The sequence below is a fragment of the Sinohyriopsis cumingii genome, chromosome 8, assembly GCF_028554795.1.
Source record: "Sinohyriopsis cumingii isolate HCF-2022 chromosome 8, ASM2855479v2, whole genome shotgun sequence".
Taxonomy (NCBI): Eukaryota; Metazoa; Mollusca; class Bivalvia; order Unionida; family Unionidae; genus Sinohyriopsis; species Sinohyriopsis cumingii.
The window spans coordinates 92,535,494-92,811,861 of NC_142968.1; the positions used below are offsets into that span (position 1 = coordinate 92,535,494).

At 37.2% G+C, this 276,368-nt stretch overlaps 2 protein-coding genes across 3 annotated transcripts; one reads left to right on the plus strand and one right to left on the minus strand.

Annotated features, from left to right (window-relative positions):
- Window positions 1-31,871: 31,871 nt before the first annotated feature.
- LOC149794149 (uncharacterized) lies at window positions 31,872-35,010 on the plus strand. The gene is made up of 2 exons (XM_089966522.1): window positions 31,872-33,629; window positions 34,788-35,010. The coding sequence occupies exons 1-2, from the start codon at window positions 32,197-32,199 to the stop codon at window positions 34,795-34,797; spliced, it is 1,443 nt and encodes a 480-aa protein (XP_089822648.1). The 5' UTR covers window positions 31,872-32,196; the 3' UTR covers window positions 34,798-35,010.
- Window positions 35,011-97,046: 62,036 nt separating this feature from the next.
- LOC149794150 (cytoplasmic aconitate hydratase-like) lies at window positions 97,047-242,103 on the minus strand. Of its 2 annotated transcripts, XM_089968225.1 has the most exons (23): window positions 242,064-242,103; window positions 234,671-234,766; window positions 226,616-226,784; window positions 220,968-221,105; window positions 213,623-213,772; window positions 210,104-210,173; window positions 208,680-208,863; window positions 205,598-205,737; window positions 195,934-196,105; window positions 174,056-174,156; window positions 165,707-165,835; window positions 158,046-158,193; window positions 152,751-152,886; window positions 147,994-148,078; window positions 139,130-139,286; window positions 136,375-136,439; window positions 126,969-127,028; window positions 124,330-124,434; window positions 121,983-122,125; window positions 115,250-115,397; window positions 112,682-112,804; window positions 108,290-108,475; window positions 97,047-102,800 (listed from the first exon to the last, which is right to left on the minus strand). In XM_089968225.1, the coding sequence occupies exons 1-23, from the start codon at window positions 242,080-242,082 to the stop codon at window positions 102,681-102,683; spliced, it is 2,844 nt and encodes a 947-aa protein (XP_089824351.1). In that variant the 5' UTR covers window positions 242,083-242,103; the 3' UTR covers window positions 97,047-102,680. The 2 variants fall into 2 exon arrangements, with proteins under 2 accessions (XP_089824351.1, XP_089824352.1); XM_089968226.1 differs by lacking the exon at window positions 213,623-213,772.
- Between the last annotated feature and the right edge of the window lie 34,265 nt (window positions 242,104-276,368).

Genomic DNA, 276,368 nt, shown 5'->3' on the forward strand with positions numbered 1-276,368 from the left:
CAAGTAGAATCTGGATAGTTGGGCCAGGTTAAATTGTATTCAACCAATAAAATAATGAGGAGTATTGCTTGATAGCAAGACCAAGTAAGATCTGGATAGTTGGGCCAGGTTAAAATTGTATGCAACCAATAAAATAATGAGGAGCATTGCTTGATAGCAAGACCAGGTAGGATCTGGATAGTTGGGCCAGGTTAAAATTGTATGCAACCAATACAATAATGAGGAGTATTACTTGATAGCAAGACCAAGTAGGATCTGGATAGTTGGGCCAGGTTAAAATTGCATTCAACCAATACAATAATGTGGAGTATTACTTGATAGCAAGACCAAGTAGGATTTGGATAGCTGGGCCAGGTTAAATTGTATTCAACCAATACAATAATGAGGAATATCACTTGATAGCAAGACCAAGTAGAATCTGGATAGTTGGGCCAGGTTAAATTGTATGCAACCAATAAAATAATGAGGAATATTGCTTGATAGCAAGACCAAGTAGGATCTGGATAGTTGGGCCAGGTTAAATTGTATGCAACCAATACAATAATGAAGAGTATTGCTTGATAGCAAGACCAAGTAGGATCTGAATAGTCGGGCCAGGTTAAATTGTATGCAACCAATACAATAATGAGGAGTATTGCTTGATAGCAAGACCAAGTAGGATCTGAATAGTCGGGCCAGGTTAACTTGTATGCAACCAATACACTAATGAAGAGTATTGCTTGATAACAAGACCAAGTAGGATCTGAATAGTCGGGCCAGGTTAACTTGTATGCAACCAATACACTAATGAAGAGTATTGCTTGATAGCAAGACCAAGTAGAATCTGAATAGTCGGGCCAGGTTAACTTGTATGCAACCAATACACTAATGAAGAGTATTGCTTGATAACAAGACCAAGTAGGATCTGAATAGTCGGGCCAGGTTAACTTGTATGCAACCAATACACTAATGAAGAGTATTGCTTGATAACAAGACCAAGTAGGATCTGAATAGTCGGGCCAGGTTAACTTGTATGCAACCAATACACTAATGAAGAGTATTGCTTGATAGCAAGACCAAGTAGAATCTGGATAGTTGGGCCAGGTTAACTTGTATGCAACCAATACACTAATGAAGAGTATTGCTTGATAGCAAGACCAAGTAGGATCTGGATAGTTGGGCCAGGTTAAATTGTATGCAACCAATACAATAATGAGGAGTATTGCTTGATAGCAAGACCAAGTAGGATCTGAATAGTCGGGCCAGGTTAACTTGTATGCAACCAATACACTAATGAAGAGTATTGCTTGATAACAAGACCAAGTAGGATCTGAATAGTCGGGCCAGGTTAACTTGTATGCAACCAATACACTAATGAAGAGTATTGCTTGATAGCAAGACCAAGTAGAATCTGGATAGTTGGGCCAGGTTAAATTGTATGCAACCAATACACTAATGAAGAGTATTGCTTGATAGCAAGACCAAGTAGGATCTGGATAGTTGGGCCAGGTTAAATTGTATTCAGCCAATAAAATAATGAGGAGTATTGCTTGATAGCAAGACCAAGTAGAATCTGGATAGTTGGGCCAGGTTAAATTGTATGCAACCAATACAATAATGTGGAGTATTGCTTGATAGCAAGACCAAGTAGGATCTGAATAGTCGGGCCAGGTTAAATTGTATGCAACCAATAAAATAATGAGGAGTATTGCTTGATAGCAAGACCAAGTAGGATCTGGATAGTTGGGCCAGGTTAAATTGTATGCAACCAATACAATAATGTGGAGTATTGCTTGATAGCAAGACCAAGTAGAATCTGGATAGTTGGGCCAGGTTAAATTGTATGCAACCAATACAATAATGTGGAGTATTGCTTGATAGCAAGACCAAGTAGGATCTGAATAGTCGGGCCAGGTTAAATTGTATTCAACCAATAAAATAATGAGGAGTATTGCTTGATAGCAAGACCAAGTAGGATCTGAATAGTCGGGCCAGGTTAAATTGTATTCAACCAATACAATAATGAGGAGTATTGCTTGATAGCAAAACCAAGTAGGATCTGGATAGTTGGGTCAGGTTAAAATTGTATTCAACCAATACAATAATGAGGAGTATTGCTTGATAGCAAGACCAAGTAGAATCTGGATAGTTGGGCCAGGTTAAATTGTATTCAACCAATACAATAATGAAGAGTATTGCTTGATAGCAAGACCAAGTAGAATCTGGATAGTTGGGTCAGGTTAAATTGTATTCAACCAATACAATAATGAGGAACATTGCTTGATAGCAAGACCAAGTAGAATCTGGATAGTTGGGCCAGGATAAATTGTATTCAACCAATACAATAATGAGGAACATTGCTTGATAGCAAGACCAAGTAGGATCTGGATAGTTGGGCCAGGTTAAAATTGTATGCAACCAATAAAATAATGAGGAGTATTGCTTGATAGCAAGACCAAGTAGGATCTGGATAGTTGGGTCAGGTTAAAATTGTATTCAACCAACAAAATAATGAGGAGTATTGCTTGATAGCAAGACCAAGTAGGATCTGGATAGTTGGGTCAGGTTAAAATTGTATTCAACCAACAAAATAATGAGCATGATAGAAAATCACTTGATTGAGTTGGCAAAGCAAGTTGAAAAGACGATTGAGATAACTGACAATGTCCCAAAATTACGTGATATAGACTATTAGAAGAAGAAAAAAAACTTTCTCGGATTGTTCTGATCAGGTTGAAAAAGTGATCAAGCAACAGAATAAATTAATAAAGATGCGGTCAAAATTCTTTAGATCGATGTCATCAGCTTGATTTAAAATCAGATCTAAAAATACTGAGGGTGTCTGAGCACATAAAAAATGTGATGATGAAGATTATGAGACTGAAATTGTTATGGACAAAGAAGAGTTGATATAACAAACACTTGTGACATAATCAGTCAACAAAAAAGTGCCATAGTAGTAATCAAAATGGGGGATTCCCCCTCATATGAGCAAAGTTATTTATAATCGATTAGATTTTCAATTTAGGTGGTGATTTCTAATGATTTTAGTTCTAGTTTTATCCAACAAAAAGTATAAAAATTAATTTTTTGTTTTTGATTTTGGCTAGTACAAAACATAACTTTATATATATCCACTCTTTTGACATATTTAAATGATGAAATGTACCTAAAATGATTGAACATTTCTCATATTATTCTTGGTCTGAGGGGGTGAGGCCGAAATTCCCTTTTGAATTACTGTTGATACTTAGCCTGTGGAGCTACTGAGAATTTCCCGAGTGCCGCAACAATAACACCACCTTCCTTGATGTTGTGGGTAGACACAAACTTTTTTTCCCGCATTTTACGCACTTACCACTTTGATTCTTTGTGGCGGTTGTTTTTAATCAAATGGTATCAGTGACCATCTTACATCGAACACAATATCGACTCAAGATTATGAGTAATATATTTCTACAAGCAGAACGTTATAGATTTTTCAGCGATAAAAGAACCCATCAAACTACATTATGCAAATTACCTGTTACTCATCGCACTATTGATTTATTGATTTATTTATTTATTTATTTATTTATGATTAATGCAATACAATTTTGAATTTAATGGTGTCATATAATAAGTATTCAATATAAACCACACATCGCTCTCAAGATAGGTATTTGAGAATTTGCATCCTCGACATTCAAATAAAATGCCTATTGATAAATGTAAAAATACCCTGTAGATTTTGTGATAACCTAACACAAGAAACTATTTAAATGTCACTGATAAATCTTAATATATGGCCACTATATCGAAATAAGATATTAATGTTTATAATGAAAGGTAAAATGTTATTTTATGTCACCATTAAATCGAGTACAACGAATATAGTTGACACGTTTACTATTCAATAATTGTCTAATTAAGAAGAAAAAACATCCAAGCTAAAATGACCATGACACAGAGATAATGCGTATTTTCATTCCTTGAATGCCATTTATCGTTTTTGACAAATTTTTATTTACAAACATAAACTTAAAATAATAAAATTCATTGCATTAATTGCCCGTCGAATTACACAATGTTTTATGTCCCTTTCATCTTTACCGTTTTAAAAAATGTTCCATCTGAATTTCTAAATAAAAACGAAGATGGCTTCGAAAGCATATCGATTCGTGTAGGAAATGGCTTCATTGACGAGTTTGGCCTTGTGCAAAATGCTGATGTTATGTCGCTTTGAACGAAAGTAGTCTATTAGTCTAAGCACGATTGGATCATTTTCAATTATTAAAAAACACAAAGCAGAAAGGTAAATCAAGTAAATAAGCAAACATAACCAAATTATGTAACTATGCGCCTATACACTTTCATGCGATATACAGAGGTGTCTGTGTGTGTGTGTGTGTGTCCCCACGTGCTTAAAGCAGAGGAAATGTAGCTTTACCATTTTAGAGTATCTCACGAAAGCATTGTTTTATAAAGAAGCCACAATTGAACACCAATGTCATTGAAATAACAACTTCGTTGCTGACGTTATCTGAACACTAATTAGTATTTAAGAGTATAAAAAAATAATATAAAAATAGTTATCGTCACCTGTAATACATGTTTAACAACAAGACACTCCTCTTTCTATTTGAAGTCTGATGTTACATTGGTATTCACTCAAACTTCGGTTTATATACAAGTAGTTATATAATTTGATGCTTATATTGTAAAATATCCCAAATGTCTTTCACACATAATTCATATCCAGACTGATTAGAGCTTTGCAGCTGTGAAGGGAGGATTAGTAATTATGTTAAAAAATATCTCTCCCTCTCTCTTCTCTCTCTCTCTCTCGTGATCTCTCTCGTGATCTCTCTCTCGTGATATTTCGCTCTCGTGATCTCTCTCTCGTGAGCTATCCCTCTCTCGTGATCTCGATCTCTCTCTCTTTCGTGATCTCTCTCTCTCTTGTGATCTCTCTCTCGTGACACGTGGTACACATCCCAGCCATCACTATCTTCTCTTCTTTACAATCTGTCTGATTTTGTCCTTTGATGAAGATCTTCATTTTGATCTTGTTTGGCTGGAAGATGTTAAAAATCTTTCGCAGGCATTTGTTTCAGAATGTTTCAAGATTCTACACCAAGAATGGTAACGAAAACACAATGTTTATTTATAGATGATTTAAAGGTAGGAAAACCCTGTACCACAAACTCGTACGCAACAAATCTAAATATTGGATATTTAACACAATGATGCGCACCGAGATAAATAACTGATATAAATAACAACAGTTCCTAACTGGAAACTAATTTCAATTTAAACGAAAAATGAACTGACATTGAACAAAAATTAAACGCAAAAAAGTAACAGATTAATGACTGTTCAAACAAAGTGATTTCACTCAAATAATGATAAAATGATCAACATAAAACAGCGAAGAAATCTCCACTCAAATAATAACAAAATGATACATATGAACACGACATTTTCACTAAAATAATGATAATATGATGTTGTACATCTGCTACAAGTTTTCACTCAAATAGTGATAAATGACACGTTTTCACTCAAATGGTGACAAATTATTGTAAGAATTGGGACATGTATCTTGCGGCATACAATTCATGAGCACAAGGTATTTCAGTCGCAACGCTCTGCAAGGTCGTCAAGGAGCCAGTACGAATGGTCCGCTCCTCTCGGTCTCCCGAAGGATCCATATAACCTCTTATTCCCTGCAGACCCGTTGGTCCCGAAGTCTCAGTCCCTCACCACGAGATAACCATTATTTTCCTCTGGGACAACGTGACCACCGACAGCCGCACGCTGGGTATATGCCAACAGAAATGAACACCACCGTTAAAACGACGCCTTCAGTACGGTACAAACACGAAGATAAAGCAGTGCTCTATCACTCCGTTACTACTTTCAGCCATTCATCCCTTTTCACAGTTGAAAATATAACATCTAAATCCGTGTGATATCTGTGATACGGTTATGTATAACATTGAATGACGTATGTGACGCAAATGGAGTTGATTATTTAATAAAAATCATTATCGGGACCACTATAAAAGGTTATCACAATCAGGTTATCATAATCAGGTTCATTGGTGAACATGTCTCTGATGAGAATCTACAGGGCCTGAATTAGCATTCTCTCTTCCCTTGATAGATGCAGCATTTATGTGAATGCAATCATTCTGTCCAATTATATAATGGTACACTAGAAAACAGACTATAATAAACCTACTAACATTGCACTATATAACACAAGTTGGAACTACCTGAAATACAGAATAAATATTAGAATGAAACAATTATATCCTATAATACAAATAGGGAAATAATTTTACAATTCACATACATCTGCGGCTGGAGGTATCGCGTCGTAAAGTCGATAAAATTTTCCGTAATGTAATGTTTGACTCTACAATTAGCCTGTATGTACACAGACTATGTTGAAATGAAGGACACACGGTACTAATTATACGGAAGAACTGTGAACCAGTCTAGAAATGGGTGAAGAAATGATAGAGTATTTACAGGTTTGGTGGTCCATAATTGGTTAATAATGAAAATTAAAATTTTAGGAAAAATATCTTTTGAGAGCTTGTCCTATATGTAATGTAAAAAAAATATTGACAAATTTCTACTGATGCAACTTTAGCATTTTTACAGGCTTGACTCAGGAGTACTCAATACTGAAAGTAGCACCTGATTCATTTGGTGCAGAATCAATAACACGTGTTTCATGCACATGTATGTAAACAAATTGCCGCGGGTCATATGGTGTTCTCCACACATAAGCTTGCACCAAGGTTAGATGTGCACGAAAAATTATAGGTGTCATTATCAGCACCCATAAATTTTAAGTTATTGAATTTTGAATATGATAGTGTTTCCATATGTTTACCATTGGAGTGGAATTAGTACCGTGAGTCCTGAATGGCCTGTGCGCTCAAGGTATATCAGTTTTCCCATTGTCAGCACCTTGCTCGTGCAGCATGGAGTGAACCAAACTCACTACATCGAAATAAGGTATGATATAAATAAACCAACCCCAGTTAAAGCTGTACACAGAAATGAAACCCAAGTACATTCTATTCCAAAGAATATGTAAACAATAAATGTACACAATTCTGTGACACTACGTCATTTACATAAAATCCCCAGTTTGTTCTTGAATGAGAGTTGTTTGGACTTTAGTGTGCATTTCAGCATGCCAAAGGCTTTATTTGCTTTGCTAATTCTGGTTGAGTTTTTATCTCTGGACACTTTGCTTCCGAAGTGTGTGACTTCTACTACATACTCAGCTGGTTAGTACAGGCGTCAAAATCGGCGAACAATTATTGGATTTTCCCCAATATGTCCCGAAGTAAACGACGTGTGTCGAGCAATTTGGAAAATTAAACTATTTTAGATCACGGCTGGCTTAAGCTGGAAATTAGCAGACGAAATTAGGACAAACTAGCTGGGTTGTAGCAACCGAGGGGTGAGGACTCGTGTCTTTCTTTGAATTATGTTGTTATATGTTTAGACCCCTCAGTTCACAAATTTCTTTGTAACGAGGCCCTGTGGTCACCGTGAGACTTGTCAAAAGCCTTTGCAAAGTTAACGAAGTTCATGTAAACGGTACAGTTCCATGCAGTTATAAGTCCGTGAGATGTCAAAAGCCTCTGCAAAGTTAACGAAGTTCATGTAAACGGTACAGTTCCATGCAATTACAAGTGCCACTATCTGTCGGACGTCGTAAATCTGATCATTGCAGGATTTTCTTTTCCTGAAACCAGTTTGTTCCTTTCTGATGAGGTCGTTGGTTGTGACGATGATCCTGTAGTGCATAATTCTGCTGAAGACCATGCTGGTGAGGGACAGTAATGTTATGCTTCTCCCGTTATTACCGTCCCAAAGGTCGTCCCATTTTGGTGTATTTTGATTTTGATTCCAATCTTTTTAAAACTAGATTAGAGTTTTTCCACGCGTTGTGGGGTTCTCGATTCCAGTTTTTCCACTCGTTGTGGGGTTGTTAGCTTAAATGAGGATTGTTCCCGCATTGTGTTGTGATATTATAGTAATAATTTATTCTTTACGCACCCTGGTTATAGTTCAATTCACGGCGAGAGAGTTTAAGGTAATTCGGTTTTTCTCATTTCAAGCACTTTGCTCGTGCATCATTTGATGAACTGAACTCATTACTTTGAAACAGCTAAGGATGTAAATAACCCACCCTATGCCAACGCTGTCCGCGGAAACGGAACACGAGTACATTTTCGTTCATATATAAGCATTGACATTAAGTTTAAATAATTCCGTGGCACAACCACCACCCAAAGTGCAAACCACCACCGCTAACATAATATATAAATTTAGTTTGGAAAATATTAGAGGCATCAAGGATCTAGACCAAATACTTGATATTGCCGCGTGAGAGAAGTAAGAAGTCAATTGAATGTAAAAACTAGATCTAAAACAAAAAACAAAAAGAAAAACTACGTCAAAGTCGCTCCAGCAGAGTGAAGAAAAACAGGAGAGTGGCGAACTAGTGATGTTCAAACACAATGACGTCGTAAAAAAAAAAAACAAGGTGGTAATGTAATCACTGAATCGCCTATGATTCAAGATAAACTTTTCCCCAAATAACGTCCTCACAGCCGTTGATCGACTAGAAATTTTGATTGCTCGGACTGGCCTTTGGTAACAAAAGAATCAGCATTTTTAAGACACCAACTGCAGCATCCAGGCCTCGATGGCTGGTGGTAATTCGTATCATTTTTGTTGTGGACTATCTTCGATTTTATTTGGGCCAGATTACAGCATTGAGCCCTAATGAGTGAGGTCCCCCCCCCCCCCAGGTCGACGACAAAATCTTTGACGAAGAATTAGTAGCTATCGAGTCTAGAAAACCCCATCTTAAGCTGGATAAACTAGCTTACGTTGGAGCTGCTATATTCGATCTTTCTATGCTCGATTTCCATTATGGATTTATCAAGTAGACGTACGGAGATCGCACTAGTCTTATCATTTCGGATACCGACTCTCTGACTTATGAGATTGTGACAGAGTATATTTACCAGGATATGTACGATCACCCAAGAACTTTTTGACGTCAGTGATTATCCAAGGGATAGTATGCTTTACTGGGCGTATAATAAAAAGGTAATAGGTAAATTTAAAGATGAAACCAATGGTTACCCCATAGTCGAAGAATTCATTGCATTACGATAAAAATGTACTGTTTTGAAATAAATACAGGCGTAATCAAGAAAATAAGCCAAAGGTGTCACAAAACACGTTGTCAGTTACATGGCGACCACCAGAGCGAAAATTGTATTTAAAAACCCAAAGGTAGCGCGGGTGGGGCGAGGTATCCATGACGTGCAGTGTCTGTAAATCCATAAACAAACGAAAAAATAGTATTTCCATCGATATATGCAGCTTCCAAGTATTTCGATAGTTGCCAAGCTTCAGTACAACGCGTGACGGAGGGCATAATGAATTCAATATTGTCAAAAAATATAATCAGCGAATACAATTTCAATATTTCATTGTGTACAACAACAATCAACACTGTACAACTTGTTGAAGGGAGAAGTAACTCCTGTTGGAACTCTCAAGCGCCCTAACTAATAATACGGTCTATTTGTTGTTTTGCTGTGTTTTTTTGGTGTGTTTTTTACAATGACATTTTGATTTAAACAAACATTTATAATTATAATGAATTAAGAAAATATTACTACGATTATTTCAGAGATTGAGTAATTGTATAATCCGTCTTCCATCGATGGGCCTTCCATTAGTGGAAGCTGGTGTATAAAACTTAATGTACAACTTGACCCCAAAAAGATCAATGATGAATTTGAAACAATATATAAACGAAAATCTGCGGGGAAGCATACGCTCCCGGGGGAATATCGGCTCATTAAGTTAATTCAGCACGCTATGATGTTATCTCCTGCACGTGTTGAAGATTCGCAAATCCAATGAGAAAATCTGATCGGCGCTGGCAGCTGCATCCGAAGCCAGAAATGCCATTAATTTAAAATTAAAGCAGTTAAATAAATTTATGCTTGACCGTGAAACGATTCTCTGTAAACAATCAGCATTTCCTTGATTTACTGTGTCCAAGAGATGACCATTTTGGTCGTTGAGGCAAAAGTTTAGACGCTACGATGATGGGTTGTGCGTTCTTAATTACACAGGCTTCACTGAGACTTGCACAAGCATAAATCCCTGTGGAGCCTCTGGGGTAAAGGAATAAAGAATATATCCTTGTGCCGCTCGTTTCGATTTTTCAAGGTCTGCCGAATAGGCACCATCGACAGAATCACAGACTAAGTTGACAGAAATCGTTGAAGTGATCTCAACAATGCCTGGGAATAAACTTAGTCCAAACCCTTCGAGGTCATTATTGTGTTTCAGCATAACCGCAGAAGGGGATATTGTTTGCCATGTGGTGACGATCTATGAAAATACTTGTCGATGATATCATCGACGGACTTCGCCGCCGGTTCAATATCAAACCCCGGTAACTTGACTGTGGCAATCGTGTCCTTGGTGGTCCCATTATGCTTGAAGAATGAGGCTATGTATGGTGTCCCGTCCTCTATAAACACGCTAACTTCACGAATCACTGTTTGTATAATAATAGTGTGATACCTCGTTGCGTCAAGTCGAACTTTGTTCAGATGTTGTATAGATGCTTTAATCTGTCCGCGCAGTCGGAAAATAGTCACCGTAGGTCGTCGGTGACGCGTTGATGCTCATCGTTAACATCATTTAGATTCTTTTAAACTAGCTGCTTATAGTAGCTCCCATCGGAGGCTTGTTCAACTATCGAGAGCGGCGAGGATAGTCCAATTAGCGTGTCCATGGTGTCGGGGGGGGGGGGTCATCCCTTTATGTATGATGTAGATTTTATGAACTCTGCGGCCGAGCTGGTTGTAAAATCGACGCGTGTTGGTTCTGGGTATCACTGGTGGTTGAGGTGGTGCTATCGTTGGCGACCCTAACACCCATATCCTATCGACGATTGATCATTCTCAATGGCATAATCAGGTGTGGATATTTCAAACTCAGCACTCAACGTCGGCTCGTGAACAGGTATTGCAATTTAGGATTCTTTACCTGTGACTGATTTAATTCGACTTTGAAATTACCGTTGATTTATTCAATTTGATAACAGCCTGTGGCGATGCAGACGGTTTGCCAATTGGAAGTTCCATCCGATTTATTTTATATGCAAATACAAGTGAATTATTGGATGATACTCCACCAAATGACTTTGATCTACTATTGGGGCAATTATTATACCCTCGCAATTTAGGCAGTGCTTTTTCAAGTTACCTACCGTTCGGTGCTCGAATCGGTGTAGGAAAACTAATACTAATTGCTGGTTTAGTTGACGCCGCTGATATCATTGTAGTTGCGGACGGTGCTGTATTAGCAGCTTTTTACTCTAGTAATACTCAAATGTTACGGTCTGCCATCGCCATTTATTTATATACTTGATTCTAATTAGGGTCTTCCTGAGGCTGTTGGTGGAGGCACTGGAGTGCCCCCGAAATTCCGTCATCGTAAAATTTAGTTATCGTATCAAATTCCAGTCGTTAATTATGCCGTCATTCTTGTAAATTTATTTACTTGTCAGCGATGATAATCTGGCGTGCGCATGTGTTGCCATTGATAGCAACTCCGTGTATTCATGTAATTCATCAGTCGCGTATGTCTATAATTTCTTGGCTATGATAATAGGGAATCGAGGCGATTACGGGATTGAACGAATATGTAAGTGAAATCGTAATTTATGTAATGCGGCGAAGGGGGCATTATACGAGTATTCATACTCTAATCGTTAATATTCTAAGTATTAACGAATTAATTAATTGAGGTGTGTTTGCAACAATTTCCAGACACCACCAGTAAGTGATTGCGTTTTTTATTTTTATCAGCTTGTTCCAGTATAAGTGTCATTCCGGCGCCTTGATTTAATACGATTTACACAGTTCCTGAAAAGTCATCGGTTGAATGGCGCCATGAATATATGGTAAATATCCTAAATTTTTCAGCAATAAACAAAGAGAGCTCGTACATACCAGTAATCTCAGCAGTTGTTTGAGGATGTTATTTTGTTGTGACCATGTTGACAATCCTGATGATACTGCGAATATACAGCGTTGATGAACTTCGTATGAGCAACACCATTAGTCATATTTTTAATATCAGCGAGCTTAGTGTCCACTACTCTTTGAGTTCAGAGTCTTTATACTAGCCGGATTTAGTAAACACCACTAAGCTATTTTCGGTCGCGCCTGGAACTCGCAAAATGATATCTGTCAACGGAATATCGCTAGTCTTTATCCGTCCTTGCTAATCCTGAAAATCAACAAGTTCATTTTGGACAACGTCATCGAGACACATAAGATCAGTAAGTTCATCAAGTGTTGAATTTTTGTAAATATCTACCATATTATAATCGTTAAGCCCGTTTAAAACATCTTTTTGTATACTCGTGCACAGCTTAATGGTGGGGGGGGGTGCAGATGGGGCGATCTTGATACAGCATCGAGTAAAGCTAGTACTTCTGGACTACATGCAGGCAGATCTGTTAAAGTTTGTTTTGGCAACGTGGAATACCAGATTGGTGAAACGCTCTGCGTTCTACTTCTATAGATTACAAATTCTAGCGGTGGGCCGAGCCCATACAAATCAAACTAAACAGTACCACCTAGGTAGAAATGGAAATATAATCCCAGTTTGTTCCGAGTCTTTATCAGCTGCAGAAAGATCGAGTTGTACACCAGTTGCTTATCGTTTGTCGTCTTTAAAGTGTTTGAATTGTCGTTTGGTCAGTGAAAATAACCTTTCTGACATTCTGAAAAATTCAAAAATATGGGACAGTGGAATTTAACAAGAAAATATTTTCTACGGCCATCTTTCAACATCGCTCGTCGTGTAGTAGTAAATCCTAGTAGAAGTATGGGCTGATGCTCTGTAATGTCGAAAATGCATTGGCGGGTCCGGGTATCATTTCAGCTAGTAGTGGATCAGCCGAATTCTCACGTGTTAATTGTACCAAAAGATACAGCCTATTATCGGGATGATCATTGATGTCCCTGACAAACAGCATTGAAGGACCGGCAGACCTTGAATAAACATCTGAATATGTTGCCATACCCAGTATCGTCGTGGCAACGTCGACATTTTCGATGCATGATTCAATGTTTCTTCCGTCGATATTGTATGTGGCACTGTTGAACAACGCCATTATGTCATTATTAACAAAACCGACTCTAATATCAGTTCCATATACACAAGCATCGGTTTTCAGAATTCACCTTAGATTTCAATAAATGATTCAGCATATAAGAAATATTTACTTGTATCCTGCACTTGCAGCTCAATTCGCCCACGCTGATTTGGCTTATACGAATAATATTGATAATCAAGTATCGATTCATTTTTAAGGACTGGGCATTCATGTCAAATGCGTGATCAGATATACATTTGAACCATTCATAATTAATTCCTTGTCATCTAACACGAAGACCACGGCGGGTCAACCCACTTTCCGCTACTAGACTTGCGGTTATATTTTTCTCCCTGACCTATTCTGACAGTGGTACACCAGCTAATGCTGCTAGTCGTTGATTTGCAGCTTCATTTATTACTTTAGTGACGTTTGCAAGCATCACTTCAGTGCATGGAAGTGTCACTGGCTGTGGTTTTTGTCTGCGTATTAATCGTGCTAGTCGTTACTTGATTGCAGAAAATGCTTTAATAGCTACATCACCCACAGTACTAATGCCTTTATCACAAACAACATTATTAGCTTTCGTTCCTAGATGCTTTGCAATCGGTATCGCCTTTGAGGCTATCCTTCTAAATAAACATTGAACAAAATCGCAGAGTCCATCTGTGTAGATCGTTTTGTATACAGACATTCGTGAATTTATTACTCTGACAATGGTAGGCTTACGTTGAGTATTGTGTGTGATCATAGTATTGTCCTGTCAGTGATCTAGTTGTGATCAATCACTGCAATAATCGGCAGCGATTTCATTGATAAGTAGCCAATAAACATTAATATCCATGACACCACCAGTCAATAATCGCTGACAAATTACCAGTCAGTCGCCCACCAATTAATATAGTCGATCAACGTCGGCAAGGACGTTACTGATGCACGGGGAAACAAGACCACTTTATCGAGTGGCAAAACCACTTCCAATAGCACCAGGGTCAGTATCTGCATCATACCATTGTTCCTGTGATGATTTAGGACTCAAAACTGAGGGGTCTGTTTGTGATTCTGCTCTTGTTTCAGCTCTGGTTTTTACTCTTGAATGTTTCCTTTTCTCTATTGATTTTTGGAGTTGAAGCCAACGTTCTTCTTGTTGGTTTTGTTTTATTTGCTTGATATACTCATTACAGCCTCGACAAAAGATAGAATTTTGTATTGTTGCGTCTGACTTGATCCGAATCTTTAGCAATGCGATATACATATTTAAATATACATATTTAACCCACTCGTCACTACTCATACATTAAACGTATTCGGGTTTTACATGTTTTGTTTTCTTTCATCAAACCCAAATGCGGAAATTTTGATTAATTGGTCCGGATACCTGATAGCTTCAATACCTTCAGGGGTAAATTTATCTATCATCCCGACTCTTGCTGGCCAACTTTATGTTCTTGGCATACGATATTCCTCCTTCTCGTGAGTATTGGTGAGTACCCTCAGTTACCCTTTGTATTTCTGCTTGTATTTCCTGTTGAGCAATAGCAGGTATCACAGCTGGAAGTACTCGATTTTTATATACATTTTTGTTATTTTTTTTTTTTTATTATTTTATTTTTTTATAGTTCTTTCTACGAATTTTTCCAGATTTAATTCTGCTGCCGATTCTGCAAATCCTACATTTGCTTCCTGTCTCGCTTGTAATTGATGTTTGACAGAATCACAAACCGGGAGATAATTTTTAATCGCATCTAATCGCTGTCGGGCTAGTTTGGTTGTACTAGATTCCATAATCAGTGCCGACTCATTCACAGCTATTTAATATATACTGATTTAATTACAGGCCACACTCTCACCTTTGTTTCCCCACACACTCACTCGTCGTCGCTACGGGAGGACCGACTAAATCCCAAAATCACTTTAAGGTAGGATGATTTACTTTCCCTAGCAACAGCAACAAACGCGGACGATTGCATTAACTAAAGCTATCTCTCGGTCAATGAACTCACTGAACGCGGTGGAAGGAAATATGTTATCATTACTTGTATACAATGTAGGGGCCGTTAGTAGGAGACCGCTCGTTAAGCTTGATATACAGGCATTTGATTTCACTACGGTTGGAGGAACAGCAGGGAGGGCGGATCGATATCATAACTACATCGAGGTCAATAAACAAACAGTCTTTGGAAATTCATACACCCAGTGGCGCAGCGCAATAGTGGATAAATTGGCGTAGAAGCAGTGATTTGAAAACGATTTTATTTAGAAATATAAGTCTGGTTTTATATCTAGTCATTCGACCACATTTCAGCTCTTGGATATATATCATAACATCTGCAATGCAGTGACATTTTGTGTATTATATAGTTTGAAATATCCAAAGCTTTTAATTAAGTATGTCAGACAGGATTAATACATAAATCGAAAAGTTATGGAATTAATGAAAATCTTCTGGTATGAATAGATTATTACATAGCTAACAGAACTCACAGGGTCTTGACTGGGAATGAATTATCAAACCTTGAATAGCTCTCTGCAGGACTACTTCAATGATCAGTATTAGGTCCCGTTTCTTTTCTTATTTATATTAATAATAAAATTTAAATCAGCTAATTAGATTATTTGCAGATGATTTCTTCTTAACAATGCTTATCGCCTGATCCATTTTTCATTCAAAACGTACAAATTGATGATTTTCAAAAATTATCTGATTTTTGCAAAAATCTCTGGCATTTTAATCCATCCAAAAACAGAGTGCCTTCATTTGACCAACAAAGATTTTTAATAAATACCAGACTTTGAACTTTCGGCTGATTCATTTTGTTACATAATATTGATATCTGGGTTATATCATTAAATTGTTCTTGGTTAACCGTGTTCAACGTATCATACATTTGGTATCTATGCGAATAGGACCACTGATGAAGTTTAAATATGTAGTGTCCAAACACAATCTGAATATAATTTAGCTGACTTCCTTTATCCCAATTCTGAAACATGCATTTGAAATTTGGTCTTCCTGTACTAACTCAGATTCCGAAAACTTTGAACATTTCAGTCTTGAAGCGGCCAGAATAGTTTCTGCAAAGCCAAAATTTGCTAGTACTATATTTTGAAACTGGTTGCCGTCTCTCACAGAAAGGCGAAGCATAACTAAAAATATCTGCATTTTTCATGAAATTATCAACAGCTAGTCCCCGAATGATATTACTGATTTAGTTTATTCGCATCTTGTTCGTGCGACAACGTGCATTATAATTTGAGAAAGTCGAATAATATCATGCAATGTCAATATCGGTCCTCTTTGTTCAAACAATCGTAGATACCAAAAATTGTCTAATCATGGAACAATCTGATGCACTCCACAAGAAAGTGTTCGCCTACATTAACCTTCAGGAACGAAATTACCAAATGGAGATATCTGCTCTAGGTTATTTACATTTGGTAATAGGCAAGCCTCTGTGCTATTAAGCTGAATAGGAAACAAATGTAGTAGTTCCATGAATTGTGATTTGTTTAAGTGTAACCTTATTGCCAATCCTTCCTATTCTTGTGTATTTCTAGCAGAAAACAAACATCATTTTCTTTTTGAATGCGGATTATTTAATAACGCACGAAATGAACTTTATCACAGGTTATTATTACTAAATATTAATATTGATATTATTTGTTTGCAACAAACTTTACATAGCAGAAGAAAAACATTTTGCCATTTATGGAAATGGCGAAATTTATTAACACAAAAGATTTACACACATATGACTACTTTTTGCTACATTGTGACCACAGCTAAAATTTTCCTTTCCGGAGTAATCCAAACACTATTCTTCCTCTCTGATAATTTCTTCATCCCTCTCAATTCATTATATGTATATGCCTCACCTTTCATTACTCTTTGCCTGTATACTCATTATTTAATTACTTATGTTTATAATAGAAAAGAAATTACATGTTGAAAACATCTTTTCAATCGTTTTGCCATGTATATATGCTTTTGATCTTCTTGGCAAATATGTTTAAGCAAACAATAGCGCCGGCATGCAGAGGCATGGCAACCTTACAATGCTTACAGAACAATTCGTATCATTTTGGGGAAAAATCACATTTTTGTCAATAGTGCAACAATATTATTCCAAACAGTTTTTACAAAGTGAGATTTATAGCTCAATGTAGTATTTATTTTTACAGTTGTTTAATAATTGTATATATCAGCAACTCATTCCTTTTAAAATTGAATTTCATACTAAAACTTCAGTGTGCTAAAAGCTCTCTCTTTCTTAGCTACGTCAGTGATAATGAGCTTTGACCTAAATAGTCAAGACATACGTGATCTTCTAAGACATTGTTGAGAACAAGACAAAATCATAACGAATTACAAATCTTTCATTGTTTAATAGCAATGTTTTATCTATGTACTCTTTCACGTATCCGATCTATGCGTTGTGGTATTTCTTGTTAGTGGATTAATAATGCTTAGCTATTTTGTTAAAGTATTCGTTTGCATTTTAGAAGCGTATAAAAATTAATCTAAAAATATGCCTATAAAACCAAATCATCAATCAGACTGGTTATAAATAGTCTTCATAAAGCGATCAACATAGTTTACAGTCATTTGGATACGATTGCAAATGATTCTGGTTGGATTAAAGATACATAATAAAATAAAACTGTGAGAGAATCAAATTCAATCATAAAAGACAATGAAATGCAATCAGTCAAGTACTTTACGTAAGACACCAAACACTTCAGACGTCAAGACACCAAACACTTCAGACGTCAAGCCAATGTAGCACTGAAAAAGCAAGAAAAATATTTTGTCTAAGAATTTATTCTGCCAGACTGTGTACGATAAAATACGTTTCGTGTTATGACTGACAAAGTGACAAGCACAAAATAGTTTGACCATCCCCTCATTACTCATTATAGATGGTGGACCACTGATGTAACTGAATAGTTTCTCAGCAGCGTAGTATATCTAACACTAAACTATATATACGAAGTGAGTTCATTCTTCACATCCCTTCCCATTGTGTCCGCTATCAAACGTAGATATGCAGCTCTTGTAGCTGCTCATAATCCTTTGGGAAATCCTAATTTGATATTTATGTCCATAATTTATTTAATTCACACTGATTTAAACAATAAAAGGGAAACTTACGACTTAAATATGAAAGTTGGTTTAAATGAAGAAAGTTGAAGTAATGCAACATTGCATGACTAGCGTCACGATCAGTGAAAGCGTGGCCATTCTATCAACACTGGCGAATACATCGAAACGAGTAGAACAGGCTAAACGTAAGGAAGAACTAACAAGAGGTAATTCACACATTTAAGGTTAGGTGCATGCAGTGCATGTAACTCAGTATTATATAGTACTTAACCCCTCTCTTTCTCTCTCTCTGTACTTGTCTGTCTGCATAACATTTGCAGCATATGTCTAGAGACATTATTGCATGCAACGAGCGAAATAATAATAATAATAATGAGGATTTTGTACAGCGCCTAATCTTTAGAAGCTCTAAGCGCTTTACAACTTTAGACAACACCTATAAGATAAAAAACATATAATAATATTATTACAAAAAAGCAAACACCATGAAATTACAAAAACCTTAAAAAAATAAAAAACATGCTGATAATATTTCAGGTAGGAAACATTAAGTCTTTAAGTTTGTTCTTGCAGTCGAAATAAGTGAGTTTTGAGAGCCCTCTTGAGTGTAATTACTGGGTCTTTGTGTCTAAGTTTAGTGGGCAATTCATTCGACGTTGCTGGGCCCTGGTATGTAAAAGAACGCTGTCCATATGACTTTGTTTTCATAGTGGGAATAATGAGGTTACGATTCTCAGAAGAGGATCCAGGATATTTCTTTTTTCACGGATTTCAGACGTTTTAATCTTTAAAATGATCTGTTGATACGTTTTAAACAACAAAAAAAAAAAAAAATAAAGCATCAAATCAACTATATTGTTATATACTTAGGTGTGAAATACAGACAATTCTTAAAAATATATCCTTACATTTTAAAATCTGTAAATACAAGATTTACCATCATGCCATGCGACGATTGATTGTATATGCCAGTGAAGTGATATTTTCAATAACAAACAAAAATAATCTGCTGCTGTAGAGAGTTTGTATTTTCCCTATGTGCGGAGATTTAAATGCAAAGGTTGGTATTATATAACTTCACACAGGATCTGATATCAGTCTCTCTTCACAAAAGATCCAAAACCAACCTCCCTTCATGCAAACCTATCTTCATATAACATATATTAACAGTCTCTCTTCACAATGTTAATATCTGGTGAATAATGTTAATTATTCATTAACATACACAAAAGATGGGTTGTTGTACGTGCATGTTCTGATAACAAGGGTGAACTCGTTATTTTGGTTGAACCGGCTCGCAAGTTTATCAGCCACTATCAAAACATCTCGTTCACCTGAGATATCCGACATTACAAATACAGTAATATAACCCTCACCCACTCAAACCCAACACATACCAACAAAATGTAAACAGGACTTATATGGTATGTTGGTAAAAATTACAACTTTGTGCCAGCGTATTTTGGGATCAAAACCTACATTTTTGGAGTAACCAAGCTGGAAACAGAATTATCCCCAAATCTGCACATATAGCTGCTTTTTATAAGATGCAACCTTTTGCTGTATCTGATTTGGATATAATATTATGATACAGAGGAAAATAGCATTCCTCTTTGTCCTCTCAACAATTGCAAGTTAAGTACCATGAACCCAACAGCGTGGAAAAGTGCACAATATACATACTCAGTTTGCATCTTGACAGTCCAGAGTTTAGTACTAGCTAAAGCAATAGAGGTTACATGGGTGATTGGATGACCATTCACGTCTGGGTTACTTTGCGTGGGTAGTTTTTAAACGGGGAGGTCGAATTTACGATTCCATTTAACTTAAAGGAAACCCTACTACAACAACTGAGCTGTATATGGTGCTTTATAAACGGTTGTGCGAATGTGAGAATAAGTGTTTAGTTCCTTTTTCGGATGGTAAACTGATTTTAACGAACTAACCATAACCAAATATGTGGAAAGTCACGATGATAAACTTTGTCACGTTGCCTGCCAGCGATTACGTAATTCAAGAACTAATGACTTGGTTAGAAGCCATGTATATATGTTAGACCCAGCGGCTATAGTGATCCTGTTCGTAATTGTTACGAGAGCCAGCTTCGTTGGGTGTCAAACATACTATGTGAACGTTGAAAGCTTTGTTCAAGAACAAAGGACCCTTATTCGCGTCGTAAATCTCACCACGTTGACAGACGGCCGGAGTATCGTCTGCTAAGTTTAATATAACAGGATAGAATCGATATCCAATCGGAATTGAGAGAGGGTGTGGTCACCATTTCAATCCGAATTTAACTGAGTAATTTAGACTAGAAACTTCAGTAATTGTGAATCATCGTGCTGGAAAATTAAAGCAATGACTCCAGGAAAGCCACTCGTAAATGGACTGGAAAAATTAGGAAATTCTAAGGAAAGAAAAGCTTCGTAAAGGTCAGTTAGTTATTTGCTCGATTGCTGAAGAATATTACGGCATTATAACAGTAATTATGTGCAGTATGTATATTTCATTACTAGAATCGTTAGTGCGTAGAGTTACCTTTGCAGTGTTTAATTTACATGCGCATTTGAGAAATGAGCTATGATTATGTAAAGAATTATGTAGATTGTTAGTTCGTGGTTAAAATTAATATTGCAATTCGCTATTTGGTTACTTCGTAGTAAACTAGTACATTTAACATGTGATATTCTAGATGGTGCAACTGTTGAATTGAATTGTAACTTTGGAAAATGGTTGCAGTGTATACAGATAGTTAATGTGGATATTTGAATATTTGTGTACACTTGTGGGAGTGTAATGTACAGAAATGCGTTTGATTGTTGTGCTATTGTTCAGTATAGAGAGATTAAGAATATATATACTGATGTGACGCAACTTATTGATGTCTGTATGATAAGTAGTTGAAACCGTGCTCGTATTACGACGTTGTTTACCATACAAGAGCGTATGGGTATTTCGATGTGCACGAATAAAATAGCCTTTATCTGATGATTGATTGTTGGTTTTGTGTGAGACGAGATGGCTAAGATAATATGCTAACGTCCTTGTGTTTTCACATGAAGCTTTTAGTGGACAAACTTCCGGTGTGGTTTAGTTACGAGTCTCTATGAGAGAGACGGAATAGAGACTAGTGGAAAAGTCGATTGTGAATCGAAGGCTAGTCGGAGAGCAGAGGCAAGGAGGAGGAGGAAAAGGAGTCGAGGAGGAGGAATTGGAGAAGGAACAGTCTAGGAGAAGGAGTTACGAGAGAAGTCAGAAGGAGAGAAGAAATTGGCGGAATAGGAGAGATACAGATGAGTAGAAAACAAGGACAGGTGGAAAAGCGATCTCACACTATAAATCAAAGGATGCAATAGGCTATCACTTGGTCGAGAGGAGGAAGAGTGAATGGGAAATTATTATCTTTTGAATATTACATTGTATTAAATTATTATTCGTTTGAATTTCACCGGTTATGATCTCAATAATTAACTGTCGGCATTGCTGACTGGGGGCTCGGAGCCTTACCTCTCTCTATCACTAATTTCGCTCCCTACAAAATCGAGCCCGGGGTGGGACTTCCATGGTAATTTAAATAATATATTGGGAGCACCATCCCCAAACCTACCAAACGCCACAAACTTCTGAAGATAATAAACAGCGTTGCATTCGACACATCTACCCACATAGCCGTTTGACCAATAGGGACCTCACTTGAGGCATCATGCTTTGTTCTGCTTTGTTGTTGCTTGTGACTGAAAATATTGGCAATTTTCTTTAGCGTTTTGGCATTGAATAATACGATTGTTACATAACACAATCATGTCTTCAGATTGTGTGCGATGTCACGCCAAAACAGGCATGGCAAATCCAACTCAAATTCAAACACATAATAGACGAGCAGCTATTACAGGAACTTGTGTTCCGTGTGGAGCAAAGAAATGTATGTTCAGCAGGAACGCAGCAAACGGTTTTTAAAAAAGCTACCGGAGGCGGTGATATTGCGGCTGCATTGACAAAGTTACCAGGGACACCATGGAGTAAATATCCAGGCGAAAAACATTTCATCTTCCTGACTTTAAGTACTGTGGACCTGGTACGCGTTTTGATCTACGACTCTATTCTAATAACCAACCTAGGCTTGAGAAGCACCTATCAACCTCGTTGGTACTGCGTGTTACCGAGATGACCTTGCTTATAAAGCATCTAATGATATCAGTGGACGTCAACTTTCCAACTTAGACCTGGTTCATGATTTAAGTGCGATTAATCCAACATTGGGAGAACGATTCGCAAGATGGGTCATCAAAATAGGCATTTGAGCCAAGACTCCACTTAGTGGCACCCATTATACACAAAATGTGCAGTGATATAGACAAAGAAGCAAACAAGGAATGGACACAAAGATATCCAAAACATTCTACAGTTTGGGATATTGGAGAGGTGAAACCACCATGGAACATTTAGTCAGTGCAGCCAAGGTCACACATGGGATTGCTCCAGCATGGTTGACCAAACAAATGCTGTGGCAAACTTATGTATCAGTATATAGAAAGATTTCACTGATTTAGTTCGATGTGCAAGCACCTAGTAAGGTCCATCAGGTTGATTTGGTATTTCTTCCAAACGATCGTGTCCGTGATCGATAAATTAAGTACGCGCTCACTATTATCAATGTAGCCAGCAGATTCACAGAAGCAAAGCAGCTGACAACAAAAGATTCTGCAAGTGTCGCAGATACTCTAGACAGTATTTATGCACGCGGACCATTCACATGGGTAATGGCAAAGAATTTCTCGGATCTGTGACTTTGATACTAGTCATACACCAGGTGCGAGCACGTGTCGCACAATATACATCGTGACCAAGCTATTGTGGAACTGTTTAATCGTACTCTTGCGGAACGGTTATTTGGTTATCAATACGCACAAGAATTATTGATAAGGCCAGAGCACTCTCAGGAATGGGTAGCACGACTTTGTCATTGCTGTATTAAACAAGTACGACGGAAATAAATCCAGCTAATGCGATCGAGAAAACACGGTTACTGTTATTCAGAAAATGATTTTACAGCCAGACTGTTAAAAACAAGCGGATACATGTTTGCATTTGATTACATTTGGAAAATTGGAAGACAGGCAACAATGTTTCTCAGCTGACACATTGTGGTCCGTAGACGTAATCACTATTTCAGAACGGATTGATATACCAAAACAACCAACCCATTACTGATTGAGGCTCCGGTGGCCTAGTTACTAGAGCGTCTGCCTCCGATGCGAACAGTCGCGGGTTAGAGCCCCGGCCGAGTCATACTAAACACTTAAAAACATGGCACTAACTAGCACTAGTTGTTCAGCATTAAGAAGTTAGTGTTAGGACAGGTCAGCCTGCTTTTAGGCTAATGTGATTGGGTGGAATGTCATTCTACATAATCGCGGCATTATGCCACAGTGCTAGACACCACTATAAACAGCCACACTGCAGACATCGTAGCACACACACACACACACACACACTGATTGAGGACATCATCACCTGGTGGTACCAAAGAAAACCCTCTCATCCGAGCATTTGTACGAGATGAATTGCAAATCATTCTAGCTAATACGGATCTACAACCAGGATTTGTTTTAATGCGTTCAATAGTATCAAGTCGTAAGTTGATTGCACTAGCGCAATAACTAAAAACATAAGTGGTGATTTCATCGGGAGTATCCATCCCTTGGTATCCATCCCTTGGTATCCAGCGGGGACAAACTCACTTTGATGATTCGGTGTTTAGAAGTTGTTTTAGAAGATGTTTTTTCGCAAATCATATTTGTCGTGTGTACGAATTGACGACGGTCTCAAAGACCTTCCATACACAGGTTTTTCTACAATCACCTTCAGAACACCTCCATCCTTTTTAATGTTCTTGGGTCCGACCGCAATCGAGTATAATTTGGGTCGCAGTCCGACATTTTCTTCGATTAGTTTACACGAGCATTCGTCTTTGAACGTGCCAACCACCTTTTTATTGGCGTTACTTAGCAACGGATGTTCTTTCGGATATTCGCTGTTATCAAAGTCGTTGACCAAACTTGCCTGTGCCATGTCCACGTACACATCATAGGTGGTGATATGCATTAGCAACGAATCAGTATCGATGTACAGCATTTTAATCTGATCCTGATACAATGGTTTGATCTTGTCGTAGTAAAACTCGTAAATGAGTAGTCAGTTTGAGCTTTGATCTTTTACTGTGAAAGGCAGTATCCCAAACACGGCATTGTGGAAGAATTGAAAAGGTCTTTATCAAAGTCACTAGGTGTAGGTCTGTATTCATCAGAATGTACACGGGGCCATCCAAGCTTATTTCGAAATACAAGTTCTCGATGGATTTTGGCTACACGCATACCCAGTTGTAAGTACAATTGCAGATTGTAAACGTGTATTAAGTAATTATGTTTGATCCTAAGTCTTAGTACCAGTTTTTTTGTATTTAGTATATTTGCTGCCGGACTCCTCAATGATGCCGCACTGTCATGCGGACAAACATGAACCGGGCGCCGATAGCTCTTCTGGTGCCAGTGGATAATCGTTGTGTGCCTCGTGTAAATTTTCAAGATATTCCTTATTAAATTCAAAGCAGTATATGTGGTCACAGTGGATGTTGTGATTGTACACGTGTATCTGAAGATCAATGTGCGCGGCATCGATCAGTTGAAATCCACCAACCGGAAACGGTTGCATCATGACCCATCAGTGTGACCGTACACGTGTCTCTGTAGATGACCCCGAAGTGGTTGCATCATGGCGCATTCGTACAAATTATAGACTTCTAGATACATGATGTAACCGTTGGGGTCAATGGGGGTATACCCGTCCACATTTGTGTTGTTGGCACGAGCGTATCTGTGATTTGATATGGATATTTCACCATAACGTGATCCCTCGATGAACATATGCTGATCAATGTCTATGAGCGATTCCAGTTCGATTTTGATTTTTGACAGAGATACATCACAACTCATACCCGGTGACGAAACATAATTGACGCGATAAAGCTTGTACACGTGCATGGTAGTGTCCACACACATCTGCAAGCAACAACACATCACTGTGTCGATACACATCATGATTGTCACCGTGAGTTTTTCACTCGAATGCTGACCAAACGTTCTCTGCATGTTCGAAATTTTCTTCTGAAATACTTTCAAGTGACAACAACGAATAAAACGGTACGACCAGTGGCAACTGACTTTCAGCTAATTTTTGTTCCAGTCGTTCTGGTACTCGTAGGAATAAGGAATATGCACCTTTTCTTGTTACCAGGTCTGTATTGGTTTTACAGTAACGACGAGTGATTTTGAAGTTTTCCGCCGTCAGATTGTTTGCTAACTTGTCCGGGGAGGACTTTACATACTGTATAGTATCGAATCGATAAAATTCAATTGTCTAAACCTAAATATCATGTATTCTTCATGTTGCTGTCGATCACGATTATTGGTGAGTCTGTTGCCGTGGCTACTGCTTTCATTATTAGGTGGCCAGAGAGAGAGAGAGAGAGAGAGAGAGAGAGAGAGAGAGAGAGAGAGAGTGTGTGTATGTGTGATTAGGATTTTTAACATAGCTTTAACAATTTTTACAGTCATATCACTATGATGTCTGCAGTGTGACAGTTTATAGTGATGTCTATCCCAGTCACATTATCCTGACACCAGGCCGACCAGTCCTAACACTAACCTCTTAATGCTGAGTGCCAAGCGGGGCTGCTGTTAGTACCATTTTTGTAAGTCTTTGGTATGACTCGCCTGGGGTGGGGGGGGGGAGAGAGTGTGTGTCCCTGGTCATGGATGATCAGCATGTTGCTGTCGAAATTTATAATGGTCATTCAGAGTTCTTTACAGAAATGGGTACTGCGACCTGATATAGATACCAAAATGAGGATTCAGTTGCAATAGCTACTTATATATGAAACTGTAACGGTAGTTTGGTATTGAGTAAGAGTGAGCTAATGCGAGAAGCATGACAATTTTCACTTTTAAGGAGAGCATGACAAAGTTTCAGTCTCCCCCCCCCCCCATATGTAATGTTAAGACAATATGATCTTACATAGCAGAAAAGAGTAAAAACCAACAAGCTTTGTAAAATTCAACAAACATTTTATTTCCATGATATATAAAGTGAAAATTTTAAATGAACTTACTAAATTTGGAATTCCAATAGTCCTTAAATATCTATCACAAGTCTAGACGTCTTTAACTCGGCCCAAGAGAAAGATACCTTTACGGGTCAAACACTCCAAACCAGCAATCATTACCTCTACTCTACCACTCAAAAGCGACGACTACCAAATCATCCACATTATCAAAAGAAGAAGTACGACTTGGTCGGGGAAAACACTTAAGTCACTGAAAGCTCATCATGTCATTTCCATGAGTTTGTTAAAGAACATCCACCCAACAGTCCTTTTCAGGACCATCCATCTCTCTGGAAAAGAGATACTACTCAGAGATTACCAAATCAAGTAAAACTTAGAGCCCTTTTCCCCATCACGGAATGTGTGTGTGTGTGTGTGTGTGTGTGTGTGTGTGTGTGTGTGTCTTTGTCCATAGTTTTTTATTTTTAAATCAAGACAAAGAGACACTTTACGTTTCATTTGGTATATTTACTTTTATAAGTCACTTTGAACTTTCACAATACATCACCAAGTTCATTTTCTTATTCCTTCACTCTCTTTCTCTCTTTTTGAATTTGTTTACTGGCATGAGTTCTTCCTCGTCATCAATTTCTTCTCGTGGTCTGCGTTGCTTGCCTTTCTTGACGGGTTCAGGTTTTTCATTTTTGGAACATCTCTCTTCTTTATCCTCTTGTTTCTCGTGTGCAAACATTGTCGCTTTCCAACAGGACACCCTCAAATGTTGACGGAACACTTCGACGTGGAACGCATTCGTTGATATAAAGACTTGATCAAATGCAAAGTTGTATCTCATGCCGACTTGTACCATCCCGTTTTACCCCACCATTGCCAAGAAAAACTGATGTATCCCTTATACCGAACCTGTAACTAGGACCAACCTTGTAATCACACCGTGGACGAACGCACTTTGACCGGAATTATAAAAAGTCTACGCAATTTACTACGTTTTCGAACAAAGATCGTTAACAAAAGGACGGCGACTCCCAAAAAGGCATTTTCTCTGGCTATGTGGACGTATTTTTTGAAACTCAAACAAAAAGTGGTAATGTTCCATCGAAGACATCTCTTTATACCACATAGACAAGAAGGAAGGAAGACGATCGTTGGCCAAAGACATGCTGAATTGTTTGTGGGAGAAAAAAAGGTACAACAGTCGTGTTTACCCAAGGCCGAGTACTTGGCAGATCCCTACCGCTACTATACACTGGTAGTCGATAAAGGAAAACGACTGAAACACGTGGACATCGTTCGCGAAGAATTGATCCTTGTTAATCACGAAGAATAACCAGAGTTTGTACCTCCCGACAAATTTCATGATTGCAGCCTACATGATAGCCAATGCTCGCTTAAAATTAAAGAAAATCTTAGAAATTTTACGAAATCGTGTCCTGTAGCATCTACATTCATCACCCTAAGAAGCCTAACTCAGACGTCCAAGAGGATCATTTCAGGGCAAGGACGGACGCGCACACGGAAGACAAGATGTTGCCTTTTTAAGTGGCAGTCCCGAAAATTACAACGACCAATACTTAAATGCATACTAACTGCAAAGTCGACCGATTGACGCTGAATCGAACTTATCAAGTAGTGAACTCTGGCGTATTGAAAGAAGCTCTATCAACACTTTAGCATGACCATCTATACAGTTATAGAACCACCAAATCATCAGTCCCCCTTTGTCAAAACTGTATCAAATCGAGTACCTGAAACGAGTGCGACATCCAGAGTAAAGCACTCTGCCTTACGGAATAAAAAAGGGACGATTTTCAAAACCGACACTATTACACCTACAAACGCAAAACAAAAAAGATGAATCATTTCACACAGACACAAGCGAACGAGAGATTCAAGTTCAGCTCAACAATTGCCGTTATTCAGTCGCAAAGTATAAGCTCGAGTGCAATGCCGTGCCTCGCGACCGCATCGATGCCGTAACCTGCGATGCGCTATCAATAGTTTAGCACAACCATGAAAAAAGCGAGCGAACGTGTATAGATCGATCTCCATCCATGCTATTGCTAGCAACAGGGGACGCCGCTAGAGGGCACTGGAGATCAAGATTAACGTTTTCTCAAAATGTCAACCTCATTACACCCGGTACTTTCTCCGCTTTAATATGCAAAAAGCCGACATTATTACATACGACTGTATTCATGGTTGAAAGGTCAATTGTCTATATTTAGCGTATATGACACTGGGCCATTTCTACATCTTATTCAGCGGGGAAAAAAAAACGAATCTTTCAAAACGCTGAAAACTAAATAAACGAAGATATACGCTCACCTACCCCTACTTTTTAAATACTTTGGAGTTATTTTTACGAGAATAATGGTAAAATGTGTGCGAATATTTGCGGAAAACCCACGAATTACGTCTTTTTCAAAGATCACCCATGCCAGCAAGAACAGTAACTCTTCCCGGCACATGGGTACGTACAAAATGTAAACAATGACAACAATACGACATAATTTGGGTTCAAAAACACACAAAAACTTGATTGTATGAAAAGGCAGACGTTTACAGCAAGGAATCGGATTATACAGACGTACTGTCATTCATTATACCAAACTTATTACAAAATATTTGTACAACTTTTGTTGTGTTAATATATTTTCCGGGTTAGAGACTCGACGGGAGTATCACTCACCGATTCAGTGATACTAGACGTATTGATAGATAATATTATAATATTATGTGATTGTGATCACTGAGATATTATCAATTTCAGGTCATCTGTTCTACGTATGATTCTTATCTAGAGACACTGGTATTAAAATTAAAATGTTCATGTTTAGTAGGGACGGAAATGAGGTAAAAGTTCAACTATTTTTCAGATTTTTGAAGAATGAAAACTTAATTCATTTAAAATTATCATGCCATTGTTTGTGAATATCAATATGAATATTGTCGTCATAAGCCAAGAATCGATGTTTAGTATTTCTCCATCTAAACAAATGCATAATTATAAATATTTCTTGAGAACCAACTCAGTGCCAGTTTCTTCTCTATCTCTGATACCACAATTGTATTTACTTCATGAACTATGTAATATTGCTCAAAACAATGGTCAGAATTATTATGAAAATATCGCAAAGTTAGGACATCCAAAATTTAATGTTGCACCATCCTAAGCTCACACTATAGAAATCCTGACTTACTGTATTGAAAACTTAGGGGGAAACCTTTTGTCATTGATTTTATTTTATAGATATGAAAACTGACCAAATATATCTTATGATAACTAAATTCTAAAATAGCAACTGTTATTTACTAAATTGTGATTTCAGATAAATGTATATATGTACAAGAACACTGTAATGAATATGCACTATTGGTTTTAAGAGTAACATACAATTTCAACTTGGTATGACTCATGATTATGCTATTTCATGCAAAAATGTTATGGGGCGTGTGACAAAAAGGCACAAAAAGTCTTCAGAAGTACCTGGAACATAAAAAACGTGAATTTATTCTTGAAGCTGAATGTTCACAACACATTTATATATAACCATATGTAAAAAAATATGCAACTTTCAGCATGAAGTAACATGAGGTCAAGAATTTTCAAAAAGTGACCAAAGACCAATATTAAAAATGGTGGATGTGTTTGAATGCTTCTTGTGAATTTATTTGAAGAGATATCATAAAGATGGGCTCATTTTTTAAATCTGCACACTCAAATTAAGCAGAAAATATTCCATTTTAAAAGCAACATATAATTTCAAGTTGTGTATGAATCAAAAATATAGTTTTTCATGCAAAAAAGTTGGGGTGGGTGATAAAAAGGCACAGGGGGGCTCCTGAATTAACTGGAACATAAAAAAGTCAATTTAGAAACACCTATCACATTCACCGTGAATTTGTCAATCCTCATGATATGCAGGTCATTGAGTGGTATTTCGACAGTGACAGCATTGGTATGGAAGGAGGTCTGGGACAAAATATTATATTATCGAAAAAAAAGTTGGTCGTAAACAACTCAAATTCAAGATTGATTGGTTGATTGATTGATTGATTAATTGATTGATTGATTGATTGATTGATTGATCAGTCGTGCCATTGTCAATCCGACAAGAGAATAAAATGACAGAAAAGTGACAAGAAGCCGTAGACATCCGGGTGGACAATGAGCAGTGTATTGGCAATGTCCCAGCTCCATGGTATAAGCTAAATCGAATAAGAATGGAAGCGGATCCTTTACAAAGAATCAATACTTTGATTTAAAAAATTATGGAAGAGGAAAAGGCGAAGATGAAGCCATATGGGATAAGGACAGAAAGGAAAAAGAGAATAAGAGGAAACAACGATATTTCTAATGCATGAATGAGAGCTGGATCAAGGTCCAAGAACATTTTAGGCAGATGGGGCATCCTGACTGGATCCAAGAAGAAGAAAAGAATGTGTAGTTTCTAGGACCCATCAAAAGATGGTGGAAAACATGGAGATATGGGATAAAGCAGAAGAAACCCCAACGGCACTTTTTCAAGGCTCCTCCCACGACACGAACAGATACTCTTTTACTGTTAACAAAATAGTTTTTTGGTTTATTTTTGTTGTTGTTTGTTTTTTTGTCTCTGTGTCTGTGTCTTTGTCTTTGTGTGTTTGTTATGTGTATTGTCAACTTAACCTTAAAAACCTTTTTATATTCGCCTTCGACCTCATCAATCCTTTTGACCCATAAACCCTTCTGTCCCTCAAGTGTTATTCCCATGATAAACGTACAGGTTCATTTAGCGTGTGATTTTCCATACCTACCTAGAGTAGATAGTATTGAGGTCAGTTCGAGCAACGTTAGTATGGCCCCACACCATTCAGAGTATCCACTTGTAACACTGTTCCCAATTTTTTTCTAAGTCCTGTGACGTCATCCATATTAATTTCCCTTTTCGACAGAGGATCTCTTCTGTCACTCTGGTCTCTCATAGTATTACTTTAGTTTCAATCGCCATTCCCTTGTTAAAAATATGGACCCGTTTTACATAGGATTTCATGTTTGGGTCTCAATTGCCCTTCTGGGTCTTAGTAGCCACGTATTAACTACTGCCAGGATGTAAGTCAATTTCCTATCTAAAACATTCAAAGTTTTCAAAAGGCTTAGGAATTTCAAGTGAAAAACTAATGTCATAGACTAATGTCATAGCTTATATATATATAAGCTTTGTTCTACGAACGTCCATACTTTGTACCAAAAGTTTGTTTTCTCATTTTTTGTATCAAGCTTATACAAGCGTTTTGCTTTTAAGCACGAACACACGCTATAGCGGAGTGCAACGCAGGAAGCATACTAAGCAGGGAACCAGACTAGGAATTTAATCAAGAGTTTCAACTAATAAACACCGTATGGCCCTAATCGGCATGGGGAAAATACATCCCTTCTCGTACGCTTTGATTCGCGTACATTTTGTAATTTTCACGATTGAGGAATAGCCAATTAGAATGTCTGTTATAATGTATTTTTTGAATTACAGTATGCTATTGGTTCAGCAATTTCCGGTATAAGCGATCACTACTCTACGTCTGGTCCATTTTCTTTATATTGTAATATCAAATTACAGAACAAACATTCATAGCCGAACAATTTCATTCATTGAATAGTTGATGCTCTTCACTAATGTAAGTTTTATATTTGAGTTGGATTTAACCGTCCAATCCTGAGCAAACATCGATCAAACAGTTCTCTTGTACGCTAAATTGTTTTCAATAGTAACCCATGGAGACGAAGTTTGATTCATGAGTCACTGTGAGGTTTTTTGTGTACCAGCATATACGAGTGTATCGTTATGTACAGAAGAGATGAATTCATGGACAGAGAAAAAGTACGTTTTCGTGATTGTGATACTGTCTTCTCTTCTTCTCTATGAAACAGATTATATGGTAAAGCGATGTAAGCATGATACCTGCAAAATGGATAACCAAATGGAGTCGATATTCGCCAAAAGTGTACACATTGACGCTCCTATACAGATCTCGGACGTAAGGACAAAAGTTGAATTACCAAATATTAAAAAAACTCTTTTCTCTGGAAAGCGGTTCCGTGAAGTTCCGTTGAATCGGGAATTTGAGAATGAGATCTATTTTGTCAATGATAACAAGAAAAATTGTACAAATTGGGCAGTAGTTACCACGATTTTTAAGCCTTCAGAATCAGTTCGGTACATAGTTGACAACCCTAAATGGTGTATGGTTGTAGTGGCCGACATTCAAACGCAATCTAGAGAGTCCTATATGTCTGAACTTGGATACACAGGTGACAAAGTTGTATTTCTGGAGCCAGCAGATCATGATAGACTGTATCCTGCAATTTCAAAGGCGTTACCATGGAAACACTTTGGCAGAAAGAATATTGGTTATATTTATGCGATTCACCATGGTGGCGAATATATATGGGATTTTGATGATGACAATGTAGGTCTAATCGACTCGAAAATGCTAACGGCAAAGACAAATTTCAGATATCTAATTCCATGTTCTGGATTTTCAAAGCCAATGATAAACCCTTACCCATACTTTGGTGTCAATGAAACTTATTCATGGCCGAGAGGATTTCCTTTAGAGGAAATACGTAATCCTCATGTATCTCCAGAATTATGTCAGTCAAATGCTTCTATGACTATTGGTGTTATCCAATCCCTGGCGAATAAACAACCGGATGTTGATGCTATTTACAGATTCACGCGCAACAATCCGTTTGACTTTCAAGCTACATTGAAAAACCACCAACCCCTCATGATTCCAAAAGGTGTATATACCCCATTCAATGCCCAAGCAACATTATGGGCAAAGCCAGCATTTCTCTATCTCCCCCTTCCAATCAGTGTGGATGGAAGAGTCACCGATATTTGGAGAAGCTATTTCGCTGAGTATTTTTTCCATAGGGACAATATAACGTTAATTTTTACCCCACCTTATGTGCGGCAAGACAGAAATCCTCATAACATTTTGAAAGATCTCGACGCTGAAAATGACCTGTACATGAGAAGCAACGTGCTAATAAATCTTCTATCGGAGCTTTATAATATGGGGCGATCTCTAGACCTTCATCATTTATATAACGAACTTTATAAGAGAGGATACATCGAACTTGACGATCTTACATTTGTTCGAGCATGGGTGAAAACGGTGGAAGCCATTTTTAAGAAAAAGGAGGCTAATGTTTATAATAAGTAAGCGTAATTTCAATTTATTGATTGTTTGTTTGTAAGTTAGATTTGCAAATAAGAAGCATTAAGCACATGTAGAAGTAGTACTTATATATCATTACCTTATTTATTGAAAGTGAAAAGGTAAGACCCAATTAAAATTTATTAATAAATATGTTAAGTAGTCGTTTACATTTAGGTAGATACATCGACGTCATATATGTCGATTCCAATTCCAGTGGTGAGTTGTTCCCCGTATTGTTATTCTGGAAATTTTGTAGCAAAATATTTAACAATGTATTTAATTTTATCTCATCGATGTATTTTCAGTCTGGTAAATTAAAGTATTGCTTACCCCTGTGTTAGTGATGTATAATTATCATGTGAAGATTGTTTCACACACACACACACACACACATCATCATCATCTTCATCATCATGTATGCTCTTGAGACAGACACATCATTGTTATGTCATTCCCGTCAATTTTTTTTTTATAGCGCGTAATCTAAACAACCTTTTAACATATTTGTACAGCACTTGTATACAACAGCAGAGAAGCATTTGTTAAAAAAAATCAATAAAAACTCTTCACAGATCCTGACCAAATAAAAATAGAACATGTGTTATATATATATATATATATATATATATATATATATATATATATATATATATAAGACTGTTGATTCCGTAAAGGGCCATCCATTTACTATATACTCATAAATCTGACAAAGCCTGACTCATCCCCCCTCCCTGTACACATGCATACTTATTTTATAAACACACCACCTGCGTACGTACGCTTGACGCACCCCCACCCCACCCCATGAATTCTGTAGAGCGGCCTGTATTTCAACCACGCTGAAACGATCAAGGATTAATAATATTAACGTGTTTAAGAAACAGATAGTCCACCGACGATGAATGTCTGGCTGCATCAAAAATTGAACTCAGTCGAACAGGTTACGTATTAGACAAATTATTATCGAGGTTTCACCAACACAACCCCCACTACCGTTTCCTATGCGTACTTACATTATCAGTAGACACCTCATACGCCAGTGTATGTATTTGGGTTACCCCCTCCACTCTGCCCTCCATGGGTACGTACTAAATGGACGGCCCCTAATATGTGTTAGGTAATACAATGTAATTTATGGTTTTAATGCCATTTTTCAGCACACCATAGGCTATATGTGGCGGCCAGTACATTGGTGGAAGAAGATCCTGGGAAGACTAAAGGCGAGCGCTTTAGACCACTCAGAGAGAAAATATTGCAAATAATCTGCATCCATTATTGCTTAATGTATCTAGGATAACATGAAGAAAAAAGACAGTAATGTTATTTTCTTTTTCAATGGAGCCTCTTCAAACATAAAAAATAAATCATTACTTCATAGAGCGCACTGAATATTCCCTATCACGTTTATAAATATGTGGCAGCTGGAATATATTATTCCACAATCCATATAAATCCGTATGTATGTAGGTAGGTATGGAGGTAGGTAGGCAGGTAAGTAGGTAAAAAGGTAGGAAGGTAGGTCAATCCAAAAGGGTAAAAGATTATTATTTATCAAAGTATTCTATACCTAAGGAATTAATGTATGAATTGCATACATGTATTAACACGGGTTTTCCTGTTTTAATGATTTTTCCGCTGTAGTATCGGGTTTCTTATAAATCATTCATGAATACGCCATTGTACACACCACTCAGTTCATCTCGAATAACCAATTCATCCGTGGCCGATAGTTGTGAAATTAAAATGGATTATTTGAACACCAAGTATTCGATTACTTCCGTGGAAATGTTTGTGGTAGTATTCAAAACCGGTTTTTGAGCATACAACTTCACTGACTCTCCTTTCTGTTCTAAAAATTTTAATACCTGCTAGGCAAATATTTTTTCTTTCTTTCCCAAGTTGCTAACAGTTTTATTGTTAATAGGGTCCTACCTGTTTATAAAATCTATCTAACTACGATCCACCGAAGAAAGCTTTCTATAACAGCTGCACATCAAAACACGTTTGAGTACGTCCATATTCATAACGGATAAAACATTTAATGTGTCCTAAGCACACAACATTGATTTGTACGCTCAACTTGCCCATTTGCTCCACACCTCAAGGTATAAATGTTTGTTGTCTTTTAGGGACTAAATCTATTTAAAAATAAACTGTTCAACTCATGGAGTGGAGTCAGAAAACTTTATTTTCAGTGGGGTGGTTAATTCAGAAAATAAATATATAATCTCCGTTTTCAGTCAGTTAGTGACGACTCTCTCTCTCTCTCTCTATCTCTCTCTCTCTCTCTCTCGTTTGGTACTTTCCTATAATTTTTGCAGCAACAAATATTTTGAAATTCGCGACTATTGTTTTCTCGCCACATTCGCTAAAATATATTCTGACCAAAATGTACTATGTACAGTAATTTGTAGACAGTATGTAGTGACGAAACATTCCGGTTCCTATGACCTCGTCCGTCAGGAATTATTTCCTAATAAATACCAAAGTGTAATCAATGCTTAGATAGCTCGCCTCTACCAGGCTTTTTATTAGTTTCCAATAGCCAATGTAATCGTTATTTATCATGCAGAAAAATAAATTTAGAACAAGGTGTTCTTGAAAAAGAAATGTAGGCCCCTTTCCTATTTTCTATTTTATGTTTGGGGTTGGGGTGGGGGTAGGGTGTTTTGTTGCACTTTTTCTCTTTACATTTTAACTTGCAATCCTTTTTAAATTAAAATTGCAATTGTTAATCGGCACTAAAAGAAACAATGTTCTGAAGGTCTGCTTAAGAGCTATTATTATTGTCTACTCTTTGAGGACAGAATTTTCTGGGTAAAACTCTGCAGCTTTCAATAACTTTGGAATTACATTAATTAGAACTGTTCATGCATCAATAATTACTTTGAAAAGCAAATCCAGGTGAGTCCTTACGCGAATACACGTGGCATGCACTCCACTCATCTAATTGATCTCCTCATTCACATTTACAATGCAAGCTTAATTTCCTGAGGGTAACATATTACAATATACAATGCGTAGTCTTTAATATGGAAAGTTAAATATTGAATAAATACGTTCCTTCCTACTGTCATGCGCACTGGTCAGAAACGGTCGTCGGAGTAGGCTAGAATGTATATAAATTGGCGTGTTCTATTTAGTCAAAAACACGATAAGTTAACCCATGTTAATAAAGCATACTGAAATATGAAATATAGGTCACAAGAACTTCTTTTTAGCAAAGGCACATATCCACTTTTCAAGTTTCATGTACCTGTGCAGGATTGTAAGTTTACAGCTAAACGAGATAACTTAAAAAACAAGTAAAAAGAGGACATTTATGTTTCGATAAGCTTTTGTTTTAATAGAGATGCATATCATAGTCAGTTTTACGATGGTGTGAACTGTGCCTGAGAAATGAGCATAAAATACAAAATTTACCCAAAACTATTGAAACTTAAATATAAGTCAGAATGACCTACTATTGAAATAAAGGATAGTGCTCATCCACATTCATCCCCTCACCAAGTTTCATGGTTATACATTACACAGTATGTAGCACACAAAAATGTTAAAGGTAGGGCACAGTGATCTTTTTTTGTATTGATGTGCTGCTACAAGACAGAACTACAATGATCCAGTATAAGCATTACAACACAAACGTATTTCAAAGTCATTGAAGCGTGGAATATGATGGGCAATGGTCTACTTTTATCACGAGGGTGTAGTACTCTTTAGGATGCATCCTCATCAATTTCATGATTCCGAGTATAACAGTATTATCTCGTGAGGGAGGTGCAACCCCACCCACCCGTCTTTTAAAAACCCATTATACAGTACTAGCCAGGTCCATTTGGTTTTGCGCTCCCCACCCCCACCCTGCGAAAAATAGGTGCAGACGACCATGGGTATAACGAAAGGATTAAAAAAAGATTTGCGCATGAGCAGCACGATAATACTTAACCAATGCAGGTAAAGTGTGAACTGTGAGTCAAAATGGAACTTCTTTTCTTTTAAAGGTCGTGTTTCTAATAAAGATGAATACAATCACCTTGATTGATTCTAACATGAAGGCTGTTTGAGACTGAGCCCAAGTTAGTGAATCATAAGATATGGGTCACATGGACCCATGTGTGGGATGAGGGAGTAGAATCAATCAAAATGCATCACTACCAACTTCCATAATTTTAATCATAACAGTATGTATACAAGGTGCCAACATCTGTTTGGTCATGATCTTAACGCAAAACTTAACCTAAGCAAGTAAAATGTAGAATGTAGATCACAGTAACCTTTTCTATGCTTTTAGACGCTATCAAGCCCACTCCAGACTGTTGCCTCAGACCTAAGATTTAAAAAAAAAAATTGTTTGAAATCAAGGGATGCAGTATATATGTATAAGCTTTTATCGGTACCAGACACTGATGCTGACGCCGAGGCTACCCAGTAAATCCCCATTACTTTATAGACGCGAGCTACGGAGCAAATACGACTATATTCTATGCTAGTTGCCATGAGAATTCTAATTACTTTGCCGCGATTTGGTTATAAAATTACCTTGCAAGAACAAAGAAAAGGATATATAACATAGAGCAAAGCCTGAAGTATATCGGGACGTACTTGTTTTGCAGTTTACTAGTCTACAGAGTTATTGTTAGTTATGGGTATTATCTGATCATTCTTATATCGGTTCAAGTCAGAACTCGCATACACAAACGTTTGGACCCAGGCCCAATCAGATGGGTGGGGTCTTATCGGCCTCTTTTGACCATCGTAACTTTCCTTTTTGTATATATTTAATTTCATATACAGATATACTAATGCATTAAATTTTCATGGATAATTTGTAGATAGATTGATAAATCAGAATAATATGATATCCATAACTTTAACACAAAATTGAAAATGTTATCATGATCAAGTCATATACCACGTATATATTCCATTAAAACGCTCATACGTAAGGAAAACTACAAATCAGTAGTGCTTAGAACATAAATTACCATTTTCCTAGTTATTTTACGATTAGGAAATGCTTGGCAGTACATTTTGTACTGAAATAAAAACGTTTTGTACTACATATTGGCATACCTTAGATCTTATTATTTTCTTTTAGAAAAACGTCCAGATGTATACTTAATGAGAGGAGGCTGGAAAACAGGGGAAAGGGTTTATCATCTGACACAGTTGGTTTTAGATATCCATAGCTATACAGGATGTAAAGGTCTCGTAGACTAACTTAGGTTGGGGCGGGATGCTCACAGTATTAACTTTAATTATTACAGAAGACCCACCCTGGCTCTTTTTGTTAGAAATTGAAGTAGTGATAGAGATGCAAAGATCTGATCCCCCAGTCAGCAATGCGGACAGTTTAATTACTGAATACACGAAAGTTGGAATTCAAATAAACAACAAAATGTAATGCCATTCAATAACAGATAGTCCTTCCTCATATGAAATTCAATATTCAAAACCCTATCACTCGTCTTTCACTCGACCAGGTGACGGCCTTTTTCATCATCTGTCTTAGTGTGGTAGATCTTCCTCCTGTCCTGTGAGTAGTGTAGTGGGCCACCCTAGCCTCAAGGGGACTTACCATGCAAAAAACAGCCCATGCACTCTAGTCTCAATGGGAATTTAACATGGGAAAAAGTGAGTTTGTACCCTGGCGTCAAGGGGAAATTAACATGGGAAATAGGTGGTTTGTGCCCTAGCCTCAATGGGAATTTTACATGGGAAATTTTAACATGGATGGGTCTGTATAGGGACAAGGGGAATTAATATTACAGACCCCCTATAGCATTATAGCGAGAAATTTTATAGCGACAAGAGGAATTAGTATTGTAAACCACCCTAGGCCTGTATAGCGACAAGACTTTGAAGTACACCATGGCTCTGTATAGCGTCAATGGGAATTTAACATGGGAATTTTAACATGGATGGGCTTGTATAGGGGTCAAGGGAAAATGACCAGGGGAGATGGAGATAATACAGACAACAAACAAGAGACAAACACAGTTACAACATTCACTTCGCTTATTATATACTATCCACACACGGAAAGGTGCCATAACTAACCCCATTATACTATCCACACGCCGTGAAGCAAAACCAAGCTCAAAATATACTATCCACACACGGTGAGAAGCCATAACGAACCCCATAATCTACTATCCACACACACAGAGATGCCAAATCAAACCCAAATTATACTATCCACACACGCAGAGATGCCAAATCAAACCCCAAAATCTACCATCCACGCAGAAGGGAAGGTTAAATAACCACACACTCTACCATCCACACAAACGTACGTGAGCGCTTACAAAGCCCAATAATATACCATCCACACACGCTAAGCAGCAAACGTAAACACAAACTTTACTATTTACACACGCGGAGAAGCAAACAACTAAATACACATTACTATCCGTTTAATATTTGATGTGTCAAGAAGAAATGTTACAATACGCTACAAAGGGATTGTAAGTTTACACTCCAATCTGTCTGCACTGCATTGGTAACAACGCACTTGCGTTAGCATTTTTTTGCCACACTACCTTAGAAAAAAAACAATGCATCACTCAATGAGATCGAGAGATTGAGAGAACAACAGTGGTAAATCCAGTAGGATTACAGAACCACCACGACCAGTGAAGAAATAAATTTTGTTTGATACCTCATGAAGATTATTTTTTTTTTACACCTAGTAGACCTAAAAGTGACTTGTAGAAAAATTTAGAACGATGGCATACACCTACACGGTTACATTAAATGGTTTACGTCAATGGTTGCTATTTCTTTGTTATTAAATGTTGGTACAAATGATATGTGTGTAAGCGAAAGCTAACAAACGCACGCACACACACACACACACACACACACACATACAAGTGTTACTGCATTTGGTGACAGTAGAACGGGCAGTACTTTAGTCTGGAGTGTTTTTAAGAGATGGACAGATAGACTTAACTTTACAGTGGAGAGAGAGAAAGAAACAAAGAATGGTAAAGAAAAGAAAAAATCGTAGGACACCATTTTTGGTTCCGTTATTCTTACGGTAATATAGGACAAAGATTATTGAGGCAACCAAACATTATATGTGAAATTTGTTCCTTGTTTTCATTCATTCATCAATTTCATAAAAAGGTAATGTGATATTTATTGTCGACTGACTGCTTAACATATCTCAGATTTAAGATATGATCTGTGTTTCGCAGCACTCGCTATCAACAATGTTGCAAAGTTTTCACAAATCTAAGGGCGGAGAAGAAGAAAAAAAAAAACAGCACCATAAGCTCCTTGTTCTATCCACAGTCTAAACTGGGAGAAAATAGGTCGAATATTGTTACATATTTTCTGAACGTGTGTTTTGGTTTCAAAATTCAGAGTTAACCATGGGCAGAGTGCAATGCTACTCGCGTCATTCTTGAACATTGTTACATTTTTTTTTCCGAACGTGTGTTTTGGTTTTAGAATTCAGAGCTAACCATAGGCAGGGTTATACATTGCAATGTCACTCGCGTCATTCTTGAAAAAGACTTCTGTTTGTTTCCTTTCTTGAAAAACGGTAGATCTAATGTTAGAATTTTTTCCGTGGCACATTGCAGTGCCAAAATAAAGAGAAAGCTACGATACCTGAATTGTACAAGCTCGTCAACTCAATTTTATTTCATCCAACGATTTACTGATTTACAACTTGTAAGGATGCAAGTGTTTGAAAAAAATTACATGACAAACGGAACAGTTCACAGAAAGAGGGTGACTACTGATCACAATTTTGGAGAGGTATCTTGAAACAGGCACAGATACTTTTAGGATTTCAATCAAAACTACTATGACGGAGAGAGTGTTATTTTTACTGTAGAACATATCACGACACTTACGTTTGTTTTTATAGTATATTTTCCTTAAGAAAGATTCAAAGAAGCACATATTCCACTTAGATAATCACAGCCATAGAAAAATACACCATTATTGAATATCACCAGGGTGAACTGAAGATTATGGAAACTTAAAATTCCTCCTTGTTTGATAACGTGGATGTAAAGTTCTCACAGAACAGTTCATCCAAATATGCTGTGATGTATTTTACTATAAAACTGATACAATTTCTGTGGGATCGCCCATGGTACGATTGTTCTTGCGTTAGTTTTACTTTTTTAAATTATTTTATAAATCGCCTAGCAGTGAGACACGACCTATCTCGACACTGTGAAGAGCTACTGAAGTCAATTCGTTGTGAACGCTGTCAGAAAATAAGTCTAGCCAATGAAATCGTTTACGACGAGTGATGCATTGTTTTGTTCCAAGTTAGTGTGGCAAAATAATGCCTACGCTCTTGCGTTGTTACCATTGCAGTGCAGACTGACTGGAGTGTGACCTTAAAATCCCTGTGTTGTGATTGGACCATTTCTTCTTAAAATCCCTGTGTTGTGATTGGACCATTTCTTCTTAACCACATCGACTACTGAAAGGTCACAGTACTGGTTCACGTTTTGAAACTGTCAATTTCTTTTTACCTCACTTAAACATTTTGACATACACACTCATATCGGTAGAGTCAGAAGTGTTACAGTACTGAGTGGCATGGTTTTCTTTTTTTTCTTTTTTTTTTTTTCTTTTTTTTTAAATTGTGACCGGGTTTTTTATGAAGTAAATAAACTAAAATACATTGAACCTCAAGGATTATGACCCAAGCTGACTGTCTATTGATGCGTGTATTTACTCAAGAAGAAATATGACCTCTAAAACACAAAGATATACGGCAAGCATGATTAGAATGAACACATCGGCAGCAAGCTGTAGGAAAAAAGGGGCTGTTTTCCTTTCCGGCCGTGTAATTTCGAGTTTCAATCCTCTTTCAAGACAAACTTGCATCCTTTTGTAGGGCTTGAAATAATAACTGAACAAACTTAAGCACTTTGCTCTTGATATTTCCTTGTAAAGTAACAGACTATACAGCATAAATATTATTACAACAATAGAAAGCCTCAAATCTTCTAGAAAAAAAATCTCCACCTTCACACATTGGCAAATTGAATACTGCTTCTTTTCTAGAGTTTTGGTTAGCCCATATGTTCTTATTCTACAACCAGGAGACACGTTTTATGCAAGATCTATTCTGATCCAATGGGAGTGAAGTGAATAGTGGAAGGGCATGACACACACCCTTTATATATACGCTGGTTTGTCACCACACTAAAGCGAAAATGTCAAGCCAAAGAAGACGATCGGTTGAGACTTTCCATACAACACGACAGCTTGAAATCCCCAGTCTGGATCAAGTTTAGCAGCCTCGCAGAATTGACCCCTTCCAAAGTGATGGACAAGATTCAACACGTACAACAACCCAATGACCAGTTTGACATCACCGATGGAAAAGCCACACTGCTTATGACCCACGTCTCGCCTCCTCAAGAAACTGGACGCAAAAAGGTGTTATTGGTGGACGACCTTCGTAACACCAAAACAAGCCTCGTTCGAATTAACAACCCTCAAGACCAGATGTGTTTAGCCCGTGTCATTGTGGTGGGACGAAACTATGCCAATAAGAACGACACGGTATAATGGTAAAGAGCCTGGAAAACTATTTGACAATCGGACCGAGCCAAACAACAAAATGAAGCAGAACTCCTGTACAACAAGCTGGATTGTCCAAAGACACGCCCTGTGGCATTCCTGAAATGCAAAACTTGCCAGATATCCTAACTCCAGCTACACCTTGAAAGTGCACCCTCAACATGTGCGCGGGCCTCTGTTCTTTCGTTGTCGAGATTTTAAAGATGGAAAATACATTCACACTTATCATCATCATGAACATTTCGATACCATTACCACCATCACCGGATTTCTGGGATACAGATATTACTTGAGAAATGTGACTATGGATATAACAATCGCGAGCAACACAAGCAGTGTGGATCGAAATGCTCAGGATGTTTGGCCTCTCAACCCTGTCTGGACGAAGGGCAAGAACGAGTACATTGTCCTGCTTGTCTGCGCACTTTTGTCAGCCCTGCCTGTTATCAACAACATTTAAAAACGCAAGGTTCACAGAAGAAATGTGCTTGTCAACTCCTGTGATTGTGCCCTACGTGTGGACAAGGCATACGTACCAATAATGCCAAGGCACACGTATGTTCAAGAAAGAAAAAATGTCACATTTGTCACCAAATTGTGAACTTGGAACATCAATGCTACATGCAAAAACACCAACCCCAACAAAAGGAATAAGATGACCACAAGAAAAAGAAAGGCAATTGCATCTTTTTAGATTTCGAATGCATGCAAGAGACCGGCATTCACATTCCTAATTTCTGTGTGGCTCATCGGGCGTTTGAAAAGTGCATTCAAGAACCTATCTTTAGTCATTGCCCTCACTGCAGTAAGATTCCTGGGGGACGTGAAAAAATCTTTCAAGGACCGAAAACTTTAGCCGAATTCGCTCGATGGGTCTTGGACCCTATCGACAAGACATGGAGCCAAGAGGACATCGAACGTTACGGAGATTGTCATCGCCATGCCACGGTGATGGCCCACAATTTCTCGGGATACGATGGACAGTTTCCTTTGAGGTACTATACGGAACAAGGCACCGAACGTCCTAAAGTGACTTTGAACGAAGCCAAAATCAGTTGTATGCAAGTGGGACAAGTACAGTTTAAAGATTCGATGAGCTATTTGGCCATGCCTTTGAGTCGAATGTCTAAAACGTTTGGAATGACAGAAATGGCCAAAGGCTACTTTCCACACTGTTTCAATACCGAAGCCAATCAACATGCCGTTCTACTGCATTTGCCTGAGGCTGACGATTACGACCCCGACAATATGCGTGTTCCTTAGTGTACCAACAACGATTCATGCCTGAAAACACCCTAGCTGTCATCAGTCCTCAAACGACCAACTAGGTTAAACGTCAATATTTGGTCAAAGCCTTACGCTGGTTACATTACTTGTGCGACAAGGAAGACAAATGGATCCAACGTGCCCGCAACGGAGGGGGTAAAAAGACCATCGGAGCGCATTCGGTAGATGGCTGGGACTTAGAAAACCCCAAGATCGTGTACGAGTTTAACGGTTGCTTATTTCACGGATGTCCTGTCTGGTACTCTCATCGTTGCACTAAAATCAGTTTTTACAAGGAACCATGGAAGACTTGTACCAGGACACTTGACAGCGACGCCTAAAGTTAGAACAGCAAGGATACTAAGTGGTGGAAATGTGGGAACACGAGTACGATCACCGTTTGAAAACCGATCCTGAGTTTAAACGCATGGTGGAAAGTTACCAGTGGGCGGACTCCCTGAACCCTAGGGACAGTTTGTACGGAGGACGGACCAATGCCACATGTTTGCTGTACCACGCTAACGAAGAGAAAGGAGAAGAAATCAAATACTTGGACGTGTGTTTACTGTATCGTTACGTGTGCAAATATTGTCGCTTTCCTGCAGGGCACCCACGAACTTGTACCATCCCGTGTTACCTTACCATTGTCAAGGCAAACTGATGTTTCCCTTGTGCCGTAGTTGTGCCGAAACGTGCAACCAAGATCACCTTGTCAGCACAACCAGGAAGAACGTGCCTTGATGGGGACGTGGATTAGCGTGGAATTTTTCAAAGCTCTGGACATGGGATACCAACTGTTAGAAGTGTACGAAATTTGCCACTTTCCCAAGACACAACAATACCTCAAGGGTGACGTTAGGCGCCTCCTGAATGAGCTGGCAGCGGAGGCCATTGTAGAGGAAAGAAGAATGAAAGAGGAGGAGGAGCAGAGAAGAAAGAAAGAAAAGGAGGAAAAGAAGAGAGGAATCAGGTTTCACCCTATGATGAGACCTAGACAAGGACAGAATCCTAGACTATGGGTTAGAAAAAGAAGAAGACAGAGGGAAGTTTTCATTATCCCAGAAACTGAAGATTTGGGTGCTGAGGCTACTCATCAAACCTCTGCACTCCCAACCACAAGGGTAAATTAGGAAGGGGATTGGAGTAGACGATGCGTGTGCTGTGCCAGACCTGGGAGATGGCAGCATTAGCCAGGTGACTCTGAAGTTAAAAAAACCCAACCTTTTCAGTGCTAACCAAAGCTCTAGAAATGAGATACTATTCAAGTTGACAACTGTTGTGAGTGTGGAGTAGTGTGAATATAAACACTAACTCCTTTACTAATGTGATTATCTGTATGTGTTTGTATGAGCTCATGTACGTTTGTGTAGATAGTAGATTATTGGTGTTTGTTTGCGCTCACATACATTGTGTTGACAGTAGAGTGTGTGGTTATTTAACCTTCCCTTCTGTGTGGATGGTCGATTGTGGTTATGTTTTTTCTGCTTCCCGTGTGTGGATAGTAGAGTATGAGTCTAAGTTGGCTGCTTAGCGTGTGGGGATGGTAGATTTTGGGGTTTGTTTCGTCTTTTTCCCGTGTGTGCATAGTAGAGTTTGGGTTTAAGTTTGCTGCTTAGCGTGTGTGGATGGTAGATTTGGGGGTTTCATTTGGCATCTCTGCGTGTGTGAATAGTATAGTTTGGGTTTGATTTGGCATCTCTGCGTGTGTGGATAGTAGATTATTGGGTTTGTTATGGCTTCTCACCGTGTGTGGATAGTATATTCTGAGTTTGGTTTTGCTTCTCGGCGTGTGAATAGTATAATGGGGTTAGTTATGGCACCTTTCTGTGTGTGGATAGTATATAATAAGTGAAGTAAATGTTTAACTGTGTTTGTTTCTTGTCTGTTGTCTGTGTTATCTCCATCTCCCCTGGTCATTTTCCCTTGACCCTATACAAGCCCATTCATGTTAAAATTCCCATGTTAATTCCCATTGACGCTATACAGACCCATGGTGTACTTAAAAGTCTTGTCGCTGTACAGGCCTAGGGTGGTTTACAATACTAATTCCCCTTGTCGCTATAAATTTTGTCGCTATAATTGATATAGGGGGTCTGTAATGTTAATTCCCCTTGCCCCTATACAGACACATCCCTGTTAAAATTCCCCATGTTAAATTCCCCTTGACGCCAGGGTACAAACTCACTTTTTTCCCATGTTAAATTCCCATTGAGGCTAGAGTGCATGGACTGTTTTTTTGCATGGTAAGTCCCCTTGAGGCTATGGGTGGCCCACTACACTACTCCTGTGTTTCTACTCATCTGTAGTATTTCTTGACTGGTATCCTTCAGTCCAACAACCACGTTCTTCACCTTTCCACTTCTTCCACTTCCGTTCTCTCATTTTCTTGTTTCCCAGAGACTCCGGACCAACTGTACCAGGGTATTTCCCTTCTATGTTTCCTACAGCTCCTCCGGTCTCTAAAAGTTACCTGTCCGAAGCTCCTTTGTAATTCCCAGAATAATAATGTTTCCCGCCAATTTCGAATGACGTCGGAGTAGCTTATGACTTCCTTATGTAATTCCCGCAAGATGGTTTAGCGACTACTGACCTTTAGTTTCAAGCCACTAGATTTAAACTTGCGATTCCAATGGTGGCCACGCCTTGCTCAATTTCGAATGGATGTCGATTCACCCATGGTCTACATAACTAGCAGACATTACCCCTTCCCCAGCAGTCTGTCAAGGGTGGATTTACGACACCCACTTGATGTTCCTTATAAATCGAAACGCGTATCCTGGCACCACCACCACCCCTTTCTCGATCGATGATGGCATCATAAATATATGTATTTATTCAGCTTGTGCAGTAATTCTATTATTACGAATCTATGGTCTAAACCTAAGTAAAAGAAAGGTGTGACAACCAACAAGTTTATAAAATTTAACAAATAATTTATTTCCCTAGAAGAAAAAGTGAAAATGTAAAAATAACTTGCAAAAATGCAAATTAAATACAAAATAATTCTAAAAGTTATAACAAAGTCCTAAAATATAGAGTATTCTGAGTGAATTGCAGTAAAGTTTCAAATGAATTCCATGTTTGAATGTGACAACAGCCAGAGAAAGTGTTGATGTACTAATAGTCGCTGATGTATTGCAATGATATAATCCAAAATATCCCCGAATGAATTCATAATAATTCCAAAAGTAATAGTTCTATTAATTAGTAATTTGTATTCCAATGAATAATTTAAATAAATAAATCATCTCAGCTGAACACAATTAATATTGATTCCACTAAGACTGACGTTAAGATATGGAATGAGTAATTCTGATGTAGACAACATTTATATACCTCTTCACCTGACATATGTCGCAATAATCATTTTCTGAAAATAGTTTTCTTACAGGAATTTTGCATCAAATTTGTAAACAAATCCATGTTTGTTTACTTAAAATTTTAACAAGCTACCTGATAAATGGCAAGTTCGCCAAATTTTTCCCCTGTGAAATATCAATGTCCTAAAGTAAACATGCTTACCTACAAATAATAATAATAATCTTAATAATTAATCTAAAAGCTTAGTCAAGAATTAGGTGTGTAATATGGTGTTTATAAAACATGGTATTGGTCAGCATGGCCCAACGCCTACCCTCAGTTATGGACAAAGTTCAATTACACGATGCAAATTAGATATCCCTGCATACAGTCATGAACAAAAGCCAACAAACAATGTAAAATTAATTGTACATAACACCATATATCATTGTATCAGGACTTTTGTGTTTTCTGACGCTTTCTTTGTTAATAAAAGTCTTCTTTATTGATTGTGATCACAAGAAATCGCTCTTCTTTTCTTTGTACAGAGATTTGCTATCAGCTATTATTACTACGAATTGATGAATTTATACTTAACGAGTTTTCCACTTCATGATTTGACCTCAGATCCATTCACAGTGTCAACTGACACCAAGCTGGAAGTCACTTCTGAGAGGAAGAGTTGACATTTTTAATGGACCCGAGACCAAATCACGAAGCGGTGAACATGTTCGGTATAAATTAGTTAATATATGGTGATGATAGCGGATAACAAATCTTTGTACAAAGAAAATAAAATCATTTTAGGAGTCAAAGCTCGCTGTGGCTCTTTGTCCTAATGTCTATATTGATAAAAAAAAAATTTTAAAAAACGAAGACTTTGCCAAATATTAGGATCGAAATAGCAACCCTATTCCACGAGGGTTATGAAGGTGATTATATATGATCCAATATTGTACATTTCGCCTGCATCATGTCAAAATAGCATTTGCAATCGATTCATCGATACCGTTCACGTCGGAATTGATGTAAGGCGATAGATGACAGCCTTCATTTGTCAGAGATTGAAGACCAAACACCATCTTCTTTATATGAAAGAGGGGTGAGGGTGGTGATGATATTTTGTTAAATATGTGTCTCTGAAATTACATCATCTAAAGTTCGATTTGTAATTGATTCTTTGATCAAGTGTATATTGATCTATTGTTCATGACAACCCATATTTTGACAAACATTAAGGCCAAAACACCAGCCATCTTCTATGAGGGGGTGAGGCTGATGTTTTGGCCAAAACTGGAAATTTCTGACTGTCACCTAAAACATTCCATTTACAACTGATTCACTAGACAAAGTGGCATTGCAACCGCCTAAGCGACTCTCACAACTGGGGATGGGACCTGAAATTACCATCAAACCTTTTTTTGGTTTTTTTGGGGGGTTGGGGGCCCTAACATTACGTTTTGGTGGAGTAATGTTAGAATTTCTTGCTGTGCCACTACTTGATAAATTATACATTGATACTAATATATTATTTTACATACATTATATTCATAGTGTGTCATTAGGCAAGGCTCATTACTTTCCTCAACATGATATAAATTTTAATGTTCAGTGATGTATTTTTTTTTAAAGATCCTCCAAAACAAAGCAAACATAATAGGTTTTAAAAACCTTGTTCATAGCATATACAGATCTATACTACACACCTACTGTTCTGTCAGCATCAATGCGACCTGCATGAATCTCATAGTTTTATTGGGGCAAAAGAAACAGAATGCTCAGTCATATATGACATTTGTGTCAAATGGAAGAAGGTGGGAGAAATAAACTAACTTTGAACAAGTGGTAAAGACAATTCAGAATACAGTAGTTATATATCTCATTTATTCCTGCATTCATGTTTCATAGACATGCTTCTGTTGCTAAAATCTTTTCAACAATACCATCACTTGTTGTATCACTGAAAGACAATTATAATATTTGTATAACGTTAAGTGAAGAACAGACATTTTTTTATATTTTCATCAGTGGTTTAATTTGCCTTCATGGCGAATACTGTTTCAAATATTTAGTTAATAAAATTCAAAAAACCTTAGTATAAACATAAAATTTTTATTTAACAAAATACGGTCACTATTTCACCCCTCTTTCATATCAAGGAGATGGTATTTTGATCCTAAATCTTTGGTAAAAAGTAAGGCTGTCATCTATCGTTTTACATCAATTCCGACGTGAAAGATATCAAGGAATCGATTGCAAATGATACTTTTACACGATACAGTCGGCTTGTACAGTATTGGACCAAATATCGTTAAATTCATACCCTCGTGGATGTCACATGCCCCCTACGTAATTATTAATAACCCCGGAGAAGGGCGGAAATTTAATAGTTAAATAACCCCAAGCCCCCAGTCATCAAAGCGGTCTATGTGTTAAGATATAAAGTAATAAGGTGAAAGGAATAATAACAATTTAATAAACTATATCACAGTATTCTGCATTTACAGGACAATTTTTCAATGGAATTGCTTCCAATCACTACACGACCTATGCAAATTGTCAATTATATCATCCCTAAAAATTTAAGGTGAGAGTGGTTTCCTTCCCGTGTACCTTCTATGTTACTCTTCTGTAACTTCCGCCTTGTATTCCTTTCCCGACTCTCCTTCTCTTTACTTCCGGTACTCTCGTTTCCGTTCTCTCGGCCTCCTTGGCGGTACTTCCGGCACCCTCGTTTCTGTTCTCTTGGCAATCCTTGCTAGTACTTCCGGTACCCTCGTTTCTGTCTCCGGTCCTCCTTTATCGCACAACTGCCTATCTCTACGTCCTCTCCACGCCCGTCTTCTCCTCTCTAATCTTCGGGTGGCGTCCGTTCCCACATGGAAAGATTCACGTGGTTTAGAAGGGACGTAGGGTAGAGGGGGGGCAAAACGCCTCCATGGGGTAAAACGCCCCCAAGCCATCCTGACGCCCCTGCGCTAGAAAATGGTCTGGTCTTTATACAGCAAGATTGCCAAGGTTACACCGGCCTTGTGAATGGCGGCCATTGTTGGATGCAGACGTACGCGTGATTTTTATGCAGCAATGTCACTTTTCTGGCATCTTCCCGTAAAAAAGTTCAATCCAGTATTTTTGACTGAAACTACCTTAAGAAAACAGGGTGCGTGTGTTTTTAAACAACATAGTATAGAGATGCATTATGTATAAAATTTCATGATTCTCAGCAGTTGTTAATTCCGCATATTGTTAAATTGTCAATGCTGTACGATAGTTGTAAAACGCACCCCCCCCCCCCAAAGGGGCGTGTTGCCCCATAGCTGTTTAAATGTTGTACACTTTTTAACTAACCGTTCATATACCTAAAATTATTATATACTTTTTTGCAGATGGTGCGAACTTACAGAAGGAAAACTGATCGAGGAAATTATGTGACACTAGCTCTAAAAGCAGCTCTTGGAGCAATTCATTCTGGAACTTCACTGAAAGCTGCTGCAAGGAATTATGGAATTCCAGCTAAAAGTCTACGTAGACATAGAGATTTGAAGGTTTCGCAACCTGATGTGTCAAAACTGGGAAGTAAGACTACTGTTTTCAAGTCTGATTATGAGTTACTTCTAGTTGAGCACATCCAGTCCATGGAAAAGGCATTAGTTGGACTCACCACAATTGACGTACGGCGTTTGGCATACAGCTTAGCGGTTCATCTGAATATTAAAAACCATCCATTTCAAGCCAGTGCAGCAGGTATTGACTGGCTGAAAGGCTTATGAAAAGACATCCAAATCTAGCCATCAGAACTCCAGAGGCAACCAGTGTCAGCAGAGACGTGGGCTTTAACCGGCCACAGGTAGTTAATTTTTACCAAGTATATAAGAAATCTCTTGACTCAATACTTGCTGATGGTCTCAGAATATGGAACATGGATGAAACAGGCATTAGTACTGTCCACAAGCCAGTAAACATCATTGCATCAAAAGGTGTTAGATCAGTTGGTAAAGTTACAAGCGGTGAACGTGGTCAAACTATTATTGTAATATGTGCCATGAATGCGGCCGGTACCTTTGCACCGCCAGCATTTATTTACCCACGTAAACGAATGGTTCCATCTCTGATGAATGGCGCACCAGCCGGATCACTAGGCTTGTGTAGCCCAAGTGGGTGGACAGACAGTCATATTTTCTTGCAATGGCTGGAACATTTCACTACTTTTGTGAAATCCACGAAGGAGTCTCTACACATTCTTCTTCTTGATGACACCATAGCCATAAAACGTTGGAAGCTGTTCTCTGTGCACTCGAGAAAGGGATTGTGCTGATAACCTTTTCTTACCACTGCACACATCGGCTGCAGCCTCTTGATGTCACATTTTTCAAAGCACTAAAAAGTGCTTTCAATTTGGAGTCTGGTAACTGGATGATAAGCAATCCAGGAAGTTGAATAAGTGCATTAGAAGTTGCTACAATTTTTTCTGCTGCATATAACCGATCTGCCAGTTTAAGAAAGCTGTCACTGGTTTTGAAGTCTGTGGACTTTGGCCTTTTAATCCAAATACGTTCACATATGACGATTTCGCTCCTTCTATGGTAACTGATGAACCTCAGCCAGTATCAGATAGGCCTAATGCGTGTCAACAAGCACTACCTATGTTATCACAACTGATTGAATCAAATAAGACAGCTGATCACCTGTCGGTTACTGGCTGCACAGACATGCCGAAGGGGTCGGGTGATGCAGAAACATCTGTTCAAGAGGACAAGACAGCTGACAAACAATCAGTTAGTATTCCTATAGTTATTGCAGGTGGGGCAGGCGATACAGAAACATCGAATGAGGGAAATATATCAGTTGAAGATCAATCGCTTAGTAACGTTATGATCATTTCTGACAATGCAAAAACATTGACTGAACCAAGCAAGACGGTTGAGTTTCTGCTAACTGGTAGTTCTACAGCCACTGTGGATGGGTCGGGTAATCCAGAGACAGACCAAACAATTTATACTCAGTCACCTGATAATCAGCAAACACATCACTCTGTCATCACCGGCGAGGAGACAGGGAATCGAAAATGTTTGACGAAGCTATTCTTGCTGGAAGAACGGAAGGTGCTACCTTGTGGGTATCTCATAACGAATGCAAAAGTGCAAATGATTCAGCATTTATGAACATATTGCTTAAACTTTCGCCAAAGCCTAGAATATCCAGTCAGCGCACAAGAAAGGCAGAATCAGCCATGAACTTAACATCATCACCGTATAAAAAGATGCTTATTGAAAAGCAAAAAAAAAGATAACAAACACAAAATGGCAAATGTGATAGGACTGTACAGGCAAGTGGGAGCAAACGGAATGAAACCAAAGTTTCAAAACATAAAGAAATGGATACGAAAAGGAAGCAAACATGTAGAGAGGACAAAAAGATAGGTAGAAAACCATCTAAGACTATGAAGACAACTTGTATAGAGGACCATGAAAAGGGAAAAAAGGATTCGGGTCCAAAGTCAGTTGCTAAACATGATCTTGCCTTATCAGCAGACACAACATAAAATAAAGACAATATCTGTGGAAACTTGGAAACTACGAATTTGAATATGGAGGAAGTGATGATCCCTTAATAGAAGATTCCTGGTCGCAGTGCAAGAAATGTTCCAGGTGGTGCCATGAATCATGTGGCACCACCCTCAATATGCATTTTTGCTGTGCTAAGTGTGAGTAATAAAGAATTTACCAGAAGCATTCACGACATTTGGACTTCGTCTTTTTCTTCATTAACTATGGAAATTAGGGACTATTTTGATTTGAGCATTGTTGTAGCTGCTTTCTTATCCGCATTGCTATGCTAATTTGGATGATGCAACAGTTTGTAGTTTTAGCATCGATGCCATATATAAAATGTCCATATAGGAATAATCCTTGATTTTACAGTTCAATAGTATCCCTGTAGTTTTACAGACTTTTACAGATGTCGAATGCATTGTGGGGCAAAATGCTCCGGAGGGGGCTTGTTGCCCCACCATAGGGGCAAAATGCCCCTTTATAAAATTTTACCATTTTCCATTTTTCTCGTAAATAATTTCTTCGTTGTAACCAAACATCATTCCATTATGTTAGACGTAAAGCATACTGTAAATAAATTGCCCATTTGCAAACGCAATCATGTAAATCATGCCATAAATTACCAAAAGTTGTTAAATGGGGCGTTTTGTTCCCCACCCCCACCCTACAATGGTCCCTCTTTGTTCGAACATAGGAGAATTAACACACTCTAACAGATCTTTCATCAGCATAATGGCAATTTAATCATTAGGTCAAATCATACACTCACGTCTAAATATTCCACACATGCTTGTTCTATAATAAAGGCAATAACAATAACAATAATATCACGACTTCTGATACATACATACATACATACATACATACATACATACATACATACGTGCGTGCGTGCGTGCGTGCATGCATACCTACCTACCTAACTACCTACATACATGCATGCATGCATACATACATGCATACATACATATCCCTAATTTCATTATATAGTAAACTATCAACATCAACAATATTCCTACGCATTTCATACGTTACAAATTATAAAAGACATACAAATATAAAAGCCTAATTATACATGCAAAAAGGCCAACAACGCCAAAATCTGCACAATCCACAACAATATATTCAAATACAAACAAGTACAAGGTCTAACTACTCACTATTAAATGCTGTTCTGCACAACGATGAAATATCATAGCAGTTTACAACATCCACTTCGATTTTATCCTAATAAATGCATATATTAATCATGATTATTACTAATTCGCTATACACTAATACATTACATCATGACATGTTGAAAATTCAACTATAAATGGAAGATTAAATTTCTACTAAATTAAATGCACATAATAACATATAAATCTTATGCCACCTTGTTAGGAAGTGAGACAGATTCAGGCGAAGATATTTTACCTCAGGAGCCTTTGTTCCAGTCTCGTCCGAAGTTCATAGAACTAACTTCTCGCCCTTTTAACTTGGGGGAGGGGGGGCATCAGACAGATGCCCTCCCCCCATTTCCAGAAACCAAAAAAAGTATTTTATGTTTGTGTGTTTCCCCGCTCAGATATATAGTATGTTTTATTTAAAATAGAATTTTATATAAAAAATTTAGTCTTAGAAATTTTGATGGGGTATTTATGTTTCCTTAGTGTTATCTAAAGGGTCGTTTGTCCGAGCCTCGTTTTTTCTCTCACCTTGCTCGAAGTTCCTTCCCTTGAATTTGTTGTGACTTTTGCTAGAGGTCGCCCAGGTCTCAGTGTATGCTATATGTATTGGTGCTATATTGTGTGTATGCTATATTATATATATGTTTGAGACAGCAGTTATAGATCCGATGTTCTTATTCCCAGTTGTGTTCCTTTCTACTAATTTGGATTTAGGATCCGATGTATTTTATTATGCTATATTCGTATTAAATAGTTATGGTTTTTGAATTTTGACGGTGGAACGGTGTACTACCTCATCTTATAAAAAAATTCCTATTGTTTTAATAGAGTGCTAATATGTGTCGTTCCTCGTGGTAGTTCTAGGAATATTAATAAGTAGGTTAAGCTCTACTCAAGGTCCACACTTCTTTATTTTCATTGTGTTTCTCCTGAGTCGAGTTAGGCCTCCTTTAATTAATTTATCTAATTATTGTATTAGAAAGAATCCAAAATTGTTTATTTTCCACGTGGGTTGATCAACCATACAGTATGGAAGCTTTATGGTTTAAAGATAGAATAAAGAGTTAGTAAAATATTAACTATGAATTAGCCCCTGTTTGTGTTTTATGTCTGTGTTTGGTCTGTTTATGTTCTACATGGGGTATTTTTAAAAACTCTTTCATGGGCGTGTCCACTTCGCGTAGCGCCGTGTGACTTAGCCCCATGATGTCATCTCTTTACTTTCCCCATGTAGGTTCCCTGTATCTTTGTATATTTTGTCTATAAGTTTTCTAAGTTAGGTAATAATTGTATTTTAAGTTTGGGTTGAAAGTATGCTTAGCTGCAGGGAATTATTGGGCGCGCGGTGGGGCAGGGTTCTGCTCGCATCTGAGTTACCGCTATCGGTATTACCGAATCCCTCCCACGCATCCCCCCTCAAAATCGTAGATATAGTGTTTACAAGCTAAAGGTGCTTGTTTTCGAATATTTTGTTTTCTTATTTAAAAATCTTAATCATTTGTCCGCAGGATATCATAGTTGTTATTATGTAATCTATTATTTTTAAAAACAGTTCTGTTGTCATAATCCACATCTATATATACAATATTATTTCTATGGTATTTATATTTCTTGCGAATTTACATTATTACCATTAAGTTTGCTTTTGTCGCATTGGGCCTTTTAACGAGCGCATAACTTCGACACTTGAGCGCAGTCTAGTGTCTCCAACTTCCCTACGATCTGCTCTCGCCAATGTCCAGATGTGCACTGATTCTTTCACAACGGATTGTCAGAATAATGCCTGACTGCGTGGAGAAACGGGCCCAAAATTCGACTAACTTAGTTCTAATCGGATACCAGTGTTCTCTTTGAAAACTGTCTGGGGTGGTGTCACTGAGGTGTTGCAATGTCGGGTTTTTGGCCTCCAAACCTTAACGGACCGGTAACATCACTGCTAATTGAAACAGAGTTTTTCGCCCCGCTGAAAGCCTCTTCAAAGGAAGTAATCGTCAACTTTTAAGTTCACGCAACCGCTAATCCACGGACAGGTAATTTCTTTGTTTCAGAATCGGTCTAAAGTCGTAATATCATGTAACATGTATTGACATTACTCAAAGTACTTTGAATTCCGAATTCTATCAGAAGACATTTATAAACATGAGCAAGAATTTGTTAACAAATTTTCTCACACAACGTGACAGTGGAATAGGGTTGTTATTGTGATCCTAATAGTCTGAGATAACAATATCGATGTAAAATTGAGCAAGGAATATATTGCAACTAGAATAAGTTAGATGACTGGCGAGGAGTGTGAAATAAGTGCAAAACAGTCGTTACCCTCACACCCTCGTGTAAGAGCGGTGATATTTTTGTCTTAATCTTTGGCTCTATTTGGGCTGTCGTACATCACCACATACCAGTTTCAATGTAAATTTATCAAGGAATCGATTGGAGGAGGAATTATTTAGATGAGCTGTGTAAAATGTTCAATAGTAACAAACTATTATGTATCTACTCTTTTCCTTCATCTTCGCCTACTAGTAAAACTATTTGTACAAATAAATATATTACCGTATATTGGTGGTTAAGCTAAAGCACAAGATCACGACTGTTTTAGTTCAAATCAAACGTATTAGTAAAGATCACATTGTACCACTAACAAAAAAGAATATTAAAGTAATAAATGTGCCGCGGTTACATTAACTAGATCTCTCCACATGAAGCCACAATTAATTTTACTATATATTCTCTACATTTGTTTCTAATCATTGTGTGACAATCAGTACAAATCATATATTAATCGAAAGTACCTTCAAAGATGACTTTACGGTGATGTTCTCGTCATAGGTTCACATGCATTTCTTTGAGAGGCTGGACTGTAAACAAAGCAATGTGCAATAGAACACAGATTTTACTCCCGTATCATCCCCAAGACCTTTTTAACCATTGTTCACTGTCGCCCAAAACACAGAGAGTTCAAACAAATTTATAATCTCCAGTTTTCATGAAATCGGTACAATTACATTAATGTATTTAGTCCATTACCAAATTTTAGTTGGTTTTTGAGAGAGAGAGAGAGTATGTATGTATGTATGTATGTATGTGTGTATGTATGTATGTATGTATGTATGTATGTATGTATTAAATTAAACAGTGTCGTACAGTGACCAACGTTTCATGTTCTTTTGACTACGATTGTGTAACCACAATCGGAAGCGGGGCTAACTCGAGAGTGTCTTTATCAGCGGATGGTGTTCAATTATATATATATATATATATATATATATATATATATATATATATATATATATATATATATATATATATATATATATTCCTCAGTAAAGCATGCATTTCATGCACATGTAATCGTCGCATGCAAATGGTCACCGCAAATAAGGTTTAAACTTCATATTAGCAAAAAATACGTAGTTGTTATATGCATTTTATTAAGACATTAAATTAAATTAAATGCATTACTAGATCTTAAGTTCATGTGATGTAGAAGCTGTTTTAAATATTACAGTTTTTGAAAATACTCGCGTATTTGTCAGATCAAAGTGTAAACAGAATAGACCCAGAATTATTTTCGTATGATGCGCCTGCAGATCTGGGTCTATGTTGTTTCCTCTACCAATTCGTTATAGAAAACTGCATGAACCCAGATTGGGATAGAACTATCGCTAGTTCTAAGTATAAGGTCTTGCAGGCACTACCAACTAATAGCAAAAGTAGGTCACAGTGATCTGTTTTTTAACGCAAAGTGAGCACAACCACTTTTTCATAGACAGACATCGACTTTTAATGGGTATGTTAATATTTGAAATCGTCATGCAGAAAAAAGTGGCATTCATGTTGTACAGTCCATGTTAGGTTTCTGTATTCTTTACCAGCCAAGCAGCACCTTAATACATTTCCTGGTTTCTCAGTCTTATCAGAAACCTGTTTTCTTATTGTAATAGCGAGATAAAACAAATATGTTATTTGCATGGATTTCATAGATGATTGACACAGTAAAAACTCTCTTTACCACAATTTCAGAAGAGTTATATGTTGTTTCATTTCTAAGGTCAATGTATACAATGCTATTATTGTTATGTAATTTATACTTACCCTGAATATGAACCAGTGTATCAATTAATCGATCATATATTGATTAAACATTTAAGTTGAGGTCCGCGACTAAAAGATTTATATGTGTGAAAAGTGATACCTTGCTAGATATTTTTTTCAATTCATTAGAGGAAACCATTTGTCTGTAAATGACAGCTAAAGGTTGCAATTAGCGTATTAAGTACTCGAGAAATAATGAAGCAGATATCACGTACAATAAAGTGGAAACTGCTATTTACTAATGATTTGTGTTTTTTTATATCAGACGTGTGGATAGAGGCTACCTATGGTTCATGTCTTACACACATATATAATGTTACGAATCTATGGTCTTAAACTAAGTAATAGAAAAAGTATTTTAAAAAACAAGTTGAGTAAAATACAACAAATAATTGTATGCTTTAAATTACAAAAATGAAAATTTAAATTTCAAACCATTCAGTCTCAATATCGACCACGTCCTGTCCTCGTCACTGGCGCTGCAAGACCGGGTCTGGCGCGTGTGGTTGTGATGGATTTGCCTATGTCTTCAGTGGGACTACTTAGTCGTTTTATGTTTGACAAACAATCAGTCTGGTATAGGACTGGAAATGAAAAAGAGCATTGATAACTCAGTTAGCTCTGTTTTATTTTTCTTTAATAGGAGTACTTGAAATAAAGTTGCAGTTGAATTCAACGTTGTTAAGCGGGTGACTTCTTATGATATTCGTTTTGAAAACTGGCCTATTAAAGTAATTTGGTGGTAAACAAAGTCATTCTGACTTAAAAATAATTCAACTTTAGAAAATGGGTAATTGCTTTCTATAGCAGTGGTAACACGATTACTGGAACCTACACAATCCCAAGCTCAATACCAGGTTAGTAGTATATGGGGTCACCCTAGCGTCAAGTGGACTTACCATGCAAAAACAGTCGATTCACTCTGGCGTCAAGGGGAATTTAACATGGGAAATTTTAACATGGATGGAACTGTAGAGCGTCAAGGGGAATTGAACATGGAAATTGAACAGGACCGGTACTTTAACGTCAATGGGACTTTAACGTTAAAATATGGGGTTTGCACTTTGTCGTCAATGGAAATTGAACATGGGAATGTCACCTGGATGTCAATAGGAATTGAACTTTGGGTGACGTCATGAGGTTTATAGGGTCAAAACATTTTATAGGGATTTTAATGTATTTGTAAGGACAAAGGGTAGATAGGGACAAACATACAAATACACATTTAAACACACAGAAAAGACGACAGAAATGTTCTAAAACAAACCTCACAGAGAGAATAATGGCTCAAAAAGGAAAAGTCTATTGTATGGGTTCAAAACATTTATTCAAGTATATACATGGACTCTCTGGCCTGTGCTTTAGTCTAAGCACTATCCATTTAATACATAAACATTTCTACATCAAACAAACCTATTTACTAGTTATTTAGTTCTTGGCTCTAGTAAACCTGTTTACATTTAATGTTCATTTATAAGAAAAAGCTAACACAAAACAAGTAACATGCAATCAAATAGGACAAAGTTCATGTTTCTCTCTCTCTATTCGTCTCATACGTTGTTAAAAATCTGGTCAGCTAGCACTTGTGTCCCAGCGTAGATATTTCCCATCACTTAATCCGTTTCATTCATAAATCGGCTGTTATATCCATCGTGCTAGGTACACTTATCAGTAAGCAGATCAAGTGCAGTCATCGTCTTCTTCCCATGGAGGTACAATGTATACCATATGAATGGTTACTTTTCCTTCGTTGATGTCAAATTTTCCTCCCATCGACTGCACGTCCTCAATAGCCCTAAAAAGTTTGGACGAAGTTATTTCTGCAGGTGTGCTAAATCCGAGACATACAGGTGAGTTCAAACTGTCGCGATACATAGATAGGCTCAAACGACCTCGATCTTTGACTTGGCAATGACATTTGAGTTCCTCTAACAGTGAGTCAAGTAGGTCCGTAATGAAACCTGCTACTTCCTCGGCTGAAATGTCAGACGCGAAGTCTCTAAATTTCACCGTGTAGGTGTAAGTTGTCGTTCTAAATTTTCTTGAGGTCGCTGTCTGAGTCATTTGGATGCTAAAATACTCCTGTAGGTCTACTGAATCCTTTCCCTTCTTGGACGCACTTTGCTGTGACGGTATGGTAGTGAAAGAGGTCAGTGATGTTTGTTCCTTCTCTTTTTTCATCTGCGTAGAGTGATTCATCTTTCTCGTTGCTTGTCCTCGCAATGAAGTGTCGTTCTTGGAAGTCGTCCCTTTTTATACTGGGTGATATCAGTATGTCCATAAGGTAAAGTTTTGTGGTCTGGAAGTTTCACTAGCTCCACGTAGTTTGTCATGGCGTTAGTACATAAATAACTAAGATGTGTTACTGCATTGGTGATGTGATAGTGAGGCAAAGAATCACACCTGAGTTTCTCGTTGGACTTGAGTCTTACGCTCTATACTTGCTGTTTGAAGGGATTCATTTTTTCTCAATTGGTCTTAGTAGTGACAATGAACTGTTGGTCTTGGACGTTGTCCTTTTTTATATGCTGACCAATATTGATGTGACCGTACGGCAAAGTAAAGTGGTTGGGAAGTCGCACTCGCTTCTGGTACACGATTTGATAGACTTTTTCCAAGGGTCGACTGACGATGTGGTGAGTGGGTAAACGTACAATCTTGTTCGGCTGGTAGGTGGTCACTTTAAAGTTTGCATCCTCTCCAGACTGCAATGCTTCTTTCAATACGCCAAAGTTGACCACACGACTGGTACGATAATTCAGAGTCAATCCTTTCACTTTACACTCTGTGTGCACTTCTCCTTGTGGGTCCCGGTATTCGTAGCCGTAATTTTTAGGACCGCCACTCGCGAAACTTAGAATCTTGTCGTCAGGATGCTCGTCTGTCCAGGCTCCTAAACGGTCTCCTTCGATGTTAGGGTGTTGCTGACCCGGTCGATCGATGTAGATGCAACTGTCCGTGTCAAAGTACAGGACGCGATCCCCTAACAGTTCTAAAGCTTCGTACAATTTTAAGCGAGCATGAGCTGTCACGTAAGCCGCAATGATGACATTTCCAAAAGGGTCGTCTTGTACAAAGTCCAGATCTTCTTCGTAATTGACCAAGATTAAATTATCTCGAACGACGTCCACGTGTTTCATGTATTTGGTTTTGTCGTGAATCATCTGGAAGTAGCGGGAAGGTTCTGTCAAATATTCCGTCTTGGGTAAACACGGTCGTTGTGCCATTTTACCCCACAAGCAATTTAACATCACTTTGGCAAACGATCGCCTGCCTTCGTTTTTCTCGATGTGGTCTAAAGTGATGCCTTCTTGTTCCCGGTATTTCTCTTTGAATTTTATTTGGTCTTCGGGAGTGTGACACCAGGAAGGATAGCCGCTGGCTTCTTGCTTCAGTTTCAAAACGGCATCCACGTAGTCTGCGAAAATGCCTTTCTGAGTAGGATCACCCTTGTGGTATTGTTGTGTCTTGGGAAAGTGGCAAATTTCGTACACTTCTAACAATTGGTATCCCATGTCCATAGCTTTGAACAATTCTACGCTGACCCAGGTTCCCGTCAAGGCCCGTTCTTCCTAGGTGTGCTGACAAGGCTGATCTTGGTTGCACGTTTCGGCACAAGTACGGCACAAGGGAAACATCAGTTTGCCTTGACAATGGTGAGGTAAGACGGGATGGTATAGGTTCGTGGGAGGCAAAACTTTGCACTTGATCAAGCCTTCGTATTGTCGAATGTTGACCAGGTCGATGTGTTCCGTCAGCAATCGCGGGTGCCCTGTAGGAAAGTGACAATATTTGCACACGTAGGGATACAGCGAACACACATCCAAGTATTTGATTTCTTCTCCTTTCTCTTCGTCGGCTTGGTACAGCAAACAGGTGGCATTGGTCCTTCCTCCGTACAAACTATCCCTCGGGTTCAACGGGTCCATGAACTGGTAACTTTCCACGGCACGTTTAAACTCGGGATCGATTTTCAAACGGTGATCGTATTCGTGTTCCCACATTTCCACCACTTGGTATCCTTGCTGTTCTAACTTCAAGCGCCGCTGACAAGTGTCCTGGTACAGGTCTTCCATGGTCCGTTGTAAAAACTGATTTTTAGTGTCACGGTCAGGGTAGCAGACGGGACATCCGTGAAATAAGCAACCGTTAAACTCATACACGATCTTGGGGTTTTTTAAGTCCCAGCCATCGACCGAATACGTTCCGATGGTCCTTTCGCCTCCTCCGTTGCGGGCATGCTGAATCCATTTGCCTTCCTTGTCGCACAAGTAATGTAACCAGCGTAGGGCTTTGACCGAGTATTGACGCTTGACATAGTTGGTCGTTTGAGGACTGATGACAGCCACGGTCTTTTGAGGCATGAATCGTTGGCGGTACACTAAGGAACACGCTTTGGCAATGGTGCAAGCTTCTTTCAAAGGATCGACCCCTCCGTGTTCCATGAACAGTTCTCGAAATTTTCCACAGCAACGTCGTAAAATGTCCACGTCGGAACGACAATACTTTAACATTTCTTCCTGAAAGTCGAAGGGGTCAGAGGCATGAGCCTGGTACCAAGCGTAGAAATCTTCTCGTTGTTCGGTACGCATGTTGTCGGGGTCGTAATAGTGAGCCTCAGGCAAATGGGGTAGAACGGCATGTTGATTGGCTTCCGTATTGAAAAAGTGTGGAAAGTACCCTTTAGCCATTTCTGTCATTCCAAGCGTTTTAGGCATTCGACTCTAAGGCATGGCCAAGTAACTCATCGAATCTTTAAACTGCACTTGTCCCACTTGCATGAAAATGATTTTGGCTCCGTTCAAAGTGACTTTAGGACGTTCGGTGCCATGTTCCGTATAGTACCTCAAAAGAAACTGTCCATCGTATCCGGAGAAATTGTGAGCCATCACTGTGGCATGGCGATGACAATCTCGGTAACGTTCGATGTCCTCTTTGCTCCATGTCTTGTCGATGGGGTCTAAGACCCATTTGGCAAAATCGTCTAGCGTCTTTGGTCCTCGAAAGATTTTTTCACGCCCTCCAGGAATTTTGCTGCAGTGAGGGCAATAACTGAAGATAGGTTCTTGAATACACTTCTCGCACGCTCGATGAGCCACGCAGAAATTAGGAATGTGAATGCCAGTCTCTTGCATGCATTCGAAATCGAAAAAGATGAAATTGCCTTTCTTCTTGTGACCGTCCTCTTTCTCTGGTGGGGGTTGGTATTTTTGCACGTAACATTGGTGTTCCAAGTCCACGATGTGGTGACAAATGTGACATTTTTTCTTTCCTGAACATACGTGTGCCTTGACACTATTGGTACGTATGCCTTGTCCACACGCGGGGCACAATCTCAGCAGTTGACAAGCGCATTTCTTCTGTGAACCTTGCGTCTTCAAATGTTGTTGGTAACAGGTAGGGCTGACAAACGTGCGCAGACAAGTTGAACAAGGCACTGGTTCTTCGCTCAGACAGGGTTGAGAGGCCAAACATCCTGAGCATTTCCATCCACAATGTTTGTGTTGCTCTCGATTATTATAACCATAGTCACATTTCTCACAATAATAAACATATCCCAGGAATCCAGTGATACTGGTAATGGTATCGAAATGTTCATCGTGATGATAAAGGTGAATGTATTTTCCGTCCTTAAAATGTTGGCCTCGAAACAACAGAGGCCCGCGCATTTCTTGAGGGTGCACTTTCTAAAGTCAAAACATGGGTTCAGGAAAAAATGTAACAATGTTCGTCCTATCCTCAGTGTAAACTGAGAGAATATAGGACGAACATTGTTACATTTTTTCCTGAACCCATGTTTTGACTTTAGAATTCAGAGTTAACCATAGGCAGGGTTATACAGTGCAATGTCATTTGTTTCATTCTTAAAAAAGACGTGTGATTGTCTTTTTTCTGAAAAACTGTAAATCTAACGTTAAAAGAAAACAATTGCGTGACATATTGCAGTTCCAAAACCGGATAAAGTTAAGATACCAGAATTGTGCAAACTCAAGCTTTTATTTCATACAAAGATTTACTGATGGAAGAAAAAAAATCGTTCTACAATTTTTTAGAGTGTAAACTTTTGAAAAAAGTGACATGACGAACAGTTAACGTAATTATGGTGACTACTGATCACAATTTTGGAGAGGTATCTTCAAACGGGAACATATTCCATTAGGGTATAAATCAAAACTACAATGAGAGAGAGAGAGATCATGTATTCCTACTTTAAAATATGACGACACGTACGTTTGTTTTTATGGCACATTTTCCTTATGAAAGTTTCAAAGTAACACTCATTCCATTTACATAAGATAAGATAAGAATTCTTTATTTCAGACTACATAGTCTATACATCTAAATTAAAATATAGATATAAAGTAAAATCACTGAAAACATAAAAGAACATATAGAACATAACACAATCACATCCATAGAAAAAAATACACCCTTTACAAAAAATATCACAAGAGTGAACTGAAGACGCATGTAATTAAAGAGTGACCACAGAAAAGTACATCCAAACAAGTCGTGCTATATTTCGTAACATGACTAACATAATTTCCATGAGCCGCTCATGGCGTGATCATTTGTGTTTTAGTTTTATTGTTTGTGAAGTGACTAATGGTCAGGTACAGAAAAACGTGTCTGATCATCTCACGGTGCGAATAACAAGTGAAACCAATTTGAAGCTAAGGCGGTGGAAAATATCGACTGACCAATGAAGTCACTTACAATGTGTAACACATTGTTTGATTGTAAATTCAGGGCAAGTAGAGTAGCGACCAGCCGCAGAATAAAAAAACACGTCCGATCTTGTCGCTGTGCGAAAAGGTACTGAAGTCAATTCGAAGCGAAAGCGGTAAGAAAATAAGTATAGCCAATGAAATCGTTTATGATGAGTGATGCATTGGGGTTTTATTAAAGGTAGTGTGGCAAAATAATACCAACGCAAGTGTGCTATTACCATTGCAGTGCAGACAGATTGGAGTGTAAACGTACAAACCCTTTGTTGCGTATTGTACCATTTCTTCTTGCCACGTCAAATATTAAACGGCCACAGTACTGGTTCGCGTTTTGAAACTGACAAACATTTTTAATCTTACTCAAACATTTTGACAAGCACACTCACATCAATAGAGACAGAATTGTAAAATATCGGTTAGCCAATGAAGTCACTTACAATGTGTAACACATTGTTTGGTTGTAAATTCAGGGCTTGTTGACAGTAGTGTAGCGACCAGCCGCAGAATAAAAAAAAACACGTCCGATCTTGTCGCTGTGCAAAAAGGTACTGAAGTCAATTCGAAGCGAAAGCGGTAAGAAAATAAGTTTAGCCAATGAAATCGTTTATGATGAGTGATGCATTGGGTTTTTTTTTTAAGGTAGTGTGGCAAAATAATGCCAACGCAAGAGCGCTGTTACCATTGCAGTACAGACAGATTGGAGTGTAAACATACAAACCCTTTGTTGCGTATTGTACCATTTCTTCTTGCCACATCAAATATTAAACGGCCACAGTACTGGTTCGCGTTTTGAAACTAACAAACATTTTTAATCTTACTCAAACATTTTGACAAGCACACTCACATCAACAGAGACAGAAGTGTAAAATATCGGTTAGCCAATGAAGTCAATTACAATGTGTAACACATTGTTTGGTTGTAAATTCAGGGCAAGTAGTGTAGCGACCAGACGCAGAATAAAAAAACACGTCCGATCTTGTCGCTGTGCGAAAAGGTACTGAAGTCAATTCGAAGCGAAAGCGGTAAGAAAATAAGTATAGCCAATGAAATCGTTTATGATGAGTGATGCATTGTTTTATTTAAAAGGTAGTGTGGCAAAATAATGCCAACGCAAGAGCGCTGTTACCATTGCAGTACAGACAGATTGGAGTGTAAACGTACAAACCCTTTGTTGCGTATTGTACCATTTCTTCTTGCCACATCAAATATTAAACGGACACAGTACTGGTTCGCGTTTTGAAACTGACAAACATTTTTAATCTTATTCAAACATTTTGACAAGCACACTCACGTTGTCGAGTAGCGTAGTTTTCTGGAGTACGTACGTACGTGTCCCAGCGACACAGTGCCGTCTCTAGCTCTCTTAAAGACACCAACTGTCTGTTTTATTTTTCTTGCAACTATTTTCTTTCGTGGTAGGGTTTGAATCGAAGGGTCGTCAAGATGCATGAGGTGTTTAAGACGCAACGCTGTCGTTGGGTTCCTATATGCTTGGCTTTCACTTGCCTTGTGAAATATACCAAGTCATTGTCACAACGAGAGGTAGAGAGGGTATATATGGAAAGAATGAACTTGGTTAAATCATTTCTGAATCAGCAATCGAGATGAAACGATCGCACGATTTCAGTGAGAGAGAAGAAGAACGTAAGAGGCAGCGAAGTGACGTATCGCCTCACACACGAAAAGAAGTGTTCGCTCAAATAGAAGACATGAGCGAACCTGAACCAACACCTTCCACGTCTGCGACCAGACAGAGAGAGTCTACTCCAAACCAAAGTTCACCAGTCAACCCTGAAAAGTACTATCACATTCGAGAGACGGAAAAGCGCTCCTCTAGAAAATTTAGAACCACGGCTTACACCTACACGGTGAAGTTTAAAGATTTCAAGTCCGACGTACCGTTGGAGAAAGCAGAAGGGTTCATCACCGAGATGTGGGATTCTTTGCTCACCACACTCAAGCGACAATGTCAACCCAAAGAAGACGATCGCTTGACACTATCCATACAACACGACAGCTTGAAATCCCCTGTTTGGATCGAGTTTAGCAGACCCGCAGAACTGATCCCTTCCAAAGTCATGGACAAGATACAACAGGTGCAACAATCCAATGACAAGTTTGACATCACCGATGGTAAAGCCACACTGAAAATGGCTCACGTCTCTCTTCCTCAAGGGACAGGACGCAAAAAGGTCTTATTGGTGGACGACCTTCGCAACACCAAAACAAGTCTCGTCCGAATTAACAACCCTCATGACCAGATGTGTTTAGCCCGTGCCATCGTGGTGGGACGAACCTATGCCAACAAGAACGACACGGTAGAATGGAAAAGAACCTGGAAAACTATTCAACAATCCGACCGAGCCAAACAACGAAATGAAGCAGAACTCCTGTTACAACAAGCCGGACTGTCCAAAGACACACCCTGTGGCATTCCTGAGATGCAAAAATTGCAAGATGCCCTAGCTCCACGCTACACCTTGAAAGTGCACCCTCAAGAAATGCGCGGGCCTCTGTTGTTTCGAGGCCAACATTTTAAGGACGGAAAATACATTCACCTTTATCATCACGATGAACATTTCGATACCATTACCAGTATCACTGGATTCCTGGGATATGTTTATTATTGTGAGAAATGTGACTATGGTTATAATAATCGAGAGCAACACAAACATTGTGGATGGAAATGCTCAGGATGTTTGGCCTCTCAACCCTGTCTGAGCGAAGAACCAGTGCCTTGTTCAACTTGTCTGCGCACGTTTGTCAGCCCTACCTGTTACCAACAACATTTGAAGACGCAAGGTTCACAGAAGAAATGCGCTTGTCAACTGCTGAGATTGTGCCCCGCGTGTGGACAAGGCATACGTACCAATAGTGTCAAGGCACACGTATGTTCAGGAAAGAAAAAATGTCACATTTGTCACCACATCGTGGACTTGGAACACCAATGTTACGTGCAAAAATACCAACCCCCACCAGAGAAAGAGGACGGTCACAAGAAGAAAGGCAATTTCATCTTTTTCGATTTCGAATGCATGCAAGAGACTGGCATTCACATTCCTAATTTCTGCGTGGCTCATCGAGCGTGCGAGAAGTGTATTCAAGAACCTATCTTCAGTTATTGCCCTCACTGCAGCAAAATTCCTGGAGGGCGTGAAAAAATCTTTCGAGGACCAAAGACGCTAGACGATTTTGCCAAATGGGTCTTAGACCCCATCGACAAGACATGGAGCAAAGAGGACATCGAACGTTACCGAGATTGTCATCGCCATGCCACAGTGATGGCTCACAATTTCTCCGGATACGATGGACAGTTTCTTTTGAGGTACTATACGGAACATGGCACCGAACGTCCTAAAGTCACTTTGAACGGAGTCAAAATCATTTTCATGCAAGTGGGACAAGTGCAGTTTAAAGATTCGATGAGTTACTTGGCCATGCCTTAGAGTCGAATGCCTAAAACGTTTGGAATGACAGAAATGGCTAAAGGGTACTTTCCACACTTTTTCAATACGGAAGCCAATCAACATGCCGTTCTACCCCATTTGCCTGAGGCTCACTATTACGACCCCGACAACATGCGTACCGAACAACGAGAAGATTTCTACGCTTGGTACCAGGCTCATGCCTCTGACCCCTTCGACTTTCAGGAAGAAATGTTAAAGTATTGTCGTTCCGACGTGGACATTTTACGACGTTGCTGTGGAAAATTTCGAGAACTGTTCATGGAACACGGAGGGGTCGATCCTTTGAAAGAAGCTTGCACCATTGCCAAAGCGTGTTCCTTAGTGTACCGCCAACGATTCATGCCTCAAAAGACCGTGGCTGTCATCAGTCCTCAAACGACCAACTATGTCAAGCGTCAATACTCGGTCAAAGCCCTACGCTGGTTACATTACTTGTGCGACAAGGAAGGCAAATGGATTCAGCATGCCCGCAACGGAGGAGGCGAAAGGACCATCGGAACGTATTCGGTCGATGGCTGGGACTTAAAAAACCCCAAGATCGTGTATGAGTTTAACGGTTGCTTATTTCACGGATGTCCCGTCTGCTACCCTGACCGTGACACTAAAAATCAGTTTTTACAACGGACCATGGAAGACCTGTACCAGGACACTTGTCAGCGGCGCTTGAAGTTAGAACAGCAAGGATACCAAGTGGTGGAAATGTGGGAACACGAATACGATCACCGTTTGAAAATCGATCCCGAGTTTAAACGTGCCGTGGAAAGTTACCAGTTCATGGACCCGTTGAACCCGAGGGATAGTTTGTACGGAGGAAGGACCAATGCCACCTGTTTGCTGTACCAAGCCGACGAAGAGAAAGGAGAAGAAATCAAATACTTGGATGTGTGTTCGCTGTATCCCTACGTGTGCAAATATTGTCACTTTCCTACAGGGCACCCGCGATTGCTGACGGAACACATCGACCTGGTCAACATTCGACAATACGAAGGCTTGATCAAGTGCAAAGTTTTGCCTCCCACGAACCTATACCATCCCGTCTTACCTCACCATTGTCAAGGCAAACTGATGTTTCCCTTGTGCCGTACTTGTGCCGAAACGTGCAACCAAGATCAGCCTTGTCAGCACACCCAGGAAGAACGGGCCTTGACGGGAACCTGGGTCAGCGTAGAATTGTTCAAAGCTATGGACATGGGATACCAACTGTTAGAAGTGTACGAAATTTGCCACTTTCCCAAGACACAACAATACCACAAGGGTGACCCTACTCAGAAAGGCATTTTCGCAGACTACGTGGATGCCGTTTTGAAACTGAAGCAAGAAGCCAGCGGCTATCCTTCCTGGTGTCACACTCCCGAAGACCAAATAAAATTCAAAGAGAAATACCGGGAACAAGAAGGCATCACTTTAGACCACATCGAGAAAAACGAAGGCAGGCGATCGTTTGCCAAAGTGATGTTAAATTGCTTGTGGGGTAAAATGGCACAACGACCGTGTTTACCCAAGACGGAATATTTGACAGAACCTTCCCGCTACTTCCAGATGATTCACGACAAAACCAAATACATGAAACACGTGGACGTCGTTCGAGATAATTTAATCTTGGTCAATTACGAAGAAGATCTGGACTTTGTACAAGACGACCCTTTTGGAAATGTCATCATTGCGGCTTACGTGACAGCTCATGCTCGCTTAAAATTGTACGAAGCTTTAGAACTGTTAGGGGATCGCGTCCTGTACTTTGACACGGACAGTTGCATCTACATCGATCGACCGGGTCAGCAACACCCTAACATCGAAGGAGACCGTTTAGGAGCCTGGACAGACGAGCATCCTGACGACAAGATTCTAAGTTTCGCGAGTGGCGGTCCTAAAAATTACGGCTACGAATACCGGGACCCACAAGGAGAAGTGCACACAGAGTGTAAAGTGAAAGGATTGACTCTGAATTATCGTACCAGTCGTGTGGTCAACTTTGGCGTATTGAAAGAAGCATTGCAGTCTGGAGAGGATGCAAACTTTAAAGTGACCACCTACCAGCCGAACAAGATTGTACGTTTACCCACTCACCACATCGTCAGTCGACCCTTGGAAAAAGTCTATCAAATCGTGTACCAGAAGCGAGTGCGACTTCCCAACCACTTTACTTTGCCGTACGGTCACATCAATATTGGTCAGCATATAAAAAAGGACAACGTCCAAGACCAACAGTTCATTGTCACTACTAAGACCAATTGAGAAAAAATGAATCCCTTCAAACAGCAAGTATAGAGCGTAAGACTCAAGTCCAACGAGAAACTCAGGTGTGATTCTTTGCCTCACTATCACATCACCAATGCAGTAACACATCTTAGTTATTTATGTACTAACGCCATGACAAACTACGTGGAGCTAGTGAAACTTCCAGACCACAAAACTTTACCTTATGGACATACTGATATCACCCAGTATAAAAAGGGACGACTTCCAAGAACGACACTTCATTGCGAGGACAAGCAACGAGAAAGATGAATCACTCTACGCAGATGAAAAAAGAGAAGGAACAAACATCACTGACCTCTTTCACTACCATACCGTCACAGCAAAGTGCGTCCAAGAAGGGAAAGGATTCAGTAGACCTACAGGAGTATTTTAGCATCCAAATGACTCAGACAGCGACCTCAAGAAAATTTAGAACGACAACTTACACCTACACGGTGAAATTTAGAGACTTCGCGTCTGACATTTCAGCCGAGGAAGTAGCAGGTTTCATTACGGACCTACTTGACTCACTGTTAGAGGAACTCAAATGTCATTGCCAAGTCAAAGATCGAGGTCGTTTGAGCCTATCTATGTATCGCGACAGTTTGAACTCACCTGTATGTCTCGGATTTAGCACACCTGCAGAAATAACTTCGTCCAAACTTTTTAGGGCTATTGAGGACGTGCAGTCGATGGGAGGAAAATTTGACATCAACGAAGGAAAAGTAACCATTCATATGGTATACATTGTACCTCCATGGGAAGAAGACGATGACTGCACTTGATCTGCTTACTGATAAGTGTACCTAGCACGATGGATATAACAGCCGATTTATGAATGAAACGGATTAAGTGATGGGAAATATCTACGCTGGGACACAAGTGCTAGCTGACCAGATTTTTAACAACGTATGAGACGAATAGAGAGAGAGAAACATGAACTTTGTCCTATTTGATTGCATGTTACTTGTTTTGTGTTAGCTTTTTCTTATAAATGAACATTAAATGTAAACAGGTTTACTAGAGCCAAGAACTAAATAACTAGTAAATAGGTTTGTTTGATGTAGAAATGTTTATGTATTAAATGGATAGTGCTTAGACTAAAGCACAGGCCAGAGAGTCCATGTATATACTTGAATAAATGTTTTGAACCCATACAATAGACTTTTCCTTTTTGAGCCATTATTCTCTCTGTGAGGTTTGTTTTAGAACATTTCTGTCGTCTTTTCTGTGTGTTTAAATGTGTATTTGTATGTTTGTCCCTATCTACCCTTTGTCCTTACAAATACATTAAAATCCCTATAAAATGTTTTGACCCTATAAACCTCATGACGTCACCCAAAGTTCAATTCCTATTGACATCCAGGTGACATTCCCATGTTCAATTTCCATTGACGACAAAGTGCAAACCCCATATTTTAACGTTAAAGTCCCATTGACGTTAAAGTACCGGTCCTGTTCAATTTCCATGTTCAATTCCCCTTGACGCTCTACAGTTCCATCCATGTTAAAATTTCCCATGTTAAATTCCCCTTGACGCCAGAGTGAATCGACTGTTTTTGCATGGTAAGTCCACTTGACGCTAGGGTGACCCCATATACTACTCAGGTTCCTAAACTTGCAAGCATATTTGCTTTCCCATCAGTATTTTCTTCATGGGATCCTGCATTTCCAAGATCACATCCCATAAACTGTTAGTATTCAACGACAAGTCGATACACTGTACATCACTCGTGCAGACAAGTACTGTCGACAGTTTGGACCCCTTTGTCTACAAGGTTTGCTGATGAGCAAAATAATTATGATAAAGAAATTTTGATGGAACACTCAAACCATCTATCAACAGAGAAAAGCGATAAGTAAGTTACACTCATAGTCAGCTTCGTCATATGGAAGGCTTTTTCTTTTGAACTGAATAAAGAACTGATGATAGCTGTTTGGAAATGTTGTTGTTGTTGTGAGGTTTAACGCCATTTTTCAGCACACGATAGGCTATGCATGGCGGCCAGAATTAATGGTGGAGGAAGAACCCGGGAAAACCCCGGGAAGAACCACCGACCCACGAGAAGCTACTGGCATGCTTTCTCGCATATCCACATTTGCCGAATCCTGGACTCGAACTCACGCAGACAGAGGTGAGATGGCAGTGATCCGTAACGGAGGCTGTTTGGAAAAAATGATATCTGGTATATAACTGATATGCTGATAAAACAGTTGCGAAACATAAATCTGAAATGTGAGCAGCATAGTGTGGGGATATGCGGACACAACTGGTTCTATACCAGTGGTTCTAAACCAGAAATCTGGGTCGCCATGCTGTTTTGAGTGGATCGCCGATGTCAACCATAATAATTTGAAATTTCCAACACAAGCGAACTTTAAGCAAATTGATGTTTGGCAAGGCTAACACCACAAACCTAATCTAGGTCTGTTTCTATCCCCCTACTTATTGTTCCAATTCTTTCTACCTCACCAGAACCCGCATCCGCCTTCATACTCTCGTGTTCCTGTGCCCTCTTCTCTTCTGCCCAAATCCTCTTTACTTTTTCATCTCCCGTCGATATGTCTTGTGCGAGGGTAATATTATTTCGCTCTGCACAGGACGGGTTCAGCTCTTTCTAAATACCACAGGGCTTCCCTTCATTCACCTACTTGCAATGGTTTGCTCATTTTTTTTCTGATTGGAATCGATGATAAACCGCAAGACAGACTAACTGATTTGAATTGTAGATGTGTATCGGCCATTCGGTAATGCACGTCTCTACCACGAATGTGTCCGGAACAAGCAAGTTGTATTGATAGTCGAGGAAATGGTCTTATTACTCCATGCCCCAATAACTTCCTTGCTGATGTTGATCGACTAGAAAATCTGATTGGCGGAAGACGACCGGGTGATAAGTCCCTAGAAATCATTAATGAAGCAGTTGCTATTTCTCAAAGATTATTTACAGCCGGCAACATGGACATTATTGTTTATCGGTCCCTTATTGATGAAATCGTTGATGATTGCAGCAATGATTTAGGGACTGCAATTACATCAGTGACAAGAGAATAAGATGATCATACATAATGGTGAACCTGTACATGTTATAAGCTAGGGTGATAAATTCGCGATTACCAACATATAAAATGATCTACGGAGATGGAATCGGCGATTTTGTTCAGGGTCTATTTAGAAGGATAGCCCCAAAACCAGTACCGATTGCAAAGCAACTGGGAATGAAAGGTATTGATGTTGTGCGTGAAAAGGGTATTGGTACGGTTAGTGGTGATGATAGTAAAACGTTCTCCGCAATCAAGGATAGACTAGCACGATTAATTAGACAAAAACTGCAATCAGTACAATTACCCAGCACTGAAATTATGGCAGCAAATGTTAGTAACATAACTGAAGCTGAAAATAAAAACCTAACAGAGTTGACTGGTGTACTCATACCAGAAAAAGAAAAAATATATCTGCTAGTCTTATAGCAGGAAGTGGTCTTCGTGTTAGACGCTAACAAGTATAGCAAAGATTTCAAACGTATATCTGATCCCGCATTAGACATGGTCGCACCAATACTCAAGGATGAGTCTGTGCGTGATTATCAATATTATTCTTATGAAGCACGAGAACTAAATCAGCGTGGGCGAATCGCACTGCAAGTTTTGGATACAAGGAGATACTTTTTACCCGCTGTAGCATTTATTCAAGTAGAAGATAGAATATTACAACCAGAATTAGTGATCGACCTGGTTTTGTTAACAATGGCATCATTGCGTTTTTTTTAAAGTGCCATATACATGATTGAATCATGCTTGGAAAACATCGATATTGTCATGACGATACTTGCAAGATACAGCGATGATTATTCGAGATCACCTGGTCCGTCAATGATTTTTGCAAAGGATACAAGTGATCATTCAGAAAGCAGAAATGTAACTGTAGGTGATGTTACTCCTGGTGGTTACAATCGCTGTCATACTTTCAGACAAAACAATGGTACTTGAAGGTGTTGGTGGACGAATGAGAGTTATTGATGTCGCATGTAACATGTAATTAAATCACTCATGATATCATTATATCATATCATCATGTTAGTGTTACTTTGACTCCTGATCAGATTAAAAACTACAATCAGTATCAAAAGAGAACTGTGGAAGAAAAAGACCAAATCGCAGGTGGTCCGAATAAACTATTATTGCCAGAACTTCTCGCAGCTATACCAGCGTTGATAGCCGCTGAAGACTCAGCTGTTGCAAAAGCAGCTGCATTTGGTGCTGTTGGGACTGCTGCTGGGATGACATTAAAGAAAGCAAAAGGTCACGGAATCAGGACTTCCAAACAAGGGAAAGGTCTGAGACTGCCATGGACACTTCGTTGATGCTTCCATGTCCAATTTTGATTTACTTAATACTGCTAAGCGGTTAAATATAAACAACATCAGAGGTGTTTTATGCGTAATCAATTACCAAAACAACCAAATATCCAGGAAACCGGTATCATTAATCTCGATAAAAACTTTGGAAAAGGTACTCATTGGGTTGCATACGCGATTGATCCACGAGTTATAGATTATTTTGATTCGTATGGACTGGCGCCACCAAAAGAATTTTTAAAATATGTGAGCACTGGAATACTTAGTATCCCTGAAATCTGGTATTCAACATTAACAATACAGACAATACCCGATCCGCCAATATGTGGACTTTAATTAATTGTTGTACTCGACGCCATGTCAAGATCGCTAAAGTCGTGTACGAGTATACCACCAGACAGTATAGCCGTCTATCGTCGTTTTAAACAGATCTTAAAGTAGAATGGTAGATATTTACAGAAGATCGTCTCGCCTGAGCAAACATTATGATTAACGATCTAGAAAAATATGCCAACCCCACCGAAATAGATCTCTCACAATTTACTGACGACAGTAGAATATGGAAACCAGGAAACAGAGAAAACATAGGAAGTGAAACCATCATCAGTGAATTGCAAACAAGCCTAAATACAATTGGTAAATTGTAGACAAACAGGGATTTAAAATATCAGCTAGCAAGACAGTGGGAATGTTGTTTTATTCACACAGTGTAAAGGGAAAATGTTATCCAACTCTTTTCCTTCAAAACACCTACATAGCAGTTGTCAAAAGAAATAAGATTTTTAGGAATATTGCTCGATGAACAACTAACTTAGAAGTCCCACATTAAAGAACTATCAAGAAGATGTAATCAAGACTAAAATTAACTCAGAAATATCAAAGGAACTAACTGTGGAGCAGTCCAAGACGTCCTTCTAATGTTTCACAGGGCGTTCGTTAGATCAAAAATTGACTATGGATGTAATATTTACGCATCATCAAAATAATTCAAGCTGAAAAACTTGATACCATTCAATACGAAGCCCTCGGAATATCTACTGGAACGCTTATAATTACATCAAAAGAAGAAGTGCAAATAATAACAGGGGAATCACCACTACATCTTTGCCGGAAAGAAAAACTACTAAGATACGCTACAATGATGTCGAGATCCGATTCAGTCTGGTTTAGATGTTGTGTTATTTCAAGGATCTGTTGTTTTGAATCGTCATTGTAGTATTGTGAAATGCTGGAAAATAAACTTTGTAGATCACCGAGTATCCGTTGGTACTCAGATTTAATTTTATTGGAAAATGCATTAATAAACTTTTCATCGATACATGATTTTGTATCATCCCTGTTAATATTATATATAGCTCTTCCTAACCTTGGAACCTTATCCCCATCAGACGCAGTAAAATAGATCTTTTGATCATTTCTTTCCCATTTACTTATTATATACGCAAATGGATATTCCTTTCGGTATTCTGGAATTTTTAAAATATTCTCTTGTCCTTGGCAAAGTCGAATCGATTTGGTTCTGATTATCCTTGATAAAACGGTGGACCCTCTGGCCTTCCTAACACAGTCTCGCCTGAGCAAGCGAGTTTATTTCTATCGCCGTTCGCTGAAAATGTTATATATATATATATATATATATATATATATATATATATATATATATATATACACACACACACACACACACACACACACACACACATATATATATATATATATATATATATATATATATATATATATATATATATATATATATATATATATATATATATATATATATATATATATATATATATATATATGTATGTATGTATGTATGTATGTATGTATGTATGTATGTATGTATGTATGTATGTACTCGCACCATTCCAATCGGGGGTTTCATCGGGTTTATTCTTATGCGAAAACACAATTGAATTATTTGATTGCAACCCAACGAATGGCATTGATCTAATATTTGGCCAACTAAGATATATTCGTAATTGTGCTAGTCTTATTTCCTTCGCTGGAATCGCAGTTGGAAACTTAACTCTGAACTCGGGATTGGTTGAGCTTGTTGATATCATCCTGGTTTTTGACAATGTTGTATTAGCGACGATCTGTTGTAGTACGTCGTTCGACATTGACATTATTATCATTTGATAAATTCTGATTCTAAATTATTTGTAGATTCTGACACAGTGATTCCCAAAGGAGCATATGTACCTTCGTGGTAAATCTAAGTCATTTCTGTAAACTCAGTATCTGATATTATTCCATTACTGAGACATGATGATATTAACGAAGATAATTTGGAGTATGCTAGCGTCGCTGTATGTACTTTTATTGTATACTCGTGTAGCTTATTTTCTCTGCATGTGGATATATTTTGCGATGATATTAAGAATATAAGCAATTCCTGTTGCAACTGAGACGCCGATTCCTATCACTGGTGGTATTAAATATGTTGCTGACAATGCGCCGATGACCGTTACTGTTTCAGCAATGACCGCAAATGCAGAGTATACAATTATGTCAGTAACATCGACACGTCTGCGGTATTTTATTGTTTTGCTGTATACATAATCAATGATATTTTGCAGTTGACGCCGCCAGTCGCATACTTGATCGTATCTAAAACTTTGAACGTCGATTAGGTTTCGATTCATTATACTTTAAGTAGATGGTAGCTTAGCAACTAATTCAAGACACCAATAGTACAACACGGGGGCGCCTGTTTCTTCGGGTTCCACCAAAAATGTTACTTCATCGTTTTGGTCTAGTAATACTAACAACGCAGAAGATCCTGTGAATGGATAACGCCGTGGAATTGTTGGACATCGTAAATCTTAGATCACAAAGTCCTGAGAACCTGTATATACAGACAACCACAGCGCGATGTTTAATGGATTTATTGAGTGATGACCATAATGCTGATCCAGACGCTGCTGTATATACTACAATGTCGGTGATCTTTTTTATTTCAGAGAGCTTAATATCAACGACTGCTGCATTCTCGTAAAAATTCATGAATGATTCCATTCATTCTTTTGCGATAATTCAAAAATGTGTTTACGCGAGTAGAAAATTCAGATTTAAATGTGGTCTTTCGATCACTGATTGTCATTAACGATATCATGAGCGGGATGTTGCTATTGTCGACATATTTCTTGATTCAAATGTAGGCCTGTACATATAATATGCGAGTAAATGTCTCTCGCTGTGGGGCTGGTGAGGAAATCGCCCACTATAATTTGTGATAGATGTTCTGTCATGCTGCTACAATAAATTGGACTATTGCTGCTAGGATCTAACAATAAGCTGTTGCTTGCGTTGGTTGTTGACTGTTATTCGCCTGCTCCATTTCTTGGAAGTTATGATGTTTTCTGGATGCAGGGGTTATTAGATCTCATTTGAATCTTATTCTTACCGGTTCGAGACATTTGGCACTTGTAATGGACAATTAGGAAATTGATCCCAATATGATTTAATTTTAGATTGTTAGCAGGAATCGCTGGAACGTTACTTCCAGGATTGCTCGGCATCGGAAAAGGACTCCAACTTCATGGAACCACGAGCGGTAAAGGTATATCCAGCAAAGGCATGAGAGAAAAAATGTTTTAACAACAAAAGATTCTCCGCTGTCCAACATCGACCTCAAAAAAGAATTAGTACCCAGTGTTGGAAATTACAGAGGTGTATAATCTAAGGATCAGTTTCCTAAACAAATTATACCCCAGGAGATATGCGTAATTAACCTGCAAAATTATTACGATGGACATGGCACTCATTGGGTCACCGTTGTTAACAATACGACGAGTATATTGATTCGTTTAGTTTATCTCCTCCAGATGAAGTCATGCGATACATCCAACAACCGCATAAAGGAGCAGTGTACAACTTTTTACAAACTCAAGACGTCAATAATAGCACGTGTGGATGGTACTCCATCGTTTCCATCCGACGTAGGTACGGAGGAAAATCACCAGTGGAAGTTGTTTTACAACTTTCGAAAGTCGCTAAAATAGTGTACGCTAAAATAATGTACTGTATAATATTTAACAGCCAACGTGAACTCGTGCTCAATTATATTCCTGGACAGGACAATTAATTTAAAATTATAGTGAATTCAGACAAGAACAGTTTCAATTATAGTATTGTGATACATACAAAAGACTGTTAGCACATCATCACACGCCAGGTTCCTGGCACAGTAGAACATTAGAGACTACAGGCACATCAACACATTCAATATTGGACCTTATTTGTAATACCACTGGAATTCAATTGGAACTTCATACATTCGGGGGCTATTCTGACATCGATTCGCAAATATCTTTCAGTTGATGCCACTAAAACACTTGTGTGTTCATTAGTACTTTCAAGACTAGACCATTGTAACTCAATTCTGTCTGGTTCATCTCAATATCTACTCCAGAAACTTCAAAAAGTTCAAAACACAGCTGCTCGGATCATACTTAGAGTACCACGATCAGAGCACACCTCCCCGCTGCTCTGTACCCTACACTGGCTATCCATTCGATCCAGAATCAAACACAAAATTTGTTCTCTGTGCTACGCTTCACTGTCGGACTCTAGTCCAACATACCTATCCGACCTCACCCATGTATACACACCAGCAAGATACTTAAGCTCCACTTCTGACATTCGTATTCTCATTATTCCCACTAAGAAAACAAAGTCATATAAACAGCTTTCTTTTGCATACCAGGGCCCAGCAACGTGGAATGAATTGCCCACTGAACTTAGACACAAAGACACAGTGATCACATTCAAGAGGGCTCTCAAAACTCACTTATTTCGACTGCAAGAACAAACTTAAAGACCTAATTATGTTTCCTACCTGAAATATTTTCAGCATGTTTTTTTATTTTTTTAATGTTTTTCTAATTTCATGGTGTTTATTTTTGTAATAATATTATAGTATTACATGTATATGATTTTTATCTTATAGGTGTTGTCTAATGTTATAAAGCGCTTAGAGCTTCTAAAGATTAGGCGCTATACAAAGTCCTCATTATTATTATTATTATTATTATTCTGGATATAATTTACAATACTGTAAGTTCTTTTTAATTTTTCACTTTGTATTCTAGGGAAATCAAATATTTTTTAATTTTTGAAAATGTGTTGGTTTTCGCTCTTTTCCGTTACTTACTTTAAGACCATAAAGTCGTAACAATGGAGAAACTGTATCGATCATAAGTAGTCTTATTATATCATAATATTTTTTTAAAAACTTGCCGTAGTGTTCGAGCTGCAGCCATATTGGATAACTCGAACATTGTCAGCCCATCGTATATTGGATATGTTAATTGCTTTTTCAGGCTGACTTAAAATAGGTCAGCGTCAATTAGTGTTCTTCATAAAAAATTTAGTTCCTTTTGGCATTTAGAAAAAAATATTTTGATCTGCACCTATGTGTAGTGTCTCTTTTATCCTCGAATTCAACATTTGTTAAACCCAATGCAGCATTGTTCGCATATTTGAAGAATTACTTTTCCTTAGCATTGTTAGGTTTTTGTCTCAAACTTTATTCAGCTCAATATAGGATTTAAGCCATGCCTGTTGATATAATGCAGCAGCTCTCAGTGTAGTTCTTTTTTCCCTTCTTGTTGTTGTTTTCTTGCTTGCTTGTTGGATGTTTTGTTTTTATTTTTTTCGGGTGGGGGTCACTTTGACTATACCTATAATTATACTTTCATATACTTTCCTTGGATAACGAGTGTACTCGGATATTTCACTTTCGTCTGAAATTAATTTATTTGCAGCTGCTGTATTTATAGTCCATGAAATAGTCGTACGGTTGTAGTACAAGCAGCATCATGGTCGTCGCATATTTGTAAGAGACCTTCGAGCCATCTAAATTAGGTGACTCGAACACGCGACCCGGGGGCCGCATGCGACCCTAAAAGCCGTATCCTGTGGCACGTAAATCGATTGGCGTCACAAGGTGTCATGAGAGATAACAAAGGTGGTGCGGCCCTTGGGTCATCGAAAATGCCCTCAAACGGCCCTCAGGGTGGTTTGAGTTTGAGACCCCCGATTAAATTGTCCTTTCGAGGCTAACTGAAGACCTTTTACTGCCATCAGTAGCTCACGATTAGAAATTTTTTAGCATTTAGTTTCGTAACGACTGACCTTGACCATGACCTTTCAAACAGAAGACTTTATCTGACCATTTTTGTCCAAGTAACATGTATTGTTGGCTCTGGTGATAATTCTAACTGATATTACATAATCAGTCTTAAAGAATACGTCATACTCTGTCAACAATTAAAAATCTACACCAGATAGATTAAATGATACATCACACGCATTTCGAGAACTGTAATGGCGAGCAGTGTCTTGTTTGTAATTTTAAAAAACCAACATTATAGTCTTAATTGTAATTTTTTAAAAACCAACATTGTAAGTCTTGTTTGTAGTTTTTAAAAACCAACATTATAAGTCTTGTTTGTAATTTTTTTAAACCAAACATTACAAAATTCCAAAATTCATGAAACTGTCACATAGCATCAATAAATCTTTCCGTACATAATGGTCATATAGATCTCAGTGTATTTTCAGGTTATCCAGTACATAGCGATAATCATTATTCGATATAATTTAATAATTCGAACTTTAATAAAACTTGTCTTTGTGTGTTATCGTTATTTCAATAAATCTTTTAAAGCCATGAAGGCTTTATACATTCCCATATAGGACGTATGCCTACGCCATGCCACCCTTCATACTGACATGTGTGTACTATGAAGATGTATTTATCTGTAAAATACAACCACAAAAGATTTTATTACCTGTACTCCAGTTTAGCTAAGCTAATTTCATTTTGTTTTAATTTGTGAAATAAGACTAGTCTGGCTTTTCTCGTACAATTTAGAATATTAAACAGCTTGGGAGTTAGATTTCTCTGTGCATTAAATTCTGAAATTTGTTTTTCTAGATCTGTAGTATACAATATCACATGGTTCTTTACTCTCAAAATGTATACCACTTGTAATATTTTAAAAGATGTTGACGGGAATTTCGTATCTTTCTTGATAAATAATTGGAAAATAGGGTTAATTGACATATTTTACCATACGCTGACATATTTTTTATAGATAGCAATCTAAAATGAAGAGTTGTGTCAACTAAGGTGATTAGTTAATTTTTTTTAATAATGTTAACTAATGGACTATGTTGGTGTTTTACGGCATATTATCATAAGTAGATTCTTAAGTGCCTAGACAACTGGAGTAAATTGCCTTGCCCATGGATACACATGGGTCGCCCACCCGGGTAGATCCGATGATCACGGGTACGTCATGCGAACAATTGAGCTACTGCGGTTCATGCATCCATTAATCGCCTCTCAGACGTGAAGGGCCGCATATCGGCCTAAGGTACATCCCTGAGCCCGCATGGAGTCGAGTAGGTAGGGAGCCACCGTAAAATCGTATATCAAAAGTACAACTGGTCTAGCTATCGATCCTTGTAAGATTCAGCAAGGAAATGCAAATTACACAATTTATTTATCAACCTTTCTAATTGTCATCTATTTCCGAATCCTACCCATGTGAGAATATTTTAGTTTAGCTCAAATGAATGTGTGTTGATACGTGTAGTAATTCTAAGTACTACTATACACAGATTATTACATATAAATAATAAACATCTACGCTTATAGTTACGTATTGTTACGCATCTTTATATTTAGTTGGACAGAAATTATCTATTGTGTGCTATATCAACACCGTATATCCATTTTTCCACCGTATCGATGACACCTAAGCTATTAAAACACTTTCTACCAAAACGTATAATGTGTATTCAGAACGACACTGTTTAGTTGCAACAAATAATATCGGCTTCAGTACTCAGTTGGAGACGAGTTATATTTCTCTTACTTGTGTGGTAATATTTCTTTCCGTGTAATTTCATTTCGATTACCTCCTCTTGTATAATCAGTAGACATCATATTCTTCTGTTTTGTGTATAGTTGTTCTATTCTCTAACTTAAAATATTAAAATCTACATGTCCTGATTAATGTCAAATGAGTCCAGAGTCACTGTGTATTAACATTCTGTGTCTGCTACGCATGAATGATTATAATTATTTTTATATTTTAATAATATTTTTTTTTTTTTAATAGTCGAAATGGTACGAGGATTGAGGCATGCAGGCACGGTGATTGATGCCATAACTTGCAAGTCTGCGTTCGATGTTCACTAGGGCATAAATATTTATAACTTCATAATGATAGTATTCTTTCTCCAGGTCGGCAGCAGCGGTATCGCATTTGATGGAGCGTCGGACTCGTAATGCAAAGGAAAAACAAAACTTTGTTCATGTAAATTCAATGGAAATTATCACACTTCCTCCTTTACAGGGACGTAGCAAGATAATCTGCTTCCCCCTCGCCGCAAAAATAAATTCTGTAATTCTGCTCCCCCCCCCCCACAGCTTCAGTAGGATCCCGCGAGAAGACCTTCCGCTCTGTTTGCTCTATATGTCTCTTGCAATATTAACGTCGAATTCTGCCACAGTGATTATGGATTTTGTTGATAACTAATTACTGGGACGTAAAATGAGTGTATGCTATGCATGGATGCCCACGTCCACAATAAGTTCCATAAATGGGGGGGGGGGGTACTTAGTCGAAAGGATATACGTGCTACGAGTTAAAGCACCAATAGAAAAGAAATCAATAAAGAAACAAATAATGATCGATATTGTACTTTGTGATGCTAGAAAAGTATTTCTGTCTTGCCGTATGAGTTTATTTAAAATAATAAATAAATAGGTAAACAGAAAATAAACGAACACACAAACGAACAAAGGAACTAATGAACGAGCGGATGAGTGAATGAACAAACGAATGACCGAATGACCCCATAATTGATGAATTATTTTTCTTTCCCCATTCTTATTTCTATCTCTCTTTCTTTCTTTCTTTCTTTCTTTCTTTCTTGTGCATCTGCATTAGGCAAAGGGAATTAAATATCACGTCAGTATTATTTAATAGCTGAGGGCCCGCAAAGCAAACTAATTTGAAGTTTATAACTACTTGTCATTGCCTCCTTTGCGTCAATTTTTAAAATAAATTTATTGTTCACATTTACTAATGACTAAATTACAACATCGTCATGGAAATGCATCTCCGACAAATGAATGTATGCATGAATAAATGAATGAATGAATAAATAGTACATTTACTCATTGCAATATTAATTTCGTATTGCCCTTGCCCATGCTTGAACTAGAATATTATTAAACTTGATTGACCTCGGGTAACTTGACACACGTGGGCCACAAATCATACTAAAATGCTTACACAGATTTAAGTGTTGTACGGATCAGCGTCCATGATAGTTATAAGTACGAAAAATGACCCGATATCAAATAGATGTAATTAGAAGTAAAATTATCCCAAAAGAGAAATGCAGATTGTTCTGCGTTGTTCTTTGGGGATGAAAGAAATTATATTGCAGTTTTGTGTTCCTTACTATTAAAACCTTCACTATTTTCCCGGCATAACTTTCATTTTTACAGTCAGAGTCAATAATAAAATAATGTTTATACGATCATCTGTAAGTACCTGAACAATGTAAAATTTGGCGTTCCCAACAACGGGCGGGATTTAATTTCTTGCGAAATAAATCCACACCCAGCTCTGTGACCCTGCGTTTAATTGGACAATATTAACGTGTTTGAAAAACGTACCACACCTGGTGAACACGATCGATGATGACCGTTTCAAACTTTAATGGCAATGTCGTGCTATCGGAGGCAACTTACCGTCAAAATAATTGCAATCACCGCTTCTATGATAGTTATATTCGTTATATACAGATCTGGACTTCAAAATGTGGGAAGATTCTACAATGAAGAGTATTGCATTGAAAGAAATACTCGATTAGGAAAAGTTTTCTTACCACACGTTGATCTATTACTGAGAATGTACAGCCGTCATGTGAACAGGTATCACTCGATTCTACAGAGAAGTACGAGATATTTTTGGCCGGGAAATATGTCACTGGTTATCGTTCTTGACAGTGAAAGTAGCGAGGATCTGAAAGTAGGACGCAATTTGGCTATGCTATTTCCATACCCTAAAATTTGTTTCCAAGGTCCTGGAGATCCATCAGTTTATCATGAAAACGGTCATAAAAGAATGCAATTAGATTATTTTTATCCGGAAAAATATACATTAAAGAAGTACGTGGGATATTTGGATACTGATACTCTTTTTATGACAAGGGTGACAGAGGAATTGCTATTTGAAGACGGAAAGCCAGTGATTATTGGATTTTACGGGAAAGTTTTTGAACCAGCATGGAGCAAAATAGCAGAAGAGACAGCATTTTTATTTAAAAGCAAAGAAGTTATGAGGGGTATGGCATATTTTCCTGTCATAATGAAGGTAGATCACATTATAGAACTAAGACACCATCTTGAAATGCTTCATGGAAAATCGTTTATTGACGTGTACAAAGAACACAGCAAACTCTACATTTCACAATTCAATATTATGTGTCAGTATGTTTGGATGTTTCATAGAAATGAGTACCGTTTTTATTTTCAATTAAGACCTTTCACTCTCGATGGGATCTGGAATGGGGAGAAAAATTCGCCAGGAAGTCAAAGTCTGGAGTTTTATAGAACTCAAGTCAGAGCGGAGGAAAAGATGCCGAAGCCACGCGCTGCAATTCACTATAGATACCACAATGGATGGAAAAGTCAAGAAACTCTCAGGGACGTTATTAAGACAGGGTTGTGTTTTTCTGGTGGATTCGATCTCTGTCCAAATATGTGTAGACACTTGAACAACAGCGGCTTACAAGAAGAACTGTTTCAGTTTGACTACAGCGATTGGACTTGGGACAAACGATGTTTGGCGGCTCAAAATAAACATTACGAGTTCGTTGTTAGACAACGTGACGCCGAGTCAGACAAGGCCATCAGACTGGGCTGTAGTGAAGTAGATACACTGGAGTACGATCCCTCTGTTTAATTTTTTGGGACACGTCTAGTCACCTTACTTGTATGAAGAAAAAAATTGGGTTATACTTTACTGTGGAAAACAAAGCAAGTTCATAGAAATATGTATCACGTAGTAGGAATAGTTTTCCTATTGTATGTAGTTTCATATATTGTGATATTACCACACGTTAAAATATCACTTGATGTGATTATGATTCGTCCAAATAAGCCCATTAAATTATTGTGCAGTATTTTCTCTACTGATTAGCTGCGATCGTGGGAAAACATGTTAAACCCCGCCTTCTAGAAGTTTGTGTTTTCAATGAACATTTGTGACCGACATTTTTCGAATCGACTTGCGAAAGAGAATGGGGAAAAATGGTCTCGTCTGTTTCAATTTGGCTTATTTACCCCCACATGGGTTTGCTATGTCATGTATAAACAGCATCATTAAAAGAAAAATGGCGTAAAACTCCAACACAAGAACAGGAATAAGAAATAAATCTAAGGGTATTGCTCATTGTGGGGAAGGGAAGGCGGTATGTCTGCAACATAGAAATATAATCCACCCTGTAAGCGTGGTTTAAATGTTAACTTGACAGGAGTCAATAAACTTACCACTGCTCATAGAAGAATGTGGACACAAACCGGTCTCCCAGCTGACAGAACTTGTCCAACCACAGCATATTTACGCAGTAAATATGAGAAGCAAATCCGACGTCTTCTGTACAGTCTATTATTACAAATCAAATACTACAAATATCCGGTCACAAATACATTACAGTAAATTTTGGAATTTCTCCATCAAGTAATGCTATTTCAAATGAAAATCGCAACAATGTAATGTTTAGTTATGAAAGTGATATTTTAGGGTAAACATGTCGTTTAGGCTTATTGTGTATCGTATCAAACAATGTGACATCACATTGCATTGATCATTCTGTTTTGAAAGACGATTTTGTCGTTATAAAACGTTCTGTTTAGTTTGGATGGACGCTTGTTCTTTGATTTATAGTTTGTAAAAGGGTACAATCTACTTTTACTAGTTCAGCTTTGTTTGGGACCGTATTTTATGCACAACAAATGAAGGTGCATCGTCTGTCATAATGAACGAAATTATTCATTCTTCTTTCTATCTACATAGTTTCCACTGAAATAAAAACTGTCATAAAACGATCTCAAATGGGTAATGATTTAAAATTAAATTAATGAAACTCGTTTAATAAATTCGATATTAAATCATTACCCATTTGAGATCCTCTATATCCAAATAATTTGGACATTGTTATCAGACGTTTTACAGTGATATGAACACACTGGGATCAGACAGCCATCTTCGTCGATCCTTATCTAATCTATGTAAAAGAAAAAGAGAACTAACTCATGTTGTTAATGTCAACACCACGTGTCCGTGGCAAGGCAATGTCATCAGACTTGCTTGTTATGGTAAGAACTCATTAAATTTGCCTTTGACATTACGACGCCAAAATTACACAATGAATGAGATTGATTTGCGATGAATTGAGCTTAATTTGTAACTATATGTTCCTTTTTGTACGTCATCACTGACAATTAGCTAGTCAGAAGCTGCTATTTTTAGTACATTCGTACATTGGAAGATGCGTTCTACAAGGCTTATATCTTGCAATATATTTCTGTTTTATTTATTATTAAAATTCCTCAGGTGAATTATTTTTGTTTCATGATGAAAATACATCTGAACTTCAATCCGAAATATTTTCATTTAGTTCGAGTAATACCATAAAATTGCTTCGTTTGACAAATGTTAGTTAGATAAGGATGGTCGACTAAGTACGGTGTAAACCGACTGTTGTTATCTATACGAAATACTCTCCAGGCCCTGTGTAAATGCTATTGATTGAGACCAATATTCAAACTTAAATCATCGCTTTACATGTATATACCAAATGGAAAAATTGGAACTCCTCGGTAATGACAGTTATAGGATATATGAAGTCGATTGATTTTCTAAAATCCGAGAGGAGAATAAATACCAAACCCGTTGATGTCAGTGCACATTAAGGAAGAGTGTTGCTCTAGATGTTCAGAGAAAAACGGCCGAGTTTTTATAAATAAGATTGTGGCGTTTGGTAGGGTTGGGGTGGGGTGCTCCCAATATATCATTTAAGTTACTACGGAGGTCCCACCCAGGCTCGATGTTGTAGGAATTGAAATTAGTGATAGAGAGAGGTAAAGATCCGAGCCCCCAACCAGCAATGCCGACAGTTAAATTATTGAGAACACAAAGGTGAAATTCAAAGGAATAAAAATTTAATACAATTCAATATTCAAATAATAACAATTTTCCAATCACTCTTCTTCCTCTCGACGAAGTGATAGCCTATTGCATCCTGTGATTTATAGTGTGAGATCGCTTTTCCACCTGTTCTTGTTTTCTACTCAGCTGTATCTCTCCTATCCCGCTAATTCCTTCTCTCCTTCCGACTTCAATCCTAACTCCTTCTTCTTGACTGCTCCTTCTCCAATTTCTCCTCCTCGACTCCTTTTCCTCCTCCTTTTTGACTCTGCTCTCCCATTATCCTTCGATTCACAATCGACTTTTCTACTAGTCTCTATTCCGTCTCTCTCCTTGAGACTCGGGACTAAACCACACCGGAAGTCTGTCCCCATAAAGCTTATTTTACGAAGCTTTGTCTTTCCTTAGAATTGCCTAAGTTTTCCCGCCAATTCACGAGTGGCTTCCCGGTCTTATTGCTACAACTTCTCAGCACGATGTTTCACATTGACTGGGGTCTCTAGTCCAGAGTACTCAGTTAAATTCGGGTTGAAATGGTGACCTAGCCCTCTCTCAATTCCGATTGGATATCGATTCCACCCTGTTCTATTCAATGTAGCAGACAATGCTCCGGTCGTCTGTTAACGTGGTGAGATTTACGACGCCAATACGGGTCCTTTGTTCTTGAACAAAGCTTTCAACGTCCACATGTGATGTTTGACACCCAACAAGCTGGGCTCTCGTAACAGTTACGAACAGGACCACTATAGCCGCGGGGTATAACATATATACATGGCTTCTAACCAATTCCTATGTTCTTTACTTATGTAATCGCGGGCAGGCAACGTGACAAAGATGTTATGAGTGACTTCTGTGACACAAAAAGTAGTTCCAACATTCAGTCGTTTTAAGATGCATTCGAAGTTAATATATAATCATTAGATGAGTTCCATGTGCTGCATAAAGCGTATGTAATCACGACGGCGTCAAAGTGTGCGTCTCACTTAAGTTTCAGCATATTACCAAGCTGTCTTTGCATTTTGACATAGTCTATTCATTAATTTAAGGTTAAGATATTGTTTTACTGTCATCGTCTTCACGTTGCTAAGGTAACTGACCACTTTCTGATAGGCGAATTTCCAACTTTTTTCGGAGCCCGAAAACAAAAGCTCTAATCTTAAATCAACGAGCAAAGCCCGATGTTTTCACTGTAACCCGAGTGCTCCAGCAAATTTTCGTTCACAGGAAACACTGTATTTTTGTTAATAGTACATAAAAATTACTACGTCCATAAATTATATTCAAAAACCTTAAAGATAGGAGATTTTATAAAGCTCGAAAAACTACTCAAAGCAGTAGATTCTAATGTTGGGGAGTACATCTGACGCAACAAAAGCGTATACACTGTTCATTAAACTAGATGTTACTAGCTCATCATATAAAACTGTATATTCATCTAAACTAGCTTATCACGCGGATCATCTCACAATTATTGGGTAATTAAAAAAACAAACATGTTTCAACTGATCGTGGGCCTTTCAAGTTATGACATTTGAGCTCCAGACACCAACTCTGAATCAGAAACTTAAAATTTAAGGCCAAAAATTTCATACTGATATACTGTAACGTTACTAACAGTAAACAAGGAGTCATAGAACTTTAAACATAACCTTAGCTTCATCTTCTCGTTTATTTTCAGTGGCATTAATGTATTCAAAATGTCCTATATCGTGATTTGATTTGGCCTCAAGTTCTACTACGCACATAAAACGTTTCAAGAATACGGGTTCTGCATCAAAACACGGACAGATCCTATACCAGTATTAATATTGTCTTCCATCAAATGACCCTTCCCAGTCAACCCGGAATTATCAGAATTTAAATATAATATCTAAGTCGCTTTTAATTGTTTGGTAATCTAGCTTCTTCCTCCAAAATATATTTTACATTCACGTAAAGGGCATATCAAGAATGCAGTGATGAATCTATACTAAACAATATGGAGTTTTCATCGTGAAAAGTTATTTTCCTTTCATTTTTCAAGTTGGTACAATGTACTTTGAATCATGTGACCGAAACGATAACAAAATGATGTTTATTATCCTCAACTGTGTGCAGTTTTTTTTCATTAGCAAATAACAATATCGATTTGAACAGTATTAGTTTCATACAAAAACAGTTGTCAAAATGTCTTCTAAAGACGATTTGCAGTTTAAACATTTCCATTTTAATCTGAACAAAATACACGCGACGACGTTTGTCAAGGATGACTGCTGTCAACTAATGAGGGGAAAAAAACCAAGTTGATTAATTAAAAATGGAGGCGGTGTTCGTCTAATCGAGGTCCAAGATTAATATGCTTCTACCTCCATTTACCCTTTCAGTTTTAGGCCTGGTAGCGCATGCGTAGAGACCGTATATTGATATAATTTAACACGAATACTAACTCAACTCGGCAGAAGAAAAAAAGCCTTCAAGTCAAGAGTGCTAATTTCGATATATAAAAATTCATCAAAAACAATCCTTAATACGGTGTACGTCTTGTATGACAGTCATGGAACACACACGAGTTAAGTCACAAGTGACGTGATGAGAAAGGTCAATCGAAGGACATGTACTCATTTGGAAATAGAATGTAAATACATGCTACGTGTGAGTGTGCCTGTTAAACAAACTGTGCTAATTACGATAAGGATAGGACATGTTCTTGCCGCTACATGCGTGTACCTGTTCAATACCGTATGACTGATACCCACACAAAGAAAGCAACTATCAATTTGTAGGTGAGACATTTCTCCAGGTATCATTAAAGAATAAATATGTAAAAGAGAGTGCATATTAAAATTACGTTCTTGGAGTTTATTTGGTATAATACAATGACACAAATAAGTATCTTGAAAATGTAAATGTCTGAAAGAGAATAAATTTTTCATCGGTATTTTAATATGTGAACGATAAAATAAATCAATCGTTCATTTGCGAATTTAAATGGAACTCTTTTAAGAGCACGCATCCCTCCTTTACATCACTGAATAAACATTAAGCTGGGTTGGACTCAGATAAATACGAAAATCAATAGCAAGAGATGGCATAGGTTCCATTATACCTTTGAAATAAATACTCAGTGTTCCTTCAACTTTTCCGTTTGATCAACTCCGCTTCTGTACTTAACGAAACATAAGTGTTATCTGTCCCTTTTCAAATCATTAGATGCATTTTAATAATAGTTGTAGAAATAGTGTTATCAATATTTTTTAAATTACATTTACATCTAAAAATGAAACATGCGTACAAGATGCAGTATAAGTAAATTTAATTGTCGGGTGAAAATGATTTAGGCGATCAATCATTTTTTTTTTCCAGTTCTTCAGTTGAATGCTTCCAGATCATTAATATGTCATCTAAAAATCTGAACCAAAGAGATGGATTAAACTTTTCGTTTTGAATAAAATCCTTTTCGAATTCACCCATGAAAGGGAAGAGTATATATGCGCCATTTTAATACCCGTTATCTCTATGCAATTCGTATTATTAAATTGAAAATAATTATGTTCCAAGATAAGTTTTTATTATTTTACAAATATCTTCGCTATATAGTGTGCTATTATTAGGATTGTTATCAAGAAAATATTTGCACGCTTCAATACCATCTGCATGCTGAATGTTGGTATATAGTGATGTTACATCTAATGATACCAGGATTTAAATTATCAGATAGATGTGGAATAGACTTCGACTTTTTAATGAAAGTAGTTGTATCTTTAACGTATGAAGGAAGTGATTTCATTAAAGGTTGTAAAACACTATCAATAAATTTGGATATGTTTTCACTATATGAATTACAACCTGATATAATGGGTCGTCCTGGAAAATTTAAAGGTAAATTATGGTCAGGATTTTTATGAGTTTTGGGTAATATGTAGAATTGAGGTGTACGTATGTTAAGAGGGAAAGTATCAAATTCCTCATATACGGAATTATTATTTTTGAGGTATACAGTATGTTAAGAGGGAAAGTATCAAATTCTTCACATACGGAATTATTGTTTTTGAGGTGTACGTATCTTAAGAGGGAAAGTATCAAATTCCTCACATACGGAATTATTATTTTTAGCGATCTCATTAATGCATGTTGAAATTTTTTATTTAATTTCTAATTGACGTTCAACTTCTTTAACATAATCATCTTGATTCACAATAATAAGTGTTGGACTTATCATCCTTTTTAATCACTATACTGTCGTCATTCATTAGATTATATACAGACTTAATTTCGTCCTTATAAATATTACTATGATATTGTTTTAATTTAGTTAATATCTCTGTTGAGATCGCGTGTATATATATATATATATATATATATATATATATATATATATATATATATATATAATGAATCACGCAAAAGAGGACTTAATTGTGTTATAAAAAGGTTATTTGGGTGACAAGTTTTGGGATGACTTCTCCAACCACTCTGGTGCGACTTCTCCAGATACGTGGGGGCGAGTTCTCCATCGGGCGAGTTCTCCGCATACCGACGTAACTTAGAGAAGTGCAAGCGATGAATAAATGCTCTCGCTTTCTGTCTTTGTCTCAGTGTTGTTTCATACGGCAAATATTGCTCACCAATATCGTCTGGTATATATTTTAATGTTATCACGCCCACCATTTTCACATGATGTTTGTCGGAGGTAAAGACGTTGTCAAGTCACATGTTCGGTAGGCGGAGCGATCTACCTTCTGGCATAAGGTCAATTATTGTCCAACACGTAAATGACGATATAAACCTATCACAGCTGCAATGGTGGCGGCGTCAATTGTGTACAAGAATTTTTAAAAACTTGCATAACATCTATATCAGCTGATGGTCCAACTTCATGACATACTCCATAATTAAAGAGATACTCTAATGTATCAGTGGGAGAAAATTTATATCGCCCCTGGTGACAATGTCCCTTTTGTATCCACTTCGTTTTTCCATTTTGGAAAATACGTCTTTCCTTATTCAATAGTTACATATTTAGACCTTTGTAATATTGATTCACCCCCTTCAGACCCCCCGCCCTGTAGGATGAACAGATCTTGAAATGTGTCAAGACTGTAGACCTTTAGTATACATTTACGCAATCAAGAAAGGGACGCCGTCAAAGCATGTCTGAAACGAATTTAACAAGAATAAAAAGCAGACTTCATATAGAAACTTTTCGTATAATTAGTTTTCCACGCGAGTCATTCTACTAGACAGCGACTGAACTTTCATACATGATCTGTTACTATTCGATTTTCAGTGTTACCGATAACAGTATTGTATACATGTTACATTTGTCTATGACAAACGGTACAAGATTTTACAAAAATCACTTGTTTTTATTAAATACAGTAATAAAAATGTATCGATAGCAATTTTAACTGTCATGACAATCATAAACATGTTGGAAACAGATGGACAAAATTGGGGATAGATAAGTTTTGTTTTTGTGGGTTTAAAAAAAAATTGCAAACCGAAATTAAGTGACAATCGAAATCGGATGACGAATCTCTTACCGAATTGCAATGCAAGCTTGCCACGGTCTTATAATTCACGTTTGAATGAAGATATAAATAAAATAAATACTCCAAATCCTTATAGGTATAATCCAAATCCCTGTAAGTTATCATTAACATTTTCACGCTCTTTAGCCGTATCCCGCCGTGATGAACTACAGAACACCACCCAAACAAGATTCTCTTTATCAATCGGTGGAAAAAGATGTAAACATAAAGATATGAAAACTTTCATTAATATGACAAGATACATACACAATTCGAAGGATTTAATGTTAAGACTAAATTTATAAACGGTCTATGTCCGAAAAAATATTGTAGATTTTGGAACTTTTTGCCAAATGCAGTAATCGTAATGTCACAGGACTGGAAGGGTTGGTGGGTGGGTGGGTCCATGCAAATCGACAGATTTTGCCTAAAAATACGTAATATAAAGAAAAGAGTTTCTGGAGTAGATATCAAGAAATAGTTCACTCGTAAAGTGGAGACACGTTAGATTGTCAACCGGGGCTTCGCCATACTTGATAGTACGTATCCAATTCACTTTCGAATTGCTTCCTCGCATCTCCACGAGTAATAAATAGTACCTGTAAGTTACTGCATTTATATGGGGAAATATGAACTAGTTTTTCTGACAAATACTGCACGAACTTGCGGAGTGAAGTATTTTTTAGAAGAAAAAAAAGTTCATATTTTTCCATACAAATGCAATAACCTTTTAATGATATGCTCATATCGTTTAACTACCCTAGGCTTAATAATAAAAGACAGTACAAGAAACAAGGTAACTAAATTTATGCTTTGTACCTAAATAAATTCACAACTGAAGATTCATCGATACACAATAACAGTATTCACGCGCATATATATTCGCGCAAAGACATTTTACTTGGTTGCGCGCTCTACATCAGTTTAAAAAAGATTTGTTTTGGTCTACTTAAAACTGAAATTTAGAGCCATGTTATGAATGAATGCGCATGGATGTTGTTTCTGTGTTGATCCAACTCAGTTCTTTTTTCTGATTATGAGGGGCTGGATTATTGGGTCACTTCAGTGCAGTAAGGTGAATGGATTTCAGCTGGAAATGAGAGCTACTCGAAATTCCAGTACAGCTTCTGTGTATTAGGTTTTGCAGGACTTGTCGGTCTGATTTGAAGAACTAAGAGAGTACAATTTGAGGAAATTCAAGATGCATACCTTTAAGTGTATTTATTACCATTCTTATTACCAGCTTTAAAAAAAAAAATCAACATGCTTATTCTTTGTCACTTGCATCTCGCAGTTGGAGCAATATCAAGATCTTCATGATGGATGAAATGACGACCTTACTGGACGTCAGATTGGCACTATTAATCATACGAAGTCATGTCGTGAAAACCCTATGGTGAGATTCCAAAGGATCAGCAATAACAATATATTTTCAATATGACAGCCGTGCTGGCCTAATGGACGTTCGAGCAGCAACAATTTTCATTTATGACCATCAAATTAAGTCAATTAGTGAAAATCACATATTGACATGGATTTCCATTCTGGAAGAGTTGCAATAACAAGATGGCCGCAGTCGTAGTCATACTGAATGTCAGATAGGTACCATTTTTATTTAGTAGCAAATAATCAGAAGAAGCCGTTTGGTGAAAATGCCTCACGCTGATATTACATTCCTTCAGGGGGAATGGCAGTAATACAATTTTCCAGACGGCAGCCATATTGAACAGTTTTATTTACGAACAACTAGTCATTATGTCTTCTTCTGAAAACCCGATAGCGATATACCTTTCCATTCAAGAGGCGTTGTGATAATAATATTTTAAAGACGGCCACTGTGGTTGTCATACTTGATGTCCGGGTAGCACCATTTTGTTATAAGAACAACATGACCCTGGGATGAGCGTATCTGTGTAATAGTAGAGCTAAAAACAAAAGTATCGAGGTGGCACCATACCCTTCCAAAATAAGGTTAGTTGCTTGAATGTATTTTCAGCAGTGTATTTTGAATACGAACTAAAAGTCATGTACAGACATGGCTCCGACAGTATTCCTAGAACAATCTACACCCACTAAAGATTTGTTCATGGTATGAAATTTCTCAAGAATTGAGATATAATTATAAGTATAATATTCAGCCTATGAATTTTGGGGGAAAAAGATAAGATGCACTTGAGTGTATCACGTTTGGATAAAATCAGTGGAATGGGTCATAAGTTCTGGTATGGAATTAAAGAGGCAAACACGTGTACAAATTTAAGACAAAAGCATTGGTTAATCCCAAGTTATTTTCTGGAAAGAAACACAATAACCAAATCTAGTTAACAACTGCGACCTTGATCGTGCAGCAACTGACCTCCAAATTAACCAAAGTTTTATCTGGGGCTATGGGCAACAAATGTATCAAATTTCATTGAGATCTGGCGTCAAGTACTAGTTTTCTGCTGGAAAAGAAATGCTAAGACAATATCTATTTAAAGACGTACCCCCACGACCCTGGACTAACGATCTATCAACAAACTACCGCAGCTAACATTCTGCATACAACATCAACGACATCATTAACTTAAAAGATGAAGTTGCAAGATTCTCCTGGCCTTTTTTGCAGAGTAAATATAGTGTTTTTCATTGCTTCTGAGGACATAATTTAAAAAAATAATAAAGCACTCTTTTTACATTATGACTCCACGCCCATAGAAAAATACTTGACCTGTAAATGATAGACAGTAACCAAGTGGTCCTAAAATTACATATATAATATCTACAATTTGGAATCCCTACTACTGAAAAAGAATTTACATCACACTGTACAGAGTGAATCTATAGAATGAATGCTTCATGTAACCCAACTAAGAGGTAACACTGGTGTTTACAACAGTACCCAGGCATCAAATTAACAGATAATGAAAAAACGCTAGATTCGTTTCTTGCATTTATTTCAATCATATCTTATAATCATATACTATACACGAATCACAAATACACAAGTATAGTGAACATTCTGGTATTAAATCTCATATACTCCTCCAACATGTATACTACACAGAGATACTTCTATCATATATGTAACCATCTTTACTATTTGTCCATTGTGCTTTCTAGTTATATTTACATCCATCTACACAAAAAGCCAACACACAATCTCATTGCACCTTTTGTTTTTATCATTAGCAGAAAACAAAGAACTAAATCTTGCTTTCTGGTCATCAATCTCAATTAAGATGACAAATACAAAGCATATCTGCAGTGTTAACCTTCTGTTAAAGAGTCCAAAGAATATAATTAACTTTTCTCAACTGTGACAACAAAAAGAAAACACTGGCTGCAGTCAAGGAAAGTTATACTAAGTGCTATTTTGTTCCTGCTTCCTTCTCTTTGAATAAAAAAAGAACAAATAACATTAAAATTTAAATGGATATGGTCAAACACCAAAACATTTTACTGACAGGCATGAAAACACTGTTCATCTTAAGTTATCACTATTGAATCATTTTGCTAGTAGACAATTATTATCTCCAAAGAAACAAAAGTATGTAATTTTCAAGGAAGAGCATTCGATTCTTGTCAAGTCACCATTAAGAAAAGGATTAACACTTTCCATGAGCTGGTTAGAAAAAAATCAAATGAATTTAAAGACAGTATTACAGGTTTATGAGAGTGACAAGAAGTTGCAAATTAAACAAATGTGAATTTCAATTTTACTCAGTGCAAATGAAAAGTAAACATGTTTCAATAAAAGCAGACAGTTATGAATATGGTTCTTGGCTTAAAATTCTTAACTGTAAACAACATGCAGGTCTCCATTGATCGACCAGTAACTTGCAACCCGACCACTGGTACTCTAAATCGTAAAGCACTCATTACTGTTAAAACTGTACTTCAAACAATAAGATGCTGATGAAAACGAGGTTGTAATTAAATATAATCAATAATGTCTATGTGTTGAGAACCTGCATATGAATTAAATGCACAATTTCATGTTGATGCATATACACTGACAATGACATAACATTATGTTACATGAATTTAACTGCAAATGAAAAAGAGTACATTTTACTCTGAATGTTACTAAGTGCCCAAAATGCCTCCCCCCTACAGTATTCTTTAAACTGACCATCAGCACAGAAACTAATTCCATTTACCAAATGTGATGAAGTTTCATGAAGGACCGAAAGTAAAGCATGTTACACATCCATCCTAAACACCTTGAGATGCATGGCAATACAGGTATTAATTGTCATATGGCGTAGTAATTCATTCAGTTTTGTCACTAGCATCATCTAATTTAACACATGGCTAACCATTTTAAATACTGGCCATGTGTAAACAGAAAAACAAGCTAAATAATTTGTCTTTTGAAAGCCCTGTGGGAATTTTTGTAGAAATAATTCAATGAATTTAATAAATTTCATTTCAAGTGAGTACTTGTGTAAGGAGCAACAGCTACTGGTAGGTCAGTTCTGAATGACAGCAGCAGTGTAAATGTTTTTAAATGAATCATACTAGTGGAATGGTACTGATTTGAAGGTGTTAAGGTTAAAAGTCGCAACAATGCCAGGAGAACATTAATTTGAAAACAGTATTTTAGACTCTCTCAGTATGGCGTAAAGTCCATAACTACAGGTCAATACCAAAGATAATGTATTCCCAAAATTCAAATCATAATAGTATAAACTTGGTGCAAAGATGGAACCAAAACAAAAGAAGAAGAAAATTCTGAATTGTTGAACCTGAATACATTTTTTTTCTTCTGAACTGTTTTGGGACTATGGGCCTGAAATACTCATCAATAAATATGAAGATATATATATATACACACACACCTCACAGAGTCTTCAATGCAATTTTTTATCCATCTGAAATATCCATCACATTATTTTTCTTTCTGCTAACAAACTCTAGTGCAGTACAGTTATTGACATAGAATTATTTTTTAATCTCATGACAAGTGAAATCGTGACTGTGCCCTAAGAAGACAACTCAATATTTAGACTAAATGTGGGATAGGTCAGAGATGTTACAATTATTTATTACCTGAACACATGGAAAGACTTTCTGCAAGGACATATTTTTGACATTAATCCACCGTAATACACCAAAGGCATTTTTCCCTGTTGCAGATATTCCTAAGATGTGCCTGCTTAATCGTTAGAATGATCCAATGGTCAAAGTAATAATAAATTTCATTCTCAATTGCCTCTCCTAAATCATTCTCATTATAATAATAATGATAATTTAATAACTAAATGTAGTTTGATTATCAAGGTCAAACTGCAAATATATAAGCAGCTAATATAAAGATTTAAAAATCACTACCATAATTTATCTGTAAAAATAATAATTAAATAAAATGCAAGAATGCTGTGATAAAAATATCAATGTAATTATGATTATTTTATATCAAATTCAGCTCAATTCATTATTTGTCTGAATTATTTAATTCCCTGAATTAAATAAATGAAAATTAACAAGCACGATGATATATAATTAATCATTCCAAATCTATGTAGTCGCTTCCATAGTTTACCAAACTTAGCTTAGCTACTAAGATACTCGTGAAATAATTCATTTGTGCTCTGAGTTTAGAGACCTGAAAACTCTTTAGTTCATGGAAACCTGGAAAGGCAATGTTTCTAAAAAAGAAAAATTTCATCACTGCCATGAAATTTTTCCATAAAATATGTACACCATAAAGTTGTATTGATCGGTTCCTTTTGTATGCTTGAATAAGATTATCTGTCAGTTTATGAGAAGTGCTAGAGGTTTTCTATTTTGGCAACAACTGTCATATATTATGGCAGATTGTCATGATTTTTAAAAAATCTGAAAGCACTTTATACCAGGATCCTTTCTGTCAAATTTGGTAAACATCAGTGGAGTGGATTTTAAGAACAAGTCATTTAAAGGTTTACATACTTCTGGTCACAATGGCCACATTTAATGGCAAATCAGCAACATTTTGTAGAAAAGTTAAAACCCCGTCAAATAAATCATTTAAAGTCTTTACTATTTTCAGTAACAGTAGCCATATCTGATGACAGATTGGCAATATATATAAAATGTGAAAAACCTATATGCCTGGATGCAAATTTTCTTAAAATTCTGTAGAGAATATTGAGAGGATATAATTTCAAGATTTTCCTATTTTTAAAAAAGGTGGCCGTATTTAACAGTGAATCTGCATCATCTGAGTTGATCCTTATGCCTGGATTCTTTCCGTCAAAATTTGGAATAAATTCTGTGAAGCATTTGTTTTAGACAAAGTCATTTAAACTTTAATAATGGCTGTATATCACAGCAGATCAGCATGATTTGTCTGTTGCTGTCTTTTTTTAAATCAGAAATCGAATGAGCTCATTCAATCAGATATAAGATTAACTCAATATAAGTATTTCTTGCTCTTAAGCAAACTCATTCAGTTTCTTGAAAATATAAAACTAGTTAACAAGTTTGATAAGAATAAAACTTGCCTGAGTGTTGACATAGATGTAACAGAAACTCATTAATATGCATGGATCTCACTCATAACCATACTCATCTGAGATATTTTATGATACAAGGCAAGTCTGATCAAACTCCTTTCAGAAAAAAATCTCCACAGTGGTAAACAAAAGAATGAACCAGATGCAAGAAGACCTCAAAATGTCTAGGTTTTGCTCATAATAAAACTCGTCCAAGGTTTTGCTCATAATAAAACTCGTCCAACAACTTGATGATATTACCCTATTTACCGAGCCTGATTAAAATTTAGTTGGTAATATTGTTTTTATAATGTAAAGAAGCTTATCAATTAGGTACAAGATCAACTCATTCATACACATACATATAGCTAATAATTCTACTCATTTAACATCTTGTTAACATAGGCCATTTTACCAACTTTGGTAAAGACTCGATTAGAAATAAAGTCACCTGAGTAGTATTACTCATCCAAGTGTTTAACAATATAAGCCTATTTGCTTTTTTCATCAAAACTGATCTCTAGAATGGTAACAAGCTCAACCAGATGCAAGATCATTTAATTAATATGGGTTTATCTCTCATTATAAAACTTGTCCAACATCTTGATAATAAATTACTATACTTCAAGTCTGATAAAATTCAGAAAAGAAATACTGCCTCCAGTGTTATCTAACTCGTTCAATCGGATGCAAGATCACCCGATTCATATGCACACCAAACCTGCTCATGATTAAACCAGTTCATTATGCCTATCCATGTTGAAAGTTTGACCAAAATTGGATCATGAATATGGCCTAAGGTGGTAATGTGCAGTTACAATGGATGCAGGACCCAGCTCACTTGCTCTTACAGCTATTTAAGCTAAACATATGTATAAGAATGTGATATATACTACTGATACGCTTTATATCTCTGTGCCCTGCAAAACACTATACTCATATTGCAAAGACCTCATCTGATCATCAGTCAAGCTTTTTGGGCAGAAACTATAAACACGAATTTCAAAAACTCACTGTGATGTTATGTGTCTGACAGAGAAAGGGGAAATGTACTAGAAAATTAACTGGATCAAAACACCTTTATGATATGAGGCTATCATCCTTAAGAAATGTTATATTTCTGTGGAGTGAGAGGTAAACAAGAAGTAAATGCTCAAGTCTGAGATTAGATTATGCCTTTAAAACAGCATGAACACAAATTAAGTGAATGACTGCACAATTTCTCACCTGAGTTACTGAAAGTAATTTTTTATATATAAAATGCCGCAGTTATGATCTGTTCAATCTTGAACAATGTATGAGTAAACTAACTAATCATTTGAGTCTCCAAAATATGAAAGAAAATGAAGAGAAGGTTTCGAGTTCTTTTGTCTCAAAATGGTATTCTGCTTCTATATGTTATGCCAATTCTGACTATCAACCGTGACAGAAATCAAAGCAGATTTTCAAAGTTATCTGGATGGTATTGATGGCAACCTTTAGGGCAGTGCTGTCCAACCCACGGCAGGCATGCAATTTTAAATGGCTCACCAGAGGTCAAGCAGCTATACAGTCGTTGCTTTTCAGTTTTCTGCTGCGGCTCTCAGCTTTAAGAAAAACATTTTTCAGTGGTCCATTGTGTCAAAAAGGTTGGACAGCACTGTTTTCGAGCAAGAAAAAAGTGCCAAGCTATATTTTAGCTTAGAAGTAATGGGAATCATTCATCCAATAGCAAACTATGGTAACTGGCAATAACTATGAGCTGATGGGTCCAAATGCAACAAAAAGTAGAACCTATGTTTCTGACAAAACTGTAAATGCTGTTTAAATAAAGCAATTCCTGAATTCCTGAGTCGTTTGTTTTCTAATATCTACTGTAGATCCTGATGCCAATTTTCCACAATAATAATAAATACCAGGTTGTCATGAACAAATACCTAACCAAGACAAATTAATTTATACAGTTTTTATCTCAACGATTATTAGCAATTATTCATACTTCAGTTCAGAGTGCCTAATTCACTCTAAACTGAAGAAAAATCATACAAGTTCCAAAGAGTTGACATCTGACAGTCTGAACAGTACAGATGACTTAACTATGTTGTGTCAAACATTATTTGTTTGATAGTATAGTGCGTATCATGTATTTTAGAATGCCACCATGACGGAAATACATCAGCTCTACCTCTGTATCAAACCTGGTCACCACTTGGAATGTTTGGCCATTGTTTACCTGTGAGAAAAAGTGACAATGGTAAATACAAGTCAAATTTTAAAAGGCAATAATCTTTTGTGTTTGCTCTTGCTTGAGTATACTGAATGAGGAGTGGGTGCTACCAAAAACCATGAAATTACCATGTGTAAATTACTATGTTGTGTTAAGCTGAATGAAACTGAGGTTAAACATGCAAAATTACAAATTTACTTCAACTGAACTGTTTGAATTTGTTACAAGTCAATAAAATGATAGGTACTACAACTGCCTAAGAAATATGAACCGAAAAGTCTAAAATATAGAGACCTAGCCTAATCTAACATGTGTAGCAACTGGTAACATTTTTTAAAAATATTAAGTAACAATTTGAACCAAAAGTGCAACACCATCAACCAATCATTCAGACCTTTGAACACTTCTCAAGTTCAACCCAAGTGCAGTGTTAGTCAAATTGTGCAAGACAATTGTTTCTCAAGACTGATGTTCAGGCATGCTGTTTCCATTCATGTTTTGTTAACAAATAAGCAGTAGCTGTTGTTCGTGTTAAATTCACTTCATTTGTATTGTGCTGATGAGTAGTCTTCATTCAGAATCTGAATATACAATTCATACCCATTATAAATACAGCTCACTTAGCAATTTTTTATGGGACTATTCCAATAAACCTGCAACAACAAAAAATTGACATCCCCTATTCGGGATGAAATATGCATGTTCCGTGCAACAATGAAAGGGAAAGCAGTAGGAGGGGTGGGATTCTTCTCTCCATCTGAAAAAGGGGGAGAATTTTCTAAATATTTTTGGGACTTAATGATGAAATATAGGTAGTGCTTGAAAACGTGTGATTTTCACACATCTGGTAAATATTTTGTGCTGTTTGTTTGGAAATAATCATGAATACTGAAATCATGCAATCTAAAAATGAACATGAATCATGCAAACTCAAGTATCTTCACCCCATGAAAACTGTGATATACTCTAGCTTTGTGAAACATGAATATATTTGGGAAGATGAAAAAATGAAAAATTCATAACCCTCAAAGCATTGCTTTATCAATGCAAAAGTGTCAGATCCTCAGGCTCTAATATCAGGGGAGAATCAAAGTTCCCAAACTATATCTTATATACTTGCTTATTTGAGGTACACTGCATTAATGGTATACTGAGGTATTTGTTTTTCTGGGCGTACATACCATAGTACTTGGGTAGTTTCAATCAGCAAAAATATGTACGGACATTTCCAAGTCATCTTTTTACAAACTGAATGAAATTAATAGCATATTTTCAACTTTTATGACAAAATAATTCCAAACATTTATTATTATTATCATTACTATTTTACAAAGGAACTGAACTGGTCACAAATTAATTTTGAACACTAATATAACTATATTTAAAATCCTTTAATCACATGTTTGACATGTGTCGCATATGCCATCATTATGGCCATATGGGACATGGTTAAAGTGTTATGTACATTTAATTTATACTAAGTATCTAACTTTTGTCATGAAATGCCTGCCTGATTTTTGTCATAATTCTAAGAAGTAAACAAAATATTTACTAAAAGTTTTGTTTGAGGTCTAAATTTGTTTACAATTTTAGAAGATTCTAGAAGTACACTTGTTCACAGTTTGGTTAAATTTCCATTAGGATGAGTTTAAATTCCAGAACAGTCTATTCCATCTCTGGTCAAGTGATATTTTTAAATCAAAGGGTTTGGTAACTATTATTCATTCCTGTCTCATATCAGTCTTTGAGAATCTATGATCAGAATTTGTCTGTGTGTTCAGATGTAATTCTAGAAAAATTATTTAAATTATTCCTTGGAATTACACTCTGGGATTATTGTGAACTCAAAGATTCTCTCAATTATATCACTAAAGTACATCATGACATTCAATATTTTTGAAATTCATTTTGAACATTATATATTTCTGAATTTGTGATAGAACAAAGGATTAATTGGGATTATAATCACAATACTGTGTCTTTTTGAATTTTCACATTTGTATTCTAGGGAAATACATTATTTGTTGATTTTACTGAACTCATTGGTTTAGTTTCTTTCTGTTCCATCAAGTCATAACAAAAGATACTCTGGCCAGATCCAATGTTTCAAAAACTTTCAGATTTAAAAAAACATGCAAGTTTTAGTTAGTTAACAGCACATGTTAATATGTTAAGTACATGTATCCCTTTTTAATAAGACTATAAAACATTGTATAATTTTCAGGAGGGGATTTGTTTCCAGTTTGAATTTTATGTATATTCTCCCTAATATTTTCTTGTTTGTTGAGTGAGTTTCATTTTTTTTTACATCCCTCTCTGAAAAATATCTTGCCTAGATGCTGGCATCCCACTAAAATTGTCTCTGCATAGTGTAAGTAGCAAACTGTAGGCTTCAGTGTCAACACTCCCTACTTTTTATCAGCAAGCTCTCTAGTGTCAGCAAAATGTCATTCAAAGTGTAAGCATAATCATCCCACTTAAACGTCACTGGCCATACTCCAACATTTGCTTTTTATATCAGATTTGCATTATATGATTAAAAGTAGTTATACTTGCACAAAAAGAACAAACAAATTATCAAGTGTAAAGAAGAAATAATAATTTAATTACTTGAAATAGAAGTATACAATGCTTCTACCTCCCCTTTGTTACGATTTCCCACCTATAGAGGACGCCAATCGGAAATGACGTACATTTATCCCTACAAGACGAAGTGCATGCTTCTTGTTGTCGAAAAATAAAACACTATAAACTATGGATAGGGAATATTTAGATGAAACTAATGAAAACTAATTTACTGTTCAGCCTTATATTGGTATGTGTGCACAATGCACTAGATTGTATCGCTTTCAAAACTGTTCCATTGTTTCAATTTAGTTTGAAAATTCCTGTTAATACAGGTAAAAAAGAATCAATGCTGGCTTCCCTGTGTTGGCAGAATTTATTAAAAAAAAGAAAGAAGAAATCGGCACACATGAAGAATCCAAAGGAATGAAATTTGACTTCCTTTTGTCGGCCGACTTCAGAAGAAAAACTTGGCACACTAAAAAGATACCAAAGTCAATTTCCATGGTTGGTTTGATTTGTAATAAAATAACCTATGTATTTGATATCCTATTGGTAAGTTTAAACAATGAGGTTATTGCTCCCTGCCAGTTGCGTTTATCACCTGGGCTTCTATTTGTTTGCCATATGCAATCATAATGGATTTTTGCTAGGCAAATAGTATACACAATAATAACTTGCTTTAATAATACTTTTGTAACCCATGCTAGCAAAAAGATTATCCTTTGCACTCACACTGAATGTATTTTAAAATAATGATTATTTATTTGCGAGATACCATCTTATAGTTAACCTGGATACAATACAATCTGAATCAGTTTGCAATAAGTAACTTATCATGCATAAATGGCAGGTGCCTTCAAGCAATCGGGTGATATTTTTGTCTCATTTGCGATTTTGTTATTTGACATAAGCGATACACACTACAATAAGGATGCATATGCAAGCCGGCATCCGCTACATATACGAACTTCGTGGATATATATTTTTAAAAAATAATTTTCAGATGATGAAAAAAGGAATATTTGATAACAATACAAGGTTAATTTCTTTCATTTAATTTTCAAACAAGTTATGTTTATCAATTTATTTTGTACCGTGAGTGAGTGTGTGTGTGTGTGTGTGTGTGGCACAAATTAAACACAAAATTATTTCCTTTCTAATTTGTATGGAAAAATGGAGCAAATATGATTGACAATATTGACCAGTAATGACAAGCTTTCAATGTACGCATGCACACACTAAGACAACTTGAAAAATAAAAAAAAACAATAAAATAAACTGGTAAGAGCTTCATACTGCAGCAACTAAATCCTGACAAAATGTTCAACATTATTCTCTCTCTCTCTCTCATGTGTAATCTAGTGTGTATTGTATGCAGCTGTGTTACAACATGAAGCCTAAAATTAAGTATAGTTGTTATAATATCTCATGTACACTACCCTTAGCAAAATGTATACGTATTATGTAGAATATTATATTAAGTATTATTGTTTTATAAATTAATGACAATTTGAGCAGAAGACTTAAATTGAGAATGTTGTTGTACAGATGCATATATTATTTAGCATAAAAAATGTATATAAATATTTTAATTAGAACAAGCAAGATATGTCAGTTTGTGTTTTCTCACATAAATATGTATGTTACAAAGTATGATTATTTTCTTTCAAAGAATATCAAAATAGTTTGTTTAAATTTAGATTTTTTCCTAAAACCTATCTTATATAGCATCTACTATTTTGTTGAAGAAAAAGAACGTACAAACTATTGTTAAGTTTGGCCAAATTGTATTTCGAGGTGGGTCGAATTGTCTTTGGGCCAAATTCACTATAATCCAGCATAAATGATACAACTTTCCCATCCCTTCCCCATTCGATCCCACAGATTAAATCCACTTTTTTCTGGTAAACATGGTCTTTCGGAAAAAGAAACAACACTTTTTCCCCATCATCACGCTTTTGGTTACATCCGTATGCAACACAGTACACCATATTTGCTGTACAAAAGCACAATTGTATGCTATATCACATGGACATTTACAAGATGAAAACTAAACACATGAATGGCTAGGTTAAATGGAAGGGATAAATGTACGTCATATCCAGTTTCGGCACGTGGAAACTACCGATTCTTTATGGAGATAGCCGAATAATTTTTTCAGTTAAAAAAGTGGAGTTTTAAGTCTAATTAAACATTTTTATGGTGTGCATACATAACCAATGCATTTTGTTTATAACTATAATAATTGCGCATGTTTGTGCAATAAAGGTGGCCAGTGACCTTTAAGTTAGTTTTTAGATTACAACTAACACAACAATTAACAAACATACAGCAAATGCAGCTACTATAAGGTAATGACCATTTAAGAGGGGTGTGTGATTTTCTTTTCAAATGTGATACTGTATTTCCTTTTATCTTAATATTTTTTCAAATTATTTCGTGGATATACTATGTTATCATTTTGCTATAAACTTATAAATCAGATATTTTTTCAGCTTCTGCCAGACAGGTATGTAAAAAGCGTCATCCCTCTGCTCCAGAACACTAAATTGTTGGTCCTTAATAGTATTGCCTTATACTGAGGTATGTATGTATGCCTTATACTGAGGTATGTATCACAGTATGTTCAAAAGTACTATGCTAACACTATATACGAAGTTAGGTCCAAATGCAAACATTGTAAACCCTGACCTGCCATCACATAAAGTGCCTGCAGAAAATGGTCTGTGTTCACTAATTATTCCAAACAATTACACTGATCCAGACATTTCAGTGCATTATAGGACAAAAGATCTGGGTTTATGCACCTTGCAGCTGGACTCAACTTTCAAGTAAATATATATGGTATTAACATCTCCAGGCAAATCTTGACCCAATCTTGATCCTGGTATCAAGTAGGGCAGTATCACATGCACCACACTACTAACCTTAACATCAACAGTTTGTCCTGGCTGAAGGTTTTGAGGCAGGTCAATGGTGAAGGTCTCTTTCCCTGTCAAACCAAGACTTTGGGCATTCTGATCATCTAGATACTGGAATGGAATGATCCCCATTCCCACCAGGTTACTCCGATGGATCCTCTCATAACTTTCTGCTATCACAGCTACAACACCCTGCATACACAATTTTATCATTATTCACTGTATTCTGTAAATAGCAATATATATATTCAAACTCTAATATTCTGATAGTCTACAACAGTACTGTACTTAGTGACAAAATCAAAGTATTATGACTGAACACCCATAAGTTTCTTTCTTTGCAAGCAGTATGCGACATTATTCAGAAGCCTATCATGTCAGAAAATTAACAACCATAGCATGAACATCATATTACATGTCTGCCCAGTGTTTAATTGATACTATATAGACATTTGACTCTGGAGATTACTGACCAATGTGTCTCTTTGATCTTAATCTCTGGTCTAGGTAGTAAAACTTGAACTAAACTTATCCAGCAGTTTTCAAGTAGGTGTAACAAAATATATTGTCCTGCCATTGCAAAGATGGAAAACATTCATGAAATGAAGTCCTTCTGGCCAAACAAGATGGTTGTTTTTTTTCTTGGCCTCGATGTTTGACTAGAACTCTATAAAGATCCTTTTAACTGCAGTTGATAAAACCCTATGTTGGTGTGTTGTAACTTTACTACTGTCTAAGAAAGGGTGTCAGGACTATTTCAAAGAAGTTAACAGGATTCACTGGACAGGTCGGTCATTGTTTATGTCTGTACCTGCCATTTTTTTCCTCTCCAAACCAACCAGTCCAAATTGGGCTCATTATGACAAACAGAAAAATCCAGGCAAGCAAATAAAGTATGGATATGTGTAACTTTCAAAAAGGAATTTATTGATGAAGTGGACAAGATAATTCAAGAATAGTGTCATGAATGCTACATGAGTATGTGCTTGGGTTTAACTCCCAACAGTATTCTCCACTGACGAATCCTTCCCTTCACTAGTTCTGTCATAACTGCGAGGAAAAAGTCATGAAAAACATAAGTACTGATAGAGAAATAGAAGCCTGTTGCATAGTTTATATAAACTATGGAAAAAGAGGTAAAATAAACCAGAAACAGAAATGAGTACCAAAGTTCACTCATGTCTGATTAAAGAAATTTTGAAAGAAACACCTCACAAAGTATCATGGAAGGGTGACTTTTCGGAGAAACAATTATTCAATTTTATTTGAATATCAGTCTCTGTGGTATCACTTTTAGTTGTGTCCAGATATAATTTTGAGAGGAAATTTTTAAATTACTCTGGAATTATTAATTGCTCATTGATATTTTGCATTAAAACACTATTTGAGGATTATGGAAGACTCATTCAAAGACATTCTGGATTATATCATTGTGACACAGCTAGATTATTGGCATATCAGCACATTCAAAATTACTGGTACATCAGCATATTCAAGATTGGAATTCACTGAAGCACAAATGTAATTCATCGAAACACTTTATACTTGTGGACTTTTGAAAGAACTTTTAAGATTACTTGGGAATTATTTCACAAGAGTGCAAGTTAATCTGAAATTTTCACTTTGTCTTCTAGAGAAATAAATTATTTGTTAAATTTTACCAAACTTGTTGGCTTTATTTTTTCATTTACTCAGCTAATGTGGATATGCAAGAAAGCCTTCCAGAAGCTTCTTGTTGGTCAGTATTTCTTCCCTGGGATTTCCCAGGTTCTTTCTCAACAAATATACACTGGCGGCCATGTACAGCCTATCATGTGCTCAAAAAATAGCATTAAATTCACAAGAACAAACAAACAAACATCAATTCTTTTAACATCAGACTAATACTTTCAATATATGGAAATAGTATTTTTGCAGTTTTCTGCATTTTTTGTGAAATCATAAAATTAGTTATTTAAGTTACATATTTAGGCCAATTTCACTGCTTTTCAACTGCAGTTTGACTGAGAACTGCAAAATAATATGGCTATATGCAAATTAGCTCATATCTACTAGTTTAAGTACTATTCAACTGGAGTTTAACTATTTTTTAAATATTGCAGTTCTTTTTTGCTAAGAGCTGCTTCAAGTTAAAAGTATATTAATGGAAAAGCTACATGTCAAAATAATAAAACCGAAATTTGGGAACTCCTAACTGTGCTTTTTCATGGACACTTATCCAGTCATCTAACCTTCAAAAGATAATTTGAAACATAATAATATGTAGTCCACAACCTCAGTGTTAACAATAGCCTGATCCATCTGTGAGCAAATCTGGAACCTTGGAATTTCTGCATATCATAGTTTACAACACAAGTAAGGAACAAGTTGTGATCTTTCAATGACATGGATTTATTATATATATGCAAGAACTTGCAGGCATATTTATTAGTGTTTTTAAAAATTCAATAACTTTAAATTTATGAGTGCTCATGATCAAACCAATATTAATTAATATACTGAAACTGGGTGACAGCCTCTGTGTAGAGGAAAGGACATGAGTCGTGGCATTATCTGGACCTACATGTGTTTGAAACATGTGCTTTCAATTCTGCACCAAAGAGTGGTGATAATTTCAGTAATGAGTGTTCCAAACTCAACACTGTTACATGATTGAATTTCCAACAATAAAACAATGTCTCTATTATTTTCAGTTACAATCAAGATAAGCTCTCAAAAGATTATTTTTCCTTAAAAATAACTTACATTATCAACCAAACCTGGCTAACCAAACCCATATACTTTTTTTTATGTTAACCCATTTCCAGATTGGTTCCCATTTTTCCATATATTTAGTACTGCGTGTCCTATACAGTTTCTCAGCATGATCTCAGTGTTTTATGTGTAATATCCACATCATGGACAACTTTCTGTGTTCTCCATAAACATGTATAAAGTGTCCAAATACTCGTTTTTCTCCAGATCATGAAGAAATCATGGAAATCTGCAGTATCTCTGCAACCTCCAAGATTTGTGTGTATTAATAATAATAATAATGATTGATGGTGAGGAAGATGATGATAAAGATTTGTACATCACTTAATCTTTTAAAGCTCTAAATACAATAACAGACTAAAAAATTTAGTGATGTTATCTTTGCAGGATTTGTCTCTTTTTTTTTCTTTCCCTTTGACCTCTTTCTGTAAAACTGCAGTCTCGACTTCTTATAATCACACAACATACATACTGCAGGGAAGCGATGAAATACGTTTACAAGACTCGTGTGTATCTTCCCTTGCCTTTAATTTTTTACATTTAATAATGTTTCAGAATAATATGGGTTTAAACAAGATGTTTTACTGAAATGACAAAAGATGAATTCAGCATGTTAAAAAGTTGTTAATACAGCACCTGTTACTAATGGAGTAAGCAAAAATATATGTGTTGTACTAAATTGTGAATGACAACATGCATTCAACTTTGGTGTGTTGCATACACAGCCATAATTTATGAAGTCTATGTGTGTGACAAATTCACATAAAACTGGACAAAAATATGATATATATATATATATATATATATATATATATATATATATATATATATATATATATATATATATATATATATATATATCCAGTAGATGAATAACCCAGAATAAGTCTATTTTAATGTGTGGATGGCCAATTCTGACACTGATAATGGCATGGAATGTTGGGAGATAATCACATATGAAGCTGACAGTATGGAAACAAAGCTTATAAACTAGCAACAACTGGTGGTGGAAAAGGGAGGGAGTGAGGAAGCGTTATTGCCCTTAGATTACATCAGCATGAAAAGATGAATTTTTATCTTTATAGTTGGGCTGGATTTGGGAGGTAGCAGGCTTAAATCTCCAACTTTAATGTGGTTGGGGGAACATATTTGAAACTTGTGTTTTCTTGGACATAATTTACATCTGCTATGATAGAGCAATAGGAAAGAACATGCAAAATGTGTATAATTGTTTGAAAATGCAAGTGCTACACAGAAGTCTTCTTTCTTGGAATTTACTAATAAATAATATTTCAGAATAATATGGATTTACACAGGGCAAAGACAGCCTATTATCATCTTTTTAATTTTATTTTAATCAATGTAACTAAAAGTGCAAGCCATATAGAGGTGAAAATAAGATATAATTCAGTGTACAAAATTATGAGTATACTTGTTTTTTTTCTTCTCAACCTTATCTCCATCAACCAGCTGTATGCAATATGTGATGACATTTTGATAACGTAAGATTACCAATTTACAAGGAATAATCATACAAGCCTTCAGCAATTATAAAAAAAGTTAAACATTTCATTGTCCAGATTTTACATGATATATATTGCTATCAGCAGAAAGACAGACATTAATGTATATCATCACACTTACGAGCATCCATGGTCCCTTGGCTGCCCAGTCCCTGGAAGATCCAGATCCATACTCCTTCCCTGCCAGTATTATAGCCTGGTGCTTCTCACTCTTGTACCGCTCTGCTGCATCAAAAATCTCCATCTAATGGGAAATAAACAATGCAACATTCAGAATTAAGATGTAGAGTAAGTTACCTATTTTAAATCAATACACAACAGATCTATTGATACCTCAAAAGACCAAATCCTAGACATCATTATTCAAACTAAAACAGTTCAATACACTTTGGATAATTATCAAATGCTGGTCCGAAGGAGAAACACTTGCAAACAATTATTTCAAATCTAATTTTATTATTTGTGGTATTGATGATTGAACTAATTCATGTTTTTACTTTAAATGTTCAAACAACAAGGAAAGAGAACATAATAAATGCATATAAGAACAACAGCATAGTGGGCCTTAGATTGCTTATCTCAGTGATTTCTCCTTGACAGTCAAATGAACAAGCACTTGGCCAAGAAATCATGGTCAGAAGGATGCGTTTTGTAGAATTTTCTTCAAATATTTTTGATAACATATGAAAACAACTATTGGAAGAATCTTATATTGTTTGCATCTTCATCGATATTTCATGGTATATCATAATCATTTGTCCAATATTGAAAGGCCATTGTGACAGGCTGCTTTCTGTCAATGTTGGTTAAATTCTGTAAAGCAGCTTTTCAGATCAAGTTGTTCAGATGTTTTTCTATTTTGAGTAATTGTGACCATAGTGGATAGGTATCACTTGTACAAATTTGAAGTCCTGTATGTCATTATGCCTTCTATTACATTTTGTAAAGTTCCACTGAAACGATCTTGAGAAAAGTCATTTCAAGAGTGTTATGTGCCATTAAATTTAGATACCATATATATAGATACAAATACTATTTTTAGTAACACTGACCCTATTTCAAGGTGGATTAGCATCTGTAAAGACTTTAAGGTTCTTAATGCCAGGATGATTTCGTCAAATTTGGTCATATTCTGTTAAGCAATTTTTGATAAGAAACTGTCAAAACATTTAAATATTTTTTTGCAAACAGTGGCCATATTGGATTATGAATCTGTCATCAATTTAACAACTCTGTAATGGGCTCTGTTATGTATATGTGCATTGTGTTCAACTTTTATTCCATGACTGTATATTCTATTCAGGACCTGTATTATGTATGTTTAATGTGTACTGTGTTTATTTTGCTCATGTTTATAGATTATAAGGGCCTACCTGACTAGCGATTTTATTTTGCAAAACATAATACATAGCTAATATTTGTCTATCATTGCAGGTTATGTATTAAGATAATTATTAATTGTAAACATATTTACTTAAGTTCGAGTACTATATAAAGTCTTGATTCCGAGTTCTGAAGGTTCCAGTATGAATTTTGTTTACATTTTGGAGTAATTTTCCATTAAGATGACTGAGTATCTTCATTTTGCAACATAGGTCAAGTGGAGGGGTATATAAAGTTATTTAATTAAGATTACTCATTCCATAGCTTAACATAAGTTTTAGTGGAGTCTATTTTAGCTGTATTCAGCTTTGAGGATTTAATTTATGTATGTAAATTATTCACTAGAATTACAGACTACTTTTAGAGTCAATAAACCAGTATTTTGGAATTATTGTGAATTCATTTAAGGATATTTGGGATTATATCCATGTTAAATATTAAGACTGCAATTACATCAGCATAACTGGAATTCATTTGGAACTCCATACATCTTAACTTGTTAAAGAACTTTGAGAACTATTTGGTATTTAATTGACAATACTGTAAGTTCTTTTTAAGTTTTCACTTTGTAATATAGGGAAATAAATTATTTGTTGAACTTTACAAAACTTGTTGGTTTTTACTCTTTTTTTTGTTTTTTAGTGTAAGACCATAAAGTAATAACAGAAAATTGGAGGCTATTGTCTGGGATATGAATTTCTTTAAAGCATTTATGAAAACTTCAATTTGTTTTGGACATTTAAGTTCACTTTTTTCAGAATTTTTTTAAACCCTGATATTTTAACTTCACATACTGTATCTGAGAAAATTTTAGTGAATGAAACAAACACTGCTGTGAGGATTCTCTTGTATGGGCAGAAGAGCCACCAAGCTGAGAACTCTTTTCTTTTGTATTTCTATTGTATCTTTATTTCATTTGTGACTGAGTGAAGATCTGTTCTTGCTCCTTCACAAGCCTTTGACAATTTATATATGAAATTAGAGACACTGTCAGGAAGATAAATATATGAATTTTTGGTTGAAAGAAGTTTCTCTTTTAGTAATTTTATATATACAGGATGTCCAAAAACCTTAAATAAGGTGTGACACAGTGGGACAAGGGTAACACCATATGCTGCTACTACTGCCATGGTGGGACAGACAAAGGAATGAATTCAATGTCAGAGTGGAAATAATGTCATTATAGTGTATCATCCTTGGCAGCAAAGTTTAATAGACAGACAAAAGAAACAGAAAACAAAGAATATGTGCTCTAATTTAGTTATTTAAATTTCTGAATTTCAATAGGATTCTGTTCATACCCTACCTGTTCCCCTGAGGGTATATGAATGGTGTAAGGTCCAGGTTTGCTTAAGAACTTGTTGACTAGACGAATGTTGGCAAATGTTCCCCTGGCCATGACAGCATCATTTCCTCGCCTTGCACCATAAGAATTGAATTCTCTTGGTGTGAGACTGGAAAATTTGAAAGAATTATGATGTTATACATATTAATTGCTGATACAGTAAAACCTGTTATGAGAGACTGCCCCTTCTGCCAACAGTCTCTCAAGACAGGTGGTCGGTCTCTCATAACAGATTTGTAAAAAAAAAAAAGAGACCAGTTCCCAGGTCCAGTTTCAGAACAATTTAAAGAAAAATAATCACAATCACTGTACATATTCAATTCTTTATTAAAAGTTCTTGCTAAAATATTGTATGCATTAATATAATAATAAAGATATATTTCTATCATTAAACATGAAATCACATTTACATTTGAAGATCACATGTACATGTATTAGCATATGAAATCCTTTCCGATTTACTCCTCATTTATAACACCCTGAATTTGTTATACCATTATTTTTTTAGTGGTCTGCTCTTTTTAACTCCTTTCAGTTACAATAATTATCTCCAGCATTAAAATTTGTCTCATTTTAGTTGGTAGTTCTTCCATTGTTAGTCTTCAGTACAAAATGTTAACATTATTAGTGCTCAGCTGTAATATCGACTATAAAGTTTTGACTGCGCTTTGGGAAAATATGAAAAATCTATACATGTGCATTGTATATCTAACAATGAAATAAAACTAAACAGTTATCTTATCCAGAAACAGAATCATTTACTCAGAGACAAAAGTCAATGGCTTAATTCAAAGAAGGCACACAGGGGTTAACTCTATAAAAAAAAGTGTGTAACACGGTTGCACCAACCTGAATAGATGATGGCTTGGTGACTGGGATGTAACCACTGTAACATCAGGAAATAAATACAACCCTCCCCCCAAATAAAATCACAAGCCTTTAACACTATCAATCAAATCCTGCAAATGATTCTCTCTTGATGGTTTAATAGGCAAAGACCTTATTCACCCCCAAGCAATACGGATTAATTCCGAAGACAAACAATTAACATGACCACTACCTTAATTTTGGCACTACGATGGCAATTTGCGAAATGTACATTAGCCTGGTTTAAGAACTGTAGCATCTATCACTATATATAAACCAGTAGCCAGACTCATTTTTGTTTTGGTGGGGTGTTCTTTTCATGCATGTTTTTAATCAGAACAATCTTTACAATTCAAGTGATAGTTGTTACAAATGATTACATAAAAGTCATTGGTGTCTGTCTCTGTTCTTGTGATAAGGTTATTCATAGAGCTGGATAATGGGTCCTACTTGTAGCTACGATAAGGCCGAGAACCAGGCTACATGTATTCAAAACGTACTTTAGACTCATTAACAATAAAATATAAAACACTACAAGCATACCTACAAAATTTCAGATACTGGTAGCCGGTCTTGTATTTTTTTTAAAAATTCTGAATAAGCGGTCATTGGAATAAATAAAGGTTGGTGTAGTTTATCTCCGTTTTTGCGATGCGGTTGTTCATAGCAGTGTTGAACTGCATATTTTGCAAAGACATTGTGGTCAAGTTCAGCAAGTGGTTGCTCACGATAGAGCATTTATATAATAAAATCGATCCATGCATTACAATTGTGTATGGTCAGAATTGACAGATGGTTGCTTATAACAGTTTTTACTGTACTAACATTATCTTTTCCCCAACTGCATTGTACAAACCTATGGTTTGATGGTACTATGATTGTTAATTCCACAGAAATAAATTTGGATCAAGTGAGGATTTTTAATACAGTATTCATTCAATGATACACAATAGCTCAATTTGAAAAGAAAATGATCAACTTGTTTCTGTAAAACTTCTTCCTTCACTCTACACAAACATTATATCACTAACAATGACTAATTCAATGTTAAAATAGGGCCAGACCTGATTAAAATTTGCATCTGCAAGGTTAAGTGCAAGCATGTAGTTATGAAATTGCTCTTGTGAATGACATCTGTCTAATAGTCAAACCAAAGAGCAGTTGGCTTATAAATCTAGCTCATCAAGATGCTTTCAGAATTTTTTCCAATGCTATATTTGATGTCATATCAGCATTATTTGTCCAATAATGAAATACCTTTATGCCAGAACACTTTCCATCCAAGTTGGTACAATTCTGTGAATTGGTTCTTTTATAGATAAAGCTGTGTCAATCTTTTCTACTTTTAGAATTGGTGACCATATTTTATGGAAAGTGGCATCATTTCTACAAATGGCAAAGGCATTCAAGCTAGGCTGGTTTCTCTCAACTTTGGTCAAATTCTGCTCAATGGCTTTTTAGAAGAAATTTTAAAAACTTTTTCAAGCATTATTTTCAGCAGCCATGTTTGATAGCAGACTGGTATCATTTGTAAACAACTTAGTAAAACTGCAAAATTCTGTTGAGTTGATTCTGATAGTCATTTAAAGGATTTCCCAATTTTTTTTATCATCGTGGCAATATTTGATGGCTTATTGACAACACTGGTATAAATTTGACAGTCCTTATGTCAGAATCTTTTGTGAAATTCTGGCAAGCAGTTTCCAAATGAAAGTCATTTAAAGTTTCTTTCCTGTTTTTGTAATAGTGGTCATATTTGATGGTGGGTTGGAATCAGTTGCACAAAACTTAGAAACCTTTATACCATGGTGATTTCTGTCAAATTCTGCCATGTGTTTTTGAGAAGTTATTTCAAGACTTTTCTACGTTTGATAACATAAATGTCTATGGATCAGTATTATTTAAACCAGTATCGTGTCAGTTTTAATGTCAGCAACATGTCAGTTTTGATGCTAGTATCATGTCAATTTTGATGCCAGTATCATGTCAGTTTTGATGCCAGCAACATGTCAGTTTTGATGCCAGTATCATGCCAGTTTTGATGCCAGTATCATGTCAGTTTTGATGCCAGCAACATGTCAGTTTTGATGCCAGTATCATGTCAGTTTTGATGCCAGCAACATGTCAGTTTTGGTGCCAGTATCATGTCAGATTTGATGCAAGTATGTCAGTTTTTGTGCCAGTATCATGTCAGTTTTTGTGCCAGTGATAGTATTGGAGGCATTATTTGAATGCTGTCAAATCTGGTCAAATTTTCTTAAGCAGTGTTTGAGACGTATTTATGCAGGTGTGTGTAGGTTTTAATGATATATTAGTACATACCTGGCTATGTAGTACCAAGTCAGTCGAGGGATAATAAAAAAAAAAGGCATCCAAAACAAAAAATAAAGGCAAATAAAGGATTAAAATCCTTAAAATGTAAAGCCAAATCTTTTAAATAAACTAGATATTTTTAAGAAGTTCAAGACCTTCTCAGCATAATGGGCTGTATTACAGAGCAAAAATGATAGCCTCTATTAGTCACATCATAGGACATTCAGGAGGATACATTGGGCATACTCTACATTCCTGAGAACATAGTGGTCATTTTGAGAATTCATGTAAAGGTTCTTCTATCTGAAGTAACAGTTGCAATATTTAATGACAGACCAGCAGCATTTGCATAAACGTAAAAGCCATCTGTCAAGATGCTTTCTGTCAAATTCATTCACATTTACTGAGCAATTTTGAGAAATCATTTTTAGGTTTCATATCTTTAAAAACATGATTAGATACATTTGTTTCATTTAAAAATGAAATTCTTCAGCAGATTAAGTTTCTCTGAAAATATTCATCAAATCACATAAACATTACAAAAATAACTCTTGCTACCTCCAAGACCAGCCCCTCCCAACCCCACCCCCCCAATACAAAAAGAAAAACATCTTTCGATATGTAAGTTAGTTTTTAGATTGAGCGTGTAGTGTTATCTTCCTTTCTTGCCATAACTAGTAGTAAAAGAGTCACCGATGTCCACTGCAGATATTCTCTGTGTACCTCAGCATCTGAGGATGCATACCAGGCCTCGCTCAATAGGTTGACTGAGGAAAGCCTATAAACTGTTTTTAGAAATAAAATCAGGTTGTCATTATTTTTACTCAGCCATCGCAAAAGAACTGCATGATCCACAGGCAGCACATGTGCTCATTCACCATGCAAGCTGAAGCTAGTGCTACCATGATTCAATCCTGTACAATAACTTCTTCTCTGAGGTAGACAATATCATCTCTTCTGTGATGTCTGAATATCTGAGATATGAAACATTATCTCTTGATTGTGATAGGGATTAACTTTTTGTCTTCAAACAGAAAAAGAAGCCATTTGCCAGATAGAGGTTGAGAGTGGTGTGATATCTGCACGATGCCAAAGCAAGACCTGAAATGGTATGAAACCAGCATCACGGCGATGTGGGCATGTCTTGGAATATACATTGTCATGAGTATTATGCAGATACCCAAATATTCAATTGCCGAGATGACATCTGTATATTTTGGGCTCCCAGGAATACCACAAATAATGACAAGAGAAAGATTTGAAAAAATAGAGAAATATGTCCATGCCAACTACAGAAGCATCAACCCACCAACCAGGACATGACAAGATTTTCCATATACGACCTTTCCACAAGACAGTCTTGCATAAATGCCTGGAAAATTATGACCCTCCCAAAAACCAGGCAACTGATGAAGGCATGATTGCTTATAAAGAAAGACTGTCATATAAGCAATACCTGCCGGCCAAACCCACACAATTTGGTATTAAAGTCTGGGAAAGAGCCCATTCCCAAACCTGCTACGCCCATGAATTTCAAATGTATGTTGGAAAGCCCGATGGAAAGAGAGGGAGAGTGACAGAAGAAGGATTAGGATCTAGAGTGGTGAAAGACCTTACCAGAAAAATAATAAACAAAAACTACCACTATATATATATATATATGGACAATTTCTTTTCAAATCCCCAATTATTTGAAGATTTACATCGGGATGGACTCTTCTGTTGTGGTACAGTCCAAGGAAATAGGAAAAGAATGCCAGAACCTTTATTTTAAGAAAAACTGGTTTAAAAAGCCTGGGGGATATGAAAGCCATGCAAAATGTGACTGGTCTGTGTGCCTGGAAACACAAGAAAGTTGTCCATATTTTATTTAATAACATGGATCCCACACTACTATCCAGTGTAACTCGATGAGAAAAAACTGGCAGACAAAAAGAAGTAACTTGCACAAAAGTTGCTCATGGGTATTTGAAAAGTAAAGGGGGTGGGGGTGTATATTGCAGACCAAAACAGAATGCAGTACAGTTCTTGCCGTAAAGCAAAGAAATGATGTAAATACCTTTTTTGGTTTCACATTGATACAGTGATATGTAATGCCCTGATCTGTATTAAAGAATCACCAAATCACCAGAAAATAAAAGAGAAAAAAAAACACAGCTTGAATTCATAATGAACTTGGAGAAACAGATGGTTGCTGACTTTCTGGAAAGTAGGAAAAGAAAAGCTCTGTCCAGCTCTGATACTGAAGGTTTAAGGCACTGGCCAGGACGGTTCCTGAAATGTGGGAGATGCAAAATGTGTGTAAGGAAAGGGAGGAGACATGAAGTTTTCAAAAGATGCAAACAATACTAAGTACATTTATGTGTGGATAATGACTGTTTTGAGAGGTACCGCTCTCATCTTTTTAATCAGAATGTGGATTTCATTCATGTTTTTATATGTACATATATAAATATTGGATTTATTTTGTGTGATTCAATACAGTTTATGTGACTGGGATTTCTTGTATGATGGGATGTAGGAGTATATGTAGTGAAAATATATGAATAACAGACACTATACAAGGTAGGCTGTTTTTTTTTTATTTCACTGAAATCCAACAAAAACTAATGAAATAATGAATATAAATGTAACCATGTTTTTATAGTCAGTTTCTGAAGACAGCCATGATAATACTCTAGTATTCAGCCTAGCAACCAGCCTCAGTAGTCTCAGTAACTGATATGATAGCACTCAGCAGTAGTGAAACTGCACAACTGTAGTAGCTAAAGAGTTAATGACCCATTTAAAAAATGAAAAAGTACAAATAAATTCACAGGGAAAAACACTAATGTTGTATATACACAAGGTATGTCAACCTTTTCACTTACTATACCACTTAAAATAAATGCTGGATTGTGAAAATTGACTACATAATGATTGTTCACAATTGCAAGCTAAAGTTGAAACTGGTAACATCAGGGATGTGGGTGGTCACATAGCGGGAACAGCGAGAGTTAATATATTAAGAGTTACTTCCCACTGCCTGTCTGCATTCAGAGGTAGATGAAAGTAATTTTCATAATGTTAATGTAACTGGATACAATATCTGACAGAGCAACTCAAGCAATAGTTCAACCAAATTCAGGATTCCTCGGGTACCATTGCTCTTGAACAAACCAAAATAAATCTGTCAGACTTGAAGTGCCGATTTACACAATCCGAATTCAGCTTGTGAGATACAGGAAACAAGAATATAGTTTACCAGTCCACAACAGTCAAAAAAAAAAAGGCAATTTCAAACATTCTTTGAAAATAAAGCACACATGATTCATGAAAATTAGCACCCAATCCTTATATTTGTTATGATTCTGCCCACAAAGATTCAGACATTTTGTGCACAATTTTTGATTTTAGCAGGATACTCACAATTGCTCAAAGATACAACCCTGCACTTAGGATTTATTTTAATGCTGACATTTGCTTGAAACTGTTTTTTCTTTCCTCAACAAAATAAAAAGTAACTGCTACAAACCCTTGATTAGCTAGATATCTTGCAGCTGGGCTGTTCCTGGCAATGCTACCTGCTGGAGAAATGTGGTCTGTAGTGACGGAATCACCAAGATTGAGAAGAACATAGGCATCTCTAATACCTTCAATCCGTGGCAAGTCACTTGTCTAAAATAATACAAAATTCTGTGTAGTCTATAATTGCACTAGTGCATAGTGTTTATACAATTTTAAAATTTCATATTCAATAAACTAAGAAATAAAATGAAGAAAAGGGATTATTTTTGGTATGCACATTGTACATTATTTCTTTAGATAATTCATTCGAAATTTTAATCTGTACTCTTTGCTTTCAAGATATAGAGGCAGTAATACTGATGAAAATTGATGCAATCGTAATTTTTCAAGAAGATCAACTGAACATTTATATATAGGGCAGAAATCTGGAATAACTTGTAAATAAAGTGAAGCGGAAAGAATTACAAAATGAAACCCACAGTATGTAACATTTTGGCAATATACACAGAAATTAAAATTCAAATGTCTCTGATGTAACTTTTCCTATGCAGAATGCTAGGTGCATATTATACATAACACATAAACTCATTTACAAGTCAGTGTTTGGGTTGTTTTTTAAATGAAAATTTGATTCTTTCTTGCAGAGGTAGAGTCATCTTATAAGTACAACCTACAAATTTTTTTATAAATTATGGGGTAATGTTGGAAACTCAAGATATTTACAGTAAACAAAAAAAAAACCTGTCAATTCGAACAGTTTTAAGTTTTTATGCCACTATTCCCATTTAGAAATGCTTATGTGGTATGCACAGTGTTTACTCATTTCATGATGTTATGCATTTGCATAATACTTGTATATAGTTATATGCAAGGTATTGTGTATTACCAGTAAATTAAATACTACCCACTGCAAAATGAAGTGTTCTTCAATGCTGTTTACCATGGGTGTTTACTTGCTTCCATTTTTGTGCAAATTTAGCACTTGTTCAGTGCCAAGCAAAGTTCTACAATTTCATGTGCATGTTTGACTTTAATTCCTTGGTCTGTTAATGGTGCATCCTCTTTGTTTTACCATGTGACAAACCTTTGATGGAGCTGCGAGTATGATACTTGCACCATGCCAAGTAACAGAGGGTGGTTATTTGAACTCTCTGTGATCTTGCCATAAAATTGATACGTGTTCAGTTGCATCCTTTAATAGATTTGACAGACTGTAAGATCAAAGTGTTACTTATGGAGTCCAAGCTCAGTTTCTACACAAGTACCTGCATATGACAGTGTGTCTGTGATTTGGATTTTTAACGTAGATTTTTAAAAAGTTCAGTCATATCGCTATGATGTCTGCAGTGTGGTAGTTTATAGCAATGTCTAGCACTGGGGCATCATGCCGCAGATATGTAGCATGATGTCCCACCCAGTCGCATTATCCCGACACCTGGCCAACCAGTCCTAACACTAACTTCTTAATGCTGAGCACCAAGTGAGGCTACTGTTAGCACCATTTTTAGAAGTCTTTGGTATGACTCTGCCAGGGTTCGAACCCACAACCTCCCGCTTCCAAAGTGGATGCTCTAACCACTAGGCCACCAGAGCAGCACATATCATAGTAAAGCTAAGGAAACAGAGGCAAACAATATTTATGATGACTGAAAGATGATGGAGGAGTTTTAGAACTATTTTAGACAGTGATAATGAATTCTTGGGTTTTGTACCAGATGACATTAGGCAGTGACAATTATAAGATCCTCTGAATCACAAAAGTGTTGAATAAAATTTCATTGTTTTTTTACAAAACGTATGGAATTAACATATTACAGGATATTTTGAATTGGATCATTCTGAACTACTATTTTCATATTGGTATATGATCTAAAATTGAATTTGTGGATTTATTATATAAACGGATTTATAATCTTTCTAATCTAATCTAAACAAATCCATCTGTCTGCCTGTCTATCTATTGCATATCTGACTCACTTATAACAATTTCCCCCTTTCAGATGGATCTGACTTGCAAAATAAACCATGAGTTATAGGATGGTCAAAGAGAAACTGGCCTTTTGTATCCCTAACATGGCAAGGGGGGGGGGGGGTGACTTCATGTCAAGTCATCTTGCAATCAAGTACATATGGTATTCTATTTGTATTTTACCATATATACTTACCTATAAGTTGAGTCCAAGTGTAAAAACAAAGATCCTGAACTGCCATTGCAAAATGCAACAGCTGATATGGGATGATGGTATTTGTTATACTGATTACTTCTAACCAACTATATACTCAGAACTATCTGCACATTACTGTTAATTTGACTTGTAAGCAAAGAAGTAAATATGGTATACATTTCTACATACCATTCCTTCAAAGAATGGTGGTTTCTTAATGTATGTTGATTTTGGATCCCAGGCATATAGATTTCCCTCTGGAACTTCAAGGGAATTCCAGGACTTGTTACCCTTCTGTCAAAACAAAGAAGATACAAGAAATGTAACTATATAATAACATGGTTATTTTAACACTTGAAAATTAGAATAAACTTTTACTCTGACCTGTCTTTGTTCCCCCTGAAAAATAAATACTGAACCTATTAGACCACTGTATTGTTCATTTTCCACTTATGTTTATGGTGTATTCACATGGTAAAATCTGCAGAATTTACAAGTACAGTCTGGCTACACCATGTTGTTGTATAATAGACTCAATAATAGCTGATTTATGACCCTTGTTGTTAACACCTGCAATTAAGTCCTTTAGGGAAAGAATGCAAGTGTCTGATGCAGCTCAAAGTAACTTTTTCTTTAACAGTAATTCTGCACCTCTAATGATTTATTGTTATGTATATTTAATTTACATTATTTGCTATTCTTCTAATTCATTATATGCTATGGATAATTGTATTTTGGACTTGACCTTGTCTAAAATCAAGTTTATTTTCTATCAGACCTGAATCACTGATTTTGGTTTTGCAAACATCATTTTTATCTCAATCTGAGTCCAAAACATTGGTAATTCCCCATGAAATGTCAGGTCTACCTGTTGTTTATCATATTTTATATTATAATAGTAGTAACAGACCTTCTAATTATAACGAATATTTTATCTTGTAACATTTTGGAACCTTCCAGAATGAAATTTAGGTAATTGCTTTTTTTGAAATACTAATTGTGACCTGAGGTCAAGTAGAAGACTGGCAGGTTTATTGACGATTATCTTTTGTTTTATATATATCTGCAAGTTTTTTAAAATACTCTTTACCTTTTATCTTTTATCTTGCTGGACTACACTTTCATGTTTTATTGTAGTGGTTTATCTCTGTAATGTTGTTTGCATTTTTTATATTTACACATTTGCAACTCTACATCTTGTTTATTTAGAAATTATTCATTAGTACAGTAAGATATGAGCTGAATCAGCTGTATTATTGTTGTGTCCTGTATTTCATTTGGGTTAGAATTTATTTATTCAAATTATGTAATTCAATATATTCCTCTCTGGAAATACAAAGTGTTCAAAATAACATTCTCTGAAACAGTGAATTAGATTTATATTGAAATTCAAATAAAGATATATTCTTGGATTATATTATTGTGATTCAACAACAGACTCATGTCAGATCACTACAAAACAAGCCATCACAGGCACATGAACACTTCCAGCATTGGATTTATTTTAAAATATGACTAAAGTTTATTCACAACTTAAATTATTAGGATTTGTGATAGTAATTCTAAGATAATTTAATTTTAGAAATTATAGGATTATTTGGAATTGAACTTGCAATACCATAAGTTCTTTTTACATTCTGCACTTTGTATTCTAAGGAAATAAGTTATTTGTTGAAATTTACAAAACTTGTTGGTTTTCACTTGACCACTGAATCACAAAAGTATGCTCATAATTTGTATTGACTATACAAACACCATGGGCCAAAAAAGTCACATGAACTTCAAAGGTGTACATAATCATTAGAAAGTTAAAATTACGTCATGTTAACCTAATTTTGATAAGTGTACAAGCAACAACATGGGAAACTCTCCCAAACATGAAAAGTACAGTGTGACAAGCTGATTTAGATCAGAACAAAGACTAAATAAATTTTTTTGTATGTGTTATTTTGTTTTTTCTAACAGGATACGAGTCATACATGAATTTTGTAACATGTGATCTATACTCAAATTCATGGATTACTTATATACATGTACATTACTTAATGGATTATGTATTGTACTACACAAATGTAAGTTGTCAATATATTTGTTTTTCAGACTAGTTTATCTTCATTCAATCAAAAGCACACATTTTTGTGCCCACTTTTTTTTTTACCACCCCCACAACACTCCACCCAACAAGTTTATAGGTAAATGCAATATTTTCTTCAGCTAAAGGACTCGGTTGGTTATAACATGGTTCACTTTATAACACAGTTAGGTTCTATGGACCCAACTACTGTGTTAAAGCGGGGTCACACTGTATATATGATCAATGAAGCGTGAAAAGAGGTCACTGTTACCTGATTTTGGTATGATGGTGTAGTACTCTTCATGATTTATGCACATATCTGATTTCGTGGATGTACAAGCAACAGTGTAGCAGACAAGGACCTAGTTTAATATGTAATTACTTTCTAAATGGTTGGTTGTTGTTGTTGGAGGGTTTAATGCCACTTTTCAGCACAAGACTGGCTATATATGGCAGCCAGTATTAATGGTGGAGGAAGAACCCAGGTAAACCCCGGAACGAACCACCAACCCATGAGAAGCTACTGGCAAGCTTTCTCACATACCAACATAGGCTGAACCTGCGACTCAAACCTAAGCAGACAGAGGTGAGATGGCAGTGATCCATAATGGTGAGTGCTTTTGACCACTCGACCACTCAGGGCCCCTCTAAATGGTTGGTAAAAATGTCACTAGCAACAAGATTGCATCTTAAAAAGAATTACTATGAAGGAAAAAAAAGCTATTTTCACCACTAATGTGACTTGTTGTCTTACCTGAATTTTGCTGTACACCTCATTGAACATGGCAGGTATGACAAACTCCTTTTCCACTACCTGTAACAGAGGAATGTAAATGTATATATTACATTTATTGAATATACACATACATCAGTACAGTCTTACATATATATAGTGCTGAACAAATGCTGAATTGCAAATGTGTAAATACAACAAAAATGCAAACATTACGGAGATAAACCATTACAATAAAATATGACAATGTAATCCAGCAAGATAAAAGATAAAAGGTAAAGATGATTTTTAAAAAAACTTTATATGTAAACAAAAGATGTCTAAGATTTTCTCTGGGATAAGCTGTCTCAAAGTAGTTTAACTGAGTGTTCACATAAAAACGCCTCCAATTGGGTGGAAGCCAATCCTCTTGACAACAATATGATCCACTGTCTGTGGACACAAACAAGGTATGCACTGTGGTCAAGGTTCACTATTCAGGAGGTATGCATGGATCAGATATACATCCTATATCAGAGTGCCACAATAGCACCTCGACTGTGCAATTTGTTCTGTATGGCATATGTCACTATCCAATGCTGGTTTGATGTTTCGGAGCTTGTTTGTGGAGTTTTCATTCAATATATTTTGCCAACCCTCTATTGGAACACTTGGAAAATCATTCTCCTTTAGCATCAAGTGACTTCTCTTAAACCAAAGCGATTATAGTTAACATTAATGAGTGAGATTTTAATTGATGTGTTGCTCAAGAACACACTGTGCCACAGCTAAATATTACATCAAGGATACAGTATATCAATGAAAATCAACACACAATAATCATTAAATGAACTTTCAGGTTTCTGACCGTGAAGATTTTTACCATAGTTGGTGAATTCTTAAAGAATGCTTCTTATGTTGTGTCTGACATTTCTTGCTGTGTCAATACCAATTAATCAGATTTATTTGCATGACTGAAATATTTTGTTTCATTTTGCACTGAATTTCCATACCATACAGATTTATTTGCATAACTTAAATATTTGTTTTCTATTCTGCACTGACTTTCCATACAGATTTTTAATACAGGAGCAACAGTTCAAGCAGAGACAGAATCTGCACATTTTTCTTGGGATCTGTGGTAGCTTAGTTGGAAGAGCATTGGACTCCTAATTTAAGTGTTGAATGTCTGATACTTGCCCAGGCCAGCAACCTTGCTTGCAATATTGGAAAGGCACTTTGTTTCCATTTCCTCTACATGATATAAGTAAATACAGAGCTGAAAGTGCCATTATAAAAACAACCAAGCAGTTTTTCTCTTGTTATCTCTATCTTTTTCTTTCTGACAGAATATCAAGTATTTATTTTGATTCCAGTAATCTTATTGTGTTATTGCTCTTAAAATAAGTAACAGAAAAGAGTGAAAAGCAACAAACTTTGTCAAATTCAACAAAACATTTATTTGTCTAAAAAACAAAGTGAAAATGAAAAAGAACTTGCAAATGAATTAAATCCGAAAATAATCCTAGAATTACAGACTCAAGTCCTCATATTTTAAAGTCCTGACTAAAATTCTATAGATGTCCATAATAAACCCAAAACTGAAGACGATGATGTGTAAGTGGTAGCTTGTAGAGTGTTGACATGTCAACAGTCTTTTGTTGAATCACAGTAATATAGACTAAGGGAAGAAACTATTTCAGGTTAACACCCCTTTCTAACTGCTAGGTGGCTACCATTCAGCCCGATATAACCACTTTTAACTTCAGCAAAATCTTAAAGCATGCTCACATTGTGGGAAAGGTTTTGATGGATTATTTTTCATGTGATCTGTCAAGTATTATTTGAAGTGAACAATATTTTTGGTGTAAATTATGTTTGTCTGACAATACCTGATCACTTTACATATGGATAACTTTCTCTGAAATCAGCCCTCTTTAAAGACTCTTACAGTTCAACTCCTCCTTCGATCCACCAGATGGTTAACATTATACCCAGATGCAACAGAATTTTGTACTTGAGCAAAACCTTAACCTATGGCTTGTGACTTAAAACTGGGTCAACATTCCAGTCTGAGTGGGTCTCCAAAAGATCAACTGTAATAATTTAAAATTTCCTACCTTAGTGGTTCATTTGTTACCATTTTGATGGGTGGTAAGGTGAACACCACAAACCTAATTTGGGTCACCGCTTTCTTATGGGATGCTTGTATTGCAAGGAAGGGTGGGATGGATTATTTGTAATGTGATCACTTACTGTATATACTCAATTATAACTCAACTCAACTATAATTCAGCCCCCCCACCCCCCGCTTTCAGGCTGCAAGAAAGCACATTTCTCTTTGAGCCTCTTATAAGTTGGTGTGTATTTTGAAAGTTAGATCCATCTGAAGGGTTTGCCTGTCATCAGTGGGTCACAGACGCACCCCTGTAAAATAAAGCCAAACTGGATGACAGGATAGACAGTAAAAATAGACATAACCAGTGTAAAATACAATTATATTAATTATTACTTGCATTTTGTTAATCATCGTGTCAACAAATCCTTAGAAATCAATAATGCTTGACACTTTATATCTGATTATATTATCAATCCAAGAACTCCGTTATAGGTCACATCCCAGTATAAAAACAGCAGACCAGAATGATCTGATTTACGATATTCCGTAAAATATTAATTCCAGGTGTCTTATAAATAAAGTCAAGTTTTGTTATTAATAGCATACTATAAATGTCAAGGTCTAATGTCATCTGGTACAAAGCCCAAGAATTCATCCTCATTATCTGAAACACCAAATAAAGTTCTGAAGTCCTCCATCATCATCTACTCTTCGTAAATATCGTCCAACTCCAATCACTTTTCTTTACTGTCATATGTGGTTGCATGTATAGAGACTGAGCTTGGGCTCTTTAAGTGACACTTAGTTCACACAGTCTGTGAAATCTATTAAAGGATGCAACTTAACAGGTGTCAATTGTGTGGCAAGATCCTTTGTTACCTAGCACTAAGTATGCCCCTACATTGTATGAATCAAATTTCAGTAAAAACAACATTGACTAATATACTAATATAGTATACACAATATTATTGAAGAAACGTAATTGACTAAGATCTTGCTTTCTCCATCAAATACAATACCTGATTACACTGCATTAGGAGAAGAGGTATGAGGAGGAAATGCTAAACATGCTACCTCTATTTATGCAACCCAGCAGGAGCATGATTGCTATACTGACAGTATTAACTTCTCCAAATGTTAGTCAAGCATAGCAAGTGACAATTTGTTTATACCCGTGGCAAATCCAGAGAAAGTGACAACTTAATGTCTGGGTCTAAGGTTGTGCTTTCAGACACTAATGTCTGTGCAGCTACCAACTAAACCAACATGATTCAGTTCTTCGTCATGCAAATGGAAGCTAGAAGGCAGACCAGGCATGCCAGTCAATTGACTCTATCTCCCAAATTGATATTAAGTTCAAGGTCAGGCTCATGGAAGTCACTAATACTTTTGAGATGAAATATTCAAAAGTGGTCCTGATTCTGTAAGAGTTAAGTGTACATAGATTTAAGAACTCCTTATAGCCAAGCAACCAGTGTTTGTGGGGTCATGTTTTGCATTCCTGCCTTCAGCTACAGGAATATTCTTTACAGTGATGTGGATATTGTATGTGCATCTAGGGTAGCATCTGAGGGTACATATGGGATCCTGCAGCTTTGTTTCTTTCGACAGATGGATCAATGAGAAAGAGTGAATAAATGTTGTTCACTGACTAGTGATGGCAAACTGTTCAAAGGAAATAAATCAGCTTGTCATTAGAAGGACTGAACCATCAGAATGAAACTGCATGTAGTTCAGATCTACAGATACCATATATAGTTCACTCACTCTACATGCTAAGGTTAGCATTATCATAAACTGGAAGTCATGTATGATAGCTGCTTCAGTGAGGGAGATGACAGTGGTTTAAATTTAGATGAGATCAAACCCAGAAGAGCTTCTATTTGGGAACAAAGTGCGTGTGTTTGGACTGCAAGTCTGAGATTATCTTTTTGCAGCCAGCAATGTCTCTTCCATGAAGCCTGAAGATGTCCGAGATCATGGAACAGTACATCTTCATTTTGATAAAGGCTAACTTCTTGTCTTTAAAGAGAAAGAAAAAGAAGTCTGCCATTGGACAATGGGTGCTGGGAGTGGGGTGACATCACAGATGTGACACCAGTCAATGACAACTCATGATTCCCTCTTTTAAGTCCTGAAAGTGCTGTATCTTCAGCTGCTGCACTCCTCTTCTCTCTACATGTGAAGCTCTCAAGTCCTTTTCAGCCATGACCCATTGGAATGGAGTGAAGGAGAAGTTTTCTGGACATGGATAAATAGTGATTGATATAGACTGTTTGAGTGGAGCGTAGGTTGCTATGATTCGTTTGGGTACATCACTAAGCAAGCAGACTGTTGATCCAGCCTGTACCATTGTAGTGGGATAATCAGAGCTACTGTATTATGTGAACCTCATTTCTTAATTATCTTCATAAACAAAATGATAAAGGGAAGGTGTATGCCATATTCAGCCATGATTTTGGTCCTCCAAAGAAAAAAACTGAAAAAATGTGCTGGGGTGGGTTTGTGATCCTCCCTCCAATGGGGTCTCAAGCAGTAAACCTTATTATCATAATAAATTTCAAAGTTGTTACTTCATTTTTCTTAAAAATCATTTGAAAAAATAACTTACCAAAATTTTCAACAATACTTGAAGAATTTCACAATGTTCATTGTTACATCAACTTGTTGTCCAGCAATATTAGTGTTATTAAATGTGAATTTCACACAGGAATTCAGTCATAAAAATTAGTAAATTCTGCAGCAAATACTATGTTTCTTTTCTCTTTTCACAAAATGTCTGCAAAATAAAACATCCAAATACATAAACTATATACAAATAATGACACCAATTCACTTTTCTTTTCCCCCATTGAACACAACCAGATGATACTGATATAAGTCTTCCTCTTTTTGCAGTCTTGGTGAAGATTTCTTTTGCTTTCCTTTCTGTCACCACTGACTTATCTGGCTCGTGTTCAATCTTTTCTTTTCCTTCTCAACAATGGTTCCTCTCCTTTCAAGCTCCTCCTTGTACCACCTGTAATTGGTGCTTCTGACATTCAATTTTAATGTATGCAGCCTCTCTTTGAAGTGCTACTCCAAGCTTATCCAACCATCATTAATGCAATTCAAGCCTTTCTTGCAATGATCCCAATATGCCAGTTCTCTGAACTGGCCAACTACATTTCCATCGACTTCCTTTGTCCCAACTTTTTGTGTCATGGTCTCTTCAATAACTTGAGACATGTTTTGTAAGCATGCTTCTTTCTTTCCATTTCTATCAGCTGTTTCATTTTGTCTATATAATATGTTAACTTGTAAGAGTTGTACACACACACACATACACACACACACATTTTTCATCATTCTGGGAGGGCTGGATTATGAGGTAGCAGTGAAAGCTATTCTAATGTAATGTATTTGATGGAGAAAAATAATTTATTAAAACACTATGTTCTCCATCATCATATTACATTAGGAGAAAAGACAAGTGGAAGTGGAAATGCTGCTCATTCTACCATTAACCCTTGTGGCATTAGATCTTGTTTTCTGAACTTCAAAAGGAATGTTAAGAGTTTTGCCTGTCTAAATGTATCAATTAAAAAGATGGGACAAATAGTTACTGCTGATTACCTAGCAACAGCAATCTCTTTTCAGCACTTAAAACCAGGTTGTGTCATTAAGACAACTGATCCATTAAGATGGAAATTATATAGTCCATGGATAGGGCATGTAGCTCACTCACTCTGCATGCTAAAGCAAGCGCTATCAGACCTCAAGTCTTATATGTTAACTGAATGACAGGGTCTGGACAAATCAAAATTAGGCAGCTGTTGGAAAAATCCTTCTTGTGTCCAATGTTGCCTCATCCATGATGTAAAATGCCCAAGATCAAGGACCGCTACCCTTTTGTGGTGATTCAGCCTAACTTCTTGTCTTCAAAGAGAAAAAGAAGTTGGCCTGTTGAGGAAAGTGGAGAATTATGTGACATCACTGACATGACACCAGTCATTTTAAAACTAGCCATTTTCCCTAATATTCCCCCAGTGTGGAGGACCTTCTAGCTGCTATGAATCTTTCCAAACTCCTTTTCGCATAAGGCATCCCTGACAAGACCCAGGTGCAAATGAGACCTTCTCTGGACACAGATGGAACAGTAGCAACTTTGGCTGATTTGGCATAGTGGGGAATGGCTATGACTTTCTTCAGTAGATCTGTTGATCGGGTACACTGATCATTGATCCAAGATTTGTCCCATAGTTGATGGCAATAACTATCTGGCAGTTCACGTTCGTATTCTGAACTACTTTTGGGCTCAGAACTTATGGAGGTAGGTGCAGACAGACCCATATTCCCTCAAACTGACTGATAGATTGTCAACAGTACATGCTTCTGGGTCCAGAAAAGGGGAAACAAAAGTAGACAATATCTGGGCATGCCTTGCTGTTTTGTGCAATACCAGATAAACATCCTGGTCTGCCACATACAAGGATGGCTGAACATTTTAGCAGATTTTCTGTCAAGGAGAGGACAATTGCTTCACACAGTGGTCTCTCCATCCACATTCAGTTGAGTCTGTGCTGTTTATGGCTGCCCATTCATAGATCTATTTGCAATACGGATTATTGAATTCTCAGCACCTTAATTGTCATCAAGAAACTACGAGTTTATACTCTTAAATAAGTAACAGAAAGAGTGAAAAGCAACAAGCTTTGTAAAATTCAACAAATATTTCCCTACAATACAAAGTGAAAATGTAAAACGAAAAGAAATTATGGTTTCGCAAATTAAATCACAAATAATCTTAGAATTACAGACACAAGTCCTAATAATTAAAGTTCTGAATAAACTTTAGTGGAAATCCAAATTAAGTCCAAATTACAAATTAAGTCCAACACTAAGGTGTTGTGGCTGTGGTGGCCAGTATTATGTTATTGTACCAATAGTCTTTTGTTAAATCACAGTAATATTATTCCAGGATTGAATTCCCTATAAATCCAGTGAATATCTCTGTCCTAGAATGTTATTTTTAAGAGCACTCTGTATTTTTCAGAGAAAAATCACTTGAATTGAGTAATTTGTGGAAAATAAATTCCAGCCCAAATGAATTATTGGATACAACAATTATACAATTGATTCTGCTAGATCTTAAAGCACGAAAAATTAATTTTTCCAGTAATAAGACTGTGAAGTACTCTACTTGACCTCAGGTCACAATTAGCATTTTCTAATAAAATCTATTACCTAAATGGAAATTTCAATATAGGAGGTCCTAAATGCTAAGTGCATGATACTAACACCAACTTTGGAAGCAACTGGATATCAAATGACATGGATGTGAATTCTGTAGCCCATTAAATAATCAAAAATAAAAATTATTGTACAATTTTAATAATCAGAATAACATTTATGAGTATGAAAATGATAATGTCAACAAAATATATACAAAACCTTAAGAAATCATTTGCAATTTGCAACATACAAATAACGGTCACAAGAAAAATGATGTGATTTTTATACTCATGTCACAGCAAAATATTCACTCAGCAATTTACATTTCATAGTGTATCTGATACAATAAGTCTGTAATCTTCAACTATACATTTCTGACAAATTTTTAAATACTCATTCCACTATTACTTTGTTGGCAATTAATGACAGGGTTCTTTTCCCATTCTTATTTATGAAAAAAACCTTACTTATGGAAAGATATTTAACCCTTTACCTAATGCAAGCGTCTTTGGACGCCTCTACTCCATTCGCACAGAAGCGCCTTTTGACGCCTCTACTCCATTCGCATGGAAGCGCCTTTTGACGCCTGCTGCAAACATCTCCCATTTTGAGCCAGTTTTCGTAGCACCACCTTCGCGGAAATCCCCCCCATTAGATCCTACATTCATTTCTGCGAATGACAATTACGTCAGATCACGTGGTTGCTATGTATGCACTGGTCGATATCTACTATTTAAAGTAACTGGGTCGTAATCTCCACTCTCCAAAATGGCGGTCATAGATTTCATTCAGTACGTAGAAAGTTTTCACGATTAGAATCACAACCATGAAAGATTCAATAACTTAGGTAAAGGCTCTGATATTGATGTAGGCAGCAACTAGTTTTTATAAATTATCAAATTCAGATGACTTAGTGATGTAAATACAGACGGAAACCTTGTAAATTTCGAGTATCAGAAATGGCAGATACGGTTGGTCATGCGGCCTCACTGACATGACGATGAAGGAGTTCTCTCTCGATTTTAAAGCACATAAAAAGTTCTTCCGTGAAAAATAATTACACAGCAATAACAATCGGACTTTACTCTTAAATTTTTTCACATATAATAGATGTGTACCAAAAAATGTAAAATGGTTAAAATTGCTGTTAAAAATAACATACACTACATTGCTTAACAGTTCACAGGCAGGATTTCATTCAGTACGTACAAAGTTTTCATGATTAGAATCACAACCATGAAAGATTCAATAACTTAGGTAAAGACTCTGATATTGATGTAGGCAGCAATTAGTTTTTATAAATTATCAAATTCAGATGACTCAGTGATGTTGACGCAGACGAAAATTGTAAATTTCGAGTATTGGAATTGGCAGCTACGGTTGGTAACGCGGCCTCACGGACATGATGGTGAAGGAGTTCTCTCTCGACTTTAAAGCACATAAAAAATTCTTCCGTGAAAAATAATTACACAGCTATAACAATCGGACTTTACTCTTAAATTTTTCCACATATAACAGATATGTACCAAAAATGTAAAATGGTTAAAACTGCTGTTAAATGTAACATACACTATATTGCTTAACAGTTCACAGGCAGGCCTATGCGTATGCTGTCCGCTAGGTAACAGGTGTTCTATTTATAGTGCGCTGCACTCTGTCACTATGCTCTATGAGGTAAAGGGTTAACTAAAAGGAGCCTTATAAAATACTCACCTATCAATAACTTTTTCAGTGATTGAGATTGCCTGGGTTCTAAGTTATGAAAAAACTAATACTTCAATATTTCACAAGTAATCATTTTAACAGCTTTCCAAGCTGTCAAAAAGAGATGCCTTTATAATGCTATTTGCTAAAGCAATCAAGTCAAAAGTGACACATGTTGCTGATACCAGAGATTCGAAGTCATATCAACTAAGACTGACATGGAAAAGAAAATTCTTTAACAGGTGGACAAATGGAACAATGAAAGAGACAAGGGTAATACTATAAGACACGTTCAAAGGATATGGTGGAGGCATTATAAAAACTACATCAGCACCTATGTAAAAAAGCTCCTTACTACTGAGATCAAACTAGTTTTTCTATGGGTTAAATGTTTCCAGCTTGAATGCTTACCTGTATTTCCTCCCTTGATGGCCATATATCCCTGAGGTACACTGGATTACCATCTTTGTTAAAACCTAAAAAAGTAAAACATATCCTGAGCTAGACTGGATTACCATGTGTTAAAGCCTAAACATGTACACTGGATTATCCTCCATGTTAAAACCTACAAAAGCATAACATACCACTGAAATACACTGAATTAACTTCCTTGCTAAAACCTACAAAAGAATAACAAATCCCTAAAATACAAAGGACTATCCTCCTTGTGAAAACCTACAGAGGGGTAACATATAAAATATACAACATAATTACCCCCTTTACCAAGTTTTACAAATGTATAACACACATATGGATTTGTTACACGTGAATTTAAAGCTTTTTGCAGATTCTTATTTATCCCAATAATGAATTACCTATTAACAAACTGCTTCAGACAAAAATAGAGAGGGGAGATTTTATATCAGAAATTTTTGCACGTTATTTAAATAAGAACTTATCAAAAGTTCTGACATCTATTAAAAGTGTTACATGTCAGTTTTATACTTTTTCAAGCATCTAAATGTCATGCATCAGAACACAGCTTGCGTGTAAAAAATAACCTAATGAGAAAAAGATTCCCATTTAAGCCTGATATTACTCACCTTGCCCACATACAAGTGCAGATGTTACTTATAATCAAACACCAAGTACGATCAAAATCTGATCAGAAATACAACCCTATAATGGTAATAAACTCAGACAATCATATGCAGGAATTCAAAATTAATGTGTGTAGTGCCTGTTAATAATAAAATTAGTCCCAGATATATCAGCCTGCATACATAATTCTGTATAATAAGTCTCATTAAATTCTGTTCAAAAATACAATATCCATTACAGATCTGCCAATCAGAAACAAGAACTCCTCATTTTTATGTATGTTTCACTGAACTCAATTTAAGTTCTGACCACCTTTAGTTTATATGCAAAGTATAATCAGAAATATGGCAAGCTCAGCCATTCATATGCCAAATCATAACATTATTATACATGTGCAAATGTCACTCGCCATAGAACGTGTCAGAGATCCTAATGATGTATGCCAATATATCAACTTGCTGTTTGAAAGATTTTAAGATCTTTATTGTTAATCTCCGACATTATATTTTAATGAACTTCAATTTGTACCTTTATAATTTTATATACCTCTTCAAGAATTATCACATCTTTACATTTATTCCTTAGGAATATATGTTTATATTTATTTGGAATGGTTTATCTTCCTAAAGTTTGTAGCAATTTTACTTTTACATTTGTTGTTGTTGTTGTTGTAGGGTTTAACGCCATTTTTCAGCACACGATAGGCTATACATGGCGGCCAGTACTAATGGTGGAGGAAGAACCCGGGAAAACCCCCAGAAAGAACTACTGACCCACGAGAAGCTACTGGCAAGCTTTCTCACATACCCACATTGGCTGAATCTGTATGCACCCAACACTTAACCAATACTATACAGCAGAGGATGTGATGATGTACTGTTAAACTTTATACATGCATACCAACTTTGATCAAAATCTTATAAGAAATATTTGCTCTGAATCACACTTGAGATTTTGCTGATATAAGCTAATATACCAATGATGAACAAAGCCAATAAGCAAACACTTCCTACAGACTGATAACAAGACAAGTCATTTAACATCACCTCATTAATATTTATGAATGGTACACATCATCAATCTCATCTAAAGTCTTCTTTATGTAAGCCAATATGCTAAGTATGATCAAATTCCATTTAAAAATACAACATGTAGAGCAGAAGCAAGCCAAACCATATCATTAATTTGTAGATTTTCTCATTTTAAAACTTGTCCAAGATCATAAAGATACAAGCTTACACACCAAGTTTGATATAAATCTGATCAGAAATATGGCATATAGATTGGTAACAAGCTTTGCCAATCTGATCACCTCATTAATATGCATCGATGGTACCCATCATCAAACTCATCAAAGATCTTGAATATATCAGCATATAAAGTTTGATCAAAATTTATTCAAACTAGAACCCTCAAGTGCTAACAAGCTTAACCAATCACATGCAAGAATGCCTCATTATTATGCACAGATCATGTTCATAACCCAACCTGCCTAAGATCTTATGATTAAAGCTAACATGCCAAGTTTTATCAAAATCTCATCATGTCCTCTTGAGTGGCAGCAATGTCAACAAATCTGCTGCAAGACCATCTCATCCAAGATCTTAATGATACACACAATGTTTGAGCAAAATCTGTTTAGAAATGAAGCCTCAAAGTTGTTTATAGGTATGTTTTGATGGATGACAGACCATACCATAAGTTGACTATGCCTTTGGCAAGGTGAGAAAACAACTGCAATATCTAAAAGATCACTCCATATCCTCTGCATGCTAAATATGCTGATAAAACCAATCAACCAATCAAAAAGTCAGATTACTACCTTCAATACTCCTTTCAACTCTTTTGTTTTTATGTTAACTTGTATTTCAATGTTTAGAAGAGAGTACTGGAAACAGAATTTTTCTGATGGTGCTTTCCTAAGACATGCTGAAAGTAAACAAATATATTAACCAGCATAAACTAGACAATGTCAAACCATCAGTAAGCAAAATTTTACTCGAGTCAAGTACATTCTGTTACTTTATATAACAATTATAAAATTTCAAAAGTGCTATATTCCTCAAATTTAATGAAAATGAATTCTTAGCCGAATGGAAGAAAGGATGATTGTACTTCAAATTACCTAGTGGTTCCATTTCAAAGTCAATGTTAATTCGACCAGCAATGGCATATGCAACAACAAGAGGTGGGGAAGTTAGGTAATTAGCTCTTGTAAGTGGATGAATGCGGCCCTCGAAGTTCCGATTCCCGGAAAGGACTCCCACTGCCACAATGTCACCCTGAAAGACAAGACAATGCACTGTAGCTAAGTAATTCAAGCTTCCACATAATAAACAGCCCCAAGTAGGTCCAATATTGCTCACCTGGTTTGCATAACTTAAGAGATGACCAATCATAAAACAAGCTTATGCTGTTGTTTTTAAAGAACAAAACCTATCAAAACTATCTCCCAAACTTTATATGAAGCTGATTTTATCTATTTTACTATATCTTGATAAAAAATTCTTTGTAAAGATAAAAGGATAATTAATATATATGCATCATCTTTTGCTTGTGTTTGAAATCATCAAAGATCTTGATAATGTAAAACCATTGTAAAGTTTGATAGAAACTGGATGAGAAATTATCACAAGATTTAGGAAGGTAAGAAGCTTAACAAATCAAATGCAAGGTATCTCATTATTATTCATAGATCTCACCTATTATAGAACATGTCAATGACAATGGTAATATATGCTTTTTTTAGCAAAACAGAACTATAATTTATACTCAAAGTGACAATAGGCTATGGCAATCAGATACAAAATTATTGCAATAATAGTTGTAGACCTTGCTCCAAATCAAACTTATTCAACTTCTTGATAATACAAGACTATTTAACAAGTTTGATAAAAATCTGATCAAAAATATAGCTTGAATGTTGACTTGCTCAGACAGTCTGATTCAGTCAGACAGTCTGATTCAAGGTCAATCCAACATCTTCACAACATTAATGCATTTACAAATCTGATCAAACAGTATTTTGAATGTTAAGAAACTCTGCCAATCCTATGCAAGATCGCCTCATTAAAATGTGTAGATCTTGCTCATAATAAACAAACTTCTATTAATAATATAAGCCTGATTACCAAGTCAGGTATAAAATTGACCAAAAATAGTTATTAAGTTGCTGACAAGATCAGTCAGGTGCAAAATCACCTCACTTAACCTATGAATGAATCTTGCTCATATCATAATTGTACTCATCCAAGACCTTAATGATTTAATCCTGCTTACTAAGTTTTATCAAAATTGTCTCAGGAATATAATCTCTCTAATGGGAACAAACCTAGCCAATAACATGCTATCACCTCAATAATATGCAGATCTGATGCATTATGAAACTCGCAAAAGCTCTTGATCACATAACTCCATTTCTGAAATTTGATCAAAATCAGATAAAAAAATATGGCGTCAAGACTGGCAACAAGCTCAGCCAATCAAATACATGACCATATCATTAAAATATATGGATATCGCTCATTACTGACCTCATCCAAGATACTAAGGATATAAGCCTATATTCCAAGTTTGATCAAACTCTGATCAGAATTATGGCTTTGAAAGTGGTAAGAATCTCAGTCAAACTGATTTAAGATCACATCTTTAATATGTATGGACTATGCATATTTAATTTATCAATTCCATCCAACACCTTGGTGATACAAGCTAGTATCTAAAAGTCATTCATAACTGTATCAAAAACCTGACTTCCAGAGTGGAAACAAACCCAGCCAACGAGATGCAAGATCACCTCATTAATTGCCTGGTCCACACTCATTGCTGAACCTGGTTATAAGCATATATAAAAGTTTTAAGTAAACGATGTTTCTCTGAGAATATTTACCCAATCATATTAACATCTGGAATTTAAGCTTGCTACCTCCTAAGTCCAGCTCTACTAAAATGATGAAAATTCATCTTTTGTATCTCATATAGACAAAGGTAAATAACCATGTGTTGCTAGTTTCTAATCTGAGCGATATACCAATGAGGATGCTAGCATGATGGGGTGGTTCGGAGGGTTTTAATTAATGTGATCAAATAAGTATTCTTAACCCATGGACATTTTTGTCACCTTCACCTGAAATGGGAATAGAAAACACATTTTGGGGGCTACATCTGAATACATAAAAATAAATCAGCTTGCAAGAGATTTTAGTTTGGCCTGGAGCCTAGTTGTATTAGAAACACTGTTTTTCACTGACTATTTTGCTCAAGCATCTGCAGAAGGGTAAAATTGTTTTTTGGGGAGCTTATTGGACCCATAATTTTCATGTCCTTGCCCCTTTTTACTCTAAATCCCCATCTTATCCCAATTTTTGCAAAGGTTCTCATGTCTGTGTGCAGTTCAAACTGGTCTGCCTTATATCTGAGGCCAAAAAGTGAAAAATCCAGACAAAAAATCGAATTCTGACCATGGGCAAATTTTGCTTGTAAAAAAATTGGGTCTCTTAAAATGTTTTTCTCTGCATTTTATAATGTGACTAGAAAGTTCACATTATTTGGTACCATTGTAGAGCTACATCTATCTACTTTTCTGTAATACCACCCACTTTAGTGCATCATAAATGACTTTCATGCTACAGAACTCAGAAAGAGGGTACTACCTCCTGACGCTTAAATGGGGCACCAGGGGTTAACGAGTTAAAGAAGCATTATTTACTTAAAAATTTGCTTTCTCCTTCAAATACTTTCACTTACCATATTAATGTTAGGAGAATAGGTAATAAGTGGGAATGCTGAGTATCCCACCTATACATCAAGTATCCTTCAGGGGAAGAAAGATTGGATTCCTTATGCGAATGATAACCCATTCTCCTACTTAAACACAGCAGATGATCACATGAATCCATTCAGTCAGGTTAAGATGATGAATTTAGATTCACCATATTGTCCAAAATCTCTGGCAATCAAGAAAAGCTAAGAGGATGTGTCAGTTTAATTCAGTCTTATTGGGCTGTAGTCATGGGACCTACCAGATTCAATTTTGTCTCTGTGAAGCTAAGATGCTAAATTCCCAAGATAAAAACTCCACAGGGTTGATGCTGAATGCCATCATCAGCACTTACACCTGTGGCTTGCAGCGTTCGCTGTCACTTCATCAGCAAAGTTATCCTGATCTTTTAAGACACCAGAGTTCAGCAAGCATATAACTCACTTAAGCCACAAAGATTTGGCTTGGGAGGTGATGTACTGCTTTCTCACCTTCATGGGGGGGGAGAGTCTTTTGCGCATGCCACAACTTATCTATGTGCGCTTAAAGTATTGCTTGAGGGCACAGACAAGATCTTGCATGGATGTTGCTCTTGATTTATCTACATATGAGAGAATGTATGATGATCCTCTGACTGCCCATGAAAGTGAATGGTTGAGTCACGAGGATCACCAAACCATCCAATCTGAAGTGAAGTTAGTCTGGGTCAACTTAAAAGTCATGCCGCTTAACCTACATGCTAGCTAAAGTTATCAGGAAACTGGTAAGTATGATAACAGCTTCAGCATGGTCCCAACTAATGGCTCGAATTTTTCAGAACTGAGCCATGATGAGATCCTGGACAAATACAGTTTGAACAAAGGTGAAGAATTTTGGCCCATTCAAATAAAAATTGATGAGAAGGGATGATATCTCTTTCACATAACCAATGCCTCTTCTGCCATAATGACTGAATGCGATAGATATCATGGAGCAGTAGCCTTTGATGTAACAGGTAACAACCTTTTCTCTTTGCCAGAGAAAGAAGTCAGATAGCTGATGGATTGAAGCACTCAAAGGTACTATGTTATCAACTCATCACTTGTCCCTGAAAACATGTCCCTTTCCCTCAAAAGCCTTCAGAGTGGAGGGCCTTCTTACTCTTGAAATTCTCTCCACAATCGAAGGTCAAAATTATTTCTCTTGCAAGACTGTCCTGACAAAAGCAATGAAGGAGATGATGGTTCAGACATGGGTGCAATGCTGGCAACTATGGTTGTATGAAGAGCTTTGGTTGTGTTGTAATATTCCTTGGTAGGTATACTGCTAGACCAAATGGATCATTGACTCAGGACTTGTCTCATCACTGACGGGCTATCAGAATTATCTTGCAATTCTGACCCCATATTTTTTGTACTAATAAAGTACTAAGACTATTGGGGGCACACCTATACCCATAACCACTCCCAATTGATAGACAGTGCATCCATATCCCAAGCTTTAGGGTCCAAAACCTGTGAGAAAAGGGTGGCCCATTTGTGATTGCACCTTGTTGCAAAAGGTTGATCACTGGACAGCCCCATCTGATAGATAAAGGGACCATTCTGTTTGGATAACTTGACAATCTTTGGGGAGAACATTGGCCAGGACAATGAGTCTTCTGGGAATGTGTCTGGTTAGTATGTTGATCTGATGTTGGCAGTACTAATGAAGAAACTGCAAAACCATCACATGCATAGGTTGGGTCATTTGCTAGCCGCCCGTTTGAGGCAGTAAATCATCACTACAATGCTGTTCAACATGATCAATAATGACTTCTCACTGAGTCAGTCCTTCTAGAACTAAAAAGCATTTATGATAGCTTTCACATGGAGGCTGATGTGAAGATGCAGTTCCTTGACCCAATTTTAAGTCAGGCAACAAATGAGCTCCTCGACCATATGTACATACTGTCACTTCCAGTTGCGGAATCTCCAAGGGAATTTCTGTTGTGAGGCAAATGGACTGGAAAAGGATGATACAGAGCTAGTAAAGTCATTTGTAACAGGCACCTATAAAGGTAGCCCAGTGGGATAAAATCTGCTGCCACACTGAATAACCAAATGCATGGCAATAACCCTTTTAATGAAACTCCAATACTATTGGAAATGACTGAGTTTGACAATCCACATGATGAAGACATCAGAGAGACATACATCATGGAGATTTGTTGTAACCTCCATACTCAAGTCGACAAAATACTGGGATGTGTGAAGGTTGGATTTTTCCCTATTCATGAGAAAACTAAAAGGATTCAAAAGGGACAAGAGATCACTTCTGCATTTGAGGAAAACAGAACTTACAATATGCTTTAGATCATAAAGCTATGCAGCATTTACCATACTGGAAGCTGACTGTAACAGAGCGTCAACATAATCCATAACTTGGTAAAGACCTAGGAGCCAATATTTAGACTAAATAAAGGGACCTGTAGTTATTAAGCTTGTCACGGTAAGGAAACCAAAGAAACTTTTGAGATGCCATGTGAATGGGAACATGAAGAGGTCACATACATGTGTTTTAATAACTAATTCACATAGCGCTGTTTACTGCATCAGTTCCCTTTGATACTGAGCACCTGGAAGAAAAACAGCGCAAGTGATTGATTTTGACAAGTGTTGATACAGGTGGTATTATTGTTTAAACCATCCCAGTAACCAGTTAATTACCTGCAGATGTTTGTTCTTTTCTATACTTTATTTAAGGAATTTGTAGAATTTAATCCATGAAACTGCAATACCTACAAATATGCAAACTTTGACAGGCAAATCTATCAATTCATTTACTCAACACTGAGATGCTTGGTATTACTGGTATAATGGTTTAATGTGGAATTTCTCTCAGTGGTATACATGACTGAACTTATTTTACTGTACCAGTACAATGGCCGTTTCTGTCGGTAAGGAATGTAAAAAATTCCCAAGGAATAATGTTACGACTTAAATTGTATTAACTGCATGTTTTCATTATTTGTGACAAAATAGTTCAAAAATGATTTTTTTCACAAAATGGTTGTATCTGTCACAAATAAAGGTGAACACTGCAAATTATATTAATGATCCTTTACTCACATATTTGACACATGTCACAAATGCCAAATTGGTGTCCAAATGGAAGGCCAAATCCACCTTTCATAAAGTTGTGAATTAACCCCCTCCAAAACATGTTTCAGTTATTTACTAGCATATATGAAAATGCCAAACATACGTTTTCTTTGTAAGACTGCAAATCATCCTACAATTTCTATTATTGCTCTTGTTTTCTGACTGTACTTTCCGTAATTTCTAAAGTCCATTAAATATATTCTCGTTTGCTAAATGTGTTTTATGTTTATTGACCCTCTCTTCAGTGGCATACTTAAAGAGTAAATGGCGCCTGCCAATTTTCCCGCAATTAAATTTGTATCACCTGTTTTGGTGCCCTAAGACCTCTGGCGCTCTCGGCAACTGCGCTGTTCTCCTCACTCCGCTGCCTCTCTAATAAATATTTCACGTGGGCATTTGCATCCCACTCAAACTCAATAGCGTAGCTAGTAAAGTGTAGGCTTCAGTTTCTGCACTTTGTATGCAACAAGCTTTGTAATGTTAGCACAATGTCTTTCACAGTATCAGTTATAGTGAAAGTTTAATCATCCCACTTTAGTCACAGCATTTAGATACAACTTGTACAACAATTAACATAGCAAATTCATGTAGAACAAGGTCATGGCCATTTAAATGAGGGGTGTGATTTTCTTTGTCAGAGCTGAAATATTTTCTTTTCTTTGGTCTCAAGATAATTCATATTTTTCAAAATAATATCATGGCTACATCATGGTGTTATTCTGTTCCAAATAAAATCATGGCTACAATATGGTGTTATTTTATTCCAAATAATATCATGGTTACAACATGATGAAATTTTGTTCCAAATAATATCATGGCTACAACATGGTGTAATTTTGTTCCAAATAATATCATGGCTACAATATGGTGTTATTTTGTTCCAAATAATATCATGGCTACAACATGATGAAATTTTATTCCAAATAATATCATGGCTACAATATGGTGTAATTTTGTTCCAAATAATATCATGGCTACAACAAGGTGTAATTTTGTTCCAAATAATATCATGGCTACAATATGGTGTCATTCTGTTCCAAATAATATCATGGCTACAACATGATGAAATTTTGTTCCAAATAATATCATGACTACAACATGATGAATTTTGTTCCAAATAACATCATGGCTACAATATGGTGTAATTTTGTTCCAAATAATATCATGGCTACAATATGGTGTAATTTTGTTCCAAATAATATCATGGCTACAATATGGTGTAATTTTGTTCCAAAAAATATCATGGCTACAACATGGTGAAATTTTGTTCCAAATAATATCATGGCTACAATATGGTGTAATTTTGTTCCAAATAATATCATGGCTACAATATGGTGTAATTTTGTTCCAAATAATATCATGGCTACAATATGGTGTAATTTTGTTCCAAATAATATCATGGCTACAACATGGTGAAATTTTGTTCCAAATAATATCGTGGCTACAATATGGTGCAATTTTCTTCCAAATAATATCATGGCTACAACATGGTGAAATTTTGTTCCAAATAATATCATGGTTACAACATGGTGAAACTTTGCTATAAATCAGAACAGGATATTTTTCCAGAATATTGACAGACAGAAATAAAACAAAGATGTGTCAGAACCCCAGAGCATAAAATTGTTATTAAAATTGGTAGCCCTTGAAATAATTGCAGTATGCAATGGTAGTTTTGAAATAATTGCGATATACAGTGGTGTGTATTGAAATAATTGCGATATACAGTGGTATGTATTGAAATAATTGCAGTATACAGTGGTATGTATTGAAATAATTGCAGTATAAAGTGATATGTATTGAAATAATTGCAGTATACAGTGGTATGTATTGAAATAATTGCAGTATACAGTGGTATGTATTGAAATAATTGCGATATACAGTGGTATGTATTGAAATAATTGCGATATACAGTGGTATGTATTGAAATAATTGCGATATACAGTGGTATGTATTGAAATAATTGCGATATACAGTGGTATGTATTGAAATAATTGCGATATACAGTGATATATATTGAAATAATTGCAGTATACAGTGGTATGTATTGAAATAATTGCAGTATAAAGTGATATGTATTGAAATAATTGCAGTATAAAGTGATATGTATTGAAATAATTGCGATATACAGTGATATATATTGAAATAATTGCAGTATACAGTGGTATGTATTGAAATAATTGCGATATACGTGATATATATTGAAATAATTGCAGTATAAAGTGATATGTATTGAAATAACTGTGGTATACAGTGATATGTATTGAAATAACTGTGGTATACAGTGATATGTATTGAAATAACTGTGGTATACAGTGATATGTATTGAAATAACTGTGGTATACAGTGATATGTATTGAAATAACTGTGGTATACAGTGATATGTATTGAAATAACTGTGGTATACAGTGATATGTATTGAAATAACTGTGGTATACAGTGATATGTATTGAAATAACTGTGGTATACAGTGATATGCATTGAAATAACTGTGGTATACAGTGGCATGTATCATAGTAAATTCAGAAATACTATGGTATACTGCAGTACAAAATGTTTTGTGATATGCAGCTCTAACTCATAAACATGTCATTTTTTAATATTTTTTTCCCATGAAAACCGAGACATATGAATATAATGAAATAAGTGTCTTTTTATATTACAAAGTACACTCAGAGAAACGATGTTTATATTTTTACTTACATGCCAATCCCTACCCCCCAAGAGGTATAAACATAATTATTGCTATTATAAGTGGCAAATGTACTAAAGAAAAGTGTAATCCATGTAAAGGCCAGTGTAAAATAGAATTTGGTGAATAAAAAATCATAATGATTGTGCCAAAAGCATAATGGCTGGTATACATGTTTTTACAATGTGTATGTGGGGCCTGAGTGGCAAAGTGGTCCAAGATGGAAATGTGGGTATGTAAAAGGAATTGCCATTATTTCCCTGTGGGTTAGTGTTTCTTACCAGGGTTTTCTCAGGTTCTATCTCCACCAAATATAAGGGCTGCCATGTTAACACATAGCAAATTCATCTACTATAAGTGCTGAAAAACAGCATTAGACCCACAAAACCACACCAAACCTTAAAATGTGAACGTACCTTTTCAATGGCTCCTGCTACAGACTCCGGCAAAGGTCCACTGTTTCCAATACATGTCATACAGCCATAACCCACTATGTCAAACCTTCATAATAAACAAAAAATACAAATCACCATGAATACATTTATAGGACACTAATTTTCACCACTAATCAGATAACAATTCTGCACTATTCAACATGGCTGTATTATATGGCTAGTATTCATCCACTATCTAAGGCACTCATTCCTTTTCAAACTAAAACTTTGCCTTTTAACTCATTTTTGTCTGCTGCACTCTATTGCATAACTGTAATTAACTACACAATTCAATTTGTAAAAATTGCAATAAGAAGAAAAATTGTTTGTGCTTTTTTATTATTTCTTGAAGCCCCCCTTAATGCTTAATTTGTTATGATAAAGTCCTGACATGCAATGCTATCAGAAGCAAAGTAATTCAATAGAAAAGGACACTTTAATTTATTCTAAATGACAATGGAGACCAAGTTCATTGACAAAAAAGTAAAAAATGTGCAAAAGATTTGTTCAATGACCTAAATTTATTACAGTGTTTCCAGGTGGAACATTTTTTGAAACATTGGTGGTAGTCATCCTCAATAAACTTAGTCACTGGAACTTTTCTAGCTGATTACCAAAACAACGTGTAAAATCAGCGAATTTTTCTCAGTTTACCATGGTTAAGTCCCAAAAGTTCAGAATAAAGAAATTTAACTATAATTTTTAAGAAAGTGCTATAAAGTTACTGTGCAGACATGGAAATCCACCAGATTTTATTGCCCCATCATAAGACCTGTTCCAGTAGCTGGGCAGTTGGAAGGGTGTTCAAGTAATTTGGTCTGGTAAGTATTCTCAGCCGACCACGTTTAGGTCCCAAAAGTTCACAATAAAGAAATTTAACTATCATTTTTATGAAAGTGCTATACATGGAAAAGCACCAGATTTTATTGTCCAACATAAGGCCTGTTCCAGTAGCTGGGCAGTTACAATGGTGTTCAAGTAATATGATCAGAGAAATGTGGGGCTGTTCCAGTAAAACATTCTTGGGACACAGAGAGGGCACTTTCAATGTGGAGTAGTCACCCATTAATGCAATTTAGAATTTGTATCATTTAAGCTCTGTGAATAATACCCTCACATATAATTCAAACAGCATTCCCTGGGTATCATGTATATTCAAACGGAACAGCACTAATGATCATTAAAAGAAAAGTGCAGTAAAGTGGTAAAGAAAAATGGTAAATCACAGATTTTGATGACAAAAACCTTGACTGTGATACAAGAGATGCCATCCAACTGAGAAGAATAAGTGTACATTTCATCCCTACACATCAAACAGCTTGTATGATATAAAGTAGAAAGAAAAAAGAAAAGCAGAAAGAAAAAGGAAACCTTAAAGCACTGATCCTGGGGGCTGCATGGTTATTCTGAGGGGTCCGTGAATAGTCTCACACATGTACTACAATTTTTCAAAGGTTTGTTATGATGAATAAGACATGAATTCATTTACACTGATACACTGTAAATTTAGGTCACTGATACACTGTAAATTTAGGTCACTGAACAACTTTTTTGCACAATTTTTACTTTTTCGCAGATGAACTTGGTCTCTAATGTAACACAGTTCCTGCCTTTTTTGTCATAATGTCTTTTCTCAAAAACAGAACCTAAAAGTACAATTATTAGCATTTGGGAGTCTGCTACAGTTTTGGAAATTAAGAAGGGGTCCTTTTACTTGAAAAGGCTGGAACCACTGTTACTGAGTGGAAGGGAAAGTGTGATGGAAACAATACACCCCTCCCTCGATAACTTGTGCACAGCGGGGTCCACAAACATAGACTGCACTATAAGCAAGGTGTGAATTATCGAGGGACCTCCACAAATTGAAAAAAATTCTGCTTTTACATCGAGAAAACCATGGGGGGAGGGTTAGGGAACTGCGCTGTTTAATGACTATATCCTTTAACAATCACAACTATAATAATTGTTAATAATGAACTTTTTCTAATGAAGTCGTTCATTATTCTGTACAAATAATTTTTTTTTTAAAAATTCCTATGTGTGAAAGATCTTTCTCACTGGTTTCAACAACCATTAGGTGTATGTGAAAACATGTGTATTATGTCATTGCTTTTTGGTTTGTTGATTAGTCTGGTTCCCAGAGTGGTATTAAATAGTGTAACAGCAAGTCGGGAGACAAAGTAGCCGGACACCAAACTATCTGTTGATATACTACCAAACAAGATTCCTTTTCTACAAAAACTAGCGACATTATTTTGAGAGACAATTGCCTATGCCAAAACTAAATTTTCGTATTGTTCAATTAGTACAATACTGATGTCGTGATTTCATTAAAAGTAATAGTGAAACTTATTATCATCCTTGAGGATATCTCTAAGTGCCAGTTCAGAAATTCTCTGAAAATCGCTTGCCCACAATTGTCCGTATCGGTGAAACCTAGCTCTTTATTTTAAAAACGAAGTATTCGTTTCTCTTTGTTGCCTTGTTATCTTTGATGATCACAGTTATAAAAGAGTTTGATAATTTAAGGTATGTTACCATACACAATAAAATATAACAGTGTTCGACTGATCAACTGACACGAGTTCACCCGACATACGACTGGGGCTACTTGATTTTAGTTATGTAGAATTTGCATCCCTTTTAAATTATTTTTTTATTCCACCTCCTTTTTTTGATTCAAAAGACATAATTAACATGATAATACAAAGGAGGCCGGCTTTTAATTCAGTGCAACAATACAACAAATATTTCCACAAGTCAAAACACGGTCGGCACTTAATTAGGTTCTCAGAGCAACGCTTGCAAACATACCTGTTACAATAGATTGACACATTTTTTTGTTTAAATGCACATTGTATTTATGATGATTACGCTTATGTGGAACTGAAAAATAGAATTAAAACACAAATTTCACTTAATAAAAATTACTTAAATTGGCATTTAAATATTAATGTACTGCCTACACTAGGCGTAAGTGAAATTTTCATTGATCAAAATTTCCTTGAATATCTTTAATTACGGTGTAATAAAAATGTCCTTTGGAGAGAAATTTTGACAAGTTATATGACTAATGCTGATACCATGCAAAAATAGGGAAAGATGACACAGCTGGGTGATTATGTCACACTGGGTAGACGGCTTGTTAGCCAGTAGAATCATTGGCCTGATTGTCAGGTGTGCAGAAGCCAGATTAGTTGACTAAAGTACTCTGCATGTCAAGATGGTACTACATGCTGGATCCACTGATCTGATAAATATTTATGTGCCCAGTCTTAGAGGTCTGAAGGGCAATGATCTCAGACTTGCATGGGGGACTTAAACCAATTGGGCTGCCTAGAAATGGGGAAACAACCCACCAATGTATCCAAATTAACTGCTGGGTGAGTTTGTGATTTGGATTTTTAATGTAGCTTTAACAATGTTTCAGTCATATCGCTAGCGATGTCTAGCACTGGGGCATCATGCCACATATAGCATCATGTTCCACCCAGTCATGTTATCCTGACATCAGGCCAACCAGTCCTAACACTAACCTCTTAATGCTGAGTGCCAAGTGAGGTGGCTGTTAGTAGGAAATAATCTGTAAGAGTTACATCCCAATTTATAAAGTACAGACACAGAGATTTTTCCAAAGGTTCGAATTAATCTAAACTAAGCTATATTAAAACCCAAGAGAGATTCCATTTCAGAAAGAGTGTGATAGACTTTGGCCGAATCAGACCAAAATTGGCTAAAAGGACTTCAGAACTTTGTCAGGAACAAAATTAACTGCTGGAGCAAAAGATAGAAAGATGGGTAAAATTTGGCCTGAAATGCATCACTGTCTCCTGTACCAGTCAATGCACATGCTGCTGAAAGTCTTGAATATCCAAATGTGATTACAACATATATGCATTCATCCCACCCCCACCGCTCCGGTGGCCTAGTGGTTAGAGCATCTGCCTCGGATGCATGAGGTCGTGGGTTCGATCCCTAGCCAAATTCTCACAAAGACTTACAAAAATAATATTAACAGCTGCCTTGTTTGGCATTCAGCATTAAGAGGTTAGTGTTAGGACTAGTCGGCCTGGTCTCAGGATAATGTGAGATGATAATGTGCTATGTGTCTGCAACATGATGTCGTAGTGATGTGACTGAAAAATTGTTAAAGCTACGTTAAAAATCAAAATCACACACACACACCCAAGAACTCTGATCATTTCATTCTGGTGAAATGCATTGTCATTCTGATTTACTGTGGGGTGGTGATAGTGCTGGACCCAAAGGCAAAGATTAAAAACTGGCAACAACCCAACAATGGGAAGAAGCGGTATGGGCAAGAGTTACTGCCCTTTGTCTATATGACATAGACAGAAAAGACAATTTTCATCTTTTAGCAAGGCTGGATTCAGGAGGCAGCAGGCTTATAATCATATTATTAACGTGATTGAGTAATGTATTCAAAAGAGAAACAACACTCCCAATATGGCATGTGATACAATGTCTAATAATGACGTATAAGTATATTAAGTTTCATCGCTTATTTTCAAACAGCTTTATAGTACAGAATCAGAAGTGAAAGGATTAATTACACTTACAAACAGGATTAAATGTTGAATAAATTTACTGTGGACTTTTTCATTGTACTGACAGGCCTGGATCATGTCATTATCTCAGATTACCCAACTCATAAAACATAAAATAATACTCCAAGATGTTGGAAATGGAGATGTAATTCAGTTGCAAAAAAGTCTTACCCTAGCTTATCAAGATATGGTGTCACACCAGACTCTCTGAGGTAATATGTGACCACGCCACTGCCTGGAGATAGACTAGTTTTGACGTATGGTTTCACTTGGAGTCCTGCTTCTACTGCTTTCTTTGCCAAAAGACCTGTGAAATATTATTAGGGTATCTAAGAAATTCAAAACTATACCTTTCTAAAAAAGAATATTAATACTGCAAGAAACTAGACATTAACTTTAATCAGCTCCAATATGAAATGCTTATCATTTTAGTTATTGTGCCTGATGACAATCACCAGACTTGTATAACTTAACATTTAATCATTTGACTAAGCAGGCTTATGCAATGTAATATTGTAAGAATACATGCCTATGTGAGATGACAACTCCTGAGCACATTTATTACGAATCCAAACAACAAAATCCCATTCAGAATAGATAATACATTCATTAAAATACATTCATTAAAAGTAACAAACCTATAAAGTCAAAGTGCATCTTCCTATAAGACTATATATACTAGAACAGAGTCAAAAGCAATAAAGGTCCAATGACAATAAATGGTGATTACATTCCTTCAATTCCAAATAAAATATGAATACCTTTGGGCCAAACTATTACCAACCAACATGAATCTGCATCTTTATTTTCTATTTATATCTTCACCTAAATACAGTCTAATCAACTGGTTTCTTGTTATATACGTCTTTTTCTTTTACAAAGAGAAACAACATTCTATTAATCCATCTATCATGCTGGTGCTTTAGTAATTTTGGTCCTACCTGTGTCAACATAGACATCAGCTATTCAAACTTTTATCCCATAAAACTTTGATTTTCTGGTATTTTATCAATAATTCAGAATGCAGAATTTGCACTTAATTTTTAATAATTCTGCAACACATACGTAATGGTCCCCATTTAGCCTAGGTAAAATATATCACTTTACAATAAACTGAAAAATATCCAAAGATTTAATATACATAGATCTCACTCATAACTGAAGTCTATAGCAAGATTACAAGTTTATAAATTATATAGTCTCTAGCAATGTTAAAAGATCAGCCAATAAGATGCAAATTACCTCATCAGTATGTTAAAAGATCAGCCAATCAGATGCAAATTACCTCATCAATATGTGCAGATCTCACTCAGCATAAAACTTGAAGGCAATATACAAATAAACCTCACTTAACAAATGTAAGTAAAATCTGATCGAAATTCGACCTCCAGCCAATCAGACATAAGATTACCTCATAAATATTGATAGATTTTACTTATAATCTAATTCATCCACCACATGATATAACCCTATGTACCAAGTCTAATCAAAATCCTATCAAACATACTCTAGATTAGTGAAAATAAAACCAACTCTGCCCATCAGATGCAAGATCAACCTCATTAATATGCTCATAACATAAATCATCCAACATCTAGATAACTTTAACCTAATTAGCTGGTTTGATCTAAATTGAGTTACCAAAAAAAACACAACATTTCACACATGGCATTAAGCTTATCCAATCAGATACAAGATCACCTCATTATTATACACACACACAGACACACACACAGACACACACACACACACACACATATATATATATATATATATATAGCTTTCACTCATTATGTGACGTATTGATAATAAAAGCATATTTTACCAAGTCTCATCAAAATCAAATTAGATACAAAGCTACCTGTGTGACAACAAACTAAAGCCAATCAGATGCAAGATCACCTCATTAAAATGCATGGCTCTTGCTCATAATTGAAATAATAAGTGTTAGCAAAATCAACTCAAAAACAACCTCTATAGCGATAAGAACATCAATCTATCAAAAATATAATTGCTTAATAAATATTCATCAATCTTGATCACTGTCAAAATTGTGTAAGATCTTACTGTTATGAGTCTCTATTCCATGTTTGACCAAATTTCGATCAGAATTATGCCTTTTAAAGATGTCAGCCAATCGATACAAGATCACCTCATTAATATCTGTGCCTTTCACTCATTATTCAACTTTGTTCCAGATTCTTATGATGTGAATATATATTTCACAAGTTTAATGAAAACTGCATTAAATTATGGACTCCAAAGTGGTAACAAGGCAGCTAAACAGATGCAAAATCACCTCATCATTAATATGGCTCAAAAACACAGCCTCCGAAGTTATAAGAATTTCAGCTAATCGGATGCTTGACCCAAGCTAGAGTAGCCCCTGTGGCTAATCCATGAACAATATGATACAGTGACTACTGTTTTTAACCATGTTTCTCCGAAACTACTTACCTGATCACATTAATACTTGGGATATAAGCCCGCTAGTAAAAAGATGAAATGTCATCTTATTTATCTCATATTACACTGCTCCCTCGATAACTCGTGCCCGGATAACTCGCGATCCTGCTTATAACACAGTATCCATCTTGGCTCCCGATTTTTTCCAGAGAAAATGTATTTAAAATATCTTTAAAAAATGCTGAACATGAAAAAATTACAATAAGAATTGGTAAATTAAACCTTCATACATTGCTCGTTTTATCATCGAAAATGGTGATTAATGCCCGTAAAAATAGAATCCATATTTTGAAATTTGCAAGTTCTAAATAAGAATTAATTTCAGAGATCTCGAAAATGCTTAATTACGCGTATTTGGATGCCAATTTTTTTATCTGGGATGCAGAAAATCACTGAGGCGGGAGTCCTCTGTACACATGTAATAGGTGCGTGGGAAAATTCAAAGATTTGCCAGTCCTGTTTCAGCCACCTGCTTTGTGGAAAAATGTGTTGATCAGTTAGCTGTGCTGATATTTACAATGAATAATTCAGTGACTGAAAGACTCCTTGATGTACATACATGTTGCCATTTTATAAGAGTACATAAAAAAAGAACATGATGCAATAGCTAGGCATCTAGTTCAAAGGCTTTGACTGGTGGCCAGGTGAGAAAATGTACTGATATTTAGTGATTGAATTCAGAGGCAGAAAGACCCAGTTATAAAATCCTAGTGAGACCTCTGTTTAAAGATATATATTATGTAAGTTTTTATGATAAATAGTTGTCAGTATACTGTAAATAAACAGTGTGGTGAAATAGCGATCAATGAAAACTTCTGGTAAATGCTAACAGGTGGCAACAGAGAATGAAATAAACACCAATTAAACGTCTTCCTGTGTGAAAGTCACGTTCTAATCCTTTAATTCCGTTCCAGTGTAAACATTATAATTGCAACATATTCTGTTCATTGAAAATATGAAAAGAGTCAATCGACCGTCACATCGAAACCTGTGAGTACTTCTGTGAGAACCTAATTACATGCCGGCTTTGTTTTGATCAACAACTTGGGGAAGTGTTTGTTGCATTAAAAAATCGAATACAAGAGACCTGGGGTGCTGGATTAAGGGTCTTGGAACTGCCTTTGACGTAAAGCAAAACAATAACAGACAGCGACAATGATAGTGACTCTGAAGGTTTCAGTGAAACTGATGTCATTAATGCCGAGGCTGTTTGGGAGAAATTCGTACAGACTCATGGTCCTGAGATGGGCGTTTCTCTTGATGATATGGAGGAGTGGATTTGTGCTGACAATGATTGCCCCACAGCCGAATACATGTCAGATGAAACAATAATTAATTATATAACGAACAAATTTGCAGCAGAAGACGATTTGAACTGGAGTAACATAAGTGTTGAAAGTGATGCAGACGGAGATGTTGCACCACCTCCCCCCTCTGTACAGGAAGCAATCAAATCTTTTGATATTGCCATCAGGTGGCTGGAGACCCAAAATGTTGACTACGTAAAGCTCATGCAGTTGAGAAATCTGAGGGATTTTGCTAGGCGGCAGAGAAACGAAGAAGTAACACACAAAAAACTGATTTTTTCAAAAAGTGAATCGATATTTGTCAAGCGTGGCACAAACGGCAAGTATTAACTTGTTCTAATTTACGTTGTTTTAAATCTGTAGACCCATTAAATATGTTAGTACTGATTGACCTTTGTTTTTTTGTTTTCCATTTTATTTCTATCGCAATCAAATCTATATATCTATCGTTCGATTGACACTGTTTCTCTAAAAGAGTCGATCTTTTGTATATAAAAAAACCATTTAATTTGGATCAAACAATAAAATTAGAATGTATCCAATTCAACATAAAAATTAGTGACGTAGTACACAATGTGTGAAGTGGTACACATGTTAAACGAACGGAAACCACGTGGAATGTTTTCGATGATCGCCTCAATATACTGTAATTTATCCTGAAATTAATGTTGCTTTATGAGGAAATAATAAACAAAGTACACCGTTATGAAGAGATATTTATTCACTGTTAATCTCAGCACGATTATAAAGTGAGTATTCAACACTATAATCTGCCTACCCACCCCCCTTATTTTTCCTTCATGTCATCGATCACTTTATTGGTTTTGGGCTTATTTTATAGGTCCCTCGATAACTTGCGCCTCACTTATAGTGCGGTCGATGTTTCTGGACCACGATGTGCACGAGTTATCGAGGGAGTGGTGTATATATAATATAAAGGGCAATAACTCTTGTCCATCAGCTCCCCTTGCAATCACAAGGTCTAGTTTTTAAGCTGCGTGAAATACCAGTGAGGGTGCTTGCATTACAGGGTGGTTGGCAGGTTTTTTAAGTAATGTGATCTTGTAAATTTTCTTGGAGAAACATTATTTACTTAAAACTTTGCTTCCTCTTTCAAATATGTTTCCCAATTATACATTGTGAACCCACTTTAACACTGTAGTTGGGAGCCATAGAAAAAATGTATTTAAAAATGTTCAGTACTTGAAACTTACGCAGGGATGGAAACATTATGTTCAGCTGATAAGTTTGTAAAGTACATGTAAATCTTATTTACTTATAGTACAGTTGCACCCATTTCAGTTCTAAATCATATGGAACTCAATGGCTTGTTGATATCTCTCAACTTGATGTAATTCTTGGAATTTTTATTAGATTTCACATGACAACAATCATATTTCCCACCATAAGACATACTCAAATCAACATGGGATGTCCAATAAACATAACTGTTGCCATCGCTGCTTTCATTCACAAGAATCTGAATATTCCTTTTGATTCCTCTATACTGATTATTAACACTTTTTAAGATGCTTATTTTCCCTTTTGTCCTCAAGATGCATCACTTGCTGGCTGCCATTACTTGAAACTTTTATAATCAACAGTTTGATCAAACAGATGTTTTGCTAGAAAAAATAAGAAATTTAGAATTCATAAATTATTCAAATCAAATTCAGGGATTATGACTGAATACCTGCACCAAGCATGACAGTGGGGTTGCTTGTGTTGGTACAACTTGTTATGGCTGCAATGACAACTGAGCCATGAGTTAGATTGTATTCCTGGTCACCAAACACAAAAGGCACCATCTTGGTCTGCTCTTCTACAGGAACTGCAAAGCCCTGAAATAAACAATCTGATGAAAGTCAACTCTGCCAAAATTAAATGATGGGATTATCAGCAAAAAAACTTTTCTTCACAAGTTACATCCCAAGAAATTGTGTAAACATGCACAAACAAATAAATATTTGAAGAAAATGTCTAAACAAGTAGTGACAGATCTCCAAATTAAAATTGCTCTGAACTAGTTTGATATCTGAAGACACTGAAATTTAGTAGCAATGAAAAAGAGGATTGTAGTATTAACAACCTTAATCAATTAATCAGAAGCAGAAGAAAATGGAGACACAAGACTTTGGTCTCCTACTGTGAATTTATTCAACAATCTTCATAGATCTCCTAACCCAACAACAACAACAAAATATAGATTTTCATCAATAATTCATTGATTACGGAAGGGGTTTCTATTGTTTTCTGAAAAGGACAATAGTTCATTGATTATGGAAGGGGTTTCTGTTGTTTTCGGAAAAGGACAATAGTTCATTGATTATGGAAGGGGTTCTATTGTTTTCTGAATAGGACAAAGGAATGTGCCAAAATAAAACTTAAAATGAGAGTCAATATACTAACAATATGTGGATGGAATGCCACAATGGGAGAATTACAAGGTAAAAACCTGGCCCAGTGATAACACAAAGAAACTAATCCACCAGTCAATTAGGATAAAGTTATCATGCACCATCTGATAATAAGAATGCCAAATGAGGCAGGGATCATGAAGCTTTAGTCTGGAGAGCTTTCATAAACATAATGAAACAGTCTCATACAGGTCTTCATGGGACACAGCATCATGGGCTTTATGTTAACTCTCATTTTCCTCATTAATGGGTGCAAGTCCACATGTTCATGACTCTTGTTGTCAAGATTCTTCAGAGCTACTGGAAATAAAGTGACCAGCATCTGACAGATGTAAATTCAAACCTCAAAGACCTCTATGGCAATGTACTCTTAAAAAGAACTGGTGTGATATGTTGGTTGGACCTTGAAGCATTTATTGAATACATTCCATATAATTTAGAAACGTGGAACAGAATGGTAGAAAAATTAAATTCTTTCTATCTGAAAGGAATTATTCCAGAAATGTATACATGTGTGCTTAGAAGTGTTCCTTTGTACCAGTTGGTCAGCAATGAGAAGGAAGACAACAAAAGTGATTGTCAAATTAATGACACAAGTTACATTTCAAATGATTTATGGACTCAATAAGCTTTGAATAAAAAAAGATTACACAACAACATGCACAGAAGAGTTTAATATTTTTTTATAAAGACTGCAATTGACATGAACATATATGTTTTACTAGATTAGTTTTAAATCTGTTATTTTATACAGACATGTTTTTGGTCTTCCATAAATAAAGCTGAAAATATTTAAAGGGAGGTTATGGTTTTCTCCCCTAACGGGGTCTCGAGGGGCAGCACCCTTGATCTGCGAGTGTGCATCTAAAAACACATTTTACACTCATAAAAAACTGTTCTTGGTGCAACTTATGATCATAAAATAAAAAAAGAAAATCATTTGAAAACCTAACAAACTTACCAAAAAATTTCAACTTGAGTTCAATAATTTCACAATATTTATAGTCACATGAATTTGTTCTCCAGTACTATTGACCCTGAAGTTATTTCATGTGCATGTCAGTGTTCACATCGCAATTAAGTCACAATAATTTCTAAATTTTTGTGACAAATATATCATACTTCTATCTTTTCATAACAAATCTTTAAAATAAACACCCAAGTACATCAACTATATATAAATAATCCCATACATTCACTTGTCTTTTTCTCCAATGGATACAACGTGTTGGTATGCCAGTCAGGCTTTTTTTGCGGCTTTGGCAAAGATTTCTTTAGCCTTTCTTTTTGTCACCACTGACATTTTTGGCTCAATGTGCAATCGTTTCTTTTCCTTCTCAATGAGAGTCTTTATCCTTTTAAGCTGGTGCTTGTATAGGCAACATGCAGTGTGCATATCCTGACAGAGGGTTACATCTGTTCTCTCAAAGAGCAACAAAAGGAAATTATCCATAGTGGTTATTATGAGGCAGATAGGATCAACACGTTTGAGAAGATTCTCCATATGACATCATAGACCTTGGATGAGGAAGCTCTTCTGGCCTGAATGATGCAACTGACAACCCAGCCCGAAAAATTGTTCTGCCGGAGAGATCAATTGAGATAAGCCAAGCGTGAAGGTAGAGAATTTGTTGTTGTGGAGGAGGGATCCCCAATGTTGCAAGAGTAGTTCCCTCCTGAGAGAATGAGACCTGGATTAAGGGATCGACAGGTCTAGAAGAACGATGAACTATGAGTACTGAGGGCACAAGTGGCTCTGAGAATGATCTTAGCAGAATGATCTTAGTTCTGACTTTTTGTGTAAAATGAACAGCAGATCCCACTGGAGACTGAATGCATTGACTGTCCAAGCTCCTTAATCCAGGAAAGGAGAAACATAAAATGGGAGTCTTTTGTTGAGCATGGTTGCAAAAGATCCACCAGGGGCCTTCCCCACAGCAAGAACAGGGACTCTGTAACAGAGTTGGCTCTGCTAGTTCTTCTTGCGCAGAAAGAATATGCCGATCTCTGAGTGATATGTTCTCTTGAGATGGCCTTGCACCAGAGGTTTCAGACTTCAAGACAAAGAGAAGGAGCAAGTGTGCCCCCTTGACGCCAGAGATAAGCTTTGATGGACATGTTGTCGGAAGAGACCACGACACATTGACTCCTTACTCACTCAATGCACCCTTGCAATGCTAAGTATACAGCCTTCATTACTAGGTTGTTTATGGTGGGGGGGATGATTCAGACAGGTCCAATGCCCAGTAAAATTATAACCCCTGGTTCTAAAGGAGTGCCCCAACTAGAACAAATGCACCACCAAACAGATAGGAGTGGAGTTCGAGGTATGTGCATGGGGACTCCAATCATGAATCTGTCCCAATTCATCCACCACTGCAAATGGTTATCAAATGATGGTCCTAGGAAAACCACTGTTGATAGAGAATCTTTGTGAGGTTTACAGCTTGTGAGACGGAAGACCTGTAGAGGTCAGATATGCAGACATCATAATAGAACCAAGATGGCAGTGACATTCAATGTTCCCAGAAGGGATTGGTATAGTCGAGCAGATAAAGCAGTTACTGCTCATAGCATCTCTAATAGGGCCATGATTTGATCTGTCTGACCCAGTGGAACTCTTAAGTTCTGGCTTGTGATGAAATTCATCCCCACGTAAACAGTCATGCGATGGAGTGAGTTCTGATTTCTCGAGGTTGGGCAAAAGGCCCAACTGAGTTGCCACAGACCAACAGCCGGTACCTATCCTGACGAAGGGACTGGATTTGAACATTGTGGATTAGCCAGTTGTTGAAATACTGGAGAATTCATATTCCCAGTAACAGGAGGTACCCCACCACTATTTCCATAAACTAAGGTAAAAACTTCGGGTGTGGAAGAAATTCCAAATGGTAGGATCCACAATTTAAAAACTTTCTGCTCCAAGCAAAACCAGAGATATTTGCAGTGAGGAGGATACATGGGGAAATGAAGATAGGCATTCTGAAGGTTGACGGAGACTGTCCAATTGGACAGTTAAAGCGCATTCCATCTTGGAAGGTTCTTCCAGAAGAAACAGGTTTAAACAGGAGAGGTCGATTACAATGTGAAACTTTCCACTTTTCTTGGTGATTAGAAGATATGGGAATATAAGGTGAATGGCTGATTATTCACAACCCTCTCAACTGCTCCATTTTGTAAAAGGATGTTTCACCAGATTGAAATGATGAAGAAAGATAGAGGTCCTCGATAGAGGAGGTAGCTGGAGTAGGTACCCCTTGTTCACTATAGAAAGGACCCAACCATCAGCCATGATGCTTGACCAGGCCTCAGACAAATAGCCTAGGCGAGCACTGATGGGAATGCCTGGGATTAGGATGTACAACAGGAGAGGGTTCAAGTCCCTAGGGCTGTCCCCCACCCCCTACTTTGGAAAAGAGGGCTGTGGAAACATGCCTCCTTCCTTTCCAGGTTCATCGGTAACATCTGTTTTACGGTTTCTGGGAGCCAGATGGACGAGAAGGAGGAGGCTCATTTTGAGGTTGCATATTGGACTGAGGATGTGCTCACAAAAAGAACTTGGCAGAAGGCCCTTGAGGGCAATTCAAACTGACACACTTCCTGGATGATTGTGATTGACCAGAAGTGAATGTGAATGATCTATGTTGATGATCCAACAAATCTTGAGATGCCACAGAAGGAATGAGGCCTCCAAAAAGACTCTTGGCTTTAAGTTGAGCAGCCCTAAGGATGTCTTTATTGTGATCAAGAAGTACCTTTGAAGAGTCCAAAGCAACATCACGATGGATGTAAAGAAGTTCCTGCAACAAAGGCCACAGAAACAGAAAGTGCATGCCGAGATGTCTTGGCCACAGCTTCCAGCACACAGTGAAGGGTGGCTGGGATCAAGGATGCTTCCCTCAGCATACCAAAAGAAGCAGCTGAGAAGAGATCAGCATGAGAAGCTATGGTGACATGCAGTCAGACTTTCTGTTCCATAGTTTAAATTTCTTTAACAGAAAGGCATGCCAAGGCTCCATTTGAAATACCCACCTTGGTCACACTGGCATATAGTTGGGGAGGTTTCATGGGCCACTTTGGGGAATGTACCCAATAGCTGGCAGAGGAGACAAAGGGTCACAAAATTGAGGGAACAGTCCACCCATAACGCTGTCAATTAATATTTTGGCCTCTCCAAAACCTCTCAGCAATGTCCTCAATTGTAGAAGAATGAGGAAGAGGTCTGGATGAGGTTGCACCCCGAGATCTTTTTCAGATATGAAAGGATCTTTTTGGACTGTGCAGTGGGTTTGGGGCACAAGTCAGAGGGTTAAAGGTGATAGACTTCATTTATTGCCTTGTCAAAAGATAATACTTCATCTTCACATATAACAGAGATGAAGAAGCAGGCATCACTTGTGCTTCCTCCATGTTATTAGACATTACATGATTGAGGGCACTCTGAACTGGAGAGTGTGTAGAAATCATTAAGACCTTAAGATATGAAGAGGGTATAGGAACACTCTGCACTAAGTCTTGTACTGCAACACGGAGAGTTGGGGATGCGAGTACGGTCAGAGAGGGGGAACTCTGTCCAAACCTTTTCCCCATACCGTGATGATCAGAGGATACAGAATCATCAACTGATGCATCATTTATGAAGCTGATCAATCCCAGTGGGAGGGTGTGACACACTACTTCTGACAGAGTGGTGGGGGTACATCTCCTCAATGGGAGGCAACAACACACTATGAGGAGTGGTGCATCTCAAAGGAGGAAGCGACCTGCTATGGTATAGAAAGTGCATATCCTCCTCAATGGAGGCAGCGGTACACCACATGAGTGGTGTGGTGCATCACCTCCTCAATGGGAGGCAGCAATGCACCACATGAGATGAGTGGTGTGGTGCATCACCTCCTCAATGGGAGGCAGCGATACACCACATGAGATGAGTGGTGTGGTGCATCACCACTTCAATGGAAGGCAGCAATAAGCTATAGGATGAGCATTGCATCTTCTCCGTGCGAGGCTGCGACACACTGTTACATGGTCGCTGTATAGAATGATTATATCTGACCCCTGCGGGTATACACGAAGTGACCCCAAGTCCCTGGTGGAACCAAAACTGATGGGAAAAGGTCACCACATAAATATCTAGAGAAAAAAAAAATGAACAAATAACCTAATACCATTAGATATAATTATTGTAGAGGTCAGGTTGCAAATGCAGTTAAAAAACACTGCAACAGACAAACTTTCTCTGGTGTTTGGCATATGTATGATCACATCAATGTCCTTGAGAAAGATAAGCTAGCTGCGCTTGTTTTACACATAACATATCAGCGACAAGTGAGCTGCACAAGGAACTGCATCATACTTAAAATTCTTCACTCTAAGGGAGGGTGTATGCACATCAAACAGACGGCACATTTTTTGGTACAAAAAAAGAAAGCTAAATAATAGCCACGAGTAAGTTATTGTTGCCACTCAATTTCTTTTTTAGTCTGATTTGCATCACATATTCACCCCATAAATATGCTGTGGTTTGATAAAGTTGTGTCAGATGGGAGACCAGTTTACGTCCATATTCTTCTCTGAACAGAGACGAGTTTATTTACTTCTGTAAGTTGACATTTAAATCACACTCGTACATATAGGATGGATTCTGTTACAGATATACTGCCTCCCCAAACCCACCCCACACACACTATAGTACCCATTGTTGTTATTGTTTCTGTCTTGTGGTTTTAGCTATTTTTCATGTTATGATATGTTATATGCCCCCTACACCCACCCCTCCCCACCCCCGCTATCCAATGAGCAATACCCATAGTTTTATTCCTTCATCTTGTCTTGGGGTTTAACACCATTTTTCATATGATGATACTGTTATACAGGACATAACAAACCCCTGTTGGGGTAAACTGGCCATATTCAGATAGATAAGACCATTTTCCCCCAATAATAAATCCATATATGAAATGAAGTGCATGTAAAATCTTTGCCTATTTTATTTCCACCAAGGTTATGAGGTTATAAGTACAACATACATGAAAATAAGATTTAATGTCTGGTTTTAAAATAAAGTGGAGAACATTAAAACATACTTCTGTTCAAGATCATAGTCTCTCAAGGTCACACATGTCATGGACAAAAATTATACATGAATGAAATTTTTTCTTGTACGCCATTAAAATCAAAGCATGCATATGACTGCAACAAAAATAAAACATCTGCTTTCTGTAGTGTACATGTATCAGGCTACCAGAATGAAATATGGGCACAAGTTAGTTTGGGCAAAGGTTTTAATATTTCAGTGTCTAAAACTGATTTCAAGACATATGTATTATCTGAAAACCCCAGATGAACTGATTACTTTGGTGGATATTTTCACTGGAAAGCTGAATTGTTCTTGTTAAACATTTTTCAAAATAATAGCAAATATAACTGCTTATCTACACTACCCTGTCTTAACTCAGTCTCTTTCTTCTGATTAAAAAAAAATCCCCCATCCAGACAAAGAATTTGCACCAACATCAATCAATCTGCAGGGCTTTTGGCACATAGGTTGGGACAGCTTGTAAATGCTATGGGATTCCCACAAACACAAAATAAGCAACATTTCTTTTATTTTTTTCTCTGAGTGGGGTCTGAGCCTGGGGAACCCACATAATTATTTGAGAGGGGAAGGCATGTAGTGGCCAACTATTAAGTTTTACGGACGCAGGCCAAAACATGTTTAGAGGTGCAGTAGGGAGGGCCAGGTCTAAACCTTTTATTTTCCTTTTTTTTAAATTCTTTTTTCCAGGGGTGATAAATCTAAACTAAAGTGGCATTACCCTCTTCCCTGGCAGATATAACAAGCTTGAAACCTGTTCCATATAGCCATAAGTAAATAAACATTCACAATGTAGTTCATATGCCTTCTTATTTCAAAGAGGAACTGCAGTAAACTCACCTTAAAGCCTATTTTGTTGTTAAGACAGTCAGCAAAGTCCTTCTTCATGTCAGCTACTGGAACTCTATCATGTGGTCTTTTGGGGCCTGAGCAGCAGGGCACCACAGTTGATAGGTCTAGCTCTATTACCTGTAAAACAATTATAAATAATAACAATCACTATATTAAAAAACACCATGTCAGTTTGATAGCATTCACTTGTTTTTATGTGCATCATGTTTTGTAGTTTAGAACAAAACATACTGTGCCAACAAAGTAATGTGTTCATGATTAAATTTATGGTATATTCCTCTGAAAGTAAAGACATTTTATTTTGAGTGTTTCAATTTGTGTAGGAAATCTGTACTGGCTACAACTTTAGGAAAGGTAAGCAAGCTGGGCCATCACATCCCACATCAAACCATATGGAAATGAGTCTGCAATCAAAGCAGTGCTTAATTTTTCTGAAAATAGTACAATGAGTGGTCAACATAGTGATGACCATTATATGACAGACACAGATTTGTCAATGGCAAATTGTCCGTAGGCAGCTGAATACAGTATCAACTTTCATAGCAATCCATAAAAAAGCATAATAAGTTTCGTCATTCACAGGATACTGTTGTGCAAAAAGGGCTATAACTCTAACACAAATTGCAAGAGCATATTGATTTGCCGAAATAAATGTGTAAAACGTTTCACTGCAATCCGTTAAAACAAGGTTATGTTGCATTCACATTAATGTCATGCACTACATCTGGTTCCAAGTAAAAAAAAATCAATAACTCCAGGCAAATGCAGGAGCAGTGATTTACCAACAGTTTCAAAACAAGCCATCAAAAATTGTGATAAGTTGTGTTAAAAAATTCTGTCATGCAAATCCTTAAAAAGGTATTTTTACCAGTGTAAGAAAAACATACTGCAAACAAAATGCAATTTGAATTTAGAATTTAAATAAATAAAATTCAGAATGAACATAGTTAAAATTATGAATGCATTTTGAGAAAATAGCTATGCTGTAACCACTATGCCACCAGAGCGGTTGACTGTATCTGTAAAATCTCGATTCAAATAAAACAAAATATAAAATTGACTCTGGTGACAAATGCACTAGAAATACATTTTTAACAAATGTGGTTATATTTTAATTTACCCTAGATTCACTGCTTTTTTGGGGGCATTTTATGCATTGGCTATTTAATTAAAATACATGTTTAAAATGACAAAATATAAAACTGGTTTTTTTAAAAACACTCTTGAAATCAGAAAACCAGACACTGATAAATGCACTTCTATTTCATTCCAAACATGCAGAAATGAAAGAAAACAAAGGATGAAAGCAACAAGTGCAAAATTCAAACATATTTCTGAGTCCATAAACAAATAAGAGTATCACGACTAGCACATTATTCTAACTCCCCATATTTTAATAATCCTGTTTACAAACAATTTCCTTTTTTCAGTCACAGCAACTTTGACATTTTACCTCTTGAGCCCCAAATAAAGTCTTCTTCCTTACCCAAAGTGCAAACCATCAACATTGTTTGGTTTGAGAAGCCAGGCTAATGTTAAAGCATATAAACTATTTGCATTCCTTCAGCCACAGTGACCTTGGCCTTTGACCTTTTGTCTCTAAGATCAGTATGGTCCTTCCTCATCCCTTGTGAAAGCCATCTGCAAAATTTCATAACTGTTGATGATGGATGCCTTAAGTTATTAAGTTACTGTGCAGATGCCATTTTTCTTCTATTACTCAGTCACCTGATCTTTGACCTTTTTTACATCAAGCTAGTTCTTTCTTACCCAAGTGCATGTCATCCACAAAATTAGGTAACTCTGTAAATGGTGGAAAACACACAACTACAGTGCAAATAACGTTTTTCTTATTTCAGTTACAATGGCCTTGACCTTTCACCTTTTGAACCTAAAATAACTCAGGTTCTAACTTACACCAAGTGGAACATATCCAAAAAGTCTGGCAACTGCAGATTTTGAACAACTTGAATTAATTTGTGGAAACTATTTTTCTTGTCACAAGGTGACCTTGATCTTTTTAATGTTCTCCCTTATCCGAAGTTGAAGCTATCTGCATAGTGTGTTAACTGCAGAAGGTGGACAACTCAAGTTATTGTGCAGAAATCAAAATTGACAAGAGACAGACAGATGGAAGGATAGATGTACACCATAAAAGACTGTGACTTAAGGCAGGAATATAAAAACTACATGAACAAAATGAAAATGCGAATCGAAAGAAAACTGAATCTAAATGGAATGTGAATAAATGCCAACAAAATGCCATAAATAAAAATGAATTGCATTTTTGGTAAAATTACCCATTTCAGGGTCTGTACACTTCATTCATCTGCAAGACAAAGGGGCAATAACTCTAACAAAAATTGTGCCAGCAAAGTGACATGTCCACATGCATTTTCAAAAGATGCCCGTTAACAATTACCAAGTTTCATGGCAATCCACTGAAAACTGTGAGGCCATTCACATGATTTTATTGTACACTGCAGTCAGCTGCAAGTCAAAAAGGGCCATAACTCTTATTTAAAAAAACTGTAGAAGCAAACTGACTCATCATTATGTACATCTTAAGGTGATGACCATAATATTTACCATTTATAATGGCTATCCATCAAGAACTTGTAAGCTGCATTCAAAAGACTGTGATGGATGGAAGGATGAATGAATGAATGGACAACATAAGGATGCATATATCTCCATACCTCTTCCTTGATATAAAAAGCAATGTACTATATTTAAATAATAAAGTTTCAAACAATCATGGAATGCTTTACTATCAATTTAAAAACATCAGTTTTCATGTATTATGCTAGACTATCACTAACAAGAGAGATACTTGAAAACAAAATGCATTAGCATGCAAAACAAGTATTTTATGCTTGACTGAAGAAAAATAGAATGGACTCAATACTCGGAGTTTGTAAGTTTGAGACCTGTTATGGGCACTATTGTTGGGTTCTTGGGTACTTCTGGATTTTTCCAGCTTACCATCTAAACATATACTACAAGTCACAATATTTTAGCCTCATAACATTTAAGCAAATCTTTCATTCTTTAGTATATTAGCATCCAGGGGTAACAAAATACATCTGTGCCAAGTACTGATAAATTGTTAGAACTCTATGGTCTTAAATTATGTAATGTAGACACAAAACCAAACAATTTTGGAAAATTCAACAAACAATTTATTCCCACAGAAAAAAGTGAAAATTTAAGATGAACTTGCAGTAATGTGAATTAAATCCCAAATAATCCTAAATCTTCTATCAAGTCTTGAGCTAAACTCTTCAGAGTGGAATTTAGTGAAAAATTGGTGAAGATGAACATAATTTGTGAAAAATACTGTGACACTAGCTCTGTCCACTTTGATTGTCAGTACTGTATAATATTGAAATGCCCCAAAAATAAAACACATTATTTACACCATATACATGTACAAATATATCTTCAGTCTTATTTACAGATATACACAAACTTTCTCATGGTTATTTGACAAGATAACATGTTGTGGCAGACTTGAATTGCCTGAAATTAAAACCTGACTAAATGGAACAGATTCATTCAAGTTTATCCAAATCTGATGCTGTTGATTTCTCACATTTGAACATCCGCATCTTCATATGAATGGTTATTTTAATTAGTGGTTATGGTTCATTTGTGGAAAAAATATGAAATCAGGCATATATCCATAAAGTATGGTATATAATATTTCAATATCTCAAAAATTCTACAGTAACACTCTTTGCTCTTAATATAGCATATTAATTCTTTCTTTCATATTTCTTTGAAAAAGCTGTCTTCATTGACTGTTTGTTTACATAATTTACAGTTGTTTTGTACTGTATATGCAACATTTACCCAAAAAAATCACTCTGGCAACCATTTTCTCCTCAAATATTTTGTAAAACTTCTCTTAGAAATATAGATTAAAATATGTTAATATGCTTGCTACAGGGCAAAGTGTACTAATTGGATACAGATCTACCAATATCGTGACTAGCAATATGGGACCATTATTTGCTCCCCTGCTGACATCAAGACTTGCACTTGATGGGATAAACCGTGACATCTTGCATCCAAGGCGGATGCTCTAACCACTATGCCACCGAAGTGGTATCAACTGAATATGTGAATCACTATTGAGAGCTGTTAAATTGATGCCAAAATTGTGATGGTTGGCAGCTCTGCCAGTCTCAAAGTATTGAATATTCCAAATGACAAAAATCACAAAAGTAATCAGGAAAAATGGGAGTCAACTTACAAATGGCTGAACATAAAATAAAATAAAACACAGGTTTGGAAAGCCATGATTGGTTGATGAAGGCAAAGGCCTGAGACCAAAGTGAATTTGCATTCCCTGAGTATGGATGCACTAAGTTAGGCTTCATTTGCAGTAAATTCCTAATGGCACTGTGCAGGTTAGGATGATTCAAAAGAGTGCCTGTATCATGTGGGTACAGCAAATTGGACAAAGATCATTCATCTGGTGGCTAACAATGGATGACTGGTACTGACCCATTCTGATCAGACCCATATGGCCAAGTCCAGCTGTGGTGGAACAAGGCCATTGTAGTTGGCATGATATATCAAATGGCTTATTGGTTCCACCAAGATAAATTTATCAAGATCTGAAGGTGAGGGAGGATCTGGAATTGTCACTGACCGAAATAGCTTGGATCATTTCATGGTTGATAAACCATGTGAAGTGTGATACTCATAGAGAAGCCAGTCATTCCCTGCCATGATATCAACAGTCAAACTGATGACATCTTCACCACTCAAGGAGTGCCTCTGTGACTTCCCCTTTAATACCCCCAATACTACAGACTATTGACTCTTTGTCAACGTGTTGTTATTGTTCTAGGGTTTAATGCCATTTTTCAGCACAAGATAGGCTATACATGGTGGCCAGCATAACTGGTGGAGGAAGAACCCTGGAAAACCCAGGGAAGAACCACTGACCCATGAGAAGCTACTGGCAGGCTTTCCCACATACCATGCTAGCCAAGCCTTGGACTCGAACCCATGCAGACAGAGGTGAGATGGCAGTCATCCAGAACGGTGAGCGCTTTAGACCACTTGGACACTTGGGGCCCTTCTTTGTCAATAATATGCAAGTTTGATGTATTCATAGATTGGCAAATGGAGCAAGCCATACATGTAGAGTGGTTGTCAGTAATGTGTTTCCAATTTTTATAAGGCTTACACAAGACAAAATAAAGCAGACAATATATACAGGCGTAGTGTAGCATGTGTCCTGCTTTTATGAACTAAGTGTATGTGTAGAGTGACAATTACCTTTAAAGGCCACACATGGCAGCCAATACAGACTGAATACTGAAGCATCACTCTTACTGTAGTTATCTGCATATAAGCCTATCTGCTGACCTCTCCCCCAAACAGAATAGATAAAAACATTAAAAGTTCATGACCAGTGCATAAGCCATTTATTTAAGCATACCTGTGGAAATTCATAGTTGATGTATACTTCCCTTCAAAATCAACACTCCAACTAGCTTTAAGTGAGAAAACTTCTAAAATATTTGCATGTCAATTGTGAGGCCTCTGACTCTTGAGACTTGGCATGAGCTTAAATAGCAACTTGAGCATTCATGGGATTTGGTGCCAATCCCTGTACCCATTTGACTGGGTGCAGGACTCATCTTGCCAAAATGCCATTTGCTTTGCATTGCGTTAATGCATCACAAATTATCTTAGTGATTAGGACTAATCAGTGATCATTAGATCTAGTACTAGTTCCATATGCATACTGCTACACAAAAAAAATCTCTTAATCTACTGTAAACATTTTGAGAAAAAAAAACAATTTTTCAAAAGCTATTGTCTGAACTGCATTGTAGTAAGTTCTATTGTCAACCCACCCAGAGAGGTATAAGCATAATTACTGCTAATACGAGTGGCAAAAAAGTGCAATCTAAGCATAAAAAGAGTAATCCATATATTACATGCCAGAATTATAGAAAACCATATGAAAAGCATACATTTAATTTTGCTATTTACCTGATTCTACTCTGCAGTTAGTTAAAATTATTTTCACATATTGGCTAAATCCATATGGATTAGTATGCGAATACAAATACAAAACAAAATGATAAATGATAAATTATTTGTAGATAACATTCACTTTAACTAGTCTGTATCACATGTTTCCTTTCACTGAAAGGTCATAAAGTCAAGTCTAAAATTGTCTCAATGATGTATTACATTACTGTCAAATTCCTCTTTCAAAATTTGTAAAGCACTATTGATTTGTCGTTATTTTTATTTAAGATGTTCTTCAGTTTAACACAATCACTCTCCTCTAACATTTTTAGTCATGTAATATCAACAAGTCACATCAATAATGCCCCCTTCACGTACTATTTGGCACCAAGGTTTTTCAATATAGACTGGTCTCCTACCTAACTGTGTATCAACAATAATCTGTGAAACATGGTTTAAAATTCAAGAAACCAGTCTGTTTTCTTGGAAAAGTGCCATGTACAGTTACTATAAATAGAAAATAAGGAAACCATTTGACGTACATAGCCAAATGGATGCACACGTTGAAAATACAAGATCAGTAGATGGAGGATTACAACAGATCGATGTCATATGACACAAGCCTCAAACTTTATTTGTTATTCTGTCGCTCCTGATGTCACCAGATATAATCTCTGATTTGAAATTTGTTTTTATTTTTTATAAAAACATGGACTAAATGGGTATCCTATAGCTAATTTTATTACCCAGGTAATTATGAATGGGCGGTTACCTGAGTACCTGGGTACCAGTTGACACCTTTAACCTATATTTTCAATTTAAGGAAAAATCGGCAAACAACTATAAATTTATAACAGCTGAAGGTTGAAGTAACTTGCATAAGGTAAGTATTGTTTTCATATCATTTCTTCACCTTTTGTATTCATGTGTACTGAAACAGCAAAATTATGCCACAAAATAAAAAAAAATATGTGAAGGAGGTGGGGTTTGGGGTCCTCCCCCAATGTTGTCTTGAGGGGTACCCCTGATCTGGGGGCTAAAAATGCATTTTATAATCTTAAAAAAACTGCTCCTGGTAGACCTTTTTAGCACAATAACAAAGTAATCTTTTGTAAAATTAACAAACTTACCAAAATTTTCAACATTATTTGAGGAACTTCACAATATTAATAGTCACAGCCAATAATATTTAGTGCTAAAGTTATTTCATGTGCATGTCAGTGTTCATACAGATATTTAATCAAAATAACTTGTCTATTTTGCAAATATTCAATTACACTTTTCCACTTTAAAAAAAAAATCTGTAAAATAAACACCAAAATACATAAACTATATACAAATAATCATGAATTCACTTGTTTCTTCCCCCACTGGACACAACCTGTTGGTATTAATATGCCAGCTTAGCTCTTTCTGCAGCCTTAACAACATTTCTTCTGCTTTCCTTTTTGTCACCACTGACGATTTTGTTTCCGTGTTCCATCTTTTCTTTTTCCTCTAACACCAACATGTATTGGCTGTAATTTGTGCTTGTGATGTTTAATTTCTCTGTATGCAGCTTCTTTTGGATGTGCTTGGCTGCTGCTCCAGTACTAATAAGTACCACTACTACTATGATGTCGAGGCTACAACATCATAGCTAGCTGCCACTCCAATATCTAAAAACCGTGATTAGCAAAATTCAAATATTTCTTGCAAAGATCACAAAATGCCAGTCCTCTGGCATTCAGTTTTCTGACCAACAACATTTCCGTCAAACTTCTACTTGATCAATTCCCATTTCCATGCATTTTTCAAACCTTTATCCAAACTTTTTGGCGTCTTTTCTCTCTCAAAAACATGAGAGCCATGTTTTGCAAGCATGCTTCATTCTTTCCATTTGCATCAGTTTCCATTACACAAAGATTCATTGGATGAGTAGAAACCTCTGACCAATCAGAATACTCTTTATAACAATCATGTGTTAAATAATATATGGAACAAATATTTTACAAGGCTTGCTGTGGAATGGGACTGGATGTACCATTTTTAAAACTGGATCAGAGATGATATAATAAGTTGATTACATCAAGAACCTGATTTTTATTATCAGGAGAAAAGCAGAATTCCACTTTAAAATGGAGCAAAATCATGTCTGCATGGTAAGCAAAATATATTCTGGCTTCCTGAGTCTAATGGCTTGGAAAGCTAGTCATAGTTAATAGCTGTGGTCCAAAATAGTCGCTCAATAAAATTTATGATTTCCAAGGACGAAATGGTAACCAGAATAATTTTTGGCCTCTGGAGTAATCTATTAGCTTAGAGGTATCCTTTCAAGTAATGAACATATTTACTAACCTGTGAAAATACAGGATCCTCATCTGCATCATTGAAGTCCCTGAACATCTTGTTGGCCTTTAGATAGGTCTCTATATACTGAAGTGTACTCTCTTCACGACCTAGACAAAAAAAAAGACTAATGATGAAACAAATGATAAAACACTAGTGAAATTTACCTAAAAGGCAAGTTGGCCAGGTTATATAGGTTGGTATGCTTTCAACATATAAGTTTTTTTGTAGCTTTTAGTAATGGCAGCCATACTGGAAGGGACATCAGCATAGTAATAATGACTATTAAAAATTTCTTGTTAGTAATGTAGCCATCATTTAACAATGATTAGCCTCATTTAAACAAACTTACCTTCATGCGAGGATGCTTTTGTCAAATGTGGTCAAATTCTACTCAACACGTTTTATAAGAATATGTTTACAAGGTTTATCTATAAAAAATACTTTAAAATTATTCCCTAAGTTAAGTTCAACATCCAACTGCTTTACCTCCCAAACATTATTTTCCCCCAGAGGTCGATAAGGCACAGAAAATAAATATCAAATGATGGGGTATAGACAGAAAATATATTTGTATTCAGTATTCACATAATACACTGTAACATCACATATATGCTAAAAATTATGACTATTCTTCCTCCATGACAAACTCTAATGGAACGATTAAAAAACAATATTAATCTTAATAACTTACAAGAACTTAAAAGCTAACTTTAGTTTCATTGCTTTGACTAAAAAAATAGTACTTTATATTTTTTATCCTAGAAAATTATATATTTTAGTGACAAGAAAATGAGCAAAAACTAGAAAAACAAAATGTTTTAGCTAAAGCAAATAAGTCATAGTTTGTTTTGAAGCAAGGAATTTTTTATTACAATATAATCACTGAAGCACTCAATTGTAAACTAGAACTGGTTCATCAGGACCTTTCTTTAAATGTTATAACAGTTACCTAATCTGGTCAAGTTGGGGGTGGGGTGGGGTGATTCAGCATGAATTAATAAGGCCTAACCAGAGCCTGGCATTCAGCAGCGCTACTATGACAATGAATAAAGAAAATGTGCATTGCTTTTCAAGGATATGTATTTCATGAATTTTGCAGCCATATTGTCATCTTGGTCACTCTATATTTTCAGCAGCCATCATCATCATAATTGTCATTATTAATAACACAATTATTGTGGTCATCATCAATATCATCAGCAGGTAAATCTGTCTTGTGGTTTTCAGAAATAGTATACATACAACTGCCAAATGTAATGTATATAAACTAATTATCCTAAAGGTAATGTTTTCCATTTAATTGCAGTGGTCCTTCTCTTATACTGCAATCCCTTCTGCACTGGGAAGATGGCTGTATAACACAGATGGCCTTTCAAAACGGAACAATATTTGTGAGAAGTTTGTGTATGTATATGTATGTGTATATAGTAAGAAAGCTACGTATAACTTAAAGCATTTAATTATTAAAGGTTCTTTTTTCTAAAAAAGAGACCTATTTCAAGGTAACATAAATTAGGTCTTGTTGGAATGTGCACTGCAAAACCATTCAAAAGCATTATTAAAATCTCGGTGCATACACTGCTTCAGATTAAAATAATTCTCTCCATTTTCCCACTGCTGCAAAAATATTCTACTTATCTGTTATATTGTTTACTTGAGTCTTCCAAACATAAATTTGTTTGGCAAGAACCCTTGAACTCTCTCCATTGTTGTCAAGTCAAATTACTTTTACTTTCTTCTAAAGTATTAATTCTCTGTTTACATGAGGGCATGTTCAAGTTATGTAACGATTTCTTCCTATCTTTCTAACTGTACAGTACTGCAATTTAATTATGCAGGAGAAAATTGTATAGAGTAGATAAAATACTTTGTTTAGCTTATAAAGGAAGTGATACACATGATTTTAAGGTCTCTGTATTGTTCAAGGTTAATTTATCTGGTTGTTATAATCTATATTTAGCCTATGCTGACCATGTTAAGATCTTGAAAATTACATCAGGTTGTAACCATCAAAAGCAAAAAACTCAACCACTGTGTGAAGCCCAAAACTCTCAAAACTTTACTGAACCCATTTCCTTTAACTGTCAGTGTTAATGATATAATACTAACCTCAGTGTACTTTAGTCAACACTTCCTTCAGTAATGCAAACTTGACATCATTAAAGATAATCGGATTACTTACTTTACTGTATAAATATATAGTGGTTCTGGACACATTAAAATGTGGCCAATTGTGAGGGGTAAATTTTACATTTTTGCACTAATATGTTGGCTGCTGGTCATGTTAGTGGGGTGGCCTTTCTTGAGAGATACTTTTGAACATAAACTCATCTGTGCCAAGGGTTTCTGTTCATAAAAAGTGGGTGACCGTAGGTTGGGGAAGGGGGCATTCATGAAGGGGACCAATGTATATGACAAATCAGTATGATTTATTCAGATCGTTATTAATAATTTCAGGAATTTCCCATTAAATGTAAGTAATGATTTCCAGCTTAATTAAAGAATACACATCTTGTAACTGTGATGAAACATTACAACTGGATTTTATCTTCCCCCATATACCTGCCGGCAAGTGCAGTCCAAATGCAAACAGCATAGAACCTGATTGGCTGTCACATAATATGCCTGCAGATCTGGGTCTATCTTGTTTGTTCTACTGATTATTCCAAACAAAAACTGAAAAGACACAGATTTTCTGGCACATTATGTGATGGCAGATCTGGTCTGCAGTTTGCCATTGAATTTGATTTATAACTTAGTATGTGTGGTACCCGACTTATTTATATGCTGATCAAATACTTGTCACCAATAACACAGCCTGTGAAATTACCAAAACAATTCAATTTTCTATATAAATAATGAACCTGTATTTTTTGGTGTTCACATATAAGCTGAACCACTGATGCCAAGTCACAATGAAAATATGAACCAAGCTCACACCCAACCCCACCTGTTCTATTCAATCACATGTGCATGTGGGGGGAGCAGCAGGGAAGTCGTACAGACCAGGTGGCTCAGATAAATTTAAGCCTCCCACCAAACATTTATCCGTAGAAGCCTCAGAAAGCAGAAATAACGCCTCCTACGCAAATTAATCCGCAAAATTTCAACCCAAAGTGCATTTTCAGACATAAAAAAAAGGCAGCTTTTTTGGGGGGGGTATTGTAAAATTTGTGTGTGCCATAATTGAATTATGGTGGGTTGTAATTTTATGAGTAAATTTGATCAAGACCAACTCGATACCTACTACGCGGATCATGAAGATTAATCGTGACAAAACCATGTGGTGTTGCTTGAGCGTGACTGAAGAAATTTTTAAACTTATTTATATCCATGTCGCCGTTGCACCAAGTTTGATGAATATTCCTCAGCGTGTGAGTATCAACGCCATTGAAAACTGATAAAATATTACAATTATCTCTAATTACCTTCGGAATTTGCGTATATCGTTGCGTCACGTAAATCACATCGGTGTTCTTGTGTCGGCCACGCGAGAATATCCTAGCTGGGTTAGTTTGCTTATCCAGCATCACATCATCAAAAACAACAAGATTATTAGCATCACCGTCTAAACTTTCCACTGATGGAGTTTCATTAATATCCGTTATAAATTCTATTGTGCCATCCTCAGTTTTATCGCTAAATTCCTTTAGTACTTTATAACATCTCTGATCATCAACGGATGGCGCAATCAAATACAATTTATCCCATTTTAGCCATCTCATTATCAAATTTAGCAACAATTGCGTTTTTCCAGAACCAGATGGTCCAATAATTATCATTCTAATCGAATTTGGTAATGCCTCGGTGTGCTTTACTTGCTCGCGTTTTTTCGTGGCTGAAAAATCAATTACATTCATGTTATTAGAATATTATGGATTCATATTGTGTTAAGTGTCGCACTCGAACTGCTACGCTAAATCCAATCGAAGTCGTTACACGCAACAACAGGAATGCAATCAAGGGAGAATGTGAAGTTTGCAAGACAATTAAGTTTAGATTTGTAAAAAAAAAAGTAGAACCGGAGGAGACATCGCAACCTCCTTAACAAATCTGCCTGGAGCTCCCTGGGCGAAATATCCCGGAGAGAAACATTTACCAGGATATAATTACTGCGGACCTGGTACAAGGCTAGATATAAGACTTAACGATAATAATCAACCAAATCCTGGCGAGGATCCAGTAAACGCTATCGATAACGCATGCTACTATCACGATCTTGCATATCGCAGCGGAGATTTACAACAAAGACATCTCGCTGATATTAAATTAATTCACGCAATAGATGCTATTCCTGATAAAAATTTCAAAGAGAAATTGGCAACTTGGTTGATAAAAGGAGCAATGAAAGGTAAATTAGTACTAGGTGCTGGTAATTTATAATGGAGCAAATATATTATTCTCCGCGAGGATTTTGGCGAGGAAAATCAGCAATAGCCAAACTTGCTAAGGCAGCAAAAGTAAAGCAATCTGTCGCTGAATCGTGGCTATCGAGGCAAGCAGTCTGGCAAATTTATCTTCCTCCGCCTAAGAAAATATCATATGCGAGTTTCTCTGTCAGCGTCCCTAATGAAGTCCATCAGGCTGATCTTATGTTTCTTCCTTACGATACCGTTGACGGAGTTACATACAAATATGTTCTGACGGTTGTTGATATTGCTAGCAGATACAAGGAAGCGGAACCGTTATCGAATAAAACAGCAACAGATATTGCTAAGGCGTTTAGCGAAATTTATTCACGATCTCCATTAACATGGCCGAAGCTTCTCCAGGTTGATCCAGGTCGAGAATTTCTTGGCGCGGTTACTTCACTGATGAAAAAGAATAATGTTAAAATCCGTCGCGGTATTGTAGGTGTTCATCATAATCAAGCTATCGTTGAGAGATTCAATAAAACTCTTGCAGAACGATTATTCGGATATCAGTACGCGAGAGAATTTATCCAAGATAAACGATCTCACGATTGGGTAACAAGATTACCTCACGTGATTAACGCACTAAATAATGAGGTAACACGAACAATATCAATGAAGCCCGCAACTGCAATTACAAAGACAAAAATACCACTAAAGCGAGATTCTACTATTCCACCTGTGCTAGGTAGCGTTATTGTAAGATATTTATATAAAGAAGGAGAAGCAGAAGGTGGCAGAAAAAGAGCAACCGATCCAAACTGGAGCGTTACAACGCATAAAATATCAGCTGTAACAAGATCATCAGGAAGGCCAGCGATTTATTTTCTAGATTCACTAGCGCCACAACGCGGATTTACCAAAGAAGAATTACAAATAATACCAAAGGATACTCAATTACCACCATCGTCGTTAATGTGAAATTTAATCCTACCTAACTGAGATAATTTTCTTACTCGAGAAACTGCTAGATAAACTAAATTTGACCAGGAAATTCTATCATCGACAATCCAGACTTGACCATCTACTGTTAATCCTTGTGATGAATGTATCGTTGCTGCGTATCCGAGTTTCCATGGCGATCTTTCTGCGTTTATTGCATCATTGACAAGATTAATATCAACGAAAATAATATCATTCAAAACTAATATTTTTTCTTCTCCGCATGGCAAAGTAACATTAATATTTTGTTTCCTAGTATCAGTTGGCCTATAACACAACGGCACCTGCAACGTTGGAAATTTCTCACAGTGAAACTTAAATAGTATTTCTTGAATATTATCACGAATAATTTTTCTGCTAGCAACGATCAAATGATCAGGACGCCACAAAGTTAGAAAATTATCCATCGAAGTTTCGTCGATTATTTTTCTCATCACATCACATTGAAATTTATTAGGTTGCAATCGAATCATTTTTTTAAATTCGGTTAGTAAAATATCATTAGATCTATAATCAGCATCAATCTCTTCATAATAATCCACAAAATTTCTAAGCCATCTATGAGGAGATTCGCCATCAATAGGATCAGGTTGACCATGATCTCCGCACATTATTACAGCGGTATTTTTTTCTTCTAGCCAACCCAGGAATAATTTTAACACAACTAAATTTACCGTGCAAATTTCATCAAATATTATAATCTTGTTGATATATTTATTTCCCATTCGAGCTGAATCCCACAATCCACCGCTGTACTTGAAATAACTATGATACGTACAAGAATTAACGCCACGTTGTTTTATTTCTCTCGCTAGTCTGTGAGTTGGAGTCAACACGATCATATCAGAGTTTGAAAATAAGTTTATTGCTCGTGTTGTTTTACCACTACCACCAGGACCATTTAGGTAAACGAATTTGTTTCGTGAAATTGGATCAAACACTGATACTGCTGTTGATACTTCATCGCATTTATCTTTATGAAATTTATCGCAATCTTCTACATCCGCGTCCTCACAATAATCTAGAATATCCTCGTTTTTTATTCTCCAAGTTCCCCAAGAACCATCGGTAATTAAATTCTCCAACCTACACTGGAATTTCTTATCGATATAAAATGAATCCGTTGCAACCCTTACCGCGATATCAGAAAATTTATTTATCATCGACAGCAAATTAATACTCACATAAGCGAGCATTGATGATCTTAAATGAGTATACTGTGCTGATTCTCCATCAAGATAAGTGATCACGGTACCTAACTTCGTTCCATCAATAATAATATTTTCTCTGTTGCAAAATATTCCACGCGATACTGTATCGGCAATAATAAAATCCATCTCAGCATCATTGATGAATAATCTAGCGTGTCGGTGTTTATGATCAACTGATCCTCCTTGAGTAAATTTACCAATGATTTTTCTTCCAATATCTTTCGCGTTTTCACAATCTGTCGGCAACCACACCTCGGTCTGCTTTCTATACGATATAATCGCTTCACTTACCGTCAATGATATTAACATCGACGAATCCAGCATATATCTCAACAATACCGTAGGGACCCATCTTCGCTGAGATAAATGCCGACCAAACCAAATATAACAAATTTTATGCAAATTTTCAGCAAGTTCGAATGAAGTAACATGAGCGAATCCTGTCATTACAAAATCAGGTAACGGTCCGTTAATTGCCACTCTCGTCATCTCGTTGGTAGGATGACCGAATTTAGCAAAGTAATCTGCACAATCGCCATACCCAAGGAAACTTCCAGGATAGCATGCGCTCATATCAACGGAAATCATATCTTCGAAATAATACTTGGTATTCCATAATCCTCCATGGCCGTATTCGATACAGCTAAGTTGAATATCATTAAGAAATTCATTTCTTGTAGGTTTCCACGAATTTCTCTCTCTAGCAGCGTGAGCAGCAACAGACGGAACAGTAAAGCAATTTGTCAGTAACTGATCTGGATTTGACGAATACTTCTCCGCGATATTTTTCATCGATTCATGTAATATTTCATCTCGGTAAATATCTCCGCGTGGCAAGATAAATTGATCGTATCTTTCTTCGCTCGAGAATAACCAAATCGATATTGGATCGGACTTGGCTAATAGTTTGATATATCTAAACATTGCATCGGAACTATCTTTGGATTCCACGGGATAAAATTTAACAACACGATCTCGTGGGAATATCATTACCGACTGACTCCACGCATGTGAATTATGATCAACAATTTCGATTGGTGTTCCTCGAGAATTATACGGCGATGAATATAATATTTCTCCCGATAGTGTTTTAACCGTAATAGGAAATTTAAGTTTCTTACTTAACGCAGCAACATCATCGATTGATGCGCCATCAGTAACTGTCTTTGCCCATGAATTAATTTTATCCAATCTCAATTGAGTCAGACCAGATCCGCGACGAGCATTCCTCATGTGTTCGATAACTCGCTCAGCCACGCAGTTTATTATCGGAGATTCCCTCATCGTAGGTAGATTTTTCACATCAGGATTATTATTCAGCCGATAAATTCCATAAACAACAGCACTAGAAGGATACGCCCTAGCATAATAAGGACCATCAATCCCCAGTAGCAATCCCGGTTTCGAATTCTTATCAAGAACAACATTTTTCTTACCGCCGCGTACTGGATCTCTTTTATCGCGAATAATCCAAGTATCATCGGGCATTTGTGCAATAAATTTTATTCCAAAGATAAATCGCTCCTCTTTGTGTTCAGATTTTATATGTTCGATTATCTTCTTCGCTCGCTCCAAATTCATCGTAGCATCAACGAAGTTAGTTTTCCACGTCGACCAGGTATGAATCGCTCCATCATCGAAAAATTCTTTCTTTGCACGATCAACCTCTGGAATGATATATTCTGCCTCATCAAGATCAAATAAATCCATTATTATATTTTAGACAAATATCTAAATTATAATATGCAATGCAAATGGATAATAGTTGGATCAACAAAGTCATGTGACAAATCCTGCAGAGGTGAATATTGCGGCGCTCATATATACGAAGTTCGACGAGGCAACAAGGGTCCGCAACGGTGTTTAGTTTGTCAAGTTGGTATTCGAGGAAAGACAAGATTGTGTTTCTCTTGTGGTGGGAAAAAATATCGTGAGTTACGGCGATATTATGAAAAAAGATCCTCGTCAGTGATAAAATGTGAGGAAGATTATATTAATCGTTTCAAAGCAAATTACGATTTAAACAAACAGAATATTGTATATGGAAATGAAATCAACGATTCCTGCAATGAAAATCTCACACGAGTATAGATCTCATCCTACCATCGAGGGTTACGAAGCATCTGAGGATGGTAATGTCAGATATATAAAAACGAAGAATCTTGTTGGTAATGTTGATAAAAACGGTTACGTGAGATTTACAATCAACAAAACTAAAAGAAGAAGGGGAGTAAAATATTTTAACCACAGATTTGTGTTCGAATGTTACAAAGGACCAATAAAAATCGGACTTGTCATCGACCACATTGACGGTAATAAACTTAATAACGAATTATCTAACCTTCGAGCTGTGACGCAGAGTGAAAATTCAAAAGCTGGTAACACAGGTGGTGGGCAGCGACCAGCTAAGGCTGTTAAATCGGTAAATCAGGTAACAGGTAAAGAACTTGTATTCGAATCAATGACTGCAGCTGCGAAATATTTCGTTATTAATTCAAATTCGGTACGACGAGTAGCAGAAGGAAAAATTAATAAAACTTTTTCTTATGATGCTAATTCGTGGATTAAATTTTCCTACATCCGAATAATATTTGATTCGGAAAATGACGAAGAATAATTGAATACTACAAAATTAGTATAATGGACGAACAAACAATAAACGATATCATTGTAGCCATCGACGATCTGAAGAAAAAGGTAGATCTTCCATCGGAGTTAGACACAAATAAAATTTGATCGGAATTCGAAACTATTATTCTAGGGAAACTTGAATACAAATATACGCTGCCGTCCGAATATAAATTAATAAAGAAAATCCAAATCGCGATATATCAATCACTTGCGACAGTCAGCGATGATCGCATCGAGGATTTTGTTAAATTATCGATGTTGGTAGAAAACGCAAGATTAATTTTATCTGACGCATATGAATCACGAAAAATTACAAGTTCGCGCATCAGGCAGTTGAAAAAACTTGTTGATGAAAGTAAAATTAGGGAATCATCAAATTCCTGAATAATTTCTGCAAAATAAAAAAAAAAGATTAATTTTGAAAATTTCCCTGGATTTTATTTATTTTTTTCGCCCATTTTTCCCACGGAGATAGATTTGGAAAATCTCACTTGCGATTTAAAAATCGGGAATCAGAGATTCTCACGATTTCACCAAAAGATTGATACTTACAGTTTCTCCTCGTATATCAAGTAAATTTCCTTTCTGATCCGTTAGTTTGAAATTTATTCTTGTCAATAATCGATTATGACATCGCAGGTAAAACGGATTCATTGGCTCCTTGATTATCAAGTAACCAGGAGATGCGCTAGGTGAAAATGAATACAATATAAAACCCTGATGGGCTTGATTTGATTCTGACGAATCCACGTTGTAACTACCCTCGACAACATCCGCGTGAAGATAAATCGCGATAACTTCCGTTATATTAACGATACCCGGCGATATATGTCGTCCACCTTTGTCAGGATCGTTATTGTGTTTAAGAATCAATTCTGAATGTATTTTTTTGGTCCATGCGGCATATAATTTCGGAAATAAATCATCAATGGTATCAGTGACGGATTTTCTCATCGCATCAAAATCAGAATTGGGAAATTTGAAATTTGGCAGTGTTTCCTCGGTTAATTCAAATACTCTCATGAATTTTTGTTTCTCACCCGAGTTCTTGATCAACTCGAATTTGCTAATAGGAAGAACATACTCGGCAATTGATATATCGTCGACTATCGCCCGAATAAACATATCATGATAATATTCAATATCATTCGCGAGTTGATTTAAAATTTTCACGTGCTTTATAATTTCGCTACATGAACCAGATTTATTTAGGATGCATTCATGAAATGATCCTCGCAATAAATTTAATTGTAATTCGTGTTCTTGAATAAACTCGTCTAGTGTTCTTCTTACCAAGATACCGTCTATGGGGGCTATTATCCTGTTAATGTGGGTAGCGTCGAAGATTTTTACATCTGGGGGGATTTTAGGAAGAGGCAGCCATGAGAGAATTCTTTCGTTAATAAAAGTGAAAGCGAATATTACTAGGTTAATTTTGTGGTTATTCATGAGATTGATGGCGCTGTGGATCAGAGGTTTGTGTTTGATATCTCCATACCATCCTTCGTCGGTTGTAAAATCTTCCTTTTTTGGTTCCGGTAGTTCTGGAAGGGTTTCATCATACCAACCTGGAATAATAACATCCGATTTCTTTGGTTTTATCAGAGGTGCGACCTCGGGCCAACCTAATATATTCCTGATCGATGATTGGTAAATATCTACCACGTACGGTGATTTCACTTCTATCATTGACGATAGTGTTGGATCATGTGAAGATATCTTTATTCCCGGAGTAGCATCGCCGGTTAAATTTGATATTCTGGTAGTAAACTCATTATTCAGCTGATCAATTTCGTAACTACCGGTTGGTATACCAACGACGATCCAATCGGGTGTTCCATCGGGTTTATTTTTATTTGCAAAAACAAGTGAATTATTTGACATCAAATTACCGAATGACGCCGATCTAACATTAGGCCAGCTGTTGTAGACACGCAACTGTGTTAATGCAATCTCGTTAACGCTAATTGGTGTTGAGAAATTAATACTAAACTCGGGTTTCGTTGAACTTAGCGATATTAACGTTGTTGTTGGCGGTGTCGTGTTTGTCACGATCTGGGCTAACTCGGACATTATTAATATTCATTTGTTCAATCTCCGAGTAAATACTAATCATTGAAGAAAATTCTAGATCGGATATAATACCGTCATTAAGACTTTCAGAAAGTAACAATGATAACTTCGAGTACGCGTCACTAACTTTAGTTAGTTTATTTTTGTACGAAGATAATTTTTCACTTGTGCACGAGGATATCTTTTTTGCGATGATATTAAGAACACCGGCAATTGTTGTTGTTGACGAGATTATTATTGTTGCTACAATTGGCGCTATCATTGTTACCGCGGATAGAATTATTCCTGCACCAGCGACTACCGCAGATACCGCGTATACTGCAACATCAATGATAACTAATTTGCGCTGGTATTTATTTATTTTTGTTTGATAATCGTCAAGTTGTTTTCGCAACGAATCCTGCCATGATCGCGCCTGATTATATCGGTAATCCGATGCGGTCATTTATTAATCTACGATAACAATTACGGGATTACTGCCTATATTTCGGCTAAATATTCGAAAATTACAGAATAATTCATAATTCCCATGCTGGTTCTATCTGGTGGTTCTAATATAAATATATTATCATGACCTTTGTGCATAATATAATTAAAATTTTTTTCGTGGATGCTACGGCTAGATATTACCTTAAAATTTATCGAAGATTGAATGAATATTCGATACATACCCGTAATTGGCGGGTTAAATGTAAATGTGTTATTCACGGGTGTCCACCATGCCTCTTTTCGTACCTCTACCACAAGTGGCACACTGCAGGTAAGATTTTTTGTTTCTACTTCCTCTGGTATCGAAATTCGCGATAATCTTCCAAGGTTCATTGACGATATTTTTGTGTTGATATTGTTAATTTTTGTGGTTGTTTCGATAATTTCCCTACCTAATTGCTTTACGTCAGTGGCGTGACCAGTTTTATCGGCGGATTGATCAATTTTTGCTGTTGCAGCAAGAAGTTTCGTGTTTAAATCTCGAATTTCTCCGTCGTACGTTGATGTATCGACCTTTTGACGCGCTAATTCACGTACCACGTTAATTTCATCGTTGATGGATTTTATTTGTATTTGCATCGCGTTAATCCCCCTGGTAAATTCAGGAACAACAACATTGCCGAGTTTAATAATTTCCTCGTTGATTTTTTTGTTGAGATCGTCGATGGATGATTTCTGACCCATCGAGATATTTACTTCGTTAATTTTGGCAAGAATATTAGTAATTTCCTCGTTGATTTTTTTTATTTTTTTGTTGAGATCGTCGATTGATGTTTTATCGATTTTCTGACTCATCGAGATATTTACTTCGTTAATTTCGGCAAGAATATTAGTAATTTCCTCGTTGATTTTTTTTATTTTCTCGCTAAGATCGTCATGTGATGCTTGATCGGCTTTCTTATTTGCTAGTTCGTTTGCGGCGGAGGAAGTATCACTGGATGTTTTTATATTCTCGTCAAATTTTTTGCTAAATTTATCTAAAACATCGTCAAGTTTTTTAAGGTCGTTATTTAACCTGTTAAGTCTTTTTGTCATTCTATCCTGAAGATCGTCGTGTAATGCTTTATCGGCCTTCAGGGGTAACTTTGCTATAATATCGGCGATATCAGCAATAGATTTTAATACCATCTCCGATTGGCGAGTAAACTGACTAATGTGATCGCGGTATTCGTCTCGCTTGATTATATCAGTTATTTTAACGTTGCTAGTTTGTAATCGCCCTTCGGTATTTTGAAAAACAGCAACTTCGCCAGGATCCACCTCTGACAGCGATAAAAGATTGTTAATATCGCTCTTGGTTGCAAACTTTGATGTATCGATGTCGACTACGTCTTTTTTTTCTTTTCTGAAGAGAGATCTACCGTAAATGTCAACCATGATATTTATCTACGGTATATTCAAATAAAATTTTGCGATAAGAGTTGGATGATTTTGAAATTGCATCAAGGACATTAATTGACTCCGGGCCGCATATTGGTGGATCTGCTAATGTTTGTGTTGGAAGTGTTGAATACCAAACCGGAAGTTTTAGTTTTGACACATATTTGATAAATTCATTTGGCGGTGCTAATCCATACGAGTCGAAGTAAATAACTTCGCGAGGATTAATCGCGTAAGCAACCCAGTGAGTGCCAGGGCCGGAATTTTTATCGAGATTTATTATTCCTGTCTCGGTGAGATTTGGTTTATCTGGTAGTTGATCTCGCATAAATACGCCCCTGAAAAATTTTATTTTCTTTTTTTTTGCTTCACTGATTAAATCTAAATTTGAGGCTGGTAGGCTCGACTTAGACCGGATCCGTACGGGGGTCGTCTTAGGTAAAGTCCTGATCCTTGTTGCGGCTGCAACAATTTTGCGAGAAGAGAGGGGAAGAGAAATCCTCCCTTTTTTTTGCGATATCTTCCTCCGACGATCTTTTTTCCTAATACGTTACCTATCCCTCCAAGTGCACCTAATCCTACTGCCTTTGCAATCATGGGGGCCGCTGCAGCTATTAATCCTGGAATAGCGGCGAATAAAGGAAAAATACCACCTACTTTGATCATATCTCTGATTGCACCTATCGAGAGATTCAAGCGAATACCAGTATTTGCTGATCTGGCTCTGGTGAAATGTCCGTGTTGATTTTTAGTTAACGATAGTTTATTAGGTCCACCGTGAAGTTGATTACTTTTTAAGGTTAAACTTAAACCTCGTCGTGCTGTTGTTGCTGCATGAAGTTTTTTCACCTGACCGGGGGTCAGAGTTACGCTGACGTGATCGTATGGCATATTAATAATCACTTAATCTAAATTTAGAATTTTGTTACATGTTCTCTACGGGTGCATCGATGACTCTCATTCTTCCACTAATACCTTCTAGGATCATTGTTCTATCGCTGAGAATAACCGCGATTGCTCTTGCCGGTCCTCCTGTGTTAATTCTGGCTTTGAAATGAATATCAACGACAGACTGCTTTACCAAATCGAGATGTTCCAGGGAAAAGTAATAGATGGGATAGAGAGTATTAAAATCTAACTGTGATATTTGCAATCCGGTATCAATATTTTGATCACGTCCCATAAAACTTAGTAATCGATGATACGCGCGTGCCGTCGAATTGTTCTCAAAATCGATGGCTATTTCCTCGGATGGCTCCTGTTGGCCATTTATTCTCAACGATACGTTTGTTGCCTCTAATCTATCGAATATCATGTTACTATGTAATTGATCGTCTCTAATCATGCTTTGCAGAGCAACAAAGATATGTCTAGGTGCGGAAGAGCCCTGCTGTGACGCAATTCGCCAAGTAAATATTCCGTCCAAATTAACATTTTCGTTGGAGTCAGTCATTGTTGTCAACCAAGACATGATGGATTTTCCTCCTTGATTCATAAACGACAGTAATTTTTCTTCTATGATCATTGATGGAACTATTGCTGGCATCCACAAGGTAATTTTTTCAAGGACAACTTTACCAGGATCACCAGGATCTCGCCAAATGGCTCTGTCATCATTGGCATCTCGAACGAAAGATATCGTATGCTTCGCTCCGTAAATAACTTTTCTGAAATGTCTGCAAAATCCAAAAATATGAGATAATGGAATTGCACAGGAGAATTTTCGTTCATCTCCCTTCAACATATTTTTTCTTATGGCAAATCCAAGATTGTAATTGCCATTGGGGGCAATCATCGCTGAACGAACAAGAGCGGGGGCGCCAGCGGGGTCTACCGGTCTACCGATATCAAATGGTAAATGTTCAGGGTAGTTGGAATTATCCTTGGCAAACATCATACTAGGACCGGCTGATCTGGTAAAATCATCCGAGTATCTTGCTAGACCTATGATAGTCGTTGCTATATCAACGTTGTTCGTAATTGATTCAATCTCTCTTCCATCAATCATGTAAGTGGCATTCTTGAATAATGCCATGATACCATTATTGACAAACCCAACACCAAAATCCGCATCGTAGTTGGTACCATCAGCTGCCTTTACAATTTTACCAACAAATTCGATATACGCCTCAGATGGAAGAAAATATCTTGTTGTATCGTGGACTTGAATTTCCTTTCGATTTCTTGAATCTGGCTCAACTACATCGTACGAGAAATACTGGAAATCTCGCACTGATGTGTCCCTACCTACTGGCTCGTCCATATCAAATACTTCATTTGACACTTGTGCGAACATTTATTATTAATAATATCGTCTAAAACGAAGACCACTACCTGAAACAAAACTTGTATTTGCTAAATTTGTATTAGCAACATTCTGTGCTAGATTTGTATTAGCAACTTCCTGCGCTAGATTTGTTATAGCAGCTTCCTGTGCTAGATCATTTATTTTTTTATTTGCCGCATCATTTATGACCTTACTAACTTCGGGTGGCATTTCTCTGGTGCTAGGTAATTTAACAGGTTGCTTTTTACGTACTAAACTTAATATTTTATTTTTGATAGCGTTGAAGCCTTTACTGGCCAAATTACCGATACCAGAAATGGCAGTCTCGCCGATCTTTCCTATCGCTTTCAACCCAAATTGCTTAATCACGGGTCCAATTTTAGGTATTACTCGCGTGACAAGACTTCCAACGATATCGCCGAATCCATTGCCGTGAATATATTTGTATACTGGCAATCGAGAGTTTACTATGCGGACCTGATTAGGTCTGCGCTGATGTTTATGAATAATCATATTATTTCAATTGTGTTGATTTAATCGATGAGTTCATCGACAAACTCCTTGTAAATGTGAGAATCGATGATACCACCACGGAATAATCGCTGACAAATATCTGATGCTTCGTTGACTATCTCACGGGAATTATTTCCGGCTCGCTTTCCTCCGATTAATACTTCAAGGCGAGATACATCGTTGACAACACTGTCAGGGCAAACTGAATATCCGCTTCCTGTTTTTTTTGTTTCTGGAGATTGTAATGGCGTTACGTAGAATAAATCGTCTGACGGCGTTGAAGATGTCCCTGACGACGATGACTTCGGTGGCAAATCCCTTGTAGGACTATCTTGTTTAGGATATTTTTCCCTTATAGTAAGAAGATTACCCAGTTGAGCCTTTTCAGGAGTACCACTTCTCTCAGGTGGCGAACTTTCCTTACCTGTAGGTAATGAAAGAGGAGTGGGACGAGGAGGAAGAGGTTGTAATAAAGTAGAAACATCTGTAGGTAATGGATCGAGGTAGGAGTATGCTGATGCAGGAATATCCTTTTTAGATGTTGCTAAAAATTCTTTTGCTCTTGCTCTTGCTATTGCTTTTCCCTCTGATAACTCTATTCTGTAATTACCAACATCCGATATAAATTTCCCAAAATCTTCATCGGAATATCTTACTGGTTTTCCTAAACTACCAAAATACATTATCGCATACCAATCAACAGTTTTAACTTTATTAGCATCAAATTCTTTTCGCAAAAAGAATCTTTTATTTTCCGTAGAATCATCCGCAGCCATTTGAACTACTGAATCATAGTTACCAAGTAAATAAAATCTTATTGGATTCAAATAATTATCCGCTGATACACTAGGATCAATTGTAAACGAACTAATAGCCGGTGATGATTTATATTCGGGTACAATTATCGGTTCATCACTTTGATCTTTTTTCTTTTTCGATTTTCTTTCTTTTTTCTGTGGTGGAATATCTTCCTTTGGTCTAGCTCCTAATTCCTCTGGTTGAAATATTGGCTCCTGTGGTTGAATATCTTCCTGTGGTATTACTTTTCTTCCTCGTGTTTTAGTTTTTTCTTTTCTTTCTTGTTGTTTTCTTTCTTTCTCTAGATTTTTTTCTTCCTTCTCCTGTTGTTTTCTTTCTTCCGCCACTTGCTTATTAAATCTTTGTGTATCTCTTGCCGCTTCTAAAAATCTTCTGTAACGCGGATCCGTTACTACACTCACATGTGTTTTTCCCGTATAAACTTTATATACCATGCTGTACCAATTATCACGAGTTCCATATCTTTTTTTTCCTATTGGAGTCAAATATTCATTTCGATCGCTAAAATAATTTTCCGCAAAATCACCAATTTGTTCTATAGTATACAATGCCGAGAGAGGTCGCGATATCATATCCCATCCCTCCTCGGTAAAATTTTCTCTTAAATTCTCAATATTAAACTTTCCTTTTATCATTAAAGGTTTTCCTTTTCCAGGTTTTTTTTCTCCAGGTTGTCCTCCATCATCAATTGCAAGTTGTTGCGCCGCTGCTGCTATTGCTAATCGCTCGGGTAATGTTTGTGATTGATCCTCAATACCTTTCAACATAGGAAATATTCCACGTTTTCTGGTATCTGGATCTTTTTCGTCACCATATACAACCTGCTCAATTGTTCCGGTTACTGGCTTCAACCATTTTGCCGAAGTTTCTGAAATTCCATGTTGCATATCTTCGTAACCACGAACATTTCTCTTAAATAATCGTTTTGTCGGAATGAACTTCTTTAATGCCGCTAATTGCTCTCGCGCTAATCTGGCAGAATGAGGTTCTCCAACTGTGCTAACTTTTCGACTCATCTTATTTTCAACTATATTGTTTTATTGTGAAATAAAATTAGTATCCGCAGTCCGAATTTGCAATAACAAACAAATTTTACCACCCCCCCCAAAAAAGCTGCCTTTTTTTTATGTCTGAAAATGCACTTTGGGTTGAAATTTTGCGGATTAATTTGCGTAGGAGGCGTTATTTCTGCTTTCTGAGGCTTCTACGGATAAATGTTTGGTGGGAGGCTTAAATTTATCTGAGCCACCTGGTCTGTACGACTTCCCTGCTGCTTGGGGGGTTATAAGTCTTAAACTTCAAACAACAAAAACTTTAAACACCTCCATATATGACCTTTGAAGGTTTAACTGTTTTTCATAATGAAGGACACGTGAATAGTGGATCAGCATAATTTATACAAATCTGAAAGGCCTTAACACCCAAAAGCAGATATGACAAGAAAGCTTCTGTTGAAAATTCTATATTGATATGACTTTTTGTACAGGAGGAATAGCAACATCATGATTTTCAATACAGCTGCCATGGTGGCAATTATGTCTGTCCAATCAGCACCATTTAATTTAGGTCCAACTAGATACAGTCAAACTCCTCTAAACTGAAACCTCAGTATACCGGAATCAGCCCAAGACCGAAATTATGTTGGAGTGCCGAATTTTTCTTCTTCAGTATCATTTCTTTTCCCAGTAAACCAAAATCCTTCAAAACACATTCTGATCCCAAACTTAAATTTTATGTTGAAAACTCCCAATAAAAGATGAAACTCATTTTGACCTTGGAAAAAAAATTAAGTTGCTGAATTCATGGTACACACTGGCTGTTGCATGTAGATATTTATACTATTTCTTGTTTGACTAAAAACCACAAGACATGGCGTCTTCAAACCAGCATGTTCACTGGAGTTGAGATTTACCTGCTGTGGCTGATGGTACTGAAGATGACCACAAAAATTATTGTTATTTATAATGACAATGGTAACTATGATGATGATGATAGCAGCTATTACAAGAAATGGAAACAGAACGATGAAGATCAGAAGATGGCAGTCATATTCATAAAATACATGTAGTTGATAAGCAATTTGCCTTGAGAGTTCTTTCTTCTTTATTCAGTGTCAATGTAATGCTGCTGAACAATAACTTGTACTTCAGAACAATAACTTGTATGCTTCAGTTAAAATATTTTTTATTTTTAATATTAGATATTCAATTTGTTTCAGTAAAATATTTTCACTGATAAATAAAATATACACTACTAATTAGGTGGTTGAATTCATGAAAACAGATTTTTTCATTTATGGCAGACTGCTCCAGTGGCTTAAGTGGTTAGAGCATTAGCCTTGAATGTGGGAGGTCATGGGTTTGAGTGTGTGTTTTGGATTTTAAGGTAGCTTTAACAATGTTTTAGTCATATTGTTATGATGTCTGCAGTGTGACAGTTTATAGTGATGTCTAGCACTGGGGCATCACACTGCAGACATGTAGGATCATGTCCCAACCAGTCACATTACCCTGAAACCAGGCTGACCAGTCTTAACACCAACCTCTTAATGCTGAGTGCCAAGCAAGGCAGCTGCTAGTACCAATTTTTTAAGTCTTTGGTATGACTCAGGTGGGGTTTGAACCCACAACCTCCCGCATCCAAGGCAGATGCTCTTACCACTGGTCATGGGTTCAAACCTTGGCAGAGTCATACCAAAGACTTATTATAATGGTACTAGCAGCTGCCTAGCTTGGCACTCAGCACCGAGAGGTTGGTGTTAGGACTGGTCAGCCTGGTTTCAGGGTAATGTGACTGGGTGGGACATGATGCTACATGTCTTTTGCATGATATCTCAGTGCTAGACATCACTACAAATGCCACACTGTAAACATTATAGCGATATGACTGAAAATTGTTAAAGCATTACAAAACTAAACCTATCACATAGATACACACACATTTATGGCAAATACATTATTAGGTTTAATGTTAATAGTTTTCAAAGTCCTTCCATTTGTGACCTTGTGTCAAAAAAAATAACCAGTCTTGGAAAAAATGCCAATAACTCATACATTTTATCTCTGATCAATCAAGTTATCCACTACAAGATCTCTTCCAGGAATAGAAGATGCTGATTTGGTGCATCAAAAGATATCGAGCAATAAAAAATTATCCATAGGATGCATATGAAAAGTTATTTTTATTTTTCATACTCCAGAAGAGCTGGAAAATAACAATCCAATAACAATGGCATATTTATTAAACTGAAATTTAATTACAATCCTGCCCACATATACTGCCATCACTTATGTCACCAAACTGCCTATGTAGATAAAACTGCAATGTCCCTGGTCCAAAGTCTTATTGTTACTACCAAATTTTGTTGTGATTATGTCAACCTCGAGATAAAAAATAAATGTACATGATGACAGACGCTATATATCCAGACTTGAACAAAAATCCTTTGTTTTCTAATCATTTATGTCAACAACTTGCCAGTTCCGACCATACTTTGTACTACAATTATCTGATGTTGTCACCAAGCTATAATGTTGCCAATGATATAACAAACTGGCATTTGTTTGGTCTTACAAATTTGGCCTTTCACAGTGACTTTAATAATGCAAAGCATGCCAGCTACAATTTTAAATAAAAACAATGCATCCTTTGCCAAATGAAGTCAGCACCAAACATTAATAAAAGCAAATGGAATCTGATCGATTTTTGCATGTTTCAAAGTAATCAGTGATTGGAACACATTTTGTTGTACCATGAAAGTTTCTGCAAGAAAAAAGTAACGTTTTGATGCTTACAATGACTATTAACAGAGGCATTAAATGCAAATAAATTTAAATTCTCTTGAAACAAAACCTCTGGTTGTTAACCAAGTTGGCGGTGGGCATTTCACAAAAATGTTAATGACAAATTTTCAATTGTTCATATTTTCATTTCCCGAAGAATAACCTCATCCCTTTGCTATCATAAGCAAGATGATTACATTTATTGTCTCATGCATACAAAAATCTAGGCCAATTTAAGTATAGGTAGTTTGTATCCAACAACTATACAGCCACATCTTGCTGGCAACAATGAATATCATAGTTAATTGTTTACTGACACACTTATCAACAATTGCATAGAAATTAAATGAGGACTACCATTTTTTTATATACATGTTTATATGTGTTTTCTAATGGGATGTGACAGATACAAGAATTTTCCAACATGTGACCTGGACTTGAATTCATAGATTTTTCACATATATGTACATTAATCAACACATTATAGATTGTTTTATACAATGGTAACACAAACCCCTCATAATACAAATGTATCTCAAGCTGGTTTTGCCTTCATTTAATCAAATTTCAATGGTCTATCTTCTCTATGTAAATGCTGCTCACTGACAATAGGCTACCCCTTAATGGCAAATTTCATTTGTATGCGAAATTTGATTACTTTTTCAGCCCACCCCACTTACATTTATCTTAATATCCACTTATGCTGACAATGTTACCTTGGGCCCAAGGCTGTTTGAGATAAATGGGTAGTTCTGTATAATACTAATTTGTATTTACAAGCATTCCACTGAATTAACTTGCAAAATTTAATAAACAAACAATATTTTCAAGTAACAGGATTTTATCATTGTAATGTCAACATGGTAAATTCATAGTCCTTACTGAGGTAAAGGAGCATATTGTTATGTTATTTGTCTGCAACTTGCAAGTTTTTGAGAATTAACTATAACCAAATAAAAACTGAAGACATAACATGGCCAGTTAATTATGATGGTTACTGAGAATCCATATTAAAAATCATTAGTTAAATACCTACAAATCTCATTTTAAACTCTGATGCAAAGGTGTTCTACATAACCTGGTTTCTCACTTCCATCTGTGCGCTGATGCATTCCCCCTTGTATATGACTTGCAAAAACTTAAACAGATGAATTAATTCTTGTTGACAACAATGATGCCATCAGTGCCATAGCTACTTGAAAAGTGATGCCTATGTTTCACCATGCTACACAGGCATGACAAAAATTAGGTCACCACATCCTGACAAGGTTACAAAGGCACTGCAAAAATAAGGCCCCCACAAAGGGCCACAAGGGCATGAAACAAATTTAATCAACACACTCACCAGTTTGTCTGAGGTAGACAAGACTTTTCTCATCAATGGGAAAGAATCCTATTGTAGCACCATATTCTGGACACATGTTGGAAATTGTTGCCCTGTCTGCAATTGAAAGCTCAGTGACTCCAGGACCGAAGAATTCTACAAATTTTCCTACAACACCAACTGTACGTAAATGCTGCAACAAACAAAAAATTCAATGAAATTTTTTCCACTCAAAACTTTAACCACTCAAATAATGTGTGCACTCTTAGTTATAAAACCACAATGTGAGAAAGGGAATACTTTTTAAAAAGTTCTTTGTTATTCTTCAGCAAAAACAAGATTTCCAAATTAGCTACTGTGGTGGGAATATTGGATACCAGCTTGGCAACATTTTCATTAGGACCAAAAGAACATCGTATGAAGTCTTCTGGTGGAAACCCAATACTGATTACCTTTCCGTTTTGAAGAAATAAAAATGATGCTATGGTGGCCATATTTGATATCAGATTGGCACCATTTCTATTTAGAATCAACTAGTCATCATAAAACCTCTTTTGATTAAAGCACAATGTTGATAGGATCAGATCTCAAGAATTAGTAATAACAAGATTTTCAAGATGGTCACTGTGGCAGGCATAATGAATTTCTGAATGGCACCATTAGGATCAACAATACATATGAAGTTGTTTCATAAGAACTCCATTCAAAAGGAGCAGTGATGGTAATATGTTCATGATGCCCATTGTGGTGGCCATATTGGATATCAAATCAATACCACTTTCATCTTGGACCAAAACTTGACATCATAAGAAATCTTGTGATGAAAACCCCATGGCAATATTACTTTTCATTCCAGTGGAATAGTGATATAAAGATTTTCAAGATTGTCACTGTGGTGGCCATTTTGGATGTGCAAGTAACATCTAGGACCAACTGACCATGGAATGAATATGTGTGGGTAAAGTTTCACAGCAATCCTCCATGAAGTTCAGATGAAGTATCAACAACAAATCTGTGCTCATGGATGAGCAGACAACAGACCATCCCATAAACTCTTCATAAGCTAAAAAAGTACAGTGTTAAAGAACGGTGTTGAGTGTTCACATATCAAGAAAAAAACAACATTCATTGAGGAAAAAGCTATCTAAAAATAAAATTAACGAAGCAATAACAGCATATATATGTTTATCATTAATGCAGTTTCCAATAAGCATTATTAGAATGTAATTTTTAAAGTGGACTTCTAATGTTTTAGTGCCAGACTGGAGAAACCAAGATTGGTTCATAGTCTGATAGCAGTGTTCTCTAACCAATATATATCTACTCACTGTACCGTATTTAAAAACAAGAGTCTCTTAAAGAAACTGATGCTCTACTGAGCAAAACAGAATTTCAAGGAATTCAAGATAAGACCATTTCTTTCTTTTAATTCTCAAGTGTTGAAACAATCTCTCATATTCTTTTTCAAATCAGCTGTGGTGCTACAAATACTGGATGTCAGCTTGGTACCAATTCCATTTAGGACAAAGCAGACATCATCAGAAGTCTTTTGCTAAAACCCAATGTCATAATGAGCATATATTCTAGGGGAGTAGTGATAACGTATCTGGATGTACGACTGGCACCAAATATTATTCCAGATATGACTGGATGACTACTTTAGCCAGGAGAGTAATGCTTGTTGGGTTATGTCCTGTATCCCTGGCTTCGTGTGTGGGAGGAAAAGCCTCTGGCATCTGAAACAGATACTTTGTGTGTTTTGTGATAAATGTGGAGAGCATGTACCGGGTCCTGTGACCTTACCTCTATTAAGTCATAGATCAATGAGAGGGGCCATAAAGTTATTTTCTGGTTGCCAGTAGAAAGAAGCCTGTTTGTAGTGATGAAAATCAGTTGTGTCACTAAAACGAATGAACCCTCAGAATAAAACTGTAGTTAGTTTGGATCAGCTGACAGAACATGGACCTTGCTTATTCTCGATGCCAAAGCCAAGACTATTAGAAAGCATGCCTTGTATGATAGTTGCTTCAAAGGGGCAGTGGACAATGGTTTGAACTCGGCATAGTTGAGCCATATCAATAACCATGATAGATTACACTTCAGGAACTGAGTTAACAAGCAAGGTCGGGATAGATCAGAGTTGATTAGCAAGTATGAGATATCTTTGTTATGGCTAATGTCAAGATGCCTGTGATGTTTCAGTGTGTCATAAATCATGAAGCAATATCCCTTAATAGTTATTGGTGCTAGCTTCCTACTTTCAAGAAGAAAAAGAAATAAGTTAGCTAGCCAGAGAGGTGTGACATAACTGCATGAAACCAGTCACAAAAAAATGGGTCATCTCCCCTCATATACTTTTAAAAAGTGGAGGGCCATCTAGTTGAAGAGATCCTCTCCAAGACTGAAGACTTTAAGTTTTTCCTGAGCAAGGTCTACCAGACAAGAGTCATGCGTGAAGTAGAAGTTTCTCTGGACACATGTGAAAGATTACTGTTTGAGAAACTTAAAGACTTAAGATTTTCCTGGGCATGTCTGCCATTTTGAGCAAATTGGTAATCCATAACTTATCCCATCAGAGGGACAATCAGTATTTTAGCTTTCATGAATATGTAGAGCTTACTTAAATCTGTAATTTATAATATACATATAATTTCCCATTGGCTTTCTCAACCAAGAAGAGCCTGCAAAAGAAACAATGGGATGCAGTATTTCAATTGATCTCTACCATCCATTTTTCGGGGCCCGAGTGGCCGAGTGGTCTAAAGCGCTCTCCGTTACGGATCACTGCCATCTCACCTCTATCCACGTGGGTTCGAGTCTTGGACTCAGCCAATGTGGGTATGTGAGAAAGCTTGCCAGTAGCTTCTTGTGGGTCGGTGGTTCTTTCCTGGTTTTTTCCAGGTTCTTCCTCCACCATTAATACTGGCCGCTGTGCATAGCCTATCGTGTGCTGAAAAATGGCATTAAACCCTACAACAACAACAACAACCACCCATTTTTCTAGTAGTGCCTTTATCTCCTGTCAGCCATTATTAGGTTGGTCAGAGTCTGTCATGAAGGAGACTTAGGAGAGGGGAGGGGGGCTGGCTGAATAAACACCTCCACAACCAATTTTATCAACCATTCATCATGAGGGAATAAATTGGTCCATGAGCTGGGGATCAAAAAAAGCCAGGCACTCACCTGAGGGTTGCCAGAGGGGTAAGTCATTGTTTGGAATTGTGAGTCCTAGACAAGAATAAAGCAAGTTTTAAATAAATTTTGTTTCTCTGAGAATACTGACCCCATCAAATTAATGTTAGAATATAAGCCTGCTACATCCCAACTCCAGCCCTACTAAAAAGGAGAAAATGAATCTATTCTATCTTGTATAGACAAAGGGCAATAACTCTTGCATATTACCTACCCCTGCCACTACCAGTGTTGCTAGTTTTTAAACACGAGTGATACACCAATGAGAATGCGAGCATTGCAGTGTGGTTGGGAGGGTGTTATGTAATGTGATTGTGCAAGTATTCCCAGAGAAACAGAATTTACTTAAAAATTTGATTTCTCCTTCAAACAGTTTCCCTGATCACATTAATGTTAGGAGAATAGGTAACAGGAGGATAGAATGCAGAGCATGCTACCTATACCTATACCTTGGAGGAAAGATGTGATTCCCTATCTGACTGATAACCTGATCACAGCCTATCTTCACAAGAACTATTATTGCTCTATCAGGTTAAGATGATTATCGAAATCTTCTTGCCGTCAAAATTCACTGGCAAATCCAGCAAAGCTAAGAAGCTGTGTTAGCTTAATTGGGTCTGGTGGTCATTTTGGCTGCAGCCACTGGACCTTCCAGATTCAGGTAATGCTTCTACGACATCTCAGATTGAAATTTTGTATTCCAATATGAGGCTCAAAGAGATCACTCTTATTTCTTCAGCTGAAATTCTCATGAGGTGACTCTCTTTTGCGATGTTAGAGTATGCTAAGCTTATAACCCCCTGAAGCCATGAAGATCATCTGGCTTTGGCAGGTGACGAGTGGATTTCACAGGGATAAAGAGTCCTTATTCTGCTGCACTTCAAGTAGTGTATGAGGGTACAGTGACAATCTTGCATGGCTACTGCCCACAACATATCTACAGATGACAAGTATCATATGACAATCTGAGATGAAGATAGTAAAGGTTGACTAAAAAGTCAATTCACTCAACCTGTATGCTGAAGCTAATATTATCAGGAAACAGGTTAGTATGATAACAGCTTCAGCAAGGTCCAGACGAATGGCTTGATTTTTCTGACCTAAGCAATGATAAGATCCAGGACAGTTTCCAGTTTGAAACATGGTGAGGGGTTTTGGTCTATTCAATCAACATTGGCCAGTAGGTCTGACAGGTCTTTATTATAACCAATATCTCTTCTGCCAAAATGGCAGAATGTGTCAGTTATGGAATGGAAGCCTTTGATGGTAACTGGTGACCATTTTTCTCTTTGTTGAGCCAGAGAAAGGGATTTCTGGCATTCAATTGGACTGACAGGACTAAGTTAATGACTCAACACTAGTCCCTGCAAACATGTCCCTTTCCCTCATAAGCATTCTCCACAAATTAAGATCTAAATTCTTTCCCTTTCCAATGCTGTCCCGAACAGAAGCAATGAAAGAGAAATGGTACAGTGGTATAACACTTGCTCCCATGGTCATTGTAAGAAATTTTTGTGTAATCCATTAAAAAAAGCTGAAAATCTGAAAGGGGGGAATTGGGGGTCCTCCCCCAACAAGGTTTCGAGGGGCAGTGGCCCTGATCAGGGGATCCAGGAAGGCCCCCGGCCAAAAATGCATTTTACACTCATGAAAAGCTGCTCCTGGTGCAACTTATGATCATAATATATAACAAAATAATCATCTGAAAAACTAACAAACTTACCAAAAATTTTCAATTTGAATAATTTCACAATATTTATTGTCACATGAATTTGTTTTCCAATACTATTGGTACTTAAGTTATTTCATGCGCATGTCAGTGTTAACATCATAATTAAGTCAATAATTAGGCATTTTTTGCTGCCAACATATTACACTTTTCTCTTTTCATAACAAATCTGTAAAATAAACACCCAAGTACATCACCTATATACAAATAATCCCATATATTCACTTGTCTTTTTGTCCGCTGTACAAAACCTGTTGATATGCCAGTCGAGCTCTTTTTGCAGCTTTATCAAAGATTTCTTTAGCCTTCCTTTTTCTCACCAATGACTTTGTTGGCTCAATGTGCAATTGTTTCTTTTCCTTCTCAATGAAAGCCTTTTTCCTTTCAAGCTCCAGCTTGAGTTGGTGACATGCAGTGCACATATTCTGACAGAGGGCTACATCTGTTTCAGACTCTTCCAACCACGACTTCCATAATTTATATCTTTATTGCAGAGGTCACAAAATGCCAGACCTTGAGCGTTCAGTTTTCTTATAAACTGACCAACTAAATTTCCATTGACTTTTCACTCCAGCCATTCACATTTCCATACATTTAAATCTTTATTTAAACTTCTCGAGTCATGGTCTCTCTCAACAACTCGGGACGCTATATTTTGTAAGCACGCTTCTTCTTTCCATTGCCATCAGTTTCATTTACACGAAGATTCATTGGATGAATTTCAACTTTTGACCAATCAGAATACTCTTTACGAGAGTCATGGGCTAACTAATATATGGAGCGAATACGTTACAAGGGTCGTTGCGGAATGGGTCCGAACAGATTGTTTGAAAAACAAAAAAACGGATCGGACATAATAAATAAAAAAACAGACTAAATCAAGAAAAATCGGATTCAAGTCAGGAGAAAAGCAGAATTCTGCTTTGAAACGGGGAAAAATCATGTCTGTGTAATATACCTTGGCAGGTGTATCACTAGACTGAGTAGATCATTGACCCAGGAGAGTGGCTATCAAATCTATTTATTATTTTCAGTACTAAAACCAAGTGTGCAGTAGGCAAATGCCCATAACCCCAACCAACTGACTGATAGTGCATTCAACTTTAGGGTCTGAACCCATGAGACTCAGGTGGCCCAATTCTAGTTCCACCCTGCTGCAAAAGGCTGATCACTGGACAACCCCTAATCCAATATATGAAGAACCATCCCATATGGATAACCTGACACTTTCTGGGAAGAACATAGACCAGAACACCGAGTCTGCTGGGAATGTGTCTGATTAGTATGTTCATCTGAAGTTTGCAGCACTGATGATGAAACTGCAAAACCAGCATGCATACATCGGGTGGTTTGTGTCCCTGTTTGAAGAGGTTAGTCACCATTATGGAGTTGTCTGACATAATCAGGACTGACCTCTTGCCGAGTCCATTCTTCTAGAACTGAAAGGCATTTATGACAGCTTTCTTGTAGATGTTTATGTAAAGAGGCAGTTCCCCCCTCCATCCCCATTTACTGCTGACCATATTTTAAGTCTGACAAGTGGGCTCCTCAATCGTACTGCCATCTGTACATAAGCATCGACCGCTCCGGTGGCCTAGTGGTTAGAGCATCCGCCTCAGATGCAGGAGGTCATGGGTTCGATCCCCAGACGAGTCATACCAAAGACATACAAAAATGGTACTAACATCTGCCTCACTTGGCACTAAGCAATAAGAGGTTAGTGTTAGGACTGGTCATCCTAGTCAAAATTGGTAAACTTATTGCAGTAACCAAATCAAAGAAACTTTGCAACACCAGGTGAATAGGGACATGAAAGAAGGTACTTGTGAAAACAAGACTGATGGCATACCTGTTCATTTGGATGAAGACATGAACAGATCTCACCATCTCAATCTTGAACCTTGGAGGAAGAATGAATTCATTGGGGCAACTTAAGTCAATATTCAAGTTTAACTTCCACTGGCCATTTTGGTATGGAACATCCATGAATAGAACCCAGAAATTGTAGTTTTCATAAAATGTCCACTGCCATTTATCAGTGAATGCTCATCTCCTGCTGAACAATTTTGTCCTCCTGATCCGAGGTACATCTGCATGAAGGGGAAGAAGAAGAAGAAACAGGAGGGGTGGGATAAATGAAATTCTCCCCACCCCTAGTCAGAAACTCACTGAGGAGGCCAAATTGAATATTGAACATGTGATGACAATGTTCCAAACCCACTAAGATGTGGCAAGAAATTATTTATCTAATGCTTGGAGTACAGTAAGAGAGATGGTGGAATGTGTGTTGTACCAGACTGTTAAGAGACTGCAACCATTTCAGGATAAAAGATTCCCTGTGGCAATAATGATGTAATGCCACTGTCTCTATTTAATTCATGGCCAATAACATGTGGGTAAGCAGTGAATAAAGCAGAAGCAGGCTCTACTCGCTGATGTTGTACCTGTATGGACAGCTAATTTGCAAGGAATAAGGCCAGCATTGTTACCAGCTGTACAGAAGGCAGTCTGGTTGGTACTGGTACAAGCTGTACTGTGGGTATGGCTTGATGTAACTGTAGAGATATGAAGCCACATACCTGGTTCGACAGATGGATCTATCACTAAGATCGCCGTACTTGTAACTATGTGGCCATATATGCATGTTAGGTTGGAAAATCTATCATTATGATTGATCTAACAGTCACAAGATGAAGCTGTAGGCCTGGCAGCATGGAAGGATCTTTCAGTAAGATCTCCTGATTTAGACAGCAATTAGTTGGACAATCATGGATGGCATCAGGCAGCTATATGGTAGTAAGGATTATGAGTGCTGTTGGGTTCATTGTAAAGAATTAGCTAGCTAGCTTTGCCAGCTGGCTGGCAGGGTTCAGGCAGCAAAGTCAGCATAAGACATGATGGTATGAATGAATGATGTCCAAAAACTGAACCTTTATTATATGCTCTGTGTCCAAATGGCTGGATGGTTCTGTCGACATCTGGGATTGCAAATGTATTAGTGAGGTCAACATGTAGGCTGGATGCGTTGGTCAACAACCAGAGTGTTAAATAATTCACCACAAGAATGAACCTGTCTGGATCATTCAGCAAAATATATCTAAAAAAAACATTCCAATATGCCTGGTTTCAGCATCTATATCATGTCCAGGCTGGCATCTGGACTTGTACCAAGTGAGTTGCCAGATCTGTATGCATTAACTTTGTTGTATTCACTTGGCAACATTCTTGTTCACAAAGCTTTATGAATCATATTGTTCAACCTCAATTCAAGATCTCCATTGGCATCCTTCTGTAATATGTCCTCCACAGACATGGCTAAACTGGATAACGAGTCATGTGGAGGGTGTAAAGTAAAATGTCTTGATTACTAGTCTTGCATTGAGTCCTTTTTTCCGTGCCCTTGACCGGCTTTGAAGAACATTCATGGTTCCCCCAGTTTTCTAAATATAAATTTCCAGGTCTTTTCCAGGATGAAATTAATTTTTTCAAGGTTAACATATGACCATTAATGAATGGAATTAAAGAACATTTTGGATTATAAAACATGCATTTCCCAAATCTGATTGTTTCTCTTTCAAGACTCCAAAGCAGATGTCGGAAAAGATGACCATGCACAAAACAACAAAATGTGTCACACGAAACAAATCTGACTATATTCCTATAAACTGGCATTTAAAGCCATTTCAATGTACAGATTACAAATTCTAAAGTTACTTTGCTGACCTACATTATGTTGCTAAGTGGAAACAATATAATGAGCATAAGTTAATTTGTTTCCTTTCAATCCTTTAATTCAAAGAATTCTAGAGCAATATACTATGCATGTTATACAAAGTAACCATTTCCTATCAGCATGTTAACAAGTTACTAATGTAACACCCATTAATAACAGAGAAAGCATTAAATAATCAGTGCATGCTAAAATGTTAATGACAACATGCATTCAAATGATAGCATGTTGTAAAGCACTCTAAACAAAGTCCAAGATGTGACACATTACCACAAAAATTTTGAAAATTGTAAAAATAATGTATACCACCAAAAGAGGAATAATTATTACACACAATGATACTGACGTGGATTTATCTGAGGAATCGTGTAGCGACACATGATGGTGGCAAGGGGAGGTAATGGGCAAGAGCTATTGCACTCTGTTTATGAGACAAACTGTGAAGATGAATTTTCATCTCTTTTGTAGGGCTTATATATTTAACATTAATGTGATCTGGGAGCATATCTGAAGAGGAAACAACCCCAAAGCCTTGCAGAGTAGAGTAAACCACCACCCCACCCCACCCCACCCCACCCACACACACAGAGGTTGAAATATGCCATTACAAATGATTAACTAGTTGGTAGCTTCTACTCCTGGCACAAGTGCCAACTTTCAACATGAAACATTTATAATTTAATATTTGTTGCTATGCAAATAAAATGAGATTATGTCTCTTTACCATCTGATCATTTCTAAGTGGGTATAAATGATTATTCTTGATTGAAAATAGAGAACCACAATAAAGGACAAACTTCTCAAAGCCAACTGGGTTCCAAAGTAGTTCTCTGCAACAGAAAGCACTTGTTTTAATTAAATATGGGTGTAATTAAAACTATTCAAGTATTCCATTTGTGACTAGTCTATTAAAAACTTGATAAATGATGGAAGTTTAAGCAATAGGCTTTCAAACAACTCCATTCCCCTACATCAAATTCTGTAATAGCCATGCTAAAAATGTCACTGCAATCGATTTATCTTTATTAACATACCTTGGTAATGGTCAGCACAATGTCTGTGGAGGTGGTCATTGGGTTGACTGTACCTGTAAGTTTGTATCCCAAAACCTCAGGTAGCACCATACTAATGGATTGCCCAAGCATTACAGCCTCTGCTTCAATACCTCCAACACCTATACACAAAATCGGGAATATGTTTAAACACAAAAGTGTGCAAGATTTTCAAGAACCAGTCATTTAGTTGAAAGTGCAAAACAATAACTGACGATTCATTTTATAGTTATCCATTGCAATTTCACTGCATTCAATAAGAATTTTTTTTTCAAATATTGGCACAGAGAACAAGGGGAGTGGGGTACAAACAAATTGCTGGGCAGGTACAAATCCTTTCCTGACCATGCCTTGTCAGCTGCATTAATTTTCTCTGGGAAAAACACTTTATATCAATGGCGGCTGCATGATGTAAACTTTCACAGACTGATGCAACATTAAACACCAATCATTCAATCATTAGGTTTTCGTCCCTGCAGTCTGAAATAAATGTAGAGTTACGGTGATATTATGTAAGCATTTAATACCAACAGCAAGTTTATGTTTCACATATCTGATAACTGGCAAGTGTGATCATTGACCCAAGTGTCACCAAATGAGACTGGGATCCTAACCCCCGGCAATGCACCTGTGTTTTTCACGCCCACCAGGGACTTTTCACCAGAGACAAGACATACAAAACATTGTGATCCAAATCAAAAAGCCATATATACTTACTTGGCATGAAAAAAACAAGTTAGACATGACAACGATAATGAACCAGGGTTCATCCCTATCCCCAGGAACTTAGCCCCTAGGTCATAACTTGGAAACAATTGAGATCCAGCTTCACATCTATATCAATCCTTCCTGTGCATAAAAATATATATTTATACAAACTACTAACACTGATTCTGGGGTCCGTTTTTATTCAGGTTCATAACATGGAAAATACAAAGATTTCCACTCAATAATAATACATAATGGGCATTGGTACAAGGGGTCAATCAATACACTCCAAGGGACATTGAGCTTGGATCATAACTTTAAAACTACCAAGATCCCCATGCTATAACCACATCCATACTTTCAGGACATGGAAAGGCATTTCACATATATGAATACAACATTTACCCATGGGCAGTCATTGCCATCATGGACTTACTCAAGAGGTCCAAAATTCGGGATAGAGGTTAAAATGGGTGTGTGTGATTTGCATATTTAACATAGCTTTAACAATTTTTCAGTCACATCGCTACGATGTCTGCAGTGTGGCGGTTTAAAGTGATGTCTAGCACTGGGGCATCATGCCACAGACATGTAGCATGATGTCCCCCCCAGTCACATTATCCTGACACCACGCTGACCAGTCCTAACACTTACCTCTTAATGCTGAGCCCCAAGCGAGGTAGCTGTAAGTACCATTTTTGTAAGTCTTTGGTATGACTCGGCCGGTGATCGAGCCCACGACCTTCCATATCTGAGGCAGATGATCTAACCACTAGGCCACAGGAACAGTCAGAGGTTAAAATGGGGAAGTTTGATGATACATGTTTTACAAACACTGAACTCTTTCATTTTTAGATACCACTATCATTCTACTCCTCTATTAAGTTTGAAAACCAACCAAATTCACATGTTAACCTTTCCCTTTTTAAAGGCAGTCAAGATTCAGACTGAACAAGTTGGAATTTACAATGCGTATATTTCATGATAAATTTCCAAAGCATGATGGACAGTTCAAATAAAGAGATTCTGTAATAACTGTGAGGAAACTCAAATAAACATTGTCCTTGAAGATCTGATTGAACTTAAGGACAAATTAACATTGTAAAAAAATTTACAACAATGAAAATATTTCATGCCATACAAGCCAACCCCAGAGTAAAGAAATGCTGATTTTCAAGAACAAACACTGATTTTTAAGACTTAATGCATTTAAAGCATCTACAACCATCAGTAAAGTAGGAAAATAACTTAATTATTTAATATCAAATGGTCATGTGTTGCACTCTTCTACCTTCTGTATGGGCACTGTTCCATTTGAGTGCCAATTCAGAAGGTGCAAGAGTACAATGCACCCACACTCTGACACAGGCTATTTATAGGAGCCTTTTCCAAACTTTGTTTTTTCAATCATTATCGATTCCAATGAATCATCTTTCATTGGTGATCTGAATTCTGTGCAAGTTTTTTTTTTACTGTACTGTTTTTGTTCTATCACACAATTAATCCTTTGCAATTTTACTGTCTGGAAAAAGTGTGCAAAATAAATCCCCAGCGACACTAGCAACTGGAAGAGGAAGGTTCACTTCCAAAAGAAATTTAGTGGAAGGAATTTTTGGATTACATTAAGGTTCTCTCTGGTATTTATAACCGTTCAGGCTGTGTTGTTGATGATGAAGCAGCAAGATGATGTTTACTAGCTTTTTCATGCTGTTTTATGTCATGGGTGCCTCCATGTCCAACAGGGAAATCTTAGTTACACCATTTGCAAAACGCAAGGTTTTCTCCTGTACAAGATGGTTTCACAAATCTAAACAAGAAGCACAAATGTCCTTCCAGTTCTGTTTCTTTGCTGGAAAAAATTCTGATCTCTGCTTTCTTTTTTGACAAGATTCGAAGTTGAATATCATGAAGATGTGATACATTGATAGAGGCAACTGTCTGCACAATCTAATATGATGAGGAAAGACTGGCATCATAGCCTCGATTTTGAATGAACCAATCGTATCTTAGAACTCTAGCCCGATATACATTTACTTTCAGCCTGTTCTAAACAGAAAATTAAAAGGAAATTTTAAATTGAATTTAATTGGATTTTTAACAAGAAAAACATATAGCTATATTCAAGGTCCATAATATGGGACAAATACAGAAAAAAGAGACAATTTTCAGCTATGTTACATGCACATGGTACCTTAAGCATCATCTACCATTTTTTTCCTTACCATATCATTCATATTAAATGCCAATTATGATAAAGAACCACCATAAAAATTTTCTTATTCACGTAAATGATTGAAAAGGCAGCAAAAGATTTATCTAAGCTTTGTAAAGATGATGAAAAAACATATTTTCTAACCCCAGCCGACTACTCCAAGTCCATTGATCATGGTGGTATGTGAGTCTGTGCCAACTAAGCTGTCTGGGTAAAGCATTTTGTCAACATTAAACACAACCCGAGCAAGGTATTCAAGATTGACTTGATGAACAATTCCTGATCCTGGTGGAACAATCTGCAAGTTCTTGAGAGTCTGTGCTCCCCACTGAAAGAAAATACCAAAAAAACATAAAAAGATTTGCTAAGAAAAACCAATCAATCAAGTTTTCAAAGTTTAATTTCAAATATATTTTAAATTCCTCAGCTTTGTTTTTACTTTATGTATACAAAAATAATTTGAGGGCTTTTCCATTTAAACATACACAGTACAGAGGGAAGGCATTTAAAAAAATTTGCCTGAGTACTCTGATTACTCAAGGGAGTTTATAGGATACAAAATTCTAAATTGCATCTATAGGTGACTACACAACACTGCAAATGCCTTCCAGGGTCCCCAAGTATATTTACTGGAATGATTCTGCTACTATATCACTACATTTGGCACACTCAAATAATTTGTTTTAATAAAGGGTTACATTCTACAAATGTCACTACAATGTATGTCAATGTGATCAAGTAGGTACTCTAACTGTGCTTAAATAAAATATTAATTGTTGATCTCAAACTTAATACTGTTGTTGCTAATCCAAGTTTGTTAATTCCTGATTCCTGAGTGATCTGCACCTTAACTGTCATCACAAAAATCAAGATGAAATTTAATGATTGCTATGGACATCTACAATGGCAGTTTGGCACAAAACTTTGTCAAGAAAAGCAAACACTGGGTCAAATTATTACTAGTGCAACAGGTAGTACAAAATTTTATTCAATAATTCTGTAACTTTCATTGCGAGATCATAATGTCTGACACACAATCCTGGTTACATTGGATTCCACTTCTTAGTTGCTCTTGTCTAAAAATATCCATGTACTTTAAAAATTGATTTTGTTGGACTATTTCCTTGGGCAGTTAAATCATGATCTTGCATGGAATGTAGACTGATAAAAACCAATAATAAAATGAGTAACTGCCATTTAAAGGTACATGCTATCAAATTCCAAAAAATGAAACCTACAGTTGAAATAGTACCACACATATACAACCTGTATCACTTGTATGTTACATCTGCACATTTCTCTTTATTTCAGCAAGTTTCCAATAAAAAGACTGAAACCCAAGAAAGTGTTTTTGACACTATGGAAGAAATGAAGTTAAATCTATTTTGGCATTAAATGTGAAAGTAATTTTATGAGTATCTACATGCATACTGTAAACTGCTAAGGTTAATTATTACCTCTGTTAGTGTCTTAACTACTAAGATGTGCAAGAAATTACAACCATGCAAATGCATTACAGAATTTAGCAGCTGTTAATTATGCTGAATAAGTGAGAGAAGCTTTTTTACCTTAAGGAAGACAAATCTCTCTTTGTTGCGTTCATACTCTAGTTCTTGATTCTTCCCTAAAGCATCAGCACTGAAAAAGAACAGTAATTAAATTCAAAGATATATATTACTTTAGAGAATTATGACTCTTACGGTATATTTAATACTGTAAGCACATTCAAGACTATTTATAATAGTTCCTGATCAGCAATAAGAGCAGACAGTCTATGTACTATATCTGACATAACAGCCATCCAGTATGCTTAAAAGTAGGCAAATTTCATTGTAGTTGGCTGTGTGCTTAGATCATGTACAATTTCCATGAGCACAATATCCAAAGAAATATCAGCCACAGTACATGAAAGTAACTAAATGGTATGCCAACATTCTCTTCACTGTACATGTTGTAAATGCAATAACAACTTCGCCTTATACATGTCACCCTCTCAGATGTACGTAATATCTGTTGTTGTTGTACATGGTTTAAACGCCATTTTTCAGCACAGGATAGGCTATACATGGTGGCCAGTATAACTGGTGGAGGAAATACCTTGGAAAACCCAGGGAAGAACCACTAACTAAACGAGAAGCTACTGGCAGACTTTCCCACGTACCCACGCTAGCCGAGCCTTGGACTCGAACCCACGCAGACAGAGGTGAGATGGCAGTGATCCGGAACGGTGAGCACTTTAGACCACTCAGACACTCGAAGCCCCCATAATATCTGTAAAGAACCCACTAGTTTCTGCTATTTCATTAGAAGAATCACAGAAATAGACTATTTTTGTACAGTGACCAAATAAATACCTGACAAGCTTGAATTTTTACATTTTACCTTAGCAGATCATACATGACACAAAACAGCTCATAGATGCAACAATGATAATGAAGGATTTCCCTGGACTGAGGTTCAAGGCAAATCTTGGCTTTTCTTGTGTAAACCACATTTGAAAATTGCCTGCTTGATTGGTGGATGAAATCCAAGGTATATCCTACTTGTTTACATTAGGCAATAAATAGTAAGCATGTGCCTAGTTCAACAGATTTTTAACGGAGAAAATAGCTGGGTCCCAAGATCTAAATTCCCAACCTCAGGTTTAAGGAATTTTCAACCCCTAATTAAGCCATGGAACTGGAAACCAAGTGTCTTTCCCCAGCATACACCAAGACAATTGACCAAGATACTAGGTTTTGCAAATCATGCTGGGTAGAACATCACACTGTATAACTTAAAAAACAACAAAATCTTGAGATTGATGATAACACTGCTGCTAAGCTAGGTTGGTGCTAAAATTTCATCTGCAGAGCCAATTTTTTGCCAAGAAAAAGAATGATATGTTCAATCATGTGTAATACAAAGGGGCTGCACTATGGATAAAGCTGTCAACAGGTATCTAGGAACTCAGGTACCTGCCCATTCATAATTACCTGGGTAATAACAATAAACATATGGTACCTGTTTACTGTAAAAGGTTATGTATAAACATTTATTCATTTTAAATTAAAACATAAATTGTTATTTTAGAATTTAATACTCATTTTGTTTTATAAAGGTCTATTCAGTCATGATTATTGAATGATCTGCACCTTAACTGTCATCAAGGAACTTCAGACAGAAAACTATCAATTGCTATGGACTTTACAATGGTGGCCAGGATGTAAACACAATACAGGGCAGTATGAATTTGCTTATCAGCTTGCATAGCTTTCATTATTACATCACTGCACATGACATTCAATCCGGATTGTACTGGATCACACCTTTAGGCTGATTTTGTCCGAAAATGTCCAATTATTTAAACATTTGTTTTGCCATATGTAATTCTCAGGATGTGTGAATATTGACCGTCCAAAGGATAATAGATGTATGTGGATCCAAATAAAGTGAATAATTGCCATTTAAAGGTATGTATAATCAAATTTTAAAAAATGACACCATTACTGAAATTGTTGAACACATACATGACCTATATGACTTTTACTACAGTTCATGTAAAACAAAAATCTATATTTCCAAGTTCAGATCAAAGATTATATCAGGCAACATAAGGAGCAAGACACAGAGTAATAAGTGCAGTTTAAGACTTGTGTCATGTGATTATTGGATGCTGTGTATTGATCCCTCATACACCTCCATCAACTGATCTTATATTCTTGACATGTGCTACCATTTGGCCATGTACATCAAACGGTTTCCTTATTTTCTATTTATAGTAACTGTTCATGACACTTTTCCAAGAAAGCAGATGGGATTCTTGAATTTGAAACCATTTGTCACAGATTCATTATATTCTGATACACTTAGTTAGCAGACCAGTCTATATTAAAAAAACATGGCGCCAAATACTAAGAGAAACAGGCTTTATTGATGTGACTTGTAATGGTATACGACTAGAGAAGAGGGATTTTGTTAAACTGAAGAACATGTTGCATCAAGAAAAGGACAAATCAATAGCACTTTACAAATCTGACAGAGGAATTCGACAATGATGAAATGCAGTATTGAGAATTTTTGGACTTTAAAACTATTCAGAGACAGACATGTAGACTAAAGTGAATGTTGTGTATAAATAATGTATTATTTTATTTTGTGTCTGTATTCTTAAACTAATCCACATGGATTTAGCCGATTGTGACAAGAATTTTAAATAACTGCAGATCCAGGTAAGTAGCAAAGAAATGTAATTGTATATGGTTTTCAGTAGTTATGGCATGTAATATATAGATTACACTTTTATGCTCAAATCATGCTTTTTTGCCACATATATTAGTAATAATTACGCTTATATCTCTGAGGGGGTTGGCCTGTATGAACCTACAACAAAGCAGTTCATGTTCACATTTAATGTAATTTCCCTTTGATCGAGTACCTGGGTAATCGATCATTAGGATTGTTGGGTTCCTAGTACAAGTTTTCTAAAATTTTGACAGCTTTAACTAGGAACTTTCTATTTTGAATTTATCGTTACCCATTATTAACTGTTATCTCCATTCTAAATTCCACACTTGATCTTAACTGTTTCTTTGCAATCAAACAAAAGTTGATTCATTGATAAAGTATGCATTTATGTGCATTCTAGCATTAAGAAACATAGGAAAGACAAGTCTCCGACATCATTTATGCAACCTCAAAAATATGTGAATGACTAGATAGCAAAATCTGTTACCATCGAGAAAAGTTCAAACTTCTCAATCGATATATTGGTTGTTATTTAAAAGAATCACCATCTGATATTTTTTAATCACCATTAACAATTTGGTGATTTCCCGAGTCAAAACAGCCATCATCCTTGCCAAAAGTGATAGCAATATCTTGCTCCATGTCCATGCAACTAAATTAAGGCTATTGCAAACAATTCAAACACTTTCTGTGTATGCATAAATTATTCATCAACGAATAAAGAGAATGTAATGTGGATCCCAATTATTGAGTTTACCATTTGGCAACTGTTTAACAGAAATCATGAAAAGTATAGCAACTAAAAACAATTATGACAATCTAAGCAGAAAGCACATTAAAACAAGTTTTTGTCTACCAACCCTGGTGTAGGATGTCCATGAAAGGGACATACAGTGTCTACAATAGGAAGGCCAGATTTAGGGGCACATGTTCTACAGGCAGAGCTGTCCTTTGAGCCCAGATCTAACTTTTGACCTCCGCCTCCAGGATTGGGTGAATATGTCATGAGACTGAAACAGAAGTGGAAGGTGTAATAAGCTGGTATGAAGAAGTGGCTGGATTCAAAATGGCTTGAATGTGGCTGTTTTCTTTCTATGGTTTACAATAAAATCAAACAACAATATACACCTAAGAACAACTTGACCCCCCACCACCATCCAAACTCCAATCTATAAGAGAAAGAGGAAGGAAACAATTAACATAGTTATGTCACATGAATGCCCCCTGACTGTACCTGACATGCAGTGTAAATAAACAACCAACTTAACTGGATGGCCAAGTATAATAATATATGCCCTACCACATTTGTGGTGGGTATCAAATAATCTACAATACAGGATATAAAAGAAACAAATTCTTCTCTGATTTTAAACCAAAAGTACTATAATATGGTGATAAAAAGGCAGATATTTTTTTTTTTTAAATCACTGTCAAGGCCTGCAGTCCATGTGTTAATAACCTATTCCCGTATAAAATAAACAGTTAACCTGTAGAGGGCATAACCTATCCTATTATACAGTGTGTAGTCAGTAATATTGAAAGTATGCAATTAAACATATAAATTCCTATTTCCACTTGCTTTGGTCAGATACAGCCTTTTGTGTCAGCTTGGATGCATGTAGTATGGAAGAATCTATGTGATCATGAGCTGAACACAAACACCACCTATATTTGTAAAGCATAACATGTACGTCACACTGACCCTTTGGTTGTAAAAGATGCATCCAATTATCAAGTTTCATGATTCAAACAGTCACAGCACCCAATAAATGAAATTTAAAGTCATAGTCACTGAAGCATGATGACAATAGAGATCTCTTTTTGCAAAAAAGATGTAGTATACCAATATCCATCTGCTCAAAAAGCTTCATGACTATAGGTAGGATAAAATGCTTACAGCATGCTGGAACTTGTGTGGTCATGACAAGGCTCAAAATTTCTACTCACCCACTCTTAACTGAGTGATGACTGATAAAGGGCAAATCAATTTTCAAAACGCTCATCTGCCTGGGCAAATGCATGCAGATTCAGAATTATTTACAATGTATTAGTAAATCTGATGTAGGGCTAGAAAAATCTCCAAGACTCCTGCCCTATAGGACAAACTTCTTGAGGAAGTTTCACTCGCTCCCAGCAGCAAAGAAGAACTCATGGAGTTTGGTGTGCAATGCTGAGCTTCCTCTCTTCTATGTCTCTGGTGGGATACCATCTTTTCCTGCAGCCTTTCCAGTCTTCAGCTATTCTATGGCTTTTACAGTCTCTAGTAGTGTGGGTGCCTCATCGAGTTTCGTCTTTGGTAGCTGTTGTGGGATGTGATCAATACCTGCCTCCTCGACTGTACAGCTAGTGCTGAAGAGGGTGTGGAAGTGCTCTGAACAGCGGTTCAGGATAGATTCCCTGTCAGTGAGTAGCTCTTGGCCATCTGCACTCTGTAGGGGGCTCTGTATTTGGAAGGAAGGACCAAAGACTGTTTTCAACACTTCATAGAACCCCTTGTAGTCACCAGTGTCAGTGTACAGCTGGGTTCTTTCTGCAATCTTTGTCCACCATTCATTTGGTATGTCTCGGAGCCTGGGCTGGAGGGAGCTGCAGATAAGGTGGAAGGCTGCTTTCTGCTGTGGACAGGATGGTTGAGTGAGGTGGGCTTGATATGCTGATCTCTTTTTGGCAAGCAGTTCTTGGATTTCTTCGTTGTTTTCATCAAACCAGTCTTTGTTTTTCGTAGTGGTGAATCCAAGCATTTCTTCTGAGCTTTGCAGAATGGCAGCCTTGCTGTGATTCCACATATATTCCGGAGGTAGGTCTGGCAGAAAATTAGATTCTTCAAGTCTAGACTGCAGGCTCTCTTGAAAATCTGCCTTGATGTCTGCAGACAAAAGGTTTTTGATCTGGAGCTTCCTTCTCGGGGTACCTCATTGTTGTCTGGGCCTGGGCTTGAAGTAAAATTCAATAAGCAGGCATCAATTGTCATTGCAGCCATACGCGATGTTTCCCAAGAACGGCTTTCCAGGCTTCTGAGTCTCGGCCCATTCACTGACCAGAAAGAGCTGAATGTAGTCCACTAGTTCACCTACCTGGGCTGTGTGATATCCTCTGATGCCAAGATCGACAAAGAAATAGACAAAAGACTGGCCAAGACAAACAGACCTTTGGCAGATTCTATAAACAAGTGTGATACAACGCCAGTCTCCAGAGAGATACAAAGATCAGCGTCTACAGAGCTGTCATACTGACCAACCTCCTATATGGCGCCAAATCATAGGTCACCTACAGCTGCCACCTTCGCCTCCTTAATTGCTTTCATCAGCGCTGCCTGCGCACCATCCTCAACATCAAGTGGAGTGACTTTGTCACCAACACTGAAGTTCTCAAACAAGCAGGGATCACCAGCGTTGAGGCCTCACTCATGAAGATACAGCTATGCTGGGCAGGGCATGTGTCCAAGATGGAGGATCATCACCTGATAAAGACTGCTCTATATGGTGAGCTGTCCATAGGCCACGATGACAGAGGGGCACCTTGAAAGAGATATCCTTGAAAAAGACCCTCACCATCTGTGGCATCGATCACCACCAATGGGCATCACAAGCTGCTGACCGTGAAAGCTGGAGACGTACAGTTCACCAGGCCACTGCCACTTTTGAACAAAACAGATGGGCCAGCTTGGAGGAAAAACAATGGCAAAGAAGAAAATAACTGGAATAATCAGCAGCACCCATCACAACCCAGATATTCCCTTGCACAGCTAGCTTAGCCAAACCTGAACAACTTTGAGAAGCTGTTCTTTATGGTTGTTTTGTACAATGTTCCATATCTCTCAGGTACCAACTCTTGGATATCTCTGTTCGAAAATAAGTTTTTTCACTAACATAAACTCTGCCAAAGTTTCAATTTCTTGAATCAGTGCTTTGCTGCCTATTATGTCAGATTTCTTTCCTGTTCTATAATGCTGTATTAGGGGTTTAAGCCCATCAATGCCACAGTCTGATTGTTAAGAATAGAGATGTCAAAATTTTGGGAAATTTCTACCAGGTACCCGTCAATCCTAATGATCAGTTTTTCAGGTACCCCATCAAAGGGATACTGTATTAAATGGGAACCTGAACTGCTTTGTTGTAGGTTCACACATGCCAATCCCCAAGAAAGGTATAAGCGTAATTTATTACTAATACAAGTGGCAGAAAAGTATAATCTGAGCATAAAAAGAGCAATCTATATATTACATGCCATAATTAGAAAAAACTGTATGAAAAACTAACGTATTTATTTTATTTAACACAAATTTATTTCTGCTACTTACCTGGATCTGCAGTTAATATTTTTGTCACAAATCAGCTAAATCCATGTGGATTAGCAGTTAATATAGACACAAAAGAAATTGATAATTATTTACACTCACTTTAACTAGCCTACATCATACATATCTACAGTAACTTTCATGAATATGCATAAAGTCCACAAATAATAACTGTTGTAGTATCCTCAACCTGCCATGGTTCATCCCTTAACAACAGTCCATTGTAACATGTTTTCAGGTTTAACAAAATCCATCTCCTCTACCATTTTTCAGTCATATAACATCAAAAAGTCATATCGATACAGCCCATTTTTTGTTATGATATATGGTACCATTTAATTTCAATTTAGACTGGTCTGCTACAAATGTAGTATCAAAATAGAATGAATCTGTGATAAGTGGTTTCACATTCGAGAATCCCATCTGTTTTCTTGCAGTGGTTTTATGTAAAATTAATGCAAAAATTACTATATTTATACACGTGGTCAATTTGTATTAGACTTCTTTTCAGTGTTTTTAAAATTACAAAGAATTCCCTTATATTTAAATATTCAGTGAAATTTTTTATTCTGTACACCAGTTGTTCATTTCGTTCATTTTTTGCTAACATGGTATAAGAAGTACATTTTATGGTATCCAAGCTTTTGTGTTGCCTTTGCTGTGACAAAACTATGTCTTGGGTTTCCTGCTAATAAAAAATAAGAAAGAGTCCAGTAAATGAACATCTTAATCAGTACTTACTGTTGCTGTCGACAAAAGGTACTGACCTAGTTAATGTCATCAGGATCTCAAAAGTTGTGAGAAAAATGGTGCATGAACCATGAATAGGCACAAAGTTAGGACAGTCTAGCTTTAAATATCAGTACTCATTTTTAAATAGGTCACTCAACATTGGCATTTTAATCAAATAAATATGCTTGCTTTTTAATTTCTTTATGGATTTCTTTTTTATTCAACTTACCTCAAACCTCATCTTAATTGATTACAAAATCCCTCAGTACTAAATTTTTTGACAAAAGAAATGAAAATTGCACTCTACTTTTAAATTGCCTCTATTTTAGTTTAACCTGGTATTCAACATTCGCTTCTGAAATCTCACTGGAAAAGAGGTTGACCAGCATTCTGTCCATCCAGCATGTACACTGGACTTGTATCCAATATCAATTACAGGCACAAAATCACACACTGGTATTTCAAGTAACACTTTCCCTATCTCCACTAGACTGATATACTTCAAAACTTTCAAAAATCATTGTCATCATAGCTATCATCAACCAGTATCTGCCAAATGAAATCATTGTCTTAAGACAAACTATTAGGATTCAGCCATTGTGGGTTTCCTAGGTGGTCCATATATCAAACAAGCATTTGTAAAACTTCCTTGATGAGTGCAAGATTAAATGATTGAATGCTTGTTCCAGGGCCCAATGTACCAATCAAATTTAGTTTAACAACCATTCATATCAAGACCAAGTGTCCACATGTGTAAACAGTTGCTTTTACCTGAAAAACATTATCATAACAAGTGCTATGAGACCTCTACCAGCAGTGCAACAAGCACCGTAAGGGTTAACAGTTGAATAAAAATAATATACTAAGTACATTTACATATGCTACTTTGAACAAATTTGCAGGAGTTTTTGCACATCACTGCTTTCAAAGTGCACAAATTTAAACACATTTGGTGCACTTGCACACCCAGGCAACATTTCTGGCCTCTGTATGTTGATTCACAGCAAGTTAGATTGCCAAAAATTTACATGCAATTTGAAATATATATTCACATTTTGTGACAAACCCACCCATGAATTCTTAATTTCTTGACACAACCCATATATTAAGTGATTTTCCTAAACAAACCTCCAATGTCAGAATCAAAATAGTTTGAAACACACCCTCTTACAGAAGTTTTTTCAGAGTTTTGGGGGGGGGCTTAATTTATTTCATAATCAGACTTGCTGCTGAGTCAAACGGGTCACAGGATTACATGATTTCACATAAATTTACCAGCTGTCAAATATCGGGTTTCATACAGAAATGCTGTACAGATTGATAAAAGGCCCCTCCAGCCAACCAAGACTCATGAGCTAGGAGAAATACCTATAAAAAAAAAGTAGTGTGCGCTGATGTGTTGTAGACAAAAATATCAGTAAAAATTGCAATATTTAATAAACAGGTAAGATCAGACCCCAAACCACCAATACATTAATAGAGTTTTGAGGGTCGATTTATCAGACTGTAAAATAAAGTAGTCTGTAATGTGTAACATGCTTCCAGTCTGTCTTCTTTCTAACATTTGATTCATAAGGAGATACATGATATTTTCAGACTTTTTTTTGCAAGCATTTGATTTTGGACAAATAATAATCAGTTCTCTACCACATAGGTATTCCTAACCAAAATAGGACAAACATATCGAGTTGTTAGAATGTTTGCCCAAAACAACATCTGAAAATGACTTCATGTATAACATGATTGCACCAAACAATGCATTTTGTGGGATCAGATTAACAATGAATACATTATAGTCTATTTTAGTTCAGTTCGATAACTATCCTTCAGAATGCCTTGATCTACTGATCTATTCTTTAGCTTAGTTATCTTAATTGAGAGCACATAAAATCAGCCATAATATAATGGCATGGATCCCTCCCTTCTTTGAACATATCTAAATGAATAAGTATTATACAAGTAGAAATGTAACGATATGACAACCCCACCACCATGATACAACTGATTGGAGAAGTTCAATACAGGGACTAAAACTCTACTACATTTTGTTGGAAAATAGTGAATCAAAATTGACCTAGGTCTTCTTAATGTAGTCTCATACCAAATATGGTTCCAGTCCATTTAGCAATTGGCAGATGCAAATGAGGTGTTTCCATGTCAAGTATTACTGAGCAGAAATGCAATCATGATGCAACTGAAGGGCTAAGTTCTTAATCAAACAAAGGTCATAACTCATTTCAATTTTACTTAAAAATGGTGAGAGAAAAGCCTTATTTAAAGCCTTATACCAAAATTTGCTTCAATTCATAAAGTTCTATAAAAATGTTTGAGCAAAATCTGGGATTGGACTGGACAGGAAAGGATGGATACATAAGGGTGACACTACATATACCCTCCCTATAGATCTGACAGGGTATAAAAAGAACTTGTCTAAATGGCTGAAATTTGGTGTTTACACAAAATTTACTGCATGTAATTAGGGATTATATGGAAATATCAATGTTGTTTTGGTAAAAACACAGCTAATAGTTTCTACAGATATAAGCCACCTTTACTTACAACAGATCAACAACAAAAGGCCTGTCATCATTCACTTGGTTTATATTTGCTAAATAGACAATGCAAGAAAAGTTGTCCAAGAAATCTTGGTCAGAAGGATAACTTCTGTTTAAATTTCCCCAATGTTGTTTATTCCATGTCATGAAAACAAATGCTTCCTCAATACTTCAGTTTCTATATTATCCTCCATAACTGACCACTTATTAATATCATTTGTTGAATACTGAAAAACCCTTATGAATGAATGTGTTGTGCCCAAGATGGTAAAAATTCTGTTTGTCATTTTGTTCAAGTTATGTGAATACTTTTTGTAACTTTCTTTTCTTATTTTGTGACACAACAATCAATGATCAAATTCCAAAATTCATTTTACTTGTTCTAGTAGAACACAAATGAGTTCAGAATTCAAATTGCAACGGAGTGTGATAGCTGTAGATACAAAATATAAACAATGAAGAATATTCTGTCTTTGTATCCTTTGTTTCTCCAAGTAATTATAAGACTCGTACACAGAGACACCCATTAATTATGCAGCGTACTGCATGAAAACCTTAAACCAAATCTATCATTTTAATCCAAAGAAAAGCTCCTAAACCTTTCAAGGTAACAATGTTTACCTCCTTGATACATCAACCTGGATGGAATGGTCAATGACCAAATCTGCTGGGCATATAGGGTTGATCGATTCTGGATCTCCACCAAGTTCCTCCATGGCATCTCGCATAGCAGCAAAGTCCACCACTGCTGGTACACCCCTGAAAGCAGAAAGGTCAACTAAAAGACAGAATACAAAATATTCATTAGCATACAAGTTTTTTGTTACACATTTATTGATTTGTACCAACAATATGATTATCATACCTGTAATAACAGATCAAAACATAAACATACACTTTGAAATTCAGAAGTTACAGCAAGAGTTCTGCAGAACTCAATGTGTCAGCTACATCCATGTAATAATGTATCCTCCAGTTCCTGCATCTGACATGCAAAATATCAGTTACCTTATTGTTTCAATTCTGAAAAACAAACCTATGACACTTTTAACTCACAAACTTGCTAATAAAGCGAGGGCAGGTGTGGGTCCAAATTCTTCTTATAGAAATTACCCCAAAATTAGCTCGCAAGTAAAGTTGCAAACTTGGTTCAATGACACTTTTAATAAGAAATAATACATTTTGTGAACCTTTCTTTTAAATAAAATCCAAATACACTGTAAAAAACAATGTATGATAAAGATATACGAAAAAGATGCTAATGCCTACTGGAGGCACACCTTATGAAATAAATATCAATTAAGCAAGAACTGTTAAGAGAAATTTGTGTTTCAATTTTATCCTGTGATTCAGTAAAATATAACAGTGTCAATCAATCAAAGTGATTTCAGTTCTTCTGTGACAATCTAAGAAAGTTCTAACTATGTTTTCATTTACAACTTGCACAAGTGATTGTTGCATTGCTACAGTCAAATAAAGGTAGACCTGCCTCAAGTTATCACATTTAATTTGTATTTTGAATCAACTTAAGAGAAAAAAGTTCATAGGTATGCAATATTACCTGTGATGTAATTAGTGCTCACAGTTATTTGCCAACTCATTTTGACTGACCAATCAAACACTGTTTTAAATATTATGGAAGTTATACCATTCAACTACATTACTAATAAACAGTGGTTTATCCTAGCAAATTGCAAATCAAGGATAGCAAGGGAACCAAGCCAGATGCACATGGAAATACATTCCATCTGTCAGTGACTTTGAAAGTGAAAATTTTTCCCTCCCACAAATTGAGTGGAAGTTGTAAAGTCGCATCTTTGTGAATCTGTTGACAGACCTGGAATGGTAACCTTTTGCACTATAGGTGAGGTTCCTCCAGATCAAGCCATTTAGCATGAAAGATCTTGATAAAAACTGGAGAAGTGTACTTGGACCTCCATCCCATCGCATGGATAGTTAAATAGTTTCACCCATATACAATGTTTGTGGTGACTGTCCAAACACTGTGAGTTGATATGCGAGGCACAATCATTGGTGTGGGTTTATTCCAATATGCAAAAATATGCCCACTTTATTCAGAATGAAAGTGTCCATTTTGATATACTGTCCTTCACCTCTTTTGAACACAAAATAAGGCTTGATCTCTCTCAATGCAATGGCTCAATATTCCTAAAAAACCATTCCACAGCTCATACTGGGTCCTGTAGATGACCTGGAGATGAAACGTCCAGAACAGACAGGAATTATTACCAATATCTGACTACCCATGAAAGGAAGCCTGCTCTTGGCATCAAAAGCAAGGGGCTTCATGAGCGAAACTGATCTTGTCAGAACTGCATGTAGATGGGACAAACAAAAGTAAAAATATTGCTGATTTTGCCTGTTGACTGCCAAAGTAGTGAGGAGGCAGGACTTGTATGATAGGTAAAAGATTAAGCTCTTCAGAGCAGTTCAACTGATGTCTTGTTCAACCAGGTCAATACCCATAATAAATTCCATTTGGGCAAGGGTCCAGTGTCAATAGCAAGGTGAAATACAAATGAACAGAAAAACAGATGTCTTAGGTTGGTCTAATATCCACTCTTCAATGATTGCGTTCCGGTATTTATGGAATGGTAGGTTTAATTGTGATTGGTGTCAGTATAAAGTGCTCTGATTATTCCATTCCTTTTGTACGTCTCTTAAGATGGATGGCTATCCCACATGAGGGACTCTCACCACTTTCTGTAAAAACTGTTTGTTCTTATGGGTGTATTTAATAAGATCCTGACATGCAGGTTCAGTAACTCTGGATTGGGTTAAAATACCTTCTATCGTGATTGCTTAATGCATATGAAGAGATGTTTAGATTCCTGGTAATTCTGTTGTGAGATTGACGAGGTTGATATATTATTTTCCACGAGTGGAGTAATCAGGATGAGATACTCAAGATTCTTTTGATTCCTCTACCACAGTCAGAATCTGAGGTGTTGAAGAAGTGTTTACATTTGGCCAATCCAACCTACAGAAAGAGCATCAGTTACACAGACCTTTGGGTCCAGAACTGAGAAGAAAAAGGTTTAAGTTTTTGACATTCCACCTTGTCACCAATAGGTCCATTATAGGTTGAACCCATTGAGCACACATGGAGTGAAAACTGAGGGATGAAGAGACCATTCCATTTGTATTAGTTCCTTCTTTCAGAACAATAAGTCTACCAATACATTAGCCTGACTGTTATATGAAGAACTTAAACCTGGACACCACTTTAGAAAATCTCCAACAAGAACAAAAAGTTCTAAGTAACTGTTCTGCTTTGCTGTTTGAGGAAAATCATCATGGTGAAATTATTGGACAGAATAAGAACTCCGTTCCCATGCAGGTTCATCAGCCATCAATGAAAGCCTTCAAAAAAATTTCCATCTCAAGGAAATTTGATATATATAATGATCCTGAGGCCACACTCCTATGGCATTCCGAAATGGTAAGAGGCTTGCTCCTCCAGTCCTCTGTGTTCACATCTGTAGTGATCATGATTGCTGTAGGTTGTGCTTGCAGAGGTATCCCAAACGCGAGTAGAAAGCGGTTTCCCTGCCTTTCAAGATGCAATCTTATATTCTTGCAGATTGTAAGAACTGGTTCAAAAGTTAAAGGTTCATCTGGACCATCTAATCATCATTATGGGACCCCAATAAGGTGACCAAGGACTAAAATGTCCGCATTAAGCAAAACTCAGCAGGTAAAGGAATTCTCTAGCAGATGGACTACTCCATGCAGGAATGGATCCTACCTTTGCATGAATTCATTCTTGTTCCTGGGAAAACACTATTTTTAAGTGAACATTGACTCAAGGCTTAGTCGACTGAATTTTGAATGGGGACGAGGTAAAAGATCTCCTTGTTGACAAGGAGACTGAGAGTAAAGAAGGATGTCACATGAAATTATGTCTTGCTTCAAATATAACTGGTCTGCTGCCTTGTAGCCCTTTTATGAATAATTTATCCCAACTTTAAAAATTAATTATCTTGTAATACACTGTTATTTTTTATCTAAGGATTAGACTTAATTTATTACAACAAAAATAAAAAGATGCATACCTCTGAAACACAGAGTGCAAATTCATGACATTTGCTACTCACCTGCATACCCGTATAACTCATATATGCAAGCCCTGTTAAACTTCTACTATTTCCTAGCCGGTGGTTTCCTCTTAGTGCATTTTTAACAATAACAATTAAAGACAAAAAAAAAAATAATCAGAAAACATTCTAGTATGTGTGCCAAAATGATTTATTCTGGTCTGTCTCTCCATCCTCTCTCCCTTCCCATAACTGCCAACCAATTTCCATCAAAGGCTCAGAAGACATCATGACCACCTTTTATTCCTTTATTACTTATAACACCTTGAAAGTCATCCCATAGTAGTCAATTAAACTCCCCCATATTCCAATAATAAGGTAATCAATTAATAGCTCATTGCACCAGTAGTACTGGTGACCATTTCTGGTCCCCAATGGACTGGTTCTGTCTGCTTTCTCTACTGCATGATATCACATGTAAAAATACAATGTTCGGGTTTTCTAATTAATTTTTTTAAAATTCAGTTTTTCAAAAATTATAGATTTCAACTAGAAAACTGGGTGCACCAGACAGCCTTTAAAATGGTATTTGTAGTAAATGGCAAAGATCATTTGGTTTGACAACAGGGTGGACTTTAACTGGTGGTTGATGAGCGGTGCTAAGTCAGCAAATCAAGCTCCAGCATTTCTGGCTAGAGTGCATAAGTTGAATGACCCCGCAGTTTCCTTCCATCGAGTGTGCCTGGCAGTGTCCACAGATTCAATCAGGTGATCTGCCATGTCTGGGTTTCCAGATGCTTCTTACTCCTTGAGGAGAACCTGACACTCTTCATCCAAACAGGGTGTATAGACTAGACAATGGCCATGAGGGACAGACTGAGTGGCTGCCTTGAATATGGCTGTTTGGAAGCGGAGGCAAGCTTCTTTAACTGGGATGCAGCTAGATTGTACAGTGACTATGCTTCGCTCCAATATGTCACTGTATCTCGTCCAATCTGCTTTGTGGAAATTCCAACACCACTGTGGAGAGCTGTATATGGTTGGCAGTTGAAGTCCACTATGGTTAAGTATTGGTATGTGCTGACTGTGTGGAAAGTCATCTAGAACTGTTTGGCTTGCTGGCTGAGGATGGTCACCAATGGAGCTAACCCAATAAAGGTCCCATGAATAGTCCTTTTGCCATCTTGCAGAGTGAAAGGTAACATGTTACTCGGAGTCGTGAATCAGAAGGAAGTCACTGTTCATTGCCCACTCAACCAAGTGCTCCCCTTCTTCATCAAAGTGTGAGTAGCCCCAGTCAGGGTGATGACTATTTAAGTCACCAATATAGACAGCTAGGTGTTCAAGAGTTGAAAGCATATTGTAGTCCAAGTGGATGCTGGGCAGTTTGTAGACAGCAACCCTGTAACCTCCAACCTGGATCACATAGCAGAATCTGGTGGAGGAAACTAAGGATGAGACGAGGTCAAAGCCTCCAATGGTGTTATCGTCCTACTAACTGGTTTGCTATGTGAGTGTCCTGCAGACATATTATATCAACATTATTATGGTGGGCTATAGTGCTGATGATGGTTTGTTTGGCTGCTGAGAGACCCTCAACATTAAGTTGTAAAACTAGTAGGGTGGGTCCAATGGCTTGAAAATCCAGGGGCAATGGATCACTCCAGTTGTGTGTGGAAAAGTTATTTGCTTAAAATATGTATCATTGCAGGGGTGATCTAATCCCTAAGTCCAATGTCAGGACTATACAATTTTTAAGTCAAGACAAGTGAAATTTTCCAAGGCACTGTACATTTTTTCACTGGGCATACTAAGTGCTTCAATCTGCCTCCATTTATTCATTCATCTAGCCTTGCACAAGTATATTTTCCTATTTTTATAACAACTCAGACAAGCACTAATTTTTACATGCTAATCATATTATCTACCTTTATCTGGCCATTCACGCCCTCTCGGCATTATGAATACTTCAATGTACCTGTGATACTACAGTAAGTGGTCTTCAGTAACTGTCATGTGCTTGAGTTCTACTCAACTGCATATTAAGCTTTTATTTCTTGTCAACATTTATTATAGTTATCACTTTTTAGGCTAATTGTAACTTCTCGTACAGCCCACCTGTGTATTGTTACTATTACACAAAAAATCAACTTTTGGCAATAAAATTGACATGTCTTTTTGTAAAATGCCACTACTGGGATGCTGACTTACGTGAAGTCTTGAAGGATGACCCTGGATGGCTTAAATGGAATCTCCACTGATTTACTTTGATTTTCCTCCCAGCTGAGTATGTTCTCAACATCTTTTTCCAAGATGTGAAAGTTATCACAGTTACGTATTGCAGACTCTAGCAGGACCCGTACAGAGAATGGCAATTTTTCTGAAAGGAAAACAGCACAATGTTAGAAATCCATATACAGAACACTCTGTTTAACAAAACTCCCTGAAATGGACTGAAGCTCTACTGGTCAGACAAGACCCAAGTTTTTAGAGTGTCCACATCATTATCAGGAGGTTGTAAGTTTGAACCCTGGCCAAGTCATACCAAAACAAAAAAATGGTACTAACAGCTGCCTTGCTAGGCAATCAGTATTAAAAAGTTTAGTGTTAGAACCAGTCAGCCTGGTGTCAGGATGTGACTGGGTGGAACATGATGCTACATTTCTGCGGCATGATGCCCCGGAGTTAGACATCACTATAAGCTGCCACACTGCAGACATAGCGATATGACTAAAATTGTTAAATTGCTAGACAGAATTTCCAGAAATGCATGACAAGTATGAATCTTTTGTTCTTTTATTATTTTAACTGCTGAGTACTCATTCCTCCAGTCATATGTGTTTGACAAACTCAAAAATAAATTCTGTAACATTTCTGTTTAAGTCCATGGTCCACAACTGTAATATTTTGCATGGTCTTTGATCTTGATACTGAGATCATGGATAGAAGATCCCTTAGCTCAGATATTGTCAAGATATACCCATAAACCAAGCTCAGTTATATCCATAATTTGTATTAATCCTAAAAATCAACGAGCAGTCATCACTGAAGGTATCCTTCAGATAATATATTTCCACAAGCAGCCATTCATAAATGTTTGTCTTATCATCCTCACATGCCATTACTAATCAAATCCTGTGACCTTGAAATCAATGTCAGAGTGCTACTTATTGGAATGCAACAAAACACAAACACTAATCATGATTCATCATTGATCATAGAAAAACATTTTTGGACACAGGCCCCTGGCTGGTGACTTAAATAAACTCATGAGCCCTGAGTGAAATTCTTTAAGCCTGGACTCCAATTTCCACATGCCCAAAAGTTCCCCTTTTTCTAATACTGTCGCAATAGCTACAATCTGAATGTAAATTTAGGGTAATGCAAGTGTCATCACTGCACTAACTAAGGTCCTGGTATGTAAACTACTCTGTTGCGTTCTCTGAGTGAATCCTGGTCAGAACTAAGTTGCCATATGTCGATGTGTTGTATGCAATATGTGCAAAGAATTAATGCCCCCCCCCCATCTTATTTCCGCTGATGTACCGCAAAAAGTAAAACTCCATCAACCAAGAGTTCTGAAATTTATTTTTGTTTGGCTTCACTGACAGCTTTAAAAATAAATTACACTTTAACACTATACCAACAAATGAAATGATCATGCTTTGCATTCTATATATGCAGTAAAATCCAACTTCAAAGAAACGTTGCCGCTGTTCACAAACTTGTCAAAAAGATCACACATATGGCTTAAACATTCTCATTCAAGGCAAATAATATGTAATAACTTTTGTTCCTGTGCATGCATCTAGCATCTCATATATTTACCTAAAATGGATTGTTCCACTTCCTGATCCAACCTATGCAAATTAGCACAATTTGACCGTCCATTGCAGCCTTCAAATACATCTCACAAGCTATTGTCAGCCAATTATGTAATATGTGAAATTCCTTTAATTGCCGCTATTTAAACTGCCCCAAGAGATAATTTTGCATCAGCTCCAATCATGATTGTTTAACGTTTATATATACATGCTACATGTGAGATTTTTGTTCCTGTTTTTTGTTTAAAGATTACTGAAAACTGTTATTTTCTCGACACACAACCATGTTCGTAGTTTGGGGGTACAAAATCATACTTTTAGCATGACATGCCATGCTTCAGTTTGATTAAAATCTGATCTCTATTTCAGTAGGATAGAAGTGATCTGATTTACATTGTACCGTATAACGGCAGGTATGTCAACATCTTGAAAATACATTCATACATTTTTCACCACGATCAAAGTTTCCTCAAGCAAATTAATATTTTTTCGACAAGCCTGACAGTTACCTCACTTAGAGTACAGGACTAAAATTCGAGGGGCCCTGGGCATCAGATTATTTTAGCACTGTTCATTCAAGTTTATAACCTCAATGAAGTACGAAATATACAAATAGTAACTTCTGACATAAAATGGGGTTATGGAGGTCTGGTTTTCAGGCTCCTTAAAAAAGCACAGATATGTTGGCAATTATTGTACATCATTCTGATTCAGAACTAATTATATACTGCAAGTGGTGACGCTACCATTTGTTCAAGAACAGTAGTGATACCAAGATTTTGTATATGACCACTATTGTTGCCATGTTGGAGGTCAGATCAATAGCATTTTCATTCACAATCTAGCTACCCAGCTTAAGTTGAGACTACTATCCAAGGCATAGAGAGTCACATTTCCTATGTAAAGTCATGGAAGACATGTAACAAGTTGCTGAACGATGATAAAACTGAAGTCAGCCTGATCACAAAGACTTCTCATTCATATCTTTTACCTCAAACAAAAAGTATGGCTAAAAACATCAGGCGATGAGCCCAAGTGTGTGGATCTAACACCCACTGGTTACTCCATCAAGTCGTTCCCCCGTAATTCTCACGGAGGTGGAATTGCTGTCATCACAAAGAACTCCATGATAAAACGTCTTAACCACACCACAACATTTAATTTCTACCACACATCGTTTGAACTAGTCCAAACCACACTCACACTGGAGCAAAGGTCAGTCCATTTTTTCTGCCTATACCGCCCTCTTCCTAGTAGTAAAAACAAGCTGGCTGACTCTCTCTTTTTGGAGCTGTTTCCGAATATCCTGGACTGTGGAAATTCGATAGGTGGCAACCTGATTATTCTTGGAGATTTCAACTATCACTTTGACCATCCCGGAAACTCAAATACATCAAAACTCATATTTTCCATTAATATTTTCAACCTCAAACAGTCAGTTAACCAAATAAATTCTCTCTGCGCCATCTGGTGCTTGAGGCGACAGCAAGGGAGCACCATTTTGGTCTGTCGGCTGTTGTTATGGGGACGGTCCGCAGGATGAGGCCTCTGGTCTTGAGTTCTCACTACACGGTTCGGCGCCAGGTCTCTTTGGGTCTGCCACAGTTCCTTTTCCCCTGTGGAGTCCATCTCAGTGCCACCCTTGGTAGTGAGTCAGGGGGCATTTTGCAGACGTGGCCGAGCCATCTCCATCGATGAGTTGCAATGGTCTCAGCGATGGTGCTTGCGCCCGCTCTGTGCAGGAGTTCCTCGTTTGGGATCATGTCCGGCCAGAAGATCCTCATGATCCGTCGCAGGTACTTAGTCTGGAAGACTTTGAGCTTGCATTCTATGTTAGCAGTGGTCTTCAACCCGATGTCGTCGGCATAATCCAGGTCATCCAGCATTGAGGTCAGCGTCCACTGTATTCCTTGCCTCCTGCCCTCTGTGGTGCAGCGCATGATCCAGTCAATGGCCAGTGAGAAGAGGATTGGCACAAGAATGCATCCTTGCTTCACTTCGGTTTCCACCCTTGAATGGTTCAGTGAGTAGGTTGTTGTGGATGACTCTGCACTCAAAGTTCTCGTACAGGGACCTGATGACGTTGACAAGATTCTGGGGGATGCCATAGTGTTGTATGATCTTCCACAGAGAGGCTTGGTGCAGGCTGTCGAAGGCCTTCTCAAAGTCCACAAAGACAACATAAAGGGATCCATTCCACTCATGGGACTGCTCAAAGATCTGTCTTAGAATGAAGATGTGGTCGATGCATGATTTGCCCTTCCTAAAGCCTGCCTGTTCCTGGCATAGGATGCCGTCCACAGCTGTTGTGATGCGTTGGAGAATGATGCGACTGAAAATCTTACTGGAGATTGATAGTAAGGTGATTCCTCACCAGTTGTTACAGTTCCCCAGATCTCCTTTCTTGGGAAGTTTGTAAAAAAAATAATCCTTTGTCTCTGGTGCCCTGTCATAAGTTCAAACAACAAGTTTACTACTCGCTGCCAGTTGTGTTTATTCACCATTCGGGCTTCTATTTGCTTGGTATCTCAAGTTATAATTAATACAAATGGGCATTTATGTCTGCAGGTAAATAGTATACACAGCAATGACTTGCTTTATTAATACTTTTTATAACTTATGCTAGCACAAAGATTGTCACTTGCACTCAAGTGAATTTATTTTCAAATAATGATTTTATCTGCGAGATAATGTCAAATAGTTAACCTGGATATAATTCAATATCAGTTATTTTGCACCTAACACCGTGTCATGCATGAATGGCAGTTGTATTCAAACAATCAGTTGATTATTTCCCTTTCATTTGTGATTTTGTTGGATCCAGTTCACAGTCAGATAACATTTTCAAACTTTTTAGTACAACCAAACATGGTTTGTTTCTCAATGTTCTTATTAATGAACAATGTGCTGTGAATTACTGGACAAAAGTGATACATACTACAGTATGGAAGCCTACGATACATATACTGAGTTAGTGGATATATTTTATTCATTAATGCTCACAATGAAGGGAATAAATGACGACAATACAAGGTTAGTTTCTTTCAATTTATTATCATATAAGCATTTTATTTATTTTCTTGCAACATGCAGATGAGGGGAGGGCCACAAATTCAACACAAATTTATTTTGTTTCTTAAGTCTTGTGAAAAAAGTTTCAACATAAGTTCTGGGACAAAAATTTTATATATTATTTTATCATGTCCCAATATATATGGCAAATACAGTACTAATTTACTGAAAATTCGTTTCCTCAAAACAAAGCCATGTCATGGGGCTTGGGAGTACAAAATCATAGTTTTAGCATAACACATCATCCTTCAATTTGATTAAAATCAGATCTCAATTTCACATAGGACAGCAATCATGTTTAAGTCTGCGCCATGTTACTGCAGGCATATCAACATCTTGAAAATACATTTACACATTTCATCAGCGCGCTCAATGTTTCCTCAGGCAAATAACTTTTTTTTTTGGACAAGCCTGACAGGCACCTCACTTAGAATACTGGATGGGTCTGATTTATATCTCACGTGAAATGTTTTCTTAGTTTTCCTTTTAAGATGTTAGTAACCATTTGCAATTAGCACAAAACAATGAAAGATACGTCACTGTTTCATGTTCTATTAAATTGGTATTAAAACTATATGAGTAGAAAATGTAAATCACGTAACAAGGATGAACAATCAAAATTTGATTTTTATTTTTAAAATTCATAAAAATTCTGGGAGCCAGCAATTAACAGAGTTGATGCAGGAAGTAGCTGTACCACATCTGTTGAAAATATTTTGTATTCAGCTTCTTCACTGACCCTTAATTTGCCAACTTCATAGAAAAATATGGCCAACAATACCAATTCTGATGTAATCTAAAACCAAATATTTATGCACAACATATTAATTACTTAGTAAGTTAGGTCTGTGATGTATCAGTAAATGTATGTATGTACTTTAAATACTGATACAGTCCTATATTTTTATTTTGTTGCACTATTTTCATTTGCAATACATAACACTTATTCTTTAAACACCACTTGTTTGTTAATGTTCACTCTGTGGCATGCCAACTTGCTTAGGGTGACTTCTGAACTAAGTACTTGATGTCAGAGGAAAGTTTTGGTCCTTCTTGTTGATCTGATACTGATGTTGCAATAAAGTCTCTTGACAGTTCTCAACGTAAATTCTTTCAAAATATGATTTTAAGTTATTTTATATCGAGCAACTTTCCTAGGCAGTAGACAAGTACCAAGTTACTATGACTTCCAAATCTGTTCCATAAATGTTAAGCAAACTGCAAATGTTAATTAGAAGTAATCAAATTATATGCAATCCTTAATTGGAAATGCGGTATTTCAGTTTTGGTGCATGTGAGTGCTATCCTCTTAAAATAGCAATTCTGGTAATAAAATTTATGACTGTCATTTTTGTTCCATGACTGTTACATGGTTTGCACACAGGTTAGTCAGAAGTAAACTTTTTGACTGTACTGCAAAAAAACCAAAACGTCAATATTAAGGCTACTTTCACAGACCTGCCAACCCTGACAAGTCCGTCTCAGTAAGGCAGTTGATTTTTTCAATATAATTGACCAATTCTCAGTAATGCGTAACAAAATATCAATAACTGCTATTGTAAAGCTGGAAAACGTAATTAAAAGTTTGACGCATCAACGATAAACATTATGTTCAACTGAAAAGTTTGTAAAGTACGCGTAGACTTTATTTACCACTAGTACAGTTGCACAAACTCTAATTCCTAATCCTATGCAGCTCATTGGCTTGTTGCTATCTCTCAACTTGACATAATTCTTGGAAATTGTCTTCCATTTCACATGACGACAGCAATCATATCTCCTGCCACGAGACGCATGATGTCCAATAAACATAACTGTCTCCTTTCCAGCTTTTATTCACAAGAATCTGAATACTCATTATTCTTCTGTGTTGATTATTAACACTTTTCTAGAAGCTTATTTTCCCTTTTCATCTTAAACATGCATCACTTTCTGGATGCCATTTTTAAAATTTAGATAATCAACAGTTTGATCAAGCAGACGCTTCACATGAACAAATAGGTGCAATTTAAAGTGTCTTGGGTGCTGCTTAAAGTTAGTCTGGTTCCCTGACTAATTTCACTTATTCTCAGATGAATTCTGAATCCAACTAATACAAGGATGAACCAATTATCCGGAATTTTTGGCAATGATCATTTTTCCATAGTTTTTGGTAGCATGCTGTAGCCTGTATTTTAAGGGTAATCTTCGTAAGACTTATGGCAAAAACGTAAGAGGTGGCAGGTCTGCTTTCAAACACGTCAATAGTTTATAAATTGATACAGCACTTTAGTTAAAAATGGATGAACACTTCTAGTCCATAAATGTAATGTGAGGCTGGTTTCAATGTCAGTCATAAATGATCATTATTGAGAGTGCTGAGAAAATACTGGTGTTTCCTCACTGAATTCTTTCATTTTAATGATCATTTATTTGTAACTAAATGAGAAACAATTTCTACCTGTTAAAAGAATTCTCTTATTTTATCACATATCATGTTTAATTACCAGTTCAATTAACATCTCTATGGACATCCTTAGCAAGCACCCTGATTGACTGTAAACAATCTCTGACCAATTACATGATGGTTTTGACAAGAGGATAGCAAGTATGCCATGTGCAAACTGAATGTCATGTGCATCTGTTTTAATTTTCAGTAAAAATTGAACCCCAAATTGTGCTCATGTAATGGTAAAAGCTGAATGGCAATGGTTTATCTGAAAATTGCGAGGGTTTATCTGTAAATTCAGATATTTTTGAATAAATAAAAGCATTTAAAATTTCTTTATTCAAACACAATATAACATGACTCTACAATGCACATCTTTCTATTTAATTTACCGAAAGTATTAAGACAGGGCAAGTAGCTGAACATCACATAAATGGTCGGACAGACACATCGCATGTAACAGTGGGGTGATAAATAAAAAAAAAATTACCATTATTTTTTTCAGCAAGCTTGACAATTTTTACAGGTTAGAAATCAGAATACACAAGTTTATACCAAACATCCATAGTTTTATGTACTTGCAATAATTAAAAAGAGCTATTTTAATTTTTTTATGTAGACACATCCCATTCTGATCTGTCTGGAACGTAATGTTTTCAGACATGACAGAGAAAATTAATAATTAACAAACACATATTTTTAGTTAAAAATAAATTATCACTGTAGCACATGAAAATATATAAGTAACATTTATAAGCAATTAGAGTCTGAAATGCTTTTCAACAAGCAGTAGCATCTGATAGTAGACTGCATACACAGCCAAATTCACACATGTATTGGCCTCTGTAATTCAGTATATCACCCGACTGATAATTTTAAATCAAGTCCATCAAAGCACTTTAACAAAACAATATAATTGCTAAGGACAAGATTTACTCTTACCATATCTTGGATCCTTCAAATCTAACAAGCTGAAATATTTGAATTCTTCACCACCAATTGTTAGGGTCTTGAGGAGACTCTCATAGGGTCCAACTCCTGAAATAAGACATATTTTAGCACAATTAACCCCTTCAGAACATCTCTATTCACACTGCCTGCTGTCTGGAAGAGGTTAATTTTGAAGACACATGCAATGAAATATCCAGATACAAATAACACTGGTCGACAGTGAAATCATTACTGACTTGAAAAGGCCCTAATCTGTAGTATTTTGGTGTGCCGAACACGAATATAACCGTGAAAAATTTGTATTGGCTCTCGTTTTGAAGATATTCATATACCTCATTTTCTATGTTTCACTGTGTAAATTTCTCCAGTAGGACTGCAGCAACATCCGGAATAATGATGTAACATTGCATAATACCATCATGCTCACGTCATCCACAGTTGATTGCATCATTTTCTGATGCAATGCAATACTAATGCCATGCGGCTGCTGAAGTAAGTTGACGTCAGCAGTGTACTATACATGTGTAGGCCTATTATACTAATGCCAGGCGGCTGCTGAAGCTGACGTAAGCAGTGTACTATATAAAGCCCAATCAGATAGGTTCAGCATTTAAAATATTTTAGACGTTGTGCGAGACAGTTCAAGCTACTGTTACATAAAACTTATTATTTTATCCATTTACGTACAATAAAGAACAGTAATGCCTCGAAAGTGTGTTAATACCGCGGACAATTTTTGCTATATTTGTGGGGAAGTGACATTTGCCAACCAGAAGAAAAGTATCAATTCTCAAGTGAAGAAGGCATATCATCTTTACTTCGGATGCAAGGTTGGTGACCAAGACAAGCCTTGGGCTCCGCATATATGCTGTGCTACATGTACAACACAGCTTTCACAGTGGTTGAATTGCAAAAGGTCATCAATGCCGTTTGCAGTCCCAGTGGTGTGGAGAGAGCCAAGCAACCACCTAAATGACTGTTACTTCTGCTTGGTTCCTCCTCTTTCCGGCGGAATAACGAAGCGAAAGAAGTCGAGAATAGTCTACCCAAACATTCCGTCTGCATTGAGACCAGTTCCACATGGTGAGGGACTTCCTATTCCAGAACCTCCAGCAGAATATTCTCTTGATTCATCTGACGAAGACAAAGGTGAGTCGACCTGTTCTTCTCCTGGTCCATCAGCATGCAGTGATCCAGATTTTCACTGTGGTGCATCATCAACCCCACACAGAATAACACAGGAAGAACTAAATGACCTGATTCGTGATTTGGACTTATCAAAGAACAAGGCAGAATTGCTAGGATCAAGACTCCAACAATGGAATCTTCTAGAAGAAGATGTCACAATTACTGCATATCGAAAGCGCCACCAGCAATTGGAGCCTTTCTTCAGAAAGGAAAGTAATCTGATATTCTGTTCCGATATTGAGGGTCTCATGAATGCTTTAAAAATCACTCATGACCCACAAGAATGGAGACTATTTGTGGACTCTTCGAAACTGAGTCTCAAGGCTGTGCTTTTGCACAATGGAAACATTCTTCCATCTTATCCAGTAGTGTATGCTGTCCACATGAAAGAGACATACGATAACTTAAGGCAGCTACTGAATTCCATTGAGTATAACAAGTACAGCTGGCACCTCTGTGGTGATTTGAAGGTAGTTGCCCTTTTAATGGGACTGCAGCAAGGATATACAAAATACATGTGTTTCTTATGCGAGTGGGATAGCCGAGCAAGGGAAATGCACTACATGAGGAAGGAATGGACTCACAGGCAGAATGTAGCCATTGGAGAGAAGAATATCCAACACCCAGCTCTGGTTGAGGCTCAGAAAATCTTGCTACCACCCCTTCACATCAAACTAGGTTTGATGAAGAACTTCGTGAAAGCCATTGACCGGACTTTGCCAGCATTCCGATACCTGCATGAAAAATTCCCTCGACTCAGCGAAGCAAAGATTAAAGAGGGAGTTTTTGTGGGTCCTCAGATTCGAGAGCTTTTCAAAGATGACCGGTTCAACAACTTGCTGGAAGGTGACGCGAAACAAGCATGGAATGCTTTTCGCCTAGTTTCTACAAACTTCCTCGGAAATGTTAGGGCAGAAAACTATAAGGAACTAGTAGAAGACATGTTGATGAAGTATAAGAAACTTGGCTGCAATATGTCTCTAAAGATTCACTTCCTTCATTCCCATTTGGATTTCTTTCCTAGCAACTGTGGTATTGTTAGTGATGAACACGGCGAACGTTTTCATCAAGATATCGCAACAATGGAACAAAGATACCAGGGAAAATGGTCCACTACAATGCTGGCTGACTACTGCTGGACACTCCTCAGAGATGCTCCCGAACAGCTGTACAAGAGACAGGCGAAGAAATCTAAGATGTAGTCAATGACTTGATTTTTTATAGGTAGGCTATTACAGTTGACCTTTTACTATTGGAATGCATTTCGTTATGTAAACATTAATTTCTTGCAGATTACAAAAAAACTAGAGCCAATTTTGCAATTTGACTGTCATATTCGTGTTCAGCACATAAAAATTGATAAGAATTGACTAATTTTATTTCAGTAACATGACTTTTGTAAAAATTTGTTGTCCAGTGTAACCTGCTGGGAAAACAGAAATCAGATATCTATAAAATGTATTTGCAGGAGACAGAGTTTGAACTGTTAATTCCAAATTAGGGGTGAGGTGACCTCCAACTGTCAAATCCAAAAATCACTGTCAATACATACCATGTCAGAATAATAAAATACCTTATTTCCAAGGCTAAGAAGCACACAACTACCATGGATGTAGACTCATATAATGAGCTGCTACTGATTTAAGCATGTAATGGTCATGAAACCTGGGAAAGAAGTTTAAACTCCCGTGACCGATAGATCTGTTTTGATTTCTGCATCTGTACTACTACACACAATGACACCATATCCTGCCCCATCTGTGTCAAATCTGCTGGTTTATGCAGTTCACTTCAAATAAAAACAAAACCCAGGTCCTGATCTGCAAACAGACTATGCTGCAGCATGTATAATATTGTAGTTACACGAGATGATTATACTCCAGAAATACAGTATTAAAACATATGCTTTATCCAATATTCAGCAAGAGGAATAAAGCAATTGACTAATAATCACCCAATGGACAACTGCTATCACCTGGTGTTTGTTCAGTACCTGCTGGAAGAGAAACCGACAATTGACTGATGGTGACATAGTGAAGTGGGGTAACTAAAAATATCACTTTCATCCAATAGTGAATGATTGGAATCAGTTACCATGGTATATCCTTGGGAAAGGCATTTCACTCCTCTTGACTTGGCACTAAATAACCTACTTATGTTGCATGAAACACTGCAAAAAACACTATATCAAATCAAACCTGATGTAAACAAATACATTGTACCATCACAGTTTATGCTTAACAATATTTCCAAACAACATTCATGTCTGACTTTATTCCATCAACTTTGAACAAAATGGATTTTCCTTTAATAATAAATAATGAGAAGATGGATTATACAAAAAATAAATACAAGGGCCATTTGACTCTAAAGCAGAATACAAAACGTATGCATGTAACTAAGTTAACAGGTACAAACAATTCTGATCACAGGACCCTCAACTGCTTCATGTTTTCGGGTGTTTGTCATGTCACAGTATAGGGTGCTGGACTTGTCACCTAAATCAGGGAACTTCAAATAGAATGAACTCTATTTTCTCGATCACATTCAACCCATGAACAATTTATTTTCCAGTGTGTCTTACATTGCATTATTTTTTTGGCCATTTCAGGACAATTTTCTTAAGTTTCAGGATCTGAAACTTTTCTGATTTGCCAAAGAATCTGAAGCCAAAGTTAAATAAACTCATGACTTCTATTGATCACCCATTAACTGGGACCTGAATTTGTGTAGAAGTGTCGATACGGGCTGAAAAGTTTGCAAGATGTTCCTGAAAATTATGCCTCTTGTTCCCCTATCAGTCAACTGGGAAACACTACACAAATTTTTTACTTATGCAGTAAGACATTTACCTAAATATAAATATCATGGAGGCATCATACATTGTAGGACTACCAGTACACAGTTGTGCAATCAATATACTCCAACGCTGTATTATCATGGGCTCTATATTATGGTAGCAAACCGGATTTTTCCATAAATTTTGGACATGCGCCATCTAGCAGTTGTTTACAGATGTAAAGCTGTAGCCAGTAAGGATGCAAATATCTTACAGCATAATTTCATCTCAATTGTATAAAAAAATTAAAAGTTTATATTTAAAAAGAATGAACATCACCTTTTTCAAAAGTGCATGCAATTTTGTTAATCATATACAAAACTTCAGTCGAACTTGCTCAGAGGTCTCGCTAGGATTTTAAAACTCTGAGTCCAGGACTCCCATTTTGGTAAAAATAGGAGTCCCACCATCAAAAGTTGCAGTCCCTTCTTTCCTATAGAATCAACACAGACATGAGTGCTTTTTATAATGTAATCACTCACTATAATATAGCTTCATTACAACAGTCCACAGCAGCACCTTCATGCTGGGCTCCATTTTCACAGAGCCTGCTGTGTGGTGCGACCGAGTGCCTGGCGGGATAACTGGGTGGGCAGACTGGGCTCGTTAGCCTTGGCAGGCAACCAGTCTAAGAGAAGGGAAACTCTGACTCCAAACCCGGGCAGATGATGCCCATTAGCCTTGTCGGGCAGTTCATCTAGGAGAAGGAAACTCTGATTCAAAACCCACCAAGTCCAATCCATTGGATGATGGCTCCACTGTTTTTTGGATATCTTCGGGAGAAGGAAAGGCTACGGGAGTAAACCCAGACAGAAAATCTGGAGTGGAGTCTCCAAGGCAGCTAGGTGTCGACTACGACTTCCTTCCGGCACCTCCTGCATCCAAACTTGTGCCAAATGTCATGCTCAGCATTCCTTTGGACCCCTTCCAGCAAGGACAAGAGGGGGATCCTGGCGTCTGAGCAGCCCAGGATCTCCATACACCACGCCCAGGCTTGCACCCTGGAGAGGACACCAAGGGCGCTATTCGCATGGTCTCTCGCAACTGAGTCACCAATGATGATGACAACAGTCCAGTGACATGATCGCAAAAGTTATGGTTTATTTATTTATATACGTTATTTGTAGTAATTTTAGGCAAATAAATAGTATCCGATTTGCTGTCTTTCCCCATATTTTCGCAAATATGTGTCAAGTCAGAAAACAGATTAGACCTTAAAGCGCATCTCGCAAATTCCACAACATAGCATTGTCCCATACGTTTCTGACCTTCATAATTTGCATTTTATTGTTAAATCTTTAATAAAATAAGTCCTAGGCTTTGGTTTCAATGATTTGTATATTTTTTTCTGAATATATCTGATTTAAGAAAACTGACAATCTAATAAACTGGTACATCCCAGACTCAGCAAAGTCCGCCATTATTTCCTGTTATACCTACTGGTTCACTTGGAGTTTCAAACTAATTTTGTGACGAAATAGTGTATAAGAGGCAGTTAATAAATATCCAGATCACAGATTCTGATCTTAAAACACAAGTTTGTATGTTTTATCATCAACGTATATCATGCAGGAAACTGTTAGTTGCTACATTACTCGGAAAAGGGTTAATGGTCAATCAGCTTTCAAAACATAATGCTTGTGAATGGGCAAGAGTTTGTTTGTCAACGTAACTGATATAAAAACTAAGCCTAGCAACTGATGCCTTAATGAATGCATTTTTCTACAACACTAGAACTAACTGAAGAAGGCAAAATTTACACTTTTAGGCGACTTGTCACCCACTTACAAATGGTATTTCGTTTAAGTCTCAACATCTCTTGATTCTGAGGTCAAGTGCACTGCTTATTCCGCTACATTCGGAAATAAACACAATAATGAAAGCTAAAGTTGTTTATTTAATGTACTTTTATAAATGACCACATGTACATCTCTGGGTCTTTCTGCCTCTGAATGCAATCACTGTAAATATCAGTACCTTTTCACCTGGCCGCTAGTCAAACCCTTTGAACTTGCCGCCCAGCTATTGCATCATGTTCTTTTTTATGTACTCTTATAAAATGGCAACATATATGTACATGTACATCAAGGGGTCTTTCAGTCACTGAATTCTGTCATTGTAAATATCAGCACAGCTAACTGATCAACACATTTTCCCACAAAGTAGGTGACTGAATCAGGACTGGCAAGTCTTTGAATTTTGCTGCACACCTATTACATGCATACGGAGGACTCCCGCCTCAGTGATTTTCTGCATCCCAGATCAAATATTGGCATCCAAATACACGTAATTAAGCGTTTCCGAGATCTCTGTTGCTATACCTGCATTGGCTTTAATTATGAAATGTATTCAGAATCAGTATATCGTCTGATTGTGATGTACATGCCCTTACAAGGCTTAGCTTGCAATTTGGACCAATTTTGGCAAAATGTTGCTCTTGATCATACATCTCATAATCAATAACATATGTAAATAAAAAATACAATAACAGTTAAACTTTCTTGCAATCTGTAATATTTCAATAACAATAATAATATTTTTATATATTTATATTTCTTTGCCCACATTGCATTTAAAATTCACATAAAGTTAAATAATATTTGTTTTTAATTTGTAATGTTATTCATGGATTTCTACTTAAATCACATTTGTAAGTTCGATTTGATCATTGGATCCTTTCATTTTTTGTTGAAATATTCTGCCAGTACAAGTGTGGACATTCCTTCTCATAGTTAAGTTGCAATTTATGTTTATTATAATACATGCATGCTACCAAACCTAAGTTAGGCAAATACCGCGATAATAAAAGAGTTGTTTCCCTATGGTACGTTTATCTGGGTCAGCCACCATATGCTGTTTTATTTACAATTAGTCACTTCAATTGACAAAGACTTTTTTTTATATAGGAATTGAAAGAGAGAAAGTCATATAAACTTTATAAATTATATGCAAGTAGCAATAGCAAAACTGTTTTAATTATGTAACGATAACAACATGAAGTATCACGATAATACATCGTTCCGGGCTACGTAAAACTTAACACTTGCGAACACTTAGTATCAGTTTTCTTCATTTCACTTTTAGACAACTCAGACATGTTTGAGAATCTATTGCTGCTACGCCGTGATGTCATTCCTCTCAAACAAACAAGTCCTACTAATTGAACCAGTGCCAGTGATCGAAAACAGGTGATACATAAGAAAGTATAGGTCAGCATAAATTTTTAATATATTTTGAAGACAAAAATTAAAATATCTTTTTCAACATATCCATTGTAAATAATCTATAAAATCGCTGAATTGCTGTACACTGTTAAGGGCAATATTCATTAATGGCTCGAATAGTTTTGTTACAAACCTTTCTGCTCGAACGCCATTTTGCACTTGCTCGAAATCACGTGCATGCGGAAAATGTCACGCGAAGTCCAATTGGTTAATAATATGAGGCTGGAAGTTTTATTAAAAATTATAAAACGTAAAATTGATTTTATTATGGGGATTTCATTTTTCATTAGAAAATCTTGGAAACTAAAGAGTAAACTTAGTTTAAATAATATATATAAATTAGACCTGTACTGAAGAGGAAAATTAAATCCAGTTACGGACAAAACACAGGTAACAAGGCTATTCCGGACCAGGAATGTTTGCCCCAAATTACGGACTGACTCGGCCCAGATTACGGACTGATTTGGACCAAATTAAATATTTTAAAGTTCTTTCCGGGATTTAAAAGTGACAAATACATTTGTATAAAACATTATTTTCCACGTACGTTTAGTAGTTCAAATATTCATTTAAGGGAATAAAACCCCGAGAGTGTATGTGTGTGTGTGTGTGTGGATGCATGCATGCATGCATGCATGAATGCATGCATGCATGCATGTATGTATGTATGTATGTATGTATGTATTTCACGGGGGGGGGGGGACAGTCTAAAGACCAATGTTCGTTCTCTTGACAATGATAACAGGTATCTTCACTTTTGTCTCTTCTGACACCGTTCTTACTTTCTTGACGGTCTGGACACTATGTAGCCCAAATACCCCTTATTCTTACAGATATAGCAAGTATCTTGACTTTTATCTCAAAAGAAGGGGAGTAGTCCGTCGGCTTGACTGAAGAAGACTTTCATATGACACCTCACAAAGCTCTGATCACAAGTTCTATCTGTGTGGGCTCTTCCATCGATCTGGTCGGTTTGAGAGTGAAAACCCGATGGATGCGATGCCAATCGTTACAGTACACCTTATCACTTTACTGGTTTTCATCTTCAATGTAATATTACCGTTCAGCCACCACCCTACGGATGTCATCCGCGCATGAGCAAACCACTTCGGGTTTTACCACCACATCGTTAATTGACTCTGTGAAAGAATATTCGTTGCCTGTGTACTTGTCTGGATATTGCGACTTTTAAAGTCGGTTCAACACGTTCAAAGCAAAGTGGCTAAAATAACTTGGAGGTCCTAGCCCTTAGGATTTAGCAAGAGCTGGATTTGTCAACTTGGGCGAAGAAGATAAAGTCAAATGCTTCAGTTGCGTTGTGTCACTTCCCCAGTGGGAGCAACGGGACTCATCTTACCTGAAACATGATCGATGGTATCCGCACTGTCACTACCTACCTTTAGTAGGACCCAAGTAATTGAAGTGTCTTCACCAAGTTGGATTCCATTGCTGTTTAAGAAACCAGCTTGACTAGGATTCAAACGTTGGACATCACCGACAAGTATTTAAACCATATTTGAAAAAAAAAATATTCAAGGATTACCCCATGTATTGCAAGAGAAGATCTATAAAGAAGTATGGCAGGGACCCTCAGAGTGAAATCTTAATTTGTGGCTGTTGAAACATTTACAAGAGGAAAGTGGAAAAAAAATCAACAAATTCGTCAGATTGTTCAGGATAAGAGTGCTTTCTTCAGTGTTCCGCTTTAGACCATTTAAATTAGAAGTTTTTGTTGACATTCTTGACCGTTTTCCGGAATAGCACTGGTCAGACATTATTCACTACATCCATCACTTTAAATCTGGGAGAAGATTTTTGAATAAAACAAGAACAATTAGAAGTGGCCCAACGTAGGTATAAACACTGGCTGACATTAGTAGTGAATAGGGGCGATTCAGGGTCTAGGATCTTACCATTACAAAACCACCCTGGGGGGATATGGGGTCTATGTAAATTTAACATGGGAAAAAACCCTGGGCCTGTTTAGGGTCAAGGGAATTTAACATGGGAAAAAATAATCTTGGGCCTGTTGAGGGTCAAGGGAAATTTAAACAGGGTGGGCCTGTTGAGTGTCAAGGGGAAATGGAACATGGGAATAAATCGTGGGCCTGTTGAGCGACAAGGGGAAATGGAACAGGGTCGGGACCCTGTATTAATAGGGTCCGGACCTGATGGGCCTATGAAAATGGAACAGGGAAAAATTGAAACAGGGAGGGGTCTTTATTTTTTTGTTAAAAAAATTTTTTAAAAAATATAAAAAAATGGGGTAGGCAATGAAAGTCAAGATCTTTTCGAGATATAGGAGTGGCCCTGAAAAGGGCCTTTGGGTTTATGTTAATATTAAGGGTATATTAACATAAAGGGCACCGCATTGGTCTTCTTCTTGTCCTTAAGCTGCGCCTGACTGCAGGGCCATAGATTAAGACTCTTTTGAGGCATCCTTGAAGCTCCACATATATTCTTCGCATCCACAGGCTGGTGTCTGTCCTGTGGATAACTGTCCAGTTGGATCGGACATACATTGGTATGTCCGTCCGGAGCATCATAGAAGACACAAGGGTTGAAGACTGCACGTCGGTCCACATGTTGGGGGTGCCGAGAACAGGTGAAGGAATGCAGTGTACTGCGCTTATTTATAAGGAGAGGAAGGATTGAAACGGATTGAGTTGGTTAACCAATCCAAACACGCGTTACAAAATTCAGTCAGCCCACGTCCAATCCGAAGAGAGTAGTCCGTGACGTCACATGTCCTATATAGATTCGCTAGCGCCTGTGTGCAGTCAATTCATGCGACAGTTTTTTCAACATGACGGAAACTCAGAAAACGATAAATTGGGGTGCACCAGCCCTGGAGACTACCCAAGGGAACCCGGACTTACTTTCAGAAGAGGTGAATTGGGATTTTGTGGATTTTCTTATCTCGCAAGAATTTGTTCCGGAACCTTCGTCACATTCTCCTTCATTACCGCACGTGGAGAATTTTAGACAGAGACAGAAAGAAGAATTGGAGAAATTTATACAACAGCAAAAGGAAGCGGAACAAGCTTTTCTCCTACAGCAACAGCAGCAAGAAGAAGAGGTAAGAAAAAAAAACAACAAGAAGAATCAGCAGCAAAGAAACAAGGGTGTGAAAGTCAAACGGTCAAGGTACTGTTAGACATTTTAGCAGAGTTAAGATGTCTGAAACAAATGTATCAGACTTCTTTATTACGACCGAAGAGAATACGACCTTCCCGAGCTAAACACTCCAACTCTGTAACTAAACCTACCGTACCACCCTTAGTGATTTCAACCAAATCATCATCATCAACAGTTCGCAGTCCAGAAGTAGGCCTTGTCCGTGGCAAAGGCTTAAGGCAGTTAAAGTTGATTGTTTAAACTCACCCCTACCCCAAAGGCCTTTTTCAGGGCCACCCATGTCTCTCGAAGAGAGATAGACTTTCAATTGCCAATAACTAAAAAAAACATTTTACCCCTATAGTACGTGGGAATGATGGAGTGTGTGAGTGTAGGTTCTTATTTTAAAATCAAAACCCAAAGACACTTACCTTTTTATACCTAATTTATTCTTTTATAAATATTTACAATCCAATTCACAATTCACAACATCACACTTTAAAAAGTTCATAGACATCATCTGTCTCTTTGTTCACTCTCTCTGTTTTTTGAATTTCTTCACCGTCACAGTCTTTTTCTCCTCTTCCTCCTCACTTTCTTCCCTTCTTCTTTTCTTCTCCTGTTTCTTTTTCTTCACCTGTCTGCTTTCTTCCTCTTCTTCCTCTTCTTCTTCCATTAAGAATCCCTCTCTTCTTCTGACTCCTCTTCAGAATCCCTCTCTTCTTCTGACTCCTCTTGTTTCTTACGGCAATCTGGAGACCAATGTCCTTTTTCTTGACAATAATAACAGGTATCTTGACTTTTGTCTCTTTTTACCTCTATTTTTCTTTTTTGACGGTCTGGACACTCTGAAGACCAATGCCCTTTCTTCTGACAGATATAGCAAGTATCTTGACTTTTATCTCGATAGGAGGGTGAGTAGTCCCTCGACTGGTCTGAAGAGAATTTTCGGATGACCCCTCGCAAAGCTCTGATGAAACGTTCGATCTGTGTAGTCTCTTCCATCGTTGTGCTCGGTTTGAGAGTGAAATGAATAGTGGAAGGACAAGACACACACCCTTTATATACGCTGGTCTGCCATGACTATAAAGTAACCCATGGTGTTTAAATTTTAGTCATTTGACGTTTTGCTATCAAGATGAAACGATCCAATTCATCTGAGAAGAAAGAAGAAGAAAGTAAGAAGCAGAAACGTGATCTATCGCCTTGTACCAGGGCTGAAGTCTTGGCACAAATTCATGCCAGTGATTTTGAAGAGGACATGAGTGAACCAGAATCCGAACCCAGAGAGTTTTCCTCTAAACAATGTTCACCACCCTTAGTTAACCCTGAAAAGTACTATTCCATTCAAGAGACAGAAAAACGTCCCTATAGAAAATTTAGAACCACGGCTTACAAATACACGGCGAAGTTTAAAGATTTCAAGTCCGAAGTACCGTTAGAGAAAGCAGACGGGTTCATCACCGAGATGTGGGATTCTTTGCTCACCACACTTAAGCGACAATGTCAACCCAAAGAAGACGATCGCTTGAGACTTTCCATACAACACGACGGCTTGAAATCCCCTGTTTGAATCGAGTTTAGCAGCCCTGCAGAATTGACCGCTTCCAAAGTCATGGACAAGATTCAACACGTACAACAATCCAATGACCAGTTTGCATTCACCGATGGAAAAGCCACACTAGACATGACCCACGTCTCTCCTCCTCAAGGGACCGGACAACGCAAAAAGGTGTTATTGGTGAACGGTCTTCGTAGCACCAAAAAGAGCCTCGTCCAAATTCACAATTCTCAAGACCAGATGTGTTTAGCCAGGGCTATCGTGGTGGGACGAACCTATGCCGACAAAAACGACACGGCAGAATAGAAAAGAGCCTGGGAGAACATTCGACAATCGGACCGAGCCAAACAACGAAATGAAGCAGAACTCCTGTTACAACAAGCCGGCTTGCCCAAAAACACGCCCTGCGACATTCCTGAGATGCAAAAATTCCAAGGTGTCCTAGCTCCACGCTACACCTTGAAAGTGCACCCTCAAGAAGTGCGCGGACCTCTGTTGTTTCGAGGGAAAGACTTTAAGGATGGAAAATACATTCATGTCTATCATCACGATGAACATTTTGATACCATTACTAGTATCACCGCATTCCTGGGATACAGTTATTACTGTGAGAAATGTGACTATGGCTATAACAATCGAGAGCAACACAAGCATTGTGGATCGAAATGCTCAGGATGTCTGGCCTCTCCACCCTGTCTGAACGAAGGGCAAGAACGAGTGCATTGTTCTACTTGTCTGCGCACGTTTGTCAGCCCTGCCTGTTACCAACAACATCTGAAGACGCAAGGTTCACAGCAGAAATGTCCTTGTCAACTCCTGAGATTGTGCCCTACGTATGGACAAGGCATATGTACCAATACTGCCAAGGCACACGTATGTCGAGGAAAGAAAAAATGTCACATTTGTCACCGAATCGTGGACTTGGAACACCAATGCTACATGCAAAAATACCAACCCCAACAAGAGAAAGAGGACGGTCACAAGAAGAAGAAGAAAGGCAATTTCATCTTTTTCGATTTCGAATGCATGCAAGAGACCGGTATTCACATTCCTAATTTCTGCGTGGCGCATCGAGTGTGCGAGAAGTGCATTCAAGAACCTATCTTGAGTTATTGCCCTCACTGCAGCAAGATTCATGGAGGGTGTGAAAAAATCTTTCGGGGACCGAACACGCTAGCCGATTTCGCTCAATGGGTCTTAGACCCAATCGACAAGACGTGGAGCCAAGAGGACATCGAACGTTACCGAGATTGTCATCATCATGCCACGGTGATGGCTCACAATTTCTCTGGATACGATGGACAGTTTCGTTTGAGATACTAGACGGAACATGGTACCGAACGTCCTAAAGTCACTTTGAACGGAGCCAAAATCATTTTCATGCAAGTGGGACAAGTACAGTTTAAAGATTCGATGAGTTACTTGGCCATGCCTTTGAGTCGAATGCCTAAAACGTTTGGAATGACAGAAATGGCCAAAGGGTACTTTCCACACTTTTTCAATACGGAAGCCAATCAACATGACGTTCTACGCCATTTGCCTGAGGCTCACTATTACGACCCCGAAGCAGCAGGGAAGTTCTACAGACCAGGTGGCTCAGATAAAATTAAGCCTCCCACGCAAACTTTCTCCGTACAACCCTCAGATTTCAAAAATAAACCCTCCTGCGCAAATTAATCAGCGAAATTTCGACCCAGAATGCAATTTCAGGCATAAAAAAAACAACAAAATTTAGGGGGGGGGTAGGAAAAATTTATGTGCGATTGCAAGGAAAGGTTGCAGATGCTAATTTTATCTCACAATAAAACAATATAGTTGAAAATAAGATGAGTCGGAAAACTAGTACAGTTGGAGAACCTCATTCGGCTAGATTAGCGCGAGAACAATTAGCTGCATTAAAGAAACTCATTCCGACAAAACAATTATTTAAGAGAAATGTTCGTGGTTACGAAGATGTACAACATGGAATTTTAGAAACTTCGGCAAAATGGTTGAAGCCAGTTACTAAAACAATCGAACAAACTATATATGGTGACGAAAAAGATAAGGAAGATGAGGAAGCCAGAAAACGTGGAATTTTTCGCGCGTTGAAAGGTATTGAGGAGCAATCACAAACATTACCCGATCGATTAGCAATAGCAGCAGCGGCAGCGCAGCAGGGTGGACAACCTGCAATTGCCTTTAAAGTAGGTCGTAAAGGAAAAACTGAAGCAAGACCTAGAGGGAGAAAACCTGGAGTAAAAAAAAGAAAATTTGATATCGATGATTTAAGAGAAAATTTCACCGATGAGGGATGGAATATAATATCACAACCGCTATCTACGATATATAGTTTAGATCAATTTGGTCAACTTGCTGAAGATATGTTCAGTATTCGAAATGACTATTTGTCTGATATAGGAAGAGGAAGATATCCAACTCGTAAAAGTTGGTTTAGTATGTTATTTAGAATTTATGATGGAAAAACGCAAGCGAGTGAAAGGGATCCATCTTTTAGAAGATTTATTACAGCAGCAGACGATAGATATAATCATAATAAACAAATGGCGGAAGAAAGAAAACAGCAAGAGAAAGAAAGAAAACAGCAAGAGAAAGAAAGAAAACAACAGGAGAAGAAAGAAAAAACTAAAACACGAGGAAGAAAAATAATACCACAGGAAGATATTCAACCGCAGGAAACAATAATTCAACCAGAGGAATTAGAAACTAGACCAAAACCTAAACCACGAGGAAGAAAAATAATACCACAGGAAGATATTCAACCACAGGAGCCAATATTTCAACCAGAGGAATTAGGAGCTAGACCAAAAGAAAAAACTTCACCTCAGAAAAAGGAAAGAAAATCGAAAAAGAAAAAAGATCAAAGTGATGAACCGATAATTGTACCCGAATATAAATCATCACCGGCTAGTAGTGTGTTTAAAATTGATCCTAATATAACAGCGGATAATTATTTGGATACAAACTTGTTGTATTTAATCAATACCAATGAAAAACGAATTCAAATGGCTGCGGATGATTCTCTGGAAAATAAAAGATTCTTTTTGCGAAAAAATATTGATGTTGATAAAGTTAAATTACTTGATTGGTATGCGATGATTTATTTTGGTAGTTTAGGAAAACCAATAAGATATTCTGATGAAGGTTTTGGGAAATTTTCATCGGATGTTGGTAATTACAGAATAGCGTTATTAAAAGGGGAAGCGAGAGCATCAAATTTAACAACACCTAAAAAGGTTAGTCCTAAAAAAGATAGTCCTAAAAAGGATATTCCTGCATCAGCATACTCCTACCTCGATCCATTACCTACAGATGTTTCTACTTTATTACAACCTCTTCCTCCTCGTCCCACTCCCCTTTCATTACCTACAGGTAAGGAAAGTTCGCCACCTAAGAGAGAGAGGGTAAGCCATTTACTTGATCCGGAAATTTCGAGAGGTATTTCTGAATATTATTCAGCGTTGCATTCAGGCAGACCAATACCACCTCCATCATTTCGTCCACGAGAACCATATTCGCCACCTGAGAGGAGTGGTACTCCTGAAAAGGCTGTTATGAGCTCATATCTTACTATAAAGGATAAATATCCTAAACAAGATAGTCCTATAGGGGATTCGCCACCGAAGTCATCGTCATCAGGGTTATCGTCATCAGGGACATCTTCATCGCCGTCAGATGAAGTATTTTACGTAACGCCATTGGAATCTCCAGAAACAAAAAAAACAGGAAGTGGATATTCAGTTTGTCCCGACAGTGTTGTCAATGATGTATCTCGCCTCGAAGTATTAATCGGAGGAAAGCGAGCAGGAAATAATTCTCGTGAGATAGTCAACGAAGCATCAGATATTTGTCAGCGATTATTTCGTGGCGGTATCATTAATTCTCACATTTATAAAGAGTTTGTCGATGAACTCATCGATTAAATCAATACAATTGAAATAACATGATTGTTCATAAACATCAACGCAGACCTAATCAGGTCCGCATAGTAAACTCTCGATTGCCAGTATACAAATATATTCACGGTAATGGATTCGGTGATATCATTGGAAGTCTTGTCACGCGAATAGCACCTAAAATTGGTCCCGCGATCAAACAATTAGGATTAAAAGCAATAGGAAAGATTGGTGAAACTGCTGTTTCTGGTATCGGTAATTTGGCCAGTAAGGGCTTCAATGCTATAAAAAATAAAATATTAAGTTTAGTACGCAAAAAGCAACCCGTCAAATTACCTATTACCAGAGAAATGCCACTTGAAGTTAGTAAGGTCATAAATGATGCGGCAAATAAAAAAATAAATGATCTAGCACAGGAAGCTGCTATAACAAATCTAGCGCAGGAAGTTGCTAATACAAATCTAGCGCAGAATGTTGCTAATACAAATTTAGCAAATACAAGTTTTGTTTCAGGTGATGGTCTTCGTTTTAGACGATATTATTAATAATAAATGTTCGCACAAGTGTCAAATGAAGTATTTGACATGGGTGAACCAGTAGGTAGGGATACATCAGTGCGAGATTTTCAGTATTTCTCGTACGATGTAGTTGAGCCAGATTCAAGAAATCGGAAGGAAATTCAAGTCCACGATACAACAAGATATTTTCTTCCATCTGAGGCGTATATCGAATTTGTTGGTAAAATTGTTAGAACCAATGATACCAACTTTGGAGCAAATTTTAAAGTTGGATTTGTCAATAATGGTATTATGGCATTATTCAAGAATGCCACTTACATGATCGATGGAAAAGAGATTGAATCAATCACGAATAATGTTGATATAGCAACGACGATTATAGGCCTAGCCAGATACTCGGATGATTTTACCAGATCAGCAGGTCCTAGTATGATGTTTGCCAAGGATAATTCTAATGAAGCTGAACATAATCGGTATAACATCGCTGTACCAATGGATGCAGCTGGTGCTAATCCAGCCACTCAGATGGCGTTAATAACTGGCGTCAATGACGATTACAATCTCGGATTTGCCACACGAAAACTTATGTTGGTTGGTCCGAGTTTAAGATTTTCCTGCGCAATTCCGTTATCTCACATTTTTGGATTTTGCAGACATTTTAGAAAAGTTATTTACGGAGCAAAACATACGATATCTTTCGTTCGAGATGCCAATGATGACAGAGCCATCTGGCGAGATGCAAGTGTGGATCCCCTTGATATCGGTAAAGTTGTCCTTGAAAGAATTACCTTGTGGATGCCAGCGATAGTCCCATCGATGATCATTGAAGAAAAATTATTATCATTTATGAATCAAGGTGGAAAATCCGTTATGTCCTGGCTGACAACTATGACCGACTCCTATGATGTTAATATTAACGGAATATTTACCTGGCGAATTGCTTCACAACAAGGTTCTTCCGCACCTAGACATATCTTTGTTGCCCTTCAATCTGTAGATAGAAATGATCAACTGCATAGCCATATGATATTCGATCGATTCGAGGCGACAAACGTATCATTGAGAATAAACGGCCAACAGGAACCATCCGAGGAAATAGCCATCGATTATGTCACCAATTCCACGGCACGCGCGTATCATCGATTGTTAAGTTTCATGGGCCGCGATCAAAATATTGATACTGGATTGCAAATATCACAACTAGATTTTAATACACTCTATCCCATCTATTATTTTTCTTTGGAACATCTCGATTTGGTAAAGCAGTCGGTCGTCGATATTCATTTCAAAGCCAGAATTAACACAGGAGGAGGAAATGCAAGAGCAATTGCAGTAATTCTCAGCGATAGAACAATGATCCTGGAAGGCATCAGTGGTAGAATGAGAGTCATCGATGCACCCGTAGAGAACATGTAATAAATTCCAAATTTAGATTAAGTGATTATTAATATGCCATACGATCACGTCAGCGTAACTCTGACTCCCGGTCAGGTGAAAAAACTTCAATCGGCAACAACAGCGCGACGAGGTTTAAGTTTAACCTTAAAAAGCAATCAGCTTCACGGTGGACCTAACAAACTATCGTTAACTAAAAATCAACATGGACATTTCACCAGAGCCAGATCAGCAAATACTGGTATTCGCCTGAATCTCTCAATAGGAGCAATCAGAGATATGATCAAAGTAGGTGGTATTTTTCCTTTATTTGCCGCTATTCCGGGATTGATAGCTGCGGCGGCTCCCGCGATTGCGAAGGCAGTAGGATTAGGTGCACTTGGTGGGATGGGTACCGTATTAGGAAAAAAGATCGTCGGAGGAAGATATCGTAAAAAAAAGGGAGGGATATTCCCCCTTCTTGCTCCTCTTCTTCTTGCAAAAGCGATGCAGCAACGACAAGGATCCGGCCTTTACCTAAGACGACCCCCGTACGGATCCGGGTTAAGTCGAGCCTACCAGCCTCAAATTTAGATTTAATCAGTGAAGCAAAAAAAAAGAAAATAAAATTTTTCAGAGGCGTATTTATGCGAGATCAACTACCAGATAAACCAAATCTCACCGAGACAGGAATAATAAATCTCGATGATAATACCGGTCCTGGCACTCACTGGGTTGCTTACGCGATTAATCCTCGCGAAGTTATTTACTTCGATTCGTATGGATTAGCACCGCCAAATGAATTTATCAAATATGTGTCAAAACTAAAACTTCCGGTTTGGTATTCAACGCTTCCAACACAAACATTAGCAGATCCACCAATATGCGGCCCGGAGTCAATTAATGTCCTTGATGCAATTTCAAAATCATCCAATCCTTATCGCAAAATTTTATTTGAATATACCGTAGATAAATATCATGGTTGACATTTACGGTAGATCTCTCTTCAGAAAAGAAAAAAAGGGAGCAGTCGACATCGATACATCAAAGTTTGCAACTAAGAGCGATATTAACAATCTTCTATCACTATCAGAAGTTGATCCTGGTGAAGTTGCTGTTTTTCAAAATACCGAAGGGCGATTACAAACTAGCAATATCAAAATAACTGATATAATCAAGCGAGACGAATACCGCGATCACATTAGTCAGTTTACTCGCCAATCGGAGATGGTATTAAAATCTATCGCCGATATTATAGCGAAGTTACCCCTGAAGGTCAATATCGCGGATGTGGAAAAATCCGACAAAGAGTTATCAGCAACGTTGCTTCTGAAGGCCGATAAAGCATTACACGACGATCTTCAGGACAGAATGACAAAAAGACTTAACAGATTAACTAACGACCTTAAAAAACTCGAGGAGGTATCAAAAAATCTCAATAAAAAACTCGACGAGGATATAAAAAAATTCATCGATACCTCCTCAAATACACACAGCGATCTCATCGAGAGAGTAAAATCCATCAATGAGGAAATTACCAAGATAAATATCTCGATGGGTGAGAAACCATCAATCGACGATCTCAGCAAAAAAATCAACGAGGAAATTATTAAACTCGGCGATGTTGTTGTTCCTGAATTTACTAAGGGGATTAACGTGATGCAAGGACAAATAAAATCCATCAACGATGAAATAAAAAAACTCGACGAGAATAATCTCAATGACACTGACATGTTAACTAAAATGATATCAAAACGAGTCGAAACATCAGTGTACGAGAAAGAAATTCGAGATATTAACGAGGATATTCTCAGAGCAACTACGAGGTTTGATTACATCAACACAAAAATATCGTCAATGAACCTTGAAATATTATCGCGAATTTCGATACCAGCGGAGGTAGAAACAAAAAAAATATCCTGTTATGTACCATTTGTGTTTAGGTCATATGATCTTTTTTGGAGCCCCGGAAGTAACGATTTTACTTTCAAAGCGCCAATTACTGGTATATATCGGGTATATATTATCTCCGACATAAAATTTAATGTGCAAGTAGTACAAGAAAGACAACTAAATTCTGGTTATAAATTTCATGAAATTTCCCCGGGATTTTTTATTATTGCGTTAAAAGAAAATAGCAACACATCTATTTATTTGGAACCACCGGATAGATCCTTCACAGAACAAACTCACTATTCTGCAATTTTCGAATTTTTATACGAATATAACAGTGATTATGCAATTGATATCGTAGATTAATAAATGACCGCATCGGATTACCGATACAATCAGGCGCGATCATGGCAGGATTCGTTAAAAAAACTCCTCGACGATTATCAGATAAAAATAAAGAAATATCAGCGCAGATTAGTTACCATTGATGTTGCTGTGTACGCGGTATCTGCTGTGGTCGCTGGTGCAGGAATAATTCTATCCGCGGTAACAATGATAGCGCCAATCGTAGCAACAATAATAATCTCGTCAACAACAACAATTGCCGGTGTTTTAAATATCATCGCGAAAAAAATATCCTCGTGCACAAGTGAAAAGTTATCTTCGTACAAAAGTAAACTAACTAAAATCAATGACGCGTACTCAAAATTATCATCGTTACTTTCGGAGAGTCTTAATGACGGTATTATATCCGATCTAGAATTTTCTTCGATTATCAGTATCTACTCGGAGATTGAACAAATGAATATTAATAACGTCCGAGCTAGCCCAGATCGTGACAAACACGACGCCGCCGACAACAACGTTAATATCGTTAAGTTCAACGAAACCAGAGTTTAGCATTAATTTCTCAACACCAATCAGCGTCAACGAAATTGCATTAACACAATTGCGCGTCTACAACAGCTGGCCCAATGTTAGATCGAAATCATTCGGTAATTTGATGTCAAATAATTCACTTGTTTTTGCAAATAAAAATAAACCCGATGGAACACCTGATTGGATCGTCGTTGGTATACCAACGGGCAGTTATGAAATTGATCAGCTGAATAATGAGTTTATCACTAGAATATCAAATATAACCGGCGATGCTACTCCGGGAATAAAAATATCTGCACATGAACCGACGTTGTCATCGATGATAGAAGTGAAATCACCGTACGTGGTAGATATTTACCAATCATCGATTAGAAATATATTAGGTTGGCCCGAGGTCGCACCTCTGGTAGAACCAAAAAAATCGGATGTTGTTATTCCAGGTTGGTATGATGAAACCCTTCCAGAACTACCGGAACCAAAAAAATCGGATTTTACAACCAACGAAGGATGGTACGGAGATATCAAACACAAACCCTTGATCCACAGCGCCATCAATCTCATGAATAACCACAAATTTAACTTAGTAATGTTCGCTTTCACTTTTATTAACGAAAGAATTCTCTCATGGCTGCCTCTTCCTAAAATCCCCCCAGATGTGAAAATCTTCGACGCTACCCACATTAACAGGATAATAGCCCCCATAGACGGTATCTTGGTAAGAAGAACCCTCGACGAGTTTATTCAAGAACACGAATTACAATTAAATTTATTGCGAGGATCATTTCATGAATGCATCCTAAATAAATCTGGTTCATGTAGCGAAATTATAAAGCACGTGAAAATTTTAAATCAACTTGCGAATGATATTGAATATTATCATGATATGTTTATTCGGGCGATAGTCGACGATATATCAATTGCCGAGTATGTTCTTCCTATTAGCAAATTCGAGTTGATCAAAAACTCAGGAGAAAAACAAAAATTCATGAGAGTATTTGAATTAACCGAGGAAACACTGCCAAATTTCAAATTCCCCAATTCTGATTTTGATGCGATGAGAAAATCCGTCACTGATACCATTGATGATTTATTTCCGAAATTACATGCCGCATGGACTAAAAAAATACAATCGGAATTGATTCTCAAACACAATAATGATCCGACTGGTGGCGGACGGCATATCTCGCCGGGTATCGTTAATATAACGGAAGTTATCGCGATTTATCTTCACGCGGATGTTGTCGAGGGTAGTTACAATGTTGATGCGTCAGAGTCAAATCAAGCCCATCAGGGTTTTATATTGTATTCATTTTCACCTAGCGCATCTCCTGGTTATTTGATAATCAAGGAACCAATGAATCCGTTTTACCTGCGATGTCATAATCGATTTTTGTCAAGAATAAATTTCAAACTAACGGATCAGAAAGGAAATTTACTTGATATACGCGGGGAAACTGTGAGTATCAATCTTTTGGTGAAATCGTGAGTGAGATTTTCAAATCTGTATCCCAGGGAAAAATGGGCGAAAAAAATAAATAAAAACCAGGGGAATGTTCAAAATTAATCTTTTTTTTTGTTTTGCAGAAATTATTCAGGAATTGGATGATTCCCTAATTTTACTTTCATCGACAAGTCTTTTCAACTGCCTGACACGCGAACTTGTAATTTTTCGTGATTCATACGCGTCTGATAAAATCAATCTAGCGTTTTCTACCAACATCGATAATTTAACAAAATCCTCGATGCGATCATCGCTGATTGTTGCAAGTGATTGATATATCGCAATTTGGATTTTCTTTATTAATTTATATTCGGACGGCAGCGTATATTTGTATTCAAGTTTTCCCTGAACAATTGTCTCGAATTCAGATCGAATTTTATTTGTGTCTAACTCCGATGGAAGATCTATCTTTTTCTTCAGATCATCAATCGCTTCAATGATGTCGTTTATTGTTTCTTCGTCCATTATATTAATTTTGTAGTATTTAATTATTCTTCGTCACTCTCCGAATTTAATATTATTCGAGTGTAGGAAAACTTGATCCACGAATTCGACCTATAAGAAAAAGTCGCATGTTGAATTCCTTCTGCTACTCGCCACACCGATGCTGAACCAATTTTATAATATTTCGCAGCTGCAGTCATCGACTCAAATACAAGTTCTTCACCAGTTTTTTGATTTACCGATTTAACCGCCTTAGCTGGTCGATATACGCCACTTATATTATTAAATCTTGAATTTTCACTCGGAGTTACCGCGCGAAGATTCAAGATTTTATTATTAAGTTTATTTCCGTCGATATGGTCAATAACCAAATTATTCTTAATGAGTCCGTGATAACACTCGAATATAAATCTGTGACATAAATAACCTGATTTTTTGAAAGTAAAAGCAAGATATCCCGAATTATTAACATTACCAACTTGTCTTTTTGTTCTGATGTGTCTAATATTACCATCCTCAGATGCTTCGTAACCTTCGATGGTTGGATGCGATTTATACTCGCATGTGATTTTCATTGTGGGAATCGCTGATTTCATTTCCATATATGATATTCTCTTTGTTTAAATCATAATTTGCTTTGAAACGATTAATATAATCTTCTTCACATTTTATCACTGACGAGGATCTTTTTTCATAATATCTCCGTAACTCACGATATTTTTTCCCTCCACAAGAGAAACATAATCGAGTTTTTCCTCGAATACCAACTTGACAAATTAAGCATCGCTGTGGTCCTTTGTTACCTCGTCGAATTTCGTATATGTGAGCGCCGCAATATTCACCTCTGCAGGATTTATCGCATGATTTTGTTGATCCGACTGTTATCCATTTGCATTGCATTATATAATTTAAACATTTGTCTAAAATATAATAATGGATTTATTTGATCTTGACGAGGCAGAATATATCATTCCAGAGGTTGATCGTGCAAAGAAGGAATTTTTCGATGATGGAGCGATTCATACCTGGTCGACATGGAAAACTAATTTTGTTGATGCTACGATGAATCTGGAGCGAGCAAAGAAGATAATCGAACATATAAAAAATTCACATAAAGAAGAGCGATTTATTTTCGGAATAAAATTTATTGCACAAATACCCGATGATACTTGGATTATTCGTGATAAACGAGATCCAGTACGCGGCGGTAAGAAAAATGTTATTCTTGATAAGAATTCGAAACCAGGATTGTTATTGGGTATAGACGGTCCTTATTATGCTAAGGCGTATCCTTCTAGCGCTGTTGTTTATGGAATTTATCGGCTGAATAATAATCCTGATGTGAAAAACCTACCTACGATGAAGGAATCTCCGAAAATAAACTGCGTGGCTGAGCGAGTTATCGAACACATGAAAAACGCTCGTCGTGGATCTGGCTTGACTCAATTGAGATTGGATAAAATTAACACGTGGGCAAAGACAGTTACTGATGGTGCATCGATTGACGATGTTGCTGCGTTAAGTAAAAAACTTAAATTTCCTATCACGGTAAAAACATTATCGGGAGAAATATTATATTCATCACCGTATAGTTCTCGAGGAACACCAATCGAAATTGTTGATCACAATTCACATGCATGGACTCAGTCAGTAATGATATTTCCGAGGGATCGCTCCATTAAATTTTATCCCGTTGATGGTGGAAAAGACAATTCCGATGCCATGTTCAGGTATATCAAAATATTAGCCGCGTCTGATCCAATATCGGTCTGGTTATTTTCTAGCGAAGAAAAATACGATCAATTTATCTTGCCACGCGGAGATATTTACCGTGATGAAATATTACACGAAACAATGAGAAATATCGCGGAGAAATATTCGTCAAATCCAGATCGATTACTAACAAATTGCTTTACCGTTCCATCTGTTGCTGCTCACGCTGCTAGAGAAAGAAACTCGTGGAAACCTACAAGGAATGAATTTCTCAATGATATTCAACTTAGTTGTATCGAATACGGCCACGGAGGATTATGGAATACCAAGTATTATTTCGAGGATATGATTTCCGTTGACATGAGTGCATGCTATCCTGGAAGTTTCCTTGGGTATGGTGATTGTGCGGATTACTTTGCTAAATTCGGTCATCCTACCAGTGAGATGACGAGAGTTGCAATTAACGGACCATTACCTGATTTTGTTATGACAGGATTCGCTCACGTAACTTCGTTCGAACTTGCTGAAAATTTACATAAAATTTGTTATATTTGGTTTGGTCGACATTTATCTTAGCGAAGATGGGTCCCTACGGTATTGTTGAGATATATGCTAGACTCGTCGATGTTAATATCATTGACGGTAAGTGAAGCGATTATATCGTATAGAAAACAGACCGAGGTGTGGTTACCCACGGATTGTGAAAACGCAAAAGATATTGGAAGAAAAATTATTGGTAAATTTACTCAAGGAGGATCAGTTGATCATAAACATCGCCACGCTAGGTTATTTATCAATGATGCCGAGATGGATTTTATTATTGCCGATACAGTATCGCGTGGAATATTCTGCAACAGAGAAAATATTATTATTGATGGAACGAAGTTAGGTACCGTGATTAGTTATCTCGATGGAGAGTCAGCGCAGTATACACATTTGCGGTCGTCAATGCTCGCTTATGTGAGTATTAATTTGCTGTCGATGATAAATAAATTTTCTGATATCGCGGTAAGGGTTGCAACGGATTCGTTTTATATCGATAAGAAATTTCAGTGCAGGCTGGAAAATTTAATCACTGATGGTTCTTGGGGAACTTGGAGAATAAAAAACGAGGATATTCTAGATTATTGTGAGGACGCGGATGTAGAAGATTGCGATAAATTTCATAAAGATAAATGCGATAAAATATCAACAGCAGCATCCGCATTTGATCCAATTTCACGAAATAAATTCGTTTACCTAAATGGTCCTGGTGGTAGTGGTAAAACAACACGAGCAATAAATTTATTTTCAAACTCTGATATGATCGTGTTGACTCCAACTCACAGATTAGCGCGAGAAATAAAACAACGCGGCGTTAATTCTTGTACGTATCACAGTTATTTCAAATACAGCGGTGGATTGTGGGATTCGGCTCGAATGGGAAACAAATATATCAATAAGGTTATAATATTTGATGAAATTTGTACAGTAAATTTAGTTATACTAAAATCATTCCTGGGTTGGTTGGAGGAGAAAAACACCGCAGTAATAATGTGCGGAGATCACGGCCAACCAGATCCTATTGATGGTGAATCTCCTCATGAGTGGCTTAGGAACTTTGTAGATTATTATGAAGAAATTGACGCTGATTATAGATCTAATGATATTTTATTGACCGAGTTTAAAAAAATGATTCGGTTGCAACCTAATAAGTTTCAATGTGATGTAATGAGAAAAATAATCGACGAGACTTCGATGGATATTTTTCTAAATTTGTGGCGTCCTGATCATTTGATTGTTGCTAGCAGAAAAATTGTTCGCGATACTATTCAGGAAATGCTATTCAAACTTCATTGTGAGAAATTTCCAACATTGCAGGTACCATTGTGCTACAGACCCGCTGATACTAGGAAACAAAATATTAATGTTACTTTGCCATGCGGAGAAGAAAAAATATTAGTTTTGAATGATATTATTTTCGTTGATATTAATCTTGTCAATGATGCGATAAACGCGGAAAGATCGCCATGGAAACTCGGATACGCAGCAACGATACACTCGTCACAGGGATTAACAGTAGATGGCCAGGTCTGGCTCGTCGATGATAGAATTTCCTGGTCGAATTTAGTTTATCTAGCTGTGTCTCGAGTAAGAAAATTATCTCAGCTAGGTAGAATTAAATTTCACATTAACGACGATGGTGGTAATTGAGTATCTCTCGGTATTATTTGTAATTCCTCCTTGGTAAATCCGCGTTGTGGAGCTAGTGAATCTAGAAAATAAATTGCTGGTCTTCCTGATGATCTTGTTACGGCTGATATTTTATGTGTCGTAACACTCCAAGTTGGATCGGTTGCTCTTTTTCTGCCACCCTCGGCTTCTCCTTCCTTATATAAATATCTGACTATGACGCTACCTAGCACAGGTGGAATTGTGGAATCTCGCTTTAGTGGTATATTTGCTTTTGTAATTGCAATTGCGGGCTTCATTGATATTGTTCGTGTTACCTCATTATTTAGTGCGTTAATCACGTGAGGTAATCTTGTTACCCAATCGTGAGATCGTTTATCTTGGATAAATTCTCTCGCGTATTGATATCCGAATAATCTTTCTGCTAGTGTTTTGTTGAATCTTTCAACGATAGCTTGATTGTGATGAACACCTACAATACCGCGACGGATTTTAACATTATTCTTTTTCATCAGTGAAGTAACCGCGCCAAGAAATTCTCGACCTGGATCAACCTGGAGAAGCTTCGGCCATGTTAATGGAGATCGGGAATAAATTTCGCTAAACGCCTTAGCAATTTCCGTTGCTGTTTTATTTGATAATGGTTCCGCTTCCTTGTATCTGCTAGCAATATCAACAACCGTCAAAACATATTTGTATGTAACTCCGTCAACGGTATCGTAAGGAAGAAACATAAGATCAGCCTGATGGACTTCATTAGGGACGCTGACAGAGAAACTCGCATATGATATTTTCTTAGGCGGAGGAAGATAAATTTGCCAGACTGCTTGTCTCGATAGCCACGATTCAGCGACAGATTGCTTTACTTTTGCTGCCTTGGCAAGTTTGGCAATTGCTGATTTTCCTCGCCAAAAACCTCGCGGAGAATAATATATCTGCTCCATTATAATTTACCAGCACCGAGAACTAATTTACCTTTCATCGCGCCTTTTATCAACCAAGTTGCCAATTTCTCTTTGAAACTTTTGTCAGGAATCGCGTCTATTGCATGAATTAACCTAATATCAGCGAGATGTCTTTGTTGTAAATCCCCGCTACGATACGCAAGATCATGATAGTAACACGCGTTATCGATGGCGTTTACTGGATCCTCGCCAGGATTTGGTTGATTATTATCGTTAAGTCTTATATCTAGCCTTGTACCAGGTCCGCAGTAATTATATCCTGGCAGATGCTTCTCTCCGGGATATTTCGCCCAAGGAGCTCCAGGTAGATTTGTTAAGGAGGCGGCAATATCTCCTCCGGTTCTACTTTTTTTTTTACAAATCTAAACTTGATTGTTTTACAAATTTCACATTCACCTTTGATTGCATTCCTGTTGTTACGTGTAACGATTTCGATTGGATTTATCGTAGCAGTGCGCGTGCGACACTTAACACAATATAGATCCATGTATTCTAGTAACATGAATGTAATTGATTTTTCGGCAACGAAGAAACGCGAGCAAGTAAAACACATCGCGGCATTACCAAATTCGATAAGAATGATAATCATTGGACCGTCAGGATCTGGAAAAACGCAGTTGTTATTAAATTTGATAATGCGATGGTTGAAATGGGACAAATTGTATTTGGTTGCGCCATCTGTTGATGATCAGAGATGTTATCAAGTACTGAAGGAATTTAGCGATAATACTGATGATGGCACGATAGAATTTATAACGGATATCAATGAAGCTCCATCGGTGGAAAATTTAGACGGCGATGTTAATAATCTTGTTGTTTTCGATGATGTGATGCTGGATAAGCAGACCAACCCAGCTAGGATATTCTCGCGTGGCCGACATAAGAATACCGATGTGATTTACGTGACGCAGCGATATACGCAAATTCCAAAGGTGATTAGAGACAATTGTAATATTTTATCGGTATTTAATGGCGTCGATACTCACACGCTGAGAAATATTCATCAGACTTGGTGCAACGGCGACATGGACATAAATAAGTTTAAAAATTTCTTTAGTCACGCTCAAGCAACACCACATGGTTTTGTCACGATTAATCTTCATGATCCGCGTAGTAGGTATCGAGTCGGTCTTGATCAGATTTACTCATAAAATCGCAACCTTTCCTTGCAATCGCACATAAATTTTTCCTACCCCCCCCCCCTAAATTTTGTTGTTTTTTTTTATGCCTGAAATTGCATTCTGGGTCGAAATTTCGCTGATTAATTTGCGCAGGAGGGTTTATTTTTGAAATCTGAGGGTTGTACGGAGAAAGTTTGCGTGGGAGGCTTAATTTTATCTGAGCCACCTGGTCTGTAGAACTTCCCTGCTGCTACCCCGACAACATGCGTACCGAACAACGAGAAGCTTTCTACGCTTGGTACCAGGCTCACGCCTCCGACCCTTTCGACTTTCAGGAAGAAATGCTAAAGTATTGTCGTTCCGACGTGGACATTTTACGGCGTTGCTGTGGAAAATTTCGAGAACTGTTCATGGAACACGGAGGGGTGGATCCTTTGAAAGAAGCTTGCACCATTGCCAAAGCGTGTTCCTTAGTGTACCGGCAACGATTCACGCCTGAAAACACCGTGGCTGTCATCAGTCCTCAAATGACCAACTATGTCAAACGTCAATACTCGGTCAAAGCCCTACGTTGGTTACATTACTTGTGCGACAAGGAAGACAAATGGATTCAACATACACGCAAAGGGGGGGGGGTCGGTCGATGGCTGGGACTTAGAAAACCCCAAGATCGTGTACGAATTTAACGGTTGCTTATTTCACGGATGCCCCGTCTGTTACCCTGATCGCGGCACTAAAAATCAGTTTTTACAACGAACCATGGAAGACTTGTACCAGGCCACTTGTCAGCGACGCCTAAAGTTAGAACAGGAAGGATATCAAGTGGTGAACATGTGGGAAGACAAATACGATCACCGTTTGAAAACCGATCCCGAATTTAAACGTGTCGTGGAAAGTTACCAGTGGGTGGACCCCCTGAACCCGAGGGACAGTTTGTACGGAGGGAGGACCAATGCCGCCTGTTTGCTGTACCAAACCGACGAAGAGAAAGGAGAAGAAATCAAATACTTGGACTTGTGTTCGCTGTATCCCTACGTGTGCAAATATTGTCACTTTTCTGCAGGACACCCGCAATTGCTAACGGAACACATCGACCTGAAAAACATTCGACGATACGAAGGCTTAATAAAGTGCAAAGTTTTGCCTCCCACGGACTTGTACCATCCCGTGTTATCTCACCATTGCCAAGGCAAATTGATGTTTCCTTTGTGCCGTACTTGTGCTGAAACGTGCAACCAAGATCAACCTTGTCATCACACCCAGGAAGAACGGGACTTGGCGGGGACGTGGGTCAGCGTAGAATTGTTCAAAGCTCTGGACATGGGATACCAACTGTTAGAAGTGTACGAAATTTTCCACTTTCCCATGACACAACAATACCACAAGGGTGACCCCACGCAGAAAGGCATTTTCGCAGACTACGTGGATGCCTTTTTGAAACTGAAGCAAGAAGCCAGTGGCTATCCGTCCTGGTGTCACACTCCCGAAGACCAAAAGACACTCAAAGAGAAATACTGGGAACAAGAAGGCATCACTTTAGATCACATCGAGAAAAACGAAGGCAGGCGATCGTTTGCCAAAGTGATGTTAAATTGCTTGTGGGGTAAAATGGCGCAACGACCGTGTTTACCCAAGACGGAATATTTGACCGAACCTTCCCGCTATTTCCAGATGATTCACGACAAAACCAAATTCATGAAACACGTGGACGTCGTTCGCGAGGATTTGATCTTGGTCAATTACGAAGAAGATCTGGACTTTGTACAAGACGACCCCTTTGCAAATGTCATCATTGCGGCTTACGTGACAGCTCATGCTCGCTTAAAATTGTACGAAGCTTTAGAACTGTTAGGGGAACGTGTCCTGTACTTTGACACGGACAGTTACATCCATCACCCGAGTCAACAGCACCCTGACATCGAAGGAGACCGTTTAGGAGCCTGGACAGACGAGCACCCCGACGACAAGATTCTAAGTTTCGCCAGGGGTGGTCCTAAAAATTACGGCTACGAATACCGGGACAAACAAGGAGAAGTGCACACGAAGTGTAAAGTGAAAGTATTGACTCTGAATTATCGTACCAGTCGAGTGGTGAACTTTGGCGTATTGAAAGAAGCCTTGCAGTCTAGAGAAGATGAACACTTTAAAGTGACCACCTAAAGTGACTTCCCAATCACTTCACTTTACCGTATGGACATGTCGGTATAAAACATTGGTTGTAAGTGGATAGCCACTCACCAGAAGCATGACTTCGCCACAACAAGAATCGAGTGAGAAACCCGATGAGAACTCCAAGTTCAAACCCTACCATTTTCCAGTCTTCTTACATGACTATTGTGATCGTGCCCATCGATTGGACACGTTTCAAAAATGGCCTACAAATAGGTAAGGATTACCTTCTTCGCATGTTTTAGCTAGAACAGGATTTGTCTACTTGGGACCTGAGTCAGGATTGGGATACGAAGTACAGTGTTTCGCTTGCGGACTGAAGTTACGAATGGATCTATGTATCTATAAAGATTCAGCTATTCTGGAACATACTCGATGGTCTCCGCACTGCCCTTACCTTTCTACGGCCTTTCCAGCCATTACACTACGGTACAATTATGACGGTACCTTAGAGACGGTACCTTCCAAAACTAAACATAAAAAAGGAACGATGTACAAGCTTGAGACTGCATTGCGACTAGTATAAAAAGGGGCTATGGTCAAGATCGATAGTTGATTGTGACTACCAAGACCAAGCGAACAAGATGAATACTTTCAGAGAAACAGAAAACAAGTTGAGACAGGCACAATTCAAGTTTGGGGCCTCTGAAGTAGAATGCGATTATGAGCCTTGCGATGAGAACGATGCTGTACGTTGTGACCTTAGCGATGCCGTAAAGCATCATGGGAACTTTGTTCTCACTACCCCTATCATGGAAAGTGATGCTGTGCGTGTCAAACCTGAGGGATGCGAAAGCGATGTCGCTCGTCCTCTTGGACACTTTACTGGGTTTCGTTTTAAAGGTGGATGTCCATCTTCACGTCTACCCCCCTACGGATGTCATCCAGCCCTGAGCAAACTCCTGTCCATGTCACCCAACCCTCATCGAAACGAACCTGTGAAAGACGAATATTCTTTTTCTGTGCCTTTGTCGGAATACTGCGACTTTGAAAATCGTCTTCAATCGTTCAAAGGAAAATGGCCTAAGTATCTGGGAGGCCCGACCCCTGAAGAATTAGCCAGAGTCGGATTTTTCTACTTGGGCGAAGGGGATAAAGTCAAGTGCTTCAGTTGCGGTGTGTCACTTCACCACTGGGAACCACAAGATTCGGCCTACCTAGAACATGCTCGATGGTCACCGAATTGTCATTACTTACCCTTAGTGGGACCGAGACATTGAAGTAACTTACCATGTCGTTAAAGAAGAAGAAACCAGATTGGTTAGGAGTCAAATGTTGGACATCACCGAGACCAGTATTTAAACTCCATTTCAAAAACGATATTGAATCATTACCTAAAGAACTGCAAGAGAAGATTTACAAGGAAGTTTGGCAGGGACTTGCCAGAGTGAAATCTCAATGGGTGACTGTAGAACTTTTGTGCCGAGAAATTCACAAGAGGAAACTGAAAAAAGTCAACCAATGTGTTAGATTTTTCTGGGTCAAGTGTGCATTCATCCTATTATATCACTCTAAACCGTTTACATCAAAAGAGTTCAATGAGATTCTTGGACGTTACCCTGAGTGGCAGTGGTCAGAAATTACTCACTATGTGAATTACTTTTGCTCTAGGAGAAGATTGTGAATTCTACGGACTGACCTATTCATGGATGCTTTGCTAGAGAACATTCGTGCTTTGCCTGTGGAGTTGAGAGAAAGGATTTACCGAGAGCTGGTCAAAATACAAGTCAAACGTAAAGAACAATTGCATCTGTTACGTCGCCAGATGTTTAACCACTGGTACCTGAATGGTATAAGAGAACTGATTCGTCGGAAATTGTTTCAGTGGTCATACCTTTTTGAACACTTTGAGTAGTGAATGAACGAAATGTTCATCATTTTTGTTACTTCGAGATTCACCTAGTGCAACGCATTGAGGAAGACAAGTTAAAGGATTACCAACATATTTTACGTGGAATCTACTTAGAGGAAGAGGAAACTTCTAATCGAACTCTGAAGTTTAGGTTACAGTATGCAAGATTTAGATTCCCAACTGGAGAACGAAGATCTCTGGCTAGAAAGTACGTGTATTGCTTCCGAAACAGAGTATAAAAACAGGAATCCATGCCACGACTTTTATCACATGTGATTGAACAGATTCCATGGAAGGAACTCAATGACACTATTCAAACCGTGGACCATTACCATCAATTATTACAAGAACTGTATCCATTCAATTTGGGACGACGCATAGTGTGTGTCTTAGTGACTTGTTTTCTAGGATTTCGTTTACCAGCCGATTCCTTGTGGACTCTATACGAACAGTATTTACCACCCCATTCAACATAAAAGTGGTGCCTTTAAATCTTCACGAGACACTCATTTTGCTCAAAGCCTTGCGTTTTCATCTGGATACTTCTCGACCTCTACGGGAAAGGAAGATTCGTCAACTTTTAGCAACAGAAGACGTGTATGACGATGTGTGTGTAGCTTGTGACTTACATTCCATTGGACAGATGTCCGTGCCTGGAAAAAATGGGATTCTGAGGCTTGGACCCAAGACGTGGCCCAGTATGCACTAGAGTTGTTCAAGTAAAAAAGTTACTTTTCAACCTGTGTTAGTGACGGTGCCAGAAGAAGAAGAAGAACCCGTCACCCAGGACAGGACTGTCGTGGACATCCCTGAAAGACCCTTTCGGGAGGACACTTGTGTGACCTTACCCCCTATAGAACTGGTCAGAACATTACCCAAAACATGTCGTACAGACATTTGTTTTTATTCCACGTTGACGGTTTTCATGTGCCTTTTATCGTTGTACTTAAGCCTTTGGCTTTTATGTATTTTTGTCTTTAGTGTTCATGTTTAAAACATTCAATAAACGTCTCCTGAAAAATGTATATAAACTCTTGTCTTGTTTGTTTTTGTGTCACAAGTGACATTCCTAACACTATGGCTACCTCTGCTGTCTCTTCCCTCTTCCCTCTTCCTCCACTGTCAAAGTCATCGACGAACACTTAGATCGTGCCAGTTGGGAGGCTTTGTATCTTCGCCATCCCTTTAACATGCTCATTGCTAGACCTAGCGGTTCAGGCAAAACCGAATTTGTCAAACGTTTGATCGAACATAAACATCATTTGATCGATCGACCACATCAACGCATCGTGTGGTGTTACAAAGAGTGGCAATCAGCGTACAGCCTCTTGCGAGAAAGTCAAGGCGATTCCATCGTGTTTGTGGAAGGCAATCCTAAAGAAGACGACGGAATCGTCTCTGACTCTCGTCAAACCCATTTGGTCATTTTCAATGACATGTTAGGAGAAGACGAAGAAGAAATTAAACTGTGGTTCACGCGCAAAGGGCATCATCGTAATGCCAGTGTCATTTACATCACTCAAAATTTGTTTCAACAAAGTAAAGCCCATCGCACCATCAGTCTCAATGCGCATTACGTGGTCTTGTTTAAAAGCCCTCGAGATAAATCGCAAGTGCAAGTCTTAGCCAAACAGTTAGGAACGCCTTGGCTGACTCAGGCGTACGACGATGCCACTCAAACTCCACACTCTTATTTACTCGTCGATTTCAAACCTACGACCCCCGATGATTTGCGATTTCGTACCCAATTGTTTCACCACTGGTGCCAAGAGGGAGGGCCTGTCCTGTACACGTCTCCGTTTTCGACTTAACTTCACTCCAAAAACAAATCTATAAAAACCTCAGACACTTTTCGTCTGTCTCACACAGTTTGAACATGACGTCCCTTCAGTCGCATCTTCCCGTCAAATTGATTCGTGCCTTGTATGGCATCAGTCGAGAAAAAAATCCACAAATACGGGCTGGTGTCTTAGAAGCTAGTCTCAAAGAAGTCTTACGATGGTTAACGGTGACAGCACGTCAATTACTGCAAGGCATCATTCAGATTCCTCATCAAACCAAAAGCTTTTTTTTATCTAAACAAAGTCGCTTTGACCCAACTGGCCGATCCCCGCATCGACACTCAAACCAAAAAACAAATCATTTTGAAACCTGGAGGGAGCGGTACTTTAGGAGGGGTCATCATTCGCTCCCTCTTAAGATGGGATCCTAATGCTCCCAAAGTTCTCCCCAAGAAAAAAGTCAAACGAAACTCCAAGAAGAAGAAAAAGAGCCACGGTGTCAAGACCAGGTCCCCAAGGATACCCGTGTCTCCAAGAACTTCTAGTGGCGGGACCCTCCTCTTACCAGTCACCACCCCGGAAAAAGAAAAGCCCCCAGAAAAAGAAGCAGAGAAAAAGTCCCCAGAAAAAGAAAAGCCCACAAAAAACTAGTCGCAAGAGCGGCACTTCGGCCAGGACGCAACCTTACACTCGCAAACCACGACCTGCAACGACGGTGACCGCGTCTCTGGTAGCCTCAGGTTCATTCACTTCTCCGTTGATGACACCAAGAACTGAAAAGTACTTGGAGACGTTGATCACACCAAGAACGTCTCCGTTGATAGCCCCAAGAACTTTTCCAGTGGCAGGACCCTCCAATTTAGCGGCAGTGGCCGCTGCTCACAAAGTACCTGCTCCCAAAATCAAAGTCCAAGAGAGATCGGGCATGTTACAAAGTTTACTGGATTTGTCCAAGCAAGAATTGGCTCGATTTAGTCCGTTGCGTACCCCTGCACGACGTGTCATGCCTGTCCTCAAGTTGATACGCCGTAAAGACAATCAGTGGCGACGCGTTCCAGTATAAAAAAGGCCTGCGACCAAGTAGGGGTATCAGTGAACTTCCAAAAGATGTCACCTCCAAGAAGTGCACACCGTCACTATCGTCAAAAAAGAAAGAGACAAAGGAAGACTCGTCATCCGACAAAGCGCTTAGCCAAGCATCGACGTTACCCTAAGAATAGATACAGTCGTTCAAAGAAAAAGAGGCGTCAACAAAGGGGAGGATTCCTTGGCGATTTTAGAAAAAACATTGTCACCTTTATGACAAAGAGATAGTCCCAAAAAAAGATTAAAGGGTGTGTGTTAAGTCATCGACATTAGTGTATGTTTGGTGAATGTCATGGAACCCACAAGCAAAGATGTCACCCTCCAGAAAACATTCCTCTTCTAAACCCCAAGGAAAGAAAAGGAAAGGACTGCCTCCACGTTTAGTCAAACATGGGGACATGTTATCTGTCCTGTCCAAAGCTTCTTCACCCCTGCGAAAAAAAACTCATTCAATCAGCCTCCAAAGAGGTTATCGATACCGTGTGCGGATGTTGTTTGAACGTCTTGAAAGGCACGATCCCTTTGTCTAAACACCAGAAACAATGCTTAGGCAAACATCGTCACGTTCTTCGCCAAATGGTTCAAAATAAAATTCCCATTCGTCAAAAAAAGAAGATGTTGGTCTAAGGTGGAGGAATTTTACCCCTCTTGCTAGGTCCATTACTGAAAGGAGTCTAGGGAACCGTGTTGGGAGGACTGGTGGGAGCAAGATAAAAAGGCCCTCTGGAGTCCCAAGATCTCAGAATCGACCCCTGACATCCCATGGAAGGACGAAAACTAGTTTTAGTGCCTTACACACGATGGATGGAATACCATCGTTGGCAAGAACAACGCACCCCGCATTTACCTTCCAATCCCAATTTGAGCGAGATGTCCCAGTTACAACACGAATTGCAGTCCTTAATTGATCGCCAAGATTTGTCCGAAACAGAAAAATCGCAAAAGTACGGTCAGCTCTTGCAATGACTGCAACTCTTTCACCAGAAAGCCTCAGACGAAACAGCTCTTCCCACTCTGAAAGATTTTAAGACCTTGATGAAAAGTCCAGCACCATCACTACTACCACCACCACTACCAGTGGCCAAGACAGAAAAAGGAAAAGAAGAAGAAGAAGGGTTTCAAACTCCACCAGAAAAAGTACGCAAGTTAACAACACCACCTACCTCCAGAATTGGATGGATTAAAAAGATGATGACCACCCCTTCTTCATCAGAAGAGAAAAAGAAGGTGAAGATAGAGGTGAAACAAGAACCGATATCCCCTGTTCAGACATCCTCCTCTGCGACACCTATTGCCGGTCGCACACGCCAAGCATTGCAATCCAAGAAAATACCCCAAGAGAAAAAGAGTAGCATCCTCCAAGAGTGGGTGCCTTATTAACAAACAAACACAAAATGGAAAAAGTGTTAGCCAGCATTTACTACGATCCCTCCCATCCTGCAGGTTACGCAGGAGTTCAAAAATTGTATCGTGCTGCCAAAACGCGACTGAAAAGTCTCCGTTTACCTCAAGTGCAACGATGGTTACAAGAACAAGCTACTTACACTTTACACAAACCCATCCGACGCAAGTTTTCCAGAAGTCGCACCCAAGTGGAAGGCATCGATCATCAATGGCAAGCCGATTTAGCCGATGTCTCTCATTTGACCAGCTACAATCGCGGCTACAAATATTTGTTTTGTGTCATCGACGTCTTTTCCAAATTTGCCTGGGTTGTGCCCTTGACTTCCAAATCGAGCACTGAGTTAGTGCGAGCCCTGCAACGAGTGTTGAAACAAAGTGGTCGTCACCCTCTTCGATGTCAAACGGACAAAGGCACCGAATTTCTGAACCAAGATTTCCAAAAAGAATTAAAGAAACGTGATATTCATTTTTTTTTACCACCGAGAATCCTGAAACCAAAGACAGCATCGTGGAACGTTTTCAACGCACTTTGAAAGAACGCATGTGGAAATATTTTACGCATCACCACACTCTGAAGTACATCGACATCTTACCGCACCTGGTGCAAGCGTACAACCAATCATACCATCGAAGCATTGGACGTTCCCCGCAAGAGGTGACTCCCGAGAACGAAGTGCTGGTGTCTGATCGCCTGTTTGGTACGTCCCCGACGAGGGCTGTCCCCAAGAAAAGTGGAGTGCTGGCCGTAGGAGATTGGGTACCCATTGGCAAAACCAAACGCACTTTCGACAAAGGTTACTTACCTAACTGGACCACTGAATTGTTTCGTGTCACTGGACGACTGCATGGCCGTGATCCTTGCGTCTATAAATTGGAAGACATGAACGGAGAAGTGCTCAAAGGAACGTTTTATTTGCCCGAGTTACAACGTGTCACCAAAAAAGAAGATGACGTGAACGACATCGAAAGCATTCTCGAACGTAGAACCCGTAAAGTGGGCAAACGACGTGTCAAAGAAGTTAAAGTACGTTGGAAAGGATATCCACCCAGTTTTGATTCTTGGATCGACGCTTCGCAAGTCATCGACTATAAAAAGAAGTGACCATCATACCCTTTCACACAGACTCAGCTACGGCGACCACTCCTTCACCCAGTTCTTCTCTGCAAGACATACAGAAACAACCGCAAATCGTCTTTTTCTGCCAAATCTTCATGGTGTATTGTGTCATCGGGGCAGCCATCGCCAATCTGAGTTTGCAACAAGGAGACAAACAATTGTGGACCATTTTATTGAGCAGTTGCATCGGTTACCTGCTTCTCAATCCCTCCCTGAAATTCTCTTCCAACGGGAACAACGGGAACCTTGTGTCCAGTGCCAGTGTCAGTCACCACTCCAACAACAACAACAATCCCATTTTAGGCGGAGACACTCCTCTGACTTCCAGTAAACCCTCGGACAGCCACAGAACTCTGGAACTATGAGTCACCAAAACCAATTTTATTTAACCTTACCCAGTGACAGTTCTATGGAGGTGTTTCCCAACAACACTTTGTGCTGTTACACGGCCAAATTACCTCAGGCCATCCAATTAGATAACGAAGCCCATTGGGAAGTGTCTTTGGTAGAAATGATTTACCCAACACAAATCAAAAACATCACTGAAACTCAAAACACTTTTGACGTCGAAATTCTGGACCAAACAGTGCAGCAAACCATGAGTACCACTAATCAACATAAATCACTTCTGATTTATACGTATTAAATTTTGCCCAGAATTGTATGACATTTTGGGTGGAGACCTCAATATGGTCACGGATAAGCAGACCAAAAGGATTCACATCGCAGACATTGACAACAACGGGCATTTTCCGAGGTATTTTCGTTTCCCGGTAGAACTGAACCAGGGACTGAATTTGATCTTCGTGTACTCCGATGTGGTGGAGTACAACGTGGTGGGACACACCTCAGTACCGTTACTGCGTGTCATTCCTTTCAAAGTGAATTCTGCCACGAACAATGACCAGGAAGATGGAAACACCTATCACGTACACCGCGAATTTGTACATCCTCATTATTTGCCTGTCAGCAAGTCGTATTTGGACACGGTCAACATTGCTATAAAAGGAGATTTGGGACAAAATATTTCATTCACCGAAGGAAAAGTCACGGTGAAACTCCATTTTCGAAAACGGTTCTCTCACGACTCGTAATTCATGTATCCAGTGTACCGAGGTGTTGCTCGACAGCGAGGACACGGTTTAGGAGATATGTTGAAATCAGCCTTTCGTTCGGTGGCTCCAGTGTTGAAACCGATGGTGACACGCGGATTGCATGCCTTTGAAAGATGCCGCACTGACGCAAGGCAAAGAATTTCTCCAAAATGTCATCATCGACAAACAAAACCCCAAAGAAGCCTTCTTGAGGGCAGGCAAAAATGTCTTGTTGCAAACGGGCAAAGACATTTTAGGCCGACGAGACACACCTATAAATGCCCTGCACGCTGCCGAGTCAAGCATTCCCGCTTCCCTGAAGCCACAGCAAGGACAAGGTAGAAAGAGACGATGAAGAAAACACCCTTCCACCAGACTTCACACGTCTAAAGCTAGAAAGACTAAGAAAAGAAGAACCGTTCGAGACTTAGACGTTTTCGATTATTAAATTATTGAGAAACCGCAAAAATGATGCACTGAGAGTCTTGCGCTTGTTCCAAGTCGGAACTGGATCTGTTTGCCATGCCACCTACTATGATGACGATGCAAGAATCCCAATGGGTGGAATTTCATCCCGTCTCCTCATTGACAGATTCCTCTCCCATCGAGTTTGAAATCAAAGGACAGCCCGAAGATTACATCGATCTGAATAGCAGTTACTTGTACTTGTAAGTCAAAATTCTAGCTAAGGGAGGAGATACTATAGTAGACGAGAAAGTAGCTCCCGTCAACAATTTCATGCCTTCCTTGTTCAGCTCAGTGGATTTGTACTTGAATAACAAACTAGTCAGTAGCAGCATGGATACTTACCCTTACCGTGCTTACCTGGAATATCTCTTGACGTACGGAATAGACGCCAAGAATACTCATCTCAATGCCTGCGTGTTATGGGAACCTGATGATTCGGACCAATTTGACATAACCGAAACGGATACAAGCAAAACACCACACAATGCAGGATTTGTAGAACGAAGAGAGAAAATATTAAATGGACAGAGTCTAGAACTGATGGATCATTTGCATTTGGACATGTGGTTGCAAGAGAAATATTTGCTGAACGGTGTAAATGTCCGCTTGAGACTGAATCGTAGCAGTACCGCTTTCCATTTGTTGGCTGATAGTGCCGCTACTACTGGTGGCAATCCCAAAAGCAAAATCGAGGAGGCCAAACTCTACGTACGACGCGTGGAAGTGTTACCTAAAGCGGGAAACGACATCAGTCAGACGTTGAGCAGAACGACCGCCAAGTATCCAATACGACGTGTGGAAGTGAAAACGTTCACCATTCCCGCTAACCATCATTCCATGATCGAAGATCATTTGTTTCAAGGACAGTTACCCAAGCGTTTAATCCTTGGTATGGTCAAGAATTCAGCCTACAACGGAGACATCACTAAAAATCCTTTCAAGTTTAAACACTTTAAGGTGAAGAAAATCTAAGTCAGTCGCGATGGCAAGACCTTGTGTACCAGACCTTTCGAACCTGACTTTGACAAGAAGAATTACTTGAGATCGTACTTGTCCTTGTACAAAGCTACCGGCCAGTTAGGAACCAACACCAGTCACGGAATTACGTACGAAGATTACGCAGGAGGCTATGCTTTGTGGGCTTTCGATTTTACCCCTGACCAGGGCAGTGACGAGGGACATTTTCACCCTATAAAATCCGGCCAGATTCGTGTGGAACTTCAGTTTCAAGAACAACTGATAGAGACAGTAAACGTCATCCTGTATGCAGAATTCGATAATACCATAGAAATCAACGGTTTGAGAGAAGTCGTTCTAGATTATTAGAAGCTATGGAAGACTGTTATCCCTCTTTACCTACTGGAGAAACTTTAGACATGGAATGTGAGGAGACCATGGAAGAAGAAGAATCCCAAGACGAAGAAGCCATCATGATGAAGTCAAGATGGCCAGAACAAGAAGCCCATTTAGTCTCCTGTTTTGCTACAGTCCTGGCAGAAAAAAATGAAAGAATTGATCAAGGAAGAGTGTTATGGATGTCAAAACGACCATCCCAGTCAAATTCGACACGATAAATATCTGATGCTGAGTCAAGAAGAAAAATTGGATGAGTATCTGGACAAAGCTTGGGGTCTCATCTCGAAAGAAGAAGTGTTGCATCAGTGGTATAAAGGCTTGCGTGAACATTCTTGTCCTCCATTAACGCCTCTGGAGATCCGTCGCATCGAAACTCTCGTGAACCAGGGTACAAAGTCAGAGCTAAACGCCTTTTACTTGTCAGACATTTTCCAAGAGAAAATCAGGATCGAATTGATCACTTATCATTACCTGTGAAGAAGAAAACCACACAAATAAATGGATACCTGGGAACTTTATTACCTTTTGAACCACAGCTCGTACACTGCTTCTTGGAATCCTGTCGTCTGTGCTAAAGACGAATTCCCTCATCGCAAACCTCAAGACCATCAAGCTTATGTGACCAACTCGGAAGACAGTCATCTCCCAGGAACCCACTGGGTAGCCGTCTACTTTCCTCAAGAAGGATGTGTGGAATATTTCGATTCGTATGGATTGTCTCCTTTGGAAGACGATATCATTGACTTTATGAGAAGAAATGCTCAGACCACACGATTCAATAATGTGAAATTACAAGGCACAGATTCCTTGGTGTGTGGACAATATTGTGTGTATTTTCTGCATCATCGCAGCCTGGGCTATTCCTTAGAACATTTAGTGACTCATTTTGATCCTCGTTCTTCTTCTAGAAACGATGTGAAAGTAGATCGATGGTTTTGTGACCATTATGCTTATCTT

Excerpts from the sequence above, each read along its gene's own strand:
- LOC149794149 (XM_089966522.1), top strand. The coding sequence starts at position 32,197 with ATGAGTCACTGTGAGGTTTTTTGTGTACCAGCATATACGAGTGTATCG.
- LOC149794150 (XM_089968225.1), bottom strand. Across the intron at positions 174,157-195,933 it reads TGTCTACCTCAGACAAACTG|GTCGTGAAGAGAGTACACTT; the intron begins GTGAGTGTGTTG and ends TTTTTTGTCTAG. Across the intron at positions 115,398-121,982 it reads AGATATCTAGCTAATCAAGG|TCTCACACCAAGAGAATTCA; the intron begins GTTTGTAGCAGT and ends CAAATTTTCCAG.